The sequence below is a fragment of the Sorex fumeus genome, unplaced genomic scaffold (assembly GCF_029834395.1).
Source record: "Sorex fumeus unplaced genomic scaffold, SorFum_2.1 ptg000061l, whole genome shotgun sequence".
Lineage (NCBI taxonomy): Eukaryota > Metazoa > Chordata > Mammalia > Eulipotyphla > Soricidae > Sorex > Sorex fumeus.
The window spans coordinates 34553156-34804076 of record NW_026606118.1 but is presented as its reverse complement, the minus strand read 5'-3'; the positions used below and the strand labels follow the sequence as shown (position 1 = coordinate 34804076).

Below are 250921 nucleotides of genomic sequence, written 5' to 3'. Positions count from 1 at the left end.
TCCTAAGTGAGATTAATGTTTGAATCGATTAACTGAGTAGCATAGACTCTCTTTCCCCATAGGTAGGCCACATATGCTTTATCCTGCTTGACTTTTATTTATCTGTTTGTTTTTGATCCACACATTGTTGGCATGGTTCTCGAGGCAATATGTGGTGACAGGGTTTGATCCCCGTCAGCCTCATGTAGTTCAAACACGCTACCCACTCTGGCCTAGCCCTGGCTCACTCTCTTGGTGAGTCTGGGATTTATATCTTCGTTGCTCCTGGTTCGTATACCTCCAGACTTGGGTTGGAACTGCATTACTAGTACTCCTGGTCTCCAGCTTGTGGACTGAACATCAGGGGACTTCTCAGCCTCCATAACTGTGAAAGCCTATTTCCTATTTTTAAATTTCTTATGTGTTTTTGTGTATACATGTTTATGTATTTTCAACTAACTCTTTTTTCAAGGGAATTCTAACTCATATATAATGAGAGTAGTCTTTTTTTTTTTTAAGAGCCAAATAAAGAGAGCTAGGAATTGCTCCCCATTTTAGAAGTAATTCAGTTTCTAGACTACATATGACTAAGAATTGTGACAAATATGAAGGCATTAAGTCTCTATTGTTCATCTTTTATGCATGCAGTCATTCATATCCCTTTTTTACCAATTGTTGAGATTACTCATCTACAAAATAGTAGGTTGGCTCCATCTACATATGGAGCCAACTCTTAACATGAAAATATTTTAAATATTTATTGCTTGGTTTTATTTTAATATTTTGTTGTATTACTACATCTTTCATGTTTATTTTTATTTCATAGTTAATAAACTCAGGAATTGGCAAGTTATCGTCCTCCTATCTTGGGTTGTATTACTTCTAAGCAAAGAATGATTTTTATATTTATATTATTATTGTTTATGAGACTACTCCAGGTGATGCTCTGGGCTTAGTCCTGGTTCACTCTACACAGAGCTCAGGAACCAATGACAGTGACAGGTATTGAATCAGGGTTGGATGCATGCAAAGCAAGCACAAAACAAGTACAGTGGATACTGTACTCTCTCTGTCCCCCACATTTTAAAGTTTTTTTTAGCAAATTGAAAAACATGTCTTGAGGAACAGGAAGATTATATAAAATTCAAATTTCAGTGTCCATAAATTAGGTTGGAATGCAGCCACATTCATTCCTTTCTGTGCTATCAATGGTTGTTTTAAATTTGATAGAGCTACAGAGCCATATGGATCTGCAAAATTTTGAATATCCACAGCAAAGACCATATGTCTCAGCAAAGCTTGAAATATTTACAAGATGGCTGTTTACAGAAAAGATTTGTTGACCCCTATCTTAGATGGCGAATAGATGTTTGCTTAGCTTCCTCTGGGGATTAGACAGCCTTTCTAATTAAAGGTGATAATTCATATGTAACCAGTAGTTGGTCTGGACTAGACAACTCAAAATATATTAGGTAAGAAAAGGTTTAACCAAGTTGTTTTGCAGTCTTCACAAAACTGGTACATAGGGGGTGTACAACAAATGTTTATCGGATAAATGAGTGAATAGCGAATTTAATATAACATATCACCTCCTCAAGAAGCCAGACATACATTTCCTGCTTTATATTTACATAGAACTACCTCATAAAAAATGTGGGGAAGAAATGAAAGAAACCTGCTCAAAGAAGACATACAGGTGGCTAAAAAAATAAATGAAAAAATGTTCTGCATCATTTATCATCAAGGAAATGCAAATCAAAACAACAATGAGATATCATCCCACACCAGTGAGAATAGCACACATCACAAAGTACGAAAACAACCAGTATTGGCGTGGGTGCAGGTTAAAAGAACCCTCTTTCACTGCCCGTGGGATTATGGACTAGTTCAACCACTTTGAAAAATGATTTGGACACTGCTCAAAAAAACCTAGAAATTAAGTTTCCATATGACACAGCAATTCTACTTCTGAGCATGTACCATAAGAGTTAAAAAACTTTATTTAGGAAATCCAACTTCATTCCAATGTCCATTGCAGTACTACTCACAATAATCAAAATCTGTTAACAAATCAAGTGTTCCAACACAGGTGACTTCATAAGGAAACTGTGATACCTATACACAAGGGAATATTATTTGGCTATAAGAAAAAAAGAAGTCATGCTATGTAGATGGATCTGGAAAGTAACAAGCTGAGTGAAGTTAGTTGAAAGAGATGGAAAGACACAGAATGATCTGTTTTATATGTGTGATATAAGGAAACAGAGTAAGAAAATAACAAATGCCCAAAGACAATAGAAACTGGTAATATGTCTTCAGTAGGAATTTTGCCAGAGAAAGGGGTTGGGGAGGGAGACTGGGACAATGGTGGAGGAAAGTGGACACTCTTGTTTGTGGATGGTGTTGTGCTTAAATATTTGATATATAAAGCCCTACTAATAGCAATTTGTAATCCGCGGTTCCTAAAATAAAAAACAACAAACTCATGCAAACTGTGACAATGAGATGCATGTGTGAATTTATCAGATGGCAGAAAAAAGAAGTCATTTCTTTCTCCTGCAGTAGTAATGGACATGTGAACTTAAGATATACCATGTGACTTTTCACTGCAACTTTCGTATTTGTCTTCAAGTCTTTCATTTCAGGGTTTCAGGGCAACTGCAATTAGTTGATTTTTTTCCCCTTCTGCCCTCCCCTCATTTTTACCTCTTTCTGACTTCTGCTCAAAAGCAAGTTTCAGATTCAGTTTTAGCGAATTTGAAAGCAGGAGGCATTTCCCCTCAACTTTCACTCCTTAAACCTTCTCAAAATTTATAAGTACCTACTTCTCTATTTGATGACTTTTAGCTTTCATTATTTAAATTACTTTCTATTCTCCTGATCTTCATGATATGTACCAATAGAATCTAATTAGTTTTTCTAATTTTATAATACTCAACAGATACTGTTGATGAAGTATGACAGGATGACTCACTAGATCTTTTGTATGCCATATTCCAATAATTTTATTTGTCAAGAAGCCTTTTGTGGAATAGTTATATTTTTGCTAATAGTTTTGTTTGTATTGAAATCACAAGCAAATGAGTTTTCCTAATTAGCATGGAACATTATCATTCACTGCCATTTAGCTGTATGATGAAAGAGGAGTAAGATATTACTTGAGATAAACTATCTTTGTTAGTTTGATATTATATACAGTTTGATCACATACCTTGACACCATTTGGGAATCATCACTTTAAATAGTCCCAGGATCATAATTAATAATAAAAGTGTCATAAAACAATTGAAAAGTGACATATTCTGAAACTTGCACTATAGAACTGTAGCACTGTCCTCCCATTGTTCATCGGTTTGCTCGAGCGGGCAGTAACGTCTCCACTGTGAGACTTCTTGTTACTGTGTTTGGCATATTGAATATGTCACAGGAGCTTGCCAGGCTCTGCCGTGCGGGTGAGATTAATTCATACACCATATAATATGTCCACTTAAAGTGCAAACTTAAAGGTTTACTTATAGTATATTTACAAAGCTATGCAACCATCACAATCTAATTTTAGAACATTCTTAACATTCCAAAAAGAAACATCAGTACCCCTCTCCAATTGAATTTCTCCCCAACCCTCCCTGAACCCATGCACACACATACAGCTTTAGGCAACCACATATCTATTTTCTGTTTCTACGGATATCTTGATTCTGAACTTCCCTAATTTTTCCACATTCTCACCAATCTTTGTTATTTGTCTATCTTTTAAATTATACCATCCGAAAGGCTGTGAAGTATTTCATAGGGTTTTGACTTGCAATCCCTTAATAACTAGTTATTTTAAGGATCATTTTGTATTCTTATTGGTCATTTGTATAACTCCTTGATAAAATGTATATCCAGATCATAATCTTTTACTCATGCTTTCTTTAATTTTTAACTTATGGAAGTCTTAACATATATATTTGGATATGACTCTAACCAGAGATACGATTTGCAAATATTTCACCCTGTTATATAGATGTTATTTTAACTTTCTTAGCTCTGCCCTTTGGGCTGGAGCGATAGCACAGCGGGCAGGGCGTTTGCCTTGTACGCAGCCAACATGGCTGAACAGAGTTCGATTCTTCTGCCCCTCTCAGAGAACCCAGAGAACCCGGCAGGCTACCTGTGACATATTCGATATGCCAAACACAGTAACAGAAGTCTCACAACGGAGAGGTTACTGGGCCTGCTTGAGCAAATCGATGGACAAGGGGAGGACAGTGCTGTAGTGCAGTGCAGCTCTGTCCTTTGAAATTGTAAAACCTTAAAACTCCTTTTCTGTTGTTATTGTAGGAAACCACACCTGATGGTGTTCAGGGTTTACGCCTTGCTCTGCTTTCAGGGATCACTCCTGGTGGGGCTCAGGGAACCATGTGCAGTGCTAAGGATCAAACCTGGATCATTTGTTCTTACCTGAAAGTTAAAAAATCTTAAAAAAATTTTTTGTGTCCTTTATGCTTTTGGGCATATTATTTAAGAATAATTACCTAAACCAAGACACAATGATGACTCTTTCATGTTTTCTTCTAAGAGCTTTATACTTACCATCATTAAAATATATAATTAAATTATAATCTTCTTTAATTTAGTTTTTAATAATAACTAGGTTTACTCACCAGCTCTCAAAGTTCTTAAGGTCTAACAACCTAGTATAAGCTGGCCCTAACACACCATTGCTAAGAGCATACAAGGACCTAGGAGAAATGCAAACTTAAGTTCTGATGTCAGATATGACAGAAGAAAAGGAGGTTGCTCACACAAGAAGGTGGAGGTGCCCAAGAGAATCTAACACTACTCTGAAAATTGGTCTTTCTAAAGGCAACTTGAAAAACAATCTAAACTAATCCCATGAAGAGTCCAGGTGTGGTTCAGAAATTGCAGCTAGGGCACACAATAAGACTGGGATTCCTTTGAACTAACTCAGAAGACAGGTTGGGGTGGTGTGGTGGTGGCTACATTAGATTGACCTGTATTTTATAAGAACTCCTCAGGAAGTCAGAGTACAAGGAAGTAGATTCTAATCCCAGAGAAGTGTCATGGAAAATAAATACGGTAGTGGACCCAAACCTCTAGAAGTACTTCAGGGCAACCCCCCACACTCAGTTACTCAACATCGCCCACTAGCCCACTAGTACTTGCAGAATGAGAAAAGCAATGTCAATAATACTAACTATGGTGGAACAAACCTAAAGACTGGTATGGAATACTAAAAACTTTTAATAATATCAAGAATATCAGATTTCTGAATTAGTAAGAGTGAACAGTATCCAGTTCTAATAAAATATTATTTGAGGATGGCTGACTCTTCTCACAATACCTGCCACTTGGATCCCTGACACTGTAAACAGCTAGAGATACTGAATAAACCATATAACTTGTTAAAAAATAGTTCTTGGGATTGGAAAGATAGAAAAGCTATAGAAACAACAAAAAATAAAGGAAAAGGAAAGGAAAACTTTTGAAACATAAGTGATCCGTGATGCCATTTTTATCCTAAAGGTGAATTTAAGGGATTATGAGTTCACTTTTTGAAACTGCATGGTATACTGAAGACAATAAATAAAACCAAACATCCTATGGGACATCATTCCATGGGTGAATATATCTTGAATTATAATGAGCAGCACACTTAGTGTAAGAATGAGCTAGAAATCAATCTACTTCAGGAAGAAGGCACAGAAAATTTACATATCTCGAACAATGCCCTAAGAGAATGAAAAAAAGTTTTCTAAGGCTTCATAACCTGAAGCAAACCCAAGTTCAAGGTTTCAAGATTAATCAAATAAATTTCAGGTAATTAGGGAAAAATAATATAAGTATATAGCAAATGTTGCATTAAAATTTTTGTTATTTTTTAAAAAAATTATCTGGGTGTCCTGAATTTTATATAACAGAATGTATATTTTATGGAACATACAGAATTTAAGATGTCCCAGGTTAACAGTGCCCCCTAGTGATGAAGAAACAAATCCAGATCTTTTTTTTGAATAATTAAATCAGAACTTCCTGTCAAGTTTCAAAGAATTTCCTCAGATAAAGGTCCAGCAGAAGCTCACAATAAAAAATAGCCAGAAGTATACAGAAAAGTAAATGTAAGTATTAATCAGGAAAAAATATTCAGAAATAACAAACCCACGAAGACATCCAAAAATTAGAATTAGCAGATATATGATGTAAAATAACATGGAAATTAAGTATGCTTAAAGAAGTAAGAAGTTTAAAATCATAAGTAATAGAGTAGTGTGTTAAGTAGATTTTTAAAAGGACTGAACAGATGTTTATGAATGAAATACATAATGCTTGTAGTTCAAAACTCTGGTTAAATAAAAAATATAATAGACAAAGCTGCAGAAAGAATTAGTGAATTGGAGAAAGCATTTCATAAACCCTAGATGTAGCTCAAAGGAACCAAGAGACCAAGAACATAAAAAGGCTAAAAGGAATTGAGATAAGTCAGGATTTCTAACATAATTAAATAAGATTTGTAGAAGAAGGAAAGAAAGATTATGGGGAATAGGATAGTTTTTTAAATAATGGTTGAATATTTTTCTGAATTGTTGAGAGATGTCAGTTCTCAGACTGAAGAAACCCTGTATTTCCCAGTAGGAAAGTAAAATAAATTCATACATAAGGATATAAAAGTAAAATGGTGATTTTTGTCCAAAGACAAAATAATTGTTTCAAGAAATTGTCAGAGAGAAGAGAGATTATTAGACAATAACAACTTATGATTGAGGAGTGATAAGAAGGTAAGGACTTCTAGGATTTTTGTGTTTTTGGGGGAATGGAGAAGAAAATACATTTATATTTTTGTTAATATTATTAACTATTCAGATTTCCCCCTTCCCCCACTAAATATCACCAGAGAATCTCACTTTCACATTAGTAGAGGGGAAAATATGGAATAGAGAGATTGCAGGAGATCTCAATCACTCCAAGGAAGGGCAAGCAAACAAAGGAAATTCTGTGGGTTGCTGGGAAGGAGAGCACACTGGAGACTAGAGCTAAGTAACTGGAAACTCTAAATCCTTCTATACATTAAATAAGACCCCCAATTTTTTTTTGTCATTTGTCAGAATTTGTTTCAGGTGTTTATCAATTATTTTTAGATTCTGAAGTTAGGAACGCTAAAATTCAGGTAACTACAGAGAAAACAAGGCAAAGATTGAATAAAAGAAAAAATTTATCCACTCAAAGACTTTGACTGCTATTTCACTGTATAATTTATTTGTATATAGTATTTTTAATTATCAGGAGATGTCCTTGATTTTTCTGCTTAACTTTCATAGTTCAGATGAGATAAAGCTTTGGTGTGTAAATATGGATCAATCAATTCATCAATTATTTCAGAAATCAAAGGCCCTGCCTATTGAAAGTACTGAGCAGAGGGCTATGTCTCTAATGTTCACCTATAAGGGAAGCTGGATTACTTTATCTCAGAGGAGGTGAAAGTAAAGCACAGAGGTAGAGTGAGGGTATTCCCATTTCACTGGAAAGGTCAAATGAATCATACGTATGAAAAGGACAATAAAGGAAAGACTGAAAATTTTCGACAAGTAATGGAGGTATTTTAGACGAAGCTATGACATACATTCCCATATCATTATTGGAAGTCTTCCAGGGTGCTAGGAAGCAGTCAATTATTAGTTAATCTAATGCATTTTAAGGGTTTTATGAAGTAATAAGAGCGTTCTCCTCCCAACCCCACCAAAAAGTGTTGAATGTGGAAATTAATTGTGGTGCACCATACATGCTTGACTGAGAAGTTCATATATAATTAATTCAGTAGTCAAACATAATTGTATGGGAGACCTTCCTTGAAATCTCATCACAAATGCCAACCTGACTTTGAGAGTTTATGCTTTTAACTGTTTCACTTTACTGCCTATGAATAATGACAGTTATTTATAAGAAAACTCTAGAAAGGAGAATAGTTTCTGACTCCATTTCTTTCTGGGACTTCTAAACAGTTTTTTCTTATGCCTATTTATTATTTTATATCATTCAAAAATGTATACTCTGATTGGTGTGCAAGTAAATTTAGTCTTTTCAGTGAAACTTGTGTGATGTAATTTTAAATCAATTATAGAAATGAAAATCAAGGAATTACTTATGCCAAGTAAGCAATAAAATAGCTAAATTTGGAAAAGTATTAAAATTGTTCACTATGATATTAATATCCTATAAATATAATCAATGCTATTATATCCTTGAAAAAAATGATAATGCAGAAACTGGAGAGTTAGCTCAAAGAATTAAACTCACACCTTGCCTGTGGTAGGCCCAGATTTGATTTCCAATACTGAATGTCCCCTGAGTACCTCTAGAGTGACGCCTAAAAATCCCTGAATATAGAACTGGAAAGAGCCCCTGAACACTGTTAGGTATGGGACCCGAAACTCAAGAACACAGAATTTAAAAAATAATTACAACATATTTAAAATGTGCAATGAGACATTTTAATGCAAACTGGATCGAGCACAAGAAGAAAAAAGAAACCAACTAATAATAATATATCACCTGATGACCCTGACAGTGGAATTTGACATAACTCTTAGCACTTTTGTGATTCATAATATCTTTCTAGAGAGGAGCAAGTGTATGGGGGGAACTCTCAAATAATAATTAATGCAGAATGAGCTATAGCAAATTAAAATGATGGTTTATCTGATGTGTATGATACAAAAAATAACAATTTATTTGATATGTATAATACCAAAATGTAAATAAAACAAATATTATTAATCTAAAACATTTAATTAGATAAATTATCAAATGAGAAACTGATCACTAATAGTAATCACATTCAGTAATCACAATCACAATTACAGTTGTTAAACATAACCTCCCAATTTGACATGTACCCAAAATATAGTCAGGAACACTATTTTAGTGTATAAAGTTATATATTATCTCAAAAATAACTTTATAGGAATATGACCTAAAAGTTTTGGCAATGCTCAGGGGTTACTCCTGGCTCTGCATTCAGAAATCTCTCCTGGCAGAGTTTGGAATGCCAGGGATTGAACTCCAGTTGGTTGCATGCAAGAAAAACACCCTACCTGCTGTACTACGGCTTTGGACACCCAGAATATCTTTTTTATTTTTTTTGCTTTTTGGGTCACACCCAGTGATGCTCAGGGGTTACTCCTGGCTTTGCACTCAGGAATCACTCCTGGCGGTGCTCGGGGGACCATATGGGATGCTGGGAATTGAACCCATGTCGGCCGCATGTAAGGCAAACGTCCTACCCGCTGTGCTATTGCTCCAGCCCGAATATCATTATTTTGAATGGTGGTACTAACTAGCATAATTCTTAAATAAGCACATGAACATCTTTCATTGAGTTGAAGAAAATTCATATCTTATTACATGTTTTTACAGTCATTTTTTTCTTGTTTTTAAAGAACAGTCACATTTGATGATACTTGTGGACTGCGAGGGTTATGCCTGCTTATAATTAGGGGAAAAGGCAATGAGGTACGTGGGATCAAACTCAGGGTCTCACACAGGCTAGGCACATACTCACCCATTCTATCTATTTCTGGTCCCTGTTTCTTATTATTACCTAGAAAAGAATAAATGTAAAATGTAGTTTAGGCATCTGCTTAAATATATTTATATTTTCATTAATTAATTAACTTTGACATGCTGGGGATCAAACCTAGGACCTCAACATGCAAGGTAATGTGTGCTCTACCACTGAGTCATGTCTCTGGCCCCTGGAATGTATTTTTTTGTTGTTGTTTGTTTGGGGGCCACACCTGGAAATACTTAGGACTTCCACCTTGCTCTGCATTCAGGAACCACACTATCTGGGTTGCCAGGGATTGAACCCTGGTAGGCTGCATGGAAGGCAAGTGCCCTACACGCTATGCTATCTCTCCCGCCCCTGTATTTTTTTAAAGTAAAAAATTTTATCCTACCTTCATGAAGGTAAAGTTACTCCAAATACCTTCAAACTTTTAAATTCTGTATTTTTTTTCCCTGGGTGAACTCATCTAAATCCAGTTTTAATTTCTACATCACAGTCACAGTCACGGTCCTCCCGTTGTTCATCAATTTGCTCGAGTGGGCCCTGTAATATCTCCATTGGAGACTTTGTTGTTACTGTGTCTGGCATATTGAATACGTCACGGGAGCTTGCCAGGCTCTGCCGTGCGGGCGAGATACTCTCGGTAGCTTGCCAGACTCTCCAAGAGGGGCGGAGGAATCGAACTCGGGTCGGCCATGTTGGCTGCGTACATCTAAATAGCTATTTGTGAATCTTCTTAATTATCAAGATTCTTCTATTAGTGTCTTTTTCTTTTCCTAGAAAAGAACTTCACTGCTATTTTTATCAAGAAACTGAAATCATTAGCAAGTAGTTCCCTTTTAATCAAAACTTATCCAAACACTTAACAAAATTTATCTATTCTAACTTATTTCCTTCACTTTCTCCCAATAAAGTTTAATGCCTTTGTTTTGTTTCAACCTTACACCTCCAATGTTATTCAGTTCATTTTTCTCCTTCACTGTATCAGTCTCTTTATTTCATCCTCTTTCAGGAACATTTTAACGTAATCTATCTTACTGTTGGTTTTGTTGCTCAAGATTTAGCAAAATAGGGTTAAATTTTCATGTGAAAATTCACATACAGATCCTTAGTAGTCATTAGAGCCCTCCCAATCTTCAAGCACAGAAGTCCGTATTTACTCTCTATTCTCTGGTTCACTCTTTGGCTTTCTTCTATAAGAAAAATAATTCACATTTAATATTGGTGAATGTATTATTGACTTTACTGCAGATGTCTGAAATATTGGGACAGTATCCAGTATCCAGGACAGAAACTCAACCCTTCTATCCACCTAATCCGCATATGTCCACGTAGTCCTCGTGTGTCCTCATGTGCTTCCTCTCCAGGGTCACCTGGGCTTCTGGCTCTAGCTCTGGCCACTTCAGCACTCCCCAGAGGAGCTGCCTGGCCCATCTTTCCTGGGGTTAGACTAAAGCATGCAAAGCTACCATGCCCAGGGGGTTTACTCTGACCTTTCTTGGAGCCTGGAGAAAGGCCTGGGCTCAGTGCCCTCCTTGGCCGGTGCAAAGACATGACTTTCTGTGTTTCAGCATCACATATGTCTGCATGACTACTACTGCTATGGCAGCTTCACTTTTCTCTACAGCTCTGTGGAGTAGTCCCACGGCCCTGACAACCAGTGCCTGCAGCTCATGTGATCAGCACCTTCACCCCAGTGACCAATATCCCATCTTTTCCCCCTTCTGGATTGCTCTAGTAAAATCCAATCTACCTAACTGTCTAAGAACCCATTTCTTTTCTTTCACCAGATCATTAATTACCAAATTTCACCAACTGCTTTCTTTAAATTTATTACTTTATTTTACTTCTCAGCTAAAAACACCTTCATTCAGGTATCTGCCCTTCTCATTTGAATTATTGCAGTACCAGACTGAGCTAACTAGATTTCAACTCTGCCTTTTTTAATAGGTCCTACTTGAACCTGAACGATTCTTCTTTCTAAAGTCATCATTCATTCTGTCAGTTCCAAAATCATAGTTCTTTAAAAAAAAGCCAATTTTTATTCAATGAAAGTCCCAGTTTCTTAGTCTGATATTTAAGAATTTCTATAATCTTGTCACCAAACGGTATTCCAACCTTATCTCCCAATCCACTGCCATCTGAATCAGTCAAACTGGTTGACCCACTCTTGTGTGCATCTACTTGCACCACCCTGTCTCCCCATGCTTGAATGTCTTACCCCTCCTGTTCCAGCTCTCTTAATCCACTTATTTTCAGAACTGATCTCAAATATTTCCTCTTCTTCCACACTTTTCCTGTCTTTTATCTCAATAACAATCTTTACCTTTCGGACATATTATCTCATTTATTTCTATCAGCTTTGGGATGGCAGTTGTCTTTCTTTTTTTGTCTTATGTCTTAATTCGTTTCCCAGGATATGAGACTTTCAGTTATTATATTGCCAGGACTGCGCAAATTGTTGCCAGAACTGAACAGTTTAGGGCAAATGGAAGGGGCCCGGTTAAGGATAGAAGACAATGCTTTTCTATGGATATCTACTGAGAAATTCAGATGTAGGGCTGACCACAAAAAACTCCAAGAGTCAAGGTGAATGAGGACATTTGTTGGAAGTAGTGTTAGAAACCGAGTGGGGCTGAGACCTTCAGATAAACACATAGTAAAGTAAGTAAAGGCCCTCCCGTTGATCATCGATTTTCTCGAGCGGGCCCAGTAACATCTCCATTGGAGACTTTGTTGTTACTGTGTTTGGCATATCGAATACTCTCGGTAGCTTGCCGGGCTCTCCAGGAGGGGCAGAGGAATCGAACTCGGGTCGGCCATGTTGGCTGCTTGTAAGGCAAACGCCCTACCGCTGTGCTATCACTCCAGCCCTATAACCAAAGGAATCCTCCCTCTGCAGTTGACTTCATTTTATACACTCCCCCCAAACCCCATTTATTTTTTGCAGTGGTAGGGATAAAACCCAGGGTCTCACATATGTAAAGTAAGGTATCCACCAATGAGTCACATACCCAGCCCTAGTTTTACCTTCTTTTAAAGGAATAAAAATGAGGAAAAGGGATTAAAAAGATAATTTCTGAGTAAAGGAGTTGTAATAATAAGCCACCTGGCCAAGATCTGAGGATTAAAAGTAAGTGAGGGGTATTCTTGATAAACTTTTAGTATCAATATTGCAAACTATAATGCCTAAAAGGAGAAAGAGAGAGAGAGAGAGAGAGAGAGAGAGAGAGAGAGAGAGAGAGAGAGAGAGAGAAGAAAAGCACCTGCCACAGAAGTAGGCAGGGGTTGGGAATGGGAGGGAACCTGGGGACACTGGTGGAGAGATGGGTGTTGGAACACTGTATGACTGAAATACAATAATGAACTTTGTATGATTGTATGTGTAATGGTCTAGCAAGATTATTCAATAAAAAAATGAAAAAAAGGCCAAGTGGGTAGGGAAAATATAAATCTTAGAAGGGAAGGGATATTTTTCAGGTAAACAATCTTATTATTTTATTGTTACCTTTGGAAACAGTCATAGCTATTCACTAATAGGAGAGTTAAAGAAATGCAAAAGTTGAGTTCAAACTTTCTAGAAGTTTTCTGATGCTTAATGAAAATCTAAAGTGAGTTATAAAGACATGGAAAATTAAAGTAGGTTAATCAGCCAGAGATACTGCATATGCACTTGTACAGTTTGAAACAGTCAGATCTATAGTAGACAATATGTATAATTCTTCATTCTGTTGTAGAAAAAATGGTAGGATTAATGACTGAAGGAGTATTTTATATCAACTAGTGATATGTGAATGAAGCACAAATTGTATTAAATGTTCATGAGTATTAAAGCATGTATTAAATGCTAATACATCTTCTATTCAAAGAACCAAGAAATATCTACTAATCAAGAAAAGTCTAATAAATATAAAATATTAGATGTATACAAGCTCATATATGACCAAGAATGGTCTTTTCTTGCTCTCCCTTTCTGGTGCTCTTTACCACAACACTAACATGAAAAGTTGATGGAACTAAGAGTGTTAACAAGAGTGCTAATGCATTAAGCAAAAATGTGTTAAATGTTCATGAATATTAAATAATTTATTAAATGAGGTAATTTTAATTCAGTCTTAGAGTGTTCTTGTTTTATGATCTCTGTGATGGTTTTCCTGGTAGTGGACTTGGAGACCACTCTGCACAAAGATAATTTCCTCATGATAATTTCAGAAAATGCTGTCTTTGACTGTTCAATCTCCAAGTAGAATTCAATTATTAAACAATTAGTTGATTTAATAAATATTTCTGAACACATCTGAAGCGTGGAACAGTTTACAGCAATTAATTTTGCTTGACAGATTTGTGGTTTATTCTTGGTTGCTTATACTGATTATTGCAATATGTGACAACAATGCCACAGAATATATGTTTACCTCTTGCCCCTTTTCTGGATTAGAAATAGCCAAAGGGTCAATAATTAATGAATGAAATTACTAATTATACTGTTTCTGTATTTCAGAAAAAATTCTTTGGAGGTGAACTAGTTTTGGGAATACTGATTCAATATTCTTTTTTTAAAAACTTATTATTGAATCGGTGCTGCAGCAATAGCACAGTGGGTAGAGTGTTTGCCTTGCACGCAGCTGACCCGGGTTTGATTCCCAGCATCCCATATGTCCCCTGAGCACCGCCAGGAGTAACTCCTGAGTGCAGAGCCAGGAGTAACCTCTGTGCATCGCCAAGTGTGACCCAAAAAGGAAAACAAACAAACTTATTATTGAATCACTGTGAGAGAGCTCTTTATAAAGCTGTTCATAATTTGGTTTCAGTCTTATAGTGTTCCAACACCCATCCTTCACCAGTGTACATTTCCCAGAACCAGTGTCCCCAGGTTCCCTCCCATCACCCCTCCCCCCCAGCCCCAGCCTGCCTTTATGGTAGGCATTTTTCTTCTCTCCTCCTTTCTCTTTCCTTGAAAGTTTATCCAGTATATCCCTTTACCTACTTTTAACACTCAGTTCTTGTCAGCGTGATCATTTATAGCTATTATTGTCATCCCAAATTCTTCTCTATCTTACCTACACTCCACCTCACACACACTTGTGGTTGATTCCAAACATTGACCAGTCCTCCCAGATTCTGTTTTTCCTGGCCATGAACATGTCTTATAATATATATATAATAAAACAAAAATGAATGCAGTCATTCTATATCTGTCCTCTCTGATTCATTTCATTCAGCATGATACTCTCCAAGTCCATCCATTTACAGGCAAATTTCATTGCTACATTTTTCCTAACAGTTGAGCAGTAAGTATTCCATTGTGTAGATGTGTCATAGTTTCTTTATCCATTCATCTGTTCTTGGGCACGCTGGTTGTTTGCACATTCTGGCTATTGTGAATAGTGCGGCAATGTACATACAGGTGCAGATGTCATTTATACAGTGCTTTTTTGCATCCTCAGGGTATATTCTGGGAAGTGGTATTGCTGGGTTAAATGGGTGCTCAATTACTAATTTTTTGAGGAATGTCTATATTGTTTTCCAAAAAGGCTGGACCAGTTGGTATTCCCACCAATAGTGAAGGAGAATTCCTTTCTCCCCACATCCACACCAGCACTGGTTGCTCTTATTCTTTTAGATGTGTGCCAGTGTCTGTGGTGAGATGATATCTCATTATCATTTTGATTTGCATCTCCCTGATGATTAGCGACAAAGAGCATTGTGTGTGTGTGTGTGTGTGTGTGTGTGTGTGTGTGTGTGTGTGTGCGCCTTTTGGTCCTTTGAATCTCTTCTTTGAAAAAGTTTTTGTTCATTTCTTCTCACCTTTTTTGATGGGGTTGTATTATTGTTCTTGTAAAGTTCAACTAGTGCCTTGTATATCTTTGACATTAATCCCTTATCAGAAGGACTTTGGGTGAATAACTTCTCATTCTGAAAGGCTATCTTTGTATCCTGGACACTGTTTCTTTTGAAGTGCAGAAGATTCTTAGTTTAATGTAATCCCATTTGTTTTTCTTTGCTTCCTCTTGCTAGGTCATTGGCATTTCATCTTTGAAGATACCTTTAGCTTCAAGCTGAATCAATATTCACAAATGGTATTACTCTGTGATGATGGAAGGAAATGTCCACAGACGCTGCCAGTCTTAAATAGCTGCCAAAGGCCTTTAGATTCACTCTCACCCAGATCTACATCTTTGACTCATGTTATTTATTTCCTTAGGATTATATTTAGTCTATGGCCAATCTGAAAAGTCTCTGTCAAGATAGTTGACAATTCAGTAGTTAAATAATAATTCAGGCAAGATGACTGTTAAAAATAAAATGTTAAAAGTAATGGCAATAACTTCTTAAATAAATATACTTAAATATTAATTGAAAAATACATGAAAAAGACATGTATTTTTTCTTTCAACAAAATTATTACATCACTCATCTTAACTCATCTCATGTCATGTCACTACAGGTAACCAAGTGTTCCAGTTGAGTTCCATTATCTCACCATGTTGAAGTATATGATTTTATCTGCCTTATAAATCAATTGTAGGTCGTTAATCTGGAGAATCAAAGAACCTCAGGACAAGAATGAAAATGGCAATATCTCTGGGGCAAAAATGCATAGGAAGGGGGTCATATCACAAAATAGAAGCAAGGACCCTGCAGAGAGAAAGAGCAATCTTCTCTTACAGAAAGGAAAGTAGTGGGGTGAATGAGTTTATTTAGAAATAGACCTGAAGATCAGGGGCAGTGGAGAACAGGAACAATGTGATAGTTTTAACTGGGAATCTTCCTATCCAGTTATCTCATTCTGGGCAGGGGTTGGAGGGGATGGAGGTTGTGCGTGTGTGTGTGAACTGTTAAAAGATGAACTGAGGCATACTAAAGTATGCTAGTCACCTACTCAAGATGGAATCCTGACACCCAAGAGTTCCCACAAGTAAGGCCCAGGTATATGGGTACCAGGACTAACTCCCCAGGCTGCATGGTGGCAGAGGCGCTGGGCAGTCCTTCCCCAGCTCTCTCCTGCTCCTTGGCCTAGCTGTCACACCCACAAGCTTCCCCTGGGTGCTACCTGGCGCACCAAAAGCCCTGGTCCAGAGACTCCAATTGAATCCCCAAATGGATTATTTCTCTACAGAGGTGTCTCTGGAACTCAACCATCTACAATCTAGGATCCCAGAAGCATGTGGCCACAAAGCGGCCACACAAACTCTCATGATATTCAAAATGAGCAATGGAAAATAAAATATCTAGCGTCTGCCCGTGGCAAGCAGTCTTGAATGGTGTTGGGAAATTTGGGCAAAACATAACGCCCAAAAGTAGAGAGAGAGTATTGAGGAAATTGTCATAGAGGTAAGGTGAGGACTGGGATGGGGGGGAGGTGGATACTGGGGCCATTGGTGGTGGAAAATATGCACTGGTGGAGGATGAGTGTTTGATCATTGTATGACTGAATCTCAAATATGAAAGCTTTGTAACTATCTCATGGAGATTCAATACTTTTTTTTTTTAAAAAAAGAATGCTAGTTTTTATTTTTAATAGAACTTGATTTGAATCTGGCAGCATTCAATCTAGCAAGATTTGTGAGAGCTGTATTTAAATGAATTTTTTTATAGGAGGGGGAATAAGAAAATTGGTTGATTATCAAAAGTTTGTTTCCTTTTGGGATGCAAAGGTCTAATCCTTAGATTACCTAAGTAGTACTGAACAGGAAATTCCTGATTGTTAAGTTTAAGAACCCATTTTTTAGTACTTAAAATGGTAATTATGTCTTAGTTTGGTGACACAGAGCTAAGTTTAAGTGACTGCATCTTGAGAAGGTTATCTTGTTTTTCGAAAAAGATTCTTTGCAAAAAAACAGTATGACAATAACATCCAATGCTAGGGAAAATGGGCCAGGAGGACTGGTCAATGGTTGGTCAATAGTGTAGGAGATGGAGGGTAGTTAAGATAGAGGAGGGTCCATTATACTAGTTGGGCAATACTCGTTGGAAATGATCACTCTGGACAAGAACTGTGTGTTGAATACAGGTAAAGGGATATACACGATAACCTTTCAGCATCTGTATCACAAACCATAATGCTTAAAATGAGAGAGAGAAAGAAAGAGAGAGAGAGAGTTCAAGCACGTGAGAGAGAGAGCGGGAAAGAGAGAGGGAGAGAGAGGGAGAGGGAGAGGGAGAGAGAAAAGTAAGGTGCCTGCTATAGAGCCAGACTGGGTTGAAGGGGTGGCTTGAAGGGGTGGGAAGGAAACTGGGGAGACTGGTGTTTGAAAATGACACTGGTGGAGGGATGGGTGTTAGAACATTACATGACTAAAACACAATCATGAACAATTTTGTAATGCTCTGTCTCACAGTGATTCAATTAAAAAATAAAAGTTAGCTGACAGATGGTAGGTTGGGACTGGGTGAGGGCGATAAAAAAAAGGAACCTGGGAATACTGGTGAAGGGAAGTTGCCACTGGTGTGGGACTGGTGACAGAACAATATGTCAAATTACCAATCATGAATAACTTTGTAATTCATAGTGCTTTAATAAAATACAATTTTGAGAAAGAAAAAAACAAAGAAAAAGGTTTTTGATATCCCATTGAATGCTGTAACTTGCAAAGGTCCAAATGACTTCTTTGATGCCCTCCATCCTTCTCCATCAAGCAGTGTGTACCACATGGGAGAGCAATTGGTCTTCTCATTTGCAAGATAGTTACTGTGAGGGCTGAAAGACTCCACTGTAGTCCATTGACTTTGACTTTTTTGTCAGAACAGAGGACTTTTTTTTTTTTTTTTGGGTAAAGAGACAGGACAGTTCTGCTTAGTGAATCAAGGACTCAGGATGGGTGATGTCACATGCCATTTAGAATGCCAGGTACATTTGGGACTTAAATTTCAGAAGGGACTGGAGTTCTGCGTGAGCAAGTAGGTTATTTTGTTATCAAGACTTTAGATGTTAATATACGTGTCAACTAATTTTTATTCTCAAACTGTTAAAGCTTTAGGACAATCAAATAGTTCAAATAATATTCGACGTATAATTATTTTTTTTAAGTTACTTGGATGTGTTGCTTTCTTTTCGAATAAATCTCAGTATTTAAAAATCCAGATTATAAAACTTTTATTCATTTAGCAACCATTTACTGAGCAACCTCTTTGCAACTGAAAATTTGCACAAAGATTTTAACAAAATTTTTGCTATTCACAGGTGTAAATATAAACATGTTCTATGGTTTTAGGCTGAAATGGGAGGGCATTGCCATTGTTTCATCGTCTATTTCTCAATTGCTTTGAAGTATGGCCCTCCCTAAAATGTTCCAGTAGGCTCCCAGAAGTCTCCTGAGTGGGCTTTTTCCATTGTTATCTTGTGAGACACTAAATTCAATTGAGGTCTTGGGGACTTCAAGAGAAACTTATTATTGCCTTAGCTAACTTTATTCTTTTTTATCTAAAGGAATCAAGAATACCCAGATTTAGGGTTATCTCCCTGATCTAATATTACCAAAGGGGAAACATCTAGAGCATCTGGTGATTTTATTTAGTGAAATAAAATCAGTTTTCAAGAGTGTGAATATTTATGCTTTAGGGGTATAATGATACCATATCATGCCCACCCCATATAATGTCAATAAATATAAATATAATGTTAATATACCCTACCTTCCACCAAAGTGCTCTCCACTATCCAGCATTGGTTTTTTTTTTTTTTCACTTTTTGGGTCACACCCAGCAATGCTCATGTACTCAGGAATTACTCCTGGCGGTGCTTGGGGGACCATATGGGACGCTGGGAATCGAACCTGGGTCAGCCATGTTGGCTGCATGCAAGGCAAACGCCCTAACCGCTGTGCTATCACTCCAGCCCCTATCCAGCATTGGTTTTGTCCTGGGAAACCACCTCCTCTCTCCTGCTCCAGTCAGTACATCTCTTTCTGCAGAAATGTCCTGCCAATGCTCTATTACTACCACTTAACACCTGCTATACTTGCAAGTAGCAGGTGTTACTATATCATTATTCTTATGATAAATAATGGCTTTTCTTTCTGTCTTAAGAGGAATATGAAATATTTGTGTTTTTACCAGTCCATAGCTGCGAAAAGGCCTCAAACCACTGGTTTAGGTCCAAAATGAAAATCTTAGATTTGTCTTACTCTAGAATTTAGGGTCATGTAAATTCTCCGTATATGTAATTAATTTGTGCTTTTTATCAAACTAATCGATTGATACCACTTATTCACTCAGTGTGAGAATAAGTGCAGAGGGTTAAGAGAAAATTTCAATCTTCATCCCAGCACTTCTAGTTCAAAATAATTTTAATGATAATGTACATTGACCCCCTTCAATGTTGTTTTTGTGAAACTTTTAGTTTATTACTTATTGCTTTTGCTCATTTTCTTTCTCTGCTTTTGGGAGATTTGAGAGATTAAGCTGCTGTAACTCAGGTCTCTGTGGGTCTAAGCGGTGAGGTGGTAGAAAAATTTAAATTTACCAAAAGCTAGATGGTTTAAGGAAGAGCAAAGCAAGTTTATTGAAGAGAAACAGTGCACGGTTTTGACTGACACAGTGGATGTCTACAAACAAAGATTTCTGTTTTATATTCTTAAAAAAAATGAAAACGCTGTGATTTACATTGTTTGCAATAGAGTAGTTTCAGGTATACAGTGTTTCAACACCAACCCTACCATCAGTGATGCCTTTCTCCAGCAATATCTCTGGTTTGTCAACCACCCTCCACCCCCCTACTCCACACTGCCCCTTTGGCAGCCAGTGTGTAAACACACACAAAAGTACGGGCAAGGGGAACGGCAGTTGCCTATCTCTCCCGCCGCCTGCGTTTGGTCATCTCAGGCCATTTCCCCACTTCAGGGAGGTTGATGGCGATGGTCCGGCGAAGGAAGGAAATGAAGGCCAGGCTGGTTGGTCTAGCAGCAGTTTATTACATGGAAGAGGTGTATGTCATAGAGGCCCCAGGATCTCTCAAGCATGTGCTCTCAAGCACGTGCTCTCTGGTTTTTTCAGGCACGTGTTCCCAGGTTCTCTATGGCACGTGTCCACATGTGTCCTCCAGGGAGCCCTGAAATCTCCCTTATATAGATCATGGTACCTCTAAAGGGCGCAATACAATGATGTCATCAAAAAGAGTTACAGAAAGAACAATGAGATGGCAGAACATACATTGTTTCTATACATCTGCAGGCCAGCAATCTTGGCCTCACCTTACACAAGCTGCAAGCACTTGGATAGCGTATCAGATCCTTCCTGGCAGACTTGTAGGACCATCTGGGGTGTTAGAGATTGAACCTAGGTCAGCCACAAGCAATGCAAGCACCCTACCTGCTGTACTGTTGCCCCCCCGCCCCCCATATTGAAGTTTTCGCTGTGTTTGGTTTGTTTGGGGGGCACACCTGCTCAGAGTTTACTGCTTGTAGGTTTTGATTTATTTTTCAGTTATTACAATTTTCTTGTAATGTGCTTACTACCTGTGCTATTGTTTCTTTGGACTCATTGAACATTCTCATCCAGGTGTCACTAAAAACATTGTCTGAGGATTTACTGCTATTATTTATGTCTTTGCTTATATTGTCTTCACTCTTTAAGCTTGGTGGACGTCTATGTATTTTCTTCAGTAATTTTCTAATGTTTTTGCTATGCTGGGGATAAGTCTTTGTCATTAGACTCTCTGGAAGATGTTGAGGGATGGTGCTGAGTCTGCTCCCTTTCTTCTCTGTCTATCTCACCAAATGACAGGAGGAATAACTCAACAATGTGTAATTTATTGAGCAGATCATGCGGCCACATGCTTCAGGAACTGTGGCGTAGCTCCCTTTAAATGGCGCAGACTGGGCACAGGGGCGGTTGAGACCTAGCTGGTAAGGAAGGGCTTTGCTCCCTCTCCCCCCCACCCCCCATTCTGGAATAAGGCCCATGGAGCCAGCTGGAGGCAGGCTTTACCTGGAGTGGCAGAGGAGCAAGCAGGTCTGGAGCTGTGGTGTGCTATTATGCATATTTTTTCAGTTTATTTAAACACCGTGGTTTACAAAGTTGTTCATGATGCATTTGTTACAAGATTCAATATTACAACCCCAACCACACTGTGATCTTCCCTCCACCATTGCCCTGATTTTCCTAACCTCCTTTCAAGCCTGCCCACATAGCAGGCTCAAAGTAATTTTGCTCGGTACCACTAAATGACTAATAGAATTATCAAAAATTACTTCAGTAAAAGAAAATCTGTGTGTATGGAGTACTATGTAGCTGTTAGAAAAGATGAAGTTATGAAATTTACATACAAGTGGTACTACATGGAAAGTATCATGTTAAGCGAAATGAGTCAGAAAGAGCGGGATAGACACAGAAAGATTGCATTCATCTGGGGAACATAAAGCAACAAAAAGGGAGAGTGACACACAGGAATGGCTGAGATTAGTACCAAGAATTTTGCTCCATGAATGGAAGGCCAGCCACAGGCTCTAGGTGAAAAGGAAGCTCAGATAGAGAAGAGAGTACCAAATGAAGGGTGTTGTGAGGGCCCTCCCAGGGTGGGAGAAGCATGCTAAAAGTAGTCGATAGACCAAACATGATTGCCACTCAAAGCCTCTCTTGCAAAACACAGTACCCAAAAGAAGAGAGAGAGAACAAGGGGGAATACCCTGCCACAGAGGCAGGATGGGACGGGGGGGGGGGGGATGAGGGTGGGGGGGATGCTGGGACCCATGGGGATGGATGACGGGCACTGGTGGAGGGATGGGGACTTGATCATTGTATAACTGAAACCCAAGCACAAAATTTGTAAGCCTATAACTGTACCTCATGGTTTTTCACTAATAAAAAAAAGGAAAAAAAAAAAAGAAAATCTGTGTGTAAATTCTTATATCACACCATGGACACATTGAGTCCTTGTCTGAGGGTTTACTAAGTTCATCTGAGGTTGCTAGATGAACCTTCTGTGTTAATGTTTTTAACTAATTGAGCTTACTTGATTTCTTTGTTACCTTAAATTCCCATCCAATCTGATGTGTTCCTGTTGGGATCTTAGTAGTATAGAGTTTGGCCATGTTAGAGCTGTCCACTCTAGAAAATCCAGAATATATAAGTGGACAGTGAGCTTACATGACAGCTGCAGTGGAATGTGAATGTTAACTGTTGGAGCTTCTGAAAGTTCAGGTGGTTTGGGGGGAGGTTGCCCACCCTGGCTCCAAGAAGGTCTAGAGTTTTCAGCCACCAAAAACTTGTATACCTGAAATTTTGGCAGCCTGGCAAGCTATCCGTGACATATTCGATATGCCGAACACAGTAACAAGTGTCTAAGTCAATCACATAGAAAATAAATACATATAATAATTTGGATCACTATGAAATGTTCTGAGTCAATCATGTAGAAATAATAAAATGGACATAAAATAATTTAAGCTTATCCGAGAAAGGGAGAAGAGTGACCAATTCTAGGGATTTGGGGAGCAGAGGCACAGGATGAATATCTTGCTCAGCTCTAATGGTACAGCAGGGGTGTGTCTGAAGCAGTTTTGGGCACTATGTGGCAGAACAGCCACAGTTGATCCTCCAGAGCCTCTTGGGTATGGCTGATTACCTTTGCAAGGAGTGCCTCAGCCTCCCAGTCCTTTGAAATGAACAATTAAGCTAGTCGTCTTTTCCCCCCTGCTTTTAAAAATTTTACTGAATCATCGTGAGATAGTTACAAGCTTTCATGTTTCCGTTACAATCACAATGATCAATCACCCATCCCTCCACCACTGCACATTCTCCACCACCAATGTTCCCGGTATACCCCCCTTTTCCCACCCTCCCCCTGCGTCCATGACAGACAATATTCCCCATTTTCTCTCTCTCTATTTTGGGCACTATGGTTTGCAATACAGACACCGAGAGGTTATCATGCTTGGTCCTTTATCTACTTTCTGCACATATCTCCCATCCCGACTGGTTCCTCAAGCCATCATTTTCTTAGTGATCCCTTCTCTATTCCAGCTGCCTTCTCCCCTTAGCTCATGAGGCAGGCTTCCAGCTATGGAGAAATCTACCTGTCCTGTGTATCTACTATTCTTAGGTGTCAGTCTCTAAGCTAGTTGTCTTTTTCCACAGTTTTTTCCTAGATCATCTCAATGGTCAGTGAGTTAAGAAAAATATGCTATCCACTCACAAACTGCAGGATGGTGTATATGCTTGAGAACAAGTTTCAACTCTATAATCAGGCCATAACTGCTATCACTCAACTTGTTAGAATGATTTTAAAACAAACTCTTTTCTTTGGTATGTATGTGTGTCAATTATTTTTGAAACACTGCTACACTTACAAAGCTTTTGTATGAGTTTCAGTCATACAATGATAGAACACCCATCCTTCCACCAATGTACATCTTCCATCAGTAGTGTCCCCAGTATCCCCTTCACATTCCCCATCCTAACCTTCCCCCTGCTTCTATGGCAGTAGTTTCCCTCTTACTCTCTATTTATGGCATTATGATTTGCAATACAAATGAGAGGCCATCATGTTTGGTCCTTTATCTACTTTTAGCACACATCTCCCATCCTGAGTGATCCTCCAACCATCATTTACTTAGTGATCCCTTCTCTATCATAGCTGCCTTCTCCCCCAGCTCATAAAGCAGGCTTCCAACCATGGAGCAATATTCCTGGTCCTGTCTCTACTGTCCTTGGTTGTCAGTCTCATATTATGTTATTTTATATTCCACAAATGAGAGCAGTCCTTCTATCTCTGTCCCTCTCTTTTTGACTCATTTCGCTTAGCATGAAACTCTTCATGTCCATCCACTTATGAGCAAATTTCATGATTTCATTTTTCCTTACATCTGCATAGTATTCCATTGTGTAGATGTACCAAAGTTTCTTTAACCAGTCATCTGTTCTTGAGCACTTGGGTTGTTTCCACATGCTGGCTCTTGTGAACAGTGCTACAGTGAACATACAAGTGCAGATGTCATTTCTACTGTGCTTTTTTGCACCCTTGGGATGTACTTCCAGAAGTGGTATTGTGGGGTCACATGGAAGCTAAATTTCTAGTTTTTGAAGAAATGCCCATATTGTTTTCCAAAGAGACTTGACCAGTGGGCAGTTTCACTAACAAGGAAAGAGTCCCTTTCTCCCCACTTCCGCACCAGCACTGGTTGTTCTTGTTCTTTTTGATGTGTATCAGTCTCTGTGGCATGAGATGATATCTCATTGTTATTTAAAACCAACTCTTTTCAAATCAACTTTGTTCTCAATGTTTGAAACTTTAAATACCATGATTTACAAAATCACCCATAATACAGTCATTTCAGGTATTCAATATTTCAACACCAATCTCACCACCAGTGTGATCTTCCCTCCACCAATGTCCCTCGATCCCCTCGCCCTCCAAGCTTACCCACTTAGCAAGCACAAAATAATTTACTTTATATTGCTTGATGGTGTTACTTAACTCTTTAAGTATTTACTTAGCTATTGGGTGCTAACAGAGCCTTTCTGGTTACTCTTTTCAGTCACTGAGCTAAAATGGGCTTCTATGCAATTTGCCCATTTAGTTTGCTGTGCTTCTACTGGAATGTTGTACTGTGAAATTTGGAGATGTTGAGCTCCAGGATCCATGGAACTGGGATGACTTGGCACCGTGGTACCTCCCCCGGGGCCATTTACATGGGGGATGTGGGGTGTGACTGTAATACTGGGCCTTCCAACAGGGCAAGAGACTTGGCCTGTGTCATCTGAGAAGAGATCTGGGCCAGTGACTAGGGCTTCCTGGAACAGCACAGTGGTCGTGTCTGTTGGAGAATCTGCCATGGAGATGGGCCCTTGATTTGCAGGCAGAGTCAGGTCTTGATGTCAACTCTTATAGCTAAGACTGGTTGTTTTATATCTCATGAAAACAAATCCTGAGACATGATTAATAGACTCTGGAACTGTGGGGGTAAGGGAGGGAAGGAGAAAGGAGGTGGGATAAAGGTGGAGGGATCTGAATCACTGGTAGGGGGATTGGTGTAGTGCTCTGAAGTTAAAAGGAATCATTTTTATATCACTGTAAACTACGATACCTCAACAAGAAAATAATCAAAAAAAAAAAAAAGACCGATTGTCTCTATTTCCCAATTATTTATGATGTGCGTGTAACTTGTTGAGGTACCTAATTTTCTTACTGCATGGTTTCCTTGCACTTAAAACATGCACTAGAATTCCAGGGTGAAAGTTTTTGTTAGTCTTACACATCAAAAGGAATGCTTTAATCTGCCGAAACCCAGTAAGCTGTTTTCCATTTCCAGGCCAAAAAAAAACAAAAACAAAAACAAAAAAAAAAAAAACCAAAAAAAAAAAAAACCGGATTGTTAAAAATTCTAGACTTGGCTACAGTTTTGCTTTCATTTTTTTTTAAACTTTAAACAAATAACATCTAATTACACAGACGGACAAGGCCTCCTTCTTGTACATCTCTGTGTTCCGTAATGAGAACGCCGTGTTTTGAAAGCTCCCTTACAAAAAACTAAACCCCGGGGATCCTCAGGAGACCCGGGTCAGGGAACGCTTCCAGCCTGGTTCCCAGCCTTCCCCCCCTCCGGCCCCCCCAACCCCGCGCAAAGCGTGAGAAAGGTCGCGTCACCGGAAATACCCTCGGGAGACCTCGGGGCTGGGGCGCGGCGGACGCGGGCCCGCGCTTACTCCTCCGCCCTCCCCGCTCGGGGCGCGCGGGGTCGCTCGGCCGAGTCCGCGTCTGTCACAGGGGGTCGGGGGGGAGTCGGGTCGGTTCCCTCGGTAGCTTCCGGGCGCCAGGTATGGGCCTGCAGCTCCCGCGCCTGGGGCAGCTCCGGGCCTTCGGCGCCGCCGCGGCCGGTCGGGTCGCCGCGCTCCGGGCTCCCGCCGCGCACCCCGGGCCCCGCCTCCGCCTCTGCCTCGCGCCCGGCCCGGGGCTCCCGAGCGTGGCCGCTCGTGCCCACGCCCGCGCCGCCTGCCCCGCCTGCCCCGCCGCCGCCGCCGCGCCGCCGCCCGCCAGCAGCAGCGCCGCCTCGCAGCGCTCCGGAGCCGGTGAGCCGGGGCCGCCCCGTCGCGGGCCGAGAAGCGCCGCGGCCTCGGGGACTGAGCGGCGCGACCCTCACGCCCACTCCCTCCCCTCGGCGCCTCAGAGCGGGACGCGGTCTCGCAGGACGCCTGGCGCGCCCGAGCGCCGCGCGTGCCGCTCGTCTGGGGTGGTGGGGGGGGGCACGGACCCCGCCTCCTCCCCCCTCCAGGTTTCACTTTTGTTTCTGCGCTCGGAGCCTTGCGCTGACCCGGGGACTCACAGTTCATCCGCGCCCACACGGATCCCGTGGGCGGCAGAACCCAGAGGGGCTGGGAAAAGCATCTCAGTCACCTACGTGCAGCCTGGGACCCGCCGTCCTCTGACTCGGGGGGGACTTTTCTATCCAGGTTGGTAAATGACCTCCTTAAAAAGAAAAAAAAGTGGAGACTCCTCAGTCATTTTCCTTAGAAAAAGGCTTTCCTCGCCCCCCCACCCCCCCAAAAAAAAACTTGGCGCCAAATCCGTACTTGGGCTCGGAATTAATTTCTTCTATTTCTTTCTTTGTCTCTCTTTCCTTCTTTCTCTTTCCTTCTTTCCTTCCTTCCTTCCTTCCTTCCTTCCTTCCTTCCTTCCTTCCTTCCTTGTAATTCTCTTTCTTCCTTCCTTCCTTCCTTTTTTAAATCAACATACATCATAAACTGAATTTAGGGAGCTAGGGGTTAATTTCTTCTCATTTTCTTTCTCTTTCTTTCTTTCTTTCTTTCTTCCTTCCTTCCTTCCTTCCTTCCTTCCTTCCTTCCTTCCTTCCTTCCTTTTTAAATCAACATACATCATAAGCTGAATTTAGGGAACTAGGGGTTAATTTCTTCTCTTACTCTTTCCTTCTTTCTCTTTCTTTCTTTCTCTCTCTCGTTTTCTTCCTTCCTTTTTAAATCAACATACATCATAAACTGAATTTAGGGAACTAGGGGTTAATTTCTTCTATTTCTTCCTTCCTTCCTTTTTTTCCCCATTATCTTGCAATTCTATTGTTTATTTTGTTGATAACATTGCATCATAGATCAGGTTATAAATCAATATCTGTTTCATTGCATCATAGATCAGGTTATAAATCAATATCTGTTTATTTTATTTTATTTTTTTTCTCCACTAAAAAACATTATTATTTTTTTTCCAGACTTACACACTTTTGTGCTTGGGTTTCAATTATACAATGATCAAACACCCATTCCTCCACCAGTGCCCATTTCCCACCACCATGGATCCCAGTATCCCTCCCACCCCCCCATCCCCCATCCCACCCTGCCTCTATGGCAGGGAATTTCCCTCTCTCTCCTTTTGAGTGCTGTGGTTTGCAAAAGAGGCATTGAGTCTTCCTTCCTTTTTTAAATCAACATCATAAAGTGAATTTAGGGAGCTAGGGGTTAATTTCCTTCCTTCCTTCCTTCCTTCCTTCCTTCCTTCCTTCCTTCCTTCCTTTTTAAATCAACGTACATCATAAACTGAATTTAGGGAGCTAGGGGTTGGGTTTTGCAAAGATGAATTTTGGTTTTTCCTGGTGATGAACAGCGTGCCTAAGAGCGACATGGTGTTCTTCTGCGGGTGATTCGGGGTTCACACAGCATGCAACTATATAAGAAGTGTTCGCTAGGGTGCACGGACTTGTTACACTTGTGGGAACTGGAGGATGGAATGTTTCACGGGCACCTGCAGAGGGCATGAGTTTTGTGAGGTGCATTTGTCGGAGGGGCTGTGAAGAAAGGAGACAACCCCCCACTCCGCCTGCCCACCCTTCCCACGCCCAAATCCTCCAGAAGTTCTTTGCTTCTGTGAGTGGCGTTGCAATTCAGGATGCTCAGAGAGCATGGCAGGGACTCTAAGTTTTAAGACAGTTTGTGGAAGTTACTGTCACTTTCTATTTCTCTTCACTTACTTTATTTCATCCCTTTCTCTTTCGGTAGTTTGGATTGTACTTTGGTTATTTTTAATGTGACAAGAAAACAAAAACAAAAAAAAATACATAGTAGCAGATCCAGTAATAGAATAGCCGGCATTGATCCTTTATTTTTAAATTGTATTTATTTTTTTACTGAGTCACCTTGAGGTTACAAAGCTGTTGCAAGATCAAGTTTCAGTCATAAAACTGTTCCAACATCCATCCCTCCGCAGGTGTACATTTCCCACCACCAATGACACTAGGTTCCCTCCTGCCAATGCCCCTCCTCCCCCCCACTCCCCAGCCTGCCTCTGTGAAAGGCACTTTTCTTCTCTTTCTCTGTCTCAGTGTCTGTCTCGCTCTCCTCTTGGGCATTATGGTTTGCAGTCCTTTATGCGTTGGGAATATCCCTACAATATACCCAGTAGAGTGAAGGGAGTCTGATGTAGTATATGTAATTGTTCAAACTGGGAATTTGGGAACTGGAGTGATGTACAATGAGTAGGGTGCTTTGCTTGCACACTGCCAAACTTTCAGCCCCCACCTAGCACCCCATGTGTTTCCCAGAGCATGGCCAGAGGTAATTCCTGAGTGCAGAGCAAAGAGTAACCCCACCGAAAAGGAGAGAGAGAACAAAAGGGAATGGGGGGTGGGAGGGATACTGGGACCTGTGGTGGTGGAAAATGGCTACTGGTGAGGGAAGGGTATTTGATCATTGTATAATTGAAACCCAAGCACAAAAATTTGTAAGTCTACAACTGTACCTCATGATGTTTCATTAATTAAAAAAAAGAGTAACCCCACGCTGCAGGGTGTGGCACAAAAACCAAAAGCTGAAGAATCAAGCCCCCCGACCCATCATAAGAAACTTGGGACTGGTGCTATAGTATAGTGGGTAGATGGGTAGGGTGCTTGGCCTTGTATGAAGCAAATTTGGGTTTGGTCCCACCAGGAGTGATTCTTGAGCACAGAGCCTGGGGGAAGCCCTGAACACCACAGGGTGTGGCCAAAACAAACAAAATTGGAAACTTTCATATTGTGTAATAAGGCGAAAATTATCCAGTTTTTCCTCTTTTGGCTCCTCTTCAAGGAAATTACATTTACTTAAATATTACAGTAAACCCTGGGCTGGAGCGATAGCACAGCGGTAGGGCGTTCGCCTTACACGCGGCCAACATGGCCGACCCGAGTTCGATTCCTCGGCCCCTCTCGGAGAGCCCGGCAAGCTACCGAGAGTATTCGATATGCCAAACACAGTAACAACAAAGTCTCCAATGGAGACGTTACTGGGCCCGCTCGAGCAAATCGACGATCAACGGGAGGGCCTTTACCTTTACCTTTACCTTACAGTAAACTTATATGTATGGAGAAGGCCCAGAGCACTGTCAGTTATGGACATTCCCCACAAAAAACCAAAACACCAGTACTAAATGAAAAGTATTACAACACCCAAAAGGAGAGAGAGAACAAAAGGGAATGCCCTGCCATAGAGGCAGGGTGGGATGAGGGGGATGAGGGATGGGAGGGATATTGGGACCCGTAGTGGTGGAAAATGGGCACTGGTAGAGGGATGGAAGTTTGATCATTGTATAACTGAAACCCAAGCACAAAAATTTGTAAGTCTACAACTGTACCTCATGGTGTTTCACTAATAAAAATTAAAAAAAAATTTGTATCACAGAAAGAAAAAAAATAAGCATGGTATTTATATGTATATATGTAATATATACATGTAAATATGTATATATGTGAAATTTCATGAGAGAAATGAGATTGTGATAAAGGAATCAAATATAAAGTTTGGAACTGAAAATCTAAAATTTAAATTTTCTAAACTTAAGGGCTGGAGCGATAGCACAGCGGGTAGGGCGTCTGCCTTGCACGCAGCCAACATGGCCAACCCGAGTTCGATTCCTCCGCCCCTCTCAGAGAGCCCGGCAAGCTACCGAGAGTATTCGATATGCCAGACACAGTAACAACAAAGTCTCCAATGGAGACGTTACTGGGCCCGCTCGAGCAAGGAAGATAAATGGGGAAGAAGCAGTACTCTTGAGAATAGAATCCCCATTATTATTTTCCTTTCCTCTATTTTATGTCTTTCTTAGGTACCTTACTATTTTCAAGTGGGATTTTTTTTCCTCTTATAGAAGTCTTTTAAAAGTTTTCCTAGAGGGCTAGTCTAGTGATGGTGAATTCCTTTATTTGAAAAGTTCCTCACTTCTCCTTCACTGAATGATAGCCTTGCTGGGCACATGTTCTTGGTTAGACATTTTTTCCAGTTAACATTTTGTATTTGTTATGTTAATGCTAGTTCCTTTGTAGAGTTTCTACAGAGAAATCTGCTGGCAGGTTTTTTTTTTTGCTTTTGCTTTTTGGGTCATACTTGGCAATGCACAGGGGTTACTCCTGGCTCATGCACTCAGGAATTACTCCTGGCAGTGCTCTGGGGACCATATGGGAAGCTGGGAATTGAACCTGGGTTGGCTGCGTGCAAGGCAAATGCCCTACCTGCTGTGCTGTGGCAGTCTCATGGGTGGAGGGCAGGGAGGTGGTGGTGGGGGGTGGGTCCCATATGTGTGATTCTTTGTTCTTAATTTTCCTTTTTTAAAAAATGTTGATTATAGTATATATGATGTGCATTTGTTTGGGGTTATTTTGCTTGAATTTTTTTAGTTTCCTGGGTCAGAGTGTCTGACTCCTTTCTTCGGTCAAGGAAATTATTGGCTGTTATTTCTTCAAATAAAAATTATCTTGCTCCTCCCCCCCCCACCCCGGCCACACCCAACCGTGAGTACTCAGGGCTTACTCCTGGCTCTGTACTTAAGAGTTTTTGCTGGCAATGCTGGGGGAAGTGGCATATGGGGTGCCAGGCATCAAATCTAGGTCTGCTCCATGCAAGGCTTACCTGCTATACTCTCTCTCTCTCTCTCTGGCCATTTCTCTTTTCTTTCTGGAATTCTGGTGAGTGCTGTTTCTCTTGATATCTTAAACCATAGAGCACTTCACTATTTTTAAATTATTTACTAGTCGTTTTGGCTGGCTTCCAGTCCTCTTTGTCCTTGGCCCTTTTCTTGAAGCTATTTCAATATAATAAATGGAGAAAAATGCAAATATATGGTCAGCATTTATAAATAATTTTTTCAGTGCTTCTATTTTTATTTGGCTGGAGTGATAGCACAGCGGGTAGGGAGTATGCCTTGCACGCGACTGACCTGGGTTTGATTCCTCCATCCCTCCTGGAGAGCCTGGCAAGCTACTGAGAGTATCCCGCCTGCTGGCAGAGCCTGGCAAGTGACCCATGGCTTATTCTATATTCCAAAAACAGTAACAAGTCTCACAATGGAGATGTTACTGGTCCCCACTGTAGCAAATCCATGAACAGTGGGACAATAGTGCTACAGTGCTACAGTATTTTTATGTAGCTTAACCATTTTTACAAATTATACTTTGTATACATCCAGTGTTTTATTTTTATTCATTTATTTTTAATGGAATCACTGTGAGATACAGTTACAAAACTTGAGCTTCAGTCATACAGTGATCAAACACCCATGCCTCCACCAGTGCACATTTTCCACCACCAATGTCTCCAGTATCCCCCCATCCTAACCCCTGCCTTTATGGCAGTTTTTTCAAGGGCTCTCTTTAAATTTGGACATTATTTGGACATTAAATTTGGACATATTTGCAATATAGATGGAGGCTATCATGTTTGTTCCTTTATCTATTTTCAGCACACATCTCCCGTCCTGAACGATCCCTCCAACCATCATGACTTAGTGATCTCTTCTTTAATCCCGCTGCCTTCTCCCCCAGCTGATGAGGCTGGCTTCCAACTATGGAGCAGTATTCTTGGCCCTTGTGTCTAGTGTCCTTGGGTTTCAGTCTCATATTATGTTATTTTATATTCCAATAATGAGAGCAGTCATTCTATGTCAGTCCGTCTCTGACTCATAAATAATATCTTTAATGTTTTCTCACATAATTGTAATATAGAGCATATATCATTGTGTAGCTGTTGTTTAAAAAGTTAGTATTTGTTATAAATTATAATCAGTTGTTGCAGTTTAAGGATAGACTTCCCCAAGATGTTAGACAGACTTTCCAAGAGCTCTCACAATGGCATACGGGTTATTTCAAGCTAATATCAGTTGAAGTCCTGTGGACTTATGAACAACTATATCATTCCCTTAACTTCCTAAAGAATGAAAACCATAGTTCATACTCATAATTAGGTTTTTTTTTTTTTACCAGAAACCACCTTGCAATTCAAAAAACCTATCTAGATGGAGGGCAAACAGTTACAGAACATCTGATCTTTGTTACAGGAATCTGATCTTTGTCACGAGAATCACCCTTTCTTCCTTAAGTGAGTCATCGCATTTCTTAGCTCAGCATATATTCCCATTTTCTTAACTAACTGTGAAATTTCACATATATAAAATATATATTGCCCTATGAATTACATATTTAATTAAAACATATAAGGAGGGTTGTAAATGTAGAGTGGTGTGTCATGGAACACTCTTAGGGCCTCACACATGCAGGTGCTCTCTGCTGCTGAGCTACATTCTGGTTGGGTGGTCATTCTTATTGATAGGAGTGTAATTAACAGAAGCTCTCCCTTTTACTTTCGAAAGTGTCCTGGTTTCTAATCCTTGATACTGAAAACAAGACGTGGATCAAGAGAGTCAGCTCCATGGGCTAGAGTGCGTGCTTTGCAGCAGTGAGCTCAGGTTTGATTCTCAGCATTACCTGGTTCCTCAAGCCCAATGGGTGATGTCTCAATAAAAAAAAAATATTTTGGCTTGGCAGTTGGTTTTATGGAGAAAAGGTGCACCAATCATGTGGCCATCTCTCATAAGATGTATTTGTGCTGGGACTGCAAGAAGCACTAAACATGGGTTGGGGTGGGAAGCACTTAACCTAAGTTAGCTTTAGCTGTGGTGTTTGGAGCGTTTTCCTTGCTGGTTATTTTGTATAGTCCTTTTTTTGAAAGTCACATTCTTTTTTTTTCCATGTTATTTATTCTTTTTGATTTTATTTTTTTTTTTAATTTTTGTTAGTGAGACACCATGAGGTACAGTTGTAGACTTATAAATTTTTGTGCTTAGGTTTCAATTATACAATGATCAAATACCCATCCCTCCACCACTGCTCATTTCCTACCACCACGGATCCCAGTCTCCCTCCCACCCCCCAGACCCCCCATTCCATCCTGTCTCTGTGGCAGGGCATTCCCTTTTGTTCTCTCTCTCCTTTTGGGTGTTGTGGTTTGCAAAAGAGGCAATGAGTGGCAATCATGTTTGGTCTATAGTCTACTTCCAGCATGCTTCTCCCTTCTTGGGAGGATCCTCCCAACACCTTTATTTGGTGCTCCCTTCTCTGTCTGAGCTCTCTTTTCCTCTCGTATGTGTGACTGGCCTCCAAGCCATAGAGCAAAATTCCTGGTACTAATCTCAGCCATTCTTGGGTGTTTGTGTTCTATTTTGTTACTTTATGTTCCCCAGATGAATGCAATCTTTCTGTGTCTATCCCTCTCTTTCTGACTCATTTTGCTTAACATGATACTTTCCATGTAGTACCATTTGTATGTAAATTTCATGACTTCCTCTTTTCTGACAGCTACATAGTACTCCATTGTGTAAATGTATCAAAGTTTCTTTAACCAGTCATCTGTTCTCGGGCACTCGGGTTTTTTCCAGATTCTGGCTATTGTAAAGAGTACTGCAATGAACAAACAAGTGCAGATGTCACTTCGACTATACTTTTTTGCCTCTCTGGGATATATTCCCAGGAGTGATATTGCTGGGTCAAATGGGAGCTCAATTTCTAATTTTTTGAGAATCGTCCATACTGTTTTCCAAAAGAGCTGAACCAGTGGGCATTTCCACCAGCAGTGAAGGAGGGTCCCTTTCTCGCCATATCTGCGCCAGCACTGGTTGCTTTTGTTCTTGTGGATGTGGGCCAGTCTCTGTGGTGTGAAATCATATCTCATTGTGGTTTTTATCTGCATCTCCCTGATGATTAATGATGTGGAGCATTTTCTCATGTGCCTTTTAGCCATTTGGATTTCTTCTTTGAGAAAGTTTCTGTTCATTTTTGTCACCCATTTTTAAAATGGGGTTGGATATTTTCTCTTTGATATCAACCCCTTGTCGGATGTGTATTCGGCGAATATCCTTTCCCATTCTGTAGACTGTCTTTGTATTTTGGTCACTGATTCTTTGGAGGTGCAGAAGCTTCTTAATTTAAGATAGTCCCATTTGTCGAACTCTTTTTTCACTTGCTTGGCTAGTGGCGTGTGAAAGTCACATTCTTAATGAAATGTTTTTTAAACATTCTATTTGAAAATAGAGGATTGCAACAAGAATGCAGTAAGTGACTTCTTTAATATCTTCAATGGTAAATAATAGAGTAAATACATAAAATAAAAATTTTACAAGTATCCTTGGAATTTGTTCAGTTCTCATTCAAACAGCATTTGTGTCTTTTAACAAAAGTTTAGAGAATTGTGTGAGAAGACCAATCCTGGTTATTGTAGCAGTTAACTTACAGTTTAAACACACTTTCTAGCCTCTGTTTTGCCACCATAGACATGATTGTTCTACCCATAACTAGGAAACAACACATAAACAAATACTAAGTATGAAATACGATTTTATGTTAGCATATGCCTAGGGGAGAGCTGTCAGAAAAATGGTAAAATCTTTGATTCTTAATTATTGAATTTCTGAAGCACAGCATATTTAGTTATGCGTTTTTTAGCTGAATTCTTAATAAAATAATAAGGGAGAGAAAAAAATTTTCTAGTGAAGTAAAAGTCAGAATGTACGAATGAGAATATATGTGATATATAAACAATACTGTTGAAAATACACTTGAAGTAGACTGACAAATTGTTGGTTTGTTTTCAAAAGATACGTGATAAAACATAGTTTTAAGTTAAGAAAGTTCAAAAAGAGGTTGAGCTTTCACACTTAGCACTGTGCTTTGTAAAATTATTATAGGTGTTTAATTTTAAAATGCAGTTATAGACTGGAAGAGAGAGAGCTCAGTCAGTGGTTAGGAGGGTATCTCTAACCCCCTTAGCAGGAGCAAGAGTTCTGTGGCATCATGTACCTTCACCCCCACCCACACACACCCCACCAGGTGTAGCTCTGCTAGCCCACAGCACCATATCTTAGGGTGTGAGCATTGACCCGAACAGCCTGTTTGTTCAAGTGTCTCTTAAAATAATTAAATTATAAAATGAGAATGTGGTATAGTCAAAATTCATGTAAAATCCTTATAATCTATTTAAGTGCAAGTTGTGCTATTCTTTTTTTTGGGGGGGGGTCATACTCGGCGATGAACAGGGCCTACTCCTGGCTCTGCACTCAGGAGTTACCCCTGGTGGTGCTCAGGGGACCATATGGGATGCTGGGAATTGAACCTGGGTCGGCCGTCTGCAAGGCAAATATCCTACCTGCTGTACTATTGCTCCAGCCCCAAGTTATTCTTTAACAAATGATAATATATATTAAATTTAGTTGAGTAGTTTTAGTTTAAGATGTCAGTTAAAAATAATGCACTTTTTCCTTTTTGTGATATTAAAGGAGAAATGGATTGCAATGAATGTGAAAATGTGTCAAGAGAAGAGAAAATGTCAGACGACCTTGAATCTGATACTCCGAGTTCTCTGGTAGATATACCATTTGCCACTATAGCTATTGAAGATGACTGTCGATGTAAGTACGTCACTAATAAAATGTTGAGTAGTAAATTTAGTGAAATACATATTTTCCTATTTACTTTAAGTTGTATTTTTTATTAGTTTTATTTGTTAATAGTTAACTGTTGATAGTCTGTTGTGTCAGTTCTCACAGCTAATAGAAGATAGAAGACAAATTCCACGGAATATAGGGACAGATCATTCTATATGTTACAAGCCACTTCATGAAAGATAATTCTACAGATTTTAACTTTTCTTCAGTTATTCTGGGACCATTGCTAATTTCTGAATGTAATTCATCTACAAAATGTTTACTTGCCACTTGAAAAGAGCCAACTCATTTTGTTGGATATTTGAAAAGACATCAGTAACAAGACAGTCATTAACCCTATTCTCATGTTGTTTAGTAGACTGGTGTTGAAAATGTAGTTGAATATGCTTGTTTTATTAGAGCCATTCAGTTTGATAACCCTGTTCACAGATTTAGAGAACCGGGGCTCATTTGATTGGAATAAGCTGGATGTCTTAATTTGAACTTCATGTTCATTCCAAAAGCAATACTGTATGTGATACTTGGGGTTACCTACAATGAAATGTTATAGATTTGCCCATTATCCTTGTTGGTATGCTGTATTAATAGGAATATTATGAAAATCACCAATGTCTTGCAGAAATGTTTATTAATTGCATACTTTGTGCCTTTCTTTTATGGACATACCTAACTGGGGTTCTGTAACTCGAGACTCCATAAGAAATTTTCTCATTCCATCTGTTTTTGAAGTGGGTGGATGATTAGATCTCAGAAGTAAATAAACAAACAAAATACAGTTGAAAGGAACTAGTTATGGGATGTTTGATTTCAGATTTTCTTATTTCTTTGATGAAAACGGATATTTGGAAAAGTCATCTGTGGAGGAGTAACAGTGAATACTCCTAGCTTTAGGTTCTTGTGGATTACATGTAAGAGTAGTACACCATCCACCACATACTTTCAGAGTTACAGTTCTTTTATTTTATAGGTCTATGGCTAACTTAGATAAGTTCCAGAGACAGCAAGAGCCAAGAAACAGAAGCCCCGGGGTCTGAGATAGCAACCTTGATCACCATTCCTTTTCTCTTTATCACTGTTTTGCTTTCTTTTGCTTGCTCTTGTCCATCTTCCCCCTTTCTATACAGTGACCTGGATTTATACGCATTATGCTTCCCTGCTCCTTAGTCATTTCTGCTAGCTGATTGGTTATGCTTTATGAGGTTATCCCATTGGAAAGTCCACTTGGGTAACTAATACAAATGTGTAAAGCATCGCCTCTCTTAGAGGCAAACTGGTGGGTAGAAGTGAACACTCATGAAGGGATCAGTGTTGAAACATTATATGCAGAATATTTTATTTCTAATATAGTATGCTTACGTAGTCTAACATGAATTATATTCTAAAACTTAACTCTAATGTAATATTTGAACACATTTTATATTCTAACGTAACCCTATTTCTGTCTCTGAGTTATTCCTATTGGAATGTTCCTGAATCAGGAACAAGAGATGAAATTTAACCTTTCCACTTGAAGGTACTTCTGACTTATACACATTATATTATATCTAATATCTGTCACTGTCACTGTCCTCCCGTTGTTCATCGATTTTCTCAAGTGGGCCCAGTAATGTCTCCATTGTGACACTTGTTACTGTGTTTGGCTTATCAAATACGTCACGGGTAGCTTGCTACGCTTTGCCATGTGGGCAAGATACTCTCGTAGCTTGCTGGGATCTCTTAGAGGGGCAGAGGAATTGAACTTGGGTGGGCTCGGCTGGCCATGTGCAAGGCAAATGCCCTACCAGCTGTGCTATTTATACGAGTAAGTAATGTCAGCGAGGCATTGACAGTGAGATGGCATTAGACTTTCATAAACCAAAGTATATTTCTGAAGCTACTATAATTTTAGATCTTCACTGATGAGGAAAAAATGACCACTGTGACCAGAAAGACTCCTTCTGAGTCTGCAGCCATTCCTGCTCTGATAATAGTAGCTGCTGCTTCAGAGAATGGCCTATATGAATAGAATCTTTCCTGTGTAGCATTTATAGATTTTTTACTGAAGAAGTGATGTTATCTGCTAGAGGCTTAGGTCAATCCACAGTAGTCCTTTCCCCCCCTCTACTGTCTAGCATCTTATCTCTCTTTTTAGTAGTTCAAACTATGAGTTAGAAATCTTCATATATTGGTCTAACCTCTGAACTATCAAATATACCAAATCCACTTTTTGGGGGTGATATGTCTCAGTTTCTTAGCACTGACTTATAGACAGTATCAGTATGTTGTGAGAAAGGCAGAATATGTGTGTATTAGGTTTCAGTTGTATCATTCTCTGCTGGGGAGACCTTGAGCACTTAATGTATGTGAACGGGTCTACCTCCACTGTGAAAAACAGGTATTCCCTCTGTTTGCCTCATACCATATCTGTTTAGATCAAATGGGAGAATGTGTATATGAAACAATTAGAAGTACAGTGTGCAGATGCGTCTTACAAATATTTGAAACATATTTGTTATTTAGGGGCAGCTTCTGAAATTTACTTAAATGCCAAGGAAAAAGGGTAAAATTCTTTGCTAGCCAGCGGGTGCTAACTACTTTTTTGCAGTATTACAATATTTTGGAATTTTTTAAAATATTGAAATGTACAAAACTTGGAATTTTGTAAGTGAACTTCAAAATGGAAGTAATAATTTATGTCTATAGAAATACAGTTTGTGGCATAAGTTTATCTAGTGTGGCTTTTTATTTTATTGTGTAACAAGGAAATTTCATTTGTCCACTGGTTCTGTGGTAGACAACAGCCTTAAAATTATCAATTTGCTGGTTGTTGCCTTTGGTTCTTTCAGTTTCCTTTGGTAGGTGGAAATTGTGAATTAAATGCCAAGAAATTCTTGCTGATAAAAAATGTGGTCAGGGAATTAGGACAGTAATACTAACAAATTCCTTGCAGAATCCTTACTAGTAAGAAAACTCTTCCCTAGATGTTTATCGTCTCAGTTACAGTCATGTGGGATTACTATCACGATTAGTGACATGTGGTATAGTTGGCTGAAGTTTTTAAAATCTTTGCTACTTTCAGAGAAGAGACTATTTTCTAGAGTTATGCTAGAATATAAAATGTGCTCGATTATTACATTAGAGTTGAATTTTAGAATATAATTCATGTTAGACTATGTAAGCGTACTATATTAGAAATAAAATATTCTGCATATAGTGTTTCAACACTGATTCCTTCATCAGTGTTCACTTCTACCCACCAGTTTGCCTCTAGGAGAGGCGATGCTTTACACTGTGGTCTATAGTCATTACTGACAGGGTTTCAGACATAACAGATTACCAACTTCAGACCACTTCCTCCTCCTGGTTGAATGCTTCCCTCTACCATAGACATTGCCCGAGTTGCCCCACCTCCCCGCTCACACCTCCACTCTGTCCTATCCCCCAGCCCCCTTGAATGGCATGAATACGAATACGAGTTTTCGTGTTCTTTGTTTTCGTTGTCTTTGGATATTATTATTTCATAATTATGTTTCTTTATATCCCACAAATGAGAGAGAACATTCTGTGTTGAGGACCTTATGAATTTCAACCCTAAAATATTTGCCTTGAGGTGTTTTAAATAAGAGTTTGCTTATTCCTATTTTTAGTTTGTTAGAAATAATTATGAAGTATGAATGGTTGCTGTTTATATAGTTCTTTTTTCTGATTATATTGTATTTATTTGAATATATTATACATACTGTTGTGTGATTTTTTGTCTCTTTAGCCACTGATGAACAGAAAATAAATTTGGAGAGAAATGAAGAAAATGAAGGTATCAATAAAGATAAGAAAAAGAAGAAAAAAAAGAATTATCAACCAAACTATTTTCTCTCCATTCCAATCACCAACAAAGAGGTGCTTTTTTCTTCAAAATTACTTAATTATTCAGTTTTTTTCTACAGCAGGTTTAAAGCATACCAAATGCTTGTTAATCCCATTTGCTCTTAGCTTTCGAGAATGCTTGGTGGAATTTTAGCTGGGCTATAAAGTCTTATTTAATAGAAAATATATAATAATTTTGAAAAACTTAAACAACCGTATTTAAACCATGATTGAAAAAGAAACCTGGAAAAACTGTTGCTAGATGGTGTGTCAACATTTTGTATAAGAGTTTGTTTATTCTAGGAGGAGAACTTTTAGGACTCACGCAGTGACCAGATTTCTAGAGAATCCTTACTTATGTTGGGAAAGTAAATGGAGATATAATTTCTTTCAAAATAGTTGTTATACCAACTTAGTATTGAATGATAAACTTAGTAGAAATCTATTTAAACATGAATAATTATTGAATAATAGAAAATGGGAATACTGAGTTCGTAATATTAAGAAACCCTTTGATGAGAGAGGAAACTACAATAGTAAATTAAGGCTGCTAGAGCAAAGTGAGGTAAGAATTAAAATGCTTCACAAATGAACACCTCACGTGAAGACTGATTTTACATCTTGGTCTAATGTAAGAGCTAGACCAGAATGTCTGCTTAACTTGGTAATAAAAATATTTCTGTAGCACTGTAGCACTGTCCTCCCATTGTTCATCGATTTGCTTGAGCAGGTACTCATAACATCTCCATTGTGAGACTTGTTACTGTTTTTGGCATATTGAATACGCCACAGGGAGCTTGCCAGGCTCTGCCGTGCGGGTGGGATATTCTCTGTAGCTTCCTGGGCTCTCCGAGAGGGACAGAGGAATCGAACCCGGGTCAGTCGCATCCAAGGCAAACGCCCTATCTGCTGTGCAGCATTTAATAAAATAAAATAGATTTTGTCTGCTGCTTCTTCTATTTAACTAGGATGTTTCTAGGGAATGATAATGAATTAAAAATCAAATAATATTGAGCTCATATCAATAAGAAAGAAAAAATATTCTAATGGGGTAGTCTCAGAAATAGCTAGTCACTTAGATGCAGTTTAAAGAAGAGGAGAGAAGATGCATAAAAGGACTGTATAGCTATATCAGATTTTATAGAAATGTGTGGATTGAGGAATCATTTTGAGTTTACTAGTACATATTAGTTAATAGCAAGACCTTAAAAATTTGTAGATGATTCAGTAACAGAATTGGAAACCACAGTGCCTGAGAGAGAGGGGCGGGGGGAAGGGAAAAAAAGGGAGGGAGGGAGGGAGAGGTGTGTGAGGTGGGAATTGGGAGGGAATCTGGGGACATTGGTGGTGGGAAATATACACTGGCATTGAGATGGGTGTTGTAATATTGTCTGACTGAAACTTAAGCATGAACAACTTTAACTGTGTATCTCATGGTGATTCAAGAAAAAGAAAAGTCAAAATGTATAGGTGAGGGTTGGTGTAATAGTACAAAGAATTATATCCTGAGATATAATTATATATATAATTGTGTATATATATGTATATATGTATATGTATATATATATGTATATATATACACACACACACACAGCATATAGGACACTTGCTTTGCATGTTGCTGACCCAGGTTTGTTTCCTGAATCATACATGGTCCGAAAGCCCCTCCAGAAGGGAGGGATCCCTGAACTCAGAACCAGGAGTTAGTTCTGAGCACCATCAGACATAAACCCCCAAAACAAACAGATAAAAAGCAAAACAAAACAAAAATGTTTAGGCAATATGAAGTTTACTATAGTCATCAGTTGTGTACTATATTACAATACTGGTGAGTTGCTTGGAAGATTTTCTTTGCAATCTTGGATTATGTGCGCATCTGGGGATTACAGAGCAAATGAGCACTCAGAAGCATGGTCCTAGGAAACTGAGTGGTATATAGAAGGGACTTTTCCAAGAATACACAATTTGTCATCAGAGGAGACTCTAGTTACCATATTGTGATTTGTTGCTTAGGTATTGCTTCACTAGAATACAGCAGTATAGATGTTCAGTAAAGACTTCTGTCACTGAGTTCATTAGACATTCTGTTTTCTAGTTCTTTCTTCACACCTCTGCTCCTGGCTTTTATGGTAGTCTCAACAGCTGCTCTGCCATGACTTCTAGCTTTGTTCTGGCTTCTCTCCCCTATTTCTTTGGATAGGAAACGTGCAGAAGGAGACAGTTTAGAGAAGTCCTCTCCTTCATTCACTAAGCTCAGGCTTTTTGGGTCCCATGGTTGTGGGAGGAAGGAACTGGGAGAATTATCTACAGCTCTTAGTATTTATTCTGTAACAGCCATAATTCTGCTTCTTTGCTTCTGGGAAGTTGTCTAGAAGGTGGGGAGATTCAGACTTTGGAGTCCAGTGGACCTTGTCAGAAGAGTGGCAGGGTCACAAAGTCCACTCAGTTTATAATGTGTAGGACAGCTTATTTAAATTCTAAAGTTTCAGTGTCTTCTGGTGAAAATGGAGATGATGATCATTTTTAAAAATTAAAATCTGGACTTTTCATCTGTCTAGTCATAGTTTCAGTATTTTTGCTATTGATATTAGGATAACGTAAAAGATTTATACTGTTTTTTAAGGTTCTGCAGTCTAACATAACCCCATGGAGCCCTTGTTTCTTCTACTGAGTCTCTGACCTTCCCATTCTTATTTTTTGAGGGGTGGGGAGTTGTTCCAGTGCTGTTCTCAAGAGGTCCAGGGGCCCCTTGACTGATTTTCTTTGTTATGTCTATTTAGTATTCTATTTTATTTAAAACTATTTTATTTTTTAATTGAGTCACTGTGAGATACATAGCTACAAAGCTGTTCATAATCAGGTTTCAGTCATACAGCAATCCAACACCCATCCCTTCACCAGTGTCCATTTCCAGCACTAGTTATCCCTGTTTCCCTCCCGTCATCCACTGTCCCCCCCCCCCCCCCGCCTTTGTGGTTCCATGGCAGACACTTTTCTTCCCTCTCCCTCTCCTTTTTCCTCTCCTCCCCCACCCCACCTCTCCTTCTGTGTTTGTTCCTTTGCCTACTTCTTACATGCAGTTCCTATCCAGCATGATCATTTCCATCTATCTTTATCATAATGGTCCCTTCTCTATCCCAATTGCCTTCTCTCCTCGCACTTGAGGCAGGCTTCCAAAGTAGACTAATTCTCCTTTCCCAAGTTTCTACTGTCCCTGGGTATTAGTTTCATGTTATATTTTTATTATTATTATTATTATTCTACACTGACTGGTAGTTTAATGCAAGGTCCTATGGATACATGGACCCTATAGTGCCAGGATTAACTGCAGTGCTGGGAGCCACCCAGTGATGCTCAGGGGACCATGTGGTGAGATTCAAACCTGGGTCCATACTACTATCTCTTGACCCCTCTCTTGTATTCTTTGAATTTAGCAGATTCCCTCTGTCAGAGATAGAAACTTCTTTGCAGGGAATATTCTTTCTTCTCTTTATTGGCGTAATACTGAAATATTCACTTAAACCTTTTCTCTGGTGACCCGAGTAGGTCCACCCCTCCACGCCCTTGGAGACTTTCATCATGGTCACAGTCACGGTCCTCCCGTTGTTCATCGATTTGCTCGAGTGGGCCCAGTAATGTCTCCATCATGAGACTTGTTGTTACTGTGTTTGGCTTTCCTTTTGTTATTTGTCAGCTGTTCAGTTTGATACTGGTTGTTCTGTCCTACAATGTTTTTTCAATTTCTAGAACAGCATCTGGACAATAATATATCTCTCTGTTTATTACCAACGTTTTTTTTTTTTCTGGCATGCCAAGTTACTACTAGAGCATTAAACAAATAATAAATGTAATGCCACAAATAAGGACTTTACAGTACAGGTTCAATGGCGATTTTTTTTAAAGAGAGTAGAGTGAACTGCATTAATGGGGAATGCAGGTTTCAAGTGGCTTCAAACCAAAATAGTTTCATCTTTCCCTCCCAGGGTACTTAAAGGTATTACAGTGCTTATATACACATATGGGAAGAAGAGTTAGAAATAGGACAAGATTAGGAAACAATAGTTCTTAAATGTTGCCTTTTTTTGTTTTAAAGTATCCTATGTTAATTTTCTTTGTAAAGTATTTATGAGCTCTTGTGGGAAGGTTGGAGATAAAGAGAGCATTTATAATGTTTCAATGGATGACTATATTCCAAGTTCCAATTAAATGACCTGCAAACAAGCTTTTAGAAGCTAAAACTTTCACAATGACTTGCTCTACTTTTGGACTCTACTACTTGGCATCAAGTTGTAATAAAAAAGTATTCAGACTTACATGGGTCTTTGGTATTTAAACACAGTTTGATATTTTTAAAATATTAAATGTTTAAAATTTTTTATTAGTGAAATATGAATTCGTGCTTTTAAGAAGTAGAATTAGGAAATTTTGAATTACTGAATAGAAATATCTTAAATGAAGGTAAGTGAAAGTGCTTCTCTATTATCTGCTGTTAGCATTACTTTAAAAATAAAAATGAAAAAGACAAAGATTTTATTGAATTACAATAAACCTAAAATATTTCTAAAAATAGTCAGAATTTTAAAAATATTTAACCTACTGGCACTTGTAGCAGTCTCCCAGTTGTGATAATCAGAATGTCCCCTGGGAAGTAACATTGCATAAACAGCCACTAATTTTATTAAGATGAACAATGTTGCTTACCATCTATTAGGTAAATGCTATAGGGCTTACACAGATCTCTATATCTTGTCTTCCATGGTCTTTAACACAATCCTGTAAGTATGGTGATTCAGATTTTCTTAGTCCTGTTTTACATCTATCCTAAGACTAGTTGAGATTAGGTGACTTATGTGTAGCAGAACTGGATTTAATACTTAATTTCCAAGTCAAGTCCTGCCCATTAATTTGATTGTTCTATATTATGTAACAAAGTTCTCATCTAATGCTACTTTTCTCTTACTAATTAAGCCAGAATTGTCTCTTGTACCAGCTAGAATTTGTGATGCAATTTTTTTTTTTTTTTTTTTTGCTGTTTGGGTCACGCCTTGTGATTCTCAGGGTTCCCTCCTGGCTCTGCACTCAGGAATCATTTCTGACGGTGCTCAGGGACCATATGGGATGCTGGAAATGGAACCTGGGTCGGCCGTGTGCAAGGCAAATGCCCTACCCACTATGCTGTTGCTTCAGCCCCGTGATGTAATTATATTGCTGGGAATTCTTACACTTTGAACACTTACTTTCTTAACAGTGGGTGCAAAACTTTCCATATGAATGTGAATTTTCTTAAACTGCTGTAGATGTACATTATAGGCTTTTTTGGAGGGGGTCTGTATGTTTCATTATACAGTATTCACTAAAAGTAAAAAAATCATCTCTATCTTAGAAGTGGGGATGGGGGCGGGGCAGGAGGGAGAGTAGGAACATTGGTGGTGGGAAATGAATACTGGTGAAGGGACAGGTGTTGGAACATGATATGACTGAAGTCCAATCATGAATCACTCTGTAACTGTGTATCTATCTCACTGTGATTCAATTAAATAAATACAATTTAGAAAATAATTATGATTAAAAAAAGAGAAAAAGTTGTCGGCTTTTTGTTTTCCCCTTTAACGTTTCTGTTTTTGGGGCAAAGGGTATGTACCTGTTGGTTCTCAGGGCTTCTCTTGGTTCTGTGCTCAGCTAGCGCTTGTTTGGGCTGGGAGGAGTTCTACGGGTTTCTAATGATTGAATGCAGGTTCTCCACCTGCAAGGTAAACACCCTATCTACTGTTTAATCTCTCTGGACCTGTTCTTTCTTTTCCTTTGTGGAACTGGAATCCAGGACTTGGGCCTCACACATGTAAGGCCAGTGCTCTTCCACTGAAAGGGACATCTCTACTCATGATGTTCATTGCTTGAGCATTTGTCATATCTCTAACTCTCTCACCGTCAACTTAGATAAATAACTTCCTTGTAATTCTTAACTTTTGCTTCTAGCTATGTCTCCTCCTCCTCTGCTCTCCAGGATCTTCCATTTACCATCCTCATTTTTTCTTTCATACATTAAAATTTTCCATTTTCTCAAGTTTGTTTGCTTTAGGTATATGATACTAAATGGATTATATTATTGTGTATGTCTCAACCTTATTTTAGGAGAGATGATACCAATCTTTGAGCTAATATATGTAAAATGCTTACCCACAGTCCTCAGAACCTAGTGACCATTCATTAAAGGTTAGTTATTGCTGCTGTTGTTTAAAGACTTTTTGATATTGTTACCAGGCACTGTGATGAAGTGGGAAGTGAAAGAAAATAGACATTGCCTTGAAGGAGTTTACAAGTAAAGCTTATCAGCATAGAGTCAAGGAAATGAACGCTTTTAAGATCTTTGTGTACTATTATGTTAGCTGTGTTTTATTTATAATGCTATCAATATACTTCTGTTTGGTTTCATTGAAGTAACATCTTTTCTTGGGAAATGTTATGTTAGGTTTTATTGCATAAATCTACCAGGAAAATACCATTTCCTGCGTGGCTTTTTTCCAGATAAGAAGGAATAGAGAATTTGAGGTTATTTGGGGTAATGTGGATTTATTATAAAAAGTAAGTGGGAAATTAGATTCCCCTGGACAACATCTCATGATTTTTCAGTTACATTCCATAGATAATGGGAACATTGTTCAGGATAAAACAGTTACTCTAGGATCAGAATAGTTCCCTATTCTCATGATTCAGCTTTTTTCTTATCTTGCTGCTTTTTATGTAGCTGACTTTTAAAATTCCTAGCCTCTCTTTTCCTTTTCTTTGATTAATTCTGCTGCCTTGGGACTTTGATGCCTACCAGGCTCCTTTCTTTGGGTATTGCTTTTCTTGAGTATTTGCTATTTCATATAGAAGCTTTTTCTAGTACAATTCCATTTGGAAGTTGAAGTGAATTAGGTATCATGGAATAAAGAAAAGGCGGGACATTTTTTTGTCTTCCTATTTTGGAATGTAAGTACTGAGAGTATACTAAGGATTTCTTCTTTGATGTAGACTAAAGAAACTTTTCTATAACATTCATTTGGAATCCTTTCCAACTTTCTATGGCTATCACCCTTCTCATAAGTTTGGAAAAATGATCGTAGTTATTATTTTTGTTTCTATTATGGGGCCACACCCAGAAATGCTCAATGGTTACTTCTAGTTCTGCCCTTAGGAATCACTTCTGGTGGTGCTTGAGGGGACCATATGGGATTCCGGGTATTAACCCAGGTTGGCTGTGTACAGGGCAAGTGCCTTACTCACTGTACTGTCTCTTCCACCCCAGTAGTCATTCTTTTTGCAGTTATTGCTGTCCTAAAAAAATGTTAAAGGCCACGAAGAATAGGTTCTCAGATGCATTCACAAATAAATATTACTTCCAACTGAAATGGAATGTTTGCTGGGCTGACCTTTCTGGGGCAAGAATAAAGCATTTTTCAGGAAAAGATCATACTTCGAGTGAATCACACTGTGTACTGAAGGACAAGTTTCTGAAATGATGCATGGCCATTGAGAGTTTTCCCAACTAGTAACTCAATCTGTAAAATAAGGGTATTGAGCTCTGTGCATTTATGATAGGCAAACACTGTGATCATTTTAGTCTAATACATCCCACTAAGCTTTATAATTCATCTGTTCATGGTATTTGAAAACAAGTAGACAATTCAGCATTGTCTGGTTGAAGAATCTTGACATTGTCTTCATTTGGGTTGTTTCTTATTTCCCTTCTTACCTTTAGTTATAAGGAGATTTTATTTACCTAATCTTTATTTTGTGTGCTTGATTAGATTACAAGAAGAATTAAGATCGTACAAAATGAAATAATACAACAAGACAAACGACTAGCCAAAACAATGAGCGGTGATGGTTCTTTTCACATTACCCTGCTAATAATGCAGTTATTAAATGAAGATGAAGTAAACATGTGAGTAGTAGGTCTTTTGTGAATATAATTTTCAAAATTACTACTTTCAGTTAATTTAACAAAACCCAAAGAGGCATTTAAATTCTAAAGAAATATTTTTATTATAATATACTTCAGTTATTAGTTGATATAAATAAATAGGTAGGAGTTAGATCTTGTCATACGCTTTCTCTCTATCTAATGTGATCATATGATTTTTATTTTTTGTATTGATATGGTATATTACATCGATTGACTTACATATATCAAACCATCCTTGCATCACTAGGATAAATCTTTCTTGTTAATGCTATATGATTTTTTTAAAACATATTATTGGAGCAATAGCATAGCGAGTTGGGCGTTTGCCTTGCATGCAACCGACCCAGTTGACCCAACTTCGACTCCTCCACCTCTTTCAGAGAGCCCGGCAAGCTACCGAGAGTATCTCGCCCTCAAGGCAAAGCCTGGCAAACTACCCATGATGTATTCAGTATGCCAAACACAGTAACAACAAGTCTCACAATGTTACTGGGCCCGCTTGAGCAAATCGATGAACAACAGGAGGATAGTGACAGTGACAGTGATTATTGCATTTGGTTTGCTGTTGTTTTGTTGGGGATCTTTGCATCTATATTCACCAGGGATCTAAGTCTCTAGTTTTTTTCTTTTTTGTGGGGTGAGAGGGGGAAGCCACATCCTACGGTGCTCAGGGCTTACTCCTGGCTCTGTGCTTAGGATCACTCCTAGTGGTGCTTGGGGGACCAAATGGAGTGCCAGGGATTGAACCCCGATTGGCTGAGTTCAAGGCAAACTCCTGCCCACCCTTCTGTCATTCTTTTTTTATTTTTTCATGATGTCTCTATCTGTTTTTGCTATCAGGGTAGTATTTGCCTCATAGAAACTGAGAAGATTCCTGTTTCTCCAACTTTCTGGATGAGCCTGAAGAGGATTAGAAATAGGTTTTCTTTAAAGATTTGAAAGAATTTACTCGTTAGCCAACCTGAACTCAGGCTTTTGTTTTTGTGAAGACTTTTGATTACCATTTCAGTATCTTTGTTAGTAATCAAAGTTCATGTGATCTATTTCCTCTTGAATTAGTGTTGATGATTATCAGAGTGGGCTGGAGCAATAGCGCAGTGGTAGGGTGTTTGCCTTGCACGCAACCAACATGGCTGACCCGAGTTCGATTCCTCCGCCCCTCTCGGAGAGCCCGGCAAGCTACTGAGAGTATCTCGCCCGCACGGCAGAGCCTGGCAAGCTACCCGTGATGTATTCGATATGCCAAACACAGTAACAACAAAGTCTCCAGTGGAGATGTTACTGGGCCCGCTCGAGCAAATCGTTGAACATAGGGAGGACAGTGACAGTGATTATCAGAGTAAAACATTTTTCCATTTCCTCTGGGTTCTCTTGTTTTCTGACATAAAGATTTTAGTAGTAATCCTGATGATTCTTTGTATTTCTGTTGTATCTGTTATGATGTCTCCCCTTTCATTTCTGATTAGTTTAATATTAGTATTTTTATCTCTCTTTTTTGTTGCTTTGAGAATCTTGCTAATGGTTTGTGAATTTTGTTTATTCTTTCAAAAATCAGGTCTTGGCTTCACTGATTTTTTTAAAAACTTCTTTTTTTTAGTTTTCATTTCATTGATTTCTGCTTCAAGTTTTATTATTTCCACCCTCCTGCTTGCCTTGGTTTTTTTTTTCTTTTTTAAGCTCATTCTTCTTTCTCCAGTCCTCTCTAGAGGACAAAGTTGGCAAAACCCTCCATGATATTGAAGCTAATGGTATCTTCAAAGATGTCATGCCACTGGCCAAGCAAGTGAAAACAGAGATAGACAAATGGGACTATCTTAAACTAAGAACCTTCTGCACCTCCAAAGAAACAGTGACCAAAATACAAAGACAGTCTATAGAATGGGAAAGGATATTCGCCGAATACACATCCGACAAGGGGTTGATATCAGGGATATACAAGGTACTGGTTGAACTCCACAAGTCCTCTCTAGAGAAGACTGGAGAAAGAAGGATCTAGAAGAACAACAGAAACTGGGTAATGCTCCTGCCGAAGTTGATGAAGGAAAAAACATCAACCCTCATATTCCTCATTATGTATCTTCAGTGCCATGGTACATTGATCCATCATAAAGATCTACTTGAAAGCACCAGAGACCACAGCCAGAGAAACAGAAGCATTATAGCTTATCTGGAGAATGGTACAAGAGGGGTGTAAAAGAGAATTCCATAACTAACAAATACTGCAAGGGAGCACGTGAAAACTGTGGGGCCATGACACACCAAAAAAAAAAAAATTAAGACTGCTTTGAGAGACCGAGGCAAGTTGGAGCAAAATTTACAGGGATTAATATAGCTCCAGATGAACATACTCACCCTCAGTTGATGTTTGATTATGATGGAAAGCGGGATTAGTGGAATGGCTACAATCCAGAGGAACATACGAAAGTTGTAGAAGAATATGCCAAAGTGGATATAGCAAAGCGAACACTGAAAGTCCAAAAACTCCAATAAGAATTAGTCTCGGGAAAATCAATGGGACAGGCTAATTCTCCAAAACACTAGTGGGGAGAAGAGGAACCAAATTCTCAGGCAGAAAAGGATCATAACAGTGAAGATGAGGATGAAGATAAATATGCAGATGACATTGACATGCCTGGATAGAACTTTGATTCCAAGAGACGAATCACTGTCCAGAATCTCAGGATTCGAGAAGATATTGCAAAATATTTGCGGAATTTAGATCCAAATTCTGCATACTATGATCCCAAGACCAGAACAATGAGAGAGAATCCCTTGTTCCAGTGCAGGAAAGAATCTGGACAAAGTGAACAGTGCAGGCAATACGTTATATACATGGGTGATGCCATTTGAATGGCTCAGACACAGTTGTTTACTTAGGAAGCCTTTGACAAAGGATCAGAAGTGCATCTATAAGCTGATCCTACGAAACTCAAACTGTAGTATGTCCTTCAGAGTCAAAAAAGACTTCACAGGGAAAGCCTCTTTAATAAGTTGTGCTGGCAAAACTGGATGGCTACATGCAAAAAAGTGGGCTGAGATCTCTGCCTAGCGCCATGCACAAAAGTAAGCTCAAAATGGATTTATGACCTCAACATCAGACCGGAAACCATAAAGTTCATTGAAGACAAAGTTGGCAAAACCCTCCATGATATTGAAGCTAATGGTATCTTCAAAGATATCACGCCACTGGCCAAGCAAGTGAAAACAGAGATAGATAAATGGGACTATCTTAAACTAAGAAGCTTCTGCACCTCCAAAGAAGCAATGACCAAAGTACAAAGACAGTCTACAGAATGGAAAAGGATATTCGCCGAATACACATCCCACAAGGGGTTGATATCAAGGATATACAAGGTACTGGTTGAACTCCACAAGAAGAAAGCACCCAACCCCATCAAAAAATGGGGCGAGGAAATGAACAGATACTTTCTCAAAGGAGAAATACGAATGGCAAAAAGGCATATGAGAAAATGCTCTACATCACTAATCAGAGATATGCAGATCAAAACCACAATGAGATATGATTTCACACCACAGAGACTGGCCCACATCCACAAGAACAAAAGCAACCTGTGCTGGCGTGGATGTGGCGAGAAAGGGACCCTCTTTCACTGCTGGTGGGAATGCTGACTGGTCCAACCCTTTTGGAAAACAGTATGGACGATTCTCAAAAAATTAGAATTTGATCTCCTATTTGACCCAGCAATATCACTCCTGGGAATATATCCCAGAGAGGCAAAAAAGTATAGTCAAATTGACGTCTGCACTTGTTTGTTCATTGCAGTACTCTTTACAATAGCCAGAATCTGGAAAAAACCTGAGTGCCGAGAACAGATGACTTTGGTACATTTACACAATGGAGTACTATGTAGCTGTTAGAAAAGATGAAGTCGTGAAATTTACATACAAGTGGTACTACATGGAAAGTATCATGTTAAGCGAAATGAGTAAGAAAGAGTGTGATAGACACAGAAAGATTGCATTCATCTGGGGAACATAAAGCAACAAAATGGGAGACTAACACCCAGGAGTGGCTGAGATTAGTACCAGGAATTTTGCTCCATGACTTGGATGCCAGCCACATGTGCTAGGGGAAAAGGAAGCTCAGATAGAGAAGAGAGCACCAAATAAATAGTGTTGTGAGGATCCTCCCAGGGTGGGAGAAGCATGCTGAAAGTAGACTATAGACCAAATGTGACTGCCACTCAATGCCTCTCTTGCAAAACACAGGACCCAAAAGAAGAGAGAGAGAATAAGGGGGAATGCCCTGCCACAGAGGCAAGGTGGGATGGGGGGGATGGGGGGTGGGAGGGATGCTGGGACCCATGGCGGTGGAGGATGGGCGCTGGTGGAGGGATGGGTACTTGATCATTGTATAACTGAAACCCAAGCACAAAAATTTGTAAGTCTGTAACTATATCTCATGGTGTTTCACTAATAAAAAATAAAAAAAAAAAGAAGACTACAAAGAGCAGCAGAAAGCAAGCATCTTAGAAAAGTATGGTGGCCAAGAGCATCTGATTACCCCTCCAGCAGAACTCTCTTAGCTCAAACCGAAGTCTATGTAGAATACTCAAGACATGGGACTGTCATCAAATGTCAGGAATGGGCTGTTGCCTGCTCCAAGTATGAGGAGATGTGAAGATCCACAACCACACTCATATTTGGGGATCTTACTGGAAAGATGGCAGATGGAGATACAAGTGCTGTCACTCCTTTTTCAAGTATTTGTACTGTAATAGAGATGCCGGGAAGGAGGTTGCTAATTCAGAGGAATATGTTTTAAATGGTACAGCTGAAGAAGAATCAGTGAAAAAGCCTCAAACCCTTATGGAGATACATCAGGAAAAACTAAAAGAAGAGAAAAAGAAGAAGACGACGCATCGAAAGAGTAGTTCAGACAGTGATGATGAACAAAAGAAACAAGAAAAACTGAAGAAGGCGCTGAATGCCAAGGAGGGCCCGCTTCTTCATGTCAAGGAGATCATGCAGATCAGTGAGTGGAAGCAGCATACAGTAATATCTATGAAACCCGTGAGGCCATGGAGTGAAATGTCAGAGGCCAGACAACCCCATGGCCACCTTCATAGGACAGTAGAGACTAGTCACAGACATCACTCCAGATACACAGTGAACTCTTCCTGGCTTCTTGCCAAAGATGGGAAATGGGAAAAATCGTGTCTGCTCTTCATACTGCCTGACTTAAATAATAAAACTTCCAGAGGTTGTATAGTAAATTCATTCCTCTCAACCAGTGATGATGGACTGGAGCAATAGCATAGCGGGTAGGACATTTGCCTTGCACACTGCTCACCCAGGTTCAAGTCCTCTGTCCCTCTTGGAGAGCCCTGCAAGCTGCTGAGAGCACTCTGCCTCCACGGCAGAGCCTGGCAAGCTCCCCAAGGCATATTCGATATGCTAAAAACAGTAACAAGTCTCACAGTGGAAATGTTACTGGTGCCCGCTTGAGCACATCGATGAACAATGGTATGATAGTGCTATGGTGCTACTTTTTTTTTTTCCTTTTTGGGTCACACCCGGTGATGCACAGGGGTTACTTCTGGCTCTGCACTCAGGAATCACTGCTGGCAGTGCTCAGGGGACCATATGAGATGCTGGGAATCGAACCTGGGCTGGCTGCATGCAAGGCAGACACCCTACCCACTGTGCTATTGCTCCAGCCCCTACAGTGCTACTTTTTTTTTCTTTTTTTTTTGCTTTTTGGGTCACACCCTGTGATGCTCAGGGGTTACTCCTGGTTCATACACTCCGGAATTGCTCCTGGCGGTGCTCGGGGGACTATATGGGATGCTGGGAATCGAACCTGTGTCGGCCATGTTGGCTGCGTCTAAGGCAAATGCCCTACCCGCTGTTTCTTTGCCTGTGTTAATTATAAAAGTGTACTCTGAGAATCTGAACATTTAAATTAAGAGTCATAGTTAAGGCTCTTGAATCATGGCATGACTTTCATTAATTGTCTTATTTTTGGAAAATCATTTATACTTACAAGTGAATAGAGAAAACAATAGTAGTAACACATGTTAGAGCTCTTATAGGATCTGGAACTTAGCAGGCACTTTATTTCCTATTAGTACTGACATTCCTCTGGTTTCTTGATCTCCTGTTGTTCTTGTAGTATCTGTACACTCCGCTATCCCCAGTTATAGGGTCATGCCATGGAAGTTCAGTATAAATTATTGCTCGAGGAGTGGTATACCTGCCTATGTTAGAATGTGTTCAGTAGGAGATATTCAGTTAAACAATACCTACAGATATACTGATATATCTACAAACAGACCTATAGCTAAGTGATTTATTTAACTTAATAATTTATAAAGTGATTTAATTAACTGTGGTTTTGTTTTTGGGGTCTCAAGCTCTTGAACTTGGGGCCCAGTGCACTGAGCCCAATGAATACTTGGGTCTATTGGTGGTGGGAAATGTACACTGGTGACAGGATGGGTGTTGTAACATTGCATGACTGAAACCCAATCATGGGCAACTTTGTAAATGGTTGTTTCATGGTAATTTAATAGAATATTTTTTAAAGTCATAATAGAATGTAAATTCTTAGTCTGTTAAAAAAGGGACATTTTCTGAAGCTCTTTTTAAGTTCTGTGTATTATTTTTCACAAAGGAATGAGATTTGGTATGAAAAAGATGAAGGGAGTAGAATGCTTGATATATAAAGACTATTTTTAAAATATGAAGGAACTAGAAAATACCTAAATATTTTAAAATACACTGTCATTAATAGCATGCTGAATAACTGACAGTAGTGTTTTACCAGAAGGGGGGTTTTATAGCTTGCTCACTTTATAGTGTAAGAGCATGCACTTCTTTTTTTTGAGTAATTGCTGCCCTCTAGTGATATTTTGAATTTTTTTTTTTTGCAATAAACTACTAATGCGAAAGTTCTTTTCAGAATGGGAATAATTGATCCTAATTTTAAAATGTTTCAAATTTGCTTAATAAATAATAAATATTTGCTTTCATAAGCAAAAGTATTATAACATATAGTAACACTAGACTGAACTTTTGTTAACAAGTTTGAATAAGCTGCAGTTGGAGAATTAAACTTGTATTTTATTTTAAGTTGCAATAAATTATCTTATGGTAACAGTTATGTTTGAAGATATATATATATATATTGAGTTTTACTACAGATTTTCAGCTTTAGTATATTAAATAATAAAAATAAATATTAGCATTTTAATAAGAACCCAGCACTTTTCATATAATATAATATAATTTCTTGTAGGTTTTGGGTTTGGGAGATTATGTCACTAATAATTATTTTTACTTGTCCATGCAGTATTTCTTGGTTAACAGTTTTTCTAGTGAGGGTGGTTGGCGAGGTACTTCAGCACTTAGGACACACCCTGCACATGGCCAGCCTGGATTTGATCCCCAGAGTGCCATATGGTCTTCTAAGTGCTGCTGGGAGTAAACCCTGAGCTCTGTCAGGTGTGACCAAAAAGAAAAAAAAAAATTTTCTTTTCTAGGGAGGGGCAGGGGATAATGCTCAAGTCATTCCCTGAGTTTTGCCCTTGGCACTGCATGACCCAAGTAAAGATTGGGTGTGCCCCTGTGAAAATTCTTAAAAACATTTCCTCATGAACTATATAACATAGTATATGCTTTCATATTTTTGTAAATTTTAATGTAAAATTTAAATAAATTAATATTTAATTCATTTCTTTCATTGTTTATGTTTAGAAATTAATATACTTTAGCACTGTCTTCCCATTGCTCATTGATTTGCTCGAGTGGGCACCAGTAACTTCTTCATTGTGAGACTTGTTACTGTTTTGGCATACCGAATATGCCATGGGCAGGTTGCCAGGCTCTGCCATGCGGTCGGGATACTCTGGGTAGCTTGCTGGGCTCTCTGAGTGGGACGGAAGAATCGAACCCGGGTTGGCCGCTTGCAAGGCAAATTCCCTACCCGCCGTGCTATCACCCAGCCCTTAGAAATTAATATCACCTTAATTTTAACCATATAGAATTGTGTCTTAAGGTATCCTGACCTTCAGAGTAATTTGTACAAATGTCAACATTGTCTTTTGTAAAATTATTTCATGTTTTTTTATTTGCCTTTAACTATTTTATTGCTTAATATGTTACTGAAAATATTTTATCTCTTACTAGTGGTATTGATGCTCTTTTGGAATTAAAACCGCTCATAGAAGAAATCCTCAAAGGAAAGCAATTGACTTTGCCTTTTCAAGGGGTTGATACTTTTGGAGGTCAAGTTGGATTTGTAAAACTGGCAGAAGGAGACCACATGCATCTGCTTTTGAAAATAGCAGGTAAAACAAACCGGAACACACTCTCATGAAATCTCATCTGTCAGAGAAGCAGTCTCTCCCATCCCCCACCCGCCACCCCCCAGTTCTTATTTCAGAGATTTGACATCTTTTAATTAGGGGAGCTAAATAGAACCTTACTTTATAAGCAAATTGCTTCTGCGTTTGCTTCTGTAAATAAATAACCAGATAAAAGGCCTGAGAATTTTTTTCTTTTTTCCCCTCCTTAAATGTTTTTTAAAATGTTAGTCACCACAATTTATAATTTTACGATCTTGTCAGTGTTAGTGGTTTCATGAATATAATATTTTAATACCACACCCCCTACAAGAGTATCTGTCTCCCTCCAACAAGGTTCCCTTACTCTCTCTCTGCCTCAAATCTCCACTCCCATCCATCCTAAGAAGTTATTTTGATTCTTCTTTATAAGGAATATGTTGATTCTTTGGCTGTCTGGGAAACCCATCTATTTAGGAAGTTTTTCATGGTTTAACTCAAGTCTTTGTTAGGATTATCTTAATTGTACTTTTGAATGATCCTAATGGTTATCATGATCTTGGACATATTGCTAACATTTAATAAATCATGAATAAATAAGAGTCAGACTTGATTCAGATTTGTAGGGATTTTCGGCCCATCTCAGTCAGAAGGTGACTCAGAAATGCTACACTTTCCCCCTTTCTATTTAGATACTACTATATAAAAAGAAGAATTAGTGATGGTGTGTAAAATCTTATCACGCCGAAGGTTGTATGTTCATGGGCTCACTGGACGGTGGATGGCACTGTTTCACCGCCTGCGTCCGGTGCTCTTGAGCCACTGTGTGTGGCCTGGATCGGAACAGCTGTTGACCAAGGGCAGATGGAAGAAAAAATGGGGGCCAGGCCGGTCTATATCAATAGTAGTTTATTCCAATCCTCTTCACTCCTGTCTTTCTCTGCCTCCTTCTCTCCTGGGCCCCAGTCTTGGAAGCTCTCTCCTTCTGGCTCTGACTCTGGATCTCTGGAGCCCAAGCTCTCTCACTTCTGACCCCCTTTCCGAGCTTACGTCTTAGTTTATATAGCAGTCACATAAGGTGGTGACATAAAGGTGGGTTGAATACTGACGAATCAACAAAGAGAGGTAAGACCACTCCTCCAGGAGATTAACTCAAGGATAAAATCTCATCTACAGAGATTACTTCAGATTACTAGGAGATCCACCCAAGGGTGGGATCCCAACAAGGGTGTGTTCTTCCTTCAGTTCGTAATCTACTTAAATAGTTGTAATAAATCTACTTCTAATATTTCTAGCAATGTCATTCTGTATGAGCACAGTAAGAGATATAAATTTAGTTTGGTTCTTCCTGAAAACATCTCACTATACATTTCGCAGTCCTCAGGCCAGGTTAATCTTCCTAGCTCCAGCAGGGTCCTAGTCTCGTCGTTACTTACTTTTGGATCATGACAGCATTTGTCCATGATCATGACCTCAACTTATAGTTGAGTATTGTGGCTCTTTGGCCTGGCCCATTTCGATGCCAGGGTAGCTCACTGCTTGCCCTGGGTCCATTCAGTCCCTCGTTGGGACCCTGCTTTTTGGGTGCTAGGAACTAAGGGCAACTGAGTCAAGAAATCAGATGCCTAGGAGTAAATATTATTCGGAGTCAATCAACTCCCAAGTTACAAAGCATAATATTAACTGTCTTCCTGTGTCCACACAGAAAGGACATTGCTTACAATACAAGTTCAGTGTTCTTAGATGGGTGTGACCTGACAAACCTAAGCTACCTGAGGAAGGACAAAAGAAGGAAGGACATTGTTATCCTACAATGGTGGGCCTGATTTTTTTTGAAAACCCCCTTGCTTTGTTCAGTACCATAAAAAGTATTAGGGAAATAGAAGCACAACATTAGTGGATAGATGACTGTTGAGTTGGGCTTTTATCTACATGCTACAATTTTTATTTTCATTTCCTTTAATATCTTTTTATGTCACTTCCTAGTGTCCCTTTTCAAGTTCAGAAATTCTTTATTCATAACATGCTCTCATCCACTGTTTCTTTCAAGTTGTCAAAAACAGTATATTCATCTAAATATGTAGTACCTAGAAAGAAAGCTAATTCCTTAATAGTAACCTAACCATATTATTCTTTTCATAAATCTATTCTTTGGTCTTCATTAATTTAAAGTAGCCATTACCATGAAGTCTTATTTATTATTTCTTTGTATTTTTCAGAATATATGCACTTTAATTGGCTTTGTGTATATATTTTTAAAGGTATCATGTTGTATATGAACTTTTGAGATATACATTTTTCACTTAATACATTTAGGCAGTTTTTCAGTTATCCATTGCATCTGGATATGGGTTGATGGCATACATAATCAAGTCTCTTATTGTTGATTATTATTATTATTATTATTTTGGTAAAGAGGTTACACCTGATGGTTCTCAGGGCTTACTCCTGGCTTTGTGTTCAGAGATCAATTCTGGTGGTGCTCAGGGGACTCTGGGGGTTGATGGGAATATATACATTGCATATATTTGCTATATGCATTGCAAAGTCCTACCTGTTGTACTCTGGCCCCAATTTTGTTTTCTTTTTGTGGAGTGAGTATAACTTCACGAAAAGAAGTTAGATTTAATCAAAGAAATATGCAAGAAAATAGACATTATGAATCTAATAAGACTTCAAATCATTTGTTGGCCAAAGAGATGGAAACTTGAACAGTTATGTTGGCAGATCATTTTGGAAACTAATGCCCACAGTGAAGAAACAATCTGTTTTTCTTTTTTCTTTTTCTTTTTTTTTATGTAGGAGTACTGCTATTTATTCAGCCACTGATTAGCTGATTGAATTGGGGATGAACTCCACCTTACTTTTCTTTTTTTATAATTTTATTTATTTTTTAATTTTTTCTTCTATTTATTTATTGAATCACTGTGGGAAACGTTACAAATCTATCAGGTTTAAGTCTCGGTCATACAATGGTAAAACACTTTTCCCTTCACCAGTACTCATTTTTCACCACCAAGAACCCAAATATACCCTCCTCTCAACCCTCCCAATGCCTGTGAGGCAGATGATTTCTTCTTAACTTTTCTCTACATTGATTACATTCATTATTTTGACAAAAGATGCACCATTATTGTTTAGAATTCCCCCCCCCCCCCAACAATCAAAATTGCTGAAAAGGCATTGTGAAATACTTTGTTTTCTATAGCTGGTTATGAGAATCATGTAATGATTTTGGATTTCTGCAAAGAGCCAGATAATTACGAGATTGGTTTCTGTGTGTCTGATGTTATAGCCATGCCTGATAGCCACTTGTTGGGGGCAACTCGTGACCTCGGTAGGGCTTGAAGGACAAGCTGATACTGCCCCCCTTTCTGTGAGACTGCAGTTGCCCCGTCACCTCTGGCTCATACCTGGCTTTTCTGTAAGCTCTGAGGTGGCAGCCACCTTGCTGCTGGGGGGGAAAAAGGCGGAAGGGAGCAACACCCTTTCCCTCCTGGGAAGGCATGGCGCCGTACATTAACACATGGTCCATTCACTTTTCTGCTGCAAGCTGCCGGGCTCTGGACTAAGTCCTTTTGCCTCTGAAGCCATGGCCGTGCCGGAGAGCCACTCATGGGGGGCAACTCATGACCTCGGTAGGGTGTGAAGGACGAGACAATCCATTTTTCTTAACTACTCTGGAAAGAACAGGTCTAAGTCTTTTCTTTTGTAGTATTAATATCTCTGATCTGAGAAGCATCACTAATTGGTGTTCATTCATTGTTTACTTAAATACTTCAGTGATTGCTTGCAATACTGAGCATTCCATCCATTCTTTGAAAACATTCATACAAAGGCAGTTTCCAGTATTGATGAAAGATCCATTGTGTACTGAGGAATGTGAGGACTTGCCAATGTTAATTTGGCTGTAAACCCAAGGACATTGGTTTGTCATTTTAGAAAAGACCACTGTTTCTCTCATTCCTTTCTTGGTGCCAGAGACTGTTACTCAAGATTAGTTCTCTTTTTTCCAAATATTTAAACAAAAATGTCACACAGAATGGAAAATAGAGGACAGTTCTTGTTTTCGTACAATCACTTATACTTTTAATATCTTACATATACCATACTCTCTTGATGATAGTTTTTATTTTTATAAGAAATGTAAATAATGTTTATCAGGTATATAAAATTTTTTCACTAATGTTTAGCTTTTGATTTTATTTTATTTGCTTTTTGGGTCACACCTGGTGATGTACAGGGGTTACTCCTGGCTCTGCACTCAGGAATTTACTTCTGGCGGTGCTCAGGGGACCATATGGGATGCTGGGAATCGAACCCGGGTCATCCATGTGCAAGGCAAACGCCCTACCCGCTGTGCTATCACTCCAGCCTCTTCACTAATGTTTAGTTAAAAACTCTATACAGTATTTAGTCATAATGTTCAATATATGTCTGTATTCTTGCCAGTATTCTTGTCAATGTTCTTGTGAATTCTTGATAACATTTTCACCAAAATATTTATTATTTTTATTTTAAAAAGCATCAGGATTAGGATTGCTTTTGACTAGTATATCTCTAGGATAATTTATTATCTTTATTGTATTTTACAATTTAAGGATTCTATTTTAACTTCCAGAAGAATACATTTCATTAATAAGTATTACATTTCTTAAAATCTTATAATGAATCATGTATGTGTATATATATATATACAAATATATATACAAATTATATGTGTGTGTATATATATATATACATATATATATAGGGCTGGAGCGATAGCACAGCGGTAGGGCGTTTGCCTTGCACGCAGACAACATGGCCGACCCGAGTTCGATTCCTCCGCCCCTCTCGGAGAGCCTGGCAAGCTACCGAGAGTATCTCGCCCGCACGGCAGAGCCTGGCAAGCTCCCCGTGACGTATTCGATATGCCAAACACAGTAACAACAAAGTCTCCAATGGAGACGTTACTGGGCCCGCTCGAGCAAATCGATGATCAATGGGAGGGCCTTTACTTTTACTAGTACTACTAAGCTTTAATTTGTTCAGAATAATGAGGCAGAGCCAATCTGATTTAGTAGAAAGGGAAAACTGGCTTCTTTTTTTTGTTTATTGTTGTGGGGGCCCTACCCAGCAGTGTTTTAGCTCAGTAGCACTTGGAAACCACCTGGATCACTTGGGTGTTGCTCATAGGTGAATTAGTGCGTGGGATTGAACCTAGGGCCTTGAATTTGCGAGGCATGTGCTGGCACCTGAGCCACATCCGTAGCCCCAGAAGTAGAATTGTAGCACTATAGCACTGTCCTTGATTTGCTCGAGTGGACACCAGTAACATCTCCATTGTGAGACTTGTTACTGTTTTTGGCATATCGAATACACCATGGGTAGCTTGCCAGGCTCTGCCATGCAGGCGGGTTACTCTCAGTAGCTTGCAGGGCTTTCTGAGAGGGGCGGAGAAATCGAACCCGGGTCTGTCGTGTGCAAGGGAAATTCCCTACCCGCTGTGCTATCACTCCAGCCCAGAAGTGGAACTAAAGAAAATAGTTAGTAAACATTTTTATAAAGAAGTGAAGTTTACCTATTATTAAGTGAAACAAACTTGAAAAACAGTTGAATGTTGGAATTCATTATGGTCTGATTTACTTTCCTTAGGTTTTCATTTTTCAGGTTAATAGAAATGAATACTTAAAATAGTGGATATGTTATGAAAAATGTTCAAATCTCACACATTAATATTTGAACTTATTGCTGAAAGAATTGCAGAAGAGGAATTTAGAATTTTTAATGTGTGAAATGGAAGAAGGTACATTCTGAATGTGGATTCTGACTCGATGATTTTTGACTGTGAAGCTTGAATTCTGCTTCCAGATAAGATGGTGCCACGTGTTAATTTTACAGATGTTGGTGGGATGTTTACAGAATCATATGTGTAGGTTTGTGGAGAACTGCTTAAGGGTTCATGTAAGGTTCATGGCATCAGAGGCTCTCAAGTTGACCTGGAGTGTTTCCGGTTTCCAGAATTAAACAGCACCTTCTCCTTTCCTGTCGTTACAAAGTAGCTCATAGAGTTTACAAATATTCAAAATTACGCATTCATATTCCAATGATTTTTGGGCAAAATTACACATTAATATGGCATTTCTCCATATTTTCAGTGATGAAACTGCACAGAAAACCTTTCTGTCTAGAAATGTATATGTGATTTCATTCAGATTTTCAGCAAACTATTTTTTAACAAGCATATTAGATTAAGAGATGGCCAAAAATTTAGTCTGCTAGAATTGTATTAGGCCTTGTCAGTCCTTTAAATGTTTTTTTTTTTTTTAAGTAAGAAACGTATCCTTGGTTAACATGGCAAAGGATTCCAGGTGCATTATTTACATGAAAGAAAGAATGAAGGAGTTTTCAGTTTTCATTGGAGCATTATGTTCTTTCCTCCCAAAGATAGAGATCGGTTTTCTGCTCCTGTGTAGCAGTTGAGAGTGCCCGTGTAGCCATACAGGTTGCTTGTTTCGTTACCAATATGAAGTTTTGGGTATTGAAACCAACAACTGCTGACCCTAAGCCTCAGTCCCCTAGATTCCACTCTCTCTTGAGCCATCAGAATACCTAGGAGCCATATTTCAGGTAGCACTGAGCAAAGGCAGTGTTTCTCCTCAATGATGATGCCTCAACCCACAGACTGCACCATTGAGGATACTCAGACCTCTGATGGGTGCCCTGCCCACTTGTGAAGGCCCCCTCCATGTCATCCTCTCCTTTCTCCCCTCTCTTAGCCTGTTTCATTCTCCCTGTAGGGGAAGAAAATGGCTTTTCCTTTTATCTCCCTAATCCCCTTTTACTAATGTATGCAGTGCACATTCTGTGGGAGAAAAGCTAGTGAAGAATTTGAAGGGGCCTTAGAATTTGGGCTAGTGTAGCATTTTAATAAATGACCGATAAAAGAAAAAAGGTACGTTAGGTTTTAAAGAAAGGCAAACTGAAAAGAAATATATGGTTGGGAGTACCTAGGGGGCTCTAATAGAATAAACTTATTCAAGTTCACCTGAAGGGATTTAGCATTTTCCAAAAGCTTCTACTTTTAGTCAGATAAAGGAAACTGGGAAAGTTTCTTTCTGTGTTTATAGATTGTCTTTTGCCTCCAGCTCAAAATTATCTTTATGTGACCTATTTTGGGGTGTCACACTCTAATTCTCTACATTCCTTTCTTGACTTTACTTGATTTTTAAAATCAGACTACTTAAATGGATTTGTACTATGCCAGATGTTATTATAAACATCTAGAAATATTAGCACATTTGATCTGATCTCATGAAATAGAAATCAGTCATATCACCTCTTTTATATATAGAAAATCCAAGGTCCAAAGATGTTAAGTCATTTGTAAATAAGTGGTAGAGCCAGAACTCCAACCCAGACAGTTTTAGATTGTTTTGTTCTCTGTCTCCATGGACAGGTCTGATCCTTTCCATGCTTGGCTCAGCAGTATGACCTCTCAGTAGCACGTGGGAGCCATCAGGGCTACAACTAACATGTCAGGAGGGCATGCGGTGTCTGTGATCCAGACGCCATGAGGTGCTGGGGCGGAAACTCAGCATTTCTCAGATGTAAAGCGTGTGCTCCACAATTTGAACCTTCTTCCCGGCCCCCCACCATTGTATTCTTAGGGTTCAAGATGTATTCTTAGAGTTCAAGATGTTTGATTGCACTTATTCATTTGTTTTATTTTTTTATCAAATGTAGAGTGAAATATTACAGTCCTTTTCTTACTCCATCAGATATATTCTCTCCCAATTCATGTGGCAGGCCACTGATGATTTTCTGATTTCTATGTTTTATAGGTGATTAGATTTATTTATGCAATTGAACAGTTCTTTTTAAAAAGTCCTCTGATGACTGAGATGCCACTTTCTTGGTTCTCTTTTTACTTCTCCTAATGTATTTTCTCAGTTTACTTATTGGGTTATCTCTCATTTGGGGTGTGGGGGTGGATGGGGAAGGTTATGCCTGGGCATTGAACCTAGGGCCGCATTCATGCAAGGCATCCATGCATTCTGTCACTTACCTACATCCCCAGAATATTAACTTATCTCTTTATTCATTGTTTTCAGGTTTCTAGACGTACTTATCTGCTTTTTAACCCCATTTCTGCTTTTTCACTTACTAGCTTTGTGAGTCTTCTCCCTATTCTAATGGAAACATGAGTCAGCAATCTCCATGTATCTTAGTCTGAAGCGTACATCATTCTAGATGTTGGGTATCAAAACCCAACATCTAATGCTTACACTTCCCTCTTATCCAGTTCCTCCTTGAAAAGAAAACTTTTGATTTTATATTACTGCTGGCAATGGTCAGGGGATACTCCCAGCTCTGTGCTCTATGTTTACCCCTAGTGGTTCCCTGGGTATTGCTGGGTGTGACCTGGAGGTTCACCAGGTTGTCAGAATAATCCTGGCACTGCAGGGCCTGAGCAACACCACATCCTTGGGCCCTGACTTTGAACCACTTAATCCAGGTGGCCAAGACTCCTGCCCCAGGTCTCCTGAGAAGTTCTGCCACCCCCCAAAGAATTTATTAGGACCACTTAATTTACAATAGTACTCTACAGTATCAATAAATATCTTTGTAGTTAAATTAGAAACTATGCTGTAATAGAAGCACACTTTGAATTTTTAAAAAGGTATTATGATAAAAGGGAGATAAAAGGAGAAAATATTTGCCATGTAATAAAATACATGTAACTAAAACACATCATTTTATCAAATTTGATCTATTAGTTTTTCTTTGAGGCAACTTGTTGCTGCATATTTAACAGAGTTCACCTGGAGAAAATTTTCTGTATAAAAATACATATAAAACTAAAAATATTAAATAAAGCTATTAAGATACCAAAAGTAGGGCTAGAGAGATGGAACAATGGGCAGGGTGCTTGCCTTGCATGTGACTGACCCAGGTTAAATCTCCAGCATCCCATATGGTTTCCCAAACACTGCCAGTGGTGACCCCTGAGTGCAGACAGAGGAGTAAACCCTGGCCATAGCTGTATGTTGCCCCCAAACCAAAAAACACAAAAATTACAAAAAATTTAATCTTCAATTAAAATTTTAACTTTATTATTTTCTATAGAAAAGTGTCCTAGGATTCAGAAAGTGTTTTTAAGTAATTTTTATCTTTACTATAAAGTAAATATTTTATTTAGTAAAATATTCTTAACTGCCTTTTCAGAGCTGTGATGTATTTGCTGTGTGGTTTTTCTATTTACTACTTAAAGGAATGTCTATAGCACTGTGAGGAATTGCGCAGTCTTGTAAATTATTCATAAGCTCCTTTATAAAATAAGTAAATTCAGATAAAGAATGACCTGTGGTTTTAAAACTGTCACACGCTCTTATCTCAAGAAGGTATTTTTATAACAATTTCTTAGTGCTTAGAATAAACACTAGGTTATACTGCTATTAGGAATATAAAATTAGTACTAAGAAGTACTTGTCAAAATCAAAGTAGCATTTTCTTTTTCCTCATTTCTGTATACCTACAATCTACAATGTACTGAAAAACATATTGATAAAATATTTTCTATGACACTTGGTATTTAAAAGCAGTATGTAAATAAATATTCATCATCAAAGATTTCTAATCTAGTGAATAATAGCAACTGATTGATTAGAATTTGATGTACCTGAAACTAGTTTATTGGGCGAAGTTGTTTTGGAATCAATAATAAGATTGCTATATCAAAGATAATATGAAAACTTTAATATAGTTAGTAAATAAACATAAGGTCTATTTAATGCCTGTTAACAAAAGTTCTTTCCTTATGTCTGTTGTCGTTTCTGATAATTTGAAACATTAATAAGTCTTTTTCTTTATTGGACTTAAATCTGACCCATGATACCATGAGATGTTGAGCACCATGAATATGGGGCATGTGTGCTGTTTTTCGTGGATAGTGGGTCTAGCCTGGATCAGAAATGCTTAATAAATAATTGAATAACTTTTTCACACGTTCATGCCATTTCTGTTGATGAGAGCTTGTTTCTAGTAGCAATCAGAAGCTGTTTAATCTGGTAATTCGTTTTTGTTTATGTTTTTGGGCCATACCAGTGGTGCTCAGGGGATACTCCTTGCTCTGTGCTCAGGAATCACTCCTGGTAGGCTCAGAGGACCATAGAGGGTGCTGAAGATCCAGCCCAGTTCAGCCACATGCAAGTCAAATGCCTTACTAGCTGTCCTGTCTCATTCTTTATGTGGTAATTCTGTCAAACACTTGAAGACTTGGAAAATATGCCCTGATTAGTTCTATCAAATCTTAGATACTTAACACATCTGTCTGATTTATGATTCATAATGAATTTCAGGGCCAGAGAGATAGCTTTGCATAGGCTTGACTTGAATTTGATCCCCAGCACCCATATATATCTCCCGAGCCTCTCCTGGAGTAATCTTTAGATACAGAGCTGGGAGTAAGCCCTGAACACTGCCAGGTGCCAAAAACAAAACAAAAAGACACTCCTGGCTCTGTGCTCAGGGATCACTCCTCAGTGTGCTCAGTAGATCCTAAGTAGTGTCAAAGATCAAACCCAGATTTGCACAAAGTAAGGCAAGTGCCCTGCCCATGATACAGTCTTTCCAGTCCCTGGTTTAGGTTTTAAATCAGAAACTAGCATCTCGAAACAAAAGAATTCTCAGCATAATTCATTCTGGAAACTGATTGTTTCATCAGTGATAGCTACCACCAGTATATGGCAGTGAAAGTATTCCTTGCCCTTTGTGTACTGCTGATAGTTTCAGTAATGTAATTTTCTCATGGTTTCATTAATGAACCCATTTTCCTCTTTAACTTTGCACAGTTTCTGCATTCCAGGGCCTTCTAGTCTGACATTCTAGTCTTTCAGATATTCTTACAGAAATGCCTTCCTGAAGCCAGAGAGATTATACAGAGGTTAAGACACTTGCCTTGGATGTGGAAGATCCTGATTTAAATCCCTGGCAGCACATATGGTCACCTGAGCAACACCAGGACCCTTAAACACAAAGCCAGGGGTAAGCCCTAAGCATCATTGGTTGTGCCTAACTTACCCCATGCCCCAAAATCCTTCCTCCTTGACTTAGCTAAAATGTATTGACTCTTGTTTGCAACTGAGAACCCGTATTTTCTTGGCATTTTAATTGCTGTGGGAGAGATGGAAAAACTCATGGTGGTAGTGGTAAAGGTAAAGGTAAAGGCCCTCCCGTTGTTCGTCGATTTGCTCGAGCGGGCCCAGTAACGTCTCCATTGGAGACTTTGTTGTTATTGTGTTTGGCATATCGAATACGTCACGGGTGGCTTGCCAGGCTCTGCCTTGCAGGCGAGATACTCTCAGTAGCTTGGTGGTAGTGAATAGCAGCAAAAGAAATTTTAGGATATGGCCTATATTTATAAACAATGATCAGATGTCATGGTCATGGTCATGGTCCTCCCGTTCATCGATTTTGCTCGAGCGGGCCCAGTAATGTCTCCATTGTGAGGCTTGTTGTTACTGTGTTTGGCATATGGAATACATCAGGGTAGCTTGCCAGGCTTTGCTGTGCGGGTGAGATACTCTCGGCAGCTTACTGGGCTCTCTGAGAGGGGCCGAGGAATTGAACCCAGCTCGGCTGAGCCAGCTGCATGCAAGGCAAATGCCCTACCACTGTGCTATCACTCCAGCCCATCAAATGTCACATAGAGCATAAATTAAAAGTAACAAAAATAAGATGTAAAAATGGTTTACTGTGTTCTGTGTCCATTCCCCTTCCAGGCAGAGGCATCGCTATGCTCATAAAGGAGACAAATAAATCATAAGGAATAGAGAGAAGTCCTTGCGGTTTCAACAGTTAACCTTAACTATGATCAGCTTTCTTGTCCTGATACTAGGGAAACCAGGCTTGGGCAGGTCTCCCAGGAATCTTGGTGACTCAGGACCTCAGTGTTGTCAACACAACTCCCCTACCCATTGAAAGCACCATGACTCTCCCTTTGCTTCCTTCTCCTGCAACTGAGAGAGGGAGGGAGGGAGGGAGGGGAGGGGGTGTGGATAGAGAAGGGAGGAGTGGATAGAGGGGAAGGGGAAGAGAGAGGGGAGAGAGACAGAGACAGAGAGATAGACTTTGGACTGCCTGAGAGTTGTTTTATTCTGGTGGAGAAATTATTCTACCTAGAAGAATCTATTCTAGTTGAAAAATTTATGAGTAAAGAAGAAAATTCAGTTTCACATATAATTTTTCCCTGTTTAAAACCCTCTCAGGGACTGGAGCAATAGCACAGTGGGTAGGGCGTTTGCCTTGCACGTGGACTACCTGGATTAGATTCCTAGCATCCCATATGATCTCCTGAGCACCTCCAGGAGTAATTCCTGAGTGCATGAGCCAGGAGTAACCCCTGTGCATTACCAAGTGTGACCCAAAAAGAAGAGAAAAAATAACCTCTCAGACTTTCCCATCATACATAGAATAAAATTCCAAAGTCCGTGCCTACTTCTTTAAGTCCATTTCTTAACCTCCTGCCCCCCCCCCCACCCCAATTGCTCCTTATTCTCTTTCATTTATACTGGTTTTGGACTTGTTAAACATCCTTTACCTCAGAAGTGGTTCTGGCTATCAGGAGTACTACCCTCTAACACCTCTAACAACACCCTCCCCCCCTCCAGACCCCATTCTGCCTCCTCAAATATATATATTTTTTAATTTTGATTTTTTTTTATTAGTGAAACACCATAAGATACAGTTGCAGACTTACAAACTTTCATGTTTAGATTTCAGTTATACAATGATCAAGTACCCATCCCTCCGCCAGTGCCCATTTTCCACCACCAATGAACCCAGTAGACCTCCCACCCCCCAAACCCCCAGCCCCACCGCACCTCTATAGCAGGGAATTCCCTTTTGCTCTCTCTCTTTCCTTTAGGGTGTTGTAGTTTGCAATAGAGGTATTGAGTAGGCATTGTGTTTGGTCTATAGTCTACTTTCAGCGTGTGTCTTGCATCCTGAGCGAGTCCGCCAAACACCCTTTACTTGGTGTTCTCTTCTCTATCTGAGCTGCATTTTCCTCCAGCATTTGCTGCTGGCCTTAAAGCTATGGAGCATATCTCCTGGTACTTATCTCAACTATTTTTTGGTATTTGTCTCCCATTCTGTTACTTTATATTCCCCAGATGAGTGTAAGCTTTATATGTCTGTCCCTCTCTGATTCATTTCATTTAGCATGATACTTTCCATGTAGAACCTCTTGTTTTTTAAATTTCATGACTTCATCCTTTCTAACAGGTGCATAGTATTCCATTGTGTAGATGTACTAAAGTTTCTTTAACTAATCATCTGTTCTCGGGCACTCTTGTTTTTTTACAGGTTTTGGCTATTGTGAACAGTGCAGCAATAAACATAGAAGTGCAGATGTCATTTTGACTGTACTTTTTTGCCACTCCAGATACATTCCCAGAAGTGGTATTGCTGTGTCAAATGGGAGCTCAGTTTCTAATTTTTTAAAAAATTTCTTTATTAGTGAAACACCATGAGGTACAGTTATAGACTTATAAATTTTTGTCCTTGGGTTTCAGTTATACAATGATCAAGTACCCATCATCCATACTGTTTTCCGAAAGGGCTGAACCAGTTGGCATTCCCACCAGCAATGAAGGAGGGTCCCTTTCTCACCACATCTGTGTCAACACTGGTTGCTTTTGTTCTTTTGTATGTGGGCCAGTCTCTGTGGTGTGAGATGATATCTCATTGTTGTTTTGATCTGCATCTCCCTAATAATTAATGATGTAGAGCATTTTCTCATGTGCCTTTTAGCCATTCGGATTTTTTCTTTGAGAAAGATTCTGTTCATTTTGTCACCCCATTTTTAAAATGGGGTTGGATGTTTTCTTCTTGTGGACTTCAACCAGTGCTTTGTATATCCTTGATATCACCCCCTTATCAGATCGGTATTGGGCGAATATCCTTTCCCATTCTGTAGATTGTCTTTTTATTTTGGTCACTGAATCTTTTGTGGTACATAAGCTTCTTAGTTTAATATAGTTCCATTTGTTAATCTGTTTCCACTTGGTTGGTCAGTGATGTGTCATCTTTGAAGATACTGTTAGCCTCAATATTGTGGAGAGTTTTGCTGACCTTGTCTTCAATGTACCTTATGGATTACTGTTAGCCTCAATATTGTGGAGAGTTTTGCTGACCTTGTCTTCAATGTACCTTATGGATTGCGGTCTGCTGTTGAGGTCTTTTAATCCATTTTGCTCTGACTTTTGTACATGGTGTTAAGTCGAGGTCTAAGCCCATTTTTTTACATGTGATTGTCCAGTTATGCCAGAACTATTTGTTAAAGAGACTTTTCTTGTTCCACTTCACATTTCTTGCTCCCTTATCAAAGATTAGATGTGTATCCATTTGGGGTTGTGTGTAGGGATATTCCACCCTGTTCCATTGGTCTGCGGCTCTGCCTTTGTTCCAGTACCATGCTGTTTTAATTGTTACTGCTTTGTAGTAGAGTTTGAGGTTGCGGAGGGTGATGCCTCCCATTGTCTTTTTCCCAAGAATTGCGTTAGCAATTCATGAGCGTTTGTTGTTCCAAATGAATTTTAGGAGTTCTTGTTCTACTTCTTTGAAGAATTTCATGGGTATCCTTATAGGGATCACATTGAATCTGTATAGTGCCTTGGGGAGTATTGCCATTTTGACAATGCTAATTCTTCCTATCCATGAGTAGGGGATATGTTTCCATTTCCTCATGTCCTCTTTCATTTCGTGGAGTAGTGTTTTGTAGTTTTCTTTGTAGAGGTCCTTTACCTCCTTAGTTAGGCTGATTCTGAGGTACTTGATTTTCTGGGGCACGATTGTGAACAGGATTGCTTTTTTCATGTCTCTTTCCTCTGTCTCATTATTTGCGTCTAGAAAGGTCATGGATTTTGGGGTATTGATTTTATAATAAATGGGTGTTGGATCTTGTCAAATGCTTTCTCTGCATCTATTGATATGATAAGTTGTTTATCTGTTTTTATCTTAATTTTTGTTGATTATGTTGATTGATTTTTGAATGTTAGACCATCCTTGCATCACCGGGATGAATCCCACTTGATCATGGTGTATGATCTTTTTGATGAGTTGTTGGATTCTTTTTGCTAATATTTTGTTGAGAATCTTCACGTCCATGTTCATCAGAGATATTGGCCTGTAATTTTCTTTGTTAGTGGTGTCTTTGTTTGCTTTTGGTATTAGGGAGTTATGTGCCTCATAGAAACTGGGAAACTAACTGTGTTTTCAGTTTCCTGGAAAAGCTTGAGGAGAACGGGCAGCAGGTCTTCTTTAAATGTTTGGAAGAATTCGCTAGTGAATCCATCTGGGCCTGAGCTTTTGTTTTTGGGAAGACTTTTGATTACGGTTTTGATTTCCTTGATATGAATGGGTCTACTCTGGTACTCCAAGTCTTCATGGCTCAGTCTTGGGAGATTGTAGGAATCCAGGAATTTATCCATTTCTTCTAAGTTCTCTAGTTACGTGGCACACAGGCTCTCAAAGTAGTCTCTGGTGATTTTTTGAATTTCATTGCTTTCTGTTGTGATGTCCCCTTTTTCATTTCTGATTCCGTTTATTAGGGTTCTCTCTCTTTCTCTCTCTCTCTCTCTCTGTGAGTCGTGCTAATGGCTTATCAATCTTGTTTATTTTCTCAACGAGCCAACTCTTGGTTTCATTGACCTTTCAGATTGTTTTTTGGGTTTCCATGTCATTAATTTCTGCTCTAAGTTTTATTATTTCTTTCCTTCAGCCGGGCTTGGGTTCTTTTTGTTGGTATTTTCTAAGATCTTGAGCTGTGAAGTCAAGTTAACTATGTAGGCCCTTTCTTCCTTCCTGAGGCATGCTTGCAAAGCTATAAATTTTCCTCTTAACATGGCTTTAGCTGCGTCCCATAGGTTCTAATAGCTCGTGTCTTCATTCTCATTTGTTTCCAGGTATCTTTTGATTTCTTCCTTTACTTTCTTCCTGATGCACTCATTGTTCAACATTGAGTTGTTTAATTTCCAGGAGTTTGATTTGGTTATCCATGTCTGTGTTTGATTTGCTTCTATCTTCAGCACATCGTGGTCTGAAAAGATAGTTGATACAATTTCTATCTTCCTGAATCTATTGGGGTATGTTTTGTGACCCAGCACGTGGTCTGTTTTAGAGAATGTTCCATGTACACTGGAAAGGAATGTGTATTCTTTCTTTTTGGGTCATAAAGCCCTGTATAGATCTGTTAGCTGTCTCTCTTCTATTTTCTTCCTTCAAAGCCAGTGTTTCTTTGCTGAGTTATGTTCTTGTTGATCTATCCATAGGTAATAAGGTGATGTTGAAGTCTCCAACTACTATTGCATTGCTGGTAGTGTCCTCCTTAAGATCTGTTAGCAGTCATTTTAAGTATTTGGCTGGTCGCTCATTAGGTGCATATACATTTAAGAGTGTGATTTCTTCCTGTTCTACATATCCCTTAATAGAAAATGCCCTTCGCTGTCCCTTCTAATCTTTTTTCAACCTGAAATTTATGTTGTCGGATACTAGTATGGCCACCCCAGCTTTTTATGAGGGAGTTGTTTTTTTGCAGGATTGTTTTCCATCCTTTAACTTTGAGTCTTTGTTTGCTCTGACTGTTTAGATGAGTTTCTTGTAGGCAGCAGAATGTTGGTTTCAGTTTCTGGATCCATTTTTCCACTCTGTGTCTCTTCATTGGTGCATTTAGACCATTAACATTGAGAGAGATTATTGTCATGGGGTTTTGTGCCATCTTTCTGTAAGGGTTTGTTGTGCTTATGGGTGTTTTCTTCTTGAATTACAGGAGCCCTTTTAGTCCTTCTTTTAGGTTTGGTTTTGAGTCTATGAAGTTCCAGAGTTGTTTATCTGTAAAATCGAGTTTGAGTAAGAGTTTAGCTGGATAAAGTATTCTTGGTGAGGCGTTCATTTCATTGAGTTTTTTCACTATGTCCCACCATTGTCTTCGTGCTTGAAGGATTTCCTCTGCTGTAAATGTAAGGGGTGCTCCTTTGTATGTGATTTCCTTCTATGACCTTGCTGCTTGCAGTATTGTGTCTCTATCTGTGGCATCCATCATTCTGATTATGATATGCCTCGGAGTGTTTTTACTAGGGTCTCTTCTAGCTGGTACCCTTCTGGCTCCTTGGATCTGGATGTCTGCATTCTTTAACTCTGGGAACTTTTCAGCAGTGATGTCTTTGACTGTGGCTTTTTCATTGGGGTTGCCTCCCTGTCCTTCTGGTACTCCGATGATTCTAATATTGTTCCTCTTGGAGTCATCCCCTAGTTCTCTGATTTGCCTTCGAGCTATTTTGAGGTCTTTTCCCATTGCTTGTTGTTGCCTGTACGATTTCTGTTGCTCATCTTCAAGATCACTAATTCTGTCTTCAGCTGTAGTCATTCTACTGCTGAAGGCACCCACTGAGTTTTTAATTTCATCTACCGAATCCTTTATTTGTGACACTTATTTTTGTAGCTTTCTTATTTCTGCTCTCATTTTCTCAACTATCCATTCCACTGTTTCTTTCATTTCTTCCTTTAATTTTCTGGATGTCTGCTCCATTGATTCTTTGAGTAGTTCCTTGAACATTGTCAGCATTTCATCTCAGAATTCTTTAACGGAGAGATCATATTTGTGGGTAACCCCTGTTGAGGGATCGGTACTCTTTTCCTCGTCCTCTCCTCGTAGTGGAGATTTGCGTGGTTTCCTCATGCTGTTGTGGTTGTATAGAGGTAAAACCTTCAAGTTCACTAGCACTGTTTCCTCTTATTGTAGGAAAGGATTCTGAATAAGGTTGGTTGATGGTGGTCACCCTTCTTCCCTTCTAGAATATGTCCTTCCTCTCAAAACATTAATTTATAGCTTATGATAGGCATCTAGTGAAATGTTGGAGGAGGTGCTCTTTTATATTGGGCTTGTACAGCTTGTTGCGCACTGGTCTTTTGTTGGAGTTGGAGTAGGCCAGTGGATTATTGTCATATTGTGTTTGAGGCGACCAGGACTTTTTCCAAAGTATTAGGTGATAAAGGTTGGAATGTGAGTCGAGAGGACTGGGAGTGGGAAATATAACTGCGGACACCTCACAGAAGGCCACGCCCACTTTGAGGAGGTCATGTCCCCTACAGTGGAGGCCATGCCCCCAGCCGGTCCTGATGCTAATCCACAGATTTAGGCTCAAGGGCCTGTCCAGATGCTAATCCACAGATTTAGGCTCAGGGGCCTGTCCAGATGCACATAATCCACAGATTTATGCTCAAGGGCCTGTCCAGAGAAAAGGCAGGGGCTGGGTGGGCATGTGCTGCAGAACTCCCAGGAGTGCACTCAAGGAACTCTCCAGGTGGCCTCCTCAAGTATATTTGTGATTCCTGACTCTGCTTTGTTCAGGTGGTGTTCTCAAATACCTTATCTTCAGCGCAACATTCCCAGACCACCATTTCTAAAACAGAAACTGCTTACTTGCTTTATATTTTTGTATATAGCTTATTGATTCTATTTTATAATTGTGTTTGTGTCAGCCAACAAACATATGGATGTTCTGGAAAGGCAGATGTTTTGTTTTGCTTGTTATTGTCTCTCTAGCGCTTGAACAGAAGCTGGCATAGCGTCGGCTCTTGGTAATTATTTGCTGATTGAGTAAATTAATAAATGAGTTTGCCAACTGAAATTCCTATCTACTATGTGGGTTTTAAAAAATACTGTATCCACTTTTTACTTACTTACACTTTTTACTGTATCTACCACGTTCCTCTTACATGGTGTTCAGGAGACCTGGCGATTGGCACATGTTGGCCAGGTAGGTTGGAGGGTCAGTGTTAGGGCCTAAGGAAGCTGGGCTGTCCTGCCCTTTAGTGCTGTGGATGAACTGAACTATCATTTTGTTACCCTGGGGCCACCAGGGCTGCATCCAGTGATTATGCCCTTTACACTATATTGTTTAAGAAGATTTCTTAGAAATGAGAAGTAAGATTTTGGATTTGGGCTTATTGTCTATGTACCTCACCTAGCTGACTGATTCTTAATTGCACTATGAACAGAGTTTAAGTTTCTTTTTTCTTTTTTAATGTAGGAGTACTGCTATTTATTCAGCCATTGATTACGCTGATTGAATTGAGCTTGAACTCCCTATTGCATTAAAATTTTTTTAATTGAATATTCGTGAGATAGACCATTACAAAGCTGTTTATAATTGGGTTTATAAATGGGTGCTGGATCAGTCACACAGTGATCCAGCACCCATCCCTCCACCAGTGTACATTTCCCACCACCAATGCCCCCCTTTTCCTCACCACCATCCCCCAACACACCACCCCCTACCCTCAGAGTCTCAGTTTCTTAATTAAAAAAAAAAAGTAAATAATAACTTACCTCTTAGGGTTGTTTTGAAGAATAGACAAAACAGTGACTATCTAGTTGATGTTCAATTTAAATTCAGGTAGGATTATGAGCACGCGCTGGATGCCAGTCATGTGCTTCAGGTATTGTAGGTATGGAGCAGACTGCCCGTGGCCTCAATCCCCGGTGTTCCTTGGGCGTGCCACTTCTCTGCTGCTCTTTTCCTTCCATGTCACCCTGCACAGCATCACCCCCAGTAGCCATGAGCAGCAGAACTTGGAAAAAACTGTCACTGAGACATGAAACATGTCTGTTTAATTCTTCTCCTATGATGTAGGTATTTTCATTTTTGAAAATCTGCTCCTTATAAATATTGTTGATGTTAATTTATTATTTTTATATGAACCAGTCACAATAATAAAATTCTTTATTTTCCCTAAAAGAGTACTATGGTCTCTTAGGTTTTGTTCACTTCCCTCTCTTTTACATTTTAGGTTCTCATGCAAAAAATTGAAGTTTTATACTATGCAAATAATATTCAGTCAGGATAGGAATATATTTGATTTTGTTTTCATCTGAGCATTTCTGGTTATAATTATGCGCATTTTAATCATCTCCAGATTCCAAAAGAATTGTTGATTTAAACTAAAGGATTTTAATGACTACAATATTGTGTTAAAACATCTTTTATTTTCAAGGAAACATTTCCTAGAAACAGTAGAAAATATTTTATTAGGTCGGTGGTTTCATGAATATTAACTGTTAGAAAATTAGTATTTCTTTTTTTTTTCTTTTTGGGTCACACCCGGTGATGCTCTGTGGGTACTCCTGGCGTTGCACTAAGGAATTACTCCTGGCAGTGCTCAGGGAACCATATGCGATGCTGGGATTCGAACCCGGGTCAGCTGTGTGCAAGGCAAACGCCCTACTTGCTGTGCTATTGCTCTAGCCCCGAAAATTAATATTTCTAAGAAATGTTTAAAAGACAAAACAGTCTTTCACCATTTGGGCTGAATATGATGTTATATGATATTAAAAGACATAACTACAATTTTCATTTTGTAAAGATTTTTACTAGTAGGATTATTGCTACTGAAAGAATGTTAGGTTAACATTTTGATCATTGCTTTTCACACCTGTTTTGTTAATACTGGAATCTTAAATGAAACAGTACTCAAGATTCAGTGTGTAAAACAGGAGGGATTTTCTCCTGTGGGCGTGGTGGAAAATTGTAGAATTGCCTATAGCACCCTTGCTCATTGTTTTTTTTTGGGGGGGGTGCTTGTCACACTTGGCGATGCTTAGGGGTTACTACTGGCTCTGCACTCAGAAATTACTCCTGGCGGTGCTCCAGGAACAATATTTGATGCTGGGGATCAAATCTGGTTGGGTCATGTGCAAAGCAAATACCATACTGGCTGTACTATAGCTCCGGCCCCATTCATTGAGTTTTTGAGATAGCTTCTGTGCTTTTCACTGACCACAAGGGGTTAGTGATTCACCCCAAATCCAACATAAAACCTAAACAACCTCCCCAGAATAGCTCATTTTAAACATAGAAAATCTGAATAAATATACCTTCATAAAAGACATACAGTTAACAAGTAGTCACTTGAAAGGATGTTCATCTTTTATGATTTGGAAAATGCACATCAAAACCCCAACAAGGTAATATCACTAAGCCATAAAAATGACTATTATTATCTCAAAGACAAGAAACAAGTATTAGAGAGGATGTGGAGAAAAGATGTGGATTCATCAATCATGAAAAAATAGTAAGAGTCCTCAAAATCTAAAATATATGTTCCGTATGACATAATTATACCCCTTTTCAGAATTAAAAAATACAGAACACTAATTTGAAGGTATATATGCACTTCCATATTTGTTGTGATTTTTATTTTTTACAGTAATCAAACAGCCTCAGTGCCCATCCACAAATGAATACCAATGTGTTAAATATACAGAAAAAAAATAAGCAATAAAAATAAAAGTTCTGTTTTTTACAACAATATGGATAGGTCAAGATGATATTACTATCTTTAGTAAAGAAGTCAAAGACAAAACTACATATTTTTCATATGTGTTATAGAGAACCAACAGAAACTCGATAAAACAGAAAGGGAGATAGTCCAGGTAGATAGTTCAAAGGGTTAGAGTACAAGCCTGGCATGTTAGAGGTCCTAAGTTGGTCCATGGCACAGGCCCTCTCAACTACCACTAGGTATGACCTTGGTGTCCACCAAGCACCTGGCTCTCAAGCCCATGCTTCTGAGCCTCTTCCCTTTGCCCCTCTCAAGTACCACTTAGGGTGGGCCATATGATAAAGAGCAAATAATGAGCTTATAGAGTAGAGATCAACTGGTGGTTACCAGAGGAAGGGGTGGTTAAATTGGTCACCTATTATCAGTTCTTTGATTAAAGATAAGACCTTTAGTGATGTACTTACTGTTGTTTTTCAGTACACCTGGAATTTTTGTGATATTGTAACTCACTGTGAGCTTCAGTTGAAAAGATAACAAAATGAGGGCTAGGACCTAACTTATGGGTAAAGATCTTGCCTTGTCATATGTGAAGCCCCACATTTGTCCTTGGTGCCATGCACAGACCACACACGTGTGCGCGTGCGCGCGCGCGCACACACACACACACACACACACACACACACACACACCACTCCCCAAAAACCCACAATTAAGCAAAAAATTATATATAAAATTGAAAGCTGCTCTAGTTCTACTAATTCTTGCATCTGTCACCTTGGGGTCACATTTGGTTAATTGTTATATTTTTCTCTTCATCAGGACTTTTCTGTTTTTTCATGTGCCTGGTTGTTTTTTGTTAGACTCCAGACGTTGTGAAGTTTACCTTGTTATGTGCTGGATAGTCTTGAATTCCTATTGTTGGCCTTTGTGCTAGGATGCCATTAAGTAAGTTGCTTGCAAACAGTTTTGCAAAATTTGGGTCTTGCTTCTTGGATTTGTTCCATGGGACTAGAGTGACATTTTAGTCTAGCATGAAGTTTTCACTATAGCAAAGGAAAGACCATTCTGTGTGTTCTTCCCTGTGTCCCACTGTTTTCGAAGTTTTTCCATCTGGCTGAGGGAACAGACAGCATTCTAGCTACAAATGAGTTCTGGATGCTGTTTTTATAATCCTTTGAAGATGTCTTCCCTGGTCTCAGGTGCTTGTTCTCATTTATTTGCGGGTCATTTCTCAACTAAATACTGTAAAGGCAGCCTTTCCAAATATCTGCTGTTTTCTCTCTGAAAGCTTCACTTTTCTAGTACATTCTGTGGGAAGTGGTGTCTTCTCTCATATATCCTCTCCACCTTGTACTTTAACTGGGCTCCTTCTGAGTTCCTCCTTGCACATCCAGCTGAGGAAATGAAGGGTTCATCCTGTTTCTTAACTCTTAGATTGCCAACTTATACTGTCTGATGTAAAATTTCTTGCAAATCATTATCTCCTGTACTTCTATTTTTATTTTTTTTCCAGAGGGAAGGAAAGGTGGATTCTTATTATTCTACTGTGAGCAGAAACATGAGTTTTAAATATGAGGATTTACAGATAAGTTGGGCCAGAGCGATAGCACAGCGGTAAGGCATTTGCCTTGCATGCAGCCAACAATGGCCGACCCGAATTCGATTCCTCTGCCCCTCTCGGAGAGCCCGGCAAGCTATTGAGAGTATCTCGCCCGAGCGGCAGAGCCTGGCAAGCTACCCGTGATGTATTCGATATGCCAAACACAGTAACAACAAAGTCTCCAATGGAGCCGTTACTGGGCCCGCTCGAGCAAATCGATGAACAACAGGAGGACAGTGACAGTGACAGATAAGCTAGTCCTTTTTTTTTGGTATATACATTGATACCTGGAGCTATACCACAGCGGGTAAGGCATTTGCTTGCATGTGGCTGACCCGGGTTCGATTCCTTCGTCCCTCTTGGAGAGCCCGGCAAGCTACTGAGAGTATCCTGCCTGCATGGCAGAGCCTGGCAAGATCCTTGCGGTGTATATGATATGCCAAAATAGTAACAAGAGTCTCACAATGGAGACATTACTGGTGCCCGCTTGAGCAAATTGATGAACAATGGAAGGTCAGTGCTACAGTTCCACATGGATACCACTGGAATGTACAATGAAATTTAACATTGTATCAGTCAGTTATTTTTCAGAGTGTTTTCAAGTTACTGCTTTTCTACATTTTGCCCAAAGTTTGAAGATTACTATAGACTTAATTGTCATATTATATTTACTGTCAAATTGTGTTTTTCTTCTTATAAAAATCAATTATATCTCAAACAATATAATTTTCATGATAAAATAATTTACTATTTTGGGATCAGCACATAGTACAATGGGTAAGGTACTTGCCTGGCTTACATCTAACCCAGATTCTATTCCTGGCATCCCAAATTGTGCCCTGAGCACCACCAGATCTCTGAGCACAGAACCAGGAGTAAACCCTGTACACTGTTGGGTATGGCCACCCCAAAAGAAACAATTTATTATTTTTGACTTGTCCTTCTACTAAAAACAACCATTATTATAGTAGCAATTTTATCCTTTAATTTCTTTCAGAAGTTGCCAAAAGGACATTTCAAGAAAAAGGAATCTTGGCAGGAGAGGACAGAAGTTATAAGCCTCATTTGACCTTCATGAAGTTGTCGAAGGCACCTCATCTCCGAAAGAAGGTAAGTGGGTATCTGTATTATAAACTTTACTGGATTTTGTATTTTATGTATTTTGTATTTTCTGTATTATACATTTTACTGGGCACATCATTCTTATAAAGCATAGTTGGTGGCATAAATGACATTTACAGTGATCTTTGCTACTACTGTTGCTCTTGGAATTTCAAGTCACTTTGGTTCCATTTCCCAGAATGCTAATTCGCCCCATAAGTCTCTATGGAGACTCTCAAAGCCACGCCTTCCTTCTCTGCTGTGGCTCCAGCTCCATATTGACCATCATTTTGTACTGCTTTATCTATTTCCACACCTCTTTCATCCCTTGAAGAGCCTTCAGCCAGTACCAGAGTTCTGTTTTGTTGTTTCATTTGTCTGTGGTTGATTGCAGCCAGCTGTTCTCAAAGCTTTCTCCTCTAGTTCTGTCCTCTATACCCTGGTACTGCTCATTGCAATTGTCTATTTCACACGGGACAAACTTTTAAGTCAATTATACTTAGCTTTTAAGGTTTCCAAAAAGGATCACTATGTTCTTTCATCAGTTGTCCCCATTGAGGAGTTGGAAAAAGTGTTACAGGAAGTGGGTCAGCAGAGTTAATGAGGGGACCCCATTTCCCTAGCACATCAGAGCCCTGCTCCCCAAGGATGGTCAGCAGTGATACAAACCAAGGGACCTGTCTTGAATTTCCTTGTCTCAGAGTGACTTTCTGCCTTCCCAGGCCAGACCCTCTTTTCTCAGAGATTGAGTACCTTTTTACTTTCCTTTGGGTTCGTGAGTATTTCTTCTGCAGTCCCAAGGGCACTCTTCATTGTTTGTCCTATTTCTTCCTCTCCTGCAAATGAAAACATCTGCTGACCAGCTCTGGCTATAGCAGAGCGTGGAGATGGGTGTGAAGAGTAGGATTTGTTTCTGCTCTCCATTACCCTTTGAGTGCAGTTAAGACTGATTTGCTGCTCCATTGATGAAGGTTAAGTTTGTGTGTAGTAAGTAGATCTTTTGCCTACATTTAGTAAATTTTATATGTAATGTCTCTTTGCTCAGGAAGTTTTTTCGGTCCCTTAAAACATGACTTTGGGTTACTGACCATCCATTGATTATAAATTTTCTATAAAATATTGTAAGTAGTTCCTAAAAAAATATATATCATGTGGACTGGGGAGATAATGCAGTGGGTAGGACACTTGCCTTGCACACGACTGACTTGACACCAGCTTTGATTCCTGCTATACCATATGGTCCTTGAGAATACCTGGGAGTGTTCCTTGAGCACAGAGCCCAGAATAAGCCCTGATCACTGTGCAGCCTACCCTGTCCCCCACCCTAATAGCTTGAATTTTTCTCGTTTTTCCTCTTTCCAAATAAATATGCCACAAATCACTAATGACTGGAGAGCCCGGCAAGCTACCGAGAGTATTTGATATGCCAAACACAGTAACTAATGACTGTATTAAGTAGTATTCTAGAATATTTATTTTTTTGGATTTTTGGGCCATACCCACTGGTGCTCAGGGTCTATACCTTTGCTGTCCTGGGAAGAATGAGGAGCCATCAAACCTTGGCCCTTAAAGTATGGGAGTCACGCAGCTCAGCTCTTTGAACTCTCTGACCCTGGTCCTCCAGAATATTTAAAAGTAATTTGTGTCAGTAATAATTTTGAAACTTGGAATGATAGCAAGTGACTCATGGATTGACAGTTTACTTTTTTCCTTGTTGTCATTCTTCTTTTATTTTTCATATGGATTATCCTCTTCACAGATGCTTTCAAAGTTAATCACAGAATTATGAATTAGTGATAATGGTAATAATCATATTACAAAATGTTTCTTTGTTATTACGATGCTAACTTTTAAATGAGAGCACCCAAAGACACTCATCAAAAGAATGTTTTTGCCACTTTAAAATTTCTACTTCAACATTGCAGACTGCATGTAAGTGGTGCCTTGGCAGTTAATTTCTCAGGTTCTTCCCCCTTGCTATATGAAGAAGGGTTGTGAATAATTAAGGAAAAGTTAAGTAATCAGAATAACCTCATTTTTTTATCGGTTTCATCTCCAGCATCCGATGTGGACCCCCAAACACTGCTGGGAGTAACTCCTGAATGCAGAGCCAAGAATAACATCTGAGCATTACCAGTGTGGCCCAAAACAAACAAAAGAAGATAGTAATAGAGTTCATACCTGACTTTAAGTGTTAGATTGATAATGAAATAAAAGCAGAGAGTGATGTGAAATAATAGTATTTTTTCACTCAAATATAAGGAATTCATTTCAAGTACATAATTTTTAAATTTTTAGTCAATTTCATATGAAGTACTAGTTGAATATATGCTTGAGGAAGACATTTAAATATGTTCAAACTTACTTTAGTATTTCTTTCATCATTATATTTCATCATCTTCCCGCCATACAATTTCTTTCTAACCTTGGCTTCATGATACTTCTGGAGGCACTGAAAATGTATGTATGTATGGCTGCACTTACATTCATATAGATCCTTTAAAATAGAATTAATATATTATACATTAACTAATAAACTAACTATTCTTGCTTTGAGAAATAACTGGATTTATTTTCATTTTTTTGCTCCACAAATGCTATTTGTGATCATCCATTGTCCTTTGGATAGGTATGTCAGAATCATAAGCAACCTGTTCCTTGAAGTTTGATTCTAGTATCAAAGAATATTGTACATTTTAGCTCTTTAAATATACCACAAATTGGGGCCAGAGCGATAGTACAATGGGTAGGGTGTTTGCCTTGTGCATGGCCAACATGGGTTCAATCCCCGACATTCCATATGGTCCCCTGAGCACGGCCAGGAGTAATTCCTGAGTGCATGAGCCAGGAGTAATCCCTGAGCATTGTTGGGTGTGACCCAAAATAGCAAATAAAAAAGAAAAAAAAGCCACAAATAGTCTTTCAAAATAATGGCACTAGTTGATATTCCAATCACATGGTATGAGAGTGACGTTTCTTAGGATAAGTTTGAGGGAAAATTACTATCAAAGGCAGTGAATAGTGTCTTAAATTGGTATGGCCCTTTTAAAAGATGTTTGTGAGTAACTTACATAAAAATTTAAATATTTATGTTCTGTAAGAAGTTTATGTTACTGACATTACCCTAAGGAAATTAATTTAAATGCCCCAGTAGCATTTAATTATTTAAGCGCTTGGTGGCAAAAGTAAAACAAGCAAAAAAAAAGTGCTCCCCTTATGTAGGCAATTAGTTTAATTCCCCATGTGGCTCACATGTATCGAGTGCTGTCCTGTGTGATGTCCAAACAAAACCTGTGTCTGGTACTTGGTGGTACTCAAGGTTTACTCCTGGATCTGTGTTCAGGGAGCACTTGTAGTGGGGCTCAAGAGACCATATGAGGTTCTGGGGATCAAGGCCTGCTCAACCTTGTGCAAGGCAAGTACGCTATCCACTGTATTATCACTCCAGCCCCTTGTGTCTTTTTTTTTTAATAACCTGGAAAACTGTTATTCATACTGATGTTAAAAAAAGAAAAAAGATTCAGAGTTGCAGCATTACTTATCTGGTTCTGAAAGTGAAACGTCTTATTGACATAAATGATGTAAACAGGGGCCTGGAGAGATAGTATAAACAGGTAAGATGCTGTCCCTTACCTGCTGGCCTGGCACTATATATGGTCCCCTAAGCTCCCCTTTGAGTGATCCTGATTACAGCTAATGTGGCCCAACAAGAACAAATGAACAAACGAAAAAGATGTAGATATATGTGCATGGATGAGAGTTCACAGCACTGGTGTTTTTGTAAAAAATAAAGTATCAAGATATCCTAGAGTTGTTAGATGTTGGCTACAAAAATTCTTGACTTTTGGGGCACCATCCTTTGACTGGCACCTGTTTGCAGTAAGTAGCCTGAATCCCAGTGGGATAGCTGAAGCTCAAAAGATTGTGTTTAGAATTTTGAAAATATAGAAATAACCAAAATTTTCATGGGAGAATGGACCTACCTTTGTTACAATATGTTATTCTGACCTCCAAACTGAAAAACTGAATTTCCTAACTCAGATCTAGGACATATAAGATTTGGCAGTTGCACATCTTTCTTGAACTAAAGGAGAACATTAGTTTTTCATATTTTTAGTTTTGTGAAATTTTAATCAGATATATTACATGAGGGTATCAAGTATTTTTGCCATTTTAGTGCTATTTTGATTCTCATGCTTTCAAAGATTTTCTTTTAATTGAATTTCAATTCTGAAAAGTATAATTAAGGATTAGATAATTCATTAAGTTGCTATATCTAAAATAGAGAATATATTTGTTTCACTTGTTTCGTCTGGCACACTTGTTCAGTTTTATACTAGTTTAGTATATTCTTTTGGACTTTTCCCCCTCAGAATGTGCTCCTTGTTTTTGTGATTTAAACATTGCAGAAACTGATTGGTTAGAAGTATATTCTAACACTTGGTGGCAGAAGAGACCAGTTTCAAAACTAACAGCATTTTAATGCACGTCTTTATTTTTTAAGAAATAACTGTGATATTTTCCTGGATAAGTCGGTTGTTTTAAAATGTGAACTATTTTTGACATAACTGACTTTCCTGATTATTGCATATTTTCAATTCACTAACATAACACTTGACAATAAAAGCTATGGCTTACATTAAATGGTACTCTCTTACAATAGCTTTTCACAGGGTCAATGAGAGACCTTAAGGAGAAAAGACATTATTTTCTTTGAAACTGATAGCCATGATCCTCACTTAGATAACTTTGTTTTGAGTGCAGAACTTGGTGTGCACATAGTCTGGATGGAAGAGTGGTATTAGCTAGTATTATGATGAAGGAGAAGAGAGGAGAGCAGAAGGAAATTATCAGTAGAAGTGGGAAAGGAGAAAACAGATGAAAATTCTATTCCTATGGCATAATTAGTGATAAAATCTAGGCCCTGAATTGTCTCTTGGTTGAATATACAGGAGCAATTTTTTAAAAAAATTTAAAAAAATTTTTTTTATTGAATCACCGTGAGATAGTTACAAGCTTTCATGTTTGGGTTACAATCACACAATGATCAAATTCCCATCCCTCCACCAGTGCACATTCCCCACCACCAATATCCCCAGTATACCCCCATTCCTCACCCTCTCCCTGTCTCCATGGCAGACAATGTTCCCCATACTCACTCTCTCCTTTTGGGCTTTATGGTTTGCAATACAGACACTGAGAGGTCATTATGTTTGGTCCATTACCTACTTTCAGCACACATCTCCAGTCCTGACCGAATACTCCAGCCATCATTTTCTTGGTGATCCCTTCTCTATTTCATCTGCCTTCTCCCCTCTACTCCTGAGGAAGGCTTCCAGGTATGGAACAATCCGCCTGGCCCTTGTATCTACTGTCCTTGGGTGTCAGTCTCATGTTATGTTATTCTATACTCCACAAATGAGTGCAGTCCTTCAATATCTGTTCCTCTCTTTCTGACTCATTTCACTTAGCAGGATACTCTCCATGTCTATCCACTTATAAACAAATTTCATGACTTCATCTCTCCGAAGAGCTGCATAGTATTCCATTGTGTAGATGTACCAAAGTTTCTTAAACCAGTCATCTGTTCTAGGGCATTTGGATTGTTTCCGGGTTTTGGCTATTGTGAACAGCACAGTAGAAATGACATCTGTACCTATATGTTCGGACTGGAGCGATAGCACAGTGGTAGGGCATTTGCCTTGCATGCAGCCAACATGGCCGACCCGAATTCGATTCCTCCGCCCCTCTCGGAGAGCCCGGCAAGCTACTGAGAGTATCTAGCCTGCACGGCAGAACCTGGCAAGCTCCCTGTGATGTATTCGATATGCCAGACACAGTAACAACAAAGTCTCCAATGGAGACGTTACTGGGCCCGCTCGAGCAAATCGATGATCAACGGGAGGGCCTTTACCTTTTACCTTTACCTATATGTTCATTACAGGAGCAGTTGTGATTAAATATTCTAAATGTTTAATTGACCAAAGTTACATGGCCCCTTCTGAGTCTAAAAGAGCAGGTTGTATAATCTGCTTATGGAAAGGAACAATGTAAGAGGGGCGGTGAATATTTTGAACTGTTATATAGTCTGTCTCAGTGTTGTTTCCCAAATATAAAGGAAAATTTATGAAAATCCTGTCTTCCATGAACCATCTTGTAGTGCTAGTTAGTATTTTAGAACACGACTTAGGAAATGCTGAACTTGATAATTTAGTCTTAAATTATATTTTTGCTTCAGGCATCCAGACTGGGTGAACATTTTTACTTATTTTCTAGCATTTGTGTTCACAGACAAAAATTCTAATTTAAGTGTAATTTAAGCAGTGATTTTAGAACTGGTATTGAAATGTGTAATAATGAAATATTCAAGTGAATTAAAGTGCATTGGCTTATCCTTGCTAACAAAAATATAAATGTTATTCCCATCTGAACTATTTTCTTTAGGAATAAGCTCTTTTTATTTTCCCCACAAATTAATTTAGATTTTTGAACCTGTTAACTTTATTTTCTAATCTAGGACAGAGTGATCATGGTGATCTTGTGGGAAACTGGCAAGCTCCTCAATGGAAAGGCAAAAATTGAACATATGATCAAGAAAACAAACTTTTTTCTAAAATATTCTGAGTATGGATTAGTTTGTATAAAAAGGGACAGTAGCTAATTTGCTGTACACCCAAATAATCATATATTAAAGCAAACCAGCCAAAGTTATTTGAATGATCATAAGGTTTTCTTTATCACTGCAAAGAATGGCTAAGGTTACTAACCAACAAATTGGCTTTACTGGTAACTTTATATGTAAATCTTAGTTATAACCACATAATAGGAGAAGGTAAAATTATATTTTCCTTAAGAACATTATTTAGATTTGAGGAGAAACTGAGGTTGCAACCCAAAACTATAGGAAATTATCATTCCAATATACGAGGTGACTTATTTTAACCATGAATTAGAATCTTGTTCTCTCATGAAAAGGTGCTTTTCAAGTAGAATAACACTGTGTACTTTTTGTTTGTATGTTTGATTTGTTTTGGGGTCCACATCTCGCAATGTTCAGGGGTTACTCCTGACTTTGCACTCAGCAGTTCCTACTGGCGGTGCTCAGGGGATCACACACGGGATGGGTATGGATCTAGCTCTGGTTGGCCACATGCTCTACCTATTGTACTATTGGTCTGATTCTAGTACTAGTTCTTTAAATTATGAGTTGCTCAGTTAATTTTCTATTAGCTATTTCAGTAAACTAAAGAAAACAAATGTTATTAACCTCTTTGCCCAGACCAAACTTCACATTATCTGTAATTGAAGACTAGTAGAACTTGATTGTATTGTGTAAGGGATTAGTTATCTGTAACTAGAAGAAATCCAGTTTGGTTTCTGAGAAAGTATTCTTTTCATAAAATCTACTTAACTAGCACTATTTTTGAGTGTTGGCAAAGTTTTTCACACCATTTTGGAGACCCTTCTGTAAGACCTTCTTCGTCAGTTATATTTGTACATTGCCTTCAGACTGGCCACAGGATGAAAGTATTTATACTTCCCTGGCTGCTGCCCACCACACAATTGAATATGATTATAGTCATTTGTTACATAACTTTGTTTGGATCAGATTCTTTCATAGTCATTTCTGTTTTGTCTCCTATAGTTATGTGGGATCCGAACCAGTTGTTAGCTCGGAGAGTGTTCTTTGTGACTCCTTCTAGTGCTTTAGCAGCATCCCTTCCTAATCCCATTTTTCGTAAACATGGTCTTCTGAGAATCCACCTTATTCTTCACAGTGCCTCAACCTACTGTGAATGCCAGAGAATGGTAAAGATATACTTTGTGCAAATGATTTCAGTGTAAATATATCTAAAACTAATTTAGTGGGATTAAATGTGGGGTTTACTACCTGGTCATAAATTGAATAGTAGGGAAATCCTGTCATACCTATTCCTGTAACAGGTTGTGACTTTCTGTGACACATACCCCAACTTCAGGCAGGTGTCTGAACTGTACAAAGTAGAGTGGAAATGGGAGGGTGGTATCAGCTTTGGCTGTTTTGGTTTTCCTGGGTCTTTGCAAATACGGATATTACTTCTTATTTTTGAAATTTTGGAAATATGCTTGACTTTGAAATCTTTAAGAGAAGGCTCTGTGAAAATTGCCAGCTGGTATAATATGCATCTCTTTTTCTACAATTTGAGAAGCAGTATGTGATCTAGTATCCAGTGCTTTATAACTAATTTTGAATCTATCAGAAGAACCATGCAGTCCTTATGTAGTTCAAGAGAATTAAAATATGGGCAAAAGAAAGATAATAATTGCATATAATATTTGTAGTGATCATATGTCATGCCAGTATGTCATATTAACAAAGGGAAAATATTAGGATGAGTTTCTTTTTTTAAGTCTCGGTCATACAATGATCAAACACCCCTCCCCTCACCAGTAATTATTTTTCACCACCAAGAACCCAAATATACCCCCCTCTCACCCCTCCTGATGCCTGTGAGGCAGATGATTTTTACTTAACTCTCTCTCTACTTTGAATACATTCATTATTTAGACAAAAGATGCACTTAGAATGAGTTTCTTTATCTACCTGGAGATATGTTTACAGTTTCATTTAGTTTGAAGTTTGGCTAAGGGATCTACGTGATTCCCGAGTCATGTTTAACGACTTATATATTCAATTATCGTTTTCTTCTGCTAAGTTCTCTTTTATCTAATAGGGAACATTTCCAGCTAAATAAAGTGAAAAGGCCTCATCATTGAGCATATTTTTTCTATTTTTCACTTAAATCTAAGTGTCATTATTGGAACACATTCTTCTGATTGGGATTTCTAGCCAAAGGTGGTGCAAGAACTATACCTAGGCGCTGAAAGGGTTGTTTCTATTTATATTTAGAATAGAGGAACTAAGAATGTTAATAGGAGCAGAGTAAAGGGAATTGATTAGTTCATTAAAAAATGAGTAAAGAAGCAATTACCACATGCACAGGAAAAGGGAAGAGGTGGGGGTTTACAGTTTCTTTAGATTATTCTTAATATAACAAGACTATGATTAGTTATACCTATGGATGCATTTATAATTATTTGCCAATATGCAGTCTCTACACTAAATATGAAATTTTATTTGGATTATATATGAAGGTATAGAGTTAATATTTTGTATGTATGTGTGTATATATATGTGTGTGTATATATATATATCTCCTAACTTGATTAGGTGACTGGTCCTATACTTTTGACTTCAGTGCTATAGAATTAGAACACATTAACTTACAAGTAGGTTTGCAGTATGTAGGCCAGTGTTTTTCGGTCAAGTTTGCGCAAGTTGCTTAAGATTTTTCTATGAATATATTTCTGAATGACCTTTAGCAGAGCCTCATTCTCTTGTTTTATTGTTGAGATTCAGGCACATTTGTATACCAATGGCTTGCTGGCATTGTATACTGAATGGCACTGTAAATTATTGGTTAGAGGGGAACATTTTTGCACGAATGGAGGGAAACATTAAATTGTTAGACTATATTTGGTGAGAAATTTTGAGGTGGGATATATTTTGTGTTTTTCTTTTTAGTTTATAGAATAAACGATTAAGATGGTGAATTCAAGAAAACATGTTATTTGCTCCCCAAAGCAAAATGCTAGGAAAACAGATGTTATAGGGAAGAGTAACTTGTTTACATTTGAGTTGACCGCAGGGCTGTGGTGAACTCGGAGCTCAGCTGGAGTCCAATCAAGGGGAATCTGTTAAGATTCAACTGAGTAGGAATTATTCCTGAATGCTTCAATTTTGAGACCCTTTCTTAACTCTATTATAACAAGAAAATTCACATGCAAAATGAGTAAGCAGTTATTTGTCCAAATAGCATGTGATCTCTCATGCTATACCTGAGAAGGTTTGATGAAAAATTGACAAGTGCCTTAACTAAGTCAAGCAAAAAGTGGGCATGTGTGGGAACAGACTCTATTGTAAATTAAGGTGGTGTTCCAGTATTGATTATGTTGAACTAACAACCTTTAAAGTCTAATGGATTATTGTTAGTACATGAACCAAATGCTTGTGAATTAAGCCACACTTACTCTATTCTGGGTCATGCTAGCACCTCATGGAAAAAAAAAACAGGCCCAGGAAGCGTTTAACATATTTTCTTGGTGGTTTTTGTGAAGTGCCTTGTAGTGTTAGGAATAACCTTCCTTTTATGGCTGCTTTTCTTGCTATTTGATTCCCCAAAGAGCAGCCAGCAGCTGTCAAGTATTAGGATAGGTGTCAACAGTAGATTAAAAGCCTGCATCTCGAATCTAGGAGTTTGCTGAAAGGAGCAATATTATATTTGTTAACTGTAATGCAAGGGTAAAGAGTTTCTTCTACTTTTTCTTTCTCTAAAGCTCCAAGATTTAACAAAGCAACAGTTATAAAACCTAGTTTATAAATAGAAGGATTAAGAACATGTCCTAGCCAGAAAAACTCATGGAAAGCTGTATCGATAGCATAAAGTAAAATAATGAATTGAGAAGCACTCTAGACTAACAGGTGATTTAGAAAACGCAGATAATCTTTTAGTATTTTACTTGATATTTTGGATATAAATAGCATATTGAGCTATTTTGGGGCTAGATTATTTAGAACACTTTTTCTATGTATAAGGAGTATTTGTAACATCTCTATGAAATTAAATTACTATATTCATATGATTATTACTTAATTTAATACTATTCATATTTAAGGTAGGTAGTTTAGAACACTAGAGATTCCCTAAGTTGTAGTCACATTGGTTTGGAAATAAGGTATATAATTATATTTTTTATCTTTTTAAAATTTGTTTTGTTTTGTGGCCACACCTGGCTGTGCACAGGTCTTACTCCTGACTCAGTTTTCAGAGATCACACTTGTTTGGAGAGCTGTGTACAGTGACAGGGATCAAACCCCATTCAATGCATGGAAGGCAAGAGCCTTATCCCCTTTAATATCTCTAGTCCTTGTTTGACCGTATTTTTAAGACTATTAATAATCTTAGAATTTTAATGTTTTAACCAATGAAATTCTTAAATATAATAATTTTGTGCTTTTTAACTTACCTGTGTTCTCCTCTACTTATCCTGAGCACAAATCCAAGATGTACTTCTCGTAAGAACTTTGGATCCTTTAATGAGTGACCTGGTTTCATTGTGATTTAATGTCATTATTTGGGGATTAGAATGGTACCATTATTATAGGTTATTATAATGACTAACTGAATTAACAGAATTTTATAAAGCTGTGCCTCTGGGGAGTAGACACTATGAAAAATATTTTTTCTTTCATTGTTAAAGGTGAATAGAAAGCATGTTTTTTTGAGCACCGTTCTTCAACTTAATCTTTAATTTTTTGGGGAAAATGGTTTGGGCCACACATGGTGGTGTAAGGGCTTATTTCTGACTGCTCAAACTGACCGTTTGTTTTTCTCTTACTGTGTTTCCTTTTTTTTTATCTCACATATTGAAGAGATCTATATTTTTTTAATTGTGGAAGTGGTGATATCTACACATATTGATGAATGGAACCGATCTTCTGAAATTCCACAAAATTGTAAATCAGTGATAAGTTACTGTGTTTGGCATATTGAATATGTCACGGGGAGCTTGCCAGGCTCTGCCGTGCGGGCGAGATACTCTCGGTAGCTTGCCGGGCTCTCCGAGAGGGGCGGAGGAATCTAACTCGGGTCGGCCATGTTGGCTGCGTGCAAGGCAAATGCCCTACCGCTGTGCAGTGATAAGTTGATAAATTTTTTTCCAAAAATATCTCTTTGTAGAGATATTAAAAATTAATATTAAGAATAGTTTGAGCTAATACTTTTTAAAATGTCCAAATATAAGTAAATTCTACAAATTTACCTATGGACTAGAGCGATAGCACAGCAGGTAGGAAGTTCGGCTGGCATGCAGCCGACCCGGGTTTGATACCTCCATCCCTCTCGGAGAGCCCGGCAAGCTACCGAGAGTATCCCGCCCGCACAGCAGAGTCTGGCAAGCTCCCCGTGGCGTATTCGATATGCCAAAAACAGTAACAACAGGTCTCACAATGGAGTTGTGACTGGTGCCCGCTTAAGCAAATTAATGAACAACGGGACGACAATGCTACAGTAAGAGTGAAGAAAATAAGAAAAATTTAAGAGGAAAAATAAATAGGCTTATAAAGATGGTATTTTAAGAAAGGGATTATCATCTTTTTATTAGAAAATAGTGTTATAGATGCTGCTTAAGTATCTGCATTGTTAAAAATTACAATAAAAATCTCTATGAATGTAAAAAGGACACCCGATCAGACATAGAACATTTAATGCAAATAAAATGCTTAAGTCATGATTGAAAGAGTATAAAATCCCTGGGCAAGTTAGGAAAACATAGCTTTCTTAATCTAGTAGAGAACAACGGTAAGCATCATCACTCTATTGCAAGTACTGGGAAGTTTGTCTTGTAACTTAAAGAATCTCCTCTAATGCTTCTTGAAAAACTGGTTTCAAGGTGATGAATTCTCTGAGCTGTTGTCTAGCCATGAATCTCTATATTATAAAATCTTATAAAATTATATTTTATGATCTTATAAAGTTTTATGCCTTTGAAACTGTGTGATAATCTTGCTGGATACAGTATTCTTATTGAGGTGTCCATTTCATTGAGTTATTATATTTTATCGATCTTTCTCTTCTTGCCTGTAGAGTTTTATGTGATTGCTCTGCAGTGTATCTGTATCTCATGGGCTTTTCTTTTTGTGGAAGTATCTTTTTGATCTTGTTGCTTTCATATTCCCTCTGTACTCTGTGTGTGTGTGTGTGTGTGTGTGTGTGTGTAGAGGGGGGGGAAGAGAGAGAGAGAGAGAGAGAGAGATAGAGAGAGAGAGAATCTGAGTACAGTATGTCTTGAAGTTTTCTGGTTGAGTTTGTTTTCACTGGGATCCTTAGGCCCCTTGTATTTGCTTATCTGTGTTCTTCAACTCTTGGAAATTTTTATCTATGATTTATTTAACTGTTCGTTCTTCATTAGATTTGTTTCCCTGTTCCTCAGGGACACCAATGATTCTTACGTTCTTTTTTTTTTTTTTTTTTTTGCTTTTTTGGGTCACACCCAGCAATGCTCAGTAGTTACTCTTGGCACATGCACTCAGGAATTACTCCTGGCGGTGCTTGGGGGACCATATGGGATGCCAGGGATCGAACCTGGGTCAGCTGCGTGCAAGGCAAATGCCCTACCCATTGTGCTATCACTCCGGTTCCACGTTGTTTCTTTTGAACTCAACCTATTGTTCTCTGGTGTAATTTTTATTTTTCAGACTTTTCCCCATCTTCTATTGTTTACTAGAGGTTTCTTCCATCTCACCTTAGAGCTCCTTGATCTTTTTCTCAGTTGCTGTAATTCTGCTGCTCAGACCTTCTATTAAGTTTTGAGGGTTTTGTTTTGTTTAAATACACTTTCAGTTCTGTCATGTCTGAGAATAGTTTTCTCATTTCTGCTCTTCTACTTTCTTGTACCTATACCCTTTTTTTAAAGCTCATTAAATATCTATTTCACCATGTCCCTGAAATTCTCACCTGAGAGTTTATAGAGCTGTATAGTGCTGGCAGAGCCTTTTGGGCTATTATCTTTACTTTTTAGGTTTGCTGGGCTTTTATCAAAGGGCTTCCCTGTTGTGTCTGCTACTTTCTGAATTTTTGTATTTCATTCCTGTGAGAGTACTTAGTGCTTCATCTCCTGTCGATTGTGAGGGTACACCAGGGTTGTAGACTTTCATAAGGATATTGTTGTTTTCAGTGTGAAGCTGAAGGAGGTTGTAGTCTACTACGATAAGTATTCTGGCAGTGGAGGGTGAAGTTAGGGCTCCATTCAGCCCCTTCAAAGTTCAATTAATGGGGTGGGCTGGAGAAGCTCTGGAAAATAGCAGGCAGGGCAGCAGGCATCAGGGCCTATTCTGGGGTGGGGTTGGGCTGGGTCCTCTTGTTTGGGCTTTAGGTTGGCTTTGCAGGATGCCTGCTAAGATGGGGCCCTTACCTATTAATTCTATCATCACTTAAGAAATTTACATATTTCTCTATTACTGTTGGAGGTGATTACTTCATTTCTGATAATTTGTGTGCTCTTATTATTTCTGATGCTCTAGGTAAATGAAGATACGAATGTTTCCAAACTTAAGCCCATGTATATCCTAATGATTCATTTTTCTTTTATGCAATTCATTCTAGGTAGGAGAACTTTAAAAGCAAATTTGCAGCACCCTAGGCAAGAAAGTTCAACCAGTAAAGCACATACCTAGTATGTGTGTGGGCTTGACCTTGATCCTCAGCACTGCATGCCCCTATGCCCTTCTTCGCTGCAGGACTGCAGGCCCAGTGCAGGGAGTCCTTATGTGTGGTCCCCCAGGACTTCTGGACATGGCCCAATATGTGTGTGTGTGTGTGTGTGTGTGTGTGTGTGTGTGTGTTTCTACAGGGGCGGGGAAATAGCTCAGGTAGCTGGGTTGCATGCATGGCATTGAACCATCTTAGTACTTACAAGTGTTTTCAACTCTGTATGTGTGTGCACATGTGTGTGTGTGAGTGTGTATGCACACTTAAGCCCAACACACTCACACATACACAACACGTATATAAAGATTTAAAACAACTCTACAACATCTTTATGGTATCAGATACCAGCGGGCAGTACTTATGCCAAATATAATTTTAGTTTCTAGGGCTGGAGGGATAGCACAGCGGGTAGGGCGTTTGCCTTGCACGCAGCCAACATGGCCGACCCGAGTTCGATTCCTCCGCCCCTCTCGGAGAGCCTGGCAAGCTACCGAGAGTATTCGATATGCCAGACACAGTAACAACAAAGTCTCCAATGGAGACGTTACAGGGCCCGCTCGAGCAAATCGACGATCAACGGGAGGGCCTTTACCTTTACCTTTAGGAAAGTGATAAAAATATGAACTGACTTCCCAGGTCAAATAATTTATTGATAAGATTTTTTTGTTTGTTTTTATCTTAAGGGAGTGAAAAAAATAAATCCTGAATTCTACAAAAAGTTCATTGATCACAAATTTGGAGATGAGATGGTATTTCGCATAGATCTTTGTTCTATGGAGAAGAAAAAACAAAGTGATGGTTATTACCATTGTGAGTCTTCAATTATGATTGGTGAGTGCCATTTAAAAATTGTTTATCTTTAATTTTTGTTTATCATCACTATACGCTGGCATATATTTTGGGCTAGTTACATGTTTGCTTCTCAATGACATCTTAAATATTTTTTTCAAGAGTATCTTGAAAATTTTGTAGAACATATATTTAACATTTATATTTATTAGTGCACATTTTAATACTTATGGCTTCAAAGTTTTGTGCTTTAAATACAATTATAATGTAATCTTGAAATGTTGATTCATAATGCATTTCAGTTTGCTTTAATTTCACGAATACAAAATACCATTTTTTTTTTCAGTAAAGGCCTTTAGGACCACTACATTTCACCCAAGTATTTTCATGTTTGTTGCTCTTTATTAGAAAATCTGTCTCAGGTCAGAAATCTTTACTCTGAGAAGACAAAACCTTTGCTGGTGGCTTGCAATGTTGGAAAACTTGTTCTTCGTTTTCTTCCCCATGGAAGACATGTTTTAAGGAGAAACAGAGATTGACACCTAACTGCTTCTGTAATCATATCAGGAACGTCATGTGATGAAATAGATTTATACACAATTGTTTCTGAATGAAGAGTATATGTACCAAATGAAGAATTATTAAAAACTGAAAAAGGTTATTTCTAGCCATTTGAAATGTGAATGTATTTCAAAGGAGCCTCATCTTCTGCGTGAAATTTATGGCGACAAACAAGGCACTATTATAAAATTATGAACTTCAAGACATCCTGATTGGAAGTAATATGAAAGTTCTCAAAGAATATAAATACATGAATCTAAATATTTTAAGGAATTAAACTAATTTAATTTTTCTCCACATCAGATTGATGAAAACCTGTGGAAATACGCACCATGAAAGAATCTTAAATTCTACTGAATCTTACTAATGTGTTTTCCAAATGTCCAAGAAACAATTTTATTTACAAATGTTCACCAGGGATCTTCAGAGAAGTCATCATTTTGTCTTACAAAGATCTTACTATCTTAAGTAGAAGATACTGATATGCCATTTGAGTTTTGTATTTTGAAACATTTTAGATCTAGTTAGGAAAATTTTTATGGTTTCAGAATCTCTTTCAGAATCTTTCCTCAGAGCTTATTGTCAGATAACCAAGAATTTCTACTTAGGTTCAATTTGAAGGGAAAATCTGCTAAATTTACACAATTCTTCTTGTGTAAAGTAGATTTAGACTGGTTTTGCTTTTTTTGAGGCCAAGTCATGCGATAGCACAGCGGGTAGAGCGTTTTCCTTGCACACAGCCAACCTGGGTTTGATTCCTAGGTTCGTCTCGGAGAGCCCAGCAAGCTACTGAGAGTATTCAGCCCACATGGCAGAGCCTGGCAAGCTCCCAGTGGCGTATTCTATATGCCAAAACAAGTTAAAAAAAAAGTCTCACAATGGAGATGTTACTGGTGCCTGCTCAAGGAAATCGATGAACAGTGGGAGGACAGTGCTACAGTGCCAAGTCAACTATTTTTTATTGATAAAATGCATTGATTATATGTGCCAAGTTCAGTGCTATTTTATAGATGTTTGTCTATTATAACTATAATGCTGGATGATTTATATTATTGCCTTCCTTTTATATATGAAATTGAGCCCTTTCTTAAAGCCACCCTATTAGAAAATGGCATTAACTCCAAAGCTTACATTCTAATAGTGCCATAGTTAATCTGGAACTTCTCAAAAATTAGGACAAAAAAACTTGATGGGTTTTTACTGAGCAGTATGTGTGTGTGTGTGTGTGTGTGTGTGTGTGTGTGTGTGTGTGAAATCTGTCTTTCGTATAAAAAATCTATGTGGTAAAGAGATAATAGCCTCAATAACATTTTTAATAACACAGTAACAACAAAAGTCTCACACTGCTCAAGAAAATCGGTGAACATGGGAGGACAGTGATAGTGACAGCTAGTATCTCTAAACCTCAGTTTTCCATAAGTAATCTTTTTTTGTGGGAAGGGGCATACGTAGTGATGCTCAGGGCTTCCTCCTGGCTTTGTACTCAGGGTCACTCCAGGTGGGCTCAAGGTGACCAGGAGACCTTTTGGGGTGACGGGATCCCAGGTCAGCATGTGCTAATAAGCAAACTCTCTACATTCTGGAAGGGTACTAGATTCTAAATCATAATTTTCTTTGTAACACTTAGTGATAAAATTTAGGTAACTTTTGTATGCCATTAGTGATTTCTTTTTTAATCAGTGAGTATTTGTTTTTTCAAGATATTAGATGTACTGTTTTATATTACTTATTCTATTTGTTTTGTAGATATTAATCTTTCATTTAATTCTTTGAGTATTTTAATATAGTTAATTTAATGTTTGCTTTGTTAGGGGATGCACCCCACTTTTTTCTCCTTCCCTGTCACTACTACTCCAGCTGGCTCCACATTCGCTGTGTTCGCAAAGAACCTGGGATGTATGGAGCAGGAACAGAGAAGTCCCACTGGGAACCTGAGACAGGAAACCCTTATCTTCTGATCCTGTCAAGAGGAATTAATTTCCGAAGATTTGACCAAAGAGCTACAAGCACATCCAGGACAGAGGAAACGGACTGAGGAATCAGACTGGAAGACAGATGTCTTTAAAATAAGTAAATAAATAAATAAATAAAGACCTAATCTCCAAGTACACAAGAGGAATACAGGAAGGGTTTTTTCCCCCTGAATTCCCTTTCGTCCTGCCATATGCCCATCTTGAGCAGTCCTTTGCAATAAAAACCTCTTAATTTCAGCACACATGTCCCTTTGATTAATTCTTTATTTGGGATTAGCAAAGAACCCATCTTTGGGTTTGGGGAGGGATTCCCTGCGTACAACAATTGATGCCCAATGTGGGGCAGTGGAATTTTCCCAATCCCACATCAGTGACTTCGTCCCAGCTGAAGTGATAGTATAGCAGGTAGAGTGTTTCCCTCGCACGCGGCTGATCAATGTACAATTCCCGGCATGCCCATATGGTCCCACAAGCACCACCAGGAGAAACTCCTGAGAGCAGAGCCAGGAGTATTTGGAGTATTGGGGGTATTTGGAGATTGGCTCACCTGCTAAGAGAACCTTATTCATACGTGTCTGGACCATTTTGTCCCTTTATCTCTTCCTGTGTGAACAATGTTCCAAACACCGCAACCTGTGAGGACATAAGACTTTATTGCATACCCCTCTGCCCTTCTTTTGGACTCAACTTTTCCAATGCTTTCTTACTCGTCATTCAGAAGCTATACTGGACTTAGGCTTCTGTTTAAAGGGATCTTGTACATTTGAAAGAATTGGAGCTTGAATTCAGGAAACGTGAATGTCGAATTGGCTATTTGTTTCTAGAAAGGGTCAAGCTTCCATTACATGTTATAGTTTTCTCTGAGCGCAGAGAAAAGCCCCGTGACACCTGAGTACATCCTTCAGTGATCAGAAACATCCATACAGCCACTTTTTTTTAAATACTTGTCCTTATACTCTCCTTATGTCATCTTGACTTTTACTTTGAGATAGTCAAAAGTCAAATTATTTTCCATTGCTCAATTTTAAGGCCGAAGATTCTTAATCTTTTCTAAGTTTAAATATTTCTAGGTGGCTTGATGCTCTAATGGGAAATGGAAATGCAGGGACTAGGTGTTTCCTTGTCTGGTGTCTGAACATGTATGCAGTGGAACCTGAAAAATGAAGGTTCCATCTATTATCAAAGTGAAATTTGTCCTTGTAGGGTAACATTTGTTTGTGCTTTCTCCTCTGCCACAAAGAGTTTAGGTTTATCGGGTAATACTCATCACAGTGCTCCTGAAGCACCTCCATTCCTCTGTGTTTATCTGTAAACTCTACTCTGTGCTCTCTTCCCCAACCAGTCTATCACCTTTTCCCCTAATTAGACTCTCATAACTTGTAAGGTCAGATTCCTCAGAAGTCTATGATTTTATATTTGTGAATGAAATATTGCTTTTCTCCTCTTATGTCCTTTTGCATTGTTTACTTTAAAGCTATGTCCTTTTTGTGCAGACACAGGAAGACAGTTAATATTATGCTTTTGTAACTTGGGAGTTAATTGACTCTGAATAATACCTCCTGGGCATCTGCTTTCTTGACTTAAGCCTCAGTTGCCCTTAGTTCCTAGCACCCCAAAGCAGGGTCCCGACTAGGGAACGAATGGACCTAGGGCAAGGTGTGAGCTACCCTGGCATCGAAATGGTCCAAGCCAAAGTGCCAAAATACTTAGCTATAAGTTAAGAGCATGGTCATGGACAAATGCTGTCATGATCCAAAATTAACGACGAGATTTGGACCCTGCCTGGGATAGGAAAGACGAATCTGGCCTGAGGACTGTAGTCTGTGATCAAGATGACCCCAGGAGAGCAATTCTATAAGCTTAATGTATCTCTTACTGTGTCCATACAAAATGACTAATATTATAAATGTATGCTTGTTGGAATAAGGAAAGGAGAAACACACCCACAATTGGAATTTCAGTCTTGGGAGAGTTGTCTTGCTGGATGAGAATTTGTCCTAGAAGAAGCTTCCCCTGGGGGAAGGACTTTACCCGTATTGATTGTGACCACGCCTATGTGTAAGCCCCAATCCCTCATGCATTCCTGAGTGCAGGGATGAGTAACCCTCAGGATTTAATTAGGCTGTAAGAGTGTGCTGGGGGGCAGGGGGGTCGCGCAGAAGGAGAATGAAGGGAGATCCAGAAAGAGAATGAAGTAGCATGGGGGAGGAAGAAGCAGGAGGAGAATCAGAGGAGAATGGAGATGAGATTGGAATAAAAGACACTTGAGACCAATCAGTCTGGCCCTTGTTCTCTCCTTTGTCCACCCATCACCATCAGCCTGTTCAGGGTGGAGGAAGCGGCCTGAGACCACCGAAAACAGGTGGCGAGACAAATAGAGTGAATAGAATGCCCTGCCTCTTGGTAATACACAAGTCCTCAAGGCAAAGTAATCTTTGATCTGGAGCTAAGTGTGAGCATTCCACAGAAATAATTTCTGTGACTGATAAGTTCTGATCCGTTTTGAGTATTTTAGAGAATTACATGTCACAAAATTGAGCAAACATCTTTGTTAATTATAATACAGTCTTTTAATTGTGAGCATTTTACAGCATTTTGCCATTTGTAGAAAAATTGTTCTAGTACTTTGTATGCAGGGAAGTCTATGTGGGAAAAAGACTTTGACTGATATTTCAGAGAATATGTTTTTCATGGAACCAAAAATAAAATTGCAGAGCTTATGAAAAAATTCAATACTTAAAAATTTCAGGAGATTGGGGCTGGCCTTGCATGTGCTGACTTATGTTTGATTCTCACCATTACATATGGTTCCCAAATCTCTGCCAGGAATAAGCCCTGAGCACTCACCCCCAAATTCCTAATAAATTGCCAGAGATCAAGATTTTCTGCATGAGATTGCATGAACTGTTAAGAATGAATATAATTTTGACCTCCAGCAACTTGGTAGTTTACTTCTTACCATAAGTAGAACTGAGACATTTTCTTTCTCTCCTCTTGATAAATTTAAATTAAAAAAAATATCATGGCAATGATTTGCAAAAATCCAGGAAGAAGTAATTTCTCTTCGTATTAATTTTAAAAGTGGTTATTTTACCAAGACTTGACTGAAATGTCAAATACAATATAATTTTGAAATTAAGATTAACCTCTACAAAGAGAAAACCCTTGCACAAAGTCCTGTTATACTAGCCCGGTCACAAAGCAGCCTCTTGAAATGACCAACAGTCTCAGGTGGTTGAACCCAAAATACAAATGTTCTAGCTGCAATCCTGGTGGTGAATAACATTTTCTTACGAAGTCTTGACCTGTGTCACATTAGCTTAACATAAACATCAGTTGCCCAAAACTTGGCTTTGACACCTCTTTGTGAATCTAGCTGCAGACAGACTTAGACAGATCCAAAACAGCTGCACTGCTCTGACTACAACTCTGGAGAACCTGAGGAATGAAAAGTAATCTAAATGTAGTTGATCGAAGAGCATTGTCTTATAAGACATCCTTTATCTAGGAAGGCTAAGAAATGGGATTCTTCCCATTCCCCCTCCCCCCCAAATTTAGAAGGACTTGTGGCTTTAGAAAACTTAAGCAAAATTGCCAGAGACCTATAGTTTGAAAAGTGTGACAGTCTTTCTTAGGAAGAAACAACTTGTTCTAAACTGCCTCATTATCTGTTACTGTATCATTAAGAGAACCCATCGTCTACCAGTATTATATGTAGGGTTCTAATCTGATAAAAACGCCACAGTTCTGTCTGGACAGTACTGATCAGTGAAGACTGACTTCTGGAAGAAAAAAATAACTGGACTCCTGACCCTTAGAAGACCATTTTAGGAACTCAGTTCAGAATCCCATAAAGGAAAAATGTGGCAGGAAAATAATAGAATATATATATATATATATATATATATATATATATATATATTACTTGCAACTTGATTTATTTCATTTTGAACCTTTTTAAAGTTTGCTTTCCATAGAAGTATTTTTTGCTGTACATCAAGAATTTATAATTCTTTAATTGGACTAATCCTCAGAACTAAAAGACTACTTTTATGAAATAATTAGACAAGTCAACTTCTAACTTACGAAACCTCTCAAAAGTTTCAGAGACAGTATTGCTAAGAAGTGAAAATCTGCTCTCCTTTTCCCAAATCTTGGGATATATATATATATATTCCTGAGTGCAATGATGAGTAGCCAGATTCATTGGGAATAAAATTGATTTGTTACTATAATCATTTGGTAAGATGGAGTGAAGCTGGAGAGGAAAAAAAATTGTTTCAGGGACCAGAGCCATAGTACAGTGGGTAGGGCTGTTTACTTTGCACACAGGTGACCCGGGTTCAATCACCAGCATCCCATAGGATCCCCCAACCACTGCCAGGAGTAATTCCTGAGTGAAGATCATGAGCAACCCCTGAACATCTCTGGGTGTGACCCAGAGCAAAAATAAAAAAGTTTCAGTAATATGCCTTTTTGTATAACTCAGATTCTCTTCCTCAATATTTTTGAAGGTTTGGCTTTTGATTGTAAATGGGAAGAAATCATGAATTTTATCTGGCTGCGACTTACGGAACTAGTTTTTCTAGTTTTTTTTTTCTAGTTAATAGCATTGATTCAGAATTTAGGCAATCTGCAGAATGATCTCCCCGAGATGTGGGATATAAAGAAACTCCATAGAGGAATTCCAAATGCAGAAAGGCAGTAGAAGTGAAGTGCAGGAGAACTGGTCTTTAGTAGGAGGCTTGCCATTAGGGCAGGGTTGGGGGGATTGAGAGTTAAGCTAGGGGAGGGAACACTGGGACGATAAGGGAAGGGAAAAGTGCTTGCCACAGAGGCAGGCTAGGGGGCAGGAGAGAAACGGGGCATTGGTGGAGGATAGGGGGCATTGGTGAAGGAATTGGTTTTGGAACAATGTGAACTTGAAAGTCAGTCATAAACATTTTTATAACTTTGTAATTCATGGGGATTCAATTTAAAAACAAAGTTTTTAAAAAGATGAAAAAGGAATTTAGGCAGTGTGGAGGCTGGAGCCATAGCGCAGCAGTAGGGTGTTTGCCTTGCGCGCAGCGGGACCTGCCGAGCCGGGTTCAATTCCTCCGCCCCTCTCAGAGAGCTCAACAAGCTGCCAAGAGTATCTCGCCTGCCGGGCAAAGCCTGGCAAGCTACCCGTGATGTATTGAATATGCCAAACACAGTAACAACAAGTCTCACTTGGATGGAGATGTTACTGGGCCCGCTGGAGCAAATCGATGAACAACAGGAGGACAGTGACAGTGACAGTGACAGGCAGTGTGGGCAGGAGAGGTAGTATAGTGGGTAGGGTGCTTGCCTTGGTAGGGTGCTGACCTGGTTTGGTCCCTGACGTCCTGTACCGTCCCCCAGCAACCCACTAGGTGATTCCTGAGTGCAATGATGAGTAGTCCCTGAGCATGGCCTGGTGTGGCCCAAAAACTTTTTTAAAAAAAGAAAAGATGACGAATTTGGAGAGTCTTCTAAAGACCATGCAAGCTGGACATAGAGTACTTGATATAAACTCCAGAGATAGTATCACAGTTGTTTTACTGGTTTTCAGAATGCCTGAGGACAACAGAGAAAACAGTCTGCAACCAGGGAAAACCTATCTGAACATCTAAAAGTAATTCTCCGCTGGCAGTTTTCAGAACTTGCAACTTGATTTATTTCATTTTGAACCTTTTTAAGGTTTGCTTTCTATAGAAGTATTTCTTGCTGTACACCAGGAATTTATAATTCTTTAATTGGATTAATCTATCCTTAGAGCTAAAAGACTACTTTTATGAAATAATTAGACAAGTCAACTTGTGACTTATGAAACCTCTCAAAAGTTTCAGAGACAGTATTGCTAAAAAGTGAAAATCTGCTCTCTTTTTTCCAAATCTTGGGTAAAAGATTGCTTTCATGGAAGGAACTCTAAAACACATTGCCGCTAAAAGTATGTTTTTCCCACCAGATCACCTCTTGCCCCCCACATTGACCTAACCTGAAATGTTTCTCGACCCTTTCCTGTATATTCTTATCCAAGGATACTTTGTGCAATAATACTCATTCTTTTCTGCTACTGTCCCTGTCACTGTTCTCCCATTGTTCATCAGTTTGCTTGAGCGGGCCCAGTAACGTCTCCATTGTGTCAGTTGTTACTGTGTTTGGCGTATCGAATATGTCATGGGTAGCTTGCCAGGCTTTGCCGTACCGGTGAGGTACTCTCGGTAGCTTGCCGGGCTCTCTGAGAGGGGTGGAGGAATTGAACTCGGGTCGGCCATGTTGGTTGCTTGCAAGGAAAATGCCCTACCCGCTGTGCTATAGCTCCATCCCTTCTTCTCTGCCACAGTCTAATAAAAATCACAGGCCGTAGACTAATCAACCACTGTACAGGGAGAAAGTTGCCTACATTAATAAGAAACTTTTTTCTGTTACCACCAATCTGGGTACAGCCAGGAGAACATTCTAGGTACTCTTATATCAGGTCATTTCCAATGGGAAGTAGTCACAAAGGATTGGATTGGATTAATCTATCTGAGGATAGATTAATCCAATCCAAAGAAATAAGTCTTTTGACCGTCACACTGATTCCAAAGAAGTATCTTGAGTATAAAATATCTCCAGAGAGGAGTTGTTGGGTGATGCACCCTACCTTCCTTCCTCTTCTTCTTGGCCACTACTCATCTGACTGGTTTCAACTTTGCTGTATTCCCAGTGATTCTGAGTGGTTGGTGCAAGGAGGAATAGGCCCAATGAACTTGTGGATCAGGGAGTGCATTCTTTCTGAATCTGACAAAAGTAGGGTTAGGACTTGAGAAATTGCCCTAATGTTTTTCCTGAATCAAACTGGAAGGCAAACTTTTAAAAATAAAGTCTAGCCTGCAAGGTCACACAAATATAGCATGTTTTTTTGTTTGTTTTTGTTTTATTTTTTTAAAGACCTTTGTCCCTATATATTCCTTTACAATAAAATCTCTTAAATTCGTCATCCTGATTCCTTGGTTGACGATTTTCTGGGGGTTAGACAAAGAACCTGCTTTTGGGATTGGGGAGGAACCCCTGTTCCTTGGGTAGGAATTTCTCTATTTGTTAGAACTATTATGGTATTTGGGCTGGAGCCATAGCACAGTGGGTAGGGCATTTGCCTTGCAAGTGGACAATATGGCCGACCCGAGTTCGATTCCTCCACCCCTCTCAGAGAGCCCAGCAAGCTACCAAGAGTATCTTGCCCACACGGCAAAGCCTGGCAAGCTACTCGTGATGTATTTGATATGCCAAACACAGTAACAATTGTCACAATGGAGACGTTACTGGGCCCGCTCGAAGAAATTGATGAACAACAGGAGGACAGTGACAGTGTGATGGTACTTGATTACCTTAGGGACTGAAATTTTATTGATTGTGCATTTCCCTATCATTATACCCAAATGTGTTTTATCAGTTGATTTAGACCTAATCCCCACAGTGTATAAATACTGCTTGGACTGGATTGGGTGTTAACATTCAAAAAACTATCCTTGTCCATAAAAAGTTGGAGTTCATTCTTTTTGTGTGTCACTAGTTCGTGTTTTTCTGCATAGTTAGTATAGCCCTTTGCTATAACAGCTTCAGATATTTTCCGGGCTTTATTTTGGATGCAAGGTATTTTTAATATTAAAAGATTTTAATTTCTGTTAAATTATAGATAAAAATAATCTGCTGTGGTTTTATTATTATAACTCAGATCTTTTCCAAACCAAATATTGGGCACATATTCATGGCTATTTTCTTTAGTTTTACTGTTTTTTTCCCCCTCTGAGCTTTTAATTGATCTAAAATGAGTATTGCTACAAGCACCTAAGACACAGAAGATTAACATAGAAACCAAGTTACTAATCACTTGTCATCCCGTTATTCATCAATTTACTCGAGCAGGGGCCAGTAACATCTCCATTCATCCCTGTCGCGTGCCAGTGTAGCCCAATGGCATCTGCTTGCTCCAGGAACACAAAGAACTTCAAACCGTTTGTTCAGGGTTTTGACGAAGAAGTCTGACTATCTCGTAGGGGGGCAGCCACGCAATCTTTTGATGTCCCTTGGAATCTAGTCAGTAACAGCTGTAGTCCAGCAGTCATCTCTAAATCGCATTACAGGTCTGACCCATCTGATTTTTGACCCCTTGGCAAACAAGACAGCATCCCTGATTCTTGATTGTAAATGGAGGTCAGAACTCCAGATTCCTTCTCTCACTAGAGTGAAATGTGATATTCCAAGCATAGCTCTTTCAATTCCTCTTTGAGATACCCGAATACTGTTCTCGTCCTGTTTTTGTAGGGCCCAGGTCTCAGAGGTGTATGTTAGTGCAGGAAGAACATGGAGTTGAAAAGATGTGCCCGGAGCCAGAGGTTCTTCATCCTCTTTACAACTTCTTCAATGCTCTTGAAGGTGCTCCACGCTGCTCTCTTCCTCCTGCAAGTTCTGGTGCCAAGTCGTTCCTTATGTTGAGTTCTTGACCCAGGTACACATAGCTGCTGCATTCGGACATGTTCAGTCCATTGAGAGCAAATGGAACATCAGGGACTAGTTCAATTTTCATGAACATTATCTTGGTGAGATTCAATTGCAGTCTGACCTTTCCACACTCATGGTTGACTTGGCCAGCATTTGTGCCGCTTGGTTAATGTTTGGTGTTATTAGAACGATGTCATCAGTGAACCAGAGGTGGTGTAGTTGCCGACCATCTATCTTCACTCCCATTTCTTCCCATTCCAGTATTCGCATGACATTCTCGGGGTGGCACTGAAGAGTTTTAGTCAAATGGTGTCACCCTGCTGAACCCCTCTCTTAACATCAATGATCACTTCCCTGTAGAATGGTGAGATTCGTAATACAGCTCGTGGAGGATCCTGATGTATTGCGTTTGAACATCCTGTTTGTCCAGGGCTTCGATGACTGCTGAACCAGTCGATCGTATTCCTTGTCAATGTTGTCAACAATGGCATCTTCCCATGTTGCTGCAATAGTGCCAAAGAACTCCCAGTTGGTGTTCATTCTGGGAGTTCTCTTCTTAAAGTTTGCAGTCCTTTCTCCCCGCTCCATGAAGTAGAATTTTTCAGGAAGGAGACAGTGGTCCGATCTCATTGTTACTAGAAGTGGGCATAAATTAGATATTTAATTTTAGGACAATATTTTCAGTGTTACTTGTTCACCACACCTTCCATATACTTAGTATCCAAATATTACATATCAGCACCCCTTTATGTTGTACTTGACTGGCAGGACTTTTTTTATAATTTTAATTATTTGCCTATAGTGGGGTTATTTTATATACGAATTCTGGGTTTCTTCTACCTTCAGAGCAATTTGAGAGCTTGACCATCTTGGCCCCAATTTTTGCATGACAGTGGCTTCCTGGATATTGCAGGAGTAACACTTACCTTGAAAGAAGCTGCATTTCATCACTCTCCCATCCTTTGTTTGTTTTTTTTAAAAAAAGAAAGAAAAAAGGTGTGCATAGCTCTCCTGCTAGCTGTTGCTGTTCCCTGCACTCACTTTTAGTTTTAAGGCTAAGCACTTTTCTTCTTCACCTTTTGCCATTATCTACCCTATGTAAAGTATTAAGGGATTTAGATAGGATAGGAGTGGACAGGAGAGTAACAAAAAGGATACTTTCAAGGAGACAGCGTGATTCCTAGTGGAAGAGAGCGATGGATTGGGGAGTTAGAGTGGAGACATCTGTTAGTGATGACATACAAGGGATAAGACACCTTGACTAGGGCTAGAGTTAGCTGATAAAGCGTCAGGGCTTAGGTTGCTGAGTTTGTGTGTATGAGAAATTGGTAGGGAGGTAGAAAAGGAGCTGGGCATAGAGTCACATGCTGAAACAGAGAATGATAAAGAAGACAGAATAGATACATGTGTGACCGGAAGAGGAAGGATGAAGTTGAACTGCTTGACAGAATGATTTGTTCTGAAATTAGTTCCAGACTAGCACAGAAGCAATGAGAGGGCTAGCACTGAGTCTACTATAAGTTCAAATTGGAACATTTTAAGTCTACAGAAATGGTGATAGAGGACAGAGTTGTTGCTGCTAACTTGGACCATACTACTGTTCAAGAAGGGAGACATCCATGACATTGGCAACTATCGCCCGATCTGCCTATTGTCTGTCATCTACAAGCTGTTCACTCGAGTCATCCTGAATAGGATTGGCAGAACACTAGATGAAGGACAACCATGCGAGCAAGCAGGGTTCCGCAAAGGATTCAGCACCATCGACCATATCCACACGGTAACCAAGCTCATTGAGGTTTCTCGGGAGTTCAAGATGCCGCTCTGCTTAACGTTCATTGATTTAAAGAAGGCCTTTGATTCTGTTGAGACGGAAGCGGTCATTGAAGCCCTAGCCAATCAGGGCATTCAAGCCCAATACATCAGGATCCTCCGTGAGCTGTATTGCGGATTCTCTACCAGGATCTCACCATTCTACAAAGAAGTGATCGTTGATGTCAAGAGAGGGGTGCGGCAGGGTGATACCATTTCACCGAAACTCTTCAGTGCCACCCTCGAGAACATCATGCGACGACTGAAATGGGAAGGAATGGGAGTGAAGATAGATGGTCGGCAACTACACCACCTCCGCTTTGCTGATGACATTGTTTTAATAACACCAAACATCAGCCAAGCAGCACAAATGCTGGCCGACTTTGCCCGTGAGTGTGGAAAGGTAGGACTACAGCTGAATCTTACGAAGACAATGTTTATGAGAAACAGCCTTGTTCCTGACGCCCCATTCGCTCTCAATGGAATGACCATCTCCGAATGCAACAGCTATGTGTACCTAGGTCGAGAGGTCAACATGACAAATGACCTGGCACCCGAGCTGCGCAGGAGGAAGAGAGCGGCTTGGAACGCCTTCAAGAACGTCGAAGAAATAGCTAAGAGGACGAAGAACCTCCGGCTCCGGGCACATCTCTTTGATTCCACTGTTCTTCCTGCATTAACATATGCCTCAGAGACCTGGGCCCTACGCAAACAAGATGAGAACGCCATTCAGGTCTCCCAAAGAAGAATAGAAAGAGCTATGCTTGGAATATCACGTTTCACTCAAATGAGAGAACGAATCCGGAGTTCTGACATCCGTCGACGATCAAGGATCAGGGACGCTGTCTCATATGCCAAGGTGTCGAAAATCAGATGGGCTGGTCACGTAATGAGATTTAAAGACGACCGTTGGACTAGAGCTGTTACTGATTGGATTCCACGGGATGTCAAGAGACCGCGTGGCCGCCCACCTACCAGATGGTCAGACTTCTTTGTCAAGATCATGAACGATCGGTTTGAGGCCCTCCATGTTCCCGGAGCGAAGAGATGCCATTGGGCTACACTAGCACGCGACAGGGACAAATGGAGACGTTACTGGCGCCCGCTCGAGCAAATCGACGACTAACGGGAAGTTAAGTGATTAAGTGATAAGTGAACTTGGACTTAAAGCTCTTGTCAATTCAGTCTGTATCCAATGTCAGATAGGTGAGACCATCAAGACACCAGACCCAGACTCCATGTATAAAATATGTGGAGAATTCAGAGTGGAATAAATAAATTAATATTTTCTAGATTCCTGCTTGTTGAACAATTTTGATCGTTTATGTTAGTTTTTTTTTTTTCCCCTTTATTTTATTTTATTTTTTTTAAAGTTGTAGATTTACAATTTTTTGTGCTTTGGTTTCAATTATACAATGATCAGATACCCATCCCTCCACCAGTGCCCATTTTCCACCACCATGGATAATATCCCTCCCACCCCCATCCCCCCATCCCCCCGTCTCTGTGGCAGGGCAATCCCCTGTGTTCTCTCTCTCCTTTTGGGTGTTGTGGTCTGCAAAAGAGGCATTGAGTGGCAAACATGTTCAGTCCATAGTCTACTTTCGACATGCATCTCCCCTCTTGGGAGGATCCTCCAAACATCCTTTATTTGGTGCTCCCTTCTCTATCTGAGCTGCCCTTTCCTCTAGGATACCCGGCTGGCCTCTAAGTTATGGAGTAATCGTCCTGGTGCTGATCTCAGCTATTCTTGGGTATTAATCTCATACTTTGTTACTTTATATCCCCCAGATGAATGCAATCTTTCTATGTCTATCCCTCTCTTTCTGACTCATTTCGCTTAGCATGATACTTTCCATATTGTACCACTTGTATGTAAATTTCATGACTTCATCTTTTCTAAGAGCTACATAGTACTCCATTGTGTAGATGTACCAAAGTTTCTTTAACCAGTCATCTGTTCTTGGGCATTCAGGTTTCTTCCAGTTTCTGGCTATTGTAAAGAGTGCTGCAATGAACAAACAAGTGCAGATGTCACTTCGACTATACATTTTTGCCTCTCTGGGATATATTCCCAGGAGTGGTATTGCTGGGTCAAATGGGAGCTCAATTTCTAATTTTTTGAGAATTGTCCATACTGTTTTCCAGAAGGGCTGAACCAGTGGACATTCCCACCAACAGTGAAGGAGTGTCCCTTTCTCGCCACATCCACGCCAGCATCGGTTGCTTTTGTTCTTTTGAATTTGGGCCAGTCTCTGAGGTGTGAGATGGTATCTCATTGTGGTTTTGATCTGCATCTCCCTGATGATTAATGATGTAGAGCATTTTCTCATGTGCTTTTTTGCCATTCGGATTTCTTCTTTGAGAAAGTTTCTGTTCATTTCATTGCCCCATTTTTGGATGGGGTTGGATGTTTTCTTCTTGTGGAGTTTAACCAGTATTTTGTATATCCTGGATATCAACCCCTTGTCAGATGTGTATTCGGTGAATATCCTTTCCCATTCTGTAGACTGTCTTTGTATTTTGGTCACTGTTTCTTTGGAGGTGCAGAAGCTTCTTAGTTTAAGATAGTCCCATTTATCTATCTCTGTTTTCACTTGCTCGGCCAGTGGCGTGGCATCTTTGAAGATACCATTAGCTTCAATGTCATGGAGGGTTTTGCCAACTTTGTCTTCAATGTACCTTATGGTTTCTGGTCTGATGTTGAGGTCTTTAATCCATTTTGATCTTACTTTTGTACATGGTGTTAGGCAGAGTTCTGAGCCTATTTTTTTGCATGTAGCCGTCCAGTGATGCCAACACAATTTATTAAAGAGGCTTTCCTTACTCCACTTCACATTACTTGCACCTTTATCAAAGATTAGATGAGCATATGATTGAGGAGAAATGTCAGTGTATTCAACCCTGTTCCATTGGTCTGCAGTTCTGCCTTTGTTCCAGTACCATGCTGTTTTAATTATTACTGCTTTGTAGTACAGTTTGAAGTTCGGGAGGTTGATTCCTCCCATTTTCTTTTTCCCAAGAATTGCTTTAGCTATTCGTGGGGGCTTATTGTTCCATATAAATTTCAAGAGTGTTTGCTCCATTTCTTTGAAGAATGTCATGGGTATCCTTATAGGGATTGCATTGAATTTATACAATGCTTTCGGTAGTATTGCCATTTTGACAATGTTAAGTCTCCCGACCCATGAGCAGGGGATATCTTTCCATTTCCTCATGTCCTCTTTTATTTCCTGAAGTAGCGTTTTGTAGTTTTCTTTGTACAGGTCCTTTACTTCCTTAGTTAAGCTGATTCCTAGGTACTTGATTTTCTGGGGCACAATTGTGAATGGGATTGTTTTTTTCATGTTGCTTTCTTCTCTCTCACTGTTTGCGTATAGGAAAGCCATGGACTTTTGGGTATTGATTTTATAACCTGCAACTTTACTATACGAGTCTATTGTTTCTAAGAGTTTTTTGGTGGAAGTTATTGGGTTCTCTAAGTAGAGTATCATATCATCTGCGAATAGTGAGAGCTTGATTTCTTCCTTTCCTACCTGAATGCCCTTAATATCTTTTTCCTGCCTAATCGCTATTGCAAGTACTTCCAGTACTATATTGAACAGCAGTGGAGAGAGTGGGCATCCCTGTCTCGTCCCTGATCTTAGAGGGAAGGCTCTCAGTTTTTCCCCATTGAGGATGATGCTTGCTGTAGGCTTGTGGTAGATGGCTTTAATTATGTTGAGGAAGGTCCCCTCTATACCCATTTTGGCTAGGGTTTTCATCATAAAGGGGTGCTGGATCTTATCAAATGCTTTCTCTGCATCTATTGATATGATCATATGCTTTTTATCTTTTCTTTTGTTGATATGGTGGATTATGTTGATTGATTTCCGAATGTTGAACCATCCTTGCATCCCTGGGATGAATCCTACTTGGTCATGGTGTATGATCTTTTTGATGAGTAGTTGGATTCTATTTGCTAGTAGTTTGTTGAGGATCTTTGCATCTGTGTTCATCAGGGATATCGGCCTGTAATTCTCTTTCTTTGTGGTATCTCTGTCTGCTTTTGGTATCAGTGTGATATTTGCTTCGTAGAAACTGTTTGGAAGTGTTTTTGATATTTCAATTTCGTGGAAAAGCTTAAAGAGTATTGGGAGTAAGTCCTCTTTAAAGATTTGGAAGAATTCACTCGTGAATCCATCCGGGCCAGGATTTTTGTGCTTGGGGAGACTTTTTATTACCATTTCAATTTCCTTGATGGTGATAGGTCTGTTCAGGTATTCCAGGTCTTCTTGGTTCAGCCTTGGGAGTCTGTAGGAGTCTAGGAATTTATCCATTTCCTCGAGGTTTTGATGTTCCGTGGCATAAAGCTTCTCAAAGTACTCCCTGAGGATCCTCTGAATTTCTGTGGTTTCTGTTGTAATGACCACCTTTTCATTTCTGATTCGGTTTATTAGGGTTTTCTCTCTCCCTTTCTTTGTGAGTTTTGCTAGAGGCTTATCGATCTTGTTAATTTTCTCAAAGAACCAGCTCTTGGTTTCATTGATCTTTCGGATTGTTTTTTGGGTTTCCATCTCATTAATCTCTGCTCTGAGTTTTATTATTTCCTTTCTCCTGTTCGGGTTGTGCTCCTTTTTTTGGTCCTTCTCCAAGCTCTTAAGCTGTGAGGTTAGGTTACTTATGTGTGCTCGCTCCTCCTTCCTGAGGAATGCTTGTAGAGCTATAAACTTTCCTCTTAACACAGCCTTTGCTGTGTCCCATAAATTTTGGTAACTCGTGTTCTCATTTTCATTCGTTTCTAGGAATCTTTTGATTTCCTCTTTGATTTCCTGTCTAATCCACTCGTTGTTCAATAGTGCACTGTTTAATTTCCAGGTGTTTGATTTAGTTTTCTGTTTTTGTGTGTGATTTACTTCTAATTTCAGCGCATTATGGTCTGAGAAGATTGTTGATACAATCTCTACCTTCTTAATTTTATGGAGGCATGTTTTGTGGCTCAGCATGTGGTCTATCTTGGAGAATGTTCCATGTACGCTTGAGAAGAATGTGTATTCAGCTTTTTGTGGATGAAGTGTCCTGTATATATCTACTAAGTCCCTTTCTTCCATTGTTTCCCTCAAATGAAGTATGTCCTTGCTAAGCTTGAGTCTGGTTGATCTATCAAGAGGTGACAAAGCAGTGTTGAAGTCTCCCACTAGTATTGTGTTGCTATTGATGTCTTTTTCCAAATCTATGAGTAGTTGTTTTAAGTACTTTGCTGGTCTCTCATTAGGTGCATATACATTTATTATTGTAAGTTCTTCCTGTTGTACAGATCCTCTGATCAATATGTAATGGCCTTCACTGTCTCTTATGACCTTCCTCACTCTGAAATCAATGTGGTCTGATATAAGGATGGCTACCCCAGCTTTTTTATGGGAGCTGTTTGCCTGTAGGATTGTTTTCCAGCCTTTGACTCTGAGTCTGTGTTTGCTTTGACTATTGAGATGCGTTTCTTGCAGGCAGCAGAATGTTGGGTTCAATTTTCTAATCCATCCTGCCACTCTATGTCTTTTAATTGGTGCGTTTAGCCCATTGACATTGAGAGAGATTATTGTTATGGGATTTTGTCCCATTGTTCTGTTAAAATTTGGTGTATTTGAGGGGCCTTTCTTGCCTTAAAGTAGCCCATTTAGTTGTTCTTGTAACCATGGTTTTGAGTCTATGAAGTTCCTGAGCTGTTGTTTGTCTGTGAAACTGTGTGTTGTTCCTTCTATTATGAATGAGAGTCTTGCTGGGAAAAGTATTTTGGGGGAGGCATTTATTTCATTGAGTTTTTTTACTATGTCCCACCACTGTTTTCGGGCCATGAGGGTTTCATCAGAAAAATCAGCTGTGAATTTTAAGGATGCTCCTTTGTAAGAGATTTCTTTCTTCGATCTTGCTGCTTTCAGAATTTTGTCTCTGTCTAAGGTTTTGGTCATTTTGATCAGAATGTGTCTTGGGGTATTTTTATTCGGATTTCTTCTAGCTGGTACCCTTCGGGCCTCCTGAATGTGGTCACAAGTTTTCTTCAGCTCTGGAAATGTTGTAGCAATGATGTCTTTGACAGTTTCTTCTTCATCGAGGTTTTCTTCCTGTCCCTCTGGGACTCCAATAATTCTTATGTTACCCCTCTTGGCTTCATCACGATCTTCTCTTGCCATCTGTTCCCGAATTGTGAGTCTCTTTTCCATTTTCTGCTCTTTTCGGGAGAGTCTCTGAAGTTCATCTTCGAGCTCACTGATTCTGTTCTCAGCCGCTGTTACTCTGCTGCTGAGGCCTTCCACTGAGCTTTTCAATTCGCCTACGAGATTTTTCAGGTCTGACATTTCTGACTGCATTTTCCTCATTTCTGCCTTCAGATCCTCTTGTCTTCTATTGGCATTGCTTTCCATTGTTTCTTTTAATTCCCTAAGCATCCTAAGTAGCTCCCTTCTGAATTCCTTGTCAGAGAGGTTGTCTAACACTACAGTACTGTTGGTGTCATCTGGGCTAGACTCTTCAATATGAATGTTTGGTGGGCTTTTGCGTTGCTTTACCATTGTGAGAGGTGTGGTTTAGTCCTTCACGTTCAGTGTTACTATTCTGCTTGATATGCAGTGTGAGTTAAGATAGGCTTATGAGTTATTGGCAACTGTATTTCTAGTGGCTGAGCTAAAATAGAGAAGTTTCCATCTAAGAAGTTAGCTTATGGTTCCTATGGCATATGTAGTGGGAAAATATTTCGCGGCCGCGTTAGCGGCCGCGGCTCCGAAAAGAGTCCCTGGCACTGGGCGAGGAGTTGGGAATGTCTCCTGTTTGGAATTGGAGCCGTTCAGCTTTGTTGCCCAGAGCTGGGCCTCTGTGCCCGTCCCACGCGGCTCAGGGGTTGAAAACCGGCTGTCTCGGGGCTGTTTCTAGCTGCGCGTGCCCAGAGAGGGACCCAGGCCCTTGGGGGCGGGCTGTACCTGTTGGAATTGGAGCCGTTCAGCTTTGTTGCACAGAGCTGGGCCTCTGTGCCCGTCCCACGCGGCTCAGGGGTTGAAAACCGGCTGTCTCGGGGCTGTTTCTAGCTGCGCGTGCCCAGAGAGGGACCCAGGCCCTTGGGGGCGGGCTGTACCTCCGTTTATGTTAGTTTTAAGAGGATTGTCATGGTCTGCTTCTCAGAGAAAGGCATAGTTGTGACAAAGGTCTTTGAGTTTCCTGGAATCCTTAAATGTGAACCTTTGCTCAGTGATAAATAACACACTCTTAATGTTTCATTTCTAAATGTTTATATTGCTTAAAGATCCACTTATAGGGCCATTCAGTGAAGAAAGATATTGATAATAGACATATGCTTGAATGTCTATTTTTATCAAGTGAATCATTTACTTTTTACTGTTAAGAATGTGTTTCTCTGTGCTTATGTAATGAATTAATCAAATATTTTGATGATGGACAAAGAAATACTTTTGTTAGGTTAAAAATGAATTTTTTTTGTAGATATACTCTATTTTCTTTTTCCAGCTGTCTGTTCTCTGGCACTGAGGTTGTTTATAGATTCTGACTATTGTCAGTAGTGTTGTAATGAACATAGAAGTACAGATGGTATTTCTGCTGTATGTTTTTGGTCCCAGGATATATTCCCCTTTGTGGTATTACTGGGTGAAATGGGAGCTCAATTTCTCATGTTTTGAGGAATGTCCATATTGTTTTCTCAAAAGGTTGGACCAGTTGGCATTCCCACCAGCAATGAAATGAGAGTCCCTATCTCCCCACATCTGCAATAGCACTGATTGTTCTTTTTCTTTTTGCTTCTTCTTTTTGATGTGTGCCAGTCTCTGTGGTGTGAGATGATATCTCATTGTGGTTTTGATTTGCACCTCCCTGATGATTAGCGATGAAGAGCATTTTTTTCATGTGCCTTTTGGCCATTTGAATTTCTTGTTTGAGGAAGTTTCTTTTCATTTCTTCTCCCCATTTTTTGAGTACTATACAGCTATTAGGAAAAATAAAGTCATGAAATTTGCTTATAGGTATGGAGCATATCATACTGAGTGAAATGAGTCAGAAGGAAAAGGATAGATATAAATGACTGTATTAATTTGTGGTCACGGTCACTGTACTCCCGTTGTTCATTGATTTTGCTTGAGCGGGCCCAGTAACGTCTCCATTGTGACACTTATAACTGTGTTTGGCATATCGAATACGTCACGGGGAGCTTGCCAGGCTTTGCCGTGCGGGCGAGATACTCTTGGTAGCTTGCCGGGCTCTCCGAGAGGGGCGGAGGAATCGAACTCGGGTCGGCCATGTTGGCTGCGTGCAAGGCAAACACCCTACAGCTGTGCTGTCGTTCCAGCCCTAATTTGTGGTATATTTAAAAAAATAGTATGAGACTAACATCCAAGGCCAAGGAAAACAGGGGCCAGGAGGACTGGTTAGTGGTCAGAATCTACCACACGTGTGTGTGGGGCAGAGGATATATCAGTAAGCAGAGAAAGGACCAGTATGACAATAAATATAAATATAAATATAAAGGGCCCAGTAACGTCTCCATTGGAGACTTTGTTGTTACTGTGTCTGGCATATCGAATACTCTCGGTAGCTTGCCGGGCTCTCCGAGAGGGGTGGAGGAATCAAACTCGGGTCGGCCATGTTGGCCGCTTGTAAGGCGACCACCCTACCCGCTGTGCTATCGCTCCAGCCCTAGTATGACAATAATAATTGGAAATGATCATGATCATGCTGGGTAAGAACTGAGTCTGAGTATTGGAAGTAGGTAAAGGGATATACATGATAACCTTTCAGTGTCTGTATTGCAAACCATAATGCCCAAAAGGAGAGAGGTAGGGACGGAGGGAGGGAGGGATGGTGGGAGAGAGAGAGAGAGAGAGAGAGAGAGAGAGAGAGAGAGAGAGAGAGAGAGAGAGAGAGAGAGCCTGTACCTGCCATCCTGCCATAGAGACAGGCTGGGGGAAGGTTGTGGGGAGAGAAAGGGGAGAGAAACTGGGGACATTTGTGGTGGGAAATGTAGACTACTGGAAGAATGAGTGTTGGAATATTGTATGACTGAAACCTAATCGTGAGCAGCTTTGTAATGGGCTATCTCAGTGATTCAATAAAAAAAGATTTGAAAGACAAAATATTAATATCAGCAAAAAGGAAAAATTGTACATTAAATAAACTCAAAAGTAAATTATTTTTGCTAATAAAAAAAAGAATTTTTTTCATGCCTATAGAATTAGTACAGGGGCTGGGCACGTACCTTGAATGCAACCAACCTGGGCTTGATCCCTGAGCATGGGGTTTCCTTTAGTATCACCTGCTGTAGCCTTAGCATCTCCCCAACACTATGGAAGTGGCCCAGGGGATCCTCTATAGTGTTCCAAGCTTACCAGGAGGGACTTGCCTCTGCTTTCCCCTCCACGCACCTCAAGTTTTAAAAAGTAATTTAGTTTAGTTCAGTAACTCAAGACGTTTTTCTCATGGATCCCTAGAGGTTCTTATTTTTTTTTCTTTTTGGGTCACACCTGGTGATGCACAGGGGTTACTGCTGCCTCTGCACTCAGGAATTACCCCTGCAGTGCTCAGGGGACCATATGGGATGCTGGGAATTGAACCTGGTTTGGCCTCATGCAAAGCAAACTCTCTACCCACTGTGCTATTGCTCCAGCCCCCCCCCCCCCCCGCCAGAGGTTCTTGATACTCTTTTAGGGTCTGTTATTTGGTTTGGGGCCACATGCAATTTTACCCAGGGCTACTCCCAGATAAGAGATTGAGGATCACTTCTGGAGGTGCTTGGAAGGCCAAATGGTGCCAGGAATGGAATCTAGGTTTCCTGTACACAAAACATGCATTCCAGGCCATTAAACTATTTCCCTGGCCTCAAATATTTTCTGAATGACCAGTATATGTTGTTACAAGACTCCCCAGTTAAACATCAAGATAATCCAAAAGTTTTGACTGCAAAAATATGAAAATTTGAAAGCTTTAGTTTTAATATTAACATTGTAATAGAACTTTAAAAAATTATAACTTGCTGAGTTTTGGCAAAGAAGAATATAATTTTCTGAAAGGGCTATTATTCCTTTTCTAACTATACTATCAATGTGAGCTTGGATTTTCTTCTTATACTTCAAATGAAATAACAATGAAATTCATTGAATGAGAACTCACATGAAGATAAAGGTTTTGTTTTAAGCCAAACAGGAAAATTGCAAAAATGTTAATGTAATTTTGCTCTTATATTTAATTTATGACAGTAATTTTTCTTAGAGTGGTATTTATAAAGACATAATAAGCTTATTCTACCAATAATATCTATTTTGAAATAAATAAATATGATTTAGTTCCTAGAGTAGTAAATATTTATAAGATAAGGAAAAGCTCTTAATTGGGGGAGATTTGGGTTAATATTAAGAGGAGCCTTGTTCACTAAGTATTTAGTAATTGCTGCTTTATTTTCTGGGTCTAGTGAAATGATGAAAAAAAAATCCTCAGACTATTTGGCAAACTCAATTTTGAACAAGATATCCAATCTTTTTTTTTTCAGCGAATTAATTGTGATGTCTACTCAGCTGTCTCTTTCCAAAATAGAAAGGGTGTGATGCCTTACTGCTTAATTTTTCTTTCTACTTCCTCTTTAAATTTCATTTAAGCATTCTGATTAAAGTGTAAAACATGCAGAAATGCCTCATGTGGACTATATAAATGACTCATATAGACTTTAGCACTTTTAAATCTTTCTAATGGGAAGTGGACAGTCAGGAAATGAATATGGGAAGTCTGTAGTAGAGGATTATCTCTTTTATGGTGAATAGGGACAAAATTTTTGGCTTGTTTTCCTTTTGTCCAGGCTGACATTGAGATGATTAAGGAAAATTTATTTAATTAGACTGTCACTGTCCTCCCGTTCATCAATTTGCTCGAGCGGGCCCAGTAACGTCTCCATTGGAGACTTTGTTGTTACTGTGTTTGGCATATCGAATACGTCACGGGGAGCTTGCCAGGCTCTGCCGTGTGGGCGAGATACTCTCGGTAGCTTGCCAGGATCTCCAAGAGAGGCGGAGGAATCAAACTCGGGTCGGCCATGTTGGCTGCGTGCAAGGCAAACGCCCTAGTGCTGTGCTATTGCTCCAGCCTTTTACTTAGACTAATGAAGATAAATATTTCAAGCATGTTAGAAGAGAGAAAAGTGAAAAGAGTCTGCCGTCTGAGAGAACTATTTTTTTTTTCACTTGAAAATTTTAGCAGTTGAAAATTTTTTGTTCTAAACTGGGATAGTTTAATAAGAGCTGTGTATAGGGTTTTTATTATCTACTTTATGTCACAGAAATATATTAATCATTTAACTGCCATTCAGATGTGAGCGTATGGTGATGTGATCAAAGATGAAAACCAAGAATATCCAGGTTTAAGTGGGACTTATGCCATTTTTCTTGGAAAGTATGTTCTTGAAAAGTAGAACCATTGGCTTGTTAAAGTACTATATTTCAAATGCCAGTCTTGCTTCTTTTTTGTAATCTGATTGTTCTCTTAAACATTCCTTTGATGAAACATTTTCTAAAAGAAAGTGTTTGAAATTTCATTGTTATATGTCTCCAGTTAAAAGTGAAAAGCATGTGATTATTGGACATCTCTTCTTTCTTTATATCTGCTTGAATTTGATGAAGCTTCAGGATAAGTCACTGAGAAAATTAATGTTAGTGATGTCTCACTGTATCTTAACTGGTATGTCAGCTATTAATCTGGATACTAATAAGAAATGGCAGCTGTGACTCAGGCTATTTTGAAAATCCAACCATCTGTTGGCTTGGTTTCAAATATTATGATTTATATTCTGTGCCTTAGGAACCTACACATTAAAGGGGCAGTGATATGTAGTAAATGGAACTTTCTGACAAATTAAGCAGCACTGTTAGAATGATGAGGTAATAAATTATTATTAAGCCTTTAAAGTGTGTCTTCAAAAATATGAACACCAATATTAAATTCCAAATAAATATTTACTAATGATTGAAATTATTAAAGTGTAGTCTGGGTGAAACAAGACCATTAAGGTAAAAAATTTTGTGTTTTGGACCCTGATGGTTGCCAAAATTTATATATAGCTAACCCTATTGCTTCTGAATACTTTCCATCTCTTTAATTAATACTTAATAATGTTTTGAAAGCATCTAGCACATTTTTGATAGTAGTATAAATGTGTTAATATGTTAATTATTATTAATTATTAATTAATACTTAATTATTAATACTAATAATAGCACTAGTCATACTGGAATACTTATAATAGTATTCTTATTTCCTTAATAATAGAACACCCATATCTGGTTATTCTAATTTTGTACTCTTAATGCCTGCCTGCCTTCCTGCCTTCCTTTCATTTCTCTTTCTTTTGCTCTTTCTTTTTCTTCTCGTTTGTGGTCCATTCCCAGCAGTGCTCAGGGATTAATGTTTTTCTGTGTTCAGCTGTCAGTTCTTGTGGTGCATGGGTACCATATGTACTGTTGGGGATAAAACCAGAGTCAGACACATTCAAGGCGAACATTTTATCCTGTCTGCTATCTATGCAGCCCTTGAACTTTTCCTCTTAAATATGTGTGGGATTTACATAAGTGCATCTCAAAAGCAAAACCATAGTTTTTTTTTACATGTTAGTTTTTATTTTTACATATTAAATACTTTGATGTATAAAGGTAAAGGTAAAGGTAAAGGCCCTCCCGTTGATCGTCGATTTGCTCGAGCGGGCCCAGTAACATCTCCATTGGAGACTTTGTTGTTACTGTGTCTGGCATATCGAATACTCTCGGTAGCTTGCCGGGCTCTCCGAGAGGGGCAGAGGAATCGAACTCGGGTCGGCCATGTTGGCCGCTTGTAAGGCGAATGCCCTACCCACTGTGCTATCACGTAATACTTTATTCCATACACATTCTTATGTAGAAATTGTGTTTGTAAATGCAGTGGTGAAATTAATACTTGTCTTTTTACTGTCACAAAGTTTGCCTGTTTATTTAGTGTTATATAAAAACATAATTTATGGTAAAATCAAAAAAGACACACGTGAAACTAAATTTCATTTCAGTGAAGCTTGGAGAAATAGAGTAGTGAAGAGAGAATATATTATATAAAGAAAAAGCATAGTGACCCAGATGTTCTTAGAGTTATACATATAGTAATTTAATAGCAATTGCCTTTTCTTAGCCAATCATGATCCCATCTATAAGAACTTGTTAATGATGGCTATTTCATGAGAATTTTCTGAGGACTGAATGAAGTAATGTACATCAAACACATCGTATCATGCATAACTGTTCAGTCACTAGGATCATTATTTTAAGGCTGCTTTCATTATAAAATTCCTAAAATGAGCTTAAAAATTACTCAAGAATGGTGTAGAAAAAGAAAAATCAAACTTTCCATAATTTTTGCTATAAGTATATCCTAGAAATTCATAAAAAAATTTGGATTCAAAAGGTTGTTAAACACTAGAGCAAAAAGGTATTGAGAGATTTGTAAAAAGTCTTATTTTTTTTTTCTTGGTAAGGATGTTGGGGATCAAATCCCCAGGGTTTTATACATGAAATGACCATATCTTAAGATGGATAAAATTACCATTTCCCCCTTTTCATGGTAAGTAATGAAGAGGTCACCTAATCTAGTGACTCAAATGATTTCCTGACGTTGTCATTTTTAGTGAGGAACAGGGATTTACAATACTGTCAGAAATTTTATGCATACATCATTTCAACATCAGAGAACCCACTTCTCTTTACCTGTGCCCCAATTATATTTTTCATAATTAACCAATTCTCACATGTTGTATTTTGATTGTTGTCAAAGTCTGGACCTTGATTATTATTGCCTTTAATTTATTGCAAGAGAATAACAAAGTTCTTTTTATTTCATTTGGTCTTAAAAATCCAATTCTATTCTTTTTTGTTATATATTTATTATTATAGTAAGAATGGAAGGACAGATATTATTGGACTGAGACTCTTAGTTTTTGCACCATTGGTGAGATTGGGATTCAACAATAGTGGTTGAGCTATCAGTTTATTTCTAGCTGCTCCCAAGAATTTGAAGAGCTGCTTGTTTTATGCCAATTCTTCTCCTTTACCATTAAGCTTTTTCAGTTGATTTTTATTATAACTTGAGTAATCTATTAAACATTTATTTTATTCACCATATCCAAAAAATTCTGCTGCATGTTGAATATCAAAGGTGTATTTATATTATATACAAACTATACTCTCAAAGAGTCTACTTACTTTCTAATCAAAAGTCATCAAAGCAAACCAGTACAAGTTAAATAATGACTGTTATGATATTAACATGAACCAAAGGAGGGTACTTCTAACTTGGCAGGAAAGACAGTATAGAAGATAAAAGGTTTGAACTGAAAGTAGAGAATTTTGGGAAAGAGAGAGAAGGTAATTCTGGACTGAGATGTGAATCGGAGGGGGGAAGGTAATTTACCTTGACATGAATCACATATGCTTAAGGTCTTATATGAATTCTTAATTTGTAGGGAATGGGAAACATCAAAAAAAATCTGGTGCTTAAAATGGCAAGATCAGATTTGTGCATCCATCAGTAATCTGAAATCATAGTGGTTGAAAGAAATAGAAGATTTGAATGAGCAAGACTGGTAGGTGCCTGTAAGTGCTTGTTTAGACAGGTCTTGATAATTTCCCATGTTTAGCATTTGCTGTGAAGCTGGAGAAAGGAAGGGTGCATTGCAGATCTAGATGGATGGAAGAATCGATATTCTTCAGAATTAGTGAAATTATGAACGACAGGTGAGAAGCCAAGTTTGGCTCCAGATTTGGAGTTTAGACAGCTAAGGTGATGGTATCTCTGTATTCTATAATGCTACACTCTATAGCATTAGAGTACAAAATAGAAAACATGTTTTGGTGATAGGAAGATGATAAATTCAGTTTGGAGCACATTAAATCACTTCTTGGTCCAATCAAGTGATTAAATCAAGCCAGGAGAGAGGTGATTGAAAATAGGTTAATGAAAGTCAGAAAGAGAGAGAGTGAGAGAGAGAGAGAGGAGAGAGAGATGGAGAGAGGAGAGAGAGATAGAGAGGGAGAGACAGACAGAGGCTAAGCAGGTACCTGGTAATTATAGGATTTCAAAGTAGTTTTTCAGCTAGTTATTTGGGATAATGATTTTATTTTATTTATTTTTTTAATTCTTTTTTTAAATATTTTTTATTTATTTGTTGAATCACCATGAGAACAGTAACAAAGCCTTTCAGTTCAAGTCTCTGTCGGTCATACAATGATCAAACACCCGTCCCTTCACCAGTGCATATTTTCGACCACCAAGAACCCCAGTATACACCCCTCCCACCCACCTCCCACCTGTGTGGCAGATTTCCACTTTACTCTCTCTCTCTCTCTCTCTCTCTCTCTCTCTCTCTCTCTCTCTCTCTCTCTCTCTCTCTCCCCATTGATCACATTCAGTGTTACGACAAAAGACCCACCTCAGTTATTTGGAATTTTCCCCAACATTCAGACCTGGCTGTTCATTAGGCTCAAAGAAAATGCAGGACACCATGTCGCCGCCACAGAGGGAGACAGGCAGAGAGACAGACACCCTTCCCCTCCCAGGGTGGCATAGCACCATAGTTAAATATACTGCCCAGAAGCATTTAGGTTGGGCATTATCTTTTGCTCAGATTTTCCCACTACCATTCAAGGCTGATTTTCAGGGAGAAATGTTGGATGATTTACTTTCCATTGATCACTTTGCATATAAGGAAATGTCGTATACGTGGCTGCGTGGTTCGAAAAAAATGTCCTGGTACCCACATGCCATAGCCATGCTTGTAGATGCTCGTGGTCACTGGGATTCCATCTGGAGAAGGTGGGAAGGCAGCACCTACCCCATCTGGGACCTCCCAGTGCTATCAGCTCTGTTTGGGGCCCGGAGCATTCTCCAGGAGCTGTGGGGCCCTCAAGCCGGTTTTTTTCTTTGTTGCTGTGTGCTGTAAGATGGCGCTGGGGTGCGAGTTGTGGGCGTGACTTCCGGAATCAGAGGTTGCCTGGGAGCCAGGGCGGTCCCATTGCTGTTCAGAAAAAATGTCCTGGTACCCGCATGCCAGAGCCATGCTGGGTTAATGATTTTAAAAGAAAGAAGAAAACCTTAGAGAAATAGGATAGAGATAAAATGGTGTGGGATTGTTGGGGGATTAAAAAAAAAGAAAACGGCAAACTCTTTTGCTTCTTCCTTCACTCTGGGATTTTCTGAACAGTAATCACATGAAAATATCCGCTAATGTGGCAGGAGTGATGTTACATGGTGTTAAGGCACATCTTTGAAGGCAGTCCACTCTCATTTGGTCCCGCAAGCACAGGCAGGGGTAAGCCCTTAGTATTGCTCTGTGTGGTGCCAAAACAGACAAATAAGACTATCTTTATTACTATTCAAGTTTGCTTCTACGGCTAAACTTTTTATAGAAAAATATTGGATAATGATTTCAAAAACTAAGAATATAGTTTATTTCCTTGTCTTTTTTCACAACCTGTAAAGATCCTCTGATATTTTCCTGACTTTAACATTTTATATAAAACATCTAAAGCACTAAACTGTAGTTTAGAGGAAAACATTTTGTCAGTTCTTTAATTGTAGTTTTATTTGATCTTCCATTGACTAGATATTCAGGTGATTATTTTGTCTTGATTGCGGATGTAAGTACAGAAAACTGCATTTGATCATTTCAAGTTTTTATGTTTATGGAACCAGAGCTGCCAAGTATATCTTCATGGCTTGCAGTTCTGATCAAAGCAAAAGCATCCTCTGAGAAGTCTGTTTTAGCACAATAAGATTTCGAGAAGTGATGATCACAGTTTCCCACTTCTTCTCTAACATAAACATTTTAGTCATAGATATGGCATGCTTATATATGATAAGATTATTTTTAAAATCACAATGTAATTCTTTTTAAGCAATTTACTTTTTAGAGCTTTTTTCCCCTTTGGTGGGGTGCTGGTGGGGTGGTTGTTGGGCCACACCAATGGTGATCAAGTCTTACTTCTGGCAGTGCTCAGAGGACCATATGTGATGCTGAGATCAGACTGGCTGTGTTCAAGGCAAGCGCCTTAACCCCTGTTCTATATCTGTGGCCCCTTTGGTTTTTAGAAGAGAACCTTTTCAGTTGCATTCCTAATTGCCTTTAGCAGTAGAGATCATATTTCCCTTAAAAATATATATCTGTATATATATATATACTGTTAATTATATATATTTGTATGTCTCTCTATAGAAATATCTAGTAGCCATGAATGCAATGCCTGTTCTTCATTCTCTTTCCTCTTGGCTGCCCCTCCTCCTCCTGTGAGATGACAGGATGCAAGGCATCTAGACATGCCATTGGTCATACACATGATTGGTTTCTTTCTCCTTGCCAATAATTAGTTTATGAAGTGGCAAGTCATCTGAATCTCTTGTATATGAGGCCAAATTTTCTTGGGATCTCAAAGAGTTGTTTTCTTGCTACCATAATTTTTAGTGAAGCAAATATTTTTCAGCTGGAAATTGTTGAGTATTCATGTGGCTGCCTGGACTTGGCTGCCATCTTAACCACAGGGGCTGCAAGGTAACTACAGACACATGTGCTGAGGGTAGGAGATCAGAAAGCCGAATCCTGATGATTCTTGTGAGGCCTCTGAACTCACTAATCCTAGCATGACTCTACCTTAGATTATAGTAGTTACGGATCATCTACATAGGAGATTCTTCTTTGTCCATTTGAATCCAGACTTTTTGTTGCTTGCAGCCAAAGTATTCTACAGGTACATGTTTCAGATGTGAGTTAAGAAAGGCAGGACCAGAGAGATAGCTCAACTGACTGGGATCCATGCAGTTCCTGCTTCAACGCCCAGTATCATTGGGCCTGAATGGCACTATATTTTCAGGTCCAGACTTTGCAACTTTAAGCCTGCACAGTTAAACAAATTGCCCACAGTGGCCTGCAGGTTTCCTGAGAAATGCTTTGGAATTCGACGCTTCTGAAAAAGAACGCATTAAAAAAAATAGAGTATTTTGGTTTTATGTCTATTTAAACAGTTCTGACAGTTACGAAATGTTCTTAGTAGTATTCATAAACAGAATGAATATTGACACAATATATCAGCTGTACTTCATCCAGGGCCATAGTGGATTATCACAAATCCTGGGACCTGTCAAATCCAATCTAGATTGAACATAATTCATCATGTTTTGTTTTTCATAATTGTGGGACTTCACTTTGATTTCCTTTGTATTTCTGTAACTGTTGTTAGAGAAAAAAATTATTTAATAGTAAGCTGCTGTTTTTTTTAAGAACCTTATATTTGGAGTCTAAATTCTTTACACAGCAGGAAACATGTGTGACTGCTTTTTTTTGCCCAAGGTCAAACAGAGGATCACTTTCAGAGCTCAAGTTGGATTGAGGATATTCCCCATAATTAGGAACTGTGAAAAATCCTCAATACATTAGAAAATACAGAATTAAATTCTCGGTTGTTTACAACATACAAAATTACAGAGTCCCGTTGACTTATTTTGAAATATCTTTTTAATTTCTCTAAAGGATATTGCTTTCTCTCTGAAAAGGTCTGGGTCTTAGAGGATTAAAGGCACTTGAATACAAGAGCAGCCATGTCAGATAAAACAAGTACTGGCTAGCAGATTAAGCCTTTGGTTTTTCTTTTCAGAGAGAGAGAGAGAGAGAGAGAGAGAGAAGAGAAGAGAAGAGAGAGAGAAGAGAGAGCAAGCGAGTGATCTTAACATCCAAGCATTGACTGTGTTCTTGAAAAAGTAATTTGTATCAGTTTTTGTGATTTTTGTCACTAATACCCATAAAGAACAGACAAAAAGTAGGATTGAGCAGTATCTGCCTAGATTAAATGATTTTATTGGCCTTTGTTTTCCCTTAGGAGTAGCATTAAAGACTGTAGAAGAGGATTTCCCCAGGATGAATGTTGTGTCTACCATGTGGCCTCCTGCCCTCTTTGGTAGCAGCTTTCTCGAATGGACCCTAGTTAAGCGTCTGACTCCACACAGTGTGAGCTTACCCTCAAGAACTAATTTGACTATCACCTTAACACATCCTAAGTTTCTGATAAATGCTAATTAGAATCAAATTGAATTGATAAAAAAGCTGCATCATATAAATTCAGAATGTCCAAATATGAGATGCTATCTGCCAATCTCAAGCTTCAAGAGCTCTGCTGCTGTCCGTTCTCTGAACAGAGAACCAAATTCTCCTTCCTAATTTATTTCCATCAGATAATATAAAAAGTTTCAACTCTACACCATGTTTTAGATTGAAACACACATAGAAAATAAGTGATTGGCTAGTAAGCATGGGGGAGGCATTTGAAAATTGGTGCTGAGGGATGCATCAGCAGAAGTTGAGAAATGACTGTCATGAAATGGTAAGGACTTCTTTTGTAACTCCAGCTGTGGATTGTAACATTCCTTTCCCTAAATGCACACACATTGCATATGGTATGTATTTTAAAGGGAAAAAAACAAACCATTCTCTTTCCAATCACATACCTAAATTATAGAGCATATGGCAATTTCAAGTACAAATACCTTCAACTTTCAGATTTAAGGAAAAAAACAACTAAAGCTCTGAGGGAGAAGTAAAAAGCCTGATAAATAATGCTTCAAAAAGTCTTTTTGGATATTGAATTTCACAGTCCAAAATTCTTTTGTATAACAATTGAAAACTGGACTTTAACATTGAGCTTTAAAAAGAGATAATACATAAATACTTTTAGCTGTTATTTTAAGCCTTGTAGCCTTGTAGCCTTGTAGCAAACATTCCTAAGAAGAACTTTGAAATATCAATAATTACTGTAGTTTCAGAACCTTGCCCTTTGGTTCAAAAAGTCTACAAAGAAGCAGCAAAGGCTAAACAATGCTGGATCATCTGTTAGGTCTGGGGATAGATATAATTAGTGGATTGTTGATTTGGAATCGGGATTTGGTTTTGCAACAACACCAAGAAGTAGAATACTGTAATGGATCTGTTTATCCAGTCTTTTTAGTTTCAGAATAATTGTCTTTTGGCACTCCCGTGTCAACATAAAACACTAGTGATATATTCCCAGACATTCTGATTTCTTGAGGCCTGTTTCCATAAATTGTCAGTCACTTCTTTAATTTACATATTTTTATTGAAATTGTTGCTTTTCTTGGCATCACAGTTTCCTTGTGTGTGCCACATGCCATATAGTGAAATATTCCTCAAGAATCTCTTTTGTGCTTTGGGCATGTCCTCTAAGGCTTAGTTTCAGTATTTGCAGAGTGAAAGAAAAATTTCCTCTCTTTACACACCATGATTGTAATGTTTCCTTTTTCTTTGCTCTTTTAAATAAGGAACATTTGCTTTTTCTTTTCCTTCTGTCCTATTATCATCTCTGAGAAACTTATTTTTTTTTAAATTAATGGAACTAGTTATCTTGGGAGAGATGCTAATCTGTGTGGTTTTAGGGTCAGAATCTTGCAGTGCCATTTGTTCTTTATTTCACATCAGACACAGCAGAATTCCTGAGATATCTAATAATATAAGTATTCGGTTATAAATTGGAAGGATTATCAACCAATAGAGTTGGAGAATCAAATTAGGGGTCACAGTTAAGAATTTTTTTCTTATAACAGAAAATTATTAGAACTAATATATCAGAGTGCCTGAAAAGTAGCTGACACCCCTCCTACTTTTTTCAGCTTTATTCCTGTCATTTTAACCATTAAAATAAAAATGCAGGCATTAGCAGACATTCTAATCATGATTTGTCTTGTGATCAGGTATATGAGAAAAGAAACATGGAAAATAATAGGCTTTTAAGTTTGTAAACACATCAGAGTTTTTATTTATTCTGGTTAACTTTCTTTTTAATCTTAAACCAGTTATGGAAGAGCACTATATATTTCAGAGAGGGTTTCTGTTAATCACTAATAAAACCCACTTAATATCCTTAGGGTTTGCTTGTGGATGATATATGCTTTTCTTTTTCCTGGAAGATGGTAGCTGTCAGGGTTATTGTGATATATCTGTGCTCTAGATCAAGTTCTCTCTCCATGCATGGCAGGAAGCTCTAATCAGGGACCTGTCTTTTGGTCCTTTGTTTGATATAGGATTACAGTACTCTAGTAACATTGATAAAGGATTTTGAGACAAAACATTAGCATTTCTTCACATTATTCTGAAACTAGCAAACTCACAAAATACATAAAATTTATAAAATACATAACTGATGATACTGCAGACAACTTGTATTTCACAGTATAGAATTGTAGAATCAGTTCTAATGCCCAAAGACTTATGCCTCCAGACAGATTGAAATCCCAGTATAGTCAAGAGTTTTTTGAGAGATTTTGCAAATAATGATTTTCTCAGATTAATTTTCTGGTCTGTAAAATGAAAATAACAGTATGTAGAGATTCATTAGTATTGAAATTACCTTAACGAGTAAAATGGAAAACAAATAGCCAAGTGCCTGACATCTAGAAAATTAATCGGTAAATTTAGTTTTTATTCATGTCTTTAAAAATCATTTTAAATGTCATTTATATATAATTACATTGTTTTCAGATATAGAATATAATGATTTAACATTTGTATATATTGTGAAGGGCTGGAGCAATAGCACAGCAGGTAGGGCATTTGCCTTGCACGAGGCTGACCCAGGTTCGATTCCTTTGCCCCTCTCGGAGAGCCCAGAAAGCATGACAGAGCCTGGCAAGCTCCCCGTGGTGTATTCAAAATGCCAAAAACAGTAACAACAATCTCACAGTGGAGACATTACTGGTGCCTCTCAAGCTAACCGATGAACAATGGGATGACAGTGCTACAGTGCTATATATTGTGAAAGTATCACATAGTATTTATTATTAATTCACCTTTCTACTTGATTGCTTTTGTGAACTAGGGAAGGGTGAAAGACATATTTTGTACTAAAAGTACATGCTACCATATTACAGAGTAACTAGAAAAGTAATCACTTTCTAGATCCTCCTGAAATGATAGCTGTTGAAATTTGAGGTGCCAGCTAATTCAATGACAAGAAACAATTAGAAATTTTTTCACCATTATTTCTAGTTCAAGTATGTTTTATTTTTTCCTTAATACCCCAAGCATCTGGGCTCGAGCATAGCGGGTAGGGCATTTGCCTTGCACGCAGACAACCTGGGTTCAATTCCTCCAGAAATCGAGAGTATCCCACACAGCAGAGCCTGGCAAGCTCCTTATGGCATATTCAATATGTCAAAAACAGAAACAAGTCTCACTATGGAGACATTACTGGTGCCTGCTCAAGCAAATCAGTGAACAACAGTAAGACAGTGCTACAGGGAGTGCTACAGTGCAGTGCCACCCCAAGCATCCAAATATATAAATATTCCAGCAATTTTAAGTTGAGAATCCATGTACAGTAAAACTAGTGAAATATGTTGAAATGAAATCAAATTTAATTATATATTTATTGAATCAAATTTATTGAAAAAGCCAAAGAATGCAATGTGAAGACCATCTGGGATAAGAGTAACCCGAAACCTACAGTAGAGCATTAAAGCCTTAATGCTGATGAACTCAGACTCTAACCCTGTCTGCATGATTAAACGGTGTGCTAATTATTTGTGTTATTAAAAGCCAGTTTGAGGATTCTTAACTTAAATTTTTTTCAACCTATTTGTGGTTAATTTGCTCTTTTGCCTTTTCCTGATTGGGGGGGGGGCATACCTAGCATACTCGGGGCTTACTCTTGGCTGTTTGCTCAGTGATCACTCCTTGAGGTGCTCAGAGGATCATTTGTGGTGCCAGGGATTGAACCAGGATCAGCCACATACAGAGCAAATACCTTACCTGCTATTTTCCTTCTCGTTAAATTATTCAATGCTTATGAGAAATGCCTAACATCATAGTCTAATTTCTTTGCAAAATATACAGATATATTACTTAGGCAATGATACATGTTATGTATTTTATTCTTTAACTTTCTTTTGAATTTTAATGTCATTATATTTAATTTGCATATAGTTTGCAATGTTCTCTGTGTTTTTTGAGAGTACAGGTTCTTTGCTATATATATGTATATATATATCCCAAAATAGTAACTCAATAAATATATATGTATAAAGGTAAAAAAGGTAAAGGCCCTCCCGTTGATCGTCGATTTGCTCGAGCGGGCCCAGTAACGTCTCCATTGGAGACTTTGTTGTTACTGTGTCTGGCATATCCAATACTCTCGGTAGCTTGCCGGGCTCTCCGAGAGGGGCGGAGGAATCGAACTCGGGTCGGCCATGTTGGCCGCTTGTAAGGCGAATGCCCTACCCGCTGTGCTATCGCTCCAGCCCATATACATATATACTATATATACATATACTATATACTATATATACATATACTATATATACATATAGTACCACACCCGTTCCCTATAGTTCTTGTTCCTTTCACCATATCAAATTGAACCGCTCCACCTTTTCCACTTACTTTCTTAAACTTCATTTCTAGTAACCACTATGTTTTTCTTAAAGAATTTAAGAATTGTTTTGTTTTGGCGATGAGGGGCTGGAGAGATAGTATAGCTACCTTAGACTATAGAGGGCTTGGCTGGTAGAGGACTTGTCTTATGTGCAACTTACCAGGGTTTGGTCCTCAGCACCCTATAGGATCCTTTGAGTACCATCAGAAGTAATTGATGAGTGCAGAGCCAGGAACAAGCCGAAGTACTGCCAGGTATAGCCTACAACACAAAGAATTGTTTTTGTTGTATTTTTTTTTAATTTTTAATTTGCCTTGTTTGTTAATGTTCCACATATTTTATTTTTAATTACACAATACTCATTATAGTTCCAGCACAGAAGAGTCAGTAAAATGAAATTGGTAGGATTAGTCACAAATGTTATTCCCAGGGACCAGAAAGATAGTTCTGGGATGGGTAGGGCACTTGCCTTGCATGCAGCCAGCCTGGGTTCGATCCTGGCACCTCATGTATACTGTTCCCTGAGCCCTGCCAGGAATGATTCCTGAGTGCAGAGCCAGAAAAAAATTCTTAAGCACTGCTGGGTGCGATACCTCACCCGCCCCCCCCAAAAACCCCAAAAAACAAAACCAAAAATGAAGAAAATATGTCATTCCCTGGACATTGAATTTGAGTGAGGGGCACTTTTTGCTATATAGGATGCATGTATACCCAGTATTTCAAGATGGCAGCTAGCAGGACTGGAAATTGGAAAAGGAGAATTTGCTAACTGGTGCTAGATGGAGTGGGATACGTATAGATTAAGTTCTCAGACAAGCTGTTCTCTTCTTTCCTTCCTCCGCACTGTCTACTTTGCAACAACAAATTAAACATAATGTTATGATGAATTGAACCTGTTAGCAAATGAAGATATTGAAACTCAGACAAATTGATCAAAGTTTCCTAACTGTTAGTGCTGCATGCATCTGAGATTCAAATCTCAGGCTTTCTACATCTAAAGGTTTTTATTAGTACAGCTATGTTAGTAATTGGGAAAAGCCAGGAGTCGTTCATTTTTCTCAAAGAAGAGTATTTTCTGCAGCTACTTCTCTTTGTTAACACAGTCAATAGTGTCTAGGATAAAGAAAATTGACAATTCGTGCAGAGTTGCAGACTGCACATTCTTTTTGTTCAGCTGAGTATGAAATCAGCAGACAGAGTACATTCAAAACCTCCGAAAATTTTCATCATCCGGTGCCCACGCCTTCTAACTCCTGGTAAATAGGCATGTGTATGTGTCTACCTTGCTAGGAAGTGGAGGAGTTAAGTTTGATTTAAATGTGTGTCTGGCATTCAGCGCTATCTTTCATTCCCTACAGTGTCTTAAAGTAAGGGTGTTCCCTTTACACAATAACAGACTTTGAGCATGAAATCGATGATCCCATGTTGCTAAGCTCAAAATAAATATACTGTGTCTCAAAATTAGTTGTTTTGCTGACCCTGAATTTTCTTAACCACCTTGTGGTTTCATTCAGAAAGAGGTCCCTATCAATCCTTGATCTTTTTCCTCCGTGATGCTTCTTGAGACAGGGGCATTATCAGGGCTGTTGATTTATTTAGTACTGTAAGTTCAGTTTTCATAGTTTTGGTTAAATGCATTAATTGGGGGAACAAAGTGGTGGTTCAGAAAGCAGTCATTTTACTTGAAAAGAGATGCCACAAAGTGCGGATAGCAGTCAGTCCTCCTCCTGTTCCTGCCTCTGTTGATGCAGTTGGTTACTTTAGATGTGTGCTTCCCACGTTCTGCAGTCACCAGTTCCCTGTTCAGGCAACAAACAAAAAGCTACGGATCCAAGAAAACTCTTCCTCTTTGAAGAGCAGGAAGAAAATATGTTTTCCCCTTTGAATCTCCCTGTGTAATTACAGTATTTGCGGGAGAAGGAACTCACTCCGTTCCCTTTCTTTAAGATGCAGAGACCCATCCAGTGGTCTCCGGGTGCTTATCTAGGGCCGAGGGCTCCCAGTTTGGTGGGAGAGAGGCGAGCATCTGCCCACTTCTACTGAGGCCAGTCCCGGAGCAGTTGCTCTCTGCTGGAGGACAGGGAGGTGGAGCCTTTTCGCTCACCACAGCCAGTTCCCTTCTCCTTTCTCTCTGGCTGTGCATTGGCTCTCTGAGCGCCGTGTGCTGCTCCGGGGAGTGAAATAGGCAGGGTGTGCTCGCAGACCGTGGTCTAAACTGCAGTTTCTATTTGGGGTGCCCTGGAGAAGAGCAGCGGGAAGGAAAGACAGCACCAGTGCCATGGGCCAGCTCTGCTGCTTTCCTTTCGCAAGAGATGAGGAAAAAATCAGTAAGTGTGATTTGTACTGTGCAGAATCCTAAGTGCTTGACTATTTGGTGTGATTGTCTTCTAGGGCTAGTTTTCCTTTCTTTTTTTTAAATCTTGTGGCAAAGATAGCAGGAAAATGAGACTGTGCATGTCTTAAAATGATTGATAGGTGTGTAGCTAATAATTAACTGTCAAAGTGGAGTAACTCAATACATAGGCTATGTTGGATATCTGAAATACTAAAAAAAAAACCAAAACTCCTTTTTGCTTTTCTTCTGTTGATAATCTTACAGCTTTTTTTCCCCACACTACCGAAATGCAGAGTTTAGAGTTCTGAGTTTCTTTAAATCATGACATGCAATTTGGTGTGGTGTACAAATCAAATCCATTTTTCATACCTGATGAGGAAATCTTTTTCAGAGCAGTGCTCAGTAACAATAACAGAGAGAAGTAAAGCTGGCTGTAAAATGACGTAGATTACACATTTGCAGCTACTTTCGTGTGTCCTCTGCTTTGTTCTTCGTGGAGGAAATTCAGGTGTGACTGTGAAACCACTCCAAACAAGTCTGTAGCTTAGCTTCCTCATTGCATATTTTTTTAAATGAATGGGAGGCATATTCCACATCTGCTGACAGCCCAGAAAACAGGACTTAAAGTGATGGCATTTGCAGTGAAATTTTTTCTTAGTGACTATGTGCATTCGTCTAGATTTTAGCTTTAGTAAATGCAGTATGGACATTTTAATTAGTGCATGGAATAGAATTTTTCTTCTGCTAATTGTCCCCCAATATCGTTAATTTTCACTTTTTTCTATAAAATGTTGACAGGTATACTTCTTAAATCTGGAGCCACATTTTTTTTGTCACATTAGTGCTTTAAGCAAATATAAATAGGTCTTCAGAATCTTGCAAGAGAAGACCTAGTTCAGTTACTCACATATCTTCATCTAGCTTATAATTTCTGCTCATTATTCCTCAGGAATAATATTTCCCTCAGAGACAGAGATTTTTTTAAAAAAAATTAATATATATCCTGCATCAGTTCATTCGGGTAATAAACGAGTTTTGACAGGAAATCTTTTGGGGATGCTTTGGGATAAATGGTGGGAGAATTTATAATATTTAATTGTTAAACAGAGCTGAGCTCTGAATTTTAACTTAGAAAAATGATTCTGTACAACATGCAGTAATCCTGATCTTAAAACCCCGTATGCTTTTACAACTAAATTGTTCACTTTTTCACAAAGAGTACCAATCTTTGTTTGGCAGTGTGAAACTTCTCAGATGTTTTTTTAGGATATTTGTAGTTCCTATGGATTTTGGTTGGTTGATTCATTTCATGGGGAACACTCATACCTGAAAAACCTTGGCATGGACAAGGATGGAACTATTTCCTTCACCTTTTCTACTTTTTATTCCATCATTCCAGGTTTCCCAGGAGAAATTGCTTCCTTTCTTTTCTGTTTCTCTTCTTATCCTCTCTCTAGGCAGTTTTTCCTTCTTGACCCAAACTGAAGAAGTTTTAACTCAATGAGGAATTTATGCTCTCTCTCTCTTTCTCTCTCCCTCCCTCTCTCTATTTCTCTCTCTCTCTCTCTCTCTCTCTCTCTCTCTCTCTCTCTCTCTCTCTCTCTCTCTCTCTCTCTGGGTAGGGGCCAGGAACCTCCCAGATTGTGGTGACCAGGAGGCTCCAGTCCTTTCTTGGGGACACTTGGCCATCAGTGGTTCATTGTGAGCTTTCTGGATTCTGTGATACCAGGACCACCAGTAATACTCAGGGCCTCCAGGGCCATATACAGTGATCCTCATGGATACTTACAGCACCTTCTGGTCCTGTGGATGGAGCCCAGTATGAGTACACACCCATGTTGTGGCTATACTGGCTCCCAGTCCCTTTTCCAAATTTCTTTTTTTTTTCTTTTTGGGTCACACCCAGGAATGCACAGGGTTTCCTCCTGGCTCTGCACTCAGGAATTACTCCTAGTGGTGCTCGGGGGACCGTATGGGATGCTGGGAATCGAACCCAGGTTCGCCACATGCAAGGCAAATGCTCTACCTGCTGTACTGTCACTCCAGCCAAAATTCAAATTTCTTATATGAATCATAGAAATGAAAACCTTGTGTTTAATGTACAATAATTGCAAGTATTGATTGGAAGAAATAAATTATACAGTATTTGGGGTTTTGATTTTTTTTGGGGGGAAAGCACACCTGGCAAAGCTGGGGAATACTTTCCAGTGGAGTTTGGGTGGCCATGCGATATTGGGGATCAAATTCAGCAAAACATACGCTCCAGCCTCTTGAGTTTTCTCCGAGCTTTCTTCCTGGCCCAAGTCCTTTTACTTTCTTAAGTTCCAAAAATTTTAAAAGAAAATGAAGACAGAACACTGTTTGAAGTGCAATTCTGGTCCAAACATGTAAAAGGTGATTAGAAATAATTCCTTTGTGTCCATTTCCTTCACAATTCACCCGTGCTGTTCCCCTGATCTTCCCCATTCTCGCCTCATTTGTTCTTTCATCTGTCTTTGTGTCATCACTTCTACTTCTCCTAATCTGTGCCACATTCACTTAGAACACTCCATCAGCTGTTTTCTGGGGGAAAAAACATAGTGGGGAACTCATTAGCCAGCATACCTCAAGAAACATGTAAATTAGCGTTACCTATGGTCCAGTCTATTGTCAGTGACATGCAAAAGAACCAGAATAGATATTTGGTAGGACACATTTGGAAGGCCAATGTTTTTGGTCTTGCTACTAGACTTTAGAGCTCCTGGGTCTTACTCATCTTTGTGTCCCTCTCTTGTATGCCTTGTTAACCTGCTCGGAACTGCATATCCTGCTGGAGTAGAGCACACAGTAGGGAATGCCATGCACTTTGCTAATACTGCTGTGAAAAGTCATGGCTCTGGCATCCCTTCCTAAGGGCAGCTCAGATTATAGAGACTTAATTGAGGTTTGGGTGACAGCTTAAATTTGTGGATGTCATTCTCAAAACGCAGGTGAGTTGGAAAGCCCGTCCTCTACAGTGCTGCAGAGATACAGAAAGGATATACCCAGCTGGGAGAGTGGTAAGAGCCCAGCCATCCTGTCTTTTCCCCTGCTTTTGCTCTTTGGTGGTGGTGGTAGAGAGATGAAGGGATTCTCATTTAATTGCCATATTATTGCTGCTATTTTAATCTCCCAGTAGAAAACTGATTTTTAAAAATTCAATCATTGTGCAGGGACCCAAATTTGCTTAGCAATTTAAGTTGCTTGAATAGCCAAAAGTCTTAGTAACAGGTCAGGGATAAATATGGTATAACTTATCATGGTTAATTTACCTGCTATTGTAGTAGGAAGACGCTTTTTTGTTTCAGTCTCTCTGGTTGATCATTTTCACAAACTGTACTTTTGGTTCATAATAGTAGATTACACTGCCCATGAGTGTATTTTTTTCTGGAAGATTGTACTTTTTCTATTGATTCATAGGGGCATGTCTTTTGATTCATAGTTAGCATTCTTAACAGTAGACATTACTATTATTATAGATATTCTTAGATATAGTTTTTGCCCTATTCATATATATCCTTTGTTTTCTACCTAATTTCTACCTAATTTCTATCTAATTAGGACTACCTAATTTCTCATAGTGAGCTTTCTAAAGGCAGTGTCCATTAGCAAGACTGTTATTCACAGACTTGATGACCACTGCAATTATTTGAGGGTTTTATTTGCCACATGCAGTGGTGCTCAGGGATTACTCCTGGCTCTGCACTTAAGGATCACTACTGACGGCGCTCAGGTGGCTGTATGGGATGCTGGGGATCAAACCCAGGGCAGCTGCATGTAAGGCAAATGCCCTACCTACTGTACCCGCACCAGTCCCCACCATTACAATTACTATCTCCTTAAATAAATCTCAGCGGATAACAATAATGTAATGGGTAGCTCTGTAACAGATTAGAAACCATTTTACTTGTTCTTTTTCTATTAAATTTTTTTTATTTGGAAGTACATTGTGCTTGTGTAGAATGAAATAGTGATCTCCCAAAGATGAATCATACTTGCCTCAAGAGGTTAGTCAGCTTGTGATCACCAGAGGTAGTCAGGCATAGAATGAGAAGCCATTCCTAGTGACAGTGTAGGTATGAAGTAGTTAATGCCTATAATCATTGGTATCTATTTCTGTTCATTCTAGCTCATATGTTCTGTGAGACTCAAAAGAAACTGTTTATTTTAGCACAGTACATATGTAAATGTTTATAGGTATGTATTTCAACAATGCACACATTTTTTCACTTTTTTTATGTACATAATTCCAATCAAGCAGTTGTGGTCAGTTTCTGTAAACAGTTCTGGCTAGAGGGTGGGGCATCCCTAAAGTTAAACTTATATTATGCAGACAGTATGAAGTCTCTCTGTGTAATTGGGAGAAAACAACAAAGATAAAGACTGGAGGTCATTGCATATTCAGTTGAGTGTCCTGAGGGAAACATGTAGAGATTTTGAGCTGTTCAGGTTGAAGCTTCTTCAGAAGGAGTGAAGTCAGCCTGTTGTTTCCCTGTTTGCAGTTTGATACAGAAGACAAAATTTGGAATCACTCTGGTTAGTGTTGGTTCACCAGAACTTTGGTTGCTGAATGTTCCACAAAGACATTTCAATAAGTTCTTATTTGGCTGCTAAAGCACCAGTCCCCAAGAAATGTGGGACAGGAAGTCTCCCATCATTGAACAATAGTATTTCTTTTTCTACTTTGACAAGTAGAAATGTGTTCACATGTAAGGGACTCAGCCTAGCACCATATCTGGTGCTCTCATTTGAAAATATACAGTCTGTTCCTTGGCATGAATTTCTTACTATACAAAGAACATAGAACTAGCAGTAGGAAACCCAGGGCATATATCTTTCTGATGCTGGATAAACTTAACATCTGTATTTTACAAGTGGGGTAAACTATCATGACCTTGAATGTTCACTCATTTCCCAACCCTCGTTTGTCTTTTAGTTTTAAGAAACTAAAAAATATAGTTATGATGTCTTCTTCCTCCTCTTCTGTTAAGCTTATTGACTGCATATTGTGACCTAGGCACAATGCAAGCGTTGTTTGGAAAGGAACTCTTAAAACTGTTAGAAAACAAATGCTTCCCAACTGTCTGACGAAAGAAGGAAAGTGGAGAAAGCCAATAGTTTGACGGAGTCTCAGCTGTAGTCTTCCAGGGGTGCTACAGAACTGAGATGGCAGGAGACTAGACCTGCTGGCAGCTCGTTCTTTCCTGCTCCCTTTCTGGAACATTGAAGCCTACCAATGCCAGGAAGGGTTTATGTTAACTGAGACACTGTTTTGTATAAGATTACTGTGGGTAGTATTGTGGTAGCAGCAGTAACGGTGTGCGATATAAAATATCTCATCCTACTTACTAAAGATTATTGTATCTTCCATTATTAAATAATATGTATCTAGAGGTTTATGTTTTTTAAAATTAAATATGTAACATCAGGGAATAATAGTTAATGTTCCTAGCTTCTCACCATGGTTCCCTTCGTCAATTTTAGGTTGTATGGTAACTGGGTTTCCTTTCTACTGCTGTTTAGGCCTTTTTAGGGTTTTTCAGAAGTCTGTGATTAGTGCTGAATCACTTTTTATTAGGAATACCAAGGTTGTAAGGTTCTTCCCTATTCTTTGTGCAGTCACCCACCGACTGCTGTGAGCTTTGTCCAGATGACCTGTCAGCAATATGAAGTCACCTGGCCCTTTGTCTTCTTTCCCGGGGGTCTTATATACAAGGATTGAGGAATCTGATGCACATAAAGATTTTAGCTAACAGAAGAAAGCTTCATATTGGAATGGAAAGATAGCTCTCAAAGGGTTAATGAGCATGCTTTGTGTGGGGGAGACCCTGAATTTGATCCCAGCACTGCATAGTTCCCAGGGCACTTCCGGAAGCAACCTCCAAGAACCAAACCAGGAGTAGCCCCTAGTATAGCCAATGTGATCATAAACCAAAAAAGCTTCAGGTATATCACTCCGATGTAATGTAAAAAGGGTAATTTACATTTTGACGAGATTAAACTATAACAAGTGCTCTTTGGAATCATTAATAGTAAAACAGAGCAAAGCAGCAGTAATGACTTAGCCCAAAATAATCTCCAATGGAGGAATTTCAGGCATGAGGCTAATAGAACTCTTCCAGGGTGTTTGATAAAGCACTTCCTGTGGATAATTGTCTCTGTTTAATTGAATGGGCCCTTCTTAAATGAGGTGATTAGAACTTTCTTCTACAACTTGTAATGCCTTCAGTAAAGAAACTCAAAGTAGCGTTAAAACTCTCAGACTGTATGGTGAAAAATAGGGTGTTTTGGAGATATTCAACTCAGTTTGAATTTTTGGTTTGAGTATTTACTATGTCATTTCATATACTTACTTATTGTGAGAATTAAATCAACTAATACCTATAAAATGCCTTACATTGTGGCTCATATAAAATAGATCTACTAAAAGTAATTTCTCTGTAAGAAATGAAAGTGCAATGATTGTATAACTACAGTCACATTAGAAATCTATTTGACAAAGTAATGACTTTATTTCTGCTATGCTGAATGAAGTGGGAAGAAGGAATTACAATTTACCTCCATGAATTGTTGAATAGACTTTACAACATGCGTAAGGATGTTCCCCAAAGTTAAAGGTGCGTAAGTAACATCCTTTACTTTGGGGGACACCCTCCCTGCCTCCATTTTTAAAAATCTTCTTCATTTGAAGTCCTGCTTCCCTGACCTGGGAGAGGCATGTGTTCCAAGTAGAGTCAACTATAGTCTTGGTCAAGCTCTAATAGGATGTTTGTCTTCCTTGGGTGATGAGTAGAAAGAATAGCAGAATAAAATTGCTACTTAGCAGGGAGTTAAAGGGATAGGAGGGACATTTTTTCTGGTAATAAAGCCAGAACCAAAGGAAGAAAGTAGAACCCAGAGGAGGCAGACTCTAGATATGTTTCAACCTGTGAATTCAACCGTGGCTAAAAATTTCTCTATTACATGAAACAGTAACTCCTCCCTCCTTTCTTTGTGTGAAGTTGCTTGTGTTCAGTGTCGTCACCTGTTGCAGAAGACTGTTTCAGAGGTTGCAGTTCCAGAAGATGTTCAGTCTTAAATGTAAATCTCTTTAGTAAATAATAACTATTTTCAAACTTAGTGATATGAAAACTGATTGCTTCTGAACCTTTCTTTTCCATTTTAATGGCAAAGAAATTTAGCCTTAAATGAGAGCTGCTGTGAAGAAAATTTCATCTTATTTCGGCTGATATTTTTGAGTATGTCATGTTTGAAAGCTCTGAGAGAGATGCTTTAGAAGTCTTACTAATGAAGGATTTCTAAGTTACGTGACTGGTATGGTGTGTGTGGAGGATCCTTTGGAAACCAGCGTTTATTATGTCTTGAATTAGAAAAGCCTAGTAAAGATTTTGATGCTCTCAGTTTAACAAGTGAAGCTATACACTCCTTATATACTAGGGATATTACATAGTTAAGCCAGCCAAGCTCAGTTAATTAACACTAGGAGTAGAAATTACTTCAAGTTCCTATCGTACTCCATGGTTACTGTTTGACACAGACAAATAGTCTGAATATTTTAGCAAATAAAGTTTCCTATAAGAAACTTTTATAGTGCTGAAGGTACAAGTTAACAGACCTTTGTATCTACTAAAACCAACCTTTCCATTGTGTAATAAAGTTATTTGCTCTTAGCAAATAGTATTAGACAAATCTGGATTATATAATAAAAGTAAAGATAAGTATGGTTTGAACTTAAAAGACTCCGCTAACTAGAACATAAATAATGCCAATTTTAGTGAAGGCAAAATCAAAGGTATTTGAAATTTAAGTTTTCTTTTTTGCAGAATTGATAAAATGTGACATCTATGCCCAAAGATTACACACACACACACACACACACACACATACACACGAAGAAAGCTATATAACAACAGAATTCCTGGAATAGATGGAGAGAGAATTTCACATTCTCAATAGGGACAAAGATCACCTAGTTGGTAAGGTTGATAGGAGAAAGAGGAATCTGATGGAAAATTGTAGGTAGGCATCTCAGCAGCCCCTTGCCACTCCCTTCTGACTTTGTGATTAGAGAGTTGGTATAGACATTTGCAGTGTAAATGACATCAGTTGGATGCCTCACCTCTGACTTCTAAACCAAAAATGAAATCCACACTTCCTACGCATTTAATACGTTCAGCTGAAGGTTGCCTTTGGACTGATGTTTATCATAGGTAGTAAAAGAGCAAGTTCACCTAAGGCTTTTTATCCAGATCTGTAGCAATCAAACAGTATTCAGAATTCTGACAAGCGCAGGATGGCAAGGAGCATGGAAACTTCCTTGCAGAAAAGTGGAAGGACTCAGACAGTTTAGCAGGAGAGAAGGCAGGAGAGAAGGCAGAGGATTAGTTATCTTAAAAGATTTTAAAGGTTCTTTGAACAACACTCTTTGTACAACACGGATTTGATTCCTGGCAATACATATGATCCCCCATCTTTATCCCTGAGGGCAGAGACAGGAGAAAGCCCTGAGTACCATGGGTCTGTCCCCCAAACAAAACAGATTCTTTGAAGTAAAGGAAAAGAGGCATTCTGTATGACTCCTGTGAGGGGGGGAGGGGCAGACTTTGTAATACTCTTTGGGTGTTTGAGCTTATTTTCTTGTGATTTTAGAAACCAAATTGGTGTATGTAAATTAAGTCTAATAGTATTCTAGTTATATTTGCAATGACTTTTGCTTTTATTAATTAAAGTACTGAAATGGAATTTTAAGCATGGAGAATTTATCAAAGTCAAACTTTACATTAATTTTAATATTTTGCCTAGAAGAGTATAATTTAAGGCAGAAATTTATAACTTTTAAGCCTCCAGACTAAATGCAAGATAAATTTTTGTGTTAAAAAGTATGCTTCCTTAATATTATTTTAAAATAACTTTTAAAGTTTTTTTAAGTAAGTTAGATGAAGAAAATCGGTTTAAAAATATATAATATGCAGCTTTGGACTTTTATCATGATACACTATTACACTATCTTTGTAAAGTAAAAAAAGTAAAGGCCCTCCCGTTGTTCATCGATTTGCTCGAGTGGGCCCAGTAACGTCTCCATTGGAGACTTTGTTGTTACTGTGTCTGGCATATCGAATACTCTCGGTAGCTTGCCGGGCTCTCCGAGAGGGACGGAGGCATCGAACTCGGGTTGGCCATGTTGGCAGCGTGTAAAGTGAATGCCCTACCGCTGTACTATCTTTGTACAACATAAAATATTAACTGTTAAACTCATGGTCGTACCAGCTGGTAATTGGTTTCAGTGACCTAGAGATAACAAGCTAATGTATATGATTGTTCCAGTAAATGAAATTTTTTTTTCTTTTTTGGGTCACACCCGGTGATCCACAGGAGTTACTCCTGGTTCATGCACTCAGGAATCTCTCCTGGCGGTGCATGGGGGACCATATGGGATGCTGGGAATAGAACCTGGGTTGGTTGCGTGCAAGGCAAATGCCCTACCTGCTGTGCTATTGCTCCAGCCCCTGTAAATGAAATTTTTTGTCCAAAAACGTTTTGTCCAAACTTAGTTTATTTTAAATCAGTTTGATCTAATATGGGTAATTTAAATTTATATTTTCTCTAATTTAATATACAGATTTATTGTGGTAATGTTACTTATCCACTAGTATATTCTCTACACCGTACTCAACTTTCACTGTAAAATTATACGTACATACTTTTGAAGTCTTAAAATATATATAAACAAAAAATGTGAACTAACATATAAATCAATATGAAATTTATGAACTATGAAACTATATACAGACTTTTATATACATGGGAAACTATGAAAGGCACAATAACTTTTTTAATGGGACAGCAAGCCCATGAAACACAATTTCTCTGAAAAAGATGTTTCATATCATTTCTAACTTCATACTCCTAGCTTTTGTCATAGTCTTCTCTAAAAACTCCAGCAGAGGGGGCAAATACAGAAATAGTTGGTGCCAATCAGGATCCAAAACAACAAAATAAGAAATGACACCAGCCATTTTAACAGAGAGAATTTAACATTGGGAATTAGCTAGAGTGGTTTTAGAGGAATATGGGGGGAGAGGGCAGGCCCTACTGAGGCAAAACAGACATTTCAGGCTGAGATACTGGAGGAAGGGCCCCATGGAACTGAGATGCAGACCTTGTCTGCAAAAGAAAGGAAGTGCTCTCTCCATGCTGAGCCCAGAACATGACCTGTGAAGCTGGGATTATACCTGGAGAGAGGGGTCACTAGCCACCTGGAAGGATAGCTCAAGGCTCTAACCTCTGAGGGAAACTAATGAAGCAGGATATGTGAGTGAGAATAAAATGAAATTGGAACCAACTGCTGCTAGAACCAGTGGCTATTGTCAGGACTAACCAAGATTGGGTGCAATGGGCTTGGGAGGTGAGAAAATTAAGCAAAATTCAAAGCTAAGTTTCTTCCCTCTCCTGCTTGCTTCCACTTTCCCTCTGGACTCCGTCGGGAAGCAGGCTGCAAAGGAGAAATAGTTGCCACACTTCCCCAGTGTCTTGAAGCTGAAATAGAAGAGGGTGCTCAGACCTGAGAAACACCCCTGTAATAATCAGCCCAAGGTCTTCAGATATGTTTTAAAATAGTTCCCCCTGATGGGTGTAGAAACACTTCATGACTGAAACCTAATTATGAACAACTTTGTAACGGTCTCTCTCACAGTGATTCAATTAAAAATATTTTTAAAAAAATAATAAAATATTTCCCCCATTGTTCTAGTTAGGTGTTTTGTATACGCTAATCTCTGGCCCATATTATGGGACAACAGTAACAGCCATAGTAAGTAATAATATATAAAATTCCACAGATTTATGTGAATTACATAGAAACCTGACTATTTTTAAAAAAGACAGGTAAAAATAGATACGCTACTGTCATTCAAACTAATAATAAGATATTTCTAGGGAAAGCTCTCACCTAGATCAATGTAATGAACATAAACATGAGTTTATGAAATTAAAATAATTTCATCTTTAGAAATTTTTCTGGTATGCTGTAATCTTATAGTAATCTTGTATGGTGAATATAATTTTAAACCAACTCTATTCAATCCAAATGAAACCAATCTCTTTTTCCAAATCATCACCATGTACTGTCAAATCTATGATAGAGGGACATTTAGTGAATTGTCCTAATTCACTAAATTGTTCTGAAACCAGGTAGAGATTAGTGTTTCAGAACGATTTTCTTCTCATGATTTTGGGGACCGAAGGCAAGGCACCAAAGACTCAGATGCTAGAATCCCAGGTGACAGTCAACCGAGTTCTGAAGAGACTTGAGAAATTCTTTAATAGACCTGAGAAGCAGTCATTTGGAGCAGGAACAGCAAAAAGATGCAAGAGAGTGATCAAAAAGATGCCAGGAAATCACATACACTAAAACTAATTTATTCTTTTTTTTTCTTAAAAGGAGGAATGTAATTGCTCACATATGCAAACAAAATAAGTAGAGCTAATTTTGAGACTGGCCCACAGACATTGTCTGCCTTCTATCTCTCCATCACTTTTCCCAGATTCTGCCATTTCTGGATTTACATTCTGGTGGGAGCTGTGACTTACTGCAGTGTCTGCATTCCCACCTTTTTAAGTCTCCTTTGGTGAAGGGGGCTGTAGCTTCCTGCCCTTCTGTGTTGTCACTTTCTCAGGCTTTCTTGGTAATGGGGGGATGGGGGGGAGGTGGCTTCCAGCAGCTTCTGAGTTCTCACTCCCTCAGGCTTTATTTGATGAATGAGGTATAACTTCCAGCAGCTCTGAAGAATATGTTTCATTTTACTTCACTGGGTGGAAGTAGAATCAATTTCTATCTCATATATAAAACTCGGGAAGGTATAGCTGTACACTTAGAGTCTAGGAGGGGACTAAACATTTCAGACATTTCTTGCATAACATTGGTTTATCCTTGCTCCTCCCTCAGGGAGCTTAGGTTGATTGAGTTACTCCCACAACAGTGTCCGTGAGGCACACCCAATCCCATTAGGCACTAATAATTGTATATTGCTTTTCTCTTTCCTTTATATCATTTGCGTAGTTTATTTAGCATGTCCTTTTTGTATAGACACAGGAAGACAGTTGATGCTATGCTTTTGTAACCTGGGAGTTAATTGACTCCAAATAATATTTAGTCCTGGGAATCCATCATATTTACTTGACTTTAGCCTCAGTTGCACTAACTTCCTAACAGCCCCCAAAGGAGGGTCCCAGTGAGGGACAAAGATGGACCCAGGACAAGCTGTAAGCTACCCTGGCATTGGAAAGGGACAAGCTAAGTGTCATAAGAAGTATAATAAGTTAAGAGCATGGTCATGGAACAAATTCTGTCATGACCCAAAAAGAAGTAACTGAATAAGGACCCTGATGAGGTTTGGAAAGACTAACCTGGCCTGGGGACCATAGTCTGGAATATATAACGAGATGTCCCCAGGAAGAGCCAACCTTTAAGCTTAATATATCTCTTACTGTGTTCATAAAAAATGACCAGAAATATTAGTAAGAAGTAAATTTACTATGATTGTTTAAATGGGTCACTAGCTGAGGGAAGGAGAAAGCAATATACCCACACGGGATTCCATATTTGAGAGGGAACTATGACGAGGACTTGGACTTGGACTACGACTACAACTATGACTAAAAGGACTAAGACTACATCTACGACTAAGATTATGACTAAGACCACGACTACGACTGCAATGGGGGAAAGGAGAGAAATTGCTATGCTGCAAGGGAAGAGGTCGAACTATGCTGGGGAGAAAGGAGGAGAAACTACTATGTTATAAGGGGAGAGATCAAACTATGTTGGGGAGGAGAGAGGGAAATAAACTGTTGACCAAGCAGCCTGGGGTCCTATTCCTCCGTTCCATGACTCCCTGGTCCTTCATCCGTCCATTGCCATGAGTTGGCCAGGGAAACATTTCCTGGCCACCCAACGCTCAAGTACCCTGTGCCCACATTTTGTTGAAACTCACAGACATTGTGACATATGTGAGTTATTAGGAGACTTTTCCAAAGGTAGAAGTAGAACTTCTGAGAATATACCCCGGGGGTCCAAAAATACACAGCAGAAATGTCATCTGCACTTTGCTGTTCATTGCAGCACTATTCTCAAATAACCATCTGGAAACAACCTGAGTGGCTGAGAACAGATGACTGGATAAAGAAACTTTGGTACATCTCCACAACGGAATACTATGCAGCTGCTAGGAAGAATTGAAATCATGAATTTTGGTTTAAAATGGATTCACATGGAGAGTATCATTTTGAGTGAAATGAGTCAGAAGGAGAGGGACGGGTATAGAATAACTGCATTCACTTGTGAGATATATGGTGAGACTAAACGTGAGGGTAAATAGGAGCCAGGACAGCTCAGTGGTTGGAAGCTTGCCACAAGAGTGTATGGGGGGTGAAGGGCACAGGTAAAGGGTGTACCTGATCACCTTTCATTCTCTGTTTTGCAAACCAGAAGGGCCAAAAGGAAAGAGAGAGAAGGAAAAAGAAAAGAGAGAAAGAAAAAGTCTTCTCTCAGTTTCCACAGTGGCAGGCAGTGAAACTGGTAGGGGTGGCGGTGGCACAGGAAGGAAATTGGAACCATTGGTGGTAGAAAAAGTGCACTGGTGAAGGGACAGGTGTTGGAACATTATATGACTGAAATTAAATCATGAACAACTCTATTAATGTGTATATCACTGATTCAATTAAAATAAATGAGGAAAAAAGATAGAAGTAGAAATATCTTAAAGAAAGGATACTTTTAAAATGTTAGGTGAAGTGACTTATAGAACAGTGGTAGCACTCATGAAAAGAAGAGAAATGAAGTAGTTTTTACCAGAAACAGTGACCAGTAGCTGAGGACAGGATTTGAGCCAACCATTGTGAAGTAGATGTGGCATGGAGCCTTAGAGGGCCAGATTTGCTCTTTGAACGCTTCATTCATCCTCCTACTCTGAACATGGGAAAGTCCAGAATCCAATTTCTGACTCTCAGAATCTATACTGCTGTGACTTGTGTTCTTTTATTATAGTTTATAAGTTTATGATCTTTCCTAATTATGATTTTTACCTTTCACTCATAGTAAGAATATCTGCAGTACCTTTAACAGCATGTTACTTATCTCTTATAGAAGGGTTTAATGGCCCCAGGGTAAAATACAGCAATCTTTACACACTTTCTTCTAAGGAATTTTTTGGATCATTTTTAGTGAATTATTTATAACAAGCAATACAAAATAAATTAGTTAAGTCCTGCTTTGGAGCCAGAGTTTGTGGGTCAGGGTGGAAACATTTGAAATATGGTGCCACCACCATATTTAGGTGTAATGGTGTAATGGTCGTGGGATTGGTGTTGGAATATTAAATGTAATAAATTTTTGTGAACAACTTTATAAAAATAAAGTAAAATTTAAAAAAGAAAACAGAATTATATAATGCCTCTACAAGGAAGACAAGTGCAAAGCTAGGCCTATGAGTAACTGTGACATTTATCACGTATGTAACACACGTTCAAATAGATTGGTTCCTAGAAAGCTGCATATGAACTAAACTTGACATGATTATTTTTATCAGTTGTGATTTTGAAGGCAGAAAATCACAGTATTTTCAATGCCTTCCATTTCAGTTTGCTGGTTCTAGAAAATTTAAATCATCTTCATCTCATGCTTTTAGCTGCAGTCTGTTCAAATGTCTGATGAGAGGCCTTTCGTAGGATTAATTAGCAGCAGATCTTTTATTTACCAGAAAAAGGAACATCACTCAGTTGCAAAAGATGATAAATAAAAACTATATGGAATGATAGATTTTTTACAATTACCCCAACATTGTTTCTAGAGACATATTTGTATAGAGTGAGTAGGTCACCCATTTCACATTTATTTACAGTGGGACAACATAGAACTCATATGTAAGTAACTTTGTAACAATATAAATTAAAAAAGGTTGATGGCATCCCTTTTAGATAAATGAGAACAATAGTAATAGTACCTAATTTTTTTGAATACTTATAGCAAAGGCAGCTCTGTGCTAAAGTGCTTTGTTTTATTAACTTATTTGATTCTATAACATCCACATTATATAAACTGGTTTACAAATAAAGAAAGTGAGCCTGGGAGGGTCAAAACATTTCACAGAGATACAGTGCTAGTCAAAGAAGGAATTAGCCCGCGCATTCCAACTCTATAGCTTAAGAGGAAGCAGTATAAATGTTTTCTGGTTGGATTTATCATTTTAGAGCTAAAAATAGCATAGTGGTAACACAGGGATGTACTTTTTAGTTAACTGGATATAGAACAGACCTGTAATGGCACAAGTGGGATTTGAATCCCAACTTTGCCACCATTTAGTTGTGTAGACTTGTGTGAGTCTTTGAGCTTTACTGACCTTTGCTTTTCTCGAGTGTAAAATAGTGATGCTAGTAATAATAAAAGCTTTTGATATAAGTGTATGTGTGAGGGGGGAAGTCAGTCACAAAACAGGCATTTAATATTAGGTAAACTTATTGTTTAAAAGTTCCTCTGTGTCATAAAAACATAAGTATGCAGTCTTGGGACTCGAAATGAAAGGCTCTAGTTCTTAGAAGAAGCTGGTGATGAAGTTCTGGGGTTCCTTAGTAGCAGAGCTCCTGGGAAGAGTCTCTCTGAAGGGCCGTGGTTGATTTGTCAGATCAGTGGGCAGCATGGAGGGTTTAGTTTTAAAAGTCATCAGCGAGGAGCAGAAGAGAGAGAACAGTAGATAAAGCATTTGTCTTGCAGACACCCAACGTGGATATCCCCCAGCACCCCATATTGTCCCCAAACTCTGAGTGCAGAGCCCAGGAATAAAACCTGAGTTCCAGCAGGTGTGCCTGCACTTCTTCCTCTAAAAAGTCATCAAAGAAAATAACCAAGCATTTTAATGCATTTAATGTGTTGCTTATTTGAATATTTAGATTGATGTGTTTGTGTTATAAAACACATTCTGTCTACTCATGCAAAAGATTGTTTGGTTTAAGATTAGGCACTTGAGTTAAAGGTAGCTATGTTTGAATAATTTGGGGGCGGGCTATAGGGGTCTCTCAGCAGTCATCCAAGACCCAGGTACCACTCCTGAGAGTAGGTGGCCTGGCAGTGATAACCTGACAGTGCAGTACTAGGGCCCAGTGATGTGGCCACTCAGTCCCTGTGGTGTAGGTGACTAGTGGTGTCACCCAGAAACATCTAGAAACCACCAGGGATGCAGGTGACAGGTTTCAGGTGCCATGAGGTCCTGGGAACTGATCTCAGCACTTTACACACGGAAGACACTCACATCCTCTGAGCTATCTCCCGGCCCTTGAGCAATTTTTAAATGTTTTTTCTTATCCTCTGTTACTTAAAGTACTTCTGATGTTCGTGATCACATTGTAGTTATGCTTTTATTACTATTTTTGAGCACATTCAGCTGAACTCAAGCACCACTACCCTTGACTTTTTAATCCGAAGATCATACTGTTCCAGAACTGTGGTTTATCTTCCCAGAGCGGGTATTGTGGGGCACCCTCACCTTGCTGATTTTCAGTCAGAGAGCTGCAGAGTCTCATGATCTTAGACCAGAATTTCACTACTCTGGCCAATCAGACGCCTTGGTACTTCCCACCCCGACCCTAAGAATATTCCAAGGGAACTGCAGGTAAAAATCATGTAAACAGGGAGCCACAGCAGCAGATTAGGGAGCCAGCTAGTAGTACGGGATGGGGGTGGGGGGTCACAGGAAAGAAACCAGGTTGGAAGGGGGCCATGAGGAGGAAAAGGTTAAAGCACATTGTCTTAGACAATCTGGGTAACCTTGAGTCGCAAATGTTCTCTTTAGAAGTAGAGCAAGAGTAACATCACTTTTTTTCCATCCTACAATTTATGTGAAAACCATATAAGATAATGTTTCTGAAAGCACACTGAAAATGTAAAATGTTACCTGAAAGAATGGAAGAAAGTATAATTGTTACTGCTAGTGACCCAGTGCACTGGGGATTTTCTGAGGAATCTTCTGATCTGGGTGTGTCCCTATTGTGGAAGAGGTGAACTAATCTCACAGTTATGACTTATTTCACCAGATAAGATTGAGGGCAACATTTATGGTCCTGTTCTACCTTGTTGAACATTGCCTTCAGTACAATAAAGTGACCTTTATTTCTGCATACATCAACTCCTAGCCTAGAATATCAGCCTAGAAAGAAAAGCTTCTGTCATGAGCAGGTGTGTTGGCCAAACAAGTGAAAATTAATTCCAAGTTGTCATGCTCTTATTTTTTTATGTAAAATTCTCTTAAAATAGACGATGATAAATTACACAAACACAGTAGTTTTAAATTCAAAGAAACATTAATCTTCTGGTCTCCTTATTTTTCTGCCAGACAAGAGCATGATTATTTGAAAAATTACATTTTTGACATGTTTGATACTATTTTTATTTTTCTTTGTCATAAGAATAATTTCTCAGTGACAGTCATACTTGTGTTGATTTCCTCTAGTCTAGAATTCGTTTGGAATTTCTCATTTTATTATCACTTTTCAGAATTGCACCTCTCAGTTTAGTATAACATGATAAATAGTAATCCTAAGTGGTCAGGGATGTTGAAAACTTCTTTTCTGTCTGAACATATATATGAACCAAAGCAGCAGGAAAGCAATCTCAGTTTCTATATAATACGGAGCAGTTTATGATATGGGACAGCAAATAGCTTGTAAACAACTGCAAGCGAAGCAGGTGAGCAAAGCAAACCTCTGGGAGCAGAGTGGCTCTTGAAAATAACAAATTTCAACAACGGTGACAGTGATCTCTTGTCAGAAGACCGAAGCAATCTATTTTGTACTCTTTAAATATATTGGAGCAAACAACACATGTCTGATGTAGTTTAAATAAAGAGTTAAAGCAGTTTGGTCTCATATGCAAAAGCTACCCCGTCTGTTTCACTGGAAATTACTTTTCAAATTTTCAAATTGGGTGCAGGAGAAAAGCAAGACTCAGGAAGAAAACAATTGAATGTCTAAGGCTTGCAGATACCAGAGACTGCAGACACTGCAGCTGAATGTGTATGTTGTAACAGAGAGAGGAGCCTAAAATTTCCTCCCGCTACCAGCCACATGCTAATTACATAGAGTGACACTGATACATACAGCAAGTTCATGTGTGACCCCAGTTTGTCCCTAACTTGGTTCCCCATCATGGGAAAGAAATTATTTTCCAGTACTTTTGATGAAGAGTAGGCCACACACCCTGGTTTTCATGGTCTGCTCCTCATTCTGTTTAATGGTTATTCCTGGTGGTCCCAGGGCTCCATGAAGTACTATGGATGGAACACATGCCTCCCACATCCAGAGCATGCACTCAGCTTGTTGAGCTATCTCCCAATTTTCCTTTATTTCCCCCAGTTTTTGGGCCACACCCAGTCATACTCAGGGGGTTACTCCTGGCGCTGAACTCAGGAGTTACCCCTGGGTACTTTGGAGACCATATGGGATGCAGAGATCAAACCTGGCTTGGCCATGTGCAAGGCAAACACCCTGCCCATTCTCCCGACCCCCACTCCCCCTGACTTTACTTTTTAAAATTGTTATTTATAGGGACCAGAGCGATAGTTCAGAGTATATGTATATATTGTATACAGGGCACTTGCTTGTATATGGTCTGACCTGTTTTTAATACCTGGCACCCCCTGTATTATTCACTCCCTGACAGGAGTGATCCTTGAGTGCAGACCCAGGAGTAAGTCCTAAGCACCACCAGATGTGGCCCCCCAACGCTCTCCCAAATAAATAGAATTGGAAAATAAATTTATTTATATACAGTACGTTATTGAGCCCGCTTGAGCAAATTGATCAACAACGGGAGGACGGTGAGAGTGACAGTGACAGTAAAATTTACTTCTTTTTAGGGGGGACAATGTGTGTGTGTCTGTGTGTGTGTATGAATAAAAAAGGTAAAGGCCCTCCCGTTGATCGTCGATTTGCTTGAGCGGGCCCAGTAACGTCTCCATTGGAGACTTTGTTGTTACTGTGTTTGGCATATCAAATACTCTCGGTAGCTTGCCGGGTTCTCCGAGAGGGGCGGAGGAATCGAACTCGGGTCGGCCATGTTGGCCGCTTGTAAGGCGAACGCCCTACCGCTGTGCTATCACTCTAGCCCTGTGTATGAATATCCTTATATATTTAAGAAACTTAAAATAATTGTTTCCCCTTTGGTCTTTGTGCTATTGTCATATAGTTTGTCCCTAAATATTTCATAGTATCATCTAAAACATTTGTTTTAAAAGAGATTAATAATAAGAGTGTTTATTTTTACCCTCATATGTACAGTTTTTATTTTTCTTCTGTCTTTGAGTAGATCCAAATTTTGATTTCTCATATTGCCTGCTGCCTGCAGTTTTCCCTTTAACATTTTTCTGCTGGTTGGCTGATGGTGATTAACTCAGCATTTATATCTCTGAAAAAGATCTTTCTCTCAGCTTCATTTAAAAAAAATAAAATGAATTCTACATTGACTTTTTCTCTTAATACTTAAAAAATGTTGTACTATTGTCATTTGACTTAGATTGCTTCTGATGAATAAGTTTGCTGTAATTCTTGTTTTTTTTTTCTCTGTATATAATACATCTTTTCTTCCTGAGGCTGATTTTATGATTTTCTCTTAACATTGGTTTTCAACATGGTTTGATTATGTTGTTCCTTTATGTTATTTTCTTCACATTTCTTGTGTTTGAAAATGTTTGAGCTTTTTGATTTTAGAGTTATAGTTTTTAGTGTATTTCCAACATGTTTAGCCATTATTTTTGGTATGGTTATACACTATATATATGTATGTATACATATATATGTATATATATATACAATATATGTAAGAAAGTCCTGTTTCCTTTTTTTGTACTGCAAAATATCTCTCTCTTAAAAATACTAAATGCTTGGGCTGGAGCAATAGCACAGCGGATAGGGTGTTTGCCTTGCACGCGGCCGACCCGGGTTCAATTCCCAGCATCCCATATGATGGGCACTGCCAGGAGTGATTCCTGAGTGCAAAGCGAGGAGTAACCCCTGAGCATCACCGGGTGTGAACCCCCCAAAAAAACCAAAAAACAAACAAACAAAAATACTGAATGCTCTGAACGAACACCATAATCCCTTAGTACCTGTATTGCAAACCATAATGCACAAAAGGAAAAGGAGAAGGAGAACAAGAAGGAAAATGCCTCCCATACACGGAGGCTGGGAGTGGGGGTTAGGGTGTTGGGGATTGGTGGGTAGGAAACAAGGGACATTCGTGGAAAGTGTACACTAGTGGCAGGATGGGTGCTGGATCATTGTATGACTGAAACCCAGTTATGAACAGCTTTGTAATGGTCTATCATGGATATTCAATTAAAACAAATTTTTTTAAGGGACTGGAGCGATAGCACAGCAGATAGGGTGTTTGCCTTGCACATGGCTGACCTGGGTTCAATTCTCAGCATCCCATATGGTCCCCTGAGCTACCTACCGCCAGGAGTAATTCCTGAGTGCAGAACCAGGAGCAACCCCTGTGCATCGTCAGGTGTAACCCAAAAAGCAAAAAAAAAAAAATTTTTTTCTTAAAAAAGTAATGTGGACTTCTTGCCCACTTCAATCAGCTTAATCGGTGGCTGAATAAATAGCAGTACTACACTGAAAAAAAAAAGCCTCTCGTTTTTTGCATTTCTCAGTTTTTTCTTCCATATTCTACAAATTATCACATCAATTTTCTAGTACTGAACTATGCTTTAAACCCTTTCATCATTGCCTATTGTGAATAGAATGAAATTAGACTCCATAATATTATGGTATATTATCCCTACTTGTTTTCTAGCCCTTCCCCCTATATCTTCCATACTTGAAACATGATAGTCTGAACCTTTTTTTCGCCTGGACTAGGGAACTACCTCTAGTTCCTCAAATGCACCATGCATTTCTATTCTTTTATACACACACTCATGCCATTGTTATGTCTGGAAAATCTTTCTACTTCCTCTGTCTGGAACCCATGTCTGGAAATTCCTGTTCATTGAGTTAAAATATGGTATCTTTGAAATCTGTCTTGTCATCCCTTTCTAACTCCTTTGGGAAAGGACATGTTCGATTGCATAGAACCTATTGGTCTTCCTCCTAGATTCACCTCCATTGTCAGACTGTTTCATTTATTTTTAAATATTTAATGATGATACGTGGTAGGCACTTACTAAAATATTTGAATAACAACAATGATTGGCATTTAGCAAGTACGAGCACACTTAAATTAATCTCAGATTTAAAATACATAAAATGCACCTACTGTGTTCTAGGCACACTTTCAATATGCTATCTGTAATGCTTATTACAACAGCACAAGATATGTTGTCTTCACAAGTGGATCATTGAAGGGAACGTTAGATTGGGAGAGAGAATAAATAGACTGTATAATTAAAAGGTAGCATAATTGGATTGCAAACCTCTGTGTGTGTGTGTGTGTGTGTGTGTGTGTGTGTGATATCACTTCACCCTTATGCTCTTTTAGGACACTTGTCACAGCCACATTAGCAATTCTATCATATCTAAGAGATTTTTTAAAAAAATATGAAATGACAACTTGATAGCAGAAACTATACAGGGACGAATATAGCTCATAGACTAGACTTGGGGAGCTGATATTACAGGCTGTAAGTTAAAAAGAAAAAGAAAATGCTTTAAAGACTTGTATAATGTACTGAATTCTTTCTTTTGTGGCTGTTTGACCTACCAAACATTCAATGAATGTGCCCCATCTCATCTCTTACATGATTGTATGAGAACAATCTCGAGGGTACAGGTCACAGAAATTATCCTCAGCCATGAGTTGGAAGTCTGTATAAGGTTGTGAGTACCAGAGACTTAGTGATTTGGGAAACAGTTTTGGAAAGTGAGGGCTGTAGGTGTGCCACTTCTAACTGTGTTGGCATACATGAGGGGAGCTTACTGCCCTTTGCCATCATGAGAGCTTGACTGAGGCAACCTGGCTCAGACCTGGGCTTGCTTGACTTGCAGATAAGTTGCTTGGATCTTTTTTACTGTTTTCATCATCCCTTTGTTTCTTCTCAAGGCTACTGTTGGCATTCATTTTAACTGCATGCCACCCTGATCCCTTCCTTTTTAGCAGATGGTTGGGATAGGGTGGATAGAGTGACAGTGTATGGGGCTTTCTAGATCCAAAACCATTTTTCTATTTATTCTTTGCTACTGAATCTAGAATAAGACACTGTAATAATAAAGTTATTATTATTCTTGGACAGATATATGATATCGTGGGTATCATATATAATATTTTCACTGCCCTATTAATAAAATAGTGAAGGAATTATTTTTAAAATTTTTATCTTAGAAAATATTTATAGTATGCTGTTTGAATCTAAAATACAATGTGGTGGAAAATGTGCACTGGTGGAGAAATGGGTGCTCGAGCATTGTGTGACTGAAATGGAATCAGGCAAGTTTGTAGCTGTATCTCACAGTGATAAAGTAAAACTTCTTAAAAAAATAAATAAAATATAAAATATGTGGTATGTATATGAGGGTAATTTCGGTATTTGACAACAGGGGGAAAATTCATTTATAGGAACTCTTTTTCAGCTAATGTTTTTGGCAGACCAGAGTTCGAGAACAGTGTGAGTTGAATGTACGATTAGTTAGCATTAATATTTTTGTGATTATATTATTATTATTTGTTTGGGGGCCACATTCATCTGTGCTCATGTTTTTACTGGCTCCAAACTCAGAAATCACTCCTGGCAAGATTTGGGGGGCTATATGGGGTGGCAGGGATTGAACCCGAGTTGACCACATACAGAGCAAGCTGTAGTGTTGCTCCAGCTCCAAAATGAAGGCTTTACTTTTTAAGATCAGTTTTATCTTTACAACAAAAGTAAAATGAAGTTACAGATTTTCTTTATAGTCTATGACCCCACACATGGATAATACCTTCATTTAATCTGTATTCTTTAATAAATCACCAAGAGATATAGTTACAAAGCTTTCATGATTGAGTTTCAGTCATAAAATGGTCAAGCACCCATCCCTCCACCAGTATAGATTTTCCACCACCAATATCTAGCTTATTCACACATCTCCCATCGTGAGCAATCCTTCCAACCATCATTGACTTAGTGATCTTTTCTCTGTGCTGGCTGCTTTCTCCCTCAGGTCATGAGGCAGGCTTTCAACAGTGGAGCAGTATTCCTGGTCCTTGTCTCTACTGTCTTTGGCACTCTCCATTTTTTTTTAATACTCTCACCGAATGACACATTTGTTAAAATTGGTGAATTTACATTGGCCCATCATAATCACCCAAAGTCTATACTACAGCATGGCTCATTCTTGGTGTTGTACATTATATGGACTTAATGTACTTAATGTCATGCATTATATACATCATATACACTGTTTTCACTGCCCAAAATATCCGCTGTGTTTTATTTATTTATCCTTGTCTCCTGTTTTCCTAATCCCTAGCAACTACTGTCTGCATAGTTTGACTTTTTCTAGCAAGTCAGACCATTGGAAGTCATAGAACATAGCCTTTTCAAATTGACTTATTTACTAATATGCATCAAGGATTTTTTTATGTTTTTTCATGACTTGAAAACTCATTGTACTGAGTGCTTATGGATATCCCACTATCTGAGTCTACCACATTTTATTCGCTCACACATTGAAGGATGTCTTGTTTACTTCTCAGTTCTGTTAATTATGAGTATGTTTTAACATAGATGTCAGTGTGAAGGTTCCTGCATGGAGATAAGTTTGTAACTTCCTTGACTAATATCCAGTTGTTAAATATTTAATTATTACCTATATTCCAATTATTGGATTATAGACTCATATGTTAAGAATATATTTAGTTTTGAAGATATTATCAATTTTCCAAAGTTGTACTATTTTGAATTCCCACCAGTAATGAATGAGAGTTACTTTTGCTTCATATCTTCATCAGCATTTATTGTTGGCAATGCTCTTTGTTTTGGCCATTCCAAGAGGTGTATAGTGATACATCATTGTCTTAATTTTCATTTTTCTTGTGATGTATGATGTGGAGCATCTTTCCTTATGGTTATTTTTTGCCTGCATATCTTCTCTGGCAAGGTATTTATTAAAGTGTTCAGTCTGTTTTTTAATAATATTTTCTTATTGCAAAGCTTTAAAAGTTACTTGTATATTTTGGATAATAGATCTTTTATCATGCCTGTCTTTTGTAAATATTTTCTGCCACGTTGACTTGTTTTCTTACTGTTTTGATAATGGCTTTTCACAGAGCTAATTTTTTTCAGTGAAGCCCTACTTACTGGTTTATCTCCTGGAATATGTATTTGGTTTTGTATTTAAAGTCATTGTTAGTGACTGAAGGGATAGTACAGAGATATGTTTCTTGCCTTGTATTCAGTTGACCCAACCCCAGTTTGATCCCTGGCACCTCAGAGGATCTCCTGACAAGGAATAAACCTTGAGTACAGAGCCAGGAGTAAGCCCTGTGTGCAGTCAGCTATGGCCTAAGAAAAATGAAACAAAACAAACCATTGTCTTTCCATGAAAACATTATAATTTGTTCTGCTGATATCTTCAAAATAACTTACTGGGATTGTTAATGTGGCACTGCTCTCTTCCTTTGTTTCATACGGCATTATAATATATTTTTGTTCTTATTTAAAACTGTAACATGATTTAATCTTAATAGGATGAATAGGAACATAGATATTAGGGTGGTTGATGATGACTTCTAGAGTCTGTCCTTCATGTCACATCAATTAGCAAATTATTTTGTTCATTTATATCATATATAAACAGCTATATATATATATTTATGTCATATAGGTAAAGGTAAAGGTAAAGGCCCTCCCGTTGATCGTCGATTTGCTCGAGCGGGCCCAGTAACGTCTCCATTGGAGACTTTGTTGTTACTGTGTCTGGCATATCGAATACTCTCGGTAGCTTGCCGGGCTCTCCGAGAGGGGCGGAGGAATCGAACTCAGGTCGGCCATGTTGGCCGCTTGTAAGGTGAACGCCCTACCCGCTGTGCTATCGCTCCAGCATAAACAGCTATACAACCACCACCTGGCCCCCTGGCGCCATGTAATCCCATCAACGGCCAAGACTCGGAGACTATAAAATCCAGCTCCTGGCCGCGCGACATCTTATCAGGACATCTTTTTATGACATCTTATTATCTCATTCCTACTTTGGACAAACTTGCAGGCTATCGAATGTTGCCTGCCCACAGGGGAGAGTCTGGCAAACTCCCCGTGGCGTACCAAATATGCCAAATACCAGTAACAATGATGGGTCTCATTCTCCTAAAGAGCCTTGAATATAATCTCAGGGCTAGGATGAAAGAGACGTTACTGGGGCCTGCTCGAGGCAATTGACGAATAACAGGATGATGAATGAATGAATGAAATTATCCATGTTAGAAAATAGTTTTGCTACCACAAAAATGTTCAGTGTTTTTTTCTTCTTAATGACCACAGAAATAGATTTTTTTGTCTGAGTGCTAGATTGATATCAGAGATCTAATATAATGTAAACAAAATAGAATCATTGGTAAATACATTGTGTTAATGATGTTACAACTATTCCTGAGAATAGAATTGCTTGAAATTTGTTAAAGGGTTTCTTAAGTTTGGATCCATCAGTGCTGGATGTACTGATTAAATTTTAACTTATTATTAGTCTGTTCAATTTTGTTTCTTTACAATTAAGTGTAAGTAAGCTTAAGTTTTTAGGAATTTATCTACTTTTTTCTGTTTTCTTAGTGTTTAACTTTTTGTAGTAGTCTCATAATTCTTTGTCATCAGTTCTACTTTGACATCTGTTCTTAGTAATGTCCTTTTCAGTAATTCTAATTTATTTTAATCTTTTATGTTTTTCTTGATAGTTTCAAATACTTGTCAATTTTATTTATCGTAACATAAAAATTATAGTTTTATTGATGTTTTCCTTCTTTATTTTATTAACTTTTGCTTTGGTGTATGTGTTTTTTTTTTCCATTTGCTAACTTTGGGCTTAGTTATGTCTCAGTTTCTTGATGCATAAATTTTGTTTCTTTTGAATCTTTTCTTTTTCTTTTTGGGTTACACCCAGTAACTAACTGGCTCTGCACTTAGGAATTACTCCTGGCGGTGCTGGGGGACCAAATGGGATGCCTGATCAATCCCCTGTTGACCCTGTGCAAGGCAAAAACCCTACCCAAGGTACTAACACTCTGACCCCTCTTTTTTTTTTCTTAATGTAGACATTACTTGCTATTTAAATTTATGTCCTGACAATGCATTTTTTGCATCTCATAAATCTTTATACCTTATAGTTCCATTTTTATTTGTTTAAAGAGACTTTATGTTTATTTGTTTCATCTTTGATCCACTGGTTGTTCAGGTATATTAGTTTAATTTAGTATTTCAGTTTTCTTTCTGTTATTGATATCTCGCGGGCAGCAAAAATTCTTGATGTGATTTTGGTCTTTTAATATTTTCTAAGACATTTTTTGAATCTAACATATGAATTATCCATGAGGTGGTTTCATTTGTGCTTGAGGAAAATAGATATTCTAGATAGATATTGCAGTTGGTGATAATGTTTTATAAAAGTATTAGGTCCATTTCCTCTGAAAAATAGTTTGATTCTCATTTTTGTTTACTGATCTTCTGTCTGGATCTATTGTTGAAAGTTAAATATTAAAATCCCCCACTACTATTATTACTGCCTAGAACTTCCTGGAGGTTTATTCATATTTGCCAGGTACATTTAGGTGTTCTAAAGTCTTTATCCTCAGTCACATGGACCCACAGCTAGATGGAAGAAAATGAAGGATTGAAAGGGCATGAGAGACAAGTCCAGTGACGAAGAAGAAAGGGAGACTGAGAAATGTGCAAAAGAAAATATGAGAACTAGTCCTTTTACAGTAAAATGAAAGATAAAATAATTAAACCTTGATTATCACTAGCAGAAAAGCAAAATGTCCATATAGCATGAATGCGTAATCATTTACTGTTATAACCCTAATTTGTCCACAGTGTATTTATTTCTAAAATTGCAGTGGTAGCTTTAAAATGAAAGGGAATATTTACTTTATAAACTTATTTCAGATAGTTCCGAGCAGCACTGATTGCCTTTGTCTTCATAGGGATGCTGAGAGTTTATTACCAATCTATTTATTGGTCAAACATTTTGCAGTTAGTGAATCCATGTAATTAACCAGTAGGAAAATCTTGATTACCTTCCAGTTGGTAGTAAGGAAAGAGCATATAGATTGGTAAATTTACATGAAAGGCTGTAAGTGATGGGCCCATGGATTTCAGTAATAACTAGTCTTGGTTCAGAGAAGATTAAAATTCCTTGTAGAGATTTAAAAAAAAAAAAGTCCTGTATTTTTTAGTGAGATAGCATTAGGGGTTGGTGTACTTTTAGCTTGGAGCTAATTAACTACTTTTTAAACGAAGTCTTCAGGAATAGGCAGTTTCCTGCTTCTGCAAATATCAAATGAAAAGTCAAGCTAGTATTTTTGGATTTATAGATCCATGCTACCTGATCGAAGGACACTTGCTATTTTAACTAACCAAGCTAGCTGATTCCTGCATGCCAAGTTTCTGTGGAAGTTTGCTCTCAGTGACCTCTCTTCTCTATTGTGGAAATAGGTGATAAGAATGTTGGTGAGCCCGATGATGCTGAGCTGGTAAGGCTCAGTAGGAGGCTGGTGGAGAATGCAGTGGTCAAGGCTGTCCAGCAGTATCTGGAAGAAACACAGAACAAAAACAAGCCAGGGGATGGGAACTCTGTGAAAACGGAAGAGACTGATAGAAATGGCACTGACAGTGACAACAACCGGAAATGAATACAGGCCGAGAAGAGTCCCTGTTCCCTTTGGCTGAATCAAGGAACTAACTTGCATTGTGCTATTTAATCTGTGGATATTTGCATTTCTGAACACAACAGAACAGAAGTGGAGGCTGAACTTGCAGAGGAAATTAACCTATGAAAGAAGAATGACCCAAGGTCACTTACCCTCAGCTGTGGCCAACAGGGAAGGGGACATTGGGTTATGCCTCATGCACTCAGATTAAAAAACAAAAAAGGGGCCTTGCCATAAATGGAATACTGCCATTTATATTGTTTAGCAGGGCATTTGACTACTTTTTTTGAGATCCAAACATACACACACACACACACACACACACACACACACACACACGTTAACAAGTGCTAAATTAAATTTATTAAAATTATTACTGTTGAAATTGTTTTCCGTATAATGAGTTTATAATGCTTTATGTTTCTTCACTGTATGGCATTATGCAGTGATTTTTATTTATAGTAAATTTGTTTTATGTAAATTATATATTTTTGGCAAAAAATGCATTCTTTTTTATAAAATGTGGGCGACATTTTCAAAGTTTTTTTAATCTTTTGATAAATCAGTGTGCCATATTTAATGTTTTTCATTAGCCTTTGTATGTAAAATATATTATATAATTTTTTTCTTCTGTAGGCAAGAAACCTACAAGTCCTGGAATCCGGAACTTAATTGAAGAAGCTTTGCATCAAGAAAGAATGATTCTGAAGTCCAAAGTGAAACAGATAAGGGAACTTTTATTGAAGCCTGAGACTCAGGCCAAAATTAGGAGGGAGCTTTTTGAAGGAAGGTTCATTCACAATAGTAGTCAAGAAAATGATGTTGATTTCAGAAATCCTTTGCTATAAGCCGATATTGCTATCATGGTACCATAGTTTATGAAATCTTTTCAGCTTGTTAAATAGTTCTTTGGTAAACACCAAAGAACTTTTGTGCTTTTTGTCTTCACAACAGCAAACCAACATTTGGTAAGGAATTAGCAGTTTTTACCAAAGAACTTTCTAATTCTGCTCTGTTACTTTTTTCATCTTCCTTGTGTTTTTGAGTATTTGTTTCAGTAATAGAGTTATTTTATAGAAAGGACTTCTTCATTTGCTGTTGTTAAATAGCCCATGCATCCTCACAAATAAAATATATAGATGGTGGAAAATTGTTTATAGGTAAAAGATAATGTTTTAAAGGTCACTGAATTTCTGTTGACATGATTTTTGTTGTTAAATCGAAAGAGCACCATCCAGATGTGTCTATAGATAATGTTCCTTTTAATGGGAATTTGAATGTTTATTGAATACTACTAGCACTTGAATAAACATTTATAAATTTAATTATTGCGATCATTGGTTTGAAATGTTTTATAGTATACTGACGTTTTTGATGATCAAACTGTAGCTTTTTCATTTATTAATGAATAAATGTTTGAAATTTTTACTTTTTACTTTTCTAAAGATAAGCCTTCGGTTTTACCATGTCTCTTATAATCTGACTTTGTTTGCATGGATTCATTTTTAAAGAAAATTCTTGAAAAATTTCCCTCCCACACATAATTATTGGTAAAACATTTTCTTTCGTCATTGAAAATTTATGCTTCTAAGAGATCATGATGGAGGAGGAAATTTTTAGAGATCAAATGTGTATTATTTCAAATATAAAATCTAGTTTACTCATGGATTTTAACTATTTTTTCACTGGGTAAATTATCTTTTATTTATAAATAAGTTTATGCATTTTTATGCCTCTTAATAAATTTATTATTTCCCCTTGTTTCTTTTCCTCACTTCTCTTAAGTTGCTGGATGTAAGTTGGTATAATGAAATCATGAACAGAAGCTCAGGTTGTTCTAGTATTTTTGTACCTTTCTGCTAAATTCATCCTTCCTGGTAAAGCAGTACAGTTGGCACAGCACTTTCAACTTTAGACTTTTTAAATCATCAACTTCATGGATAATTATCAACGGAACATTAAGCGCCAAGGGCGTGTAAGAGTTATCATAAACTGCTGAAAATGTGCCAGTGGAGTCACATCAGTAGCGAAGATGAAAGAAAAACATCCACCCCAAAGTAAAGACCTGTAAAATATTTTCCATGAAACACCTTCCTGTGGTAGAAGTTATATGTATAGTCAGTATCTATAATAAAAAAAATAAATTTAAAAACCCTTTAAGTAGGCAGCAAAGATATTTTGGAGGCTGACATGGTGGACTTTGAAATGTTGAAAAGATGCAAGTAAGTTGAGTGCCAATGCCACAGTTCTTTGAGGGACCTAGACCTTACAACCCAGGGTTCCATCTCAAAATTCTGGTTCTATTTTTATTATCCCTTTATCTAAGTTAGCACTATTTTAGGAGATATAGCACTTCGCAGCTTATATCTATAAATATCTTTATCCAAGGAGCTATTCTAATCCTTCTGAACAATTTGAAGGCTAATATAATATCCTTTTGCAATCTGGGGTGATGTGTCTTATTATTTATTATTTTAGTTGAGAATCAGAACTTCAGTTTGTTAAATACCTGACTGGGCGACAGGTATTAATACTCTTTTCCCCTTCAGGGACCCTATTAGGACGTTATTGGTACTGTTTTAAAAACTTGCAAACTAAAAAACTGAAACTTGAATAGTTAACTGACTATAAGATGAAATGGCTGTTTATCAAGCTAGTGAAAGGTAAGGCTAAATTTAAGCATGAATGTGTTCTATTTGGAAGCCATATTCTTCCCACAGTGCAACTCTTCCACATTCTGCAAAGCACAGCACTTTAAAAATTAAGGGCAAGTTTCTGTTTTCTTCTCCCCCCTCTACTAATCCAGCTTCCTTAACTCCCTGAAGTTTTATGAAGATACATGAGAGTATTCTGCTGCTCTGATGAAAAATTTATCCAAGTGTGAAGAAAAACAACCAGATTCTTACATTAAGAAATAAAGATTCTAGTCCTTATCACTGATGTATTCATTTAAGCATATGTTTTGAAGACAATGGAATATATATAATAAGACAAATTTATTTAAAAGCCTATTTGTGGACTAAAAAGATAGTACAGAGGGTTGGGCACTTGTCTTGCTCGTGGCTGACCTGAGTCCAGTCCTGAGCACCCCACATGGTCCCCTGAGCTTTGCCAGGGGTAATCCCTGAACACAGAGCTAAGAGTAAGCTTTGAATATTGCCAAGTATGGCCCCACAAAACAAAAATAAATAAAAACCTATTAGCAAAAGTATAAGTTTAGAATCTGAAAAGGACAAGATGCCTTCCCCCATTAATCAGAGACAGAATAATTGCTTACTGGGTTACATAGCCAGAATATGTTGTCCTAAATTGATACTATGATTTATAGCCTTGTCTTCTGACAGGGACACCACATGGCTGGTGAGAGCCCAGACTTTGTGCCGAGGCTAATTGTGGCTTCTATCCTTGATCCAGCACTGCCAGATGATCTGCGCAGACCAATGCATTCTTGAGTCTCAGGACCCCATCTAAAATTTAAGTTTTTCTAGGTGATCCCAAGGGTTCTAGACTACTAGGTGCCTGTCTGTACAACAGGGTGGCGTGTGCAGATGACACACTCTCAGCTGGCTACACATGTGTCAACCTTCTTGATTGGGCACTTGAGTGCATCTGTTGTCAGTTGATAAGAAAATTACAGGCCCAGAGGGTTTGGATGTGATTTTACTTGTGTAGGTTGTCAAGTTCATTTAGGGATATCCCAGTGCCAGTGACATTTAATGTATTCACAATTATAAGTAGATTCTAGTGTTTTCAGTCACCAGAAATATACAGGAACTATATGAGTATTTTAAGGACTGTCAAATAAAAGTGTAAATGATACTTACAGCAGCAAAACAAAACTCTTCCACCTTTGAGAATAATGGCTTCCATATATGAAATTAGATGATTATCATATTAATCTACTTTTCTGACTAGACTATAGAATATTTATGGTCCTTTGCGATATAGTAGATATATATGTTTAGTGTACTTAATATTCAAACCATGCACCCCAAAACTGAAAGTATGCCTCCACACATTCACCCCTGAAGTCATATATTTCTAGAAGGTTATTTCATTAATCTTGACTTCATAATTCAGCCCTCATTTCAGACACATCACTAGAAAAATGTGTATACTTATACAGTTGGTTGTGGATGTATAAACCAGTAATTACATTATGTAATAAACCAATTTTATGATGTAATAGACAATTTTATACTATCTACAAATGTAAATTAATGAATTATCTTCCATAATGTTTAATATGTCTTCATTACATTAAAATTTGATCTATACTAATTTTTGTTGTTTTGGACCACAAAGCAACATGTTTTGGGCCACAAAACAATGCTCAAGATTTACTTTTGGCTCTATATCACTCCTGACTCAGGGATCATTCCTAGAAGTGCTCAAGGGACCACATGTGGTATTGGGTATCAAAACTGAGGTTGGATGCATTTGAGGTAAGTACCTTGCCTGCTGCATTATCTCTCCAGTCCTCTTAATAATTTTTAATTATTATAGGATCATGTATGATTAAACTATTGATGGTTTCCTTGATTCCAGTTTTTCAAAGTAAAGAAATTTATATATGAGGTAAACTTTTGTACTTTAAAATAGATTTTTTTTGGTGCCTACATGAATGGATAGTAGCAGAGATACTAACAAAATAAATCCTTATTAAGGTAAGGTAAAGGTAAAGGCCCTCCCGTGGATCGTCGATTTGCTCGAGCGGGCCCAGTAACGTCTCCATTGGAGACTTTGTTGTTACTGTGTTTGGCATATCGAATACTCTCGGTAGCTTGCCGGGCTCCCCGAAAGGGGTGGAGGAATCGAACTCGGGTCGGCCATGTTGGCTGCTTGTAAGGCGAACGCCCTACCGCTGTGCTATCACTTATTATTTTATTTTATTCATTATAAAAGTATTAGATCACTTCATTTGAATCAGTAAATTTAAAATTCTGATACTAACTATTGCAGTTCTTTCCTGCATCATTGTTTTAATGCAATGACATTTGTTTATAAGGTAGTTTCAGAGCTGAATGAAGATGCTGTTACAATTTTTTCTATTATATGCTCAGCACCACTTATTCAAATTTGTTAAATACTAACTGATAAATTCAGGCAATTTGGAATGATTTTAGAATCTAAACTACCATACTTATACTTTGCATATACTTTCACTAGTCACTTATAGAAATATCATGAAATCTATTGTAGCATCAAAGATAATGCAATTTATCAGTTCAGTGTTCCTAGTAAACAGATACTGCTTTTTTTGGTAAAGGTAGCACTGCAGCACTGTCCTCTCATTGTTCATCAATTTTCTCAAGCAGGCACCAGTAGCGTCTCCATTGTGAGAGTTGTTACTGTTTCTGGCATATCGAATACATCGTGGGTAGCTTGCCAGGTTTTGCCATGTGGCCAGGATACTCTCAGTAGCTTGCTGGGCTCTCTCAAAGGGACGGAGAAATCGAACCCGGGTCGGCCGCGTGCAAGGCAAATGCCCTACCCACTGTGCTATTGCTCCAGCCCTTTGTTAAGGTAAAAAATTATTTTTGAAAAGTCACAATCTTATAGAAATGCTCTATATATTGGTTATATACTTTGACTCATTTTAGAAAAGTGACACAACCTTCCTTGTGGTGTTGTCAACCTAAGCACCTATATAGTAGATAACATTCTTGTTCAAAATGAACTGTATTTATAGCAAATTGATTGTGGAATAATGTCCAATTAGTCCCCATGCTTCCTGTCAAAAGCTATAAGTCCCCGTGCTTCCTGTCAAAAGCTATATGGGCACGTTGTCACCAAAGTATGTGTATTTTCTTTGCATATTTTCTTAAACCACATAAATTTTTCTCTTAATCATAATTTTAAAAAACTTTTTGATATGCATCTATGAATATAAAATGTATCTGATATGGTAATTGAAGTAGAGAGAATTGAATGAATATGCAGCAGTGGGAAAAGGCTTCAGATTCCGGGAGACGAATTTGGAAGCTTTTATCAGATTTATGCTTCGGAACTGTCCCAATGGAGATGCCTATAATGAGCTTTTGATTACTTCTTGGACATTTCTCACATTTAGTGACTACCTTCCTATGACTGGGGAGCTTCCTGCTTTTTGATCCAGCTCCCCAAGGTGGAAGCCAGTAATTTGCCTTTTCAGCCTTCTTTCAACCTGGGTTTCAGATATATGACCTTCACCAAGAAAGATGGAGATCCTGTGTGGAACCACTTCTTTCTGGTAGTATGGTGGAGAGAGATGGAGTTTCTTGGAAAAATAGCAGTAAAGGCACTGTCTATGGGATCCCATACCCTTTGTTGGTAGAAAATAAAAATAATGAAATAGTAGTTCCATTAGTATTACGGGCAGAAAGAAATATTAACAGGGCGCCTGTGGAGCAGCTGGCAATGTAATGGGACAGTTTCCAGAAAATCATAACCCAGTCTGATTGTATCTTTCGGGGATTTGTGAGCTACCAAATGTCCTTTAATAAAAGAGTTCATTTTCTGCTTCAGCTAGTGAAAATTGGTTCTGTTGTTTGCAACTAAGAATCCTAATTAATGCAGGCTTCATTTCACCAAGTCAATATTTCAACACAGGGCACAATTGGCATTTTTCACATCGATTTTTAAAAATTGATTTATTTTGCATATACAGTCACTGTTAAAGAATATCAAGGGACTAGCTCCATAACTCTCTAGCGCCATAATTCTCGATAATACATTAAATAGTCCTCACACATCAAAATAGTCCTATATATCTTCCTGTCGACCCCCCCCTCCCCCGTCCCTTTCCCTCCTGTGACTGCTGTAGTTTTCACTAAGAGACACTGGCATTTTGAATTGGGTACTTCTGTGTAATGTGAGACAAACATTTTTGCATTATGGAAACTTATCATTCTTTTTTTTTATGTGTTACAGCCAGCCAGGATTTAACTCCTGGCTCTGTGCTCAGGGATTATTCCTGGGATGCTCTGGGGACCATAAGCCATGCCAAGGATCAAACTGGGGTCGACTTTCCCCAGAAAATTTATCATTCTAAACTCCTGGGCATTAAATACCAATAGCAAACTCCAATTATTGCACAACAGAAGCTGCTAAAACACTTCTCAGTTTCCCTAGTCTTCCCTCAATGTAGGTTGGTGACTGCATAGTCTCTGTTCTCTGAGAAGTGTTGAGAAGGTAATGCTCTTTCTCATAACCATTCTGTCTATCAAAACGTGATTTAGGTATTAAAACTGGTGCTCAGCAAAGCCTGGCAAGCTACCCGTGATGTATTCAATATGCCAAACACAGTACAAACAAGTCTCACAATGTTACTGGGCCCGCTCAAGCAAATCGATGAACAATGGGAGGACAGTGCTACAATGCTACAGTGCATTATTTTCAAAATGGTTATAATTGACATAAATTCTACATTTTGGGGGGCTGGTCACATCTGGTGATTCTCAGGGCTTCTTCCTGGTTCTGTATTCAAGAATCATTTCTGGTGGTGCCTGGGGAACTACATGTGGTGCCGAGGATTGAACGCAAGTTAGCTGCGTGCAAGGCAAGTGTTCTACCCACTGTATGTCAAGCTCTAATTCTTTTTTTTTTTTTGAGCAATGCACAGGGGTTACTCCTGGCTTTGCACTCAGGAATGACTCCTGGCGGTCCTCAGGGGACCATATGAGATGCTGGAAATCAAACCCGGGTGGGCCGAGTGCAAGGCAGACACCCTACCTGCTGTGCTATCACTCCAGCCCTCATACTCTAATTCTTACAAATCATTTTTTGTTTTTATTGCTGGAGCCATACACAGAAGTATTCCTCGGTGATTGGAAGTCACCAGGGCCACATACCTTGTAACTTTGGGCCATGGCATGGTGACATATACTCTAACCCTTAAAGGTTCACCTCTCCAGATCATAAATCAATCTTAAACATGCTATGTTAAAATTAAACTGCTGATATGTCAACAATACATGGTATTTCAGACATAAATACTCAGAAATAGTATTTTCATTCATTTCATAAATTTCATTTATTCTTTGAGCATTTCCTATGGGCCAGATACTGGGAAAGACTACTCAGAATAAAAAAGACCCAACTGTTGGAATTATAACACCACCCCTATGTCAACAGCTAATTGATATAGGTGTATTTTTTTCTCTATAGCCTTTGATTGCCCCCATCACCCTCTTCATTTTGAATTAAGATCTGTCTTCTGTGGAAAGTCACAGCCAAAATACAGAAACAAAGGCATCTGATTTTCATAATTTTGTCTTTCACGTTCCTGATGACCCAACTCTTGTAGATGGGACATAAGAAGAGGATATTGGGGCTAGACTGCCTGCCGCTGTCTCCACAGATACCTATTAACGAGGTACAGAACACCAATCAGCGTGTGTGGGAGAGAAGGCTTTCCCCTAGTCACATACAGAGAGACTGACATCCAGACATCTCAGTGAGGTCAGGAATACCGAAAAGAAGCAAAAAATAATTTTGTGAGGAGGAGGCATTGGAAGCAAGCTGTACTTTCTATCTTATGCTTCTGCTCTCCATGGAAGGAGTAGGTTGCTAAGAACTGCAGGAACGTTTGGCAGGAATGACTCTTATCTAAACCCTTGCACTAGGAGACTTGGCCTCACTCCACTGTGGCTTCCAGCAGCCTACGCTTATGTTGCAGGGATGACCCAGCCTCCCTCTGAGTTCTTATGTGGAAAGATCAAGGCTTCCAGAGGAATTGACCTTGCTTTCCCCAATCAGCATCTGAGACATATTCTGACCTCTCCTCCTTCAGAGTATTTTTTTTCCCAAAAAAAACATCTTACAGCTTTAAATTCCTCTATCATTGTTTAGCATTTATGCTGCTTCTGCAACCAGGAGTATCTTTCTCAAGGACCTCAAAGTCATTCCTTTGAAATGTAATCATCTGGAAGGTTGAGTGTCTTGCTTCCAACCTCCCTGTCTCTGCCTACATGTTTTCCTTCATGCCCTCTCTTCTCTCTCTCCTCTTTTCTTCTTATTCTCTCTCTCTCTCTCTCTCTCTCTCTCTCTCTCTCTCCCTCTCTCTCTCTCTCTCTCGCTCGCTCTCTCTGCCTCTGTCTTTTCTCTCTCCCAACACACTTTCAGTTCTGGCCTGCAAACACCGATGGCCTAGTTATGTTTTCTGGACTGCATTCACATGTTCATCTCTGCTCCCTCTTCCTGATCTCATTTTTCCTTTCAATTCCTTAGAAACCTCTGGACAATGCCCCTCCCCCACCCCCACCCCCGCAGCTGTGGATTTAAGTCTGGTTTTATCCTAAAGCAGGCTTTGTTTGATTTTCCTGAGAGCACAGCGGTTAGGGCATTTGCCTTGCACGTGGGTTCGATTTCTCTCTGAGATCCCAGCAAACTACCGAGAGTATCCCACCCGCACAGCAGAGCCTGGCAAGCTTCCTGTGGCGTATTTAATATGCCAAAAACAGTAACAACTAGTCTCACAGTGGAGAACATTACTGGTGCCTGCTCGAGCGAATTGATGAACAATGGGAGGACAGTGCTACAGTGCTTGGTTTGATTTCTCACCACACCTGGTGAGATCGGACCCGGGTATAGCCACTTGCAAGGCAAGCCCCTTACTGGCTCTACTAGCTCTCCACCGTTTTGTTTGTTTGACACTAATCTCCAACCTCAAAGCTTCCTAAAGTTGGAGAACAAGAGGGCTCTGCCACAGGTTTTGAAAACAAGCATTGCCCACTGGGGCTACTGTCAGTCTCTCTGCCCCCTGAGAAATCTCGAAGTTGACAGCAAGCGTTGACTTGCTCCTCACGCTGCTGCCTGGAGACCAGCCAGTGCCCCAGAGTTCACCAAGGTTTCCCACAGGATCCACGGCAGGAGAGGGCTTGCTGTGTGACTGGAGAGGAAAAGAACTCGGTCAGAAGAAAGGAGAGGCCTGGGGAAGGAGCTTGGGGCCCCACTTAGCACTGTAGCACTGTTCTCCTGTTGTTCATCGATTTGCTGGAGCGGGCCCAGTAACATCTCCATTGTGAGACTTCTTGTTACTGTGTTTGGCCCACTTAGAGGGTGCTATTTCCTTTAGGATAGTAGGAAGGGCTTAGCAGGATTCTTTGAAAAGCCCACAAAATAAATTTCCATCTTTTGGTTTCTAATTAGAAACAAGTGTCAAGTCCTGTGAGGATGAAACTAGCCTCCAAGTATGAACTGTTTCCTCCCCCATGGCTCTTTCCTACTGGAAAAGAGAGAGAGCCCTCTGCTGTTTCCAGGGAGGGAAAGAGGGTGTCCTGGAGGAGGTGAGTGGGAAGAACAGGGCGAAAGGAGCTTGTCCACTCAAGGCTCTCCGGAAGCTGACAGAAAGGCAGGGAGACAAGGGTCAGGCTGGTCTCTAGGACTGGACATTCTAAGGACTGAAAAGAGATGGCACTTATTGCTTAGAGTGACTGTAGAAATGTGTAGGAATATTAGAATATGGAAGAGAACACATAAAGGCCAAAGATCCCCAGAATTATTATCCTCATCTTGGAGATTACCTGCATAGGATAAAGTTTAAAGGGACAAGAAAGCAAAAATAAAGCTGTATTTGGATAATGTCACCAGTCCTGTTTACCCAACAAACTGGTCACCGGTCACAGTATGCTGACTGAATTAGACTTCCATTGCCTTGCCAAGGCCAGGTAAGGGCCTTAAATCTGATAGGGAGGAGAGAAAAGAGAGGTGGGTACTGTGGAGGGGACCCGGTGGTTATCCTCCTCTTCACAGCTGGGTGATGTAATTTGTGTGTATGAGAAAAAGAGAAACAGAAAGAGGAGAGAGAGAGAGAGAGAGAGAGAGAGAGAGAGAGAGAAAGAGAGAGAGAGAGGGGACAGAGAGGTGAGAAAGAGAGGACAGAGAGAGAAAGAGATAGGACAGAGAGGAGAGAAAGAAAGGAGAGAGAGAGAGAGAGACTCATTTGGGGAAGTTCCAAAGAGATGAGCATTGGTAGACCATCTACTATAGTACAAATTGTGGTGAGGCTTGTTTGGATTTAAAATGACCAGCGTACCTATATGCTACTGTCTGTGAATTTTCAAAGAACTAGTGCAAGAGAATGAATAAAACAGTTCACAAAAAATAATTTAAAATGATCAGAATCGTATAACACATATACAATATAGACCTACTTGATAATGAAACAAAATAGTGAGGTAACTTTTGAAAAAAGAAAAAAATTATTTGAGAATCAGATTTAAGTATAGATTCAAAATTTTGATCATATATAGGTTTGATAAAGCTTTTGAATCGTAAATCACATTTGGGCTGGTATAAAAATTAATAGGACATTTTTGGATGACAGCTTAGTAGAACTTATGACAAAATGAACGGAAAGTATTGACCTAACCATTAATTCTACTTCAACATTTTCCCCCTCAATTATGTTAGCATATTAGCAAGTACAAGGATTTTCATTGCACCCATAGTTTATTATATTAGCAACAATGAAAATAATTGAAAATCAGTATAGACCTGATGAGTAAGTCACAGTATATAGCAATTATGCTTGTGATTAACAGCATCTGACATGTAAGTAGAATTGGCTATGAATACCCTAGTTCCTAGAAACTCAGTGAAATAGAAAGTACGCGCCTTAAGAAAGATTTTCCCATAGGAGTATTGAGATGAGTGGTCATTTGGGTCCTTGAGGAACTGAAGTGAGAAATATTTTCTCTGTTGTTGACTCTGCGTTCAAAGACCATACTCACTGGTAATTGTGTGTTTAAACATAAAATACCATACTAGGCTTCATGAGCTGCTTGGAAATGGCAAAAGACAGTTCTCACCTTTCCCCCGAAAGACTGCTCTTACTAGATACTTGGAGAATGTTCTTGAGATTTTGTATACCAGAGATAAGTAAATAATACCTATCTCCCCTCTTTGTACTCTAATTCATAGCATACTATAGATAACCCTCTGCTTTGGTTTTCTTCACTGAACAATGTAACTTTGAGACTCCTTTCTTTATTATTAGTACATAAGGAGACAACTCTTTCTTCGCATAGCTACAGAATATTTCATTGTATATTTGTTGTAAAAATTTTTTTAGAAAGAAAGAAAATGACAGGGACTGGAGCGATAGCACAGCGGGTAGGGCCCTTGCACTTGCACGTGGTCGACTCAGGTCCGATACCCAGCATCTTATATGGTCCCCCTAGCACTGCCAGGAGCAATTCCTGAGTTCATAAGCTAGGAGTAACCCCTGTGCATCTCCAGGTGTGACCCAAAAAGCAAAAAAAAAAAAGAAGAAGAAAAGAAAGAAAATGACAAAAATATAAGAAAACCCAAGAGAATGAGAAACAAAAATATAACAAAAATATAAAAATAAAAATGTACTTATCAAAGTCTTTTTCAAGCTCTTCGTCATGACACCACTTTTTTTTCATCTTAAAAGAATGATTTTTTTAAATCTGTTTCAACTTTACATAGGGAGAATTGATAAATATTACTAAATATTTAAGATGTTCAGTGTGATGATTATATGTACCTATGCATTATGGAATGATTACAAGATGAAGATAATCAGCACATTCATCACCTCACTAGTTAACTTTCTTTTATTTTTGGTGAGGGTGCATCAGATCTGCTCTGAGTAAATTTCAAGTATTCAATATAGTTTTAGCTATAGTCACCATGCTATATAGTAGACCCTCATTTAAAAAGCTTTTTTTGTAGTTCAAAGTTATATCCTCTGACATATACTTCTCATTTATCCCTCTTCCTTCTTTGTTCTACTCTCCACTTTTCTGAAATCAGTTTTAATTTTTTCATCTATCAATGAAAGGTAGTATTTGTCTTTCTTTGGTTAATTTATTTCACTTAACAATGCCCTCCAGTTTCAAATATCATAAATCATTGACACCCAGTGGCAAACCCGTCCTCGTCTCCAAAATATTTAAATAGAACATTTTAATTAAAATTTAATTATTATTTTGAAGAAGGAAAAATCAAAGAAAATTTAAAAGTGTTTTATTCATACTTTTTTGTTACAAGAACAAAATATCCTGTTAATATATTTTTTAAATTTTTGTAAAGTAAAAAGTAAAAAAATTTTGTTACATATTTTAAAAGAATGACTCCAAGCTTCATGAAATAATGTGAAAGCCAGCAAGATTAGGTGCTTGACACATGCAATAATTATAAGAGTGAGTTTTATTTTATAGTTAAGACTTAGGAAACATAGGTGGCAATGAAAAACAACATTACAATGATGTTGTAAGTAGGCATCTGTAAGGATAGATGCTAAAATCCAGTATCTTTCTAACCAGTAGAATCTCATTGTAGCATGAGTACAAAGGAGCCACTCAAATAATTTTTAAATCAATTTTTTTCTTTATATAAAAATTTTAATTTGGGGGAATCCTTGAGATCACCAGCATAGACAAGATACAGATATTTTTAGTATTCTAAATAATTTTCATATTCTGAAGAATACCTCTAACTGGCCCTTTGTGTTTGCAACCTAGCCCCTGGCAACACTTATCTTTTCTCTTACGTTTTTGCTTTCCAAAACTTATGTGACATGTGACATTAGTAGAATACTATAATATGTACTCATCTGAGACTGGGTTTTGTCATTTTGCATTTGTGTATGTGTGTGTGTGTATAAAATGTTTAAAAGAATATTTGCTTTGTTGGATACAAAAAAAAAGAAAACAGGAAAGACTCAGTTACTGCAGAAGTTTCACGGATAGCATCTTGACATCCGCAAAAAAAAAAGTAAATGAGTTATTTCTAAAATGGTTTTCTTTTAAATGTAGCAAGAGCTTCATCTATTTAAAGCATATGTATTCTGATTTGCCTTTTCTATTTTGGGTGTATTCAAAATACTGTCCTCCTGAGATATGATGAAAGAAACCTCCTTCCCTACAGACCTGCCATAATATCTGCATATGGAAGCATAATTACTCCATTTTTAATTAATTTTTTTTTTAGTAAGTCGTGTGCTTGAGTTGTTCTTTTGTGAGTGAAGTAATCCTTTGCAGCACATTTTCTTGTTTCCTGGCAAACTGCTGACCTTCCAAGCTGTCATCGGTTTATTTGGCACAGCCTGTGCCTCACAGCACAATTATGTGCAACACAAAATTGAGCTGGATCCATAAGCGGTGTGGAGAGCCATGGTTTGTGTATTACTGCCTGAGGGACACTTACAGCTTTCATCAGTGTGCTCCCACCTCCATTATAAGTAATACATTCTCTTTGCTGCTGAGTTCTGCTTTTTCATTCGATAGAAACTGTTATTTAGGGAGGGAATTAATACTGCGCTTTGGAATTCCCATTGAGATGAACTTAGTTAGCAGATAGAGAGTTTAATACCTGCTGAGATGTAAAAGCAGCAAGCTGTTCCCAGGTTTTCTCACTCTCTCTCCTTTCTCACTCTCCTCACTCTCTCCTTACTCGTCTCTCTCTGTCTCTCTGTCTCTGTCTCTCTTTCGCTCTCTCTCATACTCACACATGCACGCATGCCCATGCACACACACATATTTACACTCACATTCATATTCTGTTGGAACTGACAAGAGTCTTTCAGAGAATAGTCCACATTGCAAGCTAGTTTGCTGTTTTTTTTTCAAATAGCAAGCCCGTGCAAGGAAATAGTATGATATTGTTTGCAGATATCATATTGTTTGCAGAAGATGGACTAGAGTTTAAGAAATGGCTATTTGAACCAGGAGGTTTACTCCATGGCTTGGAGGCCAACTGCACATGCTAGGGGAAAAGACAGCTCAGATAGAGGGGAGCACCAAGTACAGGGTGTTGGGAGGATCCTCCCAGGAAGGGTGATGCATGCTGAAAGTAGACTATAGACCAAACATGATTGCCACTCAATTCCTCTTTTGAAAACCACAGCACCCAAAAGGAGAGAGAGAACAAAAGGGAGTTCCCTGCCACAGAGGCAGGGTGGGATTGGGGGGATGGGGAGGTGGGAGGGATACTGGGATCAGTTGGAGAATGGGCACTGGTGGAGGGATGGGTACTTGATCATTGTATAACTGAAACCCAAGCACAAAAATTTGTAAGTCTACAACTGTACCTTATGGTGTTTCACTAATAAAAATTTTTTTAAAAAGTTGTTTGACAGTCACAATAAAATGTAAAGAGCTCCAGTGAATTACTTACTGAAGTAAATATGAAGGGAAAAGAAAAAAAAACAGCTATTTGAGAAATTAATTTCTTGATTTGTTCAAATAGCTAATATCAGTTACTTAAACTAATCAATTTTTCACTGACTTACTGCTTTATTTCCTAGGTTTTTCCTTTAAAATATGTAATTGCAAATGGGTTTCTGTTTTAATTTTCTATTGCATTTCCTTTGAGTTTGACATTATTCTCCATTTGCTTATTTAGAAATGTAATGTCGGAAAAGTTTGTGTGAGAAGTTTGTGATCAAGAAGCAGAGTAGTTCCATAACCAAGGAAAGGATTGAAATAAAATTTCCATTTATAACCTTATTGTTATACCGAGCAGTCTAGTAAATACTTGACCCTAGAGAAAGATAAAGTACCATATTAAAACTTGAAAAAATGTATAGACCATTTTTAATATCTCAATGAGAAAATCAAATTGACTCTTTTTATATGGCTGGTTATCTGCTTTTAAATTCAGGAATATTACAGTGAAAGAGTTATTTTGAGTTACATAGGTTTGACTGTCACCCAAAAGTAGCAAATGCTTTCTTTTTATTGTCTTGAGTAGATTCTTATCATCTTTCGTTTAATGACGCTGTCTCCCCAGGTGTGTAGAGAACTTCAGTGGTAAGAACTTTTTTATGTGGTACTTCAGTAAATGTACTTAGAAACTTTAAGTTGTAGAGGCTAGTGAGATGGAACAGTGGGTAGGGCATTTGCCTTGCGTGTGGCAGATCCAGGTTAGATCCTTGGCACCCTTTGTGGTCCCCTGAGCATCACCAGGAATGATCTCTCAGCACAGAGTGAAAATCAAGCACAGAGCACACTGGTGTGACCCCAAAACAACAACAACATCGACAAGAGAATTAAGTGTTAATCTTCATATTTCTGTGTCTGGTGAACTCATTTTGGAATTAATTGCATCCCAACTTGGAGTGTATGATTACTTTCTTTTACTTTATGTGGTTCACTCTTTTCTCTATTCTCTCTCCCCTTTCTCTTGCATTTATTAAACTAAACTATTTTATTTTAAAAAGTATTTCCATGTCCACATTATAGATATTTTGAGGTGAACCTTTACAAGACATGTTGTTTTCTCCTTGATCTATATTTTCCAGGTTTCTATTTTCCTATAACCCAAACATTACTAAGAAATTATTTCAAAATTCTAAGAATCTTCAGAGTTATTTTGGGAGAATTATATTTGTTTCTACTTTCAGTTTATTAAAGCCAGAGGAGATGACAATAGTCATTCATTTTATTTTATTTTATTTTTTATTTTTTTAATAGTATTCACTTTAAAGAATGGAGTTTTATTAAGTCCCAGTATTTTGTATATGTTGATAAATGTTTAGGAAAATATACCTAACTAATATTTTCACCTCTGGTTTAAAACTTTGGTGTGTGTTTGTTTGTTTGTTTGTGGGCCATACCCAGAGATGCTTAGCGATTACTTCTTGCTCTGCACTCAGGAATCACTCTTGGCAATGCTCAGGGTGCCATATGGAATGCCAGGAATTGAACCTGGTGGGTCCCCTGCAAAGTGAACACCTTATCCACTGTACTATCTCACAGCCCCTGTTTTCCAAATACATTAAATTTATAAAAACATTCTAGTAGGTTAAAATATTTCAGGTAATTATCACTAATTTTATTTTTTATTTTATTTATTTGTTTATTTTTGCTTTTAGGGTCATACCCGGCAATGCTCAGGGGTTCCTCCTGGCTCTTCACTCAGGAATTACTCCTGGTGGTGCTCAGGGGACCATATGGGATGCTGGGAATTGAACCTGGGTTGGTCGCGTGCAAGGCAAACACACTACCCTCTGTGCTATCGCTCCAGCCCAAATTATCACAAATTTTAATGGAAAAATATCTATGCTCTTTAGTATCCATCCATGGTATTGTTATTTTTGGGTTAAATTATTAAGTCTTATTAAGTGAGCATAATTTCTTCAATAGTCAAAGTCAAACACAGTATTAAAAGATAAATATTACCTAACTTCTTTAAATAATTTATTTTCTTCTTTCACTGATAGTTATTACAGAATATACATCTTAAGAGTATGTAAATAAATCATAGTACATAATTTATGTGGTTTAGTATGTGATACAAATGTATAATAAGAGAAAGATAAATGAAAATATAAGATTATGAGGGAATGGTACATGGTATAATTACCAACAAATCATGGATATTAGAAAAATTAATGTTACATGTTTCAGTATCACGATCACGACCATCCTGTTGTTCATCGATTGCCTTGAGTGGGCCCCAGTAACGTCTCCTTCATTCTAGCCCTGAGATTTTTTAAAATGTGCCATATTCGAGGCTCTTTCAGGGTTAGGAGAATGAGACCCATCATTGTTACTGGTATTTGGCATATTGGGTACGCCACGGGGAGTTTGCCAGACTGTGCTGTGCGGGCAGGTTACATTCGGTAGCCTGCCAGTTTGACCAAAGTAAGGATGAGATATTAAGATGTCACGCGGCCGCGAATGTGGACACATGATTCCAGGAGCTGAGTTTTATAGTCTCTGGGTCTTGGCCATTGATGGGATTACATGACACCAGGGGGCCAATTGGTAGGTGTGACCCCTGCCTACTGGAATATGGAGGATCTGGGTGGAGGATGCTCAGCCCCGATCCGAGCAGGCTTGGAGATATCAGTCCCGGAACCCGCATGCCTTTGTTCCTCTGCCGGTACCTTCATGTGTGTGAAGAGTGATCTCAGCATAGTGGTGGCTGGTTCTGGAGGTCTTTGGCTGCTGGAGCCCTGGTCGGGGTGGGGAGGGAAACTCAACCCGTTCCCCTCCAAGGGGCCCTGGCGAGAACAGCCAGGCGTGGGGGCAGGAGACTGCACTGTTCTCTTCCGGGATCTGGGTTTTATAGTCTTTGGGTCTTGGCCATTGATGGGATTACATGGCGCCAGGGGGCCAGTTGGTGGGTGTTTCAGTATCAAACTACAAAATGTCATGCATAGTTGGTTTTAATTTTTCTCATTTTTGAGACTCTGTACATTGTACAATGTTGAAATAAAGATACTACAAAAAACTTATGATTCAAATTCTTATAATGGAAATGGCATATCAAAGAGTTTATTTCAAACCATCTCTTTCATTGTTAACTGCTTGACAAGACAAAGAATGTGTGCAATATATGTCCTCTATAATGATTTTCACAAATATTTTGATTTCTATGTTTTCATATTATAAATGTTAGCTATTACTGAGAACACAAAGGTAAATGACATATCTCTTTAAAGTACATTCTAATATGTCTTTAAAGTACATTCTAATATTGGGACTGGAGCAATAGTACAGCGGGCAGGGCGTTTGCCTTGCACACGGTCCACCTGGGTTCGATTCCCAGCATCCCATATGGTCCGCTGATCACTGACAGGAGTAGTTCCTGAGTGCATGAGCCAGAAGTAACCCCCATGCATCGCTGGGTGGGACCCAAAAAGCAAAAAAAAAATTTAAACTATATTTTATTATTAATAAAAAATTATTTTAAAGCATTTTTTCTTTGAATTTCTTATGAATACTTTATTTTTTATTTTATTTTTTTCATTTTTTAAATTGAATTACCATGAGATACAGTTACAAAGCTTTCATGCTTGAGTTTCTATCATATGATGATAAAACACCCATCCCTCCAACAGTGTACATTTTCCACCACCAATGTCCCCAGTATCCCACCCCCATTCCAACCCTCCTTCTGCCTCTATGGCAGACAATTTCCCTCATACTCTCTCTCTACTTTGGGGCATTATGGTTTGCAGTACAGATACTGAGAGGCCAGCATGTTTGATTCTTTATCTACTTCATATGAATACTTTTAATATTACCTATCTTAATTTCTCTTTGGGGTGAGTCCAAGGTTTTGTTTTCATTTATTTTATGTCTCACAATGAGATATTTTTATGCTCACTTGAGTCTGCCTTTTAATTGAATAGGCTAAATTAAAAATTTTTTTTGTTATTTATATGATGCCTCGGTTTTTAGTTTCTATTTTATTATGCTCGATTTGCTTTGCGGGGACTATTCAAGTGCAGCTCATGGTAAAACTTACTGATTCTCCAGCAACCTTGTCTGATGGATCAGTGTTAGTGTTTGAGTGGCGATTGGGCCCTGGGAATGCTAGGGATCATCAGGGACATCCTACCAGTGCTTGGTGGGGTCCATATCATACTAGATATCAGACCAGGGTCCTATGCATACCAGGCATATGCTCTAAAAAAGAAGATGCTGGGAGATAATATAGGGATTACTCCTATTTTTATGTTGACTTTAAAAGAGTTATTTAAACAGTTTGAACAAGGTTTCTAAATACTCTCTTTTGCTTGTTTCCTCCTATGACTTTTTGAGAGCTATTTAGCATGTTGTATATTTAAATTATAGTATCTCAAAAAACCTATTAAAGATTAGTTTTAAGATTTGGGATGAGAGAAAGAGAGAAGAAAAGTGCCTGACATAGAGCAGACTGGGAGATGGGAGGGAAACCAGGGACACTGGTGGTGGGAAATATACAGTGGTGAAGGGACCAGTGATGGAACATTGTCATGACATGAGTGAAACCCAATCATGAACAACTTTGTCACTATGTATTTCATGAGGATTCAATAAAAAAATTTTGGAAAATAGTTTTTGTAAAATATTATTTTGTTTATTTGGGGGCAACACCTGGTGATGCTCAGGGGTTACACCTGACTCTGCACTCAGGAATTATACGTGGTGGTGCTCCAGGGATTATATGGGATGCTGGGGATCGAACCTAGGTTGACTGCTTACAAGACAAATACTCTAACCACTGTACTATCACTCCAGACCCTCTTTGTAAAACATTAAAAGAAAAATATTCATTTCTATTTATAAGAAATTAGAACTCAATACATTCAACTTCATCACATCTTTTCAGTGCTTGTTACTTAACCACTTATTTCAGACGTTGCTTATTACTTATATTTCACTTTAAAAATAGTTTAATTTTAAAAATTCAAATAAATAATTATTTCAAAATCATACAAAAACATACATGAAAATGTAAATGAATGATGACTGCTTCTCCTGACCACTTTGTACCTTACAGAAAGCTTCCATAGGAAGACCTTACTTTCAAATGAAAGGGGAAAACCTGTCCTTTATTCTTTTATTTATTTATTTATTTATTTTGCTTTTGGGTCACACCCGGCAATGCACAGGGGTTACTCCTGGCTCTACACTCAGGAACCATCCCTGTCGGTGCTCAGGGGACCATATGGGATGCTGGGAATCGAGCATTCTTTATTTTTACCTAAAAATAATGTGAAAGCAAGTGAGCAAATGGTTTGAATAGAGACAAAAACATGAGCCCAGAAGGAAATAACAGTAAATAAAATTTCCATCATGTTTAGAAAGATATTTCCTTATATGTCCAGGATTTAATAAGTAGCAAAAATAGTAAATATTTAAAAAATATAGAAAACATTAATGTATTTATATGTACTTTATGTTTCTAAGTAAGATTGCTGGCACACTCTGTCCTACCACTCTTATCATTTCGAATCCATTCTCTCTACTGCAGTCTTAATAATCTTTCCAGAAAGCCAGCTCTAGCTGTAGATCTCCAGTAGATCTCGAGGTTGGATATTTCCATAGGGGCTGCTCAAGGTGGAGCTATCCTTCCCACTCCCCAGATTGTGATAATGGTTCCTTTAAGCCCCATCTGAACACACTGGAACTTAAGCATCTTCCTCCCAGCCATGATGGCGGCATCTATACCATGTTTTCTGTCTTCACTAACAATGACTCACATATTACTCCCACAAGTTACTCCCTTTGAGCTGGAAAGTAGCACAGTTTACTCCAAGCTTTTTCATATTTTCTCATGCAACTATAACTGGAATAGTTTTCTTAATTTCTCTTTCCTTCAACTCACAGTTCGTGTATAGAAATTCAACAAATTGTGTATATTGACTTTGTATCCTGCCGCTTGACTGAAATCATTAATCATTGCTAATGTTTTTAAATTAAAAAATCCAGTGTACTTTAAGATTTATAAACACATGACAAAGAAGCAAGATATACAACAAATTTACTCTCCATGGGAAATCATTATCAATGTGCTGTTTTAGAGTTTACATTAAGAAATTTCTCCACATGCCTTCTTTCATCTTTTATTATTTGCAACATTTCTACTATATTTCTATTTATAACATAATTTTGTTTTTGTTTAATACTAGTAGCTAAGTGAATTCAGAAATTCAGATTCTATTTTTAAGATTTCACCATTAATCTTGTGTAGTTGATGTTGGCATTCTACATTTAAAAAAAGGGATGATTGGAACTTTGTCCCTTGTAATAGTGTAAGAAAAAAGTTGACTCTATAATAAATGGAGTTAGTTTGTTTTATAACTTCCAATAATGTACATTTCTGTTGGAATAATTTATTGCTAATCCTGAGAAGATAAAAATGTCCCTGGCACCATTTTAAAAAATAACATATTCTTTCCTCTGAGGATACTGAGACTCCAAACAAAAAAAAAACATGTACTCAGTTAATTTAAGGGTTTAGGGGAGAATATAGTCTAAATAATTAACTACAGACCTGAGGGGCAGAAGACAGATTCAGATGGGTCATAAGCTGTAAGAAAATGGAAGATTTTAGGCAAAGGACTGAGACATAAAAGTCTTGGATACATTTTCACATATTGAATCAGATAGTGAACCCAGAGTGGTGGTGGTGAAGGTTCAGTAACTTTGTGCATCAAAGCTATAAACCTAAAGGCTGGAGAAATAGTAGAGTTAGTAGGGAGTTTGCCTTGAACTTCGATAACTCAAGCTTAGTCCCTGGCACTACATACAGTTCCCTGAGTACTACCAGGCATGACCCCTAAACCAGGGATAAGCCCTGAGCACTGCCAGGTGTGAACAAATTTTTTAAACAAAAATAAACATAAATGTCACTGTAACCTGGTTACCTAATCTACAATAAAAGTAACCTTTGGGAAATGAAATTTTTTTTTCGATAATGAAATACAGAGGATTAAAAGGCTGTGGGTAGGAAGTATGTGATGTCAGTAGGATTATCGCAAGAATCAAGGTGGGGCCCTTAACATGGGTGATCGAATCCATTTGCCGTGAAGGTCAGTGGTACTGAGTAGAAAAACCACCAGAAAGCCTCCATTGTAGATTGCTCTGGGTGTGGAATTTGCAATTTTGAGGGAAATGGATCTTTGGGAGATTTAGCCAAGTACCTAATTTTAAGAGTACAGGGGAAACCAGTCGACTAGAGGGAGGTCCTCACATTTTCATTTTATATACCAGGAAATGAAGCAAGATGTGAAGGAATTTGGCTGTGGCTCTACAATTCATAAGTGCTGGAGTCTACATTCAAATCCAGGCAATCTGTCTCTTAAGCCTGTAATTTGATCTGCAGCCTGAATCTCTCTCTCTCTCTCTCTCTCTCTCTCTCTCTCTCTCTCTCTCTCTCTCTGTCAGTGTGTGTGTGTGTGTGTGTGTGTGTGTGTGTGAAGGCAAGAGGTGGAGGTGGGGGAGAGATGATTAGGTTTTGACTGTTGCTTAGGGTTGGCTGTTGCTCCTTTATGTGGATATAACCTTAGGGAATGGCTCAGAGGGAGAGAAACATGAGCCTCCCAGGTGTTGTTACACCAGCCTAAGCTGTCCTGCTCTTGCAGGTCAAGGGAACTCTGATATCTATTTTGCATGTAGGGTTTGGAAAGAGCCTTTTCCACCCCTTAGTCATTCTCATTACTTGAAACCCAGCTGGATCAGAAAACAGAGGATATATATATATATATATATATATATATATATATATATATATATATATGTTTTAAAAATTCTTCGGCTTTTTTAGAACATGTATTGTATGGTATATATCTTTGTTTTTAAATTTTTCTGCACAAAACAGTGTAATGGATATACAAGGTAAGATTTATATGCATGAGTAGTTTAAAATTTAGTGGTGAACATAAACTGAGACAGATTAGATTTAATTCTCTTCATCTCCATGTTACTTCAGGTTCTCAGTTACAAAACTATGGGTGAACTGAGGGAGTGTTAAATCTTTCCCAATTAATGAAATGTCTGTGCCCACAATGTACATCAATGTAATGCTATGTTCTTGGTCTGAATGGAGAGAAGTTAAATTCAAAGGGAGTTTTTATTGAACAGGTAGAGGAATTACATATTTTTTCCCATAACCTTTATTGAATTCTGACAATTCCTAAAATAGCCCATATAATCCTCCTTAATATAGGCGCTGGCAACGTTTTATTGAACAGTGGTCTTGAAAACCAGAGACTCCAGCGAGGGCCAGTGCACTTGGTCAAGTAGAAGTCGAGTCTTTTGCGACATGCCATTCCTTCTAGAATACTTTTTCCTCCTTCCTTTATGTTGCTTTAGTTTACCTCCTATTTTTGTTAAGGGGTGCTTCGAGAATCTAGGGTCTCTCCTAGTAAAACTCAACCGTGCTGCGTGGACCTGACATTTTTGTGCAAGAGGGTTAACAGAACCACATCTGATGGTGCTGATAAGTGGGACAGGTGCGGGGTGGAGGGGAGGGGCAGCATCTAGAATCAAAGATTAACCTCAGAGCCTCCCACATACTAGGGACTCTTGCATACCTTCCCTTATACCTCCTTTTTTGTGTTCTTGAATCCTACTCATTCTTAATCCTGGTTTAAGTACCACCTCCCATAGGAAGCTTTCTCAGAATGCTCATTTCTGCCACATGTGACTATGCTTTCCTCTCCCTACATGCTCCCCCCACTCCCAGAAGTTTATCCTAGCAGGTATCACACAGTATTGCACTAGCTTGATAGCAGCATTCTCTCTGGATGCAACACTATTTGTGAACCACTGCTGTCTTCCTTAACTGCCATATCCTATTTTTGCAGTAATTTTTTACTTACTACCCAAGTAAAGTTGGAGCGATAGCACAGCAGTAGAGTATTTGCCCTGCGTGTGACCAGCCTGGCTGAGCCAGGTTTGATTCATCCGCCCCCTCATAGAGCCCGGCAAGCTACCGAATATCTCGTCCACACAGCAAAGCCTGGCAAGCTACCTGTGAGGTATTCAATATGCCAAACACAGTAACAAGTCTTACAATGGAGACGTTACTGGGCCCGCTCGAGCAAATCGATGAACAACCGGAGGACAGTGCTACAGTGCTACCGAAGTAAAGGCAAAATCATGTCCCTGACACTCATGGCAGTATCTTTTGCATTGGGATTTTAGGTTCTCAATATATCATTAGCATAATCAAAAAGAAGGAAAATCAAAGGCAATCTAGTCCCTGTACATAAATACTATGGAAGATGCATGCTTCTTGGTTCTTGGATTATGTCTCTGTTCTCAATACTGTGTGTCAACTCCGTGTTCCAACCAGAAAACAGTAGGTGCAAAGATGTGTCAACCATTGTATTCATTGTCAATAAGAATTTTGGCCCATCTCCTCTTCCTTCAGAGGTGATCACAGTGGTTGCTGTTTTATTTTGTCCTTCCTCCTCTCAGTTTACAGAAGATGGTGCCTCTCGTCTCACTTGACTGAAAACCTCATCTTGACAAAGAAGATTGTTTATATTGTGTATAGCAGGGATTTGTTTTTCTGAATGAGGCTTTTTTGAAGAACGAAGTACTTTGAAGTACTTATGGGTACACTTTGAAATGAAACTACTATTTAAAATAGAGTAAAAAGATTGAGAGGGAAAACAGAAATGAGAGTGGGTATGCGTTCTGTGTGTGTGTCTGAGTAAAAAGGGGAGAAGGGATGGGGAAAATATCATGGAACATAAATTTTAAGGGATTGCTTTTTAGGCTCTGAATACCCAAATTTTCAGAGGAGGCAGGTTGGCTGGAGAACCAGAAAGAGGTATAGTTTGAATCCACAGGAAATCTAGAAGAATCCCCAAGTCTCAAGAGAAGGTAAATGTCTTCTGTTTAGACTTTCGGCTAATTGGGTCAGGCCTGCCCATTCATCCATATTAAGGACAAACTACCTTATTTAAAGCCCACTGACACCAGTGTTAATGTTCACAAGACCATTTAGAATTAAGATGCCCAAACTTATTTGGTTTGCCACCTCCCTTCCCAGAAACAGATTACTCGGTGACTTTCAACCCCCTTCTACCCCGAATAAATCAATCTTTATTAAGCAAACAGAACATGTTCTTACTTATTATATAGGCAATAAAATATACTATTAATTTGTGTACATATGTTATCAAAAATCAAAACTGAAAAAAAGTCACTGGTGTCATACTCTGAAAAAATTGCTAGTAGATATACACCAAAAGAAAACAAAAAGTCAGAGGAGTGGTCATAAGGAGTGAGTACAAACAGAAATTACAGAAGCCCAAGTAATCTGAGTTCTAAGAAGTTTTAATAAATAAAATCAGTATCCCAGATGATCTAAACCCAGGATAATAGTGAAGGAAGGTGGAATTAAAAACCTACTAAATTTCTTGGTGTTGGCTTTGATAAGCCACAGATGCTCATGAGCCCTGAATATTAAAGACCAAGTAAAAATTAAACATGTACTTTTTTACCTATCGGGTTACTATTAAGAAGAGGAAGAGGATATTTATCTCATCACTTGAGGGAGTTCTACTTCCATTGTGCTCTATAGCCATTGAAGTAGAACCCCCTCTTTTTTTTTTTTTTAGATTTACAATTTTTTTTGTGCTTGGGTTTCAATTATACAATGATCAGATACCCATCCCTCCACCAGTGCCCGTTTTTCACCACCATGGATAATATCCCTCCCACCCCCATCCCCCCATCCCCATCCCCCCTGCCTCTGTGGCAGGGCAATCCCCTGTAGAACCCCCTCTCTTTTTTTCCCTTTATTTTATTTTATGGGCTATATTTTTTTTTATGGGCTATATTTTTTTCCCTATATTTTATTTTATGGGCTGGAGCGATAACACAGCGGGTAGGGCGTTCGCCTTACAAGCGGCCAACATGGCCGACCCGAGTTCGATTCCTCTGCCCCTCTCGGAGAGCCTGGCAAGCTACTGAGAGTATTTGATATGCCAGACACAGTAACAACAAAGTCTCCAATGGAGATGTTACTGGGCCCGCTCGAGCAAATCGACGATCAACGGGAGGGCCTTTACCTTTAGGGCCTTACCTTATTTTATTATTTTTTTTTAAGTTGTAGATTTACAATTTTTTGTGCTTTGGTTTCAATTATACAATGATCAGATACCCATCCCTCCACCAGTGCCCATTTTCCACCACCATGGATAATATCCCTCCCACCCCCATCCCCCCATCCCCCCGTCTCTGTGGCAGGGAAATCCCCTGTGTTCTCTCTCTCCTTTTGGGTGTTGTGGTCTGCAAAAGAGGCATTGAGTGGCAAACATGTTCAGTCCATAGTCTACTTTCGACATGCATCTCCCCTCCTGGGAGGATCCTCCAAACATCCTTTATTTGGTGCTCCCTTCTCTATCTGAACTGCCCTTTCCTCTAGGATACCCGGCTGGCCTCTAAGTTATGGAGTAATCCTCCTGAGAACCCCCTCTCTTAACGACAACTATAAAATCTTGGAAGGGAAGCAGCCAAAAGAGGGCAGTTCTAAAGGGGACAGGGGTTACATTGGAAAACAACAGCACTGGGTGTATTTGAAATTAAAATATTGGATTATTAAAATAAGGATTTTGGGGGCCAGAGATATAGTACAGTGGGTAGAATGCTTGCCTTGCATGTAGTTGACCCAGATTTGATTCTTGCATCCCATATGGCCCCTTGATGCCCACCAGGAGTGATTCCTGAGTGTAGAGCCAGTAGTAACCCCTCAGCACCACCAGGTATGGCCCAAAAACAAACAAATAAAAAAGAGTAAAGGTATTGAGGGGGAAATTGAAGGTGTGTGTAAGAGATAAAGAGGGGAAATAAGGAGAGGGAGAGAGATGTAAGCACTGATTTTAAGACTTTGATTCCCAGCACTGAAGATTTGAAACACTTCCAATCTGCAGAGTAGGCTATAAATCTGGAGAACTAGGTAGAGGTATAATCTAATTCCAAAGGCAATCTGCTGGGAGAATAATTACTTTCCCAGGTAAGTTCTGTCTCTTTCTATGAAAGTTAATTGGATAATCTGTACCTACCCACATTAATAAAGGCCATCTCCTTTAATCTAAAATATACCCAAGCATTAATACCCAAGTGTTAATGTTCATAGATGTTTGCATCCTAATGTCCTGAGTTAGATGGCTAGGATAAATGACTCAACAAAGGAACTTGCAGGTGTTTGGGGTTAGGCTCTTGAGATGGACAATGTGAGTCCAAGATAACCACAAGGTGCTTAAAAGGGAATGAGAGCTGTGCCAGTGAAGGATCTTCACAGCCTGAGTCAGAGGAAGGCTCTGATGCTGCTTTGATTTGGAGGATGAAGAAGGGGCTGTAAGAAGGAAGATATGGTGTCTCTTGAAGCTTGACCACACAGGACACAGATTCTTCCCTAGAACCTCAGGAAATAATCAGCACTGTACACACCTTGACTTTGTCTAACATTCCAACAAAATGATATGACTTTTGACCTTCAAAATGCAAGGTAATGAATTTGTAATAATTTAAGGCACCAGTCTGTGATTATATGTTACATCAGCAGTAGGAAATGAATATACTTAGAAATATAAAAATCCAAGTAACCAAAACGCTCCTTTGGGAAAAGGAAATGTATGTATGTTTATACATGAATGGTAAGAGAAAGAACTTCTTAAATTAGGCAATTAGTAGTATCTACACTATCAAAGTACAATATATTAAGAAATTAGAACTTAGTGAGAATAAGGTGTGCTTATTTTATGATCAAAGTATTTTATGAGCACTCACAAATCAGGCACTAATCTATGTTCAAAATATTAAAAACCTAAAATTAAAAAGATGCCGATGTCCTATTTTGAAAAAGTTACTAGTAAATATATTTTAAAGTAATAAAAAAGGAAATCAGAGGAGGCAAAAGTCAGTCAGAGAAATGAAGTGGGAAGGGTGTTAATAACAGAAACTAGTGTTCCCAAAGAATTTCAATCAAGATATAGTGATGGAAATAGCTTTATAAACTATGTCTAAAAATTTTGGGTGCTTATTTTGTGTTTTTTTTGCTAGCTAAAAATATTAATTAACAATAAATATTAATTTCTAAATGAAAATTGAATTTGTATTTTATACTCTCTGACCTTTTCCTAAGAGGTGGTACTATTGCAACCCCTGAGAGTCATTAGCTTTGAAAGTACTAGGAAGCAGCAGTCCCTATAGGTGATATTACTTATTACTTTCCCAGGTAAGTTCTTTCTCTTAATTAAATTAAACTAAAGCCACTGGATTGCACTAGAGCCACAGTTATACTAGATCCAGGGATTGTCCAAGTCGATTTGCAGGCATATTTTGCCAGCAGGCAAGGACCAAAACAGAGAGGGATGGGAGAGGCAAGTAAGGCCAGCTGGTTATTTTCCAAACACACATAATCCCCACAGAGAATGATCAGAAACAACTGGGAGGGTTTTTGAGGGATGCATGGAGGTATGTGGCATTTCTGCTGGATATAGATTGAGTTACTAAAATATGGCAGAATGGGTAAGCTTTATTGTGTGTGGCCTATTAGTGTTTGGGTTTCAAAAGGATGTGCATGACAAAGTGCTAATTGAAATAAAAGAGTGGAAAAATAATGAGAGTGTTAGTATATAGCTGCGTGAATGCCTTGGATTGCTTATGAAGTAGGAGTGCTATGTTAGGAGTATTCCATCACTTCATAGTTGCTTCTGCTAAAATCTGACATTTGAATGTGGTTCTCAGCTTTTCTCCTTGAGATAGCTAAGTAGTTGCACAGAAGAATATTTGGATGAAGAAATCACTATTCATGAAGAAGTTGCTGCCAGCATCAGAGGATGACTAAAATGTTGATCTTGACAAAGAATTGTGTGTGGGGTTTATTTTATTATTTTTTTTTTGCTTTTTGGGTCACACCCAGCGATGCTCAGGGGTTATTCCTGGCTCAGCACTCAGGAATTACTCCTGGCGGTGCTTGAGGGACCATATGGGACACCAGGGATCAAACCCAGGTTGGCCCTGTGCAAGGCAAATGCCCTACCCATTGTGCTATCACTTCGGCCCTGACAAAGAATTGTTTTTATTGCATATAGGAAAAACTTATTTTGTGAATGTTGTTTTGTCTTTTTTTAAAATTTTTTATTGAGGGCTGAGAGGGGACCTGAAACTTAATCTTAGTATTCTCATGCTCTTTTTGTCATGTCATAAACATCAAATGTACCAGCATGACCCAATCCTTAACCATTCATTCAGAAGAAGACATTTCAGGCTTCAAGTGTAAAATTCAGAATTAGAAAAGCTCAAAGAAACCGTTATGACTGAACTTCAGAATAAGTGGGGGGCTGTATAGGATAGTGTTAATCATGTACAAGTAAACACAGTCAAAATTTATTCTTTGAGTTTAGTAATTTTACTAAACCCAAAGCTTCTTTGAGTGAACAAAGGGATGACAGCTACAACAGGGTGAAGGATAAAAATTAGGGTATAGAAGTGAAAATAGACATTGTTTTAAGAATTGTGTTAATGAGAAACAGGAAGGAGAGATAGAAACAGATGCAGAACTATGTGATTGTTTTCTTTTCAGTTTTGATGAGAAAAGGCAGAGCTTAAAGACAGAGAAGAGAGCAGAAATGGGATTCTCATGAGGGAGGAACTAGTTAGGATACAGGACTTGTTCACAGAACACATATGTGTTGAAGAATTGGCTTTTGCTAAAGGGCACACTCTTCAATTATAGACCATCATCAAAATAATGGAGCAGGAACTCTAATATTTAAAAGTGTACCTACTAAATAAATGAATTTCTTTGGTGCCAGAGTAATGAATTGCATGAATTTCTGTATGACTCCCCAAGCCAGTGAGAACTGTCAGATTATGAAGAAATCCTGAGTTTCTGTGATAAGGAAGAACAAAAAGTATCTATATGGTACTCAGAGAAACTAGAACATATTGGTAATGTTGATTGGTCTTTGAGGAACATAGAATGTTATATTAGTCTCCAATAGTCCAGAGACTCATATTCCTTGGCAGAGAGTTTATAGTACAATATGTTCTAACAAGTAATTACTGATATTGTCATTTCAACGGGACTAGTGGATCCAAATATTGAAACAATGTAGGCAAGAAACTATTATTAACAATATTGTAATTTATAGTGCCTCAACAAAGATAAGAAAAATAATTTTTTTTTAAAAATAAGCAACTTTCAACAGGAATTCCAGCCCAGAGTTATTAATCTGTACCTGGTGATGAGTTGAAAGTGCATCCGATTTTCAAATACCATCTCTTCAATTTCCCCCATTTCTACTGGATGGTCTGTCTCTACCATCTTTTCTTATTTTCGATTACTAGAGATGCTCTTTACTGCTATCTTCCATACAGGTCTCTGATGATGTGCATAGCCTGGAACTAATAAATTTTATCTCAGTTCATCTTCTCCTGATGTCATCTAGCTAAATCTGTGGTGATAGAAATAGAACTCTCAGTGAACTGGGGAATATGATTTTGTTTTTAGTATTCGTTATTAAATATTTGATACACAAAAGGATCTTTGTCAACAGAAATATTTCAAGAGATACATCTATGTATCCTTTTGTGTGTTGGGGGTAGGTGGGTGGAGGGACTCCCTGCAGTTCCTGGAAATTCAATTCCAGAGCCTAATGATTCTAAGCGGACTGCTATACAGTGCCAGAACCAGCCCATAAGTGTCCAGGGGACTCCAGGGCCACACCTAGAGGTATGCACGTGGGAAGTCTGTGCAATGTCAGGGTTCAAATTAGGGTCTTGGTCTATGTCAGTTGTGTAACCCTGACTGCTGGGATATCTCCCTGGCTCCTAATACCTACATCTCTTATCAGGTATTTTTTCTCTATTGATCCATTTGCCAAGATTTCATTAACATCATTGACAGTAGGAATTGCTCAGAGACTGCAAACACTAAAGATCTTCTCTGACTAGGCTTTAAAAGGCAACACAGGTTTTCCAAATGTTTTCTTACCTCTCTCCCCTGACTCCTGACATTATCATGGATTCTATTATATTGAGCAGGAACTGAATATCAAATATCCATTCACACTGTTAATATACTTTATTTTTCTCAGGATTTTTCTATCTGTTCAAACTGCTTATCAATCATTTTCCAAGGTTTGGTACTAATAAAAGAAGTTCAGTGTTTCTCTTTGAGTGGTTCATACTGTGTTTACCAAGTAAAGCAATTAGTTTTTCCGTTTCCTTTGGCAACCTCCTAAATATTTTGAAAATAGATTTCTCAATAAGACACCAAAAGTACATGAATACATTAAATAATCATGGGTACATACCATATGCCATAGAGTTCAGTATAATATATTTTAGATTCAAAGACTAGGCACCACATTTTTAGGGATTCTACTATGCTGTAGTAATTAACTATAGTGAAAATTGACCATCTGTGTATCTCAGTCTCTATGTTGTTTTCAGTACCATAAATGCAAGACAGCTTTGATATTTTCATTGAAACATTTATAACTACTTTTAAGAACAATTTTCTTTTTCTTATAAAAGGAAAGCAAGGAACTGGAGATATAATACAGAGGGTAGGTCATTTGCTTTGCATGAGACCAACCTGGGTTCAATCCCAGGCACCCGATATACTCTCCCAAACTGCCATAGAGATCCCTGAATGCAGAGTCAGGAGTAAGCCCTGAGCACTGCTGAGTCTTGTCCCAAAAAAACAAGAAAAGAAAAATGAAATCTCTGAAAACAGCATGAAACTACATTAAAATGTGAAAGTGTAACTTTTTTTTCAGCATTAAGAAGTCCAAAGACTTCTGATTTTCCTGTTTTGATAACTTATTTTAAAAGTATTTTGGGGTCTGGAGCGATAGCACAGTGGGTTGGGCGTTTGCCTTGCACTCGGCTGACCCAGGTTTGATTTTGAGCATCCCATATGGTCCCCCGAGCACCACCAGAAGTAATTCCTGAGTAAACCCTGTGCATGACCAGGTGTGACCAAAAAAAAAACAAACAAACAAAAAGAGTATTTTGCTAACTTAATTAAAAGTATAGTTTACATACTGTAAAATACACCTATTTTTTAAAATTTATTTTTATTAGTGAAACACCATGAGGTACAGTTATAGACTTACAAATTTTTGTGCTTGGGTTTCGATTATACAATGATCAAATACCCATCCCTCCACCAGTGCCCATTTTCCACCACCATGGATCCCAGTATCCCTCCCACCCCTTACCCCCATCCTACCCTGCCTCTGTGGCAGGGCATTTCCTTTTTTTCTCTCTCTCCTTTTGGGAAAATACACGTATTTTTAAGAAAACAGTTTAGGACTTCACAGTTTCACAAGTTGTGAAGTTTCAAAAGTTGAAATTTATAAAATAAAAATAAAGTCTTTAAAAAATATTTTAGGCACCATTATTAGTAAAGCTTCAGGCATAAAACGTTCTGGTACCAATCCTTTGTCCTGTTCTTTCTTGCCATTATCACAGTGACCCCTCCCCTTCCTATCACCCACAGCCCCCAGCCTCACCGTGGTAAGCTTCTTATTGAAGATCAACTTTCAGTTTCTATCCCCTTTGGGCATTTGTTACTTCCTGGCTATGTTTCTTTATATTCCGCATCTGAGAGAGATCATTGTGTCTGTTCCTATTCTTCTGACTAATTTCACTCAGCATGATACTCTCCAGATCCAGCCACATAGCAAACTGCATGATTAATTGTACAAAAACATGAATGTGGAATAAATTGAAAAACTATATCTTTATACACGGATTGAGATTTTTAAGAATAATTCTTCTCATTTTTAATGATCAATGAATCCCCATGCCATACGAATAAATTTGGAATAGAGAAAAAAATAAATATTGCTCACCTCATGAAATAAACACTATGAAATAAAAACAATTCCAATGTCAAATAACTGAACATGGATAAATCTCAATGATTAATCTATGTGAAAAATATAAACAACATGTAAAGGTGAATTTTTAGGAATGTAAAATAATATTTTATTGGCCATATTTTAGAAAGTTAGTGATTAGTTTTATATTAGATATAATCTAATATTAAGCAATTTGTTGAATAACAAAGAGTAATCAGTGTACGATTAAAATGAATATGCTCATCTCAAAATAAATCATCTAAATAAATGTTTGAGAGAGCTCACTTATTTAAAAATTTTTAAATAAAACAAACCTTTTTGTGAAGCAAATATAATGTGACAAAACTTAGAAGATATCAACAACTTAGAGTCTATTTGATGGTGAAAATAAAAAACATTCTTTGAAATCATGAATGTATTAGGTAAACTTACCATAATGTATAAAAGACTTGAAAGAAAAAAGTCTAGGAATTTTAAACTTCATTTAAGTCATAGAATTTATGCTAGTTACACCGGTCACGGTCCTCCCGTTGTTCATCGATTTGCTCGAGCGGACCCAGTAACGTCTCCATCGTGAGATTTGTTGTTACTGTGTTTGGCATATCGAATACATCATGGGTAGCTTGCCAGGCTCTGCCATGCGGGCGAGATACTCTCAGTAGCTTACCAGGCTCTCCGAGAGGGGCGGAGGAATTGAACTCGAGTTGGCCATGTTGGCTGCTTGTAAGGCAAATGCCCTGCCGCTGTGCTATCGCTCCAGCTAGTCACACCAAAAGCAAAAAAGTTGTTTAGATGCAGATTACCCCAGTAGTGAGCCTGGTTATATAAAGGTGGGCTGATATGGAGAGAATAAATTCCCTATGAATTTATATGTGGTACAGAGGCAAAATTTTCCAGATGTGACTTTGGAATCCCAAAGTTATAATCATACTTTAGGGTAATTTAGTAAAAGCAATATAGAAGCTAATAATATATCTCTGTTGGTCATCTGATGACTACATAGGAGATTCAACAGATTATTCTGTCTAATCTTCCCTACTGTATTTGAAATTCTCTGTAATAACAGTAGTTCTTAATACAGACTGAGCTTATCCATTGGGACATTTCAGTGATTCAATAATGCTTCTAAAATTATATATAGAATGTTTATGTGAGCTTATGTTCATTTGTTTCCTTCCATAGAGACTATGTTATAAAACTCAGAATTATTAGGATTCTCTTGCTCAAATAAGAGCAATTGCAGTAAACAGCTTTCCTAATCTTTAACCAACTTTACTTGAAAATTATTTTCTCCCCGTGACATATTTAATATGCCAAAAACCAGTAACACTGATGGGTCTCATTCTCCTGACCCTGAAAGAGCCTTGAATGTGGCACTTTCTAAAATCTCAGGGCTAGGATGAAGGAGACTCCACTGGTACCTGCTCAAGGAAATCGATGAACAACAGGATGACAGTGGTACAGTGATTTTGTTAAATTGAATCACAGTGAGATTCACAGTTACAAAGTTTTTCATGATTAGTTTCAGTCATATACTCTTCTAACACCGGTCCCTTCACCAGTGTACGTTTTCCATTACCAATGTCCTGGTTTGAGAATTATTTCTTGCAACTAATATTTTTAATAGAAATTGGTTTGAGATACAACAATTTTCACTATTTTTTTCTAAGGAACTATTTTTGATCATTTTGTTAGCAATTTATTGGTAACAAACAATATCAATAAATTATTGTGGACTTGCAGATATTGAATATCTGTAACATAACATCATTGAATCATGAACAATTTTGTAAACCAAAGTGTTTTAAATAAAGTGTGTGTTAGAGGGTGGGGGGATATTACATTTTAGTGCTTACCTATTTCATGTAAATTCCAAAATATATTAACACAGAAATTTTTTCAAGTTTTATTAATGGCAGGTAAGACATGACTTTTACCATAATGAGATTCAAGTAGCACTGTAGCACTGTAGCACTGCCGTCCAGTTATTCATCGATTTGTTTAAGTGGGCACCAGTAACATCTTCACTGTACAAAATAAAATTTAATGCACTATATTTTAGATTTCCAGAGTTGTGCAAATGTGAATAGGCATTTATTTATATTGTATTACATGGTTTTAATTTCCTTATTTTTAAAAATTGTTATTAGTGAAACACCATGAGGTACAGTTATAGACTTACAAATTTTTGTGCTTGGGTTTCAGTTATACAATGATCCCTCCACCAGTGCCCATTCTCCACCACCACTGATTCCAGTATCCCTCCCACCCCCTATCCCCCCATCCCACCTTGCCTCTGTGGCAGGGCATTCCCTTCTGTTCTCTCTATCCTTTTGGGTGCTGTGGTTTGCAAAAGAGGCATTGAGTGGCAATCATGTTCAGCTTATTTAATTTCCTTATTTACATAGGTTAAAATCATATAGCAATTCAAATTTGCTTTAGCTCATTTATTTTCTGATCATTATATTAGCCATTTCTTTAAGTTTTGTTGGAGCAAGCAATGTAAGGTAAATTTGTTGTGTACCTAAGAGAACAGACTGGGTTTGGGAGGGAAACTAGAGACATTGGTGGAGGGTAGGTCACACTAGTGGTGTTGAAACAATAAAAAATAAATTAAAGCAAACAAAAAATAAATAGGGAAATGGAGATTTAAAGGGTTTTTATTTTGTTTTGATTTTATTTTTTGCACAGGTCCTGAAATACAAATGAGACTTCACAAGTCATGAAGAATTTGTAATAGAATAACCTAAAACCTGATGGGAAAAGAATTGAGGAATTAAATATGTAAAGAAATTGTGAAAAACGTTACCAGGAGGCTAGTAGATATATGTTGGGCTTTTTGCTTTTCTTTCCCCAAAAGCTCAATATACATTCTTCTCCAGTGCACCTGGGACATTCTCCAAGATAGACCTCATGCTGGGCCACAAAACTTACCTCCATAAAATTAAGAGGATAGATACTGTATCAACTATCTTTTCAGAGCAGGAAGCACTGAAAATAGAAGTTAATTACACACAGAAATGGAGAATCAAATCAAACACCTGGAAATTGAACAGCTTGTTACTGAACAACCAACCAGTAGGTTAGAGAGGAAATTAAAAAAAGAAATCAAAATATTCCTGGAGACAAATGAGAGTGATGACACAAGCTACCAGAACTTGTGGGATCCAGCAAAAGCATTGTTAAGAGGAAAGTTTATAGCTTTGCAAGCATGCATCAGGAAGGAAGAAAAGGCCCACATAAATACCTTGACTTCACAGCTTAATATCGTAGCAAATAACCAACAAAAGCAGCCTCAACCAGGCAGGAGGAAGGAAATTATAAAACTTAGAGCATAAATTAATGTGCTGGAATCCCCCCAAAAAAACAATCCAAATGATCAATGAAACAAGAGTTTGTTCTTTGAAAAAATAAACAAGACTGATAAACCCCTAGCACAGACTCACAAGGAAACAGAGAGAGAGAGAGAGAGAGAGAGAGAGAGAGAGAGAGACAGAGACAGAGAGAGAGAGAGAACCCTAATAAATCTAATCACAAATGAACCAAGATTTGGAATACACAAACAAAAGGAGGGGGAGGGGGAAGGAGGGAGGGAGGAAGAGAGGGAAGGAGAAAAGAAAGAGAATGAGGGAGGAGGGGGGAGGGAGAGAGGAAGGGAGAAAGAGAAAAGTTTCTTCCACTGAGGCAGGAGGGGGGAATGGGGACTGGAGGAAAACTGGGGACATGGGTAGTGTGAAATGTACAGTACTGAAGGGATAGGTGTTGGGAAATAACAAAGTTTAAATTCAAAAATAAAAAAGAAAAAGCTCTTATCATATACTGTAGCTTATTAAAACAATACAATTGGAACAACACATTAAGTAAAGCAAACGAAAGTGACATTTTATAAATTCTAAAAGAGTAATTATGACCATTATAAAATTAATTTCCATTTACCAATTCTGCTTCGGAGGAACTTATTCATCATACCCCATTGAGCTGCTTTCAAATACATTTTGCTTTACTGTGCTGATAATAGGCAGTTTAAAAAGCTCTCCTCCTTACCTCCCACTCTCTAGTTTATTTCATTCTTGGTCCAAGACCTTTAACTTTTGTCATTGGAAATTGTTGATTCCATCCCCAAACCCACATATTCCAAAGTGAAATAGTATGAATGTTTTGATACCTTGCTTAAAAGAAAGTCTAATAACTGTGATGATTTTTTTCTCAATTTACAATATATCATATGTGGGTTTATTAAAAACTTCTACTTTATGTTGTATTTTTCCTCTTCCAATTAACTAATTTTTAATAAACAATGTTCCAAATATAGTTGTGATGGTGATGATGATCATAGCTATATACAAGCACCTTAATATGACCCTTGCATGGATGAGCTTAAGCGATTTTTATAAAAGCACTGGGAGAAGGTGACAGAAAAATGAACTCAAACTTTGAGACACTTAAGAAAAAAATAAATATTTCCAGAGAACTGCTAGGTTTCAATTTGTAGATTTATGTGGAGAAGCAAATAATTTCTTCTGGGTTGTGGAGTGAGTTTAGAGATAATCCTAAAGTTAAATTTCCACTTGCGCACTTGTCAGTTCTGCTTCTAACCTAGGAATTTTTTAAATATTGGCTTAATTACCTATGAATGCCCTTTCTCAAGTTATCTTTGGATCAAGTTATTCTGTGCTGCTGGGAATTAGACCCAGGATGGGCATCTACCAAGCATTGTGCTCTGCTATGTAAGCTATCTACCAGGTCCAACATGTTCAGACTTTGGTTTGGGGCCACAGCTGGCAGTGCTCAGAGCTTACTCTTGGCTTTGCATCAGGGATCACTCCTGAAAGTGCTCAGGTGACCACATGGAGAGCTGGGATCAAACCTGGGACAACCATGTACAAGGCAAGCACCCTACCCACTGTACTATCTCTCAAGCCCCATGTTCATACTTTAAAACTATTTGATACACTGGTGCTGGGAAATTACACTAGTGGAGGGTTGAGTGTTGGAACATTGTATGACTGAAACACAATCATGAACAATTTTATAATGCTCTATCTCATGGTGATACAATAAAAATTAAATAAAACAATTTGATAATAACCTAACATTAGACTATTGCTTTATTGTTTGCAATGATAATATATTATTCTGTTATGCAGATGGGAACTTTATTCAACATTCTCCCCTTGTAAGATATTGACTTTCCCAATATTTTTCTTCTCAGACAAAATACAGTATTAAACATTTTGTGGCTAAACATTTGCATTTGCTTACTTATAAAAGCAGAAGTGAAATTTCTGATTCAACATTGTTCACATTTTAAAGAATTTTGGTGTACATTATTCAGTTGCCCTACAGAAATTTTGGACCAGTTCATACTTAAGAAGAATGTGAGAATGTGGGGATGCCCACTTTCATTCTTCAGATTCATTTTCACCCTGAGGATTCCCTATAGTAGTGTTTGAGACATGTAGTAGAGAAAAATTTGATAATATATAGTTAAAAACAAGGATATAGAATGTAACTTTGGGGTTAATTTTCAGCGTTCTATATTAAGGGCAGATTATATGATATTAGAAACAGCTGATTAAGGTTCACAAATTTTAATTCCTAACTTTGCTTTGATGTCAACTATACTTTGTGTAAAGATAGGCCAACATATTATTTACAGACATAATAGAATTCTTTTCTTTCTGCCTTCTTTTTCTCTTCTTTCCCAGAAAATATACTTTGAAACACTACAATGCATAAATGGTTAACTAAATAAACAAATGTTTATGTTGTTAGACTAATTTTAGCATCATTGTCACTGTCCTCCCATTGTTCATCTATTTGCTCAAGCAGGCCCAGTAACTTCTCCATTGTGACACTTGTTACTGAATTTGGCATCTCGAAGATGTATGGGTAGCTTTCCAGGCTTTGCCGTGCAGGCGAGATACTCTCGGTAGCTTGCCGGGCTCTCCGAGAGGGGCAGAAGAATCGAACCTGGGTTGGCCGGATCCGCAGTGTGCAAGGCAAACGTCCTACCCACTGTATTGTCGCTCTGCCCTAATTTTAGAAAAGAAAATAAAATATTTGTTACAAATAACAATGATCTTGATATATAATCCTGATAACACATCATGTTAAATAATAAGAGTTTCCTTGATATAAGCACCATCTATTTAAATCATTTAAAAATCATTTCCTAAAGTAAAATAAAAATAAAAAAGCTGAGTGAATTAAATATTTTAGTAAATGCGTCTTTTAAAGTGCACATAATAGCATTCCACTTTATTTATCTAGGCCTTTATTTTCAGGAGATAAATATGTAATCTTTTCAAATGTGATTTCTTAAAGTTAATTATGGGAACAGATTTTATGGCATTGCTCTTACTAATGCTAGTTTTATAAATTTTCAGTGCCTAATGAATATTGCTTTAATATTTAATAAATGATGTCACTAAGTCTAGACGGAGAGCATTACTGGAAATCTACTTAGGGCTTAAAGAATTAAGAGGAGGAAGGGGAGGAATAGGTCAGGAAAGAGAATGCTCCAGAAAGAAGTTCATCTTTTTATTACTATCAAAGTATTTTTGATAGATCATTCACAGTTCTTCAAACATCAGTTTCTTGGCTTGCTCTTCAAGCCATTTTCTCCCGTGAACATTTAATTCTCTCTGTGTTTCTTTGCTCGTTTATTTCTATTCTGGAGAAGCCTGTGTTCTCTCTTGAACACATTTCCCTTTTCTCTCCTCTCATATCTTTTAAAGTAAATTTTGTCAAATAAAAAACAAAACTTTGCTCCTCTAAAAACAGCAACGACAACATACGAGTTTCTCATTTTGTTCCACAGTCCTCTCAAATTGGGAGGAAGGATACTGTATATAGTAACTAATCCACACTCATTAACCGTGTTAAACTTGAGTAGGCAGTCTCTGTCCCAGTTTGAGATTTCCTCAGGGAGCTAAGAAGCAGGGACCCGGTAGAGGACGAGACTGTAAGGGATGCAGAACTAAGGGTTCCAGGATGCTGTCACCTTTCCAGATTGCTAACCTGGTATCAGATCTTTGTTTGGATAAAAGCAGCCCATTGTGCGATTCTGGGAACTGTGTGTTGCTTGTCCTTTGTCTGTTTACTAAATTTCCCACTCAAAGTGCTTAGCTTTTTCTAGTTCTCAAGCATGTTCCAAGATTCTCTAATTATTAAGGTGAAAAACAGCAAAAGGGTTATGAAAGTCATTAACCTCAGAACTCAAATACCCAGATGTTGAGTGTTGTTTACCAGAAATTATTTCTAATGTGCTAGATCTTTTTTTTCTCTTTTTGGATCACACCTGGCGATGCACAGGGGTTACTCCTGACTCTGCACTCAGAAATTACCCCTGGCAGTGCTCAAGGGACCATATGGGATACTGGAAATCGAACCTGGGTTGGCCACGTGCAAGGCAAACGCCCTACCCGCTGTGCTATTGCTCCAGCCCCAGTGCTAGATCATTTTGATCACACAGATTATGGCTATTGTTAGAAAAGATTTCTTGGAAATTACTTCTTTTAGGCTAAAGAACCAAACCTTAGGTATATGATATAAAAGACTCATTTCTAATTGAAACTTTCCAAGACAAAAAGTTAAGTCTAGACAAAAATTAAAGTTGGATCCAGAGCAAAGCCTACATGGCATAGAGGGTTTGCAAGGCTGAACATCTCTTTTGAAATCTAGCTTTCTGTAATGAACAGATTAGATCAATATGCATTGAACCCTTATAATTCATCATTTCCTTAACTCTTATTGAAGTACTTTCATATTTTCATTCCCATAAAAAACCATTGCAACTGAAAAAATAAATAAAAAGTAGGGACACGGTGTAATAATTTTTCCCAAGCTTCTCTTTCTGGTTTCCTTGAGGAAATCCGGTTTCCTTGAAGTTCAATGTTTACAAAAATTTGTCTGGCACTTCTTACTTCCCCACACCCAAATACCAAACCAGTGTCCCAGCAGGAGATAAACTATGTACTCCAGGTCTATGCTGAATGTCTGTCTGCTCTTTAGCCTTTTAAAATGTGACAATCATAAGAAAAACCAAGGACGTCTGCTTGTGAGTGAAGGTTTTGGATTAGAGGACATGCACAGATTTTTTGTTATACCGAAGTTCATTGTTTCCATATTATATAACTTCAGATACTGTAGACAGTGGAGCCAAAATAATAGGCACTGGATAGATAAGAGTAGCTTTCTGAGTAGGAAAAGGTCTTAATCAAACCTAATTTTACCTTTCACATAATCCTTATGTTCCTTTCATTTCTCAGAAACCAATTTCAGAGGTAAACAGTTATCTGTCAACTCCACAAGATTAAACAAATGCAATATAATTGTATAATTCTTCATTGCTTCCCAATTACTCTTTTTATGCCTTAGATTGCTAAAGGAACACATTTATACATAATATTAACTTTCTAATCTAAATCTTAGACAACTTAGTTTCCAAATAAATTGACATTTATATTATTTTAATGTGCTTCTGCAAATGAAAGTGAGTATTAATCATGTAAATACATATTTTAAGCACATAGTTTATTCCAAATTTCGTTTTACTTTAGGCTCTTTTATCTCTCATAGTATTATAGACTTACCAGTGAAATTCTTTTCAGATTTAATTTAAATATTTTAAATGACATTCATGGTTTGTTTTTGTATTTTGGGCATACCCAGGGGTGCTCGGGGCTTACTCCAGGCTCTGTGCCTAGGGGTCAATACTGGTTAGCCTTGGGAATCATATGGTGGTCAAACCTAGGTTAGCCACATGCAAGGCAAGTTCCCTATCTCCTGTACTATATTTCCAACCTACATGATAATTTCTAAGTGTGGTAAGAAATAAAAGATGATGCAATTCAGGCCTTATTTTACATCTATATAAATGTGAGGAGCAATAAATTTTTTGGTTAGATATGGCTAAAAAAAACCCTCCCAAAAGTAACTCCAGCAAGAACAACAATCAACTATTAATAAAAAAGAGTTTAAAATGTATATTATTGACTCTAAACTCCTGAGGATTAAAAGAAACCTGTCAAATCCGCTAGGTGGATAGCATAGTTGAATGCTACTAATAACAGTAATAATGCTCTGTCTTTCAGTATTCAAAGTGAGCTTTTGACATGCATTTTCTCATTGAACCTGCACAAAGCATTGTGAGATGGAATTCTAGACAAGAAACCTGAAATTTGGAGGCTGAGAAATTTAATTAAATCCTATGACTGGTAAGGAACTGAAAAGCTTGAAGCCAGGTTTCTGATACCAGTGCTTTATATTCTCAGAAATTGTATTTAGCTAGATTTACAATAGAAAACACATGACTTGTGTAATTTTCTTTAAACTACATTACATAAACAGTTTTTAAAATTTCCTATTTAAAATTTCCTATTTAAAAATGTTACTGGCTCCCGCTTGAGCAAATCGACGATTAACGGGAAGTCAAGTGATCAAGTGATTTAAAAAATTCATCTAATGCTAAGGAAACCAATAATGCACATGTTCAAGTTAGTATTGATAACATTAATATGGATAACTTTGTATGTTGTTTTAGGGCCACGGTCAGGTGTACTCAGGGCTTACTCCAGCTCTGTACTCAGGGGTCATTCCAGTAGTGTTTCTGGAAACCATATGGGTTGCCTGGGATTGAATTCCTATTGGCCATGTGCCAGGTAAGCTTCTTATCCTGGGCTCTATTGCTCTGGCCCTAATATTGATCGCTTTTTAAAGCAGTTTATAATTTTTTTCTTTGTAATATAGTTGAATTTTAATGTGTAACAACATGACCAGAAACTAAAACTCTACTGTGTGTACCTACTAAAAGATTATTTTATTCTAATTCTAATTGTACTGGATCCATAGCATAGCCGGTAGGATGTTTGCCTTGAATGTGACGGACTTGGGTCGATTCCTCAGCCCCTCTTAGAGAGCCTGGCAAGCTACCAAGAGTATCCCACCAGCAGGGCAGAGCCTGGAAAGCTCGCAATGGCATATTCGATATGCCAAAACCTGTAACAAGTCTCACAATGGAGATGTTACTGGTGCCCACTCTAGCAAATCGATGAACAATGGGAGGACAGTGCTATAGTGAGATTCCTGTATTGGGGTGTGTTAATTTTTTGGTGCCCCACCTGTTGTACTATTGCTCTGGCCCTTATTGATTTTTAGTTTGATTTAGATTCTGAACGATGTCATTTGCAATGAATCAGGACTTTAATTAACTAGCAAGATAGTATCAAATTCCAGGGGCTGGAGTGATAGCACAGTGAGTAGGGTGTTTGCCTTGCACGCAGCCGACCTGGGTTTGATTCCCAGCAAGGAGTAATTCCTGAGTGCAGAGCCAGGAGTTACTCCTGTGCATCGCCAGGTGTGACCCAAAAAGTGGTACAATTACCTCACCCAATGTCTAGGTTTAAGATTCTCCATAGTGCGTTCCTTTGCTGCTTTGAAGTTCTGTGGGTTTACATTCTTGATTTTGCTTTCATGCTTCTTACCTAGACTCATTCTTATAAGATTGAATCAACAGACAATTGAAAAAATTCTATAGATCGCCCTTTGACTTTTTATTTCATTTTATTTTACATGTCTTACAATGAATTATATTGGAAAGAAAAGATAATTTATAAAAGAAAATCCTCGGGGGAGTATAACAGTACTGATTCTTATCTTCTTCGTGACTCCCCCAAGGCCACTTTCAACCTACATTGTTTTCACAATAAAGCAGCTGATTCCACATACCATCTGTCGCTATGGTGACAATACGACAATGATAGCAGGAAAAACTAATAGTGTTTTTTTCAACGTGCCTTCTGGAATGTGGAGAAATTATGTAAGTAGCAAAGCAAACCAGATCAAACTCTGGTTAGTCACATGCAAGGCAAATGCCCTATTGTATTATCGCTCTGACCCTAAAATGTTTATTTTAATAAAGAACTATGATTTACAAAGTTATTGATAGTTGGATTTAGACATATAGTGTTCTAGCACCGATCCCACACCAGTATCAATTTCCACCAAAGTTCTCAAGTTCCTTTCAATGCTCCCCTCCCCTCCCTCACATCTAGCAACCCCCAGTCTGCCACCTTAACAAGCTCATTGTATATTTTGGTTGTTATAGTTTGGATCTCATGTTTTATGCTGGCTCTGTGCTTTGGATTTATAGCTGTACCACTTCTCCACCTTACTAATGTACCTGAGGCCCTTGATCCCTGCTCTCCTGTCTTCCCTTCCTCATCTTCTTTTTCCATTCCACAGAGAAGGAGAAAGAGGAGCAGAGAGAAAGAAAGAAATCAAGGTGGGTATATTATAGCACAGCGGTAGGGCATTTGCCTTGAGTGCAGCCAGCTCAGCCGATCAGGGTTCGATTCAGAGAGCCCAGCAAGTTACCAAGAGTATCTCGTCCACACGGCAAAGCCTGGCAAGCTACCCGTGATGTATTCAATATGCCAAACACAGTAACAAGAAGTCTCAAAATGGAGACGTTACTGGGCCTGCTCAAACAAAATCAATGAACAACGGGAGGACATTATATTATTATTATACATTATTATATTATTTCTTTAATAAAATTAGTTTTCTTCTTTCTATACTGGGATACTATGACTGCTGTGGTTATGGGAGTTAGCACCCCATGGTCCTCTGAGCACTGCAAAGTGTGGTGACCCCAGAAACAAAAAGAAGCATGTGTGGATGTGCAGTTTCCAGTGGTTTCTGCGATTATAAAACTATATATAAATATATTAACTTTGGACTTCTTTGGTTTGATTTTTGGAGGACCACACCTGTTGATGCTTGAGGTGGGGACCATATCCAGGTAGGGGTTGAGCTATATGCAAGTCCTTAATCCTGTACTATCTCACTGCACCTGAACTTCAGAATTTTGAGGGACACATCTTAGCTTGAACTCCCTTGGCACTTGCTAACAAGAAGTCTTGCCTGGGCATTTCAACTGATGGGCTGTTATGGATCAGAAGAAAAAATAGGTTATTCCATGCTTCCCCAATATGCAGTTCTAGATACCTTCTCCCCAAACCTTCTGTGTTTTGTGATAGGGAGAATCACAGTGCTTTGGTAGAGAATGGTACTCTAGCTGAGCAAGCAGTATACTAAAGGATTCTAAAAAATCACAGTGGTTTGAGAAACCTGTAGAAAAATTTTGCTTGAAATAGCTTATTGGGGGTATGGTGTCACCAGTAGGTCAATCTATACCTGTGAGGCAAGTTCATCAGTAGCCTGATAGCACCTTCAGACTTCCAGATACCCCCAAATTGCTGCTGTGCCTTTGGCCAGACCCCAAAAACTTGGGGCAAAGTTTGCCAAGAAAGTGAATGGACAAAAGTTAAGTATGTGGGAGACACACCCACGTACCACCTCCCGCTCAGCTATATAATTGGAGGTATGGCCTCTCTGGTTCCAGATCGAACTGCTTAACAGCCATAATCCCAGAGACTCAGAAACAAATCTCGAAACCCAATGGCTTTTGGCAGAAATGCGTCTGATCCCTGTAGTAGGTTACCAGTGCCGGGCCACCCCAAGTGGGAATAGGTTTTGTGCCTTGGCCTGTTCCCCTTGGTGGCCCGGTGGCTGTCAGTCTCCAGAGGCCACTGGGAAGTCAGGTTTGGGCCCACAGTGATGAGACATGTGGGGCCTCACCGGATGGGGGGAACCAGCCCTTTCCTCCCTGTCCCAATGAGACCCCAAGTCGCCGCCCACAAACAACCTCTCTGGCTCCTGATCAAGCTGCTTAATGACCAGGATCCCAGAGACTCAGAAACAAATCTCAGAACCCAGCAGCTTTTGGCAGAAATGTGTCCAGACCCCACAGAAGGTTACTGTCGCCGGGCCACCCCAGAGAGAAAATGGTGCTGTCCCTCCGCCTGCTCCCCCTTAGTGGCTTGGTGACCGCCATCCACCAGAGGCCATTGGACAGTCAAGTTTGGGCCCACAGTGACGAGAAATGTGGGGCCTCACAGGATGGGGGGGGGAGCGGGGAGCCTGCCCTTTCCTCCCTGTCCCAACAAAATCTAAACTAGTCATCCACGAATGGCCTCTCTGGCTCCTGATCAATCTGCTTGACAGCCATGATCCCAGAGACTCAGTAACAAATCTCTGAACTCAGCAGGTTTTGGCAGAAATCCCTCCAGATTTAATTGTTAAAATTTCAGAATTTCAAAATTGTGCAGCCACAACTGCAGCCATGCAACATCATATGTTATTCATAACCAGCAATAGAAAACAAATTGTTTACTGTTGCCTTTTTGGCGGATCTGAGTGTTGGGGTAAAATCCCAATAATAATGGTGGGTCTGGTGTCAAAATATTGAATGTAATCAAAATAGAGAGAGAGTAATGTGAAAACTGTCTGCCCCACAGGTAGGGGGAAGGTGTGGGATGAGGGTATAACTGGGTTTTTTGGTGGTGGAGAATGGGCACTGGTGAAGGTATGGTTGTTTCATTGTATGACCAAGACTTAAACCTGAAAGCTTTGTAACTACTCTTATCGTATTCAATAAATATTTATTCAATAAATAAATTCAATAAATAAAATTATAAAAAAAATCCCATCAACAGCCAAGACCCAGAAACTATAAAACCCAGCTCCTGGAAGCGTGAGGCTGCATTCACAGCCATGCAACATCTTATTATCTCATTCTTACTTTCTTACTTTGAACAACCTGGCATGCTACCGAATGTAACCTGCCCACACGGCAGAGTCTGGCAAACTCTCCTTGGTGTACCAAATATGCCAAATACCAGTAACAATGATGGGTCTCATTCTCCTAACCCTGAAAGAGCCTTGAATATGGCACTTTTTAAAATCTCAGGGCTAGGGTGAAGGAGATGTTACTGGTGCCTGCTCGAGGCAATTGACAAACAACAGGATGATCGTGATCGTGATAAAAAAAATGAAAAAAAATAGCTTATTGAGAGGTCAGAGTGACAGTACAGAAATAGTACATGCTTGCCATTGCATGCGGCTATCAAGTTCAATTTCCAGCACCACATATGATCCCCTGAGCCCCCCCAGGATTGATTCCTGATCAGAGCCAAGTGTGGCCAGTAAGTAAATAAATAAGATTAAAGTAGCTTGTTTAGAGGCTTGAATGGTATAACAAGGGTGCATACCACACATGCAGTCTACCTCAATTTAATCTTCAGAACCAAATTGCCTAAGCATCACTGGGTGTGACCCAGAAGTCCCCTAGAGTATCGTTGGAGTGTCCTAGGTTATCCCCATCATTTCAGGGCCCAAGTAGCGCTGCATCCTTGGGCTCTTACATTTACTTTGGAGCCTGGTCAGCCAAGAATCTCTAAACCCAGTGGTTTAAAAACAATAATAAATATTTTTCCATGACTGTCAGTTTCTTTAGGTCAGGAAGTCAGAAAGAGCACAGATGAAGAAATTAGGATTGAGGTGAATCTCCACCTTACTATTTCCTCTTTCTCTCTTTTCCCCTCTCTGTTTTTGCAGCAAGATGACTTCAAGGGTATTGAATGATGAGGACTTCAAGTATAGGCATTCATTTTGTCTTCAAGAGTGGATATCTTAGCTAAGAAAGCAGAATCTCATCATCTTTTATAACCGAATCTTGGAAGGTCAGCAGCATTCCTTTTGTGATAGTCTGTTTAAGTGGGTTACCAATGTCTATCCTCAAGAGGATGGGATTAGACGCTACATTTTTCTTGTTGGAAGAGAAACAAGGTTCTAAAAGGCATGTTAGGTGGCAGTTGAAGTTGTAGTCATCTTTGAGGAATATCATCTTTTCTGAGTGCTTTGTTGAAAGAAAGAACATAAAAATATTGTGATGTTCTAATGTGTAGGATCAGGCAGTAGTATCACATAGTGATGGGATCCTGTGTCATTTATTTGTCTGCCTGTTCTTCTTTCCTGTCACTATTAAAAGAAAATTTAGTGCTGCTGTGAATTATTATTCCTTGTAATTTTCATTAACGATTAAGTTGTCAATTAAAAGCAAAACAAAAATAAACAACTTTACTTCCCTAGCCACCACCATATCAGGATAGCTTAGAAAATTATGCATAAGGAGACAGTATGCAGAATTTTCAGGAAAATATAGCTAAAGTATGGCTGAAAGTATGCCATAGGAAACTATAGCTGAAAAGCTACAAAATGCAGAGAATGTCAGTATATTTTTATGGTGGAGACAGTAGTGGAGGAACACATAAAACAATTTGTTGAGTATTTTCACAGGAAGTAAAGCTACAGTATGGCAAAAACACACATACGCAAAGTCAAATAGACTAGGATAAATTGTTTGCAGTACACCTTTCAGAGACCCTCTAGCAAATATGCAAGTTTATTACAAATAATCCAACACGAAAATGGCCTTAAGGATATCAGCAGGTAGTCTACAAAAAGGAAGGGAAAATAGCCAATAAATATATGATTTTTCATCAAATTAACAATACAAATTAATAAGAGCATGGGAGTTAGACTTCAAGCTAATTTTTCTTGGTAAAACACATATCAATAAGCTGCCATTTTCAATTATAAGATTCAAAAATTTTAAATAATGACAAGATAAAATGCTGGCTAATATCTAAGGGAATCACATTTGTTGTTATAATTGTAAGTTGTCACAATTTATACAAAAACAATCTTTGATTTTCTAAATTAAAATTAACATGTAAATATATTTAATATAGCAGTGACATCTTTTTTCAAACATGTTTGGCAGAAAGATTTTGCATCTAAATAGTATTTTAAATAATATTTACTGTAGTTACTTTCTTATTTACAAAAACTAAAAAAAGAAAGACTTGATAATTTAGTGATCATATTTTTTATTAATATATTTATTTATTTTGAATACCCATCCCTCCACCAGTGACCATTTCCCACCACCACGGATCCAAGTATCCCTCCCACTCCCCATCCCACCCTGCCTCTGTGGCAGGGCATTCCCTTTTGTTCTCTCTCTCCTATTGGGTGTTGTGGTTTGTATAAGAGTTAAGCCTGATTTTCAGGGAGAAACATTGGATGATTTACTTTCCATTGATCACTTTGTATATAGGGAGATGTCGTGTGGCCACTCACGCAGTTTGGAGTAAAAGTCCTGGTTCTCGCAATCTTGAGCTATGCTTGTAGAGGCTCATGGTCACCAGGGTTCCATCTGGAGGAGGCAGAATGCGGCACCTACCCCATCTGGGACTTCCCGGGTGATCTCGGCTCTTTTTGGGACCTGGTGCATTCGCCAGGAGCTGTGGAGCTGCCCAGCAGCCTTTCTTCTCTGCGGCTGTGTGCTGTCGATCATATGTTTTAAATTATGGAATTTTAGTCTATAGAATACTATGCAACCAAATAAATTGTTGGGTTAGGAACAGGCTATTGATGCAAAGGCTAAAGATTTTATGAACACTCTAGAAGGCTCTGAACATAGAGTGAGTTTATTGAAAGACACATGCTTGCAAATATATTTCCAAAGAGTAACAGCGGTAGGGTGTTCACCTTGCGTGCAGCTGGCCTGGCCGAGCCGGGTTCAATTCCTCCGCCCCTCTCGGAGAGCCTGGCAACCTACCAAGAGTATCTCACCCGCATGACAAAGCCTGGCAAGCTACCCATGACGTATTCAATATGCCAAACACAGTAACAACAAGTCTCATGATGGAAATGTTACTGGGCCCGCTCTAGCAAATTGATGAATAATGGGAGGAACGTGACCGTGACTCTGAGTGTACTGTATACCGAGTGTACAGAAATAAACTGAACACTGAGCACTGTCCTCCTGTTGTTCATCAATTTGCTCGAGCGGGCCCAGTAACATCTCCTTTGTGAGACTTGTTACTGTGTTTGGCATATCAATACGTCACGGTGGCTTGCAAAGCTTTGCCAAGTGGTGGAGATACTCTAGGTAGCTTGCCAGGCTCTCCGAGAGAGGCGGAGGAATCAAACCTGGGCCAACCAGATCGGCCACATGCAAGGCAAACACCCTACCCACTGTGCTATCGCTCCAGCCCACAGAAATAAACATCTTTGGAAATACATCAGCAAGTTTGTGTTGGTATATTGTATTCAGTCCAAAAGACCAATGAAAAAGAATGATCACTACCAGTCTAGCACCTGGTATTACTAAATATTTTTTGACTAAATTAATAATTTAGATTCAGTCTTACTTACACATATATCAGTTTTCTGCTTGGAGGGAATTTGTTATATCTAGTTAAAGTTATATTTTAAAAATCATAGAGATGATGATTTTTATTCTTCCCCTGAGGAAGCCAATTCAAGTAAATCAAACTACTATTATGATAATTCAGGCCTACATAGTATCATCAAACTAATTCTAGTTGAAAAACACACACCAAAAATATAAATGTCTCTACTGCTGCTTTATTTAGTTGGACGATCAAGGATTTGTGCACAGATTTTCTAACTTGATTCAATTCTCCGCCAAAATTGACTAGAAAATTCCCATTTCATGCAATTACAGATCTTCATTGCCTTTCATTATAGAGAATTTTCCTTAAGGAATAGGCCATTTTTGAAAAGACTAATTTTCAGAAATGATTAAAAAAATCGCAGCACCTCATCCTTTTGAAAATGGAACCTGAACAAAATTCAGAAACAGTAGGTAATTCACATCCTGATTAGGAGGATTTCATTATAGATCCATTAAAACCCACTATGCATAAATATGAGTCTGTTTCTTCTCATCATGTTATTTTTATCTTCTGATTACAATAGCTTAATTTTTAAAATAAACATCCTAATTCTTTACCTCCACTTTAATTATCCCTATTAGAACTGGAATTAGCACTGACTGTATGTGTTTTCCGAGAAAGTGGAGAGAGGTATCACTTTAATTTTATTCCCTCTTCTTTATGCATCTAAAGCACTTGTTCTCTCTTCAAATTGGGATTTCTTGATCACTCAGACAATAAACCGGGGTATTCTCTGCAGATCATCTATGGACCTATGCTTCCCATTATGGACAGCTCCACAAAGCAAAACGTGCACTGAATTAAAAGCGTCCCAGAAACTTCTTTCCCCATATATTTCTCTCATGCCTGATGCAGGACAAAAAGGTTGTGCTCTCTGGATAAGGGAGTTCACTGCAAAGAGGCAAGAAGGGTTATGCAGGCCAGTATAGCCCTTTCAGAGATGCAGAAATAACTCCAGTGATTTAGGAAGTGTTTAGGAACAGACAATTAGATAAAATACAAGAGTTTTGTGTAGATAGGGACTTTTTTCCAAGAGAGGAAAAATTCTATTTAAGTCTTCTCACCTGCCAGATTGAAAAGACACAAAGCTCTCCTGGGACAGAGATTGAAAACATGTAGGCAGCACCGAGTGAGGGGCAGACCGCACATTTTTCACTGGAGACAGCTATTTTCCAGAGATTGAGATTCAGAGAAAACCACATTAATACTTCATAATTAAAGAGTGAGATAGAACACAGAAATCCAATTGGTATAATTTCAAAGAAACAGACTTTGAACAATTGCAGGAAGCCTGCAAATGTTGGGATGCTGGCATTAAGTGTTGTATAATGAGGAAATGATCATCCTGGTGAAACCAGGCTAAACACCAAGTAGAACAGGGCACACGCAGGTGCCAGCGAAAGAAATTCCAGGCCAGGCCCGGAAAAAGGCTAATTTTTTAGCCATAGCTAATTGATGATTTCACTGAATCAGAACGAGGGATTGAAAGTTAATAGAAAAAGACCACAGGATATTCAATTCGTAATTTCAATATATTAGCATTTTGTTCATGTTCAAATTACCCTTTAATAGGTTTGATGTAATTATTGTGTTTCTGTTAAACTATGCATCTGTGATCATGATCTTCCTCCCCAGGTATAGATGAAATGGAGGCTGGCTTACTTGAGAGGGCTCTTACAGAGAAATCATGCAAATTGGTGTTTCACCAGAATATTAGCCCTGTTCGACCCATTAAAAGCCTTAGTGCTACACAGTGTTTTTCTGTGATGTGGTCACTACTTAGCTCTCTTGTCCACTTTATCCTTAGTTGCGTGGATCAGAAGATATAGAGAAGTAATGAAGTTAAAAGCTGAAATCACTTGTGTTCGTCAACTGAGGGAAGAAGCCACAAAGTTCAATTTCTAATCACGTTTATACATTCCTTAAGGCATGGTTTTAAAGAACTCACTGCTGTTTGTTAAAAATTCTGATTCCATAATATGCCTGGGAAGGAGCCCAGAAATAGGCCTTTTATACAAGAAGTACAGGTGAGGCTGATGCAGATGTCCTCGGCTTGAAAAAACAGTTTTGCTAAACCTCCAGTTTCTGAGCTATGCAATTTGCAGATGTATTAGAGGGTAAATAATTGCAACTTCGTGGCAGCCTTTTCCAGTCTATTTGCATAGAAATGAGCTGAGATGCAGATGTTGTCAATATAAGGTTTGTTGGGTTTTCTTTTTTCTTTTTTTCCTAGTCCCAGTTGATCTGTCATTCTTTGGGCTGCCACAAGCATTTTCCATACCCTATAGTGATGTTTTAATTTTTTTTGAAAATGCCAACTCAGATTGCTTTAAATATAGAAAGGGGGAAAAGCAGAAATTTTTTCCCCTGAAAATTAAAATTAATACTCCAGTTGCCACACACTAAGTTAAATAGACATGGAAAAGGGCAGTATGGTACAGTTAAAAAAAAAAGCCTATGATTGCAAAAGGTCAGCAAAGTGAACTGTAGAAAGAATCTGACTTCTGGGAATAATGGTAAATGGGAGGCCATTTGGGCTTTAGTCTTTCAATGAAGGGTTGTCACTTTAGCCACTCAAATTAACACCACCAAGGGCTGGAGCAACAGCGCAGTGGGTAGGACTTGAGCACTCATCCTGCCTTGCATGCAGCCAACCAGGTTTGATTCCCAGCATCTTATATGGTCCTCAGAGCACTGCCAGGAGTAATTCCTGAATGCATGAGCCAGGAGTAACCCCTGTGACCCCAAAAGAAAAAAATTAACACCACTACTGGCAAAGTACTAGTGTGTTCATAGAAAAATATGTATTCCTGGAATAATTGCAAAAATAGAAAATCAGAGTTTTTTTTTTAAAGAGATCTTAAAATAACCCTTGGCCAGATCAAGTATGAGGTCATACTTCTGGAGCTCAATTATGATGGGAATTGAGATTTTTCCTTTCCTAAATTTGAGATCTAAAAGACATTTTTAAAAATTGAAGTGCCCCCAAAAGAAAACAATTCAAAGCTGATTTTTAAGTTCTCTACTGCCTTCTTAATATCATTATTTTGTGAAATTATGGTAATTATCTTTTGGAATTGACTTGAAATGTGAGAATACTCATTGTCATTGACTTGATTATTTGGGCATAATTCTTGATCCTGGAGCGATAGCACAGCGGGTAGGGCGTTTGCCTTGCACACAGCTGACCCTGATTTGATTCCACCGCCCCTCTAGGAGAGCCCGGCGAGCTACTGAGAGTATCTTGCCCGCATGGCAAAGCCTGGCAAACTCCCCATGGCATATTCGATGTGCCAAACACAGTAACAACAAGTCTCACAATTTGTTGTGAGACGTTACTGGTGCCCGCTCGAGCAATTCGATGAACAACGGGAGGACAGTGCTACAGTGCTACAATTCTTGATCCAAAATAGACTACATGATGTGAAAAAGAGAGATCATTATTTATTGGTAAAGATCAACCCTTACTGACTGATCTAGATTAGTAAAATCTGCTATCAACCTTAATCTGAGCTGTAGTGATTTTTTTAAAAGCCAACACTTAGTTGGAACCTTACTGCCTCTATTATGCTGATGAAGAAACTGGTAAACTCTGAGGAGTAAAACACAGAATGAGGCAGTTGATGGATAGGCAGACAAGGTACAATACATAACAGGATGTTCTTGGTCCTAATCTTGAGGGTTTTGACAATGTACAGAAGTAGCTGCCTCTCCCACCACTTTATTCCTGCCAAGCAAGCTCAATGAACATAGTGAAACTAGACTTAAGATGTATTCTGCCGATATTAATATGTTAAAACTTACATCTACCTTTTCCTTTTCATTCTACTTCATTTTTCTCCATGTACTAAAATATATTCTGTGAAGTAAGGCATGGGCCATGGGCACTTCAGGATGGCACAGCAATCCATGCCATCCTTGGTCTTCTGCTCATGTAGCACCTATGCTTAGGCACTTAAAAGTGAGATGAGGACAAAAAGGAACACAACACACACAAAAGAATGTTCTTTAGGGGAAACAGTTGTAAAAAGTAGAACAAAATAGGCTTTTCCACTTAATGTGTTTGTGATCCTTTCTTTCATAAGGCATTTTTTCCTGAGCTTTTGTTTCCTCACTTCTAAAATAGGAACCAGTATCTGTTTCAGTGTTTGTCCTAAAGGATCAAATGAAATTAGGTTGCCAGATTTATGTTAATAAAAATATGTCCCATGCAATTTTTGGACCAGTGAATATTAAAAAATTATTATCTAAATTTTAAATTCATCTGACGTTCTATATATTTTTTGTCATTCCTAGAAATACCATTTGTTGAGTACCTTTCCTCTAGGTATTTTGATTATACTGACTATCAGTTTAACAGAAGTTGAAGGCTATTAACATTAACCCCATTTCACATGTAGCACGTTGAATCTTTCCAAACTTAGATAACCAGTAAATAGAGTGAAAATTCAAATCTGCTGTCTCATGCTGGTTTTTAATGAAAGCATTTTGAAATTGAAGTGCCTATGAGTGTTTATTATTACAAATGATCTCTGTTCACTGCTATCCTGAATACAACAAAAGGAACTGTAGAGAGCAATGGAAATATGAAGATGTAGAGGTGCCATCCAATGTGGTATAAAGCCTATGTTTACTTCTCAACATCCAGATTGATAGTTTCTTGCCAGGAAATCTGTGTTTCTAGGGATACCAAGGCAAGGGTGTGGAGGCTTTACAACAACATCACAGTATATGATGCAACACACGGGATTAGCTATTGGCAGGCGCATACAAAATCAGAGATTTATTGAATAACGGCCTCAAAATAAATCCAGTTATGTAAGCTACCATCTTTAAAGTTTTACCTTCTCGGTTATCTTCCAAATAAGCAGGATATCTTCTGTAGTGGTTATCATTGCCTATTAAAAATAACTTAACAATTATCAGGGATTTTTAAACAATTCCTTCTTTTCCTACTCTTTCCTTTGTAACCACAATTCCTCTGTAATTTAATTGTTGGTTTCTTGATGTGTTTCCTCAACAGCAAGCTTGTAGCATGAAGATGGTTAGCAGAGAAAAGCATTGAGGGTCAGAGTACTGAGGACTTAGAGAGAAAGGAAAGGAAGCAGTGAAGAGACTGAGATCAAGCTGGGATAAAATTGTTGCCAAGCATCCCTACCTAAGGGCTAGAGTGTGTGCTGGTAAAATGCAAGCCAGAGGTCAGGCAGAGGGTGACAAAAAGCTGAGAGCTGGGAAGGAGAACCAGCCCTAGCTGCTATATTCATGTCAGGCAACTTTTGTCTGCTACTGCTGGATAATGGAAAGACTTAAAACAAAAACAGATCAAGAAAGAGCTTTGGCAGCCAGAGAGATAGTACACACTTGACAAGCATCTGACCTAGAATTGTGCCCCAGTGCCCCAGCACCACAGATCATTCCCTGAGCACCTCATTAGGAGTGATGTTTGAGTACAGAGCCAGAGTAAGCCCTCAATCCTGCCAGGTGAGCACCAAAACCATATGAAAGAGGGGGTGGGGAAGAGAGAGAGAAAGAGACAGAGACAGAGACAGAGACAGACAGAAACAGAGTCAGAGACTGAGAGACAGAGAGAGACAGAGAAAGAGACGGGAGGGAAGAAAAAGGGGGAGGAAAAAAGAAGAGAAGGGAAAGAAAGAGGAGGGGAGGGAAGGAGAAGGGAAAGGAATAAGGGAGAAGAGGATAGGAAGGGAGGGAAAAAAGGGAAAGGAAGAGGAGGGAAGGATGGTTGGTTTATTGGAAACCAGCTGGCGGTTTGGAAGATGGAGCACCATCCTGAATGCAGTTATCTAGTGTACATGATCACAAGAAGGGTTCATATATATATATATATATATATATATATATATATATAGTAAAAGAACAGAGAAGAAAGGGTGGGTTTAGACCAATGGGAACTAGAATGAACAATTAAATCCCCTTGGGGAGGGTTTCTTTTGTTTTGTTTTGTTTGTTTTTCTTTTTACAAGACTTTGGCTCTGAATTCACAGACTTTTGGTCTCAAATGGGGCTCAGGAAGGTTGAAATATTTTGGGAAGGTCAAGAGGTATTTTATTGCTGTGAGTTTACAATTATACAAAAAGCTATAAAATAATAATAAATGTCTCTTGAAAGAGATTTATCAACTGAATTTACTATTATCCACTAAAGTAACAGTAACTATCTTTTGAAAACCTTATATTTATGAAAACTCTTGACTTCCTTATCTTTTTATTTAGAAAATAAATGGAATTTTATTCAAGAGATGTGAAAAGAATAAGGAAATAAAAGGGAAAGGCAGGGAGCCTCCCATGGTACGAAGATGAGGGGTGTCCCTAGACTTTTTTTTTTCAAGGGAGGGAGAGAGGGGTTGGGCAATATCTGGCTGTGTCAGGGCTTATTATGGCTCTGTGTTCAGGCATCAGTCCTGAGGGTTCTCAGGGACTCTACACAGCACCAGAGATCAAACCTGGGTCAGCTACCTCTAAGAAATATACCTTAACACCTATAATGTCTCTTGAGTTTTAGGCCTTTGATTCTAGCTGTCCAGTGGACTTATAGGTAAAGGTAAAGGCCCTCCCGTTGATCGTCGATTTGCTCGAGCGGGCCCAGTAACGTCTCCATTGGAGACTTTGTTGTTACTGTTTTGGCATATCGAATACTCTCGGTAGCTTGCCGGGCTCTCCGAGAGGGGCGGAGGAATCGAACTCGGGTCGGCCATGTTGGCCGCTTGTAAGGCGAACGCCCTACCCGCTGTGCTATCGCCTTTTTTTTTCCTGAAAATTTTCTGAAATTTCAAAAGTGAAGGGGAACAGTTGTAGACTGTTACTATTCAGAGTATAGTTAAAAAAATACAGCGTGATTAACTCTAAAATTACATTCTCTATATGCTAATTCATCAACAAATCATTTCAACATACAGTCAGGTCCTTTGGATTTGTTTGGTTTGGGGCCACACCTGGTGGTGGTCTGGGACAATACTGTAGCATGGTTCCTGGTGGTACTCAGAGAACTTTGTGATTTTGGAGATGATTCTAACTTCATCTCCACATGCAAAGCATCTGCTTAGTATGATAGAGATCACTCAATGGACTTTTCTAACATAAGGAGAAGCTATTCTCTATATTTACATTTTGGATTTTTTTTTTAAGGTAGGTAGGATGCACCGGCCAATGCTCAGGGCTTTTTCCTGGCTCCACCCTTAGGTATAACTTCTGCCAGGGCTCAGGGGACCATATAGGGTGCTCAGATTGAACCTGGGTCAGTCGAGTACAAGGCAAATACCCTACCCCCCCCTCCGATTCCTGGTTCTTTTAGTCAGTTTAAAAGAATTAGGGAGAGAACTCAGATCTAGCCAATTCCTGTGGGACAGAATCCTCACGGGTGGAAGGGTGGCACAGAGGAAACAGACTTGGAGGGGAAACATCCTTGCAAAAGCAAATTACGTTCTGTCTTTAAGGGACCTTAACATGAAAGTAATCCTTACCCAAGACCTAGTTGGGGATGACAATTTTGCTGCTTTATAGTGCTGCTTTTGGAACTTCTTGAAAATCTCACCCAGAAGTTGTTTTGTCCAATTGTGTTACTGATCCAGTCTCTCAGTCCGGGGAATAGGTCAGTCGTTTTCAGGATTTGTGTCTAAAACCTTGATTTCTTGACAAAAGAGAAAAAAATTAAAATAAAAGGCAAGAGCTCAAGAAACTGCAGGACCTACATCTCAATCAATCATCTTCACACGACTAGTTGTTCCCTGCTTGTGGTGTCTCTGATGTCTTCGGCATTCTGATGGACGGCATGACCACTGGTCACCTCTGTAGACTAGGCACTATCAAGTGTTCTATCTCCTATTTTCATGGTCTTTAAAATAATGAATTATTCATCAACATGAATCAATTAGAAAACTAAATCCTAGACATGCTAGTTCAGAAATTCATAGCCAAATATTAGAAAATTCAGAAAGTGTTCCAACTTATCAGCAAAAACTTAAAAAAAAAGATTTTAGAATAACTCTGACTTCCACAAAAAAAGCCCTACTTCTGTTAATATCCAGCTATAAATTTCATTGTGGATCTCGATGCATCAGGACCAGGTTGTTGTGCTATTCTGACAATGAACTGGAGAACCTGAGAGCTAAAAGCTATAGTTGGTAGAAGGGCAGTGTCTTATGAGAGAGGCTCTAAGGGGAAGTAGGAAGGTCTTCCCCTTCTCCCAAACCTAGAGGAACTCTCTGGGGGTAGGTGAACTAAAGCAGACTGACTTGAGGTCTGTAATTTGTGAAATATGACAAGAAATTATGACAGTATTCTCCCCTCGGAAGAAGCCGTATCATTCTAATTTGGTTACTTCAGACACCTGTATAGAGAGTATTGATGAAGGAAGATTAATCCTGAGAAAAACGTGACATGACTTCTGAGCCCAAAGTGATTATTTAAACGCAATCTAAATCTGTGGGTTAAAGAAATCTGCATAATTATATCTGTTATTGCTATGCTTATTATGCAAAATAACTGGTCACATTTATTAGAAGAAAAGTCCTTAGAATTATTTAGTAGATGAGCAGTGAAAATGGAGAGAAAAATGTGCAGTAGAAGCATGTCTTTTTGTGGAATACTTTTGTCTGAATGAAACCATTAAAATTTATGTAAAATGCTAAGTACAATTTAAGGGTGCTTATATTAGTGATTCAGATTTTGATTTTAATACAGTATGTAGATGAGCAGTGGGCTTCAGTTGCTAGTAAGGATAATTACTTTCCTCTATTTGGTCTCTTAAAAATCTCAATTTTTTGTTAAAATTGTAGTAGAAAGCAACAGTAGCTCTGCCTTTTGTGATTACCAGCAGCACTGTGCAAATATTTAACACATGAGTATTATGGAGTCAATTGTTTTGCACAGCAGGCCTGAGAAATGTGTGGATTTAAATTTTAATTTGAAACATAATGAATTCAAGGTAACATTCCCAGCACATTTGTGTAAATAACGATTAAATAGTCAGTGTCTGCAAATTTGATCTGTCATCAGTCAGAGTGCTCCCAAAAGGAGACTAAAAAAATTTTCATTAAGATGAGTGTTTTTATACAATATCCCCAGAAGATATATAAAAATAGAAGTTTGCTCTAAGATAGTACTTAAAAAATTGCTTGACCAAGGGCTCAGTATCTTCATCCAGCTACAGAGCTCTTATCTTCTCTCATACCCTGTTTAGCATCCTTAGGTAGTATCTAAAAGGGTCCTGACCGATCTACTTAGATGGCTAGTAAGACAATTTTTCTCTTCTTAGGCATGTGATATATGGACTCTGATGAAAATGTTCCACTTTGGAAGAGTGATTTCTTTTTGCCAATCCAAAGAATCCTATTTAATAACAAATTATAAAATCTGAGTCATTCCCAGATGAAATTGTTTGTTTGTGCTCTCCAAAACAAACTCTTCCTTTGAAGCAGCTGCTATTTCAGAGACTTTCGTAGGCATTTAAAAAATCTGGGTCACTCTTCATGCGTTACACAAAGAAATCTGTGCTAGTCTAAGGCCTAAAGACCCATCTGTAGCTATGTGGGAACGGTATGAGGTTGTAAATAAAACCAGTGGGAGGCTCAGAGTAACTTTCAAACCCTGACCCTCAGCTCTGAGATTACCAACACTGAAAGCTGGAGGGGGGAAAAACAGAAAAATGAGAAATTTCTGAAGTCTGTAATTAGAACACTAATCAGATTCACTTTAATAATGAGAATTTTAATACTGAACAAAAGCTGACAGAGAATTGGGTCACATAAAAATATCATCAAAACTCAGCAAATAATGAGTTTTTCCTAATCACTGACTATTCTTAAAAGGAGTAGTCATATATACTCAAAAGAAATAATACTGATTTTTATTTGGACAAAAGATTGATAACAACGCTTATCTCTGTCTTGAAAATGATTTGTGTCAGAAGGCTTATCAAGGTCACACAAGTATACTCCCAAACACAGATACTCCTGATAGAAGAATATTCCACATTACTTTGCAGAGTTCAGAAGATATTATAGAAGGTAACAGTGCCCAATAGTAATTCTCAGAGAGTCTCTTGCAGCAAAAGCATAGACACATGTACTGGGCTGTGCTACCCATGCTACAATCCTTCACCCACTCCCCCTCCAGATACCCTTACTCATTAACATCTTTCCTGGACCTGACTTTACTGTGATTGAACAAGAGGTCCTAACTGCGTTATATGGTTCACCCTAGGATTTTGTAAATTCAAACATTTCAGTTTCAATTAACTATGATTATGATGATGATGATGATGTTGCTTATAAAGGTGAGTTCAAACTAATTCTTTTTAAAGTCACACCCAGAGATGCACAGGGATTACTCCTGACTCATGCTCTCAGGAATTACTCCTGGTGGTCCTCGGGGAACCATATGGGATGCTGAGAATCAAACCCAGGTTAGCCTCATGCAAGGCAAACGACCTACCCTCTGTGCTATTGCTCCAGCCCGGAGTTCAAACTAATTGAACTTCTCTGTTCCTGCTTTTTTTTCACTAGGCTATTTCCTTCCCCTCCAGTTTCCCTTTACTCCCAAACATTCTTTGCCGTATCTTCAGAAGGTTTTCCTCTCACATTTGCTCCCTGGGAACGTAACATTTTGTTGTTAATGTTCAACCCGATGATTGAGCCTGGCTTGCTGCCCAAAAAAGATCAGCTGATTGGGCTTGTTTCCTGTGGCCGCCTAGTCTGTCACCTCCAAGTATCATGTAGTGGCTGAGAGTTTACTGGCTATTGAGAAAATAATTAGTAGCACTGTCCCCCCCCCCCCCCCCCCCGTAGTTCATCGATTTGCTAGAGATGGCACCAGTAACATCTCCACTGTGAGAGTTGTTACTGTTTTGGGCATATCGAATATGTCATGGGGAGCTTGCCAGGCTCTGCCATGTGGGCGGGATACTCTCAGTAGCTTGCAAGGCTCTCCGAGAGGGACGGAGGAATCGAACCCTGGTCAGTCACATGCCTGGTAGATGCCCTACTCGCTGTGTTATCGCTCCAGCTCAAAACCCTGACCTCACTCTCAGCAATGGAGAATTGACTGTCAATCAGAAATCAATTAATTCTTCGAGTTCAATTTTCTTGTTTATTTCCCTGCTATTTACTTTTCAATTTTTTAAAAATAGAATTTGGAGATGATGAACTATAGATCTCACTGGCTGTCTTTACATTATAACACACGAGTCTCTCTCCTCTCTCACTTCTCTCCTCTCTCTTTTACTCTCTCATTTTCTCACTCATTCCGTTTCACTGAGACTCCAACTAAAACAAATCTGATTTGAGACCTGCAGAAACCAGAGTTTTGTTACATGTGACTTGCCCTAAGTCACATAGCTGGTAAATGGTGAAGCAAGAATCTGAATGCAAATGGTTTGATTTACATTATTTTAAAAGGAAATTGAATACATTTTCAGTGACCTTCTACATCCCTTGAACATTTTTGTGAACCTTAGCCAACATATGAATTCAGCTCAGCAATTTAATACAAAGGGGTTTCTTTTGCATATATATATATATATATATATATATATATATATATATATATGCTGCTGACCCAGAGGCAATTCTTGACCAATGAATTTTTGGAAGTTATTCTTAAACATCCTTTAGATGATCTGGATAATTAAGTTCATGTTTTTTGTAACCATTTTGGATACAATTCTTTGTACTCAGTATTCCCTAGTTTCGTAGTATATTTTTTTTAATTTTTATTGGTGAAACACCATGAGGTACAGTATCTTTTTTAAGTGACAGCCTTTCTTTTCTGGAAGTGCTTTACTCTTTCCCTGCTAATATTTCCAGTGCTTTCCAAAATCTTTGTTTTCTAATCTTTGTCTCAAACACTTTTTCTTGGCAAGCCTCAGGAAAAACAACTAGACATCTAGACCCCAAGTCTGTATCTCCCTTGAGCTCCTGATTCATACTTGCAACTTTCCTACTGAATCCAAGTGCTTCCGGACAGTTCAAACTTCATCACCTCTTTCCTCTTTGAATAGCTGCTCACTACATGGAGTTTGAAATCCAAAGTCCTTGGTATCTTTTGAAGTCAAAGTGGTTTTATCTGCTTGCCTCTGGACCATCTCCCTCCTCCACCCCTGCCTTTACTGTTTGCTTTCCCCCTTGTACTCCTTTGCCTTCTGCCTAAAAGATGTCACTTGCTTCAGGCCTCAGATTTGAGCTGCTACTCTGAGGGGCCTTCCCTAACCACATCTAATGAAGGTGCTCGAACTCTCCCTGAGTCAATCCTGCTGTTTTGATGCAAATTAGAAAATATGTTTTTAGTGTTCCCGACTCTAATACAAAGCAGGAAGTATCTGTCTTGTCAATAGTGTCTTCTGGAGATTTGGGGCCTATGCCTTCACAGAAACCCTTGTCTATGGAATGATATCTTTAAACGCATATGGCCTGGAGTGATAGCACAGTAGGTAGGTTGTTTGCCTTGCACATGGCTGACTTGGGTTTGATTCCCAGCATCCCATATGGTTTGTGAGCACTGCCAGGAGTAATTCCTGAGTGCAGAGCCAGGAGTAGCCCCGGTGCATCGCCGGGAGTGATCAAAAGGCAAAAAAAAGTATATATATATATATATATATTTATATATAATATCCTTCTCAGGATATTATATATAATATAATGTATATGCGTGTACATAGATATATTTGAAAGTTCTGAAAGCATATTTCATTTCCTTTTATGTTTACCTTTAAAAGTGAATCCATCTTTGAGGGAAATTTATTGAAATGTTTTAAATTTTTTCTTCAACTATTTTAAGAGTACTTAATTAAGATGCTTTAGTGCTCCGGAAGGTTAAATCCTAGAGGGTCTGCCTCACAGATTTTGATCCCCAGCACTGCCCCATGCCCATGCCAGAGTGGGACCCAGAGGCTCTCTGCTACTTGAGGCCCCTGGCACCACAATCAAGCGTGTGACTGCCAGTGCACTACAATCAAGTATGGGACTCCTGATCATTGCTAACTCAATAGCCAATGAAGGGGAAAGTGGAAACCTCTTCTCTCAAAGCCCCTTCGGATTGACCTTTATGGTCACCTTCTCATCTTGTTCTCACATGGACCTTCCTCTGTGCACGTGCCTCCTAGCTATCTATCTTATAATCATATTGAGTATGTGACCCATCCTATCAGGCTATTTGAGAGTTCTATCTCTAACTTCTGTTATCTGGATTAGGGCTCACCCATAGGACCTTATTAAACCTTAATTGCTCCCTTAGATTCTGAGGTGCTGAAGGCTGGGACACATGCCAACATCAAGATTTAAAAAATGTTCAGATTACTAATAAAACATCGGATTGTGGAATGTGGGTGGGAGGGATGGATGGTGAGGTCAAGGGTGGAGGGAAGCAGACAGTCTGGCGGTGAGTATGCTGCCGGAATAGTTGTATGCCTTAAGCTTTATCAATATCACAAATCATGGTTCCTCAATTACATGGGTGAAAATGCACTGTAACCATCATAAAATATTTCAGTGAGCTGTTATAAACACACAGGAATAAATGGAAAATAAACTCTCAGCAATAAAGCAAAAGTTTCAATAAAGGTGTAAAGAAGGCCTCATAAAGAACTAAATGGAAAATATTAACACTGGAAACACAATGACTAAAATAACTCTCTGGAAAGGTTCAGCAGGAGGATGGAGGGAATGGAGGAAAGAATAAGTAAGCTAGAAAACAGAATAGAAGTTCCTGTCTCTGAGCAACAGAGCAAAAATATACATGAGAACAGAAATGAAAATGTAAAAAGCAATTAAACGTAAAAGTCCTAAGTGAACTATTGGAACTATACTAAAATATTAAAGACTTATTTTAGTGGAGGTTTAGAAGAGGATCAAAGTGGGGTTGAAAGATATAAATAATGGTTGAAAATACCCAACTTTGGCAAGAAGACACAGATCTATGGATTCTAGTAAGAAAGTCAAGAATACCAGTGCCCGGAATTATAAAAATTTCAGACCACACTAAACTTTGACACCAAAATGCAGAAAAATCCATTACAATTTATAATTTAAAAAAATCAAAAATTGTATCATAGTTATGGTAAAAATGTTAAGTTCTAGTTCACATATTATAATTTAGGCATTCACAGTAGTGTTCACGTCATTGTAAATATACTTTCTAAAGTTTTGAAGAGTGCTCAGGAGGCCAGGGGCATACTCCAAGATTTATAGCTGATTCAGTGAGATTCAGTGTTCAGGGCTCAGTGAGTTCTAGGGATGCTCAAACCCCCCGATGCAGGGAATTACTTGGGTCAGTCTGGCAGTACTTGGGAGGCTCTTGGGCTGCATCCAGCAATTCTCAGGGGGAGACTAGAGGGGCATGTGGTCCTTGGGATTGAACCAGGTTTGACTGCATGGAAAGCATGTTCTTTCGGTGGGGGCACATCCTGCAATGCTTAAGACTTACTCCTATTTCTGCATTTAAGGACCACATAGAGAATTATATATGGTGATCCAGTTGGCAAGACCCTACCTGCCATACTATCACTTGGCGCAACCCCCCCCCCCCACACACACACATGTTCTTTAATCCTTTGCAAACTCTATGTTACCTCAATTTTCAACTTTGAAATTAAAAATATTTGTTTTCCCTCCAGGTGATTTTTCAGCAGGCGTCATATCTCTCTTTCCAAGGAGGCAGTTTAAGCATCCTGGCTAATAATCAGACATTCTAGATTGGACTCCTGGGTTCACAGATAGGTCTGTAATGTATTTCTTATGACTTGTTTTATTTGTCTGCATTAATAAAATGAAACTATCACTTACATTATGATGATTGTCCTGATGGGGACTTTTAGATGTGAAGACCAAGCAACTCTGCTTGACCTAGAGAAAGCACTCAACAACAACAGTTGTGATCTGGTGGATGTCAATTTTTGGATTGTTCTGAGGCCCCAGGGCCATCCCTAGGAGAGACCTCTTATCAAAAAAATTTATTTTAACTCCCAATCCTCAAGCAAAGTTTTGCCTTCTCTATACTTTATTCCACACTCTTTCATTGGCATGTAGTCTTTCTTAATGTGTCAGCAGGAAATCTTTTAAATTAGTACATTTTTTAAAAGAGCCCCCCCCCCTCAGCCTTACTCTTTTAAGGCAGGCAATTTAGAGTGCTTATTTAAATATTAGCTCCTATTGAATTTGGTAAAGGTACAATGTATCTGGTTTGCTCACAGAAATAGAACCAACAGAGAGAAAAAAAGACAGAGACAGAGAAAAAAGAGAGGCAGAGACATTATTTTAAGGAATAACTTATGTGAATGTGAAGGCTGGAATGTGTGAAATAGGAAGAATGAGTTGACAGGTTTGAGATTCAGAGCTGTAGTTGCAATCTTGAATTCAAAATCTGCAGGCTGGGACTGGAGGAATAGTGCAGCGGGTAGGGCATTTGCCTTGCACATGGCCAACCCTGGTTCAAGTCCTGACATCCCATAAAATCCTCTGAGCAGCACCAGGAGTCGTTCCTGAATGCAGAGCCAGAAGTAACCCCTGATCATTGCCAGGTGTGACCCAAGAAGAAAAAAAAAAAAAGAAAAAAATCTGCAGGCTGGTGGCCTAGCTCATTCCTATGTTTTGTTCTTAAGACTTTAAATTGATTGGTCGAGACCACCCACCCAGGTGACGGGGCATAAAGTTTTTCCCTCAAAGTCAACTCGCTGAAATCTTATCACATCTGAAAGATATATTTGCAGCAACATGTGAACTGACATTTAACTGAACAACTAAGCACAATAACACAGCCACTAGACGCACAAACATCACATGCAAAGAAAGTAAATGTATGGTTATTAACGTTATATGCCTACTAAAATAAAAATAATCCTAAAACAATGGTGGAGGGAAGCAGGTACTCTAGTGGAAGTGTGGTATTGGAGTACTGTCTGCATGAAACCCTATCATTAACTACTACAAATCACAGTGCTTCAGGGCACACAGTGATAGCAGGTGGGCACTTGCTTTGCACATAGCCCAATCCAAGTTTGATCACCAGTACTACAAACAGTACCCAAGGTACTGTCAGGAATGATGCCTGAGTACAGGTAGCCAAGAGTAAGCCATAAGCACAGCCAGGTATGGTCCCCAAACAAAGAATCATAGTGATTCAAATGAAACTAAAATGAATAGTCAAAACAAAATTTAAAAAAGAATCTGAGAAAGGTCTTCCCTAGCCATACTGAGAAAACCCAGGGGTCACTCCTGGCAATACTCCATCAATTTTTTGCTAAGTTCATTGCTAAGTTGCAGCTGTGCTGGGGTCCAGAGGGACTGAGGATCACCTAGGCCACTCAATTTTTCTTGGGGCTGTTCACGGCTACACTTGGTGGTGCCTAGGGGCCAAATTGTGCGATCAAACTTAGTTCCTTGAATATGCAAGGCATGAGGCCCTAATTTTGAGCTATCTCCCTGGCTCAGTTATATGCCTTTTTATATGTTCAAGTGAAATTCACTACTTGTAAATCATTCAAACTAAACAACTACATTGGGGTATGGTGAATTGCTCAAAATTAGAAAAATGAAGTAAATAATTTAGTTCAGTAAACTGTGTAAACTGTTGATGTAATATAATCTTTTTTTTTCCTTTTTGGGTCACACCTGGTGATGCTCAGGGGTTGCTCCTGTCTCTGCACTCAGGAATTACTCCTGGTGATGCTCAGTGGACCATATGGAGTGCTGGAGACCAAACCCGGGCTGGCTGTGTGCAAGGCAAATGTCTACCTGCTGTACTATCACTTCGACCCACTATTATATTTTAGATAATTCAGATGTTCAGCTTTTGCTGTCATCAAGGTAGTTGTCTACCTGTTGACTTAGTGTGATGGTGAGGCCAGGAGACAACAGTGCCTCTTGGTAGCAAAAAAAAATATGACAAAAAATAACTGCTTTGTCCACTTGATTTCTGAGGGAGCCAATGATTTTTTTTTTTAATTTTTTTTTTTAATTTATTTATTGAATCACTGTGGGAAAGGTTACAAAGCTTTCAGGTTTATGTCTCAGTCATGCAAATATCAAACACATTTCCCTTTACCAATACTCATTTTTTACCATGAAGAACCCCAATAAAACCCCACCCCCCACCCCTCCCCGTCCCCGTGAAGCAGATGAATTCTAGTTAACACTCTATCTGCTTTGATTAGATTCATTGTTTCAACAAAAGATTCACCACTATTATTTAGAGTTTACCCCCCCCCCCCAAATCAGACATGCTGAAAAAGCATTGTGAAGTGATTTGCTTTCTACGGCTGGGTTCAAGAATTAAATGTTGGTTTTGGATTTCTGCTCTTTTACCTATTGACCCTGGAAGTATTTCTACTGAAAGTCAGATAGTTAAGAAATTGGTTTCTGTGTTCTGGAGTCCTGGCCGTGCTGGGGAGCCAATGATTTTTACATGTATGTAGAAAGACCTGTGTGTGTGAAATCCACGGTGCATAATATAGTTATTCTGTGATGATTTTATGTTATTTATAGGTCAGTTCCTGGGCACTGACAGGTGTGGACCAAAAAACAAAGAAGAGTAAATTAATTAGCTAGCTAAAAAAAAAATAAAAGAGAAGAGACATACAAGACTCCTCACCCCCCCCCCCCCCCACACACACACATTGGATTTATTTTGATTTTTTGGGTCATACCCAGTGATGCTCAGGGGTTACTCCTGGCTCTGCACTCAGGAACTACTTCTGGTGTTGCTTGGCGGACCATATGGGATGCCAGGGTTGGAACCCAGGTCAGTCAGGTGCAAATGCCCTACCTGCTGTATTATCATTCTGGTCCTGGATTTTTAAAATAAGAGAAAATTTGAAAATTGTCTTAAATTTTGCTCAATAGCTTTGAAAAGCAGATAGATTATAATTTGTCCAAAATATTTTGTAACTACCAAAAATCATGATTTTAAAGAATAATTATATAAAAATGTTCATATTAAATTAAAAAACTACAGGATATATCATTTGTTTCCTATTTAAGAACTAAAATATAGCCACTTCCTCCCTCTCCAAAAAACTAAAAATAATAAATCAAACGTAATACTTAAAATATTTTACTGCATGTAGTTGTTGCACAATATATTTTTAAAAAATTCCAAACTTTTAAAAGTTTATTGCTTCTATAATCAAGAAAAACTAGTACATTCATAAAAGATTTATATTCTATATTGTGCTAAGAAATTTCTCTCTTTACTTTTCTGTGGTTTATGTTTTATATGCATATATTTAAGTATTAGAGATCTCAATTATAAAATATTAAAAACATAAATAAACTGACACTGATATATAGCTAGAAATGAACAATTCTTTCTTCCTCAGAAATTTAAGATATTTTTCTGTTTATCAATAATTTTTCTCTAATTTTGTCAAGAAATAATTGATCTGCATGACTGAATAAGTTTAAGACACACATTTTGATGATTTGGCTGCTTTTATGTTGTTCATGCATCTTTCTTTCAATGATTAGCACCAATGTGGGAGATTTTACCCTATTAGCTTTAGGTTTCTGAGTTCCTTGATTCTATTTCCTCTGAGCAAAATCCTCACCCTGCCATTAATAGTGTTTTTAAATTTAAAAGGTAATTTTATTTAAAAACATTTAAGTATGGCCAACCAAATGCTGAGGATGCAAAGGAAGCTTAAAGTGTTATTTCTGTATAAAGAACTTATGAGTTATTTGGAAGGATGAAGCTACTAGAAAAAAACAGCAAGAACATGAAAATCAGAGCAATTTCATAAGATTAATGACTTTCTAAGATTAGTTTACCAGTATGATTTGGTAGATTAAAAATCTAAGACAGTAAATGATTTTGCAATGACTTGCAAGGATCAGATGTATCAGCCACACTGGTCTATTAAAATGCAAGAGACTGGTTGAGACACACACACAATCACACACAGACACACCCAGAGAGAGAGAGAGAGAGAGAATAAGAGAAAGAGAAAATGAGAGAGAGAGAGAGAGAGAGAGAGAGAGAGAGAGAAAACAGTGATTAAGAAACACGGAATGCATGTGGTGAACTCCAGATTGATTTTCAGCACCATGTATTTATACTAGCATCACTAGGTACAACCCTGAAGGTCTCCAAGTACCACCAGGGTGTCTCAGATATCCTTGAATCTGCAGGACCTGAGCACCACCACATTCTCAAGCTCCTGCATTGAAAACTATGGTGCAGTGGGTGGGGAATCATATGTGTCACAGCCCCACTTGAGCACTGGCCCATGTGATTATCTTGCATCATGAGTTTCACCCCAACCCCCATACAAGATATTGCATAAAATGCAAGAGGAAACCAAACTCATCTTCATTAATTAAAAAGAGAAGTAATCAAGGGAAATGGTTAATAAAGCTTCTCAGAGCCACGACTCTTTAATAGACTAGTATATGTCTCTTCTACCTTTGAGATCCTCATTGATGGTACAACTGACTATAATTATGCACATGGGATCAGTGTTTATACTTAAATGTGTAACACTTTTATAGAGTTAAAAATAAAATGTTCTGGGGCTGGAGTGATAGTACAACAGGTAGGGTGGTTGCGTTGAACGCAGCCTACTTGAGTTCAATCCCCAGTATCCTATATGGCCCCCTGTGCACTGTCAGGAGTAATTCCTGAGTACAGAGACAGAAGTAACCCCTAAGCATCTCCTAACATGAACCCCCATCCCAAATCAAATATTCAGTTGGACCGTGAGTCAATCACAAGGCTTTAACTTATAACTTGATTTTTTATCAGGTGAGAGGAGTGATAGGCCACACCTGAGAATGCACAGGGTTTACTCATGGTTTTGTGCTCACGGATCACTCCTGAAGGAAACCCTATACAATGCTGCAGATCCAATCCATGTCAGTCAGATGCAAGCCTAAGAGTCTAAAAACCCTGTCCTATTTCTCTTGCTCTCTTGGTGCTTTCATTGAAAGCAACAAATCCAACTCAACCTCTAACAACAACAATAAATTTTAAAACAAAGAGGGATTTATTGGTACATCACTGGGAAATTACATACTACAAGATAGGCAAATTCTAGGGACACAGATGTATTCAGGGTTCCACGTTCATGTTTTTATCTAACCAAGTCTCTGCTTGGCTTCATTCTTTGGACAGTTGTTTCCCAAGAACTTAGCAAGATGGTATCCAGAGACCAAAGTTCACATGGTACTGTTTAGGAACACTCTGAAGATGTTTCCCCAGAAAGCTTTCTTAGAAAAATCCCTGGGTAAACCATTGTTCCCAAGATTGGGCCAAGTGCTTGTTCCTGAATCACTTGTAAGAGGATCTGGTTTGTAGGAGATTCAGCCCTTTCCAAACTACCAGAAAAAGATTCCCTTGACAAAGAGGTGTCCTGTTAATGACAGAAAAGGTGGAGAAAGGGGGGTAGGTTCCTGCCAGGTATCCACTATTTAGGTAATGCAAATGACCTAAGTATTAGCAGTATTAATATGTCAATATTAATGAATTTTACACATTCGTGACCTATATTTGGCTTTAAATGAGAGACTTTACCAGAAATAACATAGAAATTGCTTCTAGAAATGGAAAGGACTAATAATAGGATTGTAATTTTTCAAGAAAAGACAAGCAATGATACACATGAGAGTAATAGAAAATTCTGAAATAATAATGCACCAAATATGCCCATGTGGAAAATAAATCTCCTTTAAAAAAGCTCTATCTAGTACTTGTAGAGTCAAATAATATTTTAATAACATTGACTTTTAGGGGTAATTGCAGGAAACAGACCACACACCAACTTGTAGCTATTAGGAATAAGATATTCTTTTTTTGTTGTTTTTGAACACACACTTAAACTGAAGTCTAAAACACAGAATTATAACAGTGATATCTTTTCAGGAGATGATTTCAGAAACAAACCATCCATATAATTAGTGGTGATTTTAATAAGGAAGCATAATTTCTGAAAACAATGGAGGAAAATCAAATCCAGCCTTATCTGTCTGTGAGAATTAATTCTCTTATCACTCTTGTGGTGGGTGCAGAACTCATCATAGCAATAATTCCTTCTGGCATTTGAATCATGATTTTCTCTGCCATACATTAACTCACCTGATCTTTATGACTTTCCAGGAAGCAGGTATTATTATAACTTTCTATATACTGTAGATAAGAAAACTGACAAACAGATAAGAAAACTTATACTGCTAAGGTGAGGTTGACTCAGATTCTCCCACTGGTGTTTTTCCATATACACAACAGGAAAATCACATGTTTTATGAGAGAGAATGAGTTTGTATCCTATCTCTACCACCTACATGTTATGTAATATATCTTCTTTGGTTGTTGTTCCATTAATTCAACCTAGTGTTTCATATCTACAAGGCATATTGTTAACTGTTAAGCCACAAACCTGCACCTCATTACATATATATATATGTACATATATATATACATATATATATGTATGGGTTTTTTAGGTTATATATTCCACCAGGTGCCTAGGTATTGTCCTTTTGTTTTTTAATGTCCTCTGAACCTGAAGCTAAGGCAGATATGGTTTAGGGAAACTGTAAAAGTCCTCAGTTTCTGAGGGAGCACAGGAACTTGCAGGAACGTTTAAAATGTAGAATAGGGGCAGATAAAATGAAGCCACTTGCAGCAGTTGGAAAAGAGAAATTGAAGCTTCCTCTTTCATCAAATTCTTTCCACTGAGTTTCTGGGTCATATGGAGGTTCAACTCTTAGTTTTTTGGCAAGCATTCAAGTTGTTTTCCAAAGAGACTGGACTAGTCGACATTTTCACCAAGAGTGGGAGGTTCCTTTTTCTCCACATCTGTGACAACACTTGTTTTTGATGTATGCCAACCTCCCTGGTGAGAAATGACATATCATTATTGCTTTGATTTGCATTTTTCTGATAAGTGGTGCAGAGATATTTTTTATACACACATATGTCATCTGTTGGTCTTCTCTGTTCATTTCTTCACCCCACTTTTGGATGGTTTGTTTAGTTTTTATATTGTTAAGATTTACAAGTGTTGTATATACCTTGGTCATCTACCTTCTGTCAGATGAATGATGGGAAAATACTTTCTCCAAGCCTGTGGTATATCAAAAAGACATAATTTTTTAATTCAGGAGGTTGTGCTGAGGTTTCACTTGGGAGACCACACAGTGCCAGGCATCAAATCAAGGTTGGCTGCATGCAAGGCAAGCACCTTACCCTCTGGGATATCTCTCTGGTCCATGACATCCTTTTAAAACTGTGGTCCACAAGACAAATTCAGTTGGAAAAGCATTGTGAGACCTGTTAGCAAGGGTAGCCTTTTCACTCTGATAGTATAGGCATGCTTATTTAAAATGTGTCATGCTTATTTAATATTGCCAGCACATGAGGTCTTTCTGTGTCAGGAGATATGCAAATCTACACTTTAAAAACTGACTTAGAAATTTTTCTATGTTGAAAAAGACACTGCTGATGTTTTCTTCATTGTCTAGAGACAAACCTGGAGAGCAGAGACCACAGAGGGTTCCGTAAGGCCTTATTTATTTTCAGTATCTAATGAGCGATTCACTCACCAGAAGTAGAAAAATCATTTCTTAGTCGTCTTCCTTCAGTCCACTGGAGGGCTTCATTATTTTCCAGTTGAAACCCTGAAAACATGAGGACTTTTAGCCAGATATAACATTTTTGTTACTTGACTTAGTTCGTTTCCCACCACCCCAAAATCAATATACTGCACCATACACATTTGCAGCCTTTTATTTTATGTTCTAAAAAATCAGTGTTCTTGGCTCACTTAGTTAAGAAATGAGAACTGAAACAAACAGCTGGATTCACTTAAGACATTTCCTTTTTATTTCTACTTGAAATAAAGTTTTCAGCAGATTGCCTTTGTGGCGGTTGAAGGCCAACATAAATTTAAACAGTGGGTTGCTGGACTTAAGAAACCAAGACTTCCTGGTGCTTTGGCCAATAATGCCTTCCTCAGGAGTTGGCAGGCAGCTGCAAAGCACCAGGCTCTGTCAGCTTCCAGAAGAAACCTGCTCATGGAACGACATCACCATTTCAAATACAACCTGGTAAAGGGACCCAGAGAAAGGGCTCTACAAGTTGTCAACTGATACCATATCCAGCTATTCACCATGTCCCCCTGCCCAGCCTCTGGACTCCTTTGTCTGCCCCCTACTTGGGCAGTAGTAGATTGCTAATTTTCCAAAGTAGGGAAGGGCAGGAGAAACAGGGTGTTCTGTTAACTATGCAAGTATAGTGTTTGCCCCCATTTTTCAAACTTTTTTTCAAACTTATCATTTTTCACAGTCAAAATAAGCTGCCCCAGGGCTGAAGTAAGCAACCTTATCCCCTTCATACAGGGGGTATGGCACTTGCCTTGAGAGACTACATAGTACCAGGGATCAAATCAGGGTTGGCTGCATGCAAGCCAAGCACGTTACCTTCGTGCTATCTCTCTGGTCAATAATATCCTTTTTAAACTATGGTCCACAACACAAATTAAGTTGGGTATGGCCCTTAATACAGTGGGTAAGGCCAACCCAGATTTGATCCATAGCATGCCAGATGGTGCCCCCCCAGCATTGCCAGGATTGATTTCTGATCTCAGTGCCAGGAATTGTCCCTTCATCTCTGGGTGGGGCCCCCAAACTAAATAAATAAATTAATAAATAAAAATACTATTTCTTCAATTACAAGAGGATTTTCCCCCTGAATCCAATCAGATATACTTTTATTGTATCTGCAGATAGCACCTAGAAAGAGATGAATGAGCATGAATGGGCAAGGCCGTAGGTGCATGTGTACCCATTCAACAACCATAGATGTTAAATATTGATTATGTGCCATACTCCAAGTTGGATTCTGGATATATATTGAAAAACAGACTGGTCTTCTCCTTTTTTTAAAATTTATTTTAATCAAATTTTATTAATTTTTTTTTCTTTTTGGGTCACACCTGGCGACGCACAGGGTTACTCCTGGTTCTGCACTCAGGAATCAGCCCTGGCAGTGCTCAGGGGACCAAACGGGATGCTGGGAATCGAACCTGGGTTGGCCGCGTGCAAGGCAAACACCCTACCAGCTGTGCTATTGCTCCAGCCCCATGGTCTTCTCCTTTATTAGGTGCTTTGACAACTTTTTGATAAATGCCCAAAGAGTTATAAGAGCACAAGTGTGAGAGCAACCATGAAAGAGAGATGCTTAAGGGCTGGAGTGATAATACTGTGGGTAGGGCACTTTCCTTGTATGTAGTTGACCCAGTTTCAATCCCTGGTGCTCCATATGATCCCCAAGCCTGCAGTAGAGATCCCTGAGCACTGAGACAGGAGTAAGCCTGAGCACTGCAGAGTGTGACCCCCAAACACAAGAAAACAAAACAAATAAAAAAGAAAGAAGGGTGCATGGAACTGTGGAAAACCTTGTCAGGGTTTTAACTAGTCCCAGGAATAGACCAGGAAGCTTAAATTTTAGGGTTAGGTCTTTGTCTATGAATAATTAGTTATCATTGACAGGTTTATCAAGGACAAACCCACGCATTTGTTTGAGCTTACTCTGTGTTTATGAACTGAAAACCCATAAACTTCATGGTCTGCCGTTGATGCATGCTGGCATTCAGAAGGTACACTTGTTAATGCTCTAATTGATTACCTGCCTGGAATTGGGGAAACTAGGGTAAATAGGTCCTTTAAAACTAATAGCTAGAAATAGTGACAACTGATTGTTGAGACTTTCTGTTGATAACTGCAAAGAGAATGAACTGGGGGTCTTAACTGAGATTCAGAAGATTACTTATGAATTTTGTTTCAGGAAACTTTATATACTATATGGCACCCTAACTAGATAAACAATGAAGTTGTTTGGGTAGTTGTAGAGGGTTGAATTGTGTGATCTCAAAATGCACGTCTAGAGCTAGAGAGATATATAGCAGATAAGGCCCTTTTTTGCAGGTGACTAATCCCAGTTTGATCCCAGCACCACATATAGTTTCTTGAGCACAGAGCCTAGAGTACCATCAGGTGGGACCCCGACATCCCTCCACTGATAAATAAGTGCATATTTACCCAGAATATTAGGACATGACATAGGGGCTGGAGTGATAGCACAGTGGGTAGGGCGTTTGCCTTACATGTGGCCGACCCTAGTTCAATTTCCCCTCCCCTCTCAGAGAGCCCAGCAAGCTACTGAGAGTACCTTGCCTGCACGGTAAAGCCAGGAAAGCTACCCGTGACATATTTGATATGCCAAACACAGTAACTAGTGTCACAATGAAGATGTTACTTCTGCTCAAACAAATGAATGAACAATGGGAGGACAGTGCTACGGTGCTATTAGGACATGAGCTTTTTGCAGAAATAATTAAAGGTTTCAAGATGAAGCCATCCTGCATTTAGGTTGGACCTAAATTCACCAAGTGAAGTTAGTGGGCCCCCACAGTGGCTTATATGAGGCGGGGAGAAAAGAGATGGTCACTTTCTATCCGCTTCTCCCAACTTGGGACTGGCTGGGAAGGCTAAGACTGATAATATCTGTGGATGAGCCCCTGCACAGCATGGGCCAGAGCCCCGCCAGCTCCGCCAGATAAATCATCAAGCCATGCAAACCATGCTTGGTCTTCTTGACACAGGATTTGATCTCTAACACCCGATTTCTTGGGGAGCAGCAGACTCAGGCTAGAGCAAGGAATTACTCTTTTCAGGAAAGGAAAGTCAGTCCTAGCCCTTACCCAGGGTTTCCAGAATTTTTTGCTGTATCTCTATCACCATCACTGTCCTCCCATTGTTCATTGATTTGCTCGAATGGTCCCAGTAACATCTCCGTTGTGACACTTGTTACTGTGTTTGGCATATCAAATATGTCACGGGTATTGCCAGGCTTTGCCCTGCGGTCAGATACTCTCGGTAGCTTGCCGGGCTCTCCAAGAGGGGTGGAGGAATTGAACCTGGGTCGGCTGGGTTGGCCGCGCGCAAGGCAAACGCCCTACCTGTTGTGTTATTGCTCCAGCTCTTGCTGTATCTCACAGAAAGGAATTTCAGGAGTAGATAAGCAATGAAGTAAAAATAGATTTTATTTGAAGGGTTTTCAGAAGAGGAAGAAGGGAGAACAAAGGGAAAGAGAGCAATGCATTTAAGAGAGAACACATTATGTTCCCAGATGAATGCAATCTTTCTATGTCTATCCCTTTCTTTCTGAGTCATTTCGCTTAACATGATACTTTCCATGTTGTACCACTTGTATGTAAATTTCATGACTTCGTCTTTTCTAACAGTTACATAGTACTCCATTGTACCAGGAATTTTACTCCATAGCTTGAAGGCCAACCACACATGCTAGGGGAAAAGGGAGTTCAGATAGAGAAGGGAACACCAAATAAAGGGTGTTGGGAGGATCCTCCCAAGATGGGAGGAGCATGCTGAAAGTAGACTATAGACCAAACATGATTGTCACCCATTGCCTCTTTTGCAAACCACAACACCCAATAAGAGAGAGAGAACAAAAGGGAATGCCCTGCCACAGAGGCAGGTTGGAATGGGGTGGATGGAGGGGGTGGGAGGGATCCTGGGATCTGTGGTGGTGAGAAAAATGGGCACTGGTGGAGGGATGGGTATTTGATCATTGTATAATTGAAACCCAAGCACAAAAATTTGTAAGTCTACAACTGTACCTCATGATGTCTCACTAATAAAAATTTTTAAAAAATCAACATTAAAAAAAAATTCCTTCCCTGGCCTTTGTTCCTGAGGCTTCTCTTGAAAGGAGGTTCCACCTTCTCTGGGTATGTTGGCACCAGGTGAAGTTCTTATGGGGCTTAGTTCCTGTGCTCACAAGGTGGGTCCTGATGGCCTTAGGGCTAGGTATATTTTTTGTTTTTTAATTTCTTATTTTGTTGAATCACCACGTGACAGGGCATTACAAAGCTGTTCATGATTGTCAGTCATACAATGTTTCAACACCCATTCCTCTACTAGTGTAATTTCCCAGCAACAGATTCCCAGTTTCCCACCCCTGTAGGCACCTCTTCTCTCTCTTTCTCTTTCTCTCCATCTCTCTCTCTCTCTCTCTCTCTCTCTCTCTCTCTCTCTCTCTCTCTCTCTCTCTCTCTCTCTCCTCTTTCTTGGCATTATAGTTTGCAATGCTGAAATGTTATCATGTATATCCCTTTACCTACTTTCAACACTCAGTTCTTGTCCAGAGTGACCATTTTCAACTAATGTCATAATGGACCCTCCTCTATCTTAACAATTAGTTTTATTACTCCCTAAGAATTCCATTGCCATGAGGGACCTATCCTCTCTACCTGCCTACATCATAAGGAGTCTTTTAGGAAAAAGAAGAGAAAGAAGAGGGAGGTTTGGATGCAGAGTGACCCAGAGAGATGACTACATGAAATCAGTGGTAGAGAATAGTTTTGCAACCACTAGCCAAGAATGCTAGAAAGATAACTGGGAGTTTAAAGGAGAAAAGAAAGGGCTGCAAAGGAAAAAGAGGGGGAAAAAAAGAAACAGAAAAGAGAAAGCCTTTCGTAGGTCTTGCAGAGGAAGTCCTGCCAACACCTTATTAGACTGTTGTCCTCTAGAACTGAGGGAAAACATCTCTCTTTTTTTTTAATGTCATTAAGTGTGTACTAAGTGTGTAGTTATTTGTGATGACGTGTTTAGCACTGCAACACTAAGTTATGGATGCAAGGAAGATTCCTATTGTTTTATAATTATTGAACATTTTAAATTGACTCTGAAACAAATTTGTGCACCCATTTTTGTTTTCTGTTTAAAAAATAAAACAAAATAATTTTATATCATGGTTCTTACTATCTCTTTTAATAGCATTTGAAAGAGATTTTACCAATTTGTAGTTGGTAACAAAGTTCATTTGTATATTTATTTAAAGTCAAACACATGGACAGCTTAGTGTTTGAATTACATAGGAAAGTTAAAATTGACTGCACAACATTAAGTAATATGCATCTCTTTCTGAAAGAACAGTTATATTGATGAAAACTGTGATAAAGAGGAAGTAAACAATGAATAATAAAGCCATTCTGGCTGCAATGAGAGAGTGAAGGAGTAAAGATAAGATGAAACCCTTCAGCAGAAGGGATTGGAGAGTTTTAATGTGTTTACAAGTGGGGATTGAGCTTCTGTGTGTGTGTGTGTGTGTGTGTGTGTGTGTGTGTGTGTGTGTGTGTATGTGGCGGCCATGAGGGTGAGAGATGGGGGCAGTCATCACCTGAATCCTGCTTCTGTGCTTAGGAATTACTCCTTGCAAGCTCTGAGGACCATATAGGGGTGCAGAGGATTGACCCTAGGTCAATCGCATGCTAAACAAATGCCTTACCAGATGGACTATCTCTCAGACCCCAGGAAATTAAGCCTCAGTGTTCAGAAAGGATCCAAGGTAAGGATGGCATGGATCCTTACCACTAACACAGCTTCTCTATGTACTTGAAAAGACATCCATGGCCATGGCAGGGAGAGAGCAGAGCTGCTCATGTCAATGGGCAAAGACAGAAAACATCTCACTGGGCCCCACAGCTTGAAGATGAATTCTGTTCAAAGAACTTCCAACTTCCTGTGAAAAAGGTATATTGTAACAATGTCATATATTAAACAACTTGGTTTAGATTCTACATAATTTAATTTTAGAAAAAAATATCATTTATATAAACCCAACATTGTAGAGAATCAGAAAATCATTCTGACTATATAAAACTGGTATTTTTTTTAGTGCTTATACTTTCAGGACGCTTTTGTAATTAGACTCTGAATGAACTTTGTAGCATAGACATAACACGATCCAAATAATTCTCTCCCCCCCCTTTTTATTTTGTAAGTACTGTGACTTAAAATACTGTTCATGATAGAAAATATATGTGTCTCACCAGCCCTACAAGGCAGCTGTCAAACTATGCCTAATGTCCACATGATGGACCTGGTGCGGGAATGATCCCCACCAGCAGTGTTCTTGGGGAGTCAAGTGAGCAATTGCTCTTTGAAAGATAAGCAAAGTCAGTCCTAATCTTGGCCAAGTTTGCCAGGAAAGTTGGTTTTCTCTTGCAGAAAAAATTTCCTTCACCATTTTAGAAAGAGACAAAATAGTGAAGTAAAATAGCCTATTTGGAGAAGTTACCAATTATCAGTAGAATTAATGGGGATGGGGAGAGAAAGAGAGGAAGACAGAGAGAAGAAGAGAGAGAGAGAGAGAGAGAGAGAGAGAGAGAGAGAGAGAGAGAGAGAGAGAGAGAGAGAGTCAAATTAGAATATGGGCTTCTCCACAGGAGAAAAACTATATATCTCAGGGTTATCTGTGGGCAAATCTCCAGGGAACAGAATATTCTCCTCGTGCCTTTACAAAATTAGTTTCGGCAGTAAGGCTTCCTCCAAACTACCACTGCGTGGGTAAGACTAAGTCTTCTGCTAGGGTGTTGTCAAGGGGAAAGTTTTAGCATCCTGATGATCTTTTCATAATCTTATCATGACCTTTAGATTTTCTTGAAGGTCTCTTTTTCCAAGGGGTCTACTCGTTCCTGGATTGTACCTCAATTTCTGCATCTACATGGTGCCTCATATTTTCCCTACAACCACAGGGGACTCAGTATTTGCATTTCAAAGGGAAGTGGTCTTCCAGTCTTGGGCTACTTCAGAGCAGTTGACTATGCAGTTTCCCTAAAAAATTCCTTACTTGAGCCTAGCCTATCTGCCTGCAAAAAAATTAAGTGCTATTATTTTTCTTAGAGTTTTTTTTTTCTTTTTTCTCTTGAATCACACCCAGAAAATGCCCAGGGGTTACTCTTGGCTCTCAAGTGGCCAAGTGGCCCTCCCGTTGATCGTCGATTTGCTCGAGCGGGCCCAGTAACGTCTCCATTGGAGACTTTGTTGTTACTGTGTTTGGCATATCAAATACTCTCGGTAGCTTGCCGGGCTCTCCGAGAGGGGCAGAGGAATCGAACTCGCAGTAGGCCATGTTGGTCGCTTGTAAGGCGAACGCCCTACCTGCTGTGCTATCGCTCCAGCCCACTCTTGGCTCTACACTCAGGAATTACTCCTGGTGGTGCTTGGGTGACCATTTGGGATGCTGGGAATCGAACCCAGGTTGGCCGCATGAAAGGCAAATGCCTAACTGCTGTACAACCCCCTATTTTTCTAGTTTAGTGGATGAGAACATTGAGGCACGGAAAGATAAATTAATGTGCTAAAAGCTGCAGGGCTATTAAGTGGGAGATCAGAACTCAAAAGAACCAGGTCCAGAACCCACATTCTCTGGCACTCCACATGGCTTAGCAAAGGACTGTGGACAATGACCATGATCACTGCATGGATTTCCCTTGTTTCTTGATTTCAACTCTGAAATGTCTGCATAAATTTATATTTGAACTCCCGCAGTGTATTTGACCAAAGGGCTCAATGAGCCATTTGGGAAAATATTGCAGGCAGATAGATAAGGGGGGTTGGTAATGAGTTTTCAGGAATTAATAAGAAACAGAAGGAATTGCCTAGCCCTGAGTAGCCCCCAGGCATAAGGAACACATCTTTTTGAGATGCAAATACCCATCTCTTTGGAGAAGGAGAGAGGAGAGCAAAATACAGAGAAGGGTGGACCCTTCAGAAAAGGACAAGCTAGGGAAGAAATCTAAAGGTCACATGAATATGAAAGGACCATCAAGAGCCCAAGACTCCCCTCCTGTGGCAACATCCAGATTAATTGATATGTATGCAGAGAACTCCAGGCCAAACAATTTGGAGAAATTGCAGATAATTGCACATAAGACTTAGTTATATTCACCTAAATGTATCAGACGTTATACTTTTCTCAACATGCTTTGTCCAGCTGTAGTCTTAAAAAGGCATCCTTCTGAGAAAGAAAACAAAATAAAATAAAGTACATAATTGAGTTTTAGAGTAAAGTTGGAAATGGTTTCACAAATAGCCTGGAAGGATTATTAGTTTAATTTCCACCCCCAGCTGAAATGACTCTCAACATTATCTTTCAATTGAAGTGTACATATACTTGCCTAAGTAACAGATGGAAGGTCAGTCTAACAGAAAACCAATTATCAAGTGTGAAATGCAAGCTGCTTATTACTTTTATATACACACACACACACACACACACTCACACACACACAAACCCTGCTCCTGAAAAGATACATTTGCAGTATGAAAAAGCATTTGAAAAGAGAAATCTATGGAGACATATTCCTTAGCTTTCATCTCTTGTTGAAGAAGCTGGAGTTGATGTACTGTTCATTGATCTTAACTTGAGAACTAAAGGCATAAGAATTCTGATTTGACAACTGCTGTGATGTGGTAACTGAAATGACTTGAAATGTTGAATAATCTAAATGTATCCTTGATCAAATTTGTGTAGACAAAAAAAAGCCAAGTTGAATTTCAATATATTGGATTTCATAGTTTTTTGTTTTTACATTAATTATTTATCTTTCAAATTTTGGTTCCTTCCAGAATACTTAACTAAAAATAATTGAAGTTACACTTCTCATTAGGCTCTTTATTGCTGATCCGTTCCTATCCTACTTCCATTGTTATTGTCTGGGTAATTTTTACTGACTTATTATCCCACTCAAAATCTTTGTGAAGTTCCCCATATGGCATCCCCATGCTTTGGGTAGTGTTTCATGAGAGAGAACAGATATGTAGGAGCAATACCTATGGAGATAAAGTCTTACTGACTTGAATTTTATTACAAGCACCATAACTAGTATACTACATACTTGGTATGATCTTAGGATTTTTCAGATAGGCCCTGATTTCCAAACAGATCTGCCCTTCAACAGTTCTTTCTGGAAGCTGGAGCGATAGCACAGTGGGTAGGGCATTTGCCTTGCACGCGGCTGACCCGGGTTTGATTTCCAGCATCCCATATGATCCTCCCAGCAGCGCCAGGAGTAATTCCTGAGTGCAGAGCCAGGAACCCCTGTGCATGGCTGGGTGTGACCCAAAAAGCAAAGCAAAGCAAAACAAAACAGAACAAAACAGAAAAAAAAACCCCAATTCTTTCTGGAACCCCATTTCATGCTAAAGGACCACCAACCCCATCAAATTTCTCCATAGAGCCCTACTTCCTCTTTATACCTCCTAGTTATAAATAACACTCCTTTCGATCTTCTCAACTAATTCACTTTTTCTGAATGACCAGAGGAATTATCACATTTTCTCTGCCTCCTCTCTTCCCTGTATACTTCTGCGCCAAACACATCAAAGCATTTGGATAATTATTTACATGCCTAACTATATTTTCTAATCTAAAAGTTCCTAAAAGGTGGAGAAGACCTAAGACCAAACCTCAATATACATTCTTTTTTTTTTTTGCATGGCCACTACTGACTCATTAAGTTATGTTAGTTTTGTCTACGGCCATAGCACCCTGAACGCGCCCGATCTATCTGATCTCGGAAGTTATGTTAGTTTCAATCAGCCCATCATAAGCTGAAAGTACATTTAATGCACCTAATATATCAAATAATATACCTTAGCTGGACCTACTTTAAGCTTTCTCAGAATAGTTATATAAGTTGACAGTTGAGCAAAATCACAAAATATAATTATATGATTTTGTAATAAAATACTGAGTCACTTGATCACTTGACATCCCGTTACTCATTGATTTGCTTGAGCAGGCGCCAGTAACGTCTCCATTCGTCCCTGTTGCGTGCTAGTGTAGCCCAATGGCATCTCCTCGTTCTAGGAACACGGACAAGGCTAAAAACCGATCGTTCAGGGTCTTGATGAAGAAGTCTGACAATCTCATAGGTGGGCAGCCACAGGATCTTTTGATGTCCTGTGGAATAGTCCAGTGGTTGTCTTCAAACCTCATTACGTGTCCAGCCCATCTGATTTTCGATGCCTTGGCAAACAAGACAGTGTCCCTGGTTCTTGACCATCGACGGAGGTCGGAACTCTGAATTCTTTCTTTCATTTGAGTGAAGCGTAATAGTCCAAGCATAGCCCTTTTGATTCCTTTTTGGGAGACCCGAGTAGCATTCTCATTCTGTTTTCGTAGGGCCCAGATCTCTGAGGCATATGTTAATGCAGGGAAAACAGTGGAATCGAAGAGATGTGCCCGGAGCCAGAGGCTCTTCATCCTCTTAGCTATTTCTTCGACTCTCTTGAGGGCATTCCAAGCCGCTTTCTTCCTCCTGCACAACTCAGGTGCCAGGTCATTTGTCATGCTGACTTCTTGACCTAGGTACACATAACTGATGCATTCGGAGATTTTCATTCTGTTGAGAGTGAACAGACCGTCAGGAACGAGGCTGTTTCTCATAAACATTGTCTTCGTGAGATTCACCTGTAGTCTGAACTTTCCATACTCACGGTTGAAGTCGGACAGCATTTGTGCCGCTTGGCTGATGTTTGGTGTCATTAGAATGATGTCATCAGCAAAGAGGAGGTGGTGTAGTTGCCGACCGTCTATCTTCACTCCCATTCCTTCCCATTCCTGTCATCGAATACTGACTATCTCTTTAATTTATTGAATGTTGTACTGAGAGGACAAATAGAATGACTGGATGGTTTCTCACATTAACATACACAGCCCAAAGCATACAGCTTAATGAATATTTGAAGCATCAAACTAAACTGAAAAGTTAGATGAGAAAGATGCTGCAGTGGCACAGTTTACAATTTCTCTTCTGTTGATATTCAAGAATAATTGGTGGAAGACACAGCAGAACGCGGTTGTTAACCATCAAATTTTGTGGCTGACAGGGAGATGTAGCTCACTCCAGATATCCAACCTCATTCACTATAGCAGTGTCCTCCTGTTGTTCATCTATTTGCTTGAGCGGGCACCAGTAATGCCTCCATTGTGAGACTTGTTATTTTGTTTGGCAAATCGAATACACTATGGGTAGCTTGCCAGGCTTTGCTGTGTGGGTGGGATACTCTCCGTAGCTTGCCGGGCTCTCCAAGAGGGAGAGAGGAATCGAACCCTGGTCAGCCATGTGCAAGGCAAATGCCCTACCTGCTGTGCTATCGCACCAGCACATTCAAGCTTATAGCTTAAAAAAAAAAGATCAAAATTAAAAAATTAAAATTCATTTCTGCCAAAAGTGAATCACTTTTGCATCATCATAAGGCAGAAAGATCCTAAAATGGAACCATTGTAACTTTGGGGAATCATCTATACTTTTTTTTAAAATTTTATTGAATCACCATGAGATAGTTACAAACTATTTTTTGTTTGGGTTACAATCAATGTGTTTGGGTTACAATCACGCAATGATCAAACACCCAACCCTCCACCAGTGCATATTCCCCACCACCTATATCCCCAGTATACTCCCCTTTCCCACCCTCCCCCTGCCTCCATGGAAGACATGATTCCTCATAATCTCTCTCTACTTTTGGGCATTATGGTTTGCAATACAGACCCTGAGAGGTTATCATGTTTGGTCCTTTATCTACTTTCTGCGTACATCTCCCATTCCGACTGATTCCTCCAGCCATCTTTTTCTTGGCAATTCCTTCTCTGTTCCAGCTGCCTTCTCCCCTTTGCTCAGGAGGCAGGCTTCCAGCTATGGAGCAATCTATCTGTCCCATGTATCTACTATCCTTAGGTGTCAGCTTCATGTTATGTTGTTTTATACTCCACAAATGAGTTCAGTCCTTCTATGTCTCTCCCTCACTTTCAGACTCGTTTCACTTATCATGATACTCTCCATGTTTATCCATTTATAAGCAAAGTTCATGACTTCATCTCTCCTGACAGCTTCATAGTATTCCATTGTGTAGATGGACCAAAGTTTCTTAAGCCAGTCATCTGTTCTAGGGCACTGGGGTTGTTTCCAGATTTTGGCTATTGTGAACAGTGCTGCAATGAACATATAGGTACAGATGTCATTTCTACTGTGCTTTTTTGCATCCTTGGGATATATTCCCAGAAGGGGTATTGTGGGCTCATATGGAAGCTCAATTTCTAATTTTTGAAGGACTGTCCATATTGTTTTCAAGAATGGCAGGACTAGTGGGTATTCCCACCAACAGTGAAAGAGTGTTCCTTTTCCCCCACATCCATGCCAGCACTGGTTGCTTTTGTTCTTTTGAATGTGTGCCAGTCTCTGTGGTGTGAGATGATATCTCATTGTTGTTTTGATTTGCATCTCCCTGATGGCTAGCAGTGTGGAGTATCTTTTCATGTGCCTTTTGGCCATTTGCATTTCTTTTCTGAGGAAACTTCTGTTCATTTCTTCTCCCCATATTTTGATGGGGTTGAAGGTTTTTTTTCTTGTACAATTCTACTAGTGTTTTGTATATACTGGATATTAATCCCTTATCAGATGGGTATTGGGTAAATATTCTTTCCAATTCTGTGGGCTCTTTCTGTACTTTGGTCACTGTATCTTTTGAAATGCAGAAGCTTCTTAGTTTGATGTAGTCCCATTTGTTTATGTTTGCTTCCACTTGCATGGTCAGTGCTGTTTCATCCTTAAAGATGCTTTTAGCTTCAATGTCATGGAGAGTTCTGCCTACATTTTCTTCTTTGTACCTTATGGATTCACGAATAGCTAAAACAATCCTTGGGAAAAAGATGATGGGTGGCATCACCCTCCCTAACTTCAAACTTTACCACAAAGCAGTAGTAATTAAGACAGCATGGTACTGGGTTAGAAAGAGACCGCAGACCAGTGGAACAGAGTTGAATATTCTCTAACAGACCCCCAAATATATGACCACTTACTCTTTGACAAAGGAGCAAGAAATGTGAAGTGGAACAAGGAAAGCCTCTTCAACAAGTGGTGCTGGGAAAACTGGATATCTACCTGCAAAGAAATGGACTCTGACCTCTGTCTAATTCCAGTCACAAAAGTCAGATCAAAGTGGATTAAAGACTTCAATATCAGACAGGGATCATCTATACTTAGTTTGGTGCTGAGCAAACACCAGGCACTTAACAAACGTTTTATAAATTGTTAAGGAATAAGTTGCAGCTGAATTTTGAGATAAATTTTAACTTCTTTCAAGTATCTAAATATTCTCCTTCAGGTGGCTGCTCAAATGCTGCCTTATATAAAACGAACCTCTCCTCTCACCCACCTGAAACTTCCATGTGCTGCTTTGTTTTTCTATGACATGTACTACATGTTTTTTTACGGACTGCCTTTTTGTCTAGAATCATTGTCCAGAGCTCTGCTAGGACTCTAACAGAATGAAGGCACTATGAGATGCCCATCCTTTACCCCTAAAGAAGACCAAATTGCTCAACAGAAAAATAATACCAGAATCCACTATCTTTGGTCACAAACAGCATCACCATATACAGGATGAACATATTAATTTTTTATTTTTGCTGACTAGACTGGTATGCCAATCTAAGCTTCATCTACCATCATGTTCTGTATTATGTTTTTCATTTATCAGTTTATCTACTGGGCTGAGTTGTGTCTTTCTGAAATTCAACTCTTGGAATTCTAAACATCAGTACTTTATATGTGACAGTGTCTGGAATCTTTATAAAAGGTAACACATTTGAGGCCCTACCAGTAGAGCAGGTAGGGCACATGTCTTGCACATGGCCAACCCAGGTTCAAACCCTGACACCTTATGTAGTCCTCTGAGCACTGCCAGCAGAGAGCCAGGAGTAAGCACTGAGCACCATTAGGGGCGATTAAAAACAAAACAAAAAAAAAGTCATTAATCGAACAAAAAAGTCATTAATCGAAGCTCAAATCAAGAGAGTAGATCCTGGGGCTGGAGCAATAGCACAGTGGGTAAGGCATTTGCCTTGCACGCGACCAACCTGGGTTCGATTCCCAGCATCCCATATGGTCCCCCGAGCACCACCAGGAGTAATTCCTGAGTGCAGAGCCAGGAGTAACCCCTGAGCATCGCCAGGTGTGACCCAAAAAAGCAAAAAAAAAAAAAAAAAAGAGTAGATCCTAATATGACTAGTATGTGAGAGGAGGAAATGAGGACACAGAACAGGCTTGGGGAAGTCCTTATAAAATACAGGTAGAAAACAGGGATGTGTAAGCCAAATAGGGAGTCTCAAAAGATGCCAATCTTGAAAACATCTTGGATTTCTAGCTTTTAGAATCATGGGAATATAAGTTTCTGCTTAAGTCACCTAGTCTATGACATCATATAAGAGCATCCCTCGCAAACTAGTACAGGTGAAATAATCTTATTTCCCCCAGGAAAAAGTAATCAGAAATTCCACACAGGAAAAAAGAAATATTTTTTCTTGACAAATCAAAAACAAAATTTGCTGAGAATTAGCTTTGGACACACACACACACACACACACACACACACAAATACTCTCTCTCTCTCTCTCTCTCTCTCTCTCTCTCTCACACACACACACACACACACACACACACACACTTTACCAAAAACTCTTCCTTTCCAGGTCACAACATGTGTGCTCCTTAGTTGTTTAGCAGTTTTCTTAGAACCTCTTGTGCTCTTTGAGTTTGTGCAAGGAAGCGTTGGGTGTGTGATCGAGCAGGAAGGAAGTGCGCAGCTCACTGGGGAGAGGGACCTCCACCACAGTGTTGCTCCAGCTGCAGTCTGCTGCCCCCTACTTGGACAAAAGTCTCTTCAGTCCATAATCAGGGTGACTTGGGAATCCTAAGAGGACCCAGATCTTGCTCAACCAACTCTGGATTGGATTCATCACCATCTTTTCCTTTCATGTCATTCTGTCTCCCACCTGTCTCCCAAGTCAGCGAGCGCGTGATGGTGTGCATGTGCACACGTGTTTAAATCACTACTGTTGAATGAAGCGCATTGCTAACAACTACAAAACAAAAACGTGTAATAATAATAGCACACCTTCCTGCACAGATTTTTTTTTGTGTAAAATACAAAGCATACAAATAAGATCATGCTTAAAACTCCCTGGAAACCTAGAGAGAGAGCTCAATGGGATGGAGTGCATTCAAGTCAGCAGGCACAGAGCAAGCACAGAGCAAGCACAGAGCTCAGCATGGCAATGTTTCCACAAAGAAACAAAAGAACAAATAAAGTCCTCTAACTTCAAAGTACCATTTCTACATGCAACTTGGAAGATCTGTTTTGCTTTTTTAGTCACCTGGTGTGCAGAGATAATGAATTGAAATAACATGTTAGGAAACCAGGAAATATACTTTTTTGCGGGTTTTGAAGGTGAGAGATGTACTGATTATCCCGACAGATTTGCAGGCCACTGATACTGATAAGCTGAGAATAGGGGCCAGACATCTCGGAGTCCTCCTTGTGTGGGAGACTTTTCTTGAAAGGGGGACGAGACTGAACAGAGTGGCTCTATTTGGATTCTCTGTTGGATGTCCACTCAGCCTGCTGGGGCCATTTGAGTGGTGAAATAGCAAACTGCCTAATAGTTTCATTATAAACATGTTTATACCTTTAGATAAAAGACTGAATACTAAACAGAGGATTAAATGGCTGATGATCTCTGCAGCCCTAGTGTCTCTCTGTTCCACTTTCCTAGCTTAGCTAGAAAGGGAACAAAAAGGTTTACTACAGAACACACACACACACACACACACACACACACACACACACACACTGCCTCTGCTGCTCCTTATAAGAATACAACATGAAGATATTAGGACAATATGAAAAACCTTCGACCTTCTTTTCCTGCTCAGAACTAAAAGACAAACCCATCATTTTCAATGTAGACACTATTTTTTTCACTGACGGGAAACTTTTCAATTTGACTTCATTGATTAAAAAAACTAAGATTATCAAGCAACAATAGTTG

At 38.8% G+C, this 250921-nt stretch overlaps 1 protein-coding gene, 1 non-coding gene and 1 pseudogene across 7 annotated transcripts; all 3 read left to right on the top strand.

Annotated features, from left to right (window-relative positions):
* The first annotated feature begins 26449 nt into the window (after positions 1–26449).
* AKAP7 (A-kinase anchoring protein 7) lies at positions 26450–163739 on the top strand. Of its 6 annotated transcripts, none has more exons than XM_056126216.1 (8): positions 26450–26554; positions 36063–36194; positions 39976–40106; positions 47864–48000; positions 56173–56333; positions 80252–80364; positions 95348–95495; positions 162615–163739. In XM_056126216.1, exons 2-8 carry the CDS (start codon positions 36068–36070, stop codon positions 162824–162826), a joined length of 1029 nt encoding a protein of 342 aa, XP_055982191.1. In that variant the 5' UTR covers positions 26450–26554; positions 36063–36067; the 3' UTR covers positions 162827–163739. The 6 variants fall into 6 exon arrangements, with proteins under 6 accessions (XP_055982191.1, XP_055982195.1, XP_055982190.1 ...); XM_056126220.1 differs by lacking the exon at positions 162615–163739 and adding an exon at positions 161764–162312; XM_056126215.1 differs by lacking the exon at positions 162615–163739 and adding an exon at positions 97826–98206 and having other exon boundaries at positions 26451–26554.
* Positions 49972–53119, top strand: LOC130034674 (pre-mRNA-splicing factor SLU7-like; annotated as a pseudogene).
* A 51527-nt stretch (positions 163740–215266) lies between the features above and the next one.
* LOC130034876 (small nucleolar RNA SNORD2) lies at positions 215267–215330 on the top strand. The gene has a single exon (XR_008794190.1). It is a non-coding gene; the product is annotated as a small nucleolar RNA SNORD2 (small nucleolar RNA).
* The last annotated feature ends 35591 nt before the right edge of the window (positions 215331–250921 follow it).

Coding starts and splice junctions, on each gene's coding strand:
- AKAP7 (XM_056126215.1), top strand. CDS start 36,068: ATGGATTGCAATGAATGTGAAAATGTGTCAAGAGAAGAGAAAATGTCA. Junction 36,195..39,975: donor TATTGAAGATGACTGTCGAT/GTAAGTACGTCA, acceptor TTGTCTCTTTAG/CCACTGATGAACAGAAAATA. Junction 80,365..95,347: donor CACCTCATCTCCGAAAGAAG/GTAAGTGGGTAT, acceptor TTTTATCTTAAG/GGAGTGAAAAAAATAAATCC.